Below are 253743 nucleotides of genomic sequence, written 5' to 3'. Positions count from 1 at the left end.
ACCAATCTGGCAGAGTAGGACAAGTCAAGTTATTCCTGTTCCCCAGGCTCCTGCCCCAAACCACCCTCCCTCCAGGACATTGCAAATATTTTTAGGTGGGGGGGGGTCTAACCCGGAGAGGAACGCTCCCCCACCCACGCCAGTTTCAAGATTTAAATCCAGGATTGCTGCTGGGGTTGGCATGGGAACCCCTGTTTTGCCAGGTGCCCAAGAAAAAGATACGGCCCTTGCTTGCTCCTCTCCAGTAATTATAACAGTTACAGCATCTATATTTGGAAAATAAACCCCACAATATCAGCACGGAGGTGCCGGCGGCTTTCCAAACCTGGGCTGCAGCCTTCCTTTCGGCGAGGTTCAAGTTTCACATGGCGGAGTGCAATTTCTCCCTCCGGAGCGGTCCTCCGCTCCTGCTCTGGTGGATGATGCTCAGAGGATGCTCAGAGACCACGCCCGGGAGAGACAACATCCCGGTGACCTCTATTTGAGAAAGTGTGGCTTGCCAGCTTCAGCCTCAACTCGGCTCGCTCCTGCCACCCAAAGGCGCCTGAGTTTCATTGCCACTTCCTCTGGCACTCCAGAGCAGAGATGCTGTAGCATGAGGAACTCATTTCGTATCCAGCCAAGCTGGGGATCAGGGAATCCTACCATTGTAGAGTTGGAAGGGACCGGAAGGGTCATCTATTCTAGTCCAACCCCCTGCAATGCAGGAATCTTTCGCCCAACGTGGGACTCGAACCCACGATCCTGAGATTAAGAGTCTCGTACTCTACCAACTTCTCCTGAAGTTGAGGCTCCAATACTTTGGCCACCTCATGAGAAGAGAAGACTCCCTGGAAAAAACCCTGATGTTGGGAAAGATGGAGGGCACAAGGAGAAGGGGATGACAGAGGACGAGATGGTTGGACAGTGTTCTCGAAGCTACAAACATGAGCCTGACCAAACTGCGGGAGGCAGTGGAAGACAGGAGTGCCTGGCATGCTCTGGTCCAGGGGGTCACGAAGAGGCGGACACAACTAAACGACTAAACAACAAAAACACTCTACCAACTAGGGACGCGGGTGGCGCTGTGGGTTAAACCACTGAGCCTAGGACTTGCCAATCAAAAGGTCGGCGGTTCGAATCCCCGCAATGACGGGGTGAGCTCCCATTGCTCGGTCCCAGCTCCTGCCAACCTAGCAGTTCAAAAGCACGTCAAAGTGCAAGTAGATAAATAGCTAACGCTCCGGCAGGAAGGTAAACGGCGTTTCCGTGCGCTGCTCTTGTTCGCAAGAAGCGGCTTAGTCATGCTGGCCACACGACCCGGAAGCTGTACGCCGGCTCCCTCAGCCAATAAAGCAAGATGAGCGCTGCAACCCCAGAGTCAGCCATGACTGGACCTAATGGTCAGGGGTCCCCTTTACCCCTTTTACCTTACTCTACCAACTGAGCTATAGCAGGTTTAACCTTACTGTTTGCTTGTGAAACATGGACCACTCATAAATGGCAACTTTGCTTTACACTTCCTGACATTGCAAACATCAGAAGACCCGAAGGGGCTAGCCCAGCCCATCTGGTGAAAGATGGACCACTTATAAACGCCATCTCCAACTCCTCGAAAGCTTCCATCAACTTTGTCTCCGGAAATTTTTACACGTCACTTGGGAAGACCGGCAAACTAATACCAGTGTACTGGAAGATCACCAATGTTGAAGCAAGGATTCTTCAACATCGACTTCATTGGACCGGTCATGTTGTGCGGATGCCTCTTACTCGCCTCTTCTCTAAACTAAAAAAGCAACCCTGTATCAGGGTGTTTTTAATGTTTGATTTTTAAAATTATGCTTTTGTGTGTGTTGGAAGCCCCCCAGAGTGGCTGGGGCAACCCAGTTGGACATGCAGGGTATAAATGATAAAATGATTATTATTATTTATTATTATTATTAAAAGGGCTTGAATGCTGCCAGCTTTCTTCCTAGGGAAATTGCTTTATGTTCTATAAATTATCCAACATCCAGCTTTGCAGAGATGCCCTTGTGCTCAGGTGCTGTGGCAAATCGTACTCAGCCTCCTCTTCTCTCTGCTTGGGCGTCCTCCGGGCAGTCGCTGGTCTTTGAGCTGCCCCCCAACCACCCCCAAAAGAGGTGCTTCCTTACACTGCCCCACAGGAGCCTGGGACTTGTCTGTCCATTCCCAACAGCAAGGACTGGCGGACTGGCTGGCTGCGCTCCCTTGCCCGCTTGCTTGCTTGCTTGCTTGCTCCATGGCCGCCTCAGCCCCTGCACCCAGCACCCCCTGGCCAAACCCAGAGGCACCATTCGCCTGCAGAGCTTGTAGCCAGGGGTGCTGCAATAAACAGCCGTGCCAGCCTTTGGGAGGCAGAGATGCGAGAGGGCATGAGAGGAGGGAGCGAAGAAAAGAGGGACAGAGGCCAGTGTTGCCCGCGGCACCCCTGACCATCCTTCAAGGCACCCCAGGGAGCCACGGCACATGGGTTGAAGCCAACAGTGTGACGCGGCAGCTAAAAAAGCCAATGCAATTCTGGGCTGCATCAATAGGAGTATAGCATCTAGATCAAGGGAAATAATAGTGCCACTGTATTCTGCTCCGGTCAGACCTCACCTGGAGTACTGTGTCCAGTTCTGGGCACCACAGTTCAAGAAGGACACTGACAAACTGGAATGTGTCCAGAGGAGGGCAACCAAAATGGTCAAAGGCCTGGAAACGATGCCCTATGAGGAACGGCTAAGGGAGCTGGGCATGTTTAGCCTGGAGAAGAGGAGGCTAAGGGGTGATATGATAGCCATGTTCAAATATATAAAAGGATGTCACATAGAGGAGGGAGAAAGGTTGTTTTCTGCTGCTCCAGAGAAGCGAACACGGAGCAATGGATCCAAACTACAAGAAAGAAGATTTCACCTAAACATTAGGAAGAACTTCCTGACAGTAAGAGCTGTTCAACAGTGGAATTTGCTGCCAAGGAGTGTGGTGGAGTCTCCTTCTTTGGAGGTCTTTAAGCAGAGGCTTGACAACCATATGTCAGGAGTGCTCTGATGGTGTTTCCTGCTTGGCAGGGGGTTGGACTCGATGGCCCTTGTGGTCTCTTCCAACTCTATGATTCTATGATTCTATGACCACTGCTGTAAGGGAAGGAGAGACCAGGGACCTTTGCCTAGCCCTGGAGATAGATGCAAGTCCTTATATTCCGCTGGGCAGCTGCTGTCGTGGGTAATGGCCACAGGGCGGGGCTATTGGCCTCTTTATCAGTGTCCTTGTGGCTTTTCCTTTTTTTTTTTATAATATTTTTTATTACGTTTCTTTCCAAATTTTATACATTACAAACAAGGAGTTTACAAGAAACCATTTTTTTTTTTTTTTTAACAAAAATCCCAAATTGGACTTCCCCACCCCTTCCGATTCTGCGTTCTTTATATTAACAATGTCAGCAATTTGTTACCTTATGTCATACCTTATTGTAACTTTTACATGTTATGTATCTATATTCAATGTATTATGTCAGAATTTTTATACCTTTAAAATAAACGTAACATGTTCAATTTCATATTATCTCCTTTTCTCTTTTATCACTTAGTTTACTATTTACTTAATCATAATTGCTAAAGCGTATCATTTTCAAATCATGCACCGTCTTAAAATTCATACAGTTTGTAATACTTTTGCAAGTAGTCTTTAAACTTTTTCCAGTCCACCTCAATTGTTTCTACATCCAAATCTCGGATTCTGCCGGTCAGTTCAGCTATCTCCATGTAGTCCATCAACTGCGTCTGCCATTCCTCCAGCGTGGGTAAATCTTGTGTCTTCCAGTTCTTTGCGATGAGTATTCTTGCTGCTGTACTAGCATACATAAACAAAGTTCTGTCCTTCTTTAACACTTTCTGGTCTACCATGCCCAACAGGAAGGCCTCTGGTTTCTTGGGAAAGGTATACCTAAATACCTTTTTCAACTCATTGTAAATCATTTCCCAGAAAGCCTTAACCTTTGGGCATGTCCACCAGAGGTGAAAGAAAGTCCCCTCTGCTTCCTTACACTTCCAACATTTATTGTCAGACAGGTGATGTATCTTAGCTAACTTGACTGGGGTCATGTACCACCGGTATATCATTTTCATAATGTTTTCCTTCAAGGCCGTACTGGCCGTGAATTTCATTCCGGTGTTCCATAACCTTTCCCAGTCTTCAAACATAATGTTGTGTCCAACATCCTGTGCCCATTTAATCATAGCAGATTTAACTGTCTCATCCTGTAAATTCCACATAAGCAGCAAGTTATACATTCTAGATAACAGCTTTGTCTTTGGTTCTAACAATTCTGTCTCTAGTTTCGACTTTTCCACCTGGAAACCAACTTTTTTGTCCATTTTGAAAACCTCTTGAATTTGAGCATAATGTAGCCAGTCTCGCACCTTATTTTTTAGTTTGTCCTGGCTCTGCAACTTCCAATTGTCTCCAATTTTTTCAGTCAATTCCCAATATTTCGGCCAATAGGCCTCCATATTGGGTCTTTTTCGGGCCTTGGCCTCCACTGGTGATAGCCACCTCGGAGTTTTACTCTCTAGTAAGTCTTTATATTTCATCCAGACTGCAAAAATTGCTTTTCTGACAATGTGGCTTTTAAACAATTTATGTGCTTTAGCCTTGTCGTACCATAGGTATGCGTGCCATCCAAAAACATTATTAAAACCTTCCAGATCTAGGACATCGGTGTTTTCCAACAAAAACCAATCTTTCAGCCAGCAGAAGGCTGCAGCTTCATAATACAACCTCAAGTCCGGCAGGGCAAACCCCCCTCTTTCTTTCGAATCTGTTAATATTTTAAACTTTATTCGGGGCTTTTTGCCCTGCCAGATAAATCTAGATATATCCTTCTGCCATTTTCCAAAGCAATCCACTCTGTCCACGATCTGTAAGGTTTGAAACAAAAATAACATTTTCGGCAACACATTCATTTTTATAGCTGCAATTCTTCCCAACAAGGAAAGTTTCAATCTTGACCAAATTTCTAAATCCTTTTTAACTTCCAACCAACATTTCTCATAATTATCCTTAAATAAATTCAAATTCTTGGAGGACAAATAGATCCCAAGGTATTTCACTTTTTTAACCACATTCAGTTCTGTTTCTCTCTGAAACCCCTCTGTTTCTGTAATTGTTAAATTTTTGGTCAGAACCTTAGTTTTTTGTTTATTCAACCTAAATCCCGCCACCCGACCAAATTCAGATATAAGTTCGAGAACTCTTTTTGTACTGGATTCTGGCTCCTGCAGTGTCAAAACTAGGTCATCTGCAAAAGCTTTCAGTTTATATTGTTTCACTCCGACCTCTATCCCTTGTACCAACCGGTCCTCTCTGATCATATTCAATAGCACCTCCAGGACTGAAATAAATAACAGAGGGGATAGAGGGCACCCTTGTCGTGTCCCTTTTTCAATTTTAAATTCCTCCGTCACCACATTGTTCACTATTAATTTAGCTTTTTGTTCTGAATAGATTGCATGTAATCCATTCTCAAACCCCCGTCCCACTCCCATCCCCTCCAAGTTCTTCTTCATAAACATCCAAGATATATTGTCAAATGCTTTCTCCGCATCAATAAAGATTAACACCGCCCTTGTGTTCCTGTTAGTCTGCAAAAGTTCTAAAATGTCAATGATGTTTCTAGTGTTCTCATATAAATGTCTACCAGGGAGAAAGCCAGCTTGGTCTTTATGAATTACTTCATTTAAGACTTTTTTAAGTCTATTTGCCAAAATGTCTGCAAATATTTTGTAATCCACATTTAGGAGTGAGATGGGACGGTAGTTTTTAAGCTGAGTCTTTTCAGATTCTGACTTAGGTATCAATGTGATGAAGGCTTCTTTCCACGTTTCTGGTGCCCTCTTCCCATCCATAATCTGGTTACATACCTCCAACAAAGGTTGTATCAAATAGTCCTTCAGAACCTTGTAATATTTGGAGGTAAGTCCATCCGGGCCTGGAGATTTGCCTAGTTGCATATTCTGAATGGCACCTTCAATTTCCTGTGTGGTTATTATAGAGTTCAAGATTGATCTTTTATCTTGAGTTATTTTTGATAGTCCATTTATCTTTAAAAATTGATCTATCTCTGATTCTTTCTGGGGTCCCTGTGCATACAGTTCTTTGAAGTATCTGTGGAAGCACCTCCTAATTTCTTCTGGTTTCTGTACGGTCCTTCCATCAATCTCTAGATTTGTTATCGTGTTTAGCTTTTGTCTTTTTTTCAGCTGCCAAGCTAGCAGCTTTCCACATTTATTTGCTGATTCAAAAGATCTTTGCTTCATCTGTTTTATTTTCCATTCAATCTCCTGATTGATCAATTTTGAGTATTCTGCTTGGTGGAATTTAATTTCTCTCAGCACCTCCTTGGACTTTGGTTTGGTTCTCAGTTTTTTTTCTCCTTGGTGTATTTTCTCCAATATTTTATCCTTCTTTCCGTTCCAGAGTTTTTTCTTGATTGAATTCTGTTGTATCAGAAACCCTCTCATAACAGCTTTACTTGCGTCCCAGATCGTTCTTTTTTCAACTGTAGTATTCAGATTTATCTCAAAATAGTCCTTTAATGTTTTTTGGGCCTTTTTCACAATCTCTTGATCTCTTAGTAGTGTGTCATTCATTCTCCATCTGAAGGAACCGGGTTGAGTTAATCTAAGTTCTATTTTCAAGGCGTTGTGGTCGGAGCATGTTTTTGGGCAGATTTCCACCTTTTTAGTCTTGGGTGCCAGCCCCCTGGAGGTCCAGATTTGGTCGATCCTTGACCAAGACAGGTGGGCCTCAGAGAAAAAAGTTCCTTCTTTACCTAGGGGGTTCTTTGTCCTCCATATGTCGATCAAATCCAGATTGTCAGTCAGTTCGAAAAAAGTTTTGGGCAGTCTGCCATCAGATGTTAAGTTTTGGTTGTGAGACTTATCCATATGTGTAGACACCACTCCATTCATATCTCCCATCATTATGATGTTAGCATAGTCCAGATAGTCCAGCAACGTCTCATGCAGCTTCTTGAAAAATTCTGATTTCCCGTCATTTGGGGCATAAATTCCTAATATCAATATTTTTTCTCCTTGGGTTTGAATTTCAATTGCCAAAATTCTTCCTTGTTCATCCTTAAATAGAAATTTGGGTATCAGGCTCTCCTTAGCATAGATCACCACTCCTCTTTTCTTTACTTTGTCAGACGAAATAAATTCTTGGCCTAATCTTTTATTTACCAAAACCTTCCTGTGGAGCCTGGTCACATGGGTTTCTTGTAGGCAAATAATATCCAATTGTTCTTTCTTCAATATGTGAAATAACCTCCTTCTTTTCTCCGGGGAATTTCCGCCATTTATATTCCAACTGAGTAGCCGCAGAGACATCCTGAACTATTCTGCTACACCTAGAGCGGTGTATCTTCTTTCTCCTCTGGTTCCGAAGGTGCAGGTATTGCTCCACCTGGGTTGGGTATAGGCCAATTAGCTGCTGCTTCTTTTTGGAGGTCTTCTCCGTGGTCGTGCTGGAACTTTTGTAAGTCCTCTGGTGATCTTATTTTAACCTTCTTCTGTTTGTAAGTGAATGATAGCCCTTGTGGGAACTCCCACCTATAAGGAATTGTGTTGAGTCTCAGTAACTTAGCCAAATCTGAGTAGGTGGCTCTCAAGTCCAATAACTGTTTAGGAATATCTCGATAAATTTCCACCCTTTTCTCTTGTATCACAATTGAGTTTTTGAAGTGTAGGCCTAGTATTTTGTCTCTCTCCTCCCTTGATCTCAAAGCTATTAAGCAGTCTCTGGATCTATCTTTTCTTACTAATCTTCCCAACCGAAAAGCCGATACAATTTTAAAATCAATTTCTTCTTTTAAGTCCCAGAACTTTGTAAACTCTGTTGTCAAAAGTCCTTTCAAATCTTCTTGTTCAATTTCTGGGACTGCCCTTAGTCTAAGGTTGGTCTCGCGATTTTTCAATTCCACCAACGAGAGATAGGTTTGTTGGTCCCCTATCTGTTTATGAAGAGGCTTGACTTCCGCTTTAACTTCCTCGACTTCTTTTTTAGCTGATGTTGCAATTTGAACGGCTTCCCCTGCCAGTTTACGATTCTCTTCTGTTGCTCCTTGCAATTTTTCAATTGCTTGAGTATGTTGGGAAACCTGATCTGTCAATTTCTGAATCGAGGATGTTGCTTGGTCAATTTTTGTTGATTGGTTATCAATTTTTTGATTTATTGCTGACAGTTGTTCCAAAACTTGTTTCAGTACTGCCTCAGCTCCTCCTGCTGCCATATCTTCCTCTTCAGATTTTTCAGGCTTTTCGGTTTCTACTTTTTGTGTCGCAAGCACAGCTGGAACTGATAATCTACGTCCCTGAGTTAAAGTTGTTTGCAAAAGCTGTGCTTGCTTTTTTGCTTTCTCTTTCTCCTTAGCTTCCTTAGCTTTGGCTGCTCTTGTCTTTCCTGTGCCACTCATCAGTCAACGTTCAAGGTCAAGTGTTGTAATCCCATGGGAAAGGCAAGTCCAGAATTAAAAACAGTCTATTGAGAGAAGGTAAACAAAAAAAAACTTTCCCAGGCCTCTGTATTCCCAATGTCCTCTAGGGGGAGTGCCACCAAAGTTTTAGTAAGAAGAAGGTAACTTTCCACAATTAAAGTCTCTTTGTTCCAACTTTAAAAACAATTTTAAAAGCAAATTAGTTCCAGCACGCTAAAAGAAAAGTCCTGCAGAGCCCTTTTCAACATATAACAAAGTTCCAGCAAGGTGCCTGCAATTGTATCCACTTCAGCTAGATGAGCTCAAAAGTTACAAAAGTATCTGGAAGCTTGCAACAGTTCCGCAGTTTAAACAACTTTACCCGGCCACCCGGGAATTTGGGGTTAGAGTCTTCCCTTGCCCTTGGGGTGTCCGCTCCAGGTCAATTTTATGCTGTATTTATTCTTTAAAAGTAAAATTCAAATGTGCACGAAAGTCCCGATTTAAAGCTTCAAAGCTTCCCTGTTCACAGCGCTTTCCGCTCTTTAGACCGTCTGCTTTGATCTTAAAAGCAGTGTCGGAAGACGGACTTCCTCTTTCTCGTCTCCCGTTTTTAGCCAAATTTTCCGATTTAATTTGTGAAATCTTAGGTCCTTACTCACGGGTTTGATGTTTCAGCCCGATGTTTCTTGGAAGAAAGGTCCGCGCTCATCCGTGACAGCCGCGCGGCTTCGCCTCCGCAGAAAGAGCGATGAACCCACAGCACCGCTCCCCCTCCTTCACTCCGGAGCCCCTTACGGGGTTCCTTTTGTGATTTCGGGGTCGCTCCAGGTGCCCGCCGGGTCCCACGGCCACGGACTCACTCTGCCCGTGGTTTATCTTGATGGGTTGCCGCTGCGCCGTCGCGAGCAACCCTTTTCTGCGGTGCCCCTCTTCAGAGCTCGAAGAGGTCCGCCATCACGGTTTTGCGCCGCCTCCGGAAGTCCCACCCTTGTGGCTTTTCCTGATCGGTTTCATTCTGTCTTCCTATTTGTGTTCCTGCTTTTCTGTGTGGATACCAATTAAAGCGGCTCGTGGCAAAAGTGAAAAATGGAAAATACCAGAAACGGGAATGTAGAACAGGGGAACTTAGCTAAACTGAGTCAGGCCATTTAATAATACTAATACTACTATTTTAAGACAGCATCTTAAAAAGTAGAGACATCACCTTGCCAACAAAGGTGAGTATAGTAAAAGCTATGGTTTTCCCAGTAGTGATGTATGGAAGTGAGAGCTGGACCATAAAGAAGGCTGATCGCCGAAGAATGGATGCTTTTGAATTCTGGTGCTGGAGGATACTCTTAAGAGTCCCATGGACTGCAAGAAGATCAAACCTCTCCATTCTGAAGGAAATCAGCCCTGAGTGCTCACTGGAAGGACAGATCCTGAAGCTGAGGCTCCAATACTTTGGCCACCTCATGAGAAGAGAAGACTCCCTGGAAAAGACCCTGATGTTGGGAAAGATGGAGGGCACAAGGAGAAGGGGACAACAGAGGCCGAGATGGTTGGATAGTGTTCTTGAAGCTACCAGCATGAGTTTGACCAAACTGCGGGAGGCAGTGGAAGACAGGAGTGCCTGGCGTGCTCTGGTCCAGGGGGTCACGAAGAGGCGGACACGACTAAACGACTAAACAACAACAATACTACTATTGCTGCTACTGCTACTGCTACTACTACTAATTTATTACTTATACCTCACCCATCTAGGCGGCTCCCAACCGAATATGAAAAACACCATAAAGCATCAAACATTAAAAACTTCCCTAAACAGGGCTGCCTTCAGATGTTTTCGAAAAGTCAGACAGTTGTTTATTTCCTTGACATCTGATGGGAGGGTGTTCCATAGGACGAGCGCCACCACCGAGAAGGCCCTCTGCCTGGTTCCCAGTAACGTCACTTCTCACAATCAGGGAACTGCCAAAAGGCCCTCAGAGCTGGACCTTGGTGTCCAGGCTGGACAATGGGGGTGGAGATGCTCCTTCAGGGATACTGGGCTGAGGCCGTTTAGGGCTTTCAAGGTCATCACCAACTCTTTGAATTGTGCTCACACCGTGATCCTCAAATGAAGGGGGGCATCTGAAGGCAGCCTTGTTTAGGGAAGCTTTTAATATTTGATGAATTATTGTATTTTAATATTTTGCTGGAAGCTGCCCAGAGTGGCTGTGGAAACCCAGCCAGAAGGGCGGGGTATAAATAAATTGTTGTTGTTGTTTAGTCGTTTAGTCATGTCCACCTCTTTGTTACCCCTTGGACCAGAGCACGCCAGGCACTCCTGCCTTCCACTGCCTCCCGCAGTTTGGTCAGACTCATGCTGGTAGCTTCAAGAACACTATCCAACCATCTCGTCCTCTGTTGTCCCCTTCTTCTTGTGCCCTCCATCTTTCCCAGCATCAGGGTCTTTTCCAGGCAGTCTTCTCTTCTCATGAGGTGGCCAAAGTCTTGGAGCCTCAGCTTCTGGATCTGTCCTTCCAGTGAGCACTCAGGGCTGATTTCCTTCAGAATGGAGAGGTTTGATCTTCTTGCAGTCCATGGGACTCTCAAGAGTCTCCTCCAGCACCAGAATTCAAAAGCATCCATTCTTCGGCCATCAGCCTTCTTGATGGTCCAGCTCTCCCTTCCATACATCACTACTGGGAAAACCATAGCTTTTACTATACGGACCTTTGTTGGTCCTTTGGCATAAATAAATTATTATTATTATTAATGGTTCCAGAGCTCATGACTCTGAACCAAAGGCTGATTTAAAAAGGAAGACTGGAAGCTGCTTTTCCCCGAGCCACAGCCTTGCTGTATCACTGACTGCCCTGCACTGAGTGGCAGCAGAGCTCCAGGATTTTGGAAAAGGGCTGCCTTCTCAGCCTTACCTGGGGTCTGAGCCCGAGACCTTCTGCCTGCGAAGCAGAAACTCTACCGCTGAGCTATGGGTCTTTCCCCAAAGTGAAGGCCTCTCTTTTAAGAACAGCGCAGCACATCTTCCTTTGTTTTGCATTTAAAACCTTTCCAAAGGAGTAAAGGGGTGAAGGCGTTAAACCTTCCGGCGGGGAAAGGAATTTTAACATCAAGACGCAGCAGATCACAGGTTAAAAGGCGCCTGGATTTTATCGTCTCCCTTCTTTTAAAAAGATGTTGGAAGGCAGACGAGGGAGAGAGAGAGAAGGATGGGGGTGCACGATGGAGAACCGGACCCCCAAACTTTGGAATGAGGGGTGCGAAGCCTTCAGAACGAGGGAAAAGCAATGTCTTAAAAGGAGACCCAGATTGATGCAAAATCTCACTCTATCTTCAAGCCTCATTTTCAAAGTTTAACTGCCAAAAGGGTCAGCAAAACTGCCTGTCTTGTCCCCCACTTTCCCTCCCCCCCAAAAAAAACTGCTTCCTTCTCTGTAGGTTGGCAAAGGGATCAGGCCAATACGCCTGATTTGGTATAACCCAACACCCTATATCCCTATTCACATTCCCACCCACCCCCAAACCATAAGAATTGGAATCTTGCTTTATTTTAAAGGAAAATATTCAGTGGTTAAGGGACATGGGTGGCGCTGTGGGTTAAACCACAGAGCCTAGGACTTGCCAATCAGAAGGTCGGCGGTTCGAATCCCCGCAATGACGGGGTGAGCTCCCGTTGCTCAGTCCCTGCTCCTGCCCACCTAGCAGTTCAAAAGCACGTCAAAGTGCAAGTAGATAAATAGGTACCGCTCCGGCGGGAAGGTAAACGGCGTTTCCGTGCGCTGCTCTGGTTCACCAGAAGCGGCTTAGTCCTGCTGGCCACATGACCCGGAAGCTGTACTCCGGCTCCCTCGGCCAATAAAGCGAGATGAGCGCTGCAACCCCAGAGTCAGTCACGACTGGACCTAATGGTCAGGGGTCCCTTTACCTTTACTATTCAGGGTAGAGTACAGATTTTGAATGCAGATGGTGCCAGGTTCAGTTTGCCCATGGGGCAGGGCGCACCGTGGGGCCTCCGGAGTCTGCCTGCCTCCTCCCACTCAGCCGCCCTACAGCTGGGGGGGGAGGCAGCAGGCGGACCATTTGGGCAGCACGGAGCCTGCACGCGCCCAAGCCACTGTGTCTCTCCCATGATAGATGCGTGGCTCAGGCACACTGCAGGCTCTGCGGTGAGTGCCGCCTCGCATTTTGTCACCCCTCAGTGGTGACACCCGGGGCGGTCCGACCCACCGTGCCCCCTTCCTCCGCCCCTATGAAGGATGCTGAACTAGATAGGCCTCCTTTGGCCCAACTCAGCTGCTGGGCTCTTCTATGGAACCTCCAGCTCCAGAGACAGTCTATCTGAACTCCTAGGTTCTTTGGGGTATTATGTTCTTAAACAGATCCATAATCTGATGTGAGTATAGAGAAGACTCCCTGGAAAAGACCCTGATGTTGGGAAAGATGGAGGGCACAAGGAGAAGGGGGCGACAGTGGATGAGATGGTGGGACAGTGTTCTCGAAGCTACCAGCATGAGTTTGACCAAACTGCGGGAGGCAGTGGAAGACAGGAGTGCCTGGCATGCTCTGGTCCAGGGGGTCACAAAGAATCGGACACGACTAGACAACAACAGCATAAGGTCTGCATCCTATATTTTGGGGCAGGGACCAGCCATGCCGTCGGGCGACTTCAGACTCTGGTCTTTAAAGCTTGCGTACATCTTAACCCAGCACTGCTCCGGCCCTTGGCGCTTTGGGCTCCATGGCACATCTCTTAATCCGGCCCAGCCCACCTGTCCCCCGGTGCTCAGGAGACCAGGCAGAGAAGCTGGCTCTGAGCGCCGTATCCGCCGCAGCATGTAAAAGACGGTGTTAGAATTCTCCGCCAGCCCAAGGACATTCTTCCGCCTCTGGGATCATCCATTTGCAGGCTCCCAGAAGGCAGGCGATGTCCTTGCACCGGCGAGGAATTCTAACACGGTCTTTCTCTTGTACCTACAAGGTAGGAAATTAGCGCTCCAGCAGGGGCAAGCGAATGAGGTCGCACCTCGCCATGGGTTCCTCTGACGGCGTTCTGGATATTGAATATGCGAAATGCGTGCTAATGGGATTTTAATAACACGCTCCATTTCTTCCGGCTGGTTAGCGAGCGAGGAGTCGGCCCTCTCCTTCCGCTCCCCCGTCTGGATTCGACCCTTCCAACCCGTTGCGGCAGGGGCTCTGAGACTCTTGGATCTGGGGGGCGATATTCGGCTCCCCGAATTGTCAGACTTGGCCCCCGGCAAAGGGCAGCACAACAAAATTCCCTTTTTTTGCGGTGCTGGGAACTTGAACCCGGCTCCCTCGACACACGTTTCTCCCCAGATCTGGCTCGCAGATGACAACACTTTGGCTCTCAGCCACCGGTGTTCACCGAGCTGTGAAAAGGGAGGGGAGTGGAAGACTGATTATCTCATGGAGTCGTAGATTGGTAGAGCTGGAAGGAAACCAAAGTGCCATCTAGTCCAGCCCCCTGCAATGCAGGAACATCATGTGGGGGTTCAAGGACAGAGAAGAAGGAATAATGAATGAATCAACCAACAATAAATAAAACAATAAATACGATAGACAAAGAATAGAAACAAAATGTCAATTACCGTATTTTTCGCTCTATAAGACGCACCAGACCACAAGACGCACCTAGTTTTTGGAGGAGGAAAACAAGAAAAGAAAATATTCTGAGTCTCAGAAGCCAGAACAGCAAGAGGGATCGCTGCGCAGCGAAATCAGCAATCCCTCTTGCTGTTCTGGCTTCTGGGATAGCTGCGCAGCCTGCATTCGCTCCATAAGGCGCAAACACATTTCCCCTTACTTTTTAGGAGGGGAAAAAGTGAGTCTTATAGAGCAAAAAATACGGTATATAAAATACATTTTGGGGTTTTGAATCAATGGTCAAATAGTGGACCTTATTCTGATTGCCACAGCTAAAAACCTTGCCACCTTTGCTGTCACCTGCTCATCTTGATCTGCCACATATGATAAAATGTTCCTTCTTTTTCCTGACATTTCCAACATTTATTGCTCACTTTATAAAAGTAAAGGTAAAGGTACCCCTGCCCGTACGGGCCAGTCATGACCGACTCTGCGGTTGCGCGCCCATCTTGCTTAAGAGGCCGGGGGCCAGCGCTGTCCGAGGACACTTCCGGGTCATGTGGCCAGCGTGACGAAGCTGCTATGGCAAGGCAGCACCAGCGCAGCACACGGAACGCCGTTTACCTTCCCGCTAGAAAGCGGTCCCTATTTATCTACTTGCACCCGGGGGTGCTTTCGAACTGCTAGGTGGGCAGGAGCTGGGACCGAACGACGGGAGCTCACCCCACCGCGGGGATTCGAACCGCCGACCATACGATCGGCAAGTCCTAGGCGCTGAGGTTTTACCCACAGCGCCACCCGCGTCCCACATATGATAAAATGTTCCTTCTTTTTCCTGACATTTCCAACATTTATTGCTCACCTTATACATCTTACCAAGTTTTACTGGTGTTACATACCATCTATATATCATTTTCATAACATTTTCCTTTATTGTAGTACACGCAGTAAGCTTCATTCCTTCCTTCCACAATTTTATCCAGTCATCAAATTGTATATTATATCCAAAATCTTTGGCCCACTGAATCATAACTGCCTAGCAATTGGCATTCAGAAGTCCCCTGCCTGAAACCCAGGTGGGCCACTTCCAGTCAGTGTAGGAAGCCAGGAAGCATATCCAGCGCCGGGGTGCAAAGATCCCTCCAGCGCCCCCCTGGCAACTCCAAAACAAGGGAGGGGGTGGTGGAAAATGTCCCCTGCCTCCCCCATTGCCCCGATCCCTAGCTTGGCAGCGGCGATCAAGCAGGAAAACATGCTGGCGGACATGCTCTCTGGCATTGGGGCACCCGAGAAGGCAGCCCGGGAAGGCTGTGTGCCACCTTTCACCAGGAAGCAGGAGGAGGACAATGACCAGGAGCAGGGCCATCTTTAGCAGTTGCAGAGGCTGGTGAGGAAAGCTTCCATTCGAAGCCTCTGCGGGGATCGCTCTCCTCCTGCGGAGGCTTGGGAAGGAAGCTTCACGCCCGCCAGCCATACACCGTATTTTTTGCTCTATAAGACGCACCAGACCACAAGACGCACCTAGTTTTTGGAGGAGGAAAACAAGGGGGGGGGGAATATTCTGAATCTCAGAAGCCAGAACAGCAAGAGGGATCGCAGCGAAAGCAGCAATCCCTCTTGCTGTTCTGGCTTCTGGGATAGCTGCGCAGCCTGCATAAGGCGCACACACATTTCCCCTTACTTTTTAGGAGGGGGAAAAGTGAGTCTTATAGAGCAAAAAATACGGGAGTTGGCAGGGCGCAGCTGGCGAGCGTGCAGGGAAAGGGGAGGCTGCCGGCAAAGCCACACATCTCCCCCACTCGCTAGGGTGCCCCTGAGAGGCCGGCGCCCTGGCGCGACGCACCACTAACACCAGTGGGGAAGACGGCTCTGTAGGAAGCACTGAGCTAAGCAGACCAGTCTGCCTCAGTATAAGGCAGCTTCCTTTGTTGTTGTTGTTTAGTCGTGTCCAACTTTTCGTGACCCCCTGGACCAGAGCACGCCAGGCACTCTTGTCTTCCACTGCCTCCTGCAGTTTGGTCAAACTCATGCTGGTCGCTTCAAGAACACTGTCCCACCATCTCGTCCTCTGTCGTCCCCTTCTCCTTGTGCCCTCCATCTTTCCCAACATCAGGGTCTTTTCCAGGGAGTCTTCTCTTCTCATGAGGGGTCCAAAGTCTTGGAGCCTCAGCTTCAGGATCTGTCCTTCCAGTGAGCACTCAGGGCTGATTTCCTTCAGAATGGAGAGGTTGGATCTTCTTGCAGTCCATGTTCCCTTAATTCAGAACAATGAGGACTGGGAAGACACAAGATTTACCCACCCGGGAAGAATGGCAGATGAAGTTGATGGACTATATGGAACTGGCGGAAATGACTGACAGAATCCGAGACCAGGGAGAAGAGTCGGTGGAAGAAGACTGGAAAAAGTTTAAAGACTATTTACAGAAATACTGCAAAATTAATGAATGTTAGAAAAATGTGGAAATGAAGTTATATGGCTTTAATAGAAATGTGATTAATAATCTAATTATACTTAGTTCCTTGAGTATTAAAGGAAAAAATAAGGTTAGAAATGTTAAGATAATTATAGGATAGAAAACAGAGGAAGATGGAAAGGAATTGCTGAAACAATAGAAGTGGAATACAAAAAGGGAGGTGCGAGGAGGTCGCTGAAATAAGTGAATGAAAGATAAGATATTGAAATTGTTTGGTGTGTTTTAAATTGTTTTTATTTTGTTCTGTTAGTTTAATGTGTTAGTGTTATGCAGTGTTTTTATGTTATATTATGTAGTGTTTTTCTATTGTACTGTATTGTTTATTTTGTTTTGTTTAAATTGTTGGAAAAGTAATAAATATTTTTTTTTAAAAAAAACAGAACAATGAGGACTGGAATCTTTATTTTTTGGGGAAGAACCATTGCTCAGTGGCAGAGCACCTTCTTTGAACACAGGAGGTTCCAGGTTCAATCCTCCTAGCATCTCTAGGTAGAGCTGGGCATGTCCCCTCCCCACCTGAAACTCTAGATTGCTGCTGGCGGTCAGTGCAGACAATACTGAGCTGGATGGATCAATGGTCTTGACTTGCTAAAAGGCAGCTTCCTATGTCCCTATAAGCCTTTCTCCCACAGGAAAAGGCTGGGTCTCAGGCAAGTCAAGACCATTGATCCACCCAGCACGCCCCAGGCTTCGGGATGCAGGCTGCTGTCCGCAAGCCTTGGGAGCCCGGCAGGAACTCCCGCGGGCTCCCAAGGCTTGCGGATAGCTTCCTGAAGCCTGCATTCGCCCCACAGGACAGCGCGCCCCAGGCTTTGGGATGCAGGCTGCTATCCGCAAGCCTTGGGAGCCCGGCAGGAACTCCCGCGGGCTCCCAAGGCTTGCAGATAGCTTCCTGAAGCCTGCATTCGCCCCACAGGACAGCGCGCCCCAGGCTTCGGGATGCAGGCTGCTGTCCGCAAGCCTTGGGAGCCCGGCAGGAACTCCCGCGGGTTCCCAAGGCTTGCGGATAGCTTCCTGAAGCCTGCATTCGCCCCATAGGACAGCGTGCCCCAGGCTTTGGGATGCAGGCTGCTATCCGCAAGCCTGGGGAGCCGGGCGGGAACTCCCACGGGCTCCCAAGGCTTGCGGATAGCTTCCTGAAGCCTGGAGAGCAATAGGGGTTGGTGCGCACCGACCCCTCTCGCTCTCCAGGCTTCAGCGAAAGCCTGCATTCGCCCCATAGGACACACACACATTTCCCCTTCATTTTTGGAGGGGAAAAAGTGCGTCCGATAGGGCGAAAAATACGGTAACTTCGGGCCTGGGCAACTCAGACCAGCTCAGAAGAAATGCCAAAAATGCCACAGAGGAACCAGAGAGGGCAGTGGTAGGATGGGGAAAAGGGAGCCAATTCCATGTTTGCAGACCTGCTTGGCAGTGTCCTCTGTTTAAACATATTTATTTATTTGCTGTGGATAAAACACTGAGCTCGGCGGATGCTGGAGATGAAACAGTGATAAATAATCATTATCCATAGACAGCCATCTCTCTCTCTCTCTCTCTCTCTCTCTCTCTCTCTCTCTCTCTCTCTCCCTCCCTCCCACCCCCCTCCTCTTCCCTCCAGCTCAGAGAAACTGGATGCAAATCCAGCCGTCCCACCAGCCCCCTCCCGAAATCTCAGGAACATAACAGGGACACCAGAAGGACATGAGACGGAGTCAATGTATTCCGTTTTCCAGGGGAAAAAGAGATATGAAACGAAAACCAAGCAAGGCTCTCTGTTTGAAAGGAGTCGTCGGCAGTCAGGAGACATCAAGGAAGCCTGGAATTGTCTCAGATATGAGAAAAAATAATATTCTAATAGAGATACTTTCTGAGAATCCTGGTTGGGTTATTTTCTGTGCCTTGTTTTTAATGTGGGGGACTTTGGTTCGCCGTTTCCTTTTGGATAAGATCTTCCGCCCTCCGCCCTCGCCAGCCCAGTCATCATCGCCACAAAGATGTATTTATTTCTCTGCAGCCCACTCAACCATGGAGCCTTCTAAGCGCCATCTAATAAGACCCCGTGTCCTTCTCAAAGTAGAACCCCCATTAAAATTACCAGGACTACATAGTCACATCCATTGCAGTTGTACCTCGGAAGTCGAAAGTTCCAAAACCGAAGCATTCCAAAACCAAGGCGCCCTTTCCCATAGAAAGTAATGCAAAACGGATTAATCTGTTCCAGAGTTTTAAGAACAACCTCTGAAACAGCAATTTAACCTGAATTTTGCTCTCTAACAAGACCATTAGTGCATAAAATGAAAGCAATAATCAATGTGCTGTACTATAAAATAAATAAGACAGTATTGTAGATGATAAAAATTTAAATTAAATATTTTTCATACTTGCACTGGTGATACTCACTGTTTGGATGGGGGACTTTTATCCATTCCCGCAGTCACACAATCAGTCAATCAGTAGCTGAACTGGGTTCCACACAGTCACAAAAACAAATGAATCGAAAAAGCCTCAAAAACAAAAACGGAGAATAAATAGCAAAACACAAAAGTGCCAAGCTTAATCTGTTCCGGAAGTCCATTTCACTTCCGAAATGTTCAAAAACCAAGGCGTGGCTTCTGATTGGCTGCAGGAGCTTCCTGCACGTTGGACGTTCGGCTTCCGAAAAACATTTGCAAACTGGAACACTCACTTCCGGGTTTGCGGCATTCGGGAGCCAAGCTGTTCGGGAACCAAGTTACCACTATATAATTTATATATATATATAAATAATGAAAACAAACAGAGGGATTTCCAATGCATTTTAATTAGGACATCTTGCATTTTCAATCACCCCAAAAATGGGGCAAGCTTTAAAATTGCGGCTAAATCTATTGGGACGGGGATGCTGGCTTCACTTGCTGGGCTGGCTGGACCAACGTGGGCAGGTAGGTGACGTTGTGGGACGGCGCAAGTTGGAAAGCAATGTCCTCGGCTGCCTCGATCTTGCGCAGTTCGATGAGTCCGTCGCCAGCCGAAGCCAGCGAGCTGGCGATGAGCTGAGCGGCCTTTGCGTCGCCTTCGGCGGAGAGGACCGCCGCGGCTTTCAACTGCTCGGCCTTCTCCACCATGAACCTGGCCCTTTCTGCTTCCTGCTGGGCCACCTGTTTCATTTCGACGGCCTCCACAAACTCCTTCCCGAATGTAAGGTGCGTCAAGGAAACGTCGTCCAGGACGAGACCAAAGGGGGCTGCTCTTTCTGCCAGTTCTTCGCTGACCTGCCGGGAGACCAGCTCCCTCTGGGTGATAAGCTCACCGGCGTCGAAACGAGCCACCACCGACTTAAGGGTCTCGGCCGTGATGGAGGGCAGCACCCTCTCGTCGTAGTCCTCGCCCACCGTGGTGTAGATCCAGGGAAGCTGCGCCGCCACCGGCCTGAACAAGATCCTCAGGGTGATGTCCACATTCTGTAGATCTTTGCTGCCGGTGACGACTGGGATGTTGCGCGGGCGAGAGCGGCAGTCGAAGATGACCGGTTTCTGCACCCAGGGGACGAGGAAGTGGCTCCCTTCTCCCACCACAACATCCTGGACGCCCCGGAACCGGTCAAAGATGACGGCCTTGTGGCCTGCATCCACGGTGTAAACAACAGAGTTGACTATGCCACCAGCAAGCGCTAGACCCAGGCCTAGTCTGCTCATGGTCTCAAAGATCTTGGCAGCCATTGGGCTCTTCACAGCTCCCGGAGACCTGAACTCCACGTGAGCGCTCAGCCAAGTCCCCCGGTCGTTCTGTGTTCATGTAAAATCTTTGCCCTCTCGCCTATGGGCCACGATGCCCGATAGAATCGGCAGCCCTTCCGATCGCAGTGGCAAAGGGGCGAAGAAAAGTGGCGCACGCCCAAAGCCATGTGCCCCAAATCTCGAACCCCCATGTCTGGGTCTCTTTTGGGGGCTCTCAGAGGTTAACAGCCTTGTGACACCACCAGGGCCTGCCTTGTGATGTCACCGCCCCACGACATCGCCGAGCCCTGCTTTGTGATGCCGTAACTGGAAAAAGGACAGAAAATGGCGCTGATTGGAAGTGGGGCAGCGCGGCCAACCCCAAACCTTTGCAGGCACAGACAGTAGTGGAAGAGGGAATTGCGTGTGATCGCTCTGACAGCATTGAGAGCACCAACCATCATGGATGTGCAATAATTTTAAAAAGGATATCTGGGAGGGATCGTATGTTCTTCCACAACTGTCAGAGATGGTCTGCTTCTAAACCACTGAGCCTCTTGGGCTTGGTGATCGGAAGGTTGGCAGTTCGAATCCCCACAACGGGGTGAGCTCCCGTTGCTCTGTCCCAGCTCCTGCCTACGTAGCAGTTCAAAAGCACACCAGTGCAATTAGATAAATAGGTACCACTGCAAAGGGAAGGTAAACAGCGTTTCCGTGTGCTCTGGTTTCCATCACAGTGTCCTGTTGCACCAGAAGCGGTTTAGTCATGTTGGCCACATGACCGAGAAAGCTCTCTGTGGACAAACGCTGGCACCCTCGGCCTGAATGCGAGATGAGCGCCGCAACCCCATAGTTGCCTTTGACTGGACTTAACCGTCCAGGGGTCCTTTCCCTTTTTACCTTTTACATCTGAATAACAGTTGTTGGGGTCACACATGGGCAGACTGGCTCAGGTTCTGCTTGAGGCATCTGGTTTGCTGTTGTGCTGGTCCTGAGGGTTAACCATGAGGTGAGGTCCGAGTCCAAGGGTGCAGTAGGGAGACAGTCCGTCAAAGCTGAAGCTGGGTCCAAGGCAGGGACCCAGGTGAGGTCAGGAGATCCGACACAGAAGCAGGACAGGATGCAGGCAGGAACAGGCTACCAACAGCATCGCTCCTTCAACTTGGGACTGGGGCTGGCCGGCTTTTATCTGCCCCAAGGCACAGGGCGGCCCCAGTCCACAGGTGACTTGCCTCTCCTGGCCTGGAGGCGAGCACTCCTCCTGCGGGAACTTAGTTCCCTCCGCCTCTCTGCCCTGAGCCTCTGCAGCTCAGGAGAGGCTGGAGGGTTACTGGCCCAGAGGCAACCTCAGCTTCCCCTGACGGGGCTGAGAGTGGAGCACCTGCAGGCCATGGGTCCTCCATCACCTCAGGAGCCAGAGCAGACTCACCTGAGGATCCAGCACAGGTGAGGACCCTTCAGGCTCAAGCCCCAGCCCCGGCTCAGCTGGTTCTGGAGGCAGGGACTCCTGTGCAGGCTGGGATTCCTCAGGTTCAGCATCCGAGTCCGAACCCCAGGCCATCACAGCCTTTGTGAGGAGAGGCTACTGGACTAGAATGACCATTGGCTTAATCCATCACACTCTTCTTAGGTTCTTGTGGAACCTCCAGGTTCAGAGACACTCTATCTAGATTCTTAGGTTATTTGGAGCATTTGGCCACTGTGAGAAGAGGATGCTAGGCTCGATGGGTCCCTTTTGGACAGTTTCCGCTTCAGGGCTTTTTCAGCGTTCCGGCGTTATTTCAACTAAACCTGTCCTCTCGTCCAGCCAGGCTTTGTCGAGAGTGGGGAATCGCCCTTTTCAAACCGAGACGCTTAGCTCTCTGCTCGTTTGCTTTTCTGACTTGAAAAGAGGAAGGAAATTAATTATTTTGTTCTCTCATTATGCCGGAATAAAATCTTATTTTAAACGGGAACGGAATCGACTTCCTGGGACTGCTTTACATCTGTGGAGGGAGGGAACCTGATGACCTCCCTTCCTTTTGTTCACTTAAAAAATAATAATAAAGCACGTATATTTAATTTCTCCACTGCCATGCTCTTTCTAGAAAGACAGAAAAGGGGAATTAAAGTATTTGGAAATCTCCACTCTCCATCTCTCCCTCTCTCTATTCATGTCAGTCCCTCAGCACCAAATCCTTTCTAATAGCAGACCTCCAACGCCCATCGTGCTTTCTGGAAAACGTAGAGCTGCTAAATATAAAACTTTATCGCCGGAGAAAATCCATTCTTTTATAACCCAGAGCAAAATGCTAACTAAGGCCCTCTTCAACTTTCTTACTAGCAGCCAAGAGGGTTTGAGGCATGCATTATCCTGGAGCCTTCTGAGACCAGAGCGTGTTCAACTGTCAAGGGTTGTGTAGGCCTGAGGCATAATGGCCCCTCCATTTTCGTACGCCCCATTCGGTGGCCACGAATGAGGGGCATTGCTGACTGTTTTTCAGGAGGGCGGGTTGATTTATTTTGGGGTTGGTGGCGGTGGTATTTCTACAAAAAGCTCATTGTGCTCCCAGCCTGTGCAAAACCATAGTTGATAGCAGCGTAGCTTTGATCCACAGGCACCGGGGAATTAAAAAATGGCGGCCATCAGCATAAGGAACTCAAAGCGTTGGTGTCTTCTTCTTCTTTGGTGATCACTTGTAGCCAAGATGGTCTTCCATAAACACAGTTTTAACAATGAGTCTGTAAGTGACCATGGAGGCCAATTCTGGATCCACATGTCCTTCCACAGTGGGGACATAGGTCTCTGGGCGGGAGTTGATCCTGGTGAGGGTTTGCCAAGTGTGCCTTCCTTTTAGCGTGTTTCTCCCTTGTGTTCTGAGTTCGAGCGCCTTCAAAGCCCACGACACCTTTGGTAAAGGCTGTTCTCCAACTGGAGCGCTCGCAGACCAGTGTTTCCCAGTTGTCAGTGTTTATACTACATTTCTTTAGATTTGCCATGAGAGAGTCTTTGAACCTCTTTTGTTGACCACCAGCATTACACTTTCCATTTTAAAGTTTGGAGTAGAGTAGTTGCTTTGCAAGACGATAATCAGGCATCTGAACCACATGACCAGTCAAACGAAGTTGATGTTTCAGAATCATCACTTCAACATTGGTGATGAATGATTCTTGGTGGACACTGGCACTAGTTCGCCTGTCTTCCCATGTGACGTGTAAAAATTTTCGGAGACAAAGTTGATGGAATCTTTTGAGGAGTCGGAGGTGGTCACACAGCCCCTGACATTACCCTATCTAAAAAACCGATAGTGAGTAAGCAAGAAAGCTTGCATGTCAAAATGCGCACTTGGTCTAGAAGCCAAGCCATGTGAGGAGTGGTTGAAGGAGCTGGGTATGTTTAGCCTGGAAAAGAGGAGACCGAGAGAAGATATGAGAGCCATCTTCAAATATCTGAAGAGCTGTCACATGGAAGAGGGAACAAGCTTGTTTGCTCCTGCTCTGGAGGGCAGGACTTGAATCCATGTCTTCAAGCAGCATGAATGGAGATTCCGACTCAACATCAGGAAGAACTTTCTGACAGTAAGAGCAGCTTGACTGTGGAATAGAAGGTGGTGGACTCTCCTTCCTTGGAGGTTTTCAAGCAGAGGTAGGGTGGCCATTTGTCCCTTCAAACTGTACGATTCTATGGTTCTGTGACTTGGGAGTGGTAGCTCAAAACAGCCATGTCAGGCGTGTGTGCAGGAGCCAGGCCCTGGGACCAGTAGGACTTTGCAGGACTGGGGCCTTCCTAAGTTTGTTCTGAAGAGGCAAGGCACAGCCGCACAGGTGAGGTCGATTGGTAACTCAGAGCACCTGGTGGCAAGAGCCAGGAAGGGATATAAGGTCAGCATTTCCCTTCGGCTCTTTGCCACAGCAACTTGTTTCCTGCCTTGCTGCGTTTGGCTTCTTGCTTCCTGATTCTTGGACCTTGGCTCCTTGCTTCTCAACCCTCGGACCCTTGGCTTCGTGACTCCTTGCTTCTCAACCCTCGGACCCATGACTTTGTGACTCCTTGCTTCTCGACCCTCGGACCCTTGACTTCGTGACTCCTTGCTTCTCAACCCTCAGACCCCTGACTTTGTGACTCCCTGCTCCTCAACCCTCGGACCCCTGACTTCGGGACTCCTTGCTTCTCAACCCTCGGACCCATGACTTCGTGACTCCTTGCTTCTCAACCCTCGGACCCATGACTTCGTGACTCCTTGCTTCTCAACCCTCGGACCCTTGGCTTCGTGACTCCTTGCTTCTCGACCCTCGGACCCTTGACTTCGTGACTCCTTGCTTCTCAACCCTCGGACCCTTGGCTTCGTGACTCCTTGCTCCTCGACCCTCAGACCCCTGACTTCGTGACTCCTTGCTCCTCGACCCTCAGACCCTTGACTTTGTGACTCTTTGCTTCTCAAACCTCGGACCCATGACTTCATGACTCCTTGCTTCTCAACCCTCAGACCCCTGATTTCGTGACTCCCTGCTCCTCAACCCTCGGACCCCTGACTTCGTGACTCCCTGCTTCTCAACCCTCGGACCCCTGACTTTGGGACTCCTTGCTTCTCAACCCTCGGACCCTTGACTTCATGACTCCTTGCTTCTCAACCCTCGGACCCTTGGCTTCGTGACTCCTTGCTTCTCAACCCTCGGACCCTTGGCTTCGTGACTCCTTGCTTCTCAACCCTCGGACCCATGACTTCGTGACTCCTTGCTTCTTGATCCTCTGATCCCTGACTTCGTAACTCCTTGCTTCTCGACCCTCAGACCCTTGACTTTGTGACTCCTTGCTTCTCAACCCTCGGACCCTTGGCTTCGTGACTCCTTGCTTCTCAACCCTCGGACCCATGACTTCGTGACTCCTTGCTTCTCGACCCTCGGACCCTCGGCTTCCTGACTCCTGGCTTCTGGACCCCTGTTCCTGCTCCCACCCCGCCATCTTGCCCCCGGTCCCGACGTCCCCAGCCGGGACTTTGATCGCCCGTGAACCGGACCATGACAGGGCTTATGGGGGATGCAGTATAAAGGCAGGACTTCCCTAAGGCTTTCTCGCGAGCAGAGCACCATTGCTGTAACCACTACACCACGCTCCCTCTTCCCGCCACGGTCTCGCCTCCTGCCATTGCCTCCTGCCCGACTTTCCCTCTCTCGTCCCCCCCTAGAAGTGAGTTGTCTCGCCTGTGACTGAAACACACTTTGGAACTGTCAGCCGCGCCGGCAGAGAGCCCTCGTTAGCATTTCGCTCCAGGTAAAAGAATGGATTTTCTCTGCTGATAAATTCATATATTTATAAGCTCTATATTTGCTGAAAACATGAGAGAGAGAGAGAGAGTGGGGAGGAAGACTGGCTCTTGGAGAGCAGGAGGCAGAATGGTGCTTTATTATTATTATTTTATTTTTTGTCTGGGAGATTAAAGGTAGACTCTTGTCCCCCTGGCACCAGAGTATTTATGCTGGCTGATGTCTCCTTCCCAGGAACGAGAACTCGGGGTCGCGGCGGATAGTTTTATCAAAATGTCAGCTCAGTGTGCTTTGGCAGTCGGGGGGAAGAAGAGAGAGAGAGCGCAGAATTCCATGTTAGGGATTATTAGGGACGGGAGGGAAGAAACAACTCCATACAAATCTGACGTATGGGCGTATTTCGGAACACCGTAGACGGCCTTGCACGTCCCATCTCACAGAGGAGCAGAAAGCGCTTCGGAGACAGTGGTCTAAACCACTGAGCCTCTTGGGCTTGCTGATCAGAAGGTTGACGGTTCGAATCCCCACAACGGGGTGAGCTCCCGTTGCTTGGTACCAGCTCCTGCCAACCTGGCAGTTCGAAAGCACACCAGCGCAAGTAGATAAATAGGTACCGCTGTGGTGGGAAGGTAGACAGTGTTTCCGTGCGCTCTGGTTTCCGGCCCGTTGCGCCTGAAGCGGTTTAGTCCTGCTGGCCACATGACCTGGAAAGCTGTCTGCGGACAAACTCCGGCTCCCTTGGCCTGAAAGCAAGATGAGAGCCACAACCTCATACAGTATTGCTTCAGGTTAAGTACTTAATTTGTTCTGGAGGTCCGTACTTAACCTGAAACTGTTCTTAATCTGAAGCACCACTTTAGCTAATGGGGCCTCCTGCTGCTGCTTCGCACGATTTCTGTTCTCATCCCGAAGCAAAGTTCTTAACCTGAAGCACTATTTCTGGGTTAGCGGAGTCTGTAACCTGAAGCGTATGTAACCCGAGGAACCACTGTAGTCGCCTTTGACTGGACTTAACCGTCTATGAGGTCCTTTACCTTTACCGTATCCAATGTTAGCCAAACTCTGAGAGTAGATCCACTGAAATTAACTGGCGTGGCTACTTTCGGCCCGTGAATTCCGGTATAATTTTGTTGGGTTGTTGCTGCATTGTAGGGGGGTTGGTCTAGGTGACCCATTGGTTTTCCAACTCTAATACTTGATTATAAGTCTCAGGGAGCCAAAACTATTGAAGCGGTGGTGGACCGGGCCGGCTTCTTGGAAAGGGAAAGGTGAAAGCGTTTGCGGCTTTTAAAAGCCAAATATAGAATCATAGAATTGTAGAGTTGGGAGACAACGGGGTTCAAGTCCTCCCACTCAACCAGGGCCAGATTTAGGTTTGATGAGGCCCTAAGCTACTGAAGGGAATGGGGCCCTTTCTATTTCCAGCTGTCCTTTGTCAACAACAAATGGTCATTGCTTTTTGTGTTGAATCTATGCTATATGGTCATTGATGGACCTAATAGGTATCTCAAGCCATTTGCCCATGTGGCCATGCAACCAGTCCATGCAGAATATAGGCGCCCTATATATAGAAAGGAGCAAAGCAGTGATATTTTAGGGAGCAGGCGGGGCCCATGACTTACATCTTAGGAGCCTACGCAACACAAAACACTGTTGCTAGATGTAGGTTTTATTTTGTTTTTTATCTTATGTTTTGGAAGTGTACATCTAGTCCCCCCCCTTTAATTTTTTTCAGGGCCCCCAAGAGAGTGGGGCCCCGAGCTGCAGCTTGTTTAGCTTATACGTAAATCCAGCACGCGGGACGCGGGTGGCGCTGTGGGTTAAACCACAGAGCCTAGGACTTGCCGATCAGAAAGTCGGCGGTTCGAATCGCCGCAACGAGGTGAGCTCCTGTTGCTCGGTCCCTGCTTCTGCCCACCTAGCAGTTCGAAAGCACGTCAAAGCGCAAGTAGATAAATAGGTACCACTCTGGCAGGAAGGTAAACGGTGTTTCCGTGCGCTGCTCTGGTTCGCCAGAAGCGGCTTAGTCCTGCTGGCCACATGACCTGGAAGCTGCACGCCAGCTCCCTCGGCCAGTAAAGCGAGATGAGCACCGCAACCCCAGAGTCGGTCACGACTGGACCTAATGGTCAGGGGTCCCTTTACCTTTACCTTTTTAAATCCAGCACTGCGTGACTCAACCAGAAGAAGCTCGCTGGGTGAGTCACTACCTTTCCGTCTAGCCTACCTCTCAGGGCTGTTGTAGGGTTTAAATGGGGAGGGGGGGCGAAAGCCACATACCCCACATTGAGCTCCTTGAAGGAGAAAGGTAAAAATATGGAGGCAATCAATCAATAACTTCTATTTCTGCTAAAAATATTTCAGGCAAGCCTCCCCAGATGTTTAGAAAGCTGGTGCAAATTTTAATGTGTTTTCCTTATTTCCTTTTATTCATATCATTGTTGTTCATTTGTCTTATTGATAATTTTATTGTTTTGTCTTTTTTTGGTAAACTGCTTTTACTTGGAGGGGAAATACAACCAGGCAATGTGTAGATTTTATGAAATCAACAAAAAATAAGTTTTCCTCTCTGGGGCTCGTTTTTTCAGCCCTTGAATTTAAAATACAGGTGTGTGTGTGTATGTGTGTGTGTGTGCGCGCGCTGGTTAAAAAAAATGGGGTGGGGTGGGGAGTAAGGTAAGCCTCCTAACCAGTGCTTTTTTTCTGGGGGTACGCATACCCCTAAACATTTTGCGAATCTTTGTACTTTTGTCCATTTACTGTCTTTATATTTCCCAATTTGAACTACGAAACAGTGATTTTCTTGAGTCAAAATGAGAGTACATTTTTTTAGGGGGGGAAGGCCCTGATCCTAACATTTCCCCAGCTCTCCCTGAAATCCACCTCCCCTCTCTCTATATTTTGCTCCGAAAAGGGGAAATGTCTGCAGCAAAGTGAAATTCTGAACGGTCAGAGGAGGGAGATGGGGGCATGCGGATGAGAGAGGGGGGGGAAATATGTTAGGGATCTAAAGGCTTGGAATTAGAAGAATTGGAGCGAAGGGGGGGGGAGTCAAAAGAGAGTGCAAAGGGGGGGGGGTTAGAAGGGAAAGACAACAGAAGTGGGAGACCATGGGGACTTCCAGAGAGGGTCTTAGAAATTCAAAGCAGCCTCGCATAGACTCAAAAGCTCTGTCATTCAGATCTCCAGGACAAGAGCTCACCAAGCCTGGAACCAGAACAATGCCAAATTGTTCCGGGAAGGTGGGAAAATCCAGGGTCTCAACGCTCTCCGCTCAGACCAGCGGTTCCGCTAGTCAAACAAGCGTTCCACTTGAATCGATTCTGGACACCGCGTTAGCATAATCCGGCCCCCCCTGCACCCACACCCGGCCCCCCGTCTCGCTATGACAACTTGAAGGAGAATTCGGGGAAGGCCGGTGAGTGACAGCCGACGCCGCGCTGACAAGGCGAGAAGATTGGGGGGTGGATTGGACGGTTGTGTGTTTTTTGGTTTTAAACCAGACTTCGTATAAATAAAAACGCATCGTTTTGTCGCTTTTGGAAATCCCGAATTTTTCTTCAACTTTTCTTCTCCGCTGCAAAAATTCGCCTGTCACTGCTGTGGTGGCAAGGTTGTGTGGCAGTCGGTTGCAAAGCGGCTTGCTTTGTGGTCTCCTTCTGCTCTCTCTGTGTGGACAGGCCTCAACACTCCCCCCCCCAAAAAGCCGGTCATTCCTCTCTTGGCACAATCCCCCCACTCCACACACACACACACCAGGATTTCCCCGCTGTTTGACAGGCGCAAATGAGAATCGGCATTTTACGCCTGCCGCGGGGAGGCGAGGAGTGCATATCCGGGTGCTGCCCCCCCATGTGGGAAACCAGCCTTGTCCCCTGCCAATCTTCCCCCAGCGCCGAGTGCGTCGCAGGCCAGAAAGACATGTATCTCTCGTGTAAATGGAGGAGAGGAAGCATTGTTTGCGGCCCAGAGGTCAAGAGGCCCCCTGCTTGACAACATGTTGATGGTACCTTGGAGAAGCGAGGGGGTCACACCCCACTGTTTCTCCGCAACGCATGGAGCAGGCCGTGCCGCGCATCCCCAGAGCCTTGTCCGCCTCCCCAAAACGAGGAGCGTAGAACGGGTCAAAGAGGTCCCAGGTTTAATCCTGAGCAGGTGTTGTTGTTTAGTCGTGTCCGACTCTTCGTGACCCCCTGGACCAGAGCACGCCAGGCCCTCCTGTCTTCCGCTGCCTCCCGCAGTTGGGTCAGACTCATGTTTGTAGCTTCGAGAACACTGTCCCACCATCTCGTCCTCTGTCGTCCCCTTCTCCTTGTGCCCTCCATCTTTCCCACCATCAGGGTCTATTCCAGGGAGTCTTCTTTTCTCCTCAGGTGGCCAAAGTCTTGAAGCCTCAGCTTCAGGATCTGTCCTTCCAGTGAGCACTCAGGGCTGATTTCTTTCAGAATGGAGAGGGGATATGCCTGTTGTCTTTGTCCACGGAGTTTTCTTGGCAGGGATACTGGAGTGGCTTGCCGGGTCCTGCTCCAGGTGGATCACGTTTGGTCAAAACTCTCCACTATGACCTGTCTATCTTGGGTGGCCCAGCACGGCATAGCTCATAGCTTCTCTGAGTTCTTCAAGCCCCTTCGCCACAATGGGGTCATATGTCTCCGGGCGGGAGTTGATCACAACATGACCCGTCCAACAAAGAATCATTGCTTTCAACATTGGTGATCTTTGCTTCTACCAATACACTGGTATTAGTTCGCCTGTCTTCCCAAGTGATGTGTAAAATCTTCGGAGACACCGTTGATGGAATCTTACGAGGAGTTTGAGATGGTGTTCATAAGTGGTCTACGTTTCACAAGCGTACAGTAAGGTTGGTAGTACAGTAGCTTTGTAAATGAGCGTTTTGGCTTCCCTGCGAATGTCCTGGTCCTCAAACGCTCTGCACTTCAGTCAGGAGAATGCCGCACTCGCAGAGCTCAGGCGATGCTGGTTTTCGGCATCAATGTGGAAAGACTGTGGAAAGATACTGGTAACTGCCCAGGTAGGAGAAGTGATCGACACTTTCCAACATTACACCATTGAGTTGGATTTGTGGCGCTGCAGATGGGTTATTTTGTACTTGTTGGTGCAGCACTTTGGTTTTTTGGATGTTGAGCGACAAGCCAAGCTTTTCGTAAGCTTCTGCGAAGATATTTAGGATGGTTTTGGAGGTCATCCTCTGAGTGTGCACACTACGTTGTCATCAGCATACTGAAGCTCTGAGGGAAGTAACGGTATCGACAAACTGGGATGTATGCAGAGAAGGGCAATGATCAAAGGTCTGGAAGCCGAGCCTTATGAGGAACGGAAATTGGGAATCTTTGCCCAGAGAAAGCGGAAAGGTAGCACAATAGCCATCTTCAAATAATATTTGTTGGAAATGTAAGGAGAAGGAAGGCACCTTTCACCACGTGGTGGAACTGTAAGAAGAAGAGGAGGAGGAGTTGGGTTTGATATCCCGCCTTTCACTCCCCTTAAGGAGTCTCAAAGCGGCTAACATTCTCCTTTCCCTTCCTCTCCCACAACAAACACTCTGTGAGGTGAGTGGGGCTGAGAGACTTCAGAGAAGTGTGACTGGCCCAAGGTCACCCAGCAGCTGCAGGTGGACGAGCGGAGATGCGAACCTGGTTCCCCAGATTACGAGACTACCGCTCTTAACCACTACACCACACTGGCTCTCAAAGTGATAAAGGAAATCTGGGAGATGATATATCATGAGTTGAAAATGTTTTGAATGGTCTTTGTTAAAAAATCAGTAGGTTTTTTTTTTGTAGGTGCAGAGATACTGAAAGAACTGAAAAGACTGTTTATGTACACCACAACAGCTGCAAGGATGTTGCTTTTCCAGAGTTGGAAAGACGACAAGATACCTACGAAGGCGGACTGGCACATGAAACTATTGGACTATGCAGAGATGGCAAGGCTAACTGGGAAAATCAGGAATCGGGAAGATCAAAACGCCAACAGAGAATGGGACAAATATAGATTGTATCCGAAAGACCACTGCAAACACTTGATCTCTTTGGCAGGTTTTAAATAACTCTTGCAATAATACCTAGACTTTGGATATATTGGAGGACTGTAAACTGGATGGACTTACAATACGCAGTTGGAAAAGTTTTTCAGTGAACCTATGGAGGGGAGGAGGGGAGTCCTAGGATTCGAAAGAATCTTCTGTAAAACTTTAATATTTACAAGAATATTTTCTGTGAATGAATTTTATATACAGTGGTCCCTTGGTTCTCAAACGCCTTGGTACTCAAACAACTTGGAACCCAAACACTGCAAACCCGGAAGTAAGTGTTCCGGTTTGCGAACTTTTTTTGGAAGCCAAACGTGCTCCGTTTTGAGTGTTACGCTGAGGTCTGTCTGTTTTTGAGTTTTTGTGGCTTTTTTTGTTTTGTTTTTGTGACTGTGTGGAATCCAGTTCAGCTACTGATGGATTGATTGTGTGACTGCAGTACATCGCTTACTGCTTTCGTTTTATGGATCGATGGTCTTGTTAGATAGTAAAATTCGTGTTAAACTGCTGTTTTACAGTTTGTTTTTAAAAGTCCGGAACGGATTAACCCGTTTTGCATTACTTTCTATGTGAAAGCGCACCTTGGTTTTGGAATGCTTTGGTTTTGGAATGGACCCACTTTCAGAGTTCCCAAATCTTTACAGTATGCTACAGGTACTTTTCAAAACTGTTTTCCAGCCATTGAACCCTGAAACAATTATTTGGAACCCTCAGTTTTGTCTCCTTCGATTCCTACAGATTTTTTTGGGGGGGGGGCGGTGAAAGCCCTATACGGCCTAGGACCCTCGGACCTACGGGACCGCCTCTCCTGGTATGTCCCACAGAGGAACTTACGGTCTTCAAATAAAAACATCTTGAAGGTCCCAGGCCACAGAGAGGTTAGGCTGGCCTCAACTAGAGCCAGGGCTTTTTCGGCTGCGGCTCCAACCTGGTGGAACGCTCTGTCGCAAGAGACAAGGGCCCTGCAGGACTTGACATCTTTCCGCAGGGCCTGCAAGACAGAGCTGTTCCGCCAGGCCTTTGGCCAGGGCGCAGCCTGACTCCCTCCTTTGGCAATCTTTACAAAACTTTAGTTTATGGTTGCCATCCATTTTTATTTTAATTAATTTTTATAATGTTTTTATAATGTTGCACTGTTTTAGTGTTGTTAGCCGCCCTGAGCCCGGCTTCGGCTGGGGAGGGCGGGATATAAATAAAATTTATTATTATTTATTATTATGAAAATACAAAGATCTGGGTTTTTTATTTTTTTAAAAACCCCATGTAGTAACCAGTCATCACGTGCAGGGGGTGCAGTTTCCATGCATTGAGGAACAAGGTGCCAATTTGCAGGGCTGGGGGGAAGCAGATCGCTCTTCTGCGGAGCAATTAAGCAGAGGTTAAGGAATTATTGTGAACAATTTAAATTAACGACCTTAATAAAGGTGAGTGGACCTGGTGAGATCAAACATTGCTTTTTAAACAAAAAACAAAAACAAAAAACCCAGAGAATTTTTCTTTAATGTGCCTGGCAAATTATTATTCCCCACCCCACCCCAAACTCTGCAATGTGAAGCTTTGATTTCCACTCCGCTCTCATTCCATTCCATTCTGCACATATTAAGGCTCAAAATATGAAATCTATTAATTGGACTGATTTAACCAACCCATCTATCGATGGCGTATTGCGGCTGTGATCCTATGGGGAGCAAACTGCACTGAACAGTTGTGGGGCTTAAGAAGGTAAAGGGACCCCTAACCGTTGGGTCCAGTTGCGGACAACTCTGGGGTTGAGCTCTCGTCTTGCTCTATAGGCGAAGGGAGCCGGCGTTTGTCCGCAGACAGCTTCCGGGTCATGTGGCCAGCAGGACTAAGCCGCTTCTGGCGAACCAGAGCAGCACACGGAAACGCCGTTTACCTTCCCGCCAGAGCGGTACCTATGGATCTACTTGCACTTTGATGTGCTTTCAAACTGCTAGGTTGGCAGGAGCAGGGACCGAGCAACGGGAGCTCACCCCGTCACAGGGATTCGAACTGTCAACCTCCTGATCGGCAAGCCCTGGGCTCTGTGGCTTAGACCACAGCGCCACCCGCGTCCCTTGTTGTGGGGCTTACCTCTTGAGTAAAAGCAGGAATTGCACAGTAAGGCTGAAGGAAGCCCTTCCTTCAAATCCCATGGAGCTCAGTGGAACTTGTTTCTGAGTAGACATACTTGGCATCATTAGGAAAGGGACGGGGGGGCGGGTGAGGCCAGTATCATATTGTCACTATAAAAATCTGCTGCAGCGTTTGGAAGAAGAAAAGGTCAGTCAAAATGATTTAAGGGGATGAACAAAGTCCACATGAAGAAATATTGCAGTGTCTGGAACTTATTTAGAATTGTAAAGTTCGGTGGCGATTAAAGAAAATCATATGAAAATGATGAATAGATGGTATCTAACTCCAGTGAAATTAGCAAAAATATATAAAACAAAAGAAAGTAAGTGTTGGAAATGTAAAACAACAGAAGGGACATTTTTCCATATGTGGTGGGATTGTAAAATTGGAAAGAAACACTGGGAAATTATTTATAATGAAATGAAGATTTTTTAAAAAACAAACAAACCAGAAGCTTTCCTACTAGGCATTACCAGAGTGGATTTACCAAGATCACTAAAGAACTTATTTATATATGCTACTACGGCCGCCTGAATATTATTAGCACAACATTGGAAAGCAGGTTGGCAAGTTAAATTAATGGAATATGCTAAAATAGCAAAATTGACAATGAAACTAAGAGGAAGAGACGACAACAAATTTAAGGAAGATTGCAAGGAGTTTATTGCATATATTCAAAAGCAATGTACTCAGATTAATACATAGGTAGGGTTTTAATACTGCTTGTAATTTAATTTTGAATGGACAATAAGTAATACAATGGTTTATAACTTGACAATGGACATGCAGTATGTTGATAAACAATGGAACCAAGGAAGGGACTAGGGGGAAGTCAATTTGTTTTGTTTTGTTGTTATTGTTTTGTTATTTTTGGAAAATTAATAAAGTGTGTGTGTGTGTGTGTATGCAATTTATATATATATATACCGTATTTTTCGCTCTATAAGATGCACCAGACCACAAGATGCACCTAGTTTTTGGAAGAGGAAAACAAGAAAAAAAATATTCTGAATCTCGGAAGCCAGAACAGCAAGAGGGATCGCTGCGCAGCAAAAGCAGCAATCTCTCTTGCTGTTCTGGCTTCTGGGATAGCTGCGCAGCCTGCATTCGCTCCATAAGACGCACACACATTTCCCCTTACTTTTTAGGAGGGAAAAAGTGAGTCTTACAGAGCAAAAAATACGGTGTGTGTGTGTGTGTGTGTGTGTGTGTGTACACACACACACACACACACACACACATACACACATATAATTCTAATATATATATTAGAATTGTAGAGTTGGAAGGAACCCTCCAAGGGTCATCTAGTCCAACCCCGTGCAATGCAGGAATCAACGCAGGAATTTGGTTGGAGAAAAAGCGAGGAGGAAAGGACGTGATAATGTGAAATGATGCCTGGCTTGCAGAAACTGGAGAGAGAAGCTTCTCTCTAGAACTCCTAGACATACTGGAAGACCTGGGGCAGGTGAAAGAAAGTCCTTCGCACAGTGCATAGCTGAACTGTGGTGCTCACTCCCAATTTGGGTGGCTTTAGAAGTGGGAAACATCAACTTCGTTGGACTAGTCATGTGGTTCGGATGCCTGATTATCGTCTTCCAAAGCAACTACTCTACTCCGAACTTAAAAATGGAAAGCGTAATGCTGGTGGTCAACAAAAGAGGTTTAAAGACTCTCTCCAGGCAAATCTAAAGAAATATAGTATAAACACAGACAACTGGGAAACACTGGCCTGCGAGCGCTCCAGTTGGAGAACAGTCTTTCCCAAAGGTGTCATGGGCTTTGAAGACGCTCGAACTAGGGACGCAAGGGAGAAATGTGCTAAGAGAAAGGCACATTTGGCAAACCCTCACCGGGATCAACTCCCGCCCGGAAACCAGTGTCCCCACTGTGGAAGGACGCGTGGATCCAGAATTGGCCTCCACAATCGCTTATGGACTCACTGTTAAAACCGTGTTCATGGAAGACAATCTTACTCGGCTATGAGGGATCGCAGAAGAGGAGGAAGATGATAACTGAAGGCAGCCATGCTCCTGAATGCCAGTTGCATTTGGAACCACAAGAAGGGAGAGTTGCTCTTGTGTTCGAATCCTGATTGCTGGTTTCCCACAGGCCACTGTGAGAACAGGATGCCGGTCTGAACCTGCAGGCTCCTCTTACGTTTGACATCTACCCTTCTTTTAAAATCAGCTAAGACTCTAGTCCTCATTGTTCCGAACAGAGAAGCCCAGGGGGCCGAATCGCCCCCATTCCTGTCCTAATAAATCATAGCAACGAAATCTCCCTTCCCTCTTTGCCTGGCTTTCTCCGGTGGTTACCTCCGCGGCTAATTTCCTGCCGAGCACTTGGAGCGAATGGCTTCCTAATTGCTTCATCTCTCGCGTAAAAAGGAGAAGGAGAATAAGAAGGAATCCTTCCATTATAACTCATCATATCAGAGACCCTCCTTTCCTTTGTCGCGGCCTATTATCACCACGTCGTCTTTCGCTCCCTCTTCTCCCTTCTCAATCCGCCCTGCTCCTGTCCCGGGTTCCGCTCGCTCGCTCCGGAACGACTAATTAGAAAACGGGCCCTGTCTCGGAAACCCTCGGCCGCAAACGACAAGCGCCTCGTGGCGAGGGGGGAGAGGGGAAAAAAATCAATTTTACAGTTACAGGAGCAGAATGAATGGAGGCGGCACGTTAAGAACAGGCACAACAGGCGAGAGGGAGAAAGAGATACCTTTGCCGGCATGTCGACCGCGCTAAGAAGGGGCAGCTGTGCGGAATCTGATAAGCCGGGAGACATTGGCGCAGCCAGGCACAGGCCGGCCCTATCGTTTGGCAAAGTGAGCCGGCTGCCTCGGGTGGTGGGTTGCTGAGGGTGGCGGTGGCAGCAGCAGCCCGTTCGCCCTCACAGTGGTGTCCCCAAAAGAATAATGGGAGCTGTAGTTTAAGGGTCCTGATTGTCCCCCAGAGCTATAATTTCCAGAGTGGCTTAACAGAGTGGTTTAACTCTTTTACACCTGCCCTTATTTCCTTCCTTCCTTCCTTCCTTTTTTTTTTTAAAAAAGACTTACTTTTCTCGCAGGGTAAATTTCCCTCTGAAAGTTGGCCTATACAGTGGTACCTTGGTTCTCGAACTTAATCTGTTCTGGGAGTCCGTTCGACTCCCAAAACCATTTGGAAGCCAAGGCATGGCTTCTGATTTGCTGCAGGAGCTTCCTGCGTTCAATCGGAAGCCGCGTCAGACGTTGGGCTTCCGAAAAGCATCCGCAAACCGGAACACTCACTTCTGGGTTTGCGGCGTTCGGGAGCCTATTTGTTTAACAGGTACCACTGTATCTACATTTGTTTGAAGTCCACTTAGTCATGCAGATTCATTTCAGTGGGTTCTACTCTGAATAAAGGTAAAAGGTAAAGGATCCCTGGACGGTTAAATCCAGTCAAAGGCGACTATGGGGTTGCGGCACTCATCTCGCTTTCAGGCCGAGGGAGCCGGCCTTTGTCCACAGACAGCTTTCTGCGTCATGTGGCCAGCAGGACGAAATCGCTTCTGTGACGGAAACCAGAGTGCATTGCAAACGCCGTTTACCTTCCCGCCCCAGCGGGACCTATTTATCCACTTGCACTGGTGTGCTTTCGAACTGCTAGGTTGGCAGAAACGGGTGGCACTGTGCTCTAAACTGCCGAGCCTCTTGGGCTTGCTGATTGGAAGGTCAGCGGTTCAAATCCCTGCGACGGTTCTGAGAGCCCACCGTTGCTCTGTCCCAGCTCCTGCCACCCTAGTAGCTTGAAAGCACGCCAGCACAAGTAGATAAATAGGTACCGCTGTGGTGGGACGGTAAACAGTGTTTCCTCACTTCCTCCTTTTAGTTGTTGGGGTTGATTCTACCAACGCTGGCTTTTCTCCAGATCCCTCTCAAAGTGTGGGTGAGTGCACTTTAATTTTGGCTCAGGGCTGATCCCAGGAGTGGGGAGAGACGTGACGAGAGCAAGTGGCCACCAGAACACTCACTCAAAAATCCAGAGAAGCCTGAAGACCTAGATATAGATTGGTGGCTCCTGTTCCAGAACAATGGAAGTGAATTATGGGGAGGAAAATCCTCAGCTCTGGCATGTGGCTTTTTGTCTCCAAATCCATCTAGTCCAGCGATTACTTGGGATGGAGGAGAGATTTGATTCAGCAAGCACTGAAAGCCGAATCAATAAAATTTGCACTTCCTGAAACCTGCAAACCTGAACGCAGCCGGCCTCCAAAATCTGTTCATCTGCCACTTTTTGCAGTTCCCCAGCCAAGCAACGTTTCCAAAAAAATGCATATGGCGAGGGCAAAGTGTGCCTAAAAGTGAAAACATTTATAAGAATAATAATGTACAAATGTGCATAATGCTGGGGGAAATTGCTTTGCAAAAATGTGCACCATTGTCAAAACCTGCAAACATGCTGTTGAATTTGCTGAAAATTCTGGGAATTGTTATTTTTTTTAAAAAAACACACTGGCAAATCGCTGCAAAACGTGGAAAACATATTGAAGGTTGGAAAAACGAGACATGGACAGATCTTTCCATCCTCTGTTGCACAGTTATGAATAATTATTTTTACATTAATTATTACATGGTCATTTAAAGTGCACTTTTGATGCCCCCCCCAGCACCCCAAGGTTGCAACCGCTGATGTTCCCTGGCTAGCTGAAAAGTACCGTATTTTTCGCTCTATAAGATGCACCTAGTTTTTAGAGGAGGAAAACAAGAAAAAAAATATTCTGAATCTCAGAAGCCAGAACAGCAAGAGGGATCGCTGCGCAGTGAAAGCAGGAATCCCTCTTGCTGTTCTGGCTTCTGGGATAGCTGCACAGCCTGCATTTGCTCCATAAGACGCACACACATTTCCCCTTACTTTTTAGGAGGGAAAAGGTGAGTCTTACAGAGCAAAAAATACGGTATTTAGGGGTGCATTTGGGTTGCCAACACCTCCCCACCCTCCAAACTAAGTTCCACTGTTCCGACTGCCGCTCTCAAGCCATAACTCTCCCGTTGTTTTTTTGCTGACAGCGGAAAGGCAGAGTTTCCCCTGAGGGATAAGATACAAATGCTTCTGGGACGCCCAGTCCATAAGAAAGAGATTCTCCCGCCCTCAGCACTCCCTCCCTCTTCCCTCCCCACGATGGATGGTGGCTGCGTTGCGTAGTGAGTGCTTAGAGAACTTCCTAATGTACTCGCCGCCTTGATTGATTTCCTGGAGCAGATCTCCTCTCTGGCTCTCTGTAGCACCACAGAGAAGCAGTAAATCTGGGCCGGCAAGACAGCGCACTTTTCCGGGGCCTGCCACCGATGCCCCGTAGAACTACAGCGAGTCTTTTGCAAGCACATGCACACATCAGAAGAGCTTAGGTTTGGTGAGTCCCTAAGCTACTGGCGCTGTGGGTCAAACCACAGAGCCTAGGGCTTGCCGATCAGAAAGTTGGCGGTTCGAATCCCCGCAATGACGGGGTGAGCTCCCGTTGCTCAGTCCCTGCTCCTGTCATCCTAGCAGTTCGAAAGCACGTCAAAGTGCAAGTAGATAAATAGGTACCACTCCAGCAGGAAGGTAAACAGCGTTTCCGTGCGCTGCTCTGGTTCGCCAGAAGCGGCTTAGTCCTGCTGGCCACATGACCCGGAAGCTGTACGCCGGCTCCCTCGGCCAATAAAGCGAGATGAGCGCCACAACCCCAGAGTCGGGCACGACTGGCCCTAATGGTCAGGGGTCCCTTTACCCTTTACCTTAAGCTACTGAAAGTAATGGGGCCCTTGTCACTGTTTTTCTGTTGAATAAATGCTATATGGTAATTTATGGACCTAATAGGTATCTCAAGCCATTTGCCCATGTGGCCATGCAACCAGTCCATGCAGAATGTAGGCACCCTATATATAGAAAGGAGCAAAGCAGTGATATTTTAGGGAGCCCATTTCTCACATCACAGGAGCCTACACAACACAAAACACTGTTGCTGTATGTAGGTTTTATTTTATTTGTTTTTGATCTTATATTTTGGAAATGTACATCCAGGTGTTTCCCCCCCCCCTTTAATTCTTTTGGAGGGGCCCTAAGGTATAGCTTGTTTAGCTTATACATAAATCCGGCACTGGAAGAGCTGGTTCAGGCCAAAGGGGGCCCATTGAGTCCAGCATCCTGTTTATAGCTGTCAAGCGTCCCTTATTTGGCGGGACAGTCCCTTATCCCAGCGCCATGTCCTGCTGCTGTCCCTTATTGATGAGGCTTCGTTTGGCTGCTGGCTGGGCTTTCTGCCTTTGGCTTGGAGGGGCTCAGAAGTTGAACATACCTGTGCCTGGAAAATCCCTTATTTTGGCTGCTGATCCCTTATTTTCGAGGCTAAAAGGTAAAGGTAAAGGTACCCCTGCCCGTACGGGCCAGTCTTGACAGACTCTGGGGTTGTGCGCCCATCTCACTCAAGAGGCCGGGGGCCAGCGCTGTCCGGAGACACTTCTGGGTCACGTGGCCAGCGTGACATCGCTGCTCTGGCGAGCCAGCGCAGCACACGGAAACGCCGTTTACCTTCCCGCCAGTAAGCGGTCCCTATTTATCTACTTGCACCCGGGGGTGCTTTCGAACTGCTAGGTTGGCAGGCGCTGGGACCGAGCAACGGGAGCGCACCCCGCCGCGGGGATTTGAACCGCCGACCTTTCGATCGGCAAGCCCTAGGCGCTGAGGCTTTTACCCACAGCGCCACCCGCGTCCCCATTTCCCATATTTTCGAGGCTGCTGGTCCCTTATTTTCAAATCTGTACGTTGGCAGCTATCATCCTGTTCTCACAGCAACCAAATGCCCCGAAGAGCCTAGAATCAAGATAGACTGGGCCTGGAGGTTCCACAGGAAGCTTAGAAGAGCCTGATGGATCAGGCCAATGACCCACAGAGTCCAGCGTCCCGTTTTCACAGTGGCCAGCCAAATGCCCCAGGGGGGAAAGAGCAAGCAGGATCCGATCAGAAGAGCAACACTCTCTTCTCCTGTGGTTTCTAGCAGCTGGTCTTCAGAAGCATCACTGCCTCTGCCTGCAGAGCAAAGCCTTCATAGCTCATAGTCATCAATAGTCCTCTCCTCCATGAATTTGTCTACCCTTCTTTTATATCATCCTCATCAGTATCAGTGCTTTTTTCTACGAAAATGGTTAGAGGTACTCTCCTTTTCTTAGTCATATTGAAATACAGTGGTACCTCAGGTTACATACGTTTCAGGTTACAGACTCCACTAACCCAGAAATAGTACCTCGGGTTAAGAACTTTGCTTCAGGATGAGAACACAAATCGTGCTCTGGCGGCAGCAGGAGGCCCCATTAGCTAAAGTGGTGCTTCAGGTTAAGAACAGTTTCAGGTTAAGAACGGACCTCCGGAACGAATTAAGTACTTAACCCGAGGTACCACAGTACTGCCCCGCAATGAGGCCAAACTTAGATTCACAAAATGTTTAGGGGTAAGCGTCCCCCTGCGTCCCCCCAGAAAAAAGCACTGATGATAATTTATTACTTATACCACACCAATCTGGCTGGGTTTCCTCAGCCACTTGGAAGGCTTCCAAAAGAATATTCAAAACACGATAAAACATCAAACATTAAAAACTTCCCTAAACAGGGCTGCCTTCAGATGTCTTCTAAAAGTCAGATAGTTGTTTATCTCCTTGACATCTGATGGCGTTCCACAGGGTGGGTGCCACCACCAAGAAGGCCCTCTGCCTGGTTCCCTGTAGCTTCACTTCTCACAGGGAGGGAACCACCAGAAGGCCCTCAGAGCTGGACCTCAGTGTCCAGGCTGAACGATGGGGATGGCGATGCTCCTTCAGGTAGACTGGGCCGTTTAGGGCTTTCAAGGTCAGCACCAACACTTTGAATTGTGCTCGGAAACGTACTGGGAGCCAACGTAGGTCTTTCAGGACTGCTGTTATATGTTCCTGGCAGCCATTCCCAGTCACCAGTCTAGCGACCGCATTCTGGATTAGCTGTAGTTTCCCGGTCACCTTCAAAGGTAGCCCCACGGAGAGCACATTGCAGTAATCAGATGTTGGAATGGACCCAGAGAGTCATCCAGTCCAACCCCCTGCGATACAGGAAACTTTCGCCCAACCGACAACCACCCTGAGCTACGTTACAGCAGATCACTTGCATGGGATGCAGAAGGCCTCAGGTTTCCTTCCAGGTACGGCTAGGGAAGACTCCCTGTCTGAAATCCTGGTGCCAGTCAGTGCAAGCAATATCCACTGTCCGACTCGGTAAAACGCAGCTTCCTAAATCCTTCTATTCTAACGTGCCGGTGGTCTCCCGGGACCCCCGACAGACATGCGGCGGTGGCTTCACAGCTCTGTCCTCTTGGCAAGGTGTCACCCTTTTCATCTAGCTATCCCGTAATGAGTCCTTTCTTTCGCTTCTCCTTCCTCCTAATTGGAAGGGAGGGGGCAGGCATCCTTGAATCACCCTTTTCTCCGTGACCCTGTTGCTGCCCCTCTCCCCATTCCTTCTCTCCTTGGGAAATGGTCCTTCCGTCTCTTCCCCAAACCCCTTAATTATTCCAGGTTCTGAAATCTCCATTCCCACCTGGGGGAAGGGGGGCAATTATGGAGGATCTGGTTGCTTGGAGCTGTAATTCGCAACTTTACCCTTCTGGGTTCAATCAAGCGGGCTCTGGGAAAGGGAAATGAATTTGTCTCTCTGCATGTGTGTGTGTGTGTGTTTGTGTGCATGCATGCGCAATGAAAGTAACAACAGACTTGCGTTAAAAAAAACACCAGGGGTGCTTCCAGAATATTTGTCTGCTGAAAATTCACGTCCTCCGTTTGCTTACAAGGAAATTAATAATAATAATAATTTTTTATTTATACTCCGCCCTCCCCAGCCTACAGGGACGCGGGTGGCGCTGTGGGTAAAAGCCTCAGCGCCTAGGGCTTGCCGATCGAAAGGTCGGCGGTTCGAATCCCCGCGGCGGGGTGCGCTCCCGTTGTTCGGTCCCAGCGCCTGCCAACCTAGCAGTTCGAAAGCACCCCCGAGTGCAAGTAGATAAATAGGGACCGCTTACTGGCGGGAAGGTAAACGGCGTTTCCGTGTGCGGCTCTGGCTCGCCAGAGCAGCGATGTCACGCTAGCCACGTGACCCGGAAGTGTCTCCGGACAGCGCTGGCCCCCGGCCTCTTGAGTGAGATGGGCGCACAACCCTAGAGTCTGTCAAGACTGGCCCGTACGGGCAGGGGTACCTTTACCTTTACCTCCCCAGCCAAGGCCGGGCTCAGGGCAGCTAACAAGCAATAATAAAACAAGCTGAATGAATACAACTTAAAAACAAGATTAAAATATAACATCAAAAATATTGAAACGTTAAAATGTTAAGATGCAGCCTCATCACAGGAGGAGAAAGGAAAGAAAGAAAGAAAGAAAGAAAGAAAGAAAGAGGGGGAGGGAATCAAACTGGCTCCAAGCCAAAGGCCAGGTGGAACAACTCTGTCTTACAGGCCCTGCGGAAAGAAATCAGATCCTGGTCTCATGAGGCAAAGCATTCCACCAGAATGGGGCCAGTGTTGAAAAGGCCCTGCCTCTGGTTGAAGCTAATCTAACTTCCTTGGGGCCTGGGACCACTAGGGTGTTGTTATTTATGGACCTTGAGGCTCTCCGTGGGGCATACCGGGAGAGGCAGTCCCATAGGTACGAGGGTCCTAGGCCGTGAAGATGCGGGCTACTTGTTTGTTGATCTCCTAAAGTTTATACGCTGCTTGATTGTAAAACAACAACCACAAAGCGGTTTACAAAAAAAGAACAAAACCATAAAATTAGCAATAAGAAAAATCAACAGCATTCATTTAAATCTATAAAAAAATAAAACAAATTGTCCAGTAGCACCGTAAAGGTAAAGGGACCCCTGACCATTAGGTCCAGTCGTGGCCGACTCTGGGGTTGCAGCGCTCATCTCGCTTTACTGGCCGAGGGAGCCAGCGTACAGCTTCCGGGTCATGTGGCCAGCAGGACTAAGCCGCTTCTGGCGAACCAGAGTAGCACCTTAGAGACCAACTAAGTTTGTTCCTGGTACGTTTTGACTGCGTCAGACCAACACAGCTACCTACCTGAATCTAGCAATCATTTAATATTTTCTAAAAGTTAAAACAGACTAGAAACATACTAAAACTCTCGCCGATTTTCTAAATATCTGAGTGGACTTGTCCTAACAGAAATGTATGTAGTAGTAGTAGCAGTAATTTATACCCCACGCATCTGGTTGGGTTTTCCCATCCACTCTGGGCAGCTCCCAGCAGAATATTAAAAACACGATAAAACATCAACCATTAAAAACTTACCTAAACAGGGCTGCCGTCGGATGTCTTCTGGCAGTTCCCTCACTGCGAGAAATGAAGTTACAGGGAACCAGGCAGAGGGCCTTCTTGGTGGTGGCACCCACCATGTCTCTGCTTCTTAAGATGCTGTCTAGGTTTATCAACTGTAGAATGAATATTATGTAGCTCCTGTAATTAATGGTGCCTGTTCTGCAGACTGGAGCAGTTGAATCAGTGCATATGGGGTGAAACAACTTTCTCTTTAGACCACTGGTGTCCAAACTTTTCTCAAAGAGGGCCAGATTTGATGAAGTGAAGGGCCATGGGGGCCAACCAAAGGGCCAGCCAAAGTTGTTAACATTATTTTTTGGGGGGGATTGAAGATGTTGAGTGTTTTGTACTGAGTTGAATAGGATCGAAAATGCAGCAGTCTGATGGGTCATAGAACAATAGGATCCAGAATGCAGCAGTCTGATTGGTCCTAGGACAATGCAGCAATATGATTGGTCTGCAGGAGCCACCCAATCCAGCTCCAGATGGAAGTGAATCCACAACCTGATTGGCCTACAGGAGAATTCCGGAATTAGCCAATCACGTGCACCCCATTGTGTAAATAATGTATATAAAGCAGATACTTTGAGGGAACTTTCATTCCTCCTCACCACTATGAGCTGAATAAAGAGCATGAAATCCACTCTCGACTCCGAGTATATTTCATTGAGCTTTTTTTTAGCGTTTAAGTTGTTGAGTTGTTTTTTTAGGATTTTACCCCAGGAAATAAACTGCCACAGGGGCCGGATTAAACTGACCGAATGGCCGGATTAGGCCCCCAAAATGGACTTTGGACATGACTGCCTTGTTGTCGTTGTGGTTGTTTAGTCGTCTCCGCCTCTTCGTGACCCCTGGACCAGAGCACGCCAGGCACTCCTGTCTTCCACTGCCTCCCGCAGTTTGGCCAAACTCATGCTGGTAGCTTCGAGAACACTGTCCCACCATCTCATCCTCTGTCGCCCCCTTCTCCTTGTGCCCTCCATCTTTCCCAACATCAGGGTCTTTTCCAGGGAGTCTTCTCTTCTCATGAGGTGGCCAAAGTCTTGGAGCCTCAGCTTCAGGATTTGTCCTTCCAGTGAGCACTCAGGGCTGATTTCCTTCAGAATGGAGAGGTTGGATCTTCTTGCAGTCCATGGGACTCTCAAGAGTCTCCTCCAGCACCAGAATTCAAAAGCATCCATTCTTCGGTGATCAGCCTTCTTGATGGTCCAGCTCTCACTTCCATACATCACTACTGGGATAACCTTAGACTGCCGTAGACGATGCCTTATAGCAATGCCTTCCAGGCCGCAGGCTGGAGCAAGGCTAGCCTCTGATTGTTCCAGTGGTCTCCCCCCGGTAGCAGGATGCCATTGCCCTGTAGAGGTCAGAGCGCGTTGCACTAGGACCAAGGAGAGACCAGTGTTCGAATCCTACCATTCAGGCATGAAGCTCGCTGGGACTAGTCACTGTCTTTCAACCTGACCTACCTCGTAGGGCTGCTGTGAGGATAAAATGGAAGGTTTGGGGGGGAGGGAACCACCTTGAGTTCCTTAGAGAAAAAACACAATATAAATGTAGTAATAATAATACAGTGCTTCCCCCCCCCAAAAAAACCCCCAAAATGTTTAGGTGTACTTTCATTTTCACCCAAGAAAATCACCGTTTTTATAGTTCAAATTGGGGAAAATAAAGACAGTAAATGGGCAAAAGTACAAAGATCCACAAAATGTTCAGGGGTATGCATACCCCTGCATCCCCCCAGAAAAAAAGCACTGATAATAGAAATGATAAATAGCAATGCAAAGCACGAGGGACGCGGGTGGCACTGTGGGTTAAACCACAGAGCCTAGGACTTGCCGATCAGAAGGTCAGCGGTTCGAATCCCCACGACAGGGTGAGCTCCCGTTGCTCGGTCCCTGCTCCTGCCAACCTAGCAGTTCGAAAGCACGTCAAAGTGCAAGTAGATAAATAGGTACCGCTCTGGCGGGAAGGTAAACAGCGTTTCCGTGCGCTACTCTGGTTCGCCAGAAGCGGCTTAGTCCTGCTGGCCACATGACCCGGAAGCTTGGCCAATAAAGCGAGATGAGCGCCGCAACCCCAGAGTCGGTCACGACTGGACCTAATGGTCAGGGGTCCCTTTACCTTTACCTTAATGCAAAGCACAGCGTCCACCTCAAAAGAATTTGTGGCTTGAAATGCGGCTAAAATCCACACTTGGCCGAATTTTGCAATGCAATTCTCCAACAAAAAACTGCATACATTGGGGGAAGCTGTGTGTGTGTGTGTGTGTGTGTGTGTGTGTGTGTGTAAATGCACGTGTTTGTGAAAATAGCACACACACACACATTTGGAAACAATTGTTTGCAAATTAAGTGTCATTGCATTCAAAACACTGGCAAAATCCAGCTGGATTTTTTACTAGGCATAGATCTAAGGCAGCCCCATCCATTCGTTTCAGGGGGCCTACTCATGAGGTGGGTAAACCTCCGATACAACCCAACGTCTCCCTTAAAAGAAACGAGAGCGAAAGCAAGCATGCTTCGTATCTGACAGTGATCCGTGTCTGGTTTATGTTGCGCCGATGTACCCAAAACGGCTCTCTGTTGTTAGGTGACAACAGAGATGACAAAGACATTTGACACCCCCCCTCCAATAATATAAAAAAGGGGGGAAATGACAAGGAGCAATTAGAAGGTGGCAGAGCAAAGGGAACACACAGAGAAAGAAGTTGACTTTTTACATAGATCTCCTAAACCTAAAGGAAAGATGGCAGGATATTTTAAAAAGGAACATCCCACAGACTCGGCTTGTTGTCTCAAAGGTGGCGTCTGTTTTGTGAGCAAGTGGTTGGAGCGTTGCACTAGGACCTGGAAAACTAGGCTTGGACATGAAGCCCACTGGGGAACGCCCTCCCATTAGGTGTCAAGGAAATAAACAACTATCTGACTTTTAGAAGGCATCTGAAGGCAGCCCTGTTTAGGGAAGTTTTCAATGTTTGATCTTTTATCGTGTTTTTAATATTCTGTTGAGAACTGCCCAGAGTGGCTGGGAAAACCCAGCCAGATGGGCAAGGTATGATGATGAAGAAAGCAAGCTTGTTTTCTCCTGCTCCAGAGGGGACTCAAACAAATGGATTCCAAACAAGAAAGGAGATCCCTTTGTGAAGAACTTTCTGTTGTGGAGAGCCATTCAACAGCGGAACAGACGACCTCTTTCCTTGCAGCTTTTAAGCAGAGGTTGGGTGGCCAACTTATTAGGGATTCCGTAGAGAAAAGCAATGACAAACCTAGACAGCATCTTCAAAAGCAGAGACATCACCTTGCCGACAAAGGTCCGTATAGTTAAAGCCATGGTTTTCCCAGTAGTGATGTATGGAAGTGAGAGCTGGACCATCAAGAAGGCTGATCGCCGAAGAATGGATGCTTTTGAATTCTGGTGCTGGAGGAGACTCTTGAGAGTCCCATGGACTGCAAGAAGATCAAACCTCTCCATTCTGAAGGGAATCAGCCCTGAGTGCTCACTGGAAGGACAGATCCTGAAGCTGAGGCTCCAAGACTTTGGCCACCTCATGAGAAGAGAAGACTGCCTGGAAAAGACCCTGATGTTGGGAAAGATGGAGGGCGCAAGGAGAAGGGGACGACGGAGGACGAGATGGTGGGACAGTGTTCTCGAAGCTGCGAACATGAGTTTGACCAAACTGGGGGAGGCAGTGGAAGACAGGAGGGCCTGGCGTGCTCTGGTCCAGCAGGTCACGAAGAGGCGGACACGACTAAACGACTAAACAACAACAACAATATTCTGCTGGATTCCAAACAAGAAAGGAGATCCCGACTGAACATTTTGAAGAACTTTCTGTTGCTGAGAGCCATTCAACAGTAGAACGGACAACCTCCTTCCTTGCAGGCTTTTAAGCAGAGGTTGGGTGGCCAACTTATTAGGGATTCCGTAGCAGTGATTCCTTCCAAGTCCATGATTCTGTGACTCAGGTGAAGGAAACTGGTCTGGGCACATTCCAGCTGGGACGCTGAGCCTCCAGGGACCTGGGGCCTGGAAGGGACAAGGGGGGAGTGCAGCTTTGAGCATCACCAAAGGGTCATTGCTCATTGGGAACCCCCCAAATATTTGATGATTCTCGACGCTCTGCCCTCGGCGAGGGAAGATGCCGCAGCCTCGGAGGCCGGTGGTAAGAAGGTGGTGCTTCAACATTCACAAGGGGCGATTAATTATTGAATAACCCGCATCCGAAGCATAAGAAAGAAGCTGTATAAATGCATATTATTACGGCGTAATTAGTGCCATACATTTCCCATCTCTCTCTCTCTCTCCCCAAGCCTCTCTCTCCCCCCCATATCTCTCACATGCACAAACAGCCCAATGTGTACAGGAAACCGGGGTGGGGTTTTTTTTGGGGGGGGGTCCAAGAATATTTGGATCTGCATAAATCTCCCTCTTCCCTGCTCCGATCCTATAAGCCCTTTCCATCTCTGTCGCCTGCGTATCTATATTTGTAATTTCTCAACCCCCACCCCATTTCTCATTTCTCTCCCTCTCTCCGTCATCTTCATCTTCTCCTTGGCAGTTTATAGGCCCTTTTATGAGATTACGTGGCAGAGGCGGTTTTTGACAGGGACTGTGTTTAGGAAGCGGTTGGGCTGAGGTGTGCGAGGGAGGCGTTGGCAGAGGCAAAGGGGCTCTTCAAATCCCCATTTCTGGTGGTGTGGACCGGAAAGGAGGCCAAAAAGGGCTCTCAAACTCTCCACCTCTGGTAGCATGTACAGGAAGATAACTTTTTGCATAGCCAAAGGGCTCTCTAGACGCGGGTGGCGCTGTGGTCTAAACCACTGAGCCTCTTGGGCTTGCCGATCGGAAGGTCGGCGGTTCGAATCCCCACGACGGAGTGAGCTTCCGTTGCTCTGTCCCAGCTCCTGCCAACCTAGCAGTTCGAAAGCACACTAGTGCAAGTAGATAAATAGGTACCGCTGCGGCGGGAAGGTAAATGGTGTTTCCATGCGCTCTGGTTTCCATCATGGTGTCCCGTTGTGTTCTGCTTTCCGAACGTTTTGGAAGTCAAACGGACTTTTGGAACGGATTCCTTTCGACTTCCGAGGTACAACTGTAGTTCAGGTGATGGAGGGATCCTTTGGGGTCAGGCATGACCCCTTGCCTATACAGTGGTACCTCAGGTTACATACGCTTCAGGTTACAGACGCTTCAGGTTACAGACTCCGCTAACCCAGAAATAGTGCTTCAGGTTAAGAACTTTGCTTCAGGATGAGAACAGAAATCGCGCGGCAGCAGCGGGAGGCCCCATTAGCTAAACTGGTGCTTCAGGTTAAGAACAGTTTCAGGTTGAGAACGGACCTCCGTAACAAATTAAGTACTTAACCTGAGGCATCACTGTATCTGCAACCACAGAATCATAGACCCATAGAATCCTCTAGTTCAACCATTTGCAATGCTTTGAACCCTCCAGCGAAGGAGAGACCCAATGCTATCCCAATGTATTATTATTATTATTGCTATCATTCCCTTAAACTCCTGAAATAAACGACAAGCCAGTGTACAGCATAAAACACAAAACAGCAACAAAGTCCCTACCTGTAGGCTTACGATCTGCATAAGGAGACACGGGAAAGAAGGCGATAAGAGACAGTGTGTGTGTGTTGGAGGGAAACAACCAGTCAGATCAGAGGAGCCTTGGGGAGACGGATCAATCTCAAGACGTTCCTTAGAGAGGTGCAGCATGAAAATATCTGTAGGCAAGGAGTTCCAAAGATAAGGCTCCACAACAGGAAAAGGCATCAAGCGACGAGAAGAGCTTCAGTGTTCCTATCTGCATTTTATTGGGGAAACGTTTCCAGGCTGAGGGCCGTATTTCCTTCTGGACCAGCTTCTGGGGGCCATGTGCCTGTGGTGGGCGGAGCCAGAGGCAAAAGTGGGCGGGGCAATGCATGTAACTGTTTTTGTTGTTTAGTCGTTTAGTCGTGTCCGCCTCTTGGTGACCCCCTGGACCAGAGCACGCCAGGCCCTCTGTCTTCCACTGCCTCCCGCAGTTTGGTCAGACTCATGTTCATAGCTTCGAACATGTCCCATCATCTCATCCTCTGTCATCCCCTTCTCCTTGTGCCCTCCATCTTTCCCAACATCAGGGTCTTTTCCAGGGAGTCTTCTCTTCTCATGAGGTAGCCAAAGTCTTGGAGCCTCGGCTTCAGGATCTGTCCTTCCAGTGAGCACTCAGGGCTGATTTCCTTCAGAATGGAGAGGTTTGATCTTCTTGCAGTCCATGGGACTCTCAAGAGTCTCCTCCAGCACCAGAATTCAAAAGCATCCATTCTTCGGCGATCAGCCTTCTTGATGGTCCAGCTCTCACTTCCATACATCACTACTGGGAAAACCATAGCTTTTGCTATACGGACCTTTGTTGGCAAGGGCAGGCTGACACAAACACACCCTTCTCTGTATCCCAGGCAGGCAGGCAGGCAGGCAGCATAATGGAGCGTAAGGAGACATCCAAGCAGGGCTGATGAGGGGTGTGGCCTGGAGAGATTCCTGAGGGCCAGAGAGGGAGATATGGAGGGCCACATTCAGGCTTGCGGCTCCTCTTTTCAGCTATGAAGCAAACACCCTCATGTATAGCTGACTCGGCAGAGCATGAGGCTCTTAATCTCAGGGCTGTGGGTTCAAGCTCAGCGTCAGGCAAAAGAAAGGAGATAGAAGACTTGGAGGAAGGGGAAACGTGGCGGTTGAGGTCAAGGCAGCTGCCCCTCTGCCACTGCCATCGCTGCAGCATCAACGTCCCAAACGTGTAGTATGTATGTATGTATGTATGTATGCATGTAATTAAATGCTGGAGGAGACTCTTAAGAGTCCCATGGACTGCAAGAAGATCAAACCTCTCCATTCTGAAGGAAATCAGCCCTGAGTGCTCACTGGAAGGACAGATCCTGAAGCTGAGGCTCCAAGACTTTGGCCACCTCATGAGAAGAGAAGACTCCCTGGAAAAGACCCTGATGTTGGGAAAGATGGAGGGTGCAAGAAGAAGGGGACAACAGAGGACGAGATGGTGGGACAGTGTTCTCGAAGCTACCAGCATGAGTTTGACCAAACTGGGGGAGGCAGTGGAAGACAGGAGGGCCTGGCGTGCTCTGGTCCAGGGGGTCACGAAGAGGCGGACACGACTAAACGACAACAACAAATGTAATTAAAGCAATGACAAACCTAGACAGCATCTTAAAAAGCAGAGACATCACCTTGCCAACAAATACCAGTCACTGGGAATCACAAGTGCAGAGGCAAAGATTTATTTTTTAAACCCGGCCTACCTTCAGGGGAGATTGTGCAAATGACTGAGAGGTGATACACCTTTGGGGAAAGCATTGCCTGAAAATTTGTTTTAATTCATTAATTTAACACACTAGGAGGTGGGTGGGCAGGATTTCTCGGGGGGGGGGAGCAGCTAGGAGCTGAAAGGCTACGGGTTAATCCAATGTTAGGTCTACTCACTGGAGTTAAAGAACATGATTTACCAAGATTCATTCACCCCAGTGGGTCTACTCTTGAGTCCTGTGTGAGTGCCTGGAGGCGGTTGGAGGATGGATGGCGGCTAACAGATTGAGGTTGAATCCTGACAAGACAGAAGTACTGTTTTGGGGGGACAGGGAGTGGGTGGGTGTGGGGGATTCCCTGGTCTTGAATGGGTAACTGTGCCCCTGAAGGATCAGGTGCGCAGCCTGGGAGTCATTTTGGACTCACAGCTGTCCATGGAGGCGCAGGTGAATTCTGTTTCCAGGGCAGCTCCACCTGGTACGCAGGCTAAGAGCCTTCCTGCCCGCAGACTGTCTTGCCAGAGTGGTGCATGCTCTGGTTATCTCCCGCTTGGACTACTGCCATGTGCTCTCTGTGGGGCTGCCTTTGAAGGTGACCCGGAAACTGCAATTAATCCAGAATGCGGCAGCTAGACTGGGGACTGGGAGCGGCCGTCAGGACCACATAACACCAGTCCTGAGAGATCTGCATTGGCTCCCAGTACGTTTCCGAGCACAATTCAAAGTGTTGGTGCTGACCTTGAAAGCTCTAAACGGCCTCGTTCCAGTATACCTGAATGAGCGTCTCCACCCCCATCGTTCAGCCCGGACACTGAGGTCCAGCTCCGAGGGCCTTCTGGCGGTTCCCTCATTGCGAGAAGTGAGGCTACAGGGAATCAGGCAGACGGCCTTCTCGGTGGTGGCAACCGCCCTGTGGAACACCCTCCCTTCAGATGTGAAGGAAATAAGCAGCTATCCTATCTTTAAAAGACATCTGAAGGCAGCCCTGTTCAGGGAAGTTTTTAATATTTAACATTGTATTGTTTTTAACACTTGATTGGGAGCCGCCCAGAGTGGCTGGGGAAACTCAGCCAGATGGGCAGGGTATAAATAATAAATTATTATTATTATTATTATTGCATCTTTACTTAACATTCCCAGGAGCCAGTGAGAACCAGCTTAAAGCCATTGCCTTCTTGTGTGTGTGCAAAGCTTTGTGGTAATTTTAACCAAAGAGGGGTCAAAATATAAAACAGAAAGTGGATTTGAGAAAAGTCACTTCCCAAGGAATAAATGCAGCTGGGCTTACTTCTGAGTAGACGTGCAATGGATTTGCACTGCAAAAGTAAGTGCCGAGTCTGCCGTGCAAATCTGTTGCATGCCCACCGGAAAACGAGCCCCAGTTGATCTCCCATTTTGTAAATTGCGAATCCGCAAATTGCAAACTGGCCTTTACCGCTCAGTGTCCGCTCGTTACCGTTTCGGCCTCGTTTTTCAGATTTATTTGCGGGCTTTGTTGTTCTTGCCTGATTTTTTAAATTATCTTGCGTGCAAACCAACCTCGGAAGGCGGTTGATAAACCAGCGGCGATAATAAACAAATAAGTAAATGAGCGTCGACAGCATCAACAACATCAGTGGGCTTGCAGCCACTGAAGTCCTCAACTAGAACCCTAGATTTTCAGTGTGTCTACTCTGAGTAGGGAAAGCTAGCTGGCCAATATAATCATAATCTGCAAGCAGGTTAAAGACAAAGGAATGAAGACCCCCCCTTGTAAAAAAAAAGAACCCCCCTTTTCTCCACCACCCATTAGCACCCAGTCTTATTTTCTGGGGGGGAAAGACCCCCACTTTAAAGAAAGCTTTGGATTTCTGGCTTGCACGTGAAAGGGGAAAATCTCTTTCCAGCTGCTGCGTTGACTTCTTGCAAAGATGTTTTTTTTTTTTAATGACCCCCCCTCCTCCTCCTCCATTTCCACGCTCTTTCCTTCTGGGGCTACCCCCCCCACTCTCATTCTCCTTCCTCTCTCTCCCTCCTCAACAGAGCTGAAATTGACTTTAAAAAAAATAATAAATCTCCAGGAAAAAGGAGACCCACATGGCTTTGGTGGGGGGTGTGGCTCAGCGTCACCGGCCAACCAACCTTGAGACTTGGGGGCCCCGCCCCTGTTGAGTGCTTGGGGGGGGGGAGACATTGCTGGGGAAAGGGAGAGAGAGAGAGAGAGAGAGAGAGAGAGAGAGAGAGAGAAGGAGGGAGGGAGGGAGGAAGGAGGGATGTGGTTACTTTAGGCTGACCGGCCAAGTGGTAACAATGTTTCTGTATCAAGAGTAGAGGGGGGGGGCGTAAAGGAAGGCAGGTCTCTCTCTTTTTTCTTTTTTTTTGCAAAAGGAAAAAAAAAGGCATTGAAGGCAAAAAAGGGGGGATTAAAATAAAGCAGAAAGAGAGAGAGGGAGGGAGAGGGAGAGCGTGCAGCGGTAAGGCTTAAAAGAATCCACAGAGGAGGGGAAAAGAACCTTTTCAAAATATATATATATATACACACAGAGGGATTTTTTTGTTTTTGTTTTTGGTGCCACCAGGAAAATAACAAAACCTCAAGGTGGGGCAAGCATGTTTTATTCAGGAAAGAAAATGATGAAGTGCATGCATTGAAAATGAAAAATCTTGCAAATTGTGTGTTGGGAGGGGGAGGCATTTGGTATAGTATTTAATTTTTTTTGCATTTTTGGAGGGGGGGATGAGGGAGAGGAGGGGGAGGTGTTGTTTGAAGGCCTCCCCACCCCCCAACTTGCAATCTTAATGCCCCCCTTTCCCCCCCTTCTTACCAGTTGCAAGGAAAGCTTAGGTGGCACAATAAAAAGGGGGGTGGTTGAGTGAAAAGGGGAAGGAAAGTAAGATTACCCCCCTTTTTTTCTTTTCATTCTTTCCTTTCTCATGAGAGCGAGAGCAAGATTTCACTTGGTGCTTTTCGCAAGGGGACAAACCACTCCCTCTCACCGCAAAACTTTGTGTTATTTACATCTTCCTTCCTTCCTTCTTCCATTTCTTCAGGAAAAGACAACACGGGGCTCCCATCTATTACAAACAGAAGCAGAAGAACCGCAAGGCATCTTTTCTCTGCTTTGAAAAAAGAAACAACCCAAACCCGGGAGCAAGTTTTGAGTCCTCATTCTTTGGGGGGGTGATTCCTTCTTCCTTTCCTTCCTTTCTGCAAGAAATTCATCTCATCTTTTCAGCCAACCGGTTGCAAATTGCAGAAGGAAAGCCCTCGACAAGGTTTTTATTTCATTTCAATTTTTCAAAACTTCTTTTTGGAAACCAGGAATTTGTTTGAATGCAAAGTTGTCGGTTGGTGGCCTTTTTATTTATTTTTTTTTTTTCGAATGATATGCTAGGATTAGCCGCTCTCCAGAGACGAGCGGGCACCTCAAAGTTTGCTTGCTGACTCCACAGCAATTTCCCCCCTCTCTCTTCCCCACCCCCAGCAAGAGTGGGGAGATTCTGGGCCAGTTGTACGACATGCCGAGGTTCCCTGCTATAACCACTCAGCCGCCGCCTGCTTCCTCCAGTATTTTTGAGCCCAAGTTATTCAGTTTCTTAGAGATGGAACCTCTCTCCTCCCTGCTCCATTTATGAAGAGTTTGAGAGAGCTGGAAGTAACTCAGACCCTGGGAACCGAAAGTTGCGGTGATGTCTTCTTAGGGCGTGTGGGAAGACCCACGCCACACCCTATGTGTTCCTAGATAGCACACATCTCTTGTCTATCTATTAAGAAGCCTTCTGTTGCAAAAGCAAATTCTGATCGCCCCCACCAATGCGCTGATTTGCAGTATATTTTGGCTACCAGGACGCTTGCCTATACCCGCCACATTTCACGAGAGAAGAAGGACCATTCTGCCAGCGAAAGCTATTGGGATTCTGCCCCGTGGAATGAATTAGGGATGTGCGTGCGATAGTTTGCATCGAGAGAGAGAGAGAAGTGAAAGGAGGAGGAGGTGGAGGAGAAACACAGGACACGGTCTGGACTGTCCAGGGGAGACCTAACCTCCCCGAAAAAACGCACCGAAAGAGCTATCCGCCAGAAAGCGCTTGTGCAAAGTGCAATGACCTGGTTGCCTTTTTCCTAAACACACCCACCCACCCACCAAAATCCCCGCAGCTTTCGGGGAACAAAAGGAAGAAGGGGAGAAGAGGTGGAAGAAAGTGGAGGAGAAGGGGGGTACGATGCCGAATTTGGAGATAGCTGCGTTGCTGGTGGCCCTGGTTGGGGTTTGCGTGTGGACGGACGACAGCAGCAAAATTATCTCAGATCGTTATGCGGTGTACTGGAACAAAAGCAATCCCAGGTAGGATGGAGGGGGGAGCCAGGAGAAGACCCCCCTGGCTTATTGCATGTTTTAGACCTCGGGGACTGTTGCCCTGTCAGTTTTTGGGTGTGCATGTTTTGGGTGGCGGCGGCTGTAGCCCCAAAGGGATGATGTACACAAGGCACTGTTATAGTCCATGCATTATTCTTATTATTAATTTTATTTTGTCCATATATTTTTGCGTTGGAAGATTCGGGAGGAATGGCGAAACTTCTTTTTAGAAGGGAAAGAATAAATAAATCTCACAGGCTGATACTTGGGGAACCTCTTCTCACCCTACTCAAATGAGCCTTTCTTGCGGACTTGCCTGAAAATTATTATGATGTAAAAGGAAACCCAGTCTTGCCAGTGATGTTACTGTTGGAAGGGGGAATGGTTTTTAAAAGTGTGGGGTTTTTTATTATTATTATCCTGTCTGTCTGTCTGTCTGTTGTTCAAAGTCATGGCCAGGAAAACCAGGGTTTTCACACGCGGCCTGGAGGAAGTTTGCCCCACAAGTGCCTCTCTCTGTCTGTGGTAAATAATTCCAGAGAAATCAAACGTAGGTCTCGAAAAACTTCCAAGCAGAAGAGGGTTGCTATATCTCTGTATGAGATGCCCTTCTTTTTAAACTCCCACCACGCTCCTGTGTACTGAATTGCATCTAGCTTGTCGAGACAAACTCACCTTCAGACACAACTTCTGGGTTTGCACCCAATGTGAAGTCCTCAGACCATATCCATTGAACTTAACAGATGCAACTAACTGTGGCCCATTAATTTCAAAGGTGCAGAACTTAGTTGGATACAACCCTCCACGATTAATTCTTTGCTAAGTGGAAAGTGATTCTCCCCCCCCACACACACAGTTTCCCCTATTGAGGGGCTTATTTCTGATCTATCTCTCTATGAATGATGATATTGTCAGTCTCTTTAGGATAACTGATATGCCGGGGTTTTTTTGTCAAACTTTTGGACTGACTTTGCCTTATTTTGAAGAATTGGGGGGCACTTATCAGTTTGTCTTGAGGCTGACAGATTCTGAGTGTGTGTACCTATATAGCAGGGCTGTTTGAATATTTTCATCTATCTGTTTCCCCGTTTTTTCAAGGCTTAAGTTCAATAAGTTTCGCTGTGTCGCCTTCCCCCCTTCCAAGCCAGATATAAAAAACAATTGAGGCGGCAGTGGTGGTGGGGTTACAGAAATATATTTTTTCTTAACAGCTGTTTTACGTTTGGAATCTGAACCACCGAAGAGTGGTGGCGGTGTGTGTGTGTGTGTGTGTGTGTGTGTGTGTGTGTGTGTGTGTTGAGGAGGGAAATCATTCTTCCAGAAGTCAATTCTCGGAAGTTGTAATTCTGGTCAGCCAAGAGGAACAAAATGATAACAGTTTTCAGCAGAACTGCAGACTGTAAAATCAATTACGCGTCACTTACAGGGTTGCATCTTGTCAAATTAAAACACCAGTTCTCTCTCTTACACACACACACACACACACACACACACACACACACAATGGAGACGAGACAGTTCTTGACCTGTTTCCTTGTGTCCCCCCCCCCCAACATCTAACCTGATGGACAAAACCATCTCTTGCACAAGGACTACTCCTTGAAGAATCTTGGAAGGGAAATAAAGGGTTTTTTAAAAAAATAAAATAAAAAATAAAGTAAGGAACATTCATTTCCAAACCGGCTTGCGGCCATAGACTCCATGGGGATACTTCTAAGTTGCTTCGAAAGCCGGGCGACTCTCTCTATGGAGCGCTGAAAGGTTAGCGAAGCTCATCATGGCTCCGTAAGGTTTTCGCTTATGTGATGGCGAAGTAGGTTAGCTTTCTCCCTCCATCCTTCCCTGCTTTCTACAGTTTTATTGGGCAAGGGAGTCCACGACCTACAGCCTTGGCCGTGAACTCCAGGTACATTCCGGCCGCCTTTTGGGTTTGGTTTCTGGGTCAATCTCGGTGTGCTGCACCCATTTCTGGTACCCCCAAAGTGGAAGGGAACCCCCAGCTTCCAGATCTTACAACGTGAACATGAATTAGAGCAATCAGCTGGGAGGGAGGGGGCCGTGCAGCTCTTTCGGGGGGGGGGGGAACCCTCTTTCTCTGTCCACCGTAAGCGTGCGGTTCCAGAAATGGATGGTTCCCCTTCTCTCTTTGAGAGCTTGTAACAGCTTTCTGAAGTCTCAAGCAGTTGAGAAACAGGATGTTTGGACCACGTCCAAAATTCTGATGGCGCATTGTGCCATTCCCCCCTCCACCTCCTCCCCAAAACCCCTTAAATGTTGCAGATAATTTTTATTTTTATTTAAAAGATACCCCCCCAAAAAAACCACCACTCCTCCTTTTGTTTGAAACCCCCCTTAAATTAAAGGAGAAAGAGCGATGAGAAAACGTTGGTTGCTTCTTATTGCTTCTTATCTGAACTTTGTTTCAGTGTTTTCAGTCCCCCCCCCCCGGTGTTCGTATTCCTCCCCCCCCCCCATTTAAAACTTAAAGATCCTGGGGCACCCTATTTCTTTATGCGCTTTTAGACAAGCTGTGGCACACCCCCCCCACCTCCCCAGGTGTGTTAAATAGGCCAGTTACTGGAGCTTGTTCCACTGAACTCCCTTTGATTTACATGCAATTTTTCTAAATAGAAAGCTTCGGCTGCTTTTGCCCGGAACGGTCTCGAATTATTTTGCGGGTGCAAAATTTCGAGAGTCCGGGGGCCTCTTCTCTGCTTGGAGGCTTTGACACGTCTTCCTGTTCCTTTGCTCCACGGCACCAGCAAAGATGGCTATTGTTGCTGGGCCCACTCGGCTCCTCGCTGAATGGGCAGCAAACAAAACGAAATAAATCTGTTCGCGAATGCAAAAGCGAACCTTTCCGGTTGTGCAGAAACCTGGCGAAACGTGGAATAAAAATATTTCCCCGGTGCCCAGCTTAAGAGAAAGTCACCCACCCCCCGTTTTCTCCATATATACCCACATCTCAGTGGAAGATAATTCCCCCCCCCCTCTGGTCCCCAATCTCACTGTGAGAAAGCTCCGAAGGGAACCTTTAATAGCAAAATCTCTCTCTCTCTCTCTCTCTCTCTCTCTCTCTCTCTCTCTCTCTCTCTGTCCCACACCCCCTAGCCCATTTCCTGCCATTATGAATGAGGGCCTTCATTCTGGAGATGAAATGTTTTAAAATTTGAGGGGAATCTGTGACCTCTTTTCAATGAGGACCTCTGTGGCGGATCGCGCCGGGGAAAGGGGGTCGGTTCGCCAGGCCGACTCGGCCTCCCTAAACCCGGCTTCCTGAATTACTGACCAGCTGGGTCTGGTACGAAACATCTGGGGGCTGTCTGTAACCCAGCGGGCATCTGTGGCACCTTCTTTGCCCGCAACCAGGAGGTTGCAAGCCCCATCGAGACAATACCCTGTTTCTACGCTCTCCTTCCATTGCCCACCTAGCATTTGGGGCTGACTCTGGCTTTGGGGGGGGGGTGAAACCTCCGACCTTCACAGGGATTATATTTCTCTGGGTGATTTTGCATTTTTGCAATGGGCTTTTTTGAGGTCCACATCTTCCCCTTCAACTCCTTTTCGTTAATATATATATGTGGGATTGATCAAAACGAGAGTCGGTGGTCCTGCCTTGAGACCACAATAGATAGGCGGCGTATATTCGCGTGGTGTACGATTTCTTGCCGCAAAGGTGAACATCCTTTGGGACGGCGATGGTGTTTTTTTGGTGGTGATGTTTGCATGTATGATTTCCTCGCGTCGCTGTCCATCGCTATGATGGCTTAACGAGAACCGTTGCGTCCTGTTCAACCTTGAGATTGCCCCTCTCCCAAGGCCCACAGTGCAGGGCTCTGCCCAACCCAAATCCTACTCAGAGTAGACTCACTGAACTGAACGGACCTAAGACAACCATCTCCCTTGATTTCAATGGATCTGCTCTCCTGAGTTGTGACTTAACGTTGAATACAATCCGTAGCTTTTAAGAAACAGAGACATATTTGGGCCACTATCCTAATTTGTCGTATTTCCCTCCCTGTCACGAACAAATTAATGTTTAGCACGGCAGCAGCAATACCTGCGGGTTAGTGTATGTGTGTTCTGGTGGAGGCGAGGGTCTAAACTTTATTTTTTTTAAAAGCAAGAATTTGGAAATGAGGAATGGAAGGAAGCCAGTGGATTTTAGCCACCTAAAACCAGCAATGGTCATACCTAGCGTGGACTCATCATAAGCCCAGGGGTCAGCAAACTTTTTCAGCAGGGGGCCGGTCCACTGTCCCTCAGACCTTGTGGGGGGCCGGATTATATTTTGAAAATACTAATGAATGAATTCCTATGCCCCACAAATAATGCATTTTAAATAAAAACACACATTCGACTCATGTAGAAACACCAGGCAGGCCCCACAAATAACCCAGAGATGCATTTTAAATAAAAGGACACATTCTAATGTAAAAACATGCTGATTCCCGGACCGTCCGCTGGCCGGATTGAGAAGGCGATTGGGCCGGATCCGGCCCCCGTGCCTTAGTTTGCCTACCCATGTCGTAAGCTGTTGTGGTCCCCCTTCTGTTTCTGCTACTTTGGGTATGAATTTTCATCTTGCACCGTCGCTCAGTGTGGTTTCAGATCAGTGGCGTTTGCACAGGAAATCTCAGAGTTCCTCTGTGGTTTTTTACTATCTTCTCCTCTGCTGGCTTAAACCCCTGCACCCCCCCTCCTCAATTATTACTTCTTTGAGGTGGCAGTGGGGAGAGACAAATCAGGTGTGGTTCTTGACACTGACTGTAGCAAGATCCGGCCAACGATGCTGCGAATCTTATAGGGCGTGCGATGAGGGAATGGGTCTTCTGTGGCCTAAAGTCAAGTGGCCTGAAAAGGGTCCATTGCGTGGGCAGCTGGCCCCACATGGGGAGAGCGGATCCACTCGAGGACTTCAAAGGCGGCGTTGGCCTGCAACCTGGAGCAATAAAAGGTCACCCTCTGGATTTGAATAACACTGAATAGCCCATGTTTCCTTTTTAGGACAGTGATTCTCACCACTGAAAGATTTCAAGGACTTTAAAAAATAATAATAACCCATGGAACATAAGGGAATAAGACCCAGTTTTCCCAGTACTGACCCAGCACAGATTGGCAAAATATATGCACACCCAAAGTTGGCAATTCTGGTCTGGGCCAGACCATCCATCACAGACCAGCAGTTGCCTCACAATAAAAAAAAGGATTCTGAATACGTGTAATCGATGCCATTGCATGGCATCTTATCCCTCTCTTTGCAAGACGGGGAATCATTCAAAACAATAAACCTTGCATATAGGTCATATACCTATATCTCTTTGCTCATCCTGTCCTCCCCATTTTATCCCTTCCATCTGGAAGCCAGCGTTTCCATCCCAGGGCACATGTGACTCACCCGGTAAAAGAATGAGAGAAAGAGAGGGATGCCCTCCTTGATAATTGCGTCTAAATTAAAAATCAATTGTAAATTGAGACGCGGGAAGCAGTCGCCCCTTCCCAACGCAATTTCAGATCACCCGCAGGCATCCTTGATATCTTCAACCCGCCGCCGTGTTTTATGTGGTCGCTGTGGGTCTGGAGAACGTGGGGAGATGTTTATTAAATATGTCTCTGTGTCGGCTGTTGATTGAAATCACAGCGGGAGGGTCGGGTTAGGTACATGGGCCGGGACGGATGCACTTTTCTGGGTTTGAATGAAGGGGTGTGTTTGTGTGTGTGTAGGGCATGATGTTTCCACCCCCAAAACCCCCCAAAACAAAGCTGAGCCGGAATCCAAGGCCGAGCTTCTCCTAGACCCGTCTCCGAAGACGGCCGCCATGTTTATATTCCGGGACTTGGAAAGAGACTAGTTTCCATATTGGTTTGTGTGCTGGCGGAGAATACATCAGTGCCACAAACAGTGGAATTGTTGGTTGGTGGGGGATATTGAGGTGGGAGGAGAGCGGATATTGCCTCACTGGAACTACAAAAGTTGACCGGTGGCAGGCAGTGAATCGCATGTTTTATATCTCGGGGCACCGCAATTGGTTTTCTTTTCTTAAATGGCTTTGCCATCAGATAGGCACCCAAAAGGGTGTGTGGATTTTACAGTCCCAATATTTTTGTAGGATTTCGCCAGGCGTTCCGGCCTTTCGCTTGTCTTCTTCCCCTCCCCTCTCTTTATTTTAATCTTTCCATCTAATGACTAGGACGTAATACTTTCTTGGTGGAGCCTAGTTCTCCATAAAGCTGATATTCTGAGGCGGGTCCATTGTATCGCCACCACCAGAGGGTCGAATCAACTTTGGTGGAGTCACACACACGCACACATATTAATCACCATGCTTTTTTTAAAAAAAACCACGTTGATAAAATCATTGCTTTTGTGTTGTGTGTGTGCCTGTGGATATGTGTGGAAGAGAAAAGTTTTAAAAAACAGCCCTGTTCTGAGAAGGGGGTGGCGATTCGTTCAGAAGCCCCAGCAAATTCCAGCTCTTCGTGCCGGCATGATTGGATAAATCATTTCCAACGTAACAGAGGGAAAGATTTGTTTCTCGGCTACATCCTACCTGCAACGGTGTAATGGGCAGTTTTGGAGTAATTCCGGAATGACAGTTTTCCTGCCGACAAATGTAATTCCTGAAAGGGCCCCCACATTTATATATATCAATCTCTGTGGAAGGGGGAGAGAGAGATAGAGATAGATAGAGAGACGGGTAAATGGCCGGCTATTTTCTTTCTCGATTGTCAACACAGGTACATCCCATTATTTCATCTTCCTTTGCCCCCCTGGCCTGTATTTAGCTACACAAGTGTTTTCCTTCCTCCAATTTTTATCATCATCATCATCATTATACATATATATTCTTTATATATAAAAAAACTTTGACGTGACGGCCAGTCGCCTCTGGCTGTAAACATGTGGTCGTCGACTCCACGCTTGACCACAAAGAAGTTCTTGGGGGGCAGCGGGGGGGGAACGTTTGCCTCTCCTGGGTTCGTGATGGCGCAACAGCTTGGCCATGTGGAGGAGACTCGCTGGGTCTTCTTGCAGGCGATTCCATTATCTGTATCCTTGATGGGAGCTACCTGAAGTTGCTCTTCTTGATAGGGAGATGGGAAGCTTTCCGGATAGCGACTGGCTTGTGGGCTTTCCAGGGCTGGTCGTGGTCGGGACCAGAATGCAGATGTTTCTAGACAGATGTTTGGCCCGATCTGGGAAACATGGCCCCGAGGAGCTGGCTTGGGGGCTAACCCCATTGTGTCCAGCTAAAATTCTCCACTTAGACGTCCTAAATAGGAACGTGGGAAGGCTGCCTTTTACCAACTCAGTACAGCAAGGGCTCCCCAGGCTTTCAAGAAGCAGGCATTCCCCATCCCTACCTCCCATGTTGTGATTCCTGCATTGCACGGGGGTTGGACTAGATTACTCTTTGGGTCCCTCCCCACTCTACAATCCTGTGATTCTGCACCGCGGGGGATCGAACCAGCGACCTTCCTCTTTCAAAGTAGGTGCTCTGTCACCTAGGAGGGGCAACATCCCTTTGCACTTTTATCTGGGTCAATTCAGGTCCATCCCAACAGCCTTAAGGCCTTCAGGGTGGCCCGCGAAGATTCGCGCAGACAAGACCCAGCTCTCCTGTTCTCCTTCCTCTTCCCGAACAAATGGCTTCGCATGTTTGGGACCGCCTGAAAATGAAGTGTGCAAGGGCATCTTTCAACGGCTCCTCCTCGGACCAAAGTCTGATCTGATTGCCCCAAATGCCGGTTGCGAGTGGTGAGACCTGGGTCCAGCTTGTGGGCATCTCTTGGGGCAGAAAGCTGGGCTACAAGAGTGGCCAGGCTTCTTTGACATTCTCCGCTGTCTTAATTGGCACGGCCGAAATCTGAATCCGAGCTTTGAGGCACGTTTGGATGGGGTAGAGACATCTTCATGTCCTCCAAAGCCTCTTCCACGAGGTGCCTTCAATCTCTCTGCTTTGGTGATATCTCGCCCCGCGAAATGTCCCCCCTGGACGTACAGCAAGAGCCCCTTCCGTCCTTGGCAGGGCAAGCTGGTCAGCTGCATTCGCCGAATGGCTAGCCCTGCCGCGGCAAGGTACCGCCTGGCAAAATGGCTGCCTGCCACCTCCTTGCAGATGAGCCTGGTCCTTTCAACCCCGTAGGTTGAAGATCTCAGTCCATGTTGTGTAGGAGGAGGGTGAAGGCATTGGTGACGCAGCTCAGATTTGTTCGCCTGGAGCGAGGGCCACAAGAACTCCCGAACTTTCCCCCAACCACTTTCGAATATGGCTGCTTCCCCCTTCCAGGTTCCCTCCGCAGAGTTGACCGATCGGTTTTTGTGTGTGTGCTTTTGAGATATCTCCTCTTTCTCGGGTCTTGGCTATCTGGACACAGTCCTGCTTTTCTCGTGGATGTATTCTTCAATAAATAAATTAAACCAATGGTTCTTTTGTGGATACTCGGTTTCCCTCTTCTGTGTTACCTTCTTTTCCATCCCAGAATCTTCCGCAGGAATGCTTTCTCCCCTGGCCCAGTACACAAATCCTCCCATAAAACAGACTCAGTAGCAACTGCCCCACAGACGGTCTCTCCCTCTGCCTGCCTTCTCCTCGCCCCATTTTTTTAAAACCTTGTGCTTTTTTTGGGATAGGGTTATACACCTTAAAAAAGAGAGAATAAGTTCTCGCCTCAGAATCCCTTCAAATGTTTCCTTGGCCTGTCCCCCCCTTTTCCAAACCGTTAAATCCGCTTAGCGCCTCTCTGAGGTGGATAGGCCGCACGGTTAATAAACGGCAGATGCAAACAAGGTCCAATTTCTCCGACTAGATTTTTTTTGTGTGTGTTCTCTCTCTTTCTTTCTCTCTAGGGAGCACAATTCCTTTCCCCACAGGTTATTCATTTCGCATCCAGATGCCGTCTCCGTGCTGAATCCGAAATGAAGGAGAAGCTTCATGCTGCTTTGCCGAGTAAAGAGGGGACTTTTCCCCGGGATCGCTGTGCGGCTACATGTCCATTCCTCCCCCCCCAAAAAAAGAACCTTTAAAAAGATTTATTTCAAGTTCAACTTGCTGGAAGAAAGCTCCACACGCCAAGCCATTGGGTCCACTTGCAAAAATTTTTTAAAAAACAAGCTCATTCCCGTGAGTTTTCCACCCATCTTGGTTCAGTTATATCTGTGCTATCGCCCACCACGTACATCTTCATAGATATATTTCAAAACGCCTACGGTTCCTGTGCATTTTGAAAGCCGTGGGTCGTACGGGGGCACCCCAGTTTCGAAAGGTTGGGTGCATCGCTGGCTAAGTCTATAGGTATGCGCAGCTCAGGTTGTAGCTTTCATTGTCGTGGTTGTGATACGTACATAAAACTATGGATATAGCACGCCGGCGTGAATACATCCGGCTGTCCAACACGTTTCGCGGAAAAACGCCATATGTAGCATATATATATATCGAATGTCCATGCACACAAAAATGTATATTTCATTGATATAATAATAATATTTTATTTATATCCCACCCTCCCCAGCCGAAGCCGGGCTCAGGGCGGCTAACAACAATAAAATAAGACAACATTTTAAAATCATTTCATTAAAAAATTACTTCAAATCAAATTGATGGCAACCATTGGGTAGATTGCCAAAAGGAGGGAGTCAGGCTGTGCCCTGGCCAAAGGCCTGGTGGAACAGCTCTGTCTTGCAGGCCCTGCGGAAAGATGTCAAGTCCCGCAGGGCCCTAGTCTCTTGGGACAGAGCGGTCCACCAGATTGGAGCCACAGCCGAAAAAGCCCTGGCTCTGGTTGAGGCCAGCCTAACCTCCCTGTGGCCTGGGACCTCCAAGATGTTTTTGTTTGAAGATCGTAAAAATAATAATAAATTTATATTATTATTGCACACATTCCATATACTGAACATGTGTGTGTGTTTGTGGGTGGGTGCGTATAGTGTTTCTAATCATCTGAGTAGGTTGGAAATCTCTAAGGGGCAATAAACTATTTTGTACATGTATGCAGACACATACACAAACCTTTTTTTGTCGTGTATCGTTTCATTCTGGTGGTCTCTCATAGAAAGGCTGGGGTAAAAGCTGCAAGCCTGTTTGCGCGTGATACAAAGTGAAATAAAATGTGTCTACCCCACGGGTAGGCAAACTAAGGGTGAGTTACAATGTTAAAAAACTTAAAACTTGCAATCATGAAAATAAGGTGGTGGGGCCTAAGACTCTCAAAGGCCGGGATAAAGAGGTGCGTCTTCAGGAAGCTGTAGAACATGGGTAGGCAAACGAAGGCCCGGGGGCCGGATCCTGCCCAATCACCTTCTCAATCCGGCCCGCAGACAGTCTGGGAATCAGCGTGTTTTTACATGAGTAGAATGTGTCCTTTTATTTAAAATGCATCTCTGGGTTATTTGTGGGGCATAGGAATTCGTTCATTCCCCCCCAAAAAAAAAATAGTCTGGCCCCCCACAAGGTCTGAGGGACAGTGGACCGGCCCCCTGCTGAAAACGCTTGCTGGCCCCTGCTGTAGAATGAAGGCGCCAGGCATACCTTTGTGAGGAGGGAGTTGCACAGCTTAGGGGCCACCACAAAGAAGGACCTCTCCTCTCCTGGGCCGCTGCCTCCCCAAACCTCTGATGGTGGAGAAACTACCAAGAGGGCTCCCTCTGCTGACCTCAGCACCTTAAGAGGTTCCATAGGGCAATACTTCAGATATTTGCAAATATATATAGATATATAGATATATATAGATATAACGCAAGAGGAATTACACTGGAACAGACCATAGCTTTGGAATACACCAGTGCATACAGTGGTACCTCGTGTTAAGAACTTAATTCCTTCCGGAGGTCCGTACTTAGCCTGAAACTGTTCTTAACCTGAAGCACCACTTTAGCTAATGGGGCCTCCCGCTGCCGCCATGCGATTTCTGTCCTCATCCTGAAGCAAAGTTCTTAAGCCGAGGTGCTATTTCTGGGTTAGTGGAGTCTGTAAACTGAAGCATCAGTAACCCAAGGTACCATTGTACTTTTATAGGCATGCACACAGATATTGTATATTTGCTTGTAGCGGGTGTGTTGCACATAATAATAATAATAATAATAATAATAATAATAATAATAATAATAATACCCCGCCCATCTGACTGGGTTTCCCCAGCCACTCTGGGCAGCTCCCAGAAGAATATTAAAAGCACAATAAAACATCAAACATTAAAACCTTCCCTAAGCAGGGCTGCCTTCAGATGTCTTCTGAAAGTTAGTTAGTTGTTTATTTCCTTGACATCTGGTGGGAGTGCGTTCCACAGGGTGGGCGCCACCACCGAGAAGGCCCTCTGCCTGGTTCCCTGTAACCTCACTTCTCGCAGGGAGGGAACCGCCAGAAGGCCCTCGGGAGATGGACCCAGGTGTCCGGGCTGGACGATGGGGGTGGAGACGCTCCCTCTAGCAGATATACGCAGGTGCATAACCGACATTCTTTACAGGGTGGCCTTGAAGAGCTTGGTGTCTAAATTTTGACAGCATGGACAGGTTGGGGGTGAGACTTGCGGTGGGGATTCCCCTGAAGTTTATTTTAGAAGGGGGTTGTTACGGCGGATACGGAAACCATAGCCAGAGGTCTTCTCCCTTTGTTATTGGAAGCAGTCAATGCTTCTGAGTGCCAGGGAATCGCAGATGGGGAGAGGTGCTTCTCCTGAACTCGGGTCCTGCTTGGAGTGGAGTGGACTGGATGGGCCTTCATTGGGCCGGATCCAGCTGTCGGGATCTTACGCCAGTGTGAGGGAGCAAGGACAATTGCTGTGTGCATAAGCTTCATTTACGGGTAGGGATCAGGACTGCGGAATACGCTTAGAGGTTTTCTGGATAAGAATTTCCTGAGAAAACACTGGGACTAAGAGGCGTTTGGGCAAAGGTGGCCTCTTTCCCCTATTCATTCTATCTATCATCTATCTATCTATCTATCTATCATCTATCTATCTATCATCTATCTATCTATCTATCTATCTATCTATCTATCATCAATCTATCTATATCTATCATCTATCTATCTATCATCTATCTATCTATCTATCTATCTGTCTATCTATCTATCATCTATCTATCTATCTATCTATCTATCTATCTATCTATCTATCATCTATCTATCCATCTAGGTTGAATCCAACCAAGATTTACTTCCAGCAGACCTATTGAAATTACCATACACAAATGAGTTGGGTCTATTAATTTCAATAGGTCTAGACAACTCTTTCTTTCGGGGCAGCCAGGAAAAAAAATGATTTTAGAGCGTAGCCAGCTGAATTCTACTCAAGAGTAGACAATTTGATATGAACAGGCAGAACTGAGTTGCACTCTGTGGTTTTAATTCATCTGCTAGGGATCGTAGTCATGTTTTTTATTCCATTGCCTTCAAAACTGGCCCCGTCTCTGTTGCCCTAGCCAAACTAGGCAAACTAAGACCCAGGGGCCGGATCCGGCCCAATCGCCTTCTAAATCCGGCCCGCGGACGGTCTGGGAATCAGCGTGTTTTTACATGAGTAGAATATGCCCTTTTATTTAAAATGCATCTCTGGGGTATTTGTGGGGCATAGGAATTCGTTCATTTCCCCCCCAAAAAAAATATAGTCTGGCCCCCCACAAGGTCTGAGGGACAGTGGACCGGCCCCCTGCTGAAAAAGTTTGCTGGCCCCTGCCCTAATCTATACTTCTTCTACAGCTTCACCTTATCCTTAAATCTTTTTTGGGGGGGCCTTATAGCCCCCGCAATACCACAGACACCACTTACTGTGGTTCAGGTTTATTTTAAGCTCTGTTGTACAATGCCCACCAGTACAATTGGATTGTCCCTCCGCCAGCCGTCAGAATGTGTCGCCTGTAATATTCATGTTATCCATTTCTCTGTCTAGATCCGGTGGTGGTGCGCGGCTGGGAGACTTTTGCATTTATAGGTTAGCGGGGGACGTTCCGATCCCTGGTAAACAACCCGCTCCATCCACCCAGGGAAAGGTCTGCTATAGTGTAAGGTTTTTATTTTTGATTTTTTCCGCCTTTTCGCCTGCTCCATCGTGAGAGCGCACAGGGCATTTAGCAATATCCTCCCCACGTGTCCAAAAAAATAAAATAAAATAAAAAAGACAGAAGCAGCCCTGCTGGAATATCCTTGCTCCTCACTTTTAACCAGACCAGGTTTTTGACGTCCGAGGCAAAAATACGGCCAAGTATAGTTACCTTTAGCTCCCACTGCCGCCAGCCTTTCCCCTCCCTGCTCCCAAGTACTAATCGCTGAAATATTTTTGGTGGATCCAAATATCTGCTTCTGGTCTTTTTATTTTTTATTTAATATTCTTTCAGTTATTTCTCGCTTTTCAAATTTTGTTCTATAGCAAACCCCCACCTCGTTTTGTTGCAGCCAAGCTTAAATTTCCACATACTTTTTACGCAGGAGCAAACCCATTGACTTCCTTTGGAGTAAGGGTGAAGTCAAAAGACGCACGCCCCGTCAACGTCATATTATTATTATTATTATTAGCAATAATATTTGAACCTTTCCCTGCTTTCTGGGATATAGAAGATAGAAGCCCTGATGGAAGCTAAAAGATAACTAGCCACAAACCCCACCATCTCCCCCCTATAGTTTTTGGTCTCGATTTGGCAAATGCAAACCACCCAAAAGGAAAACAGCGAGGGTTATTTTTGCCGGGTGTCTTTTAAAATTGTTGGCTCGCGGCCATGTTGGGTCTACAGAGCGAGAGGCATGAATGAGACACGGGAGGCGATATTTACTACAAGGAAAACTAGGTTGTTAAGAATAAGAATAAGAATAATAAGGTACTTTGTCAACAAACTGCACACTCTTTTTTAAAGGGGTCCGGACAGCAACACTGACATTGCTGTGACTTCTAAGATGTTTGCTCCAAACTAATAAAATAATTATAATACCTTTTGCATTCCTTTCTCGGTGTTTGAAATTCACAAGAGCTGCTCCACAGTGGGACGTTTTGGGTCACCATCTCTTGGGCGTCTGAGGAAAGGAGTTTGGTTTGGATCCTCAAAAATCCTGTCTTTATTTGTTCCATAAAAGGTATACAGCGCTTTTAAAAAACAAAACACCTCAAAGCGGTTTACAAAAATAAAATAAAATATGAAGCCATAAAACGGTCACTTTGAAAAATGAACAGTGGCAAAATTTAATACATTTGCAAAGTTTAAATAAGAATAGGTTAAAAGCAGATCAATGCCCCCGTCTGCTTTCGAAACATCTGGGGAGGCGTGCCTATATAGAAAGGTTTATAGCCAGTGCCAAAAAGAGTATCCTGCCCCGATATCAATAAGCAAGGAGTTCCGTAGTCTAGCCGCTTTAAAAGAACAAGTTCTTTGTAAACGCTTTGATCAAAATGCCGCCTGAATGTGGCACAGAGGTCCCTGTTTACCGGGGAGACGGTCTCTGGTTGCTAACCCTAAATTTATTTTGGGGCGGTGGTGTGTTTAATAATAATAATAATAATAATAATAATAATAATAATTTATTATTTATACCCCGCCCATCTGGCTGGGTTTCCCCAGCCACTCTGGGCAGCTTCCAACAAAACACTAAAATACAATAACCTATTAAACCTTAAAAGCTTCCCCAAACAGGGCTGCCTGAAACATTGTTGCATAGTACAGCCCAGGTCCCCCCAGATAAAAATCTCTGGGTGATGGATGGACACCTTTGGGGAACATGGATGATAATACGGTTGCATGTGCCCTAATGTGCTGGATGCAAATTCTCCCCTCTGCATCCGCCGAGGTCTGTTTTTGAACTGTTTATAATATATACCGTATTTTTCGCTCTATAAGACACACCAGACCACGAGACGCACCTAGTTTTTGGAGGAGGAAAACAAGGGGGAAAAAATCCTTAATCTCAGAAGCCAGAACAGCAAGAGGGATCGCTGCACAGTGAAAGCAGCAATCCCTCTTGCTGTTCTGGCTTCTGGGATAGCTGCGCAGCCTGCATTCGCTCCCTAAGACGCACACACATTTCCCCTTACTTTTTAGGAGGGGAAAAGGGAGTCTTATAGAGCAAAAAATACGGTAATTACAGGATAGGACTTCTTAATTTTTCTCAAATATATTGGCGCGTGGGGAGGGCCCCCTCTTAGCTTTCCATCCCATGCTGAGGAGGGCCATGCAGATATTAAACGAATAAACCGGTTAGCAGGGGTCTTCTCGCAATGTGCAGCAACGGAGTCTTGCAGCATGATCTAAACCGGTGTGTGTATTTTCTGTGGAGGGTATACACACCTGCCTTGGAAGCAGAATTTTAGGAGTTCTGGAGCAGGACATATCCTAAACATAGCTGTCAAGCGTCCCTTATTTGGTGGGACAGTCCCTTATCCCAGCGCCATGTCCCCCTGCTGTCCCTTATTGATGATGTCCCTTAAATAAGCTACTGAAGGTAATGGGGCCCTTTCTATGTCCAGCTGTCCTTTGTCAACAACAAATTGTTGCTGTTTATTTGTGTTGAATATATGCTATATGGTAATTGATGGACCTAATAGGTATCTAAAGCCATTTGCACGCAACAAAATATGTATTTTATCAAAGTAATTGTTGATCCCTTATTTTGGCTGCTGATCCCTTATTTTCAAGGCGGCTGGTCCCTTATTTTCAAATCTGTAAGTTGACAGCTATGATCCTATAGCTGGGAAATATTTTCTTCTGCCTGAAAATGCAGCTGTACTAGGTAACACTACACAATTTGGCTTAAAAAAAAAATTACCCTCCCCTTCTCTGAAACGTCTACATTTCTCCCTTTATTGCTGTTCTCTCTCGTGAGCAAGTGAGTTGTGCGAGTTTCGCTTAAGGCTAGAGGCGGAGCCCAGCGATGGCTGGATTTTTACCAGCCAAAGGTTTTTTCTCTTTCTGCGTATAACTGGAAACCTACGTAGCATCTTGCTAGGCAAAAGCCAATGCGCTGAGAAACCCTGCGCACCTTTACTCAGAAACGAGGTCCTTTATGTTCCGGCTAAAGCGTGCAAATGTTGCAGCCTTGTAGACTGGACTCTTCCTTAATTTTAAAGGCTGCACTCTAGGGAGAGGGCTTGCTATAAATGCATGAAGTTCTAGCTTGAATTGTTTTCAGCATCTCCAGGTACAGTGGTACCTCAGGTTAAGTACTTCATTCGTTCCGGAGGTCCATACTTAACCTGAAACTGTTCTTAACCTGAAGCACTCTGTGGTTTAGACGACAGCGCCACAGAGGATTGCTCAAAGAGCGCTTGGTCCATGTAGCATTTACTCCTTCATCTGTTTCGGCGACAACTCAAGGGGACGCAGAGATTTTGCTTAAAGCAAAGGGTGGTGTGGGCTTGCAGGTGTCTCTTTGGCGATCCCTCGTAGCCGAGTAAGATGGTCTTCCGTAAACACAGTTTTAACAATGAGTCAGGTATCCCATCAGGTCCGCTGGTATGGTTGTTTTTCATTTGGTTAATAGCTGCGCACACCTCTCCCCGATTTGGAGATACCGTGAGCTCATCTCTAACTTGTTTTTGCGGAATTTGTGAGAGGACCCCAGCAGCTACGGGGGAGTTTCGGATGTTGGTAATGTGCAATAGCTTCTTTATCTTTTAGAAGTGTAGTACCATCTGCTGGGGACGCGTGTGGCGCTGTGGGTCAAACCACAGAGCCTAGGACTTGCCAATCAGAAGGTCGGCGGTTCGAATCCCCGCGACAGGGCGAGCTCCCGTTGCTCGGTCCCTGCTCCTGCCAACCTAGCAGTTCAAAAGCACGTCAGAGTGCAATTAGATAAATAGGTACTGCTCTGGCGGGAAGGTAAACGGCGTTTCTGTGTGCTGCTCTGGTTCGCCAGAAGCGGCTTAGTCCTGCTGGCCACATGACCCGGAAGCTGTACACAGGCTCCCTCGGCCAGTAAAGCGAGATGAGCGCCGCAACCCCAGAGTCGGCCACGACTGGACCTAATGGTCAGGGGTCACCTTTACCTTTACCTTACCGTCTGCTGAGCATAGGGGGCATATGCCATGATTTATTGGCCCATAGATGGTCTTTGTGGCTTTTAAAGAAACTCTGTGCATCATGAGTGTCGGCTAAGTGCTGGATCTCTTGAGTTTTCTTTATCCACCAGGTGTTTTTTAGTTCTCTGGTTCTTCTTTGAACCTCAGCCTTAGCATTGGCATAGATTTTTTCCCCTTAGTGGCACAGTTTCTATCTCTTTGCCAGATCTGAAAGGCCTTCCTTTTCTCGTCAATCATGCGTCCAATCTCACTGTCATTCTCATCAAACTGGTCCTAGTGTTTCTTGGTTTGGTATCCAAATCCAAGAGAGATTTCAAGAAGAAACCAAATACAATCTCGACGAGATTTTCTTACGCCTGTCATGTTAGCTGCCTCCCCTTCATACTGTTGACCGCAGGAACCTACATTGGGCCAGACGTTCTGCTTGCAAAGTGGGTTTATCTGCTCTAAAAGGTAAAGGGACCCATGACCGTTAGGTCCAGTCGTGGACGACTCTGGGGTTGTGGCGCTCATCTCGCTTTACTGGCCGAGGGAGCCGGCGTACAGCTTCCGAGTCATGTGGCCAGCAGGACTAAGCCGCTTCTGGAGAACCAGAGCAGCGCACGGAAACGCCGTTTACCTTCCCGCCGGAGCGGTACCTATTTATCTACTTGCAGTTTGACGTGCTTTTGAACTGCTAGGTTGGCAGGAGCAGGGACCGAGCAACGGGACCTCACCCCGTTGCGGGGATTCGAACCGCCGACCTTCTGATCAGCAAGCCCTAGGCTCTGTGGTTTAGACCACAGTGCCACCCTTTATCCGATCTAGGGACCAGGTTTTTTAACCTGGCAACTCCAAAGGCAAATACGAGCCCCGTTTGTGGACTCCACACCTCACACCCTCCTTTCTTTCTGTATGTGTTTGTGGCTGCTTGCGCTACCAGCAAAATAATAAATAAATAATACCACCCCGCTCCTCACACAGCAGCAAGCGACAGCTTTGTCAACAGAGATACCCATCTTGTCTATTACAGAATCCTTGGCAAAAATTGTCAGATAAACCTGTGCACATTTATTTACGATGTCCTAATCCTACCGTTTCCCCCAGAAGAGCTGAGGACGGCAAGCGTGTTTCCCCCTGCTTTCCATATTTATCATGACAGCAACCCTACGAGGTGGGCTGCGGTGAGGAATTTACGAGGGGTTCAAGTTTTGACTCCAGGGATATACCATATTTTTTGCTCTATAAGACGCACCAGACCATAAGATGCACCTAGTTTTTGGAGGAGGAAAACAAGAGGAAAAAAATTCTGAATCCCAGAAGCCAGAACAGCAAGAGGGATCGCTGCGCAGTGAAAGTAGCAATCCCTCTTGCTGTTCTGGCTTCTGGGATAGCTGCGCAGCCTGCATTCGCTCCATAAGACGCACACACATTTCCCCTTACTTTTTAGGAGGGGAAAAGTGAGTCTTATAGAGCAAAAAATACGGTATATTCTCTGGTTTCTCAAGAAAGGAAAAGGAAATACAAATATTCCACAATCTTCAGTGCAATTCTCCACATTTCCACATCAGGGTTCTTTTAAGTCCTCATGAAAATTCATTTCCCCCAATAGCCCTAATTTTTGTTTATTTTGCTCGGTAAACACATTTTTGCAGAGCATCTCCCCCTAACAGGATTCATTTTTGTATGTTGTCTTCACGAACGTGTGCGTTTTTATACACACTTTGCTCTAGCGTATAATAATAATAATAATAATAATAATAATAATAATAATAATAATAAAAATAAATAAATTTATTATTTATACCCTGCCCATCTGGCTGGGCTTCCCCAGCCACTCTGGGCGGCTTCCAAAAAAATATTAAAATACTATAATACATCAAACATTAAAAGCTTCCCTAAACAGGGCTGCCTTCAGATGTCTTCTAAAAGTCTGGTAGTTGTTGTTCTCTTTGACATCTGGTGGGAGGGCATTCCACAGGGCGGGTGCCACCACCGAGAAGGCCCTCTGCCTGGTTCCCTGTAACTTGGCTTCTCGCAGCGAGGGAGCCGCCAGAAGGCCCTCAGAGGTGGACCTCAGCGTCCGGGCTGAACGATGGGGGTGGAGACTCTCCTTCAGATATACTGTGTATACTGTATGTGTTTTCGGATCCTTTTCATTCGTTAAAATTAATACACCGCTCAGTCCCAAAAGGAAGAAGTAAGAAGGCTTTGATTCTCTCTCTGCTTCCTCCTTGCACTTTTTCTGCCCTTACCTGTCGTTGTGTCCTCTCCCCTTTCACGATCAGGATTAGGCCAAAGGGGCTCATCTAGTCCAGCGTCCTGTTCTCACAGTGCCCAGCCAGGTGCCTGGGAGACACCCATAAGCAGGATTCGAACACAAGAGCCCTCTCCCCTTCTGCGGTGTCCAACAGCTGGTCTTCAGAAGCCTTGCTGCCTTCTGGAGGCAGAACATTGTGGCTAGAAGCCATCCTCTTTTAAAGCCATCCAAGTTTGTGGCCATCACTGCCATCTGTGGCAGGCAGTTCCGTAGTTTAATTACGCCAAGGGGAATTAATCACCATGCTTTCTTCCTGCCTAGACCTCCTAATTAGATGTGAATCACAGCCCTTGTGGGCAGGGCTGGATTTAGGTTGGACGAGGCCCTAGGCTACTGAAGGTAATGGTGCCTTTTATATGTCCAGCTGTCCTTTGTCAACAAAAATTGTTGCTGTTTTTTTGTGTTGAATATATGCCATTGATGGGCCTAATAGGTATCTCAAGCCATTTGCCCATGTTGCCATGCAACCAGTCCCTGCAGAATGTTTTGTTGTTGTTGTTTAGTCATTTAGTCGTGTCCAACTCTTCGTGACCCCTGGACCAGAGCACGCCAGGCCCTCCTGTCTTCCACTGCATCCCACAGTTTAGTCAAACTCATGCTGGTAGCTTCGAGAACACTATCCAACCATCTCGTCTTCTGTCGTCCCCTTCTCCTTGCGCCCTCCATCTTTCCCAGCATCAGGGTCTTTTCCAGGGAGTCTTCTCTTCTCATGAGGTGGCCAAAGTCTTGGAGCCTCAGCTTTAGGATCTGTCCTTCCAGTGAGCACTCAGGGCTGATTTCCTTCAGAATGGAGATGTTGGATCTTCTTGCAGTCCATGGGACTCTCAAGAGTCTCCTCCAGCACCAGAATTCAAAAGCATCCATTCTTCGGCGATCAGCCTTCTTGATGGTCCAGCTCTCACTTCCATACATCACTACTGGGAAAACCATAGCTTTAACTATATGGACCTTTGTTGGCAAGGTGATGTCTCTGCTTTTTAACCTAACAGGTATCTCAAGCCATTTGCCCATGTTGCCGTGCAACCAGTCCATGCAGAATGTAGGCACCCTATATATAGAAAGGAGCAAACCAGGGATATTTTAGGGAGCAGGCGAGCAGGCGGGGCCCATGACTTACATGCTAGGAGCCTACACAACACAAAACAGTTGCTGTATGTAGGTTTTGTTTTATTTGTTATCTTATATTTTAGAAATGTACATCCAGGGTTTTATTCCTTTAAATTTTGGGGGGCCCCCCAGAGAGTGGGGCCCTAAGCTATAGCTTGTTTAGCTTATAAGTAAATCCGGCACTGCTCACGGATGAGTTAAACCCTCCTATTCCAAGACTTGCTTTCTAGATTTGGGGGTGCCTGGACTCATTCCACCCCGACTGAGCTCCGCTCCTCTACCACCAGCGACTAGCCCAGCCCCTTTTCTGTGAAGAAGAGATGTGCCCCTTGACATCGTCCCACAACTGTGTCGCCTGTGTTGGCACGGATTGCTTCACAACCCATTTGGTGAGGACAGAATCGTGACATACGTCCAGCAACCCATTTTGGAAGTGTTGAATGTTTGCGAATTCCCTTAAAGAAAGCGCAACAACTTTTGTGTCCGGGTTCTCACTTTTTGAAACATGGCAAGGTGGCGCTGAGGGTTAAACCACAGAGCCTAGGGCTTGCCGATCAGAAGGTCGGCGGTTCGAATCCCCGCAATGACGGGGTGAGCGCCCGTTGCTCAGTCCCTGCTCCTGCCAACCTAGCAGTTCAAAAGCACATCAAAGTGCAAGTAGATAAATAGGTACCACTCCAGCGGGACGGTAAACAGCGTTTCCGTGTGCTGCTCTGGTTCGCCAGAAGCGGCTTAGTCCTGCTGGCCAAATGACCCGGAAGCTGTACGCCGACTCCTTCAGCCAATAAAACGAGATGAGCGCCGCAACCCCAGAGTCGGCCACGACTGGACCTAATGGTCAGGGGTCCCTTTACCTTTACCTAACCCTACGTGAGTTATCTGTTTATCTCTGCAGGACCATTAAAACACAACAGGGCGCTGCAGCTGTCTCCCAGTTAGGGATGGGCTTATCACATGCAATTCAAGACTTCCAGGTAGAAATTTTGTAACGCAAAGGGACGTTTGCATTACAGCCCATTAAAGTTGCTTTGCTGACGGATTGGGGCCAGGAGGACGGCGCCCAGAAGTATGAGGCTGGCTTTGTTTTTTTAAAAATGTGTATGTAATCCAGGTATGTAACTAAACCAGAAACTTTCAGCACCTAGCAGAGACTGGTTCAGTCTGGAATCTCTGTCAAGGAACTGGTGATGAATGAATTTGTACAGTTCTGGTTTCCCAGTCTTCAGCCTGGTATGCTACATTTCCACCCTAGAGGGTGACTTTATTTTATTTAAAAAATAGTCTTTGCAAACATTTGCCGGCGTTGCAGTGTGGGCCTCTCCTAACTGTCTAGCAACTTTCCCTGATGCGCATTTCTTTACGTTATTTTTCACAAATGCGCACAATTGCACATGCTTCCTCCTCCTCATATATGATTCTCTGAGTACAGTGGTACCTTGGTTCTCAAACGCCTTGGTACTCAAACAACTTGGAACCCGAACACTGCAAACCCAGAAGTAAGTGTTTCGGTTTGTGAACTTTTTTCGGAAGCTGAACGTGCTCCGTTTTGAGTGTTACGCTTCTGTTTTGAGTGCCACACTTGCGTTTTGAGAGTTACGCTGAGGTCTGTCTGTTTTTGCTATTTATTTTGCGTTCTTGTTTTTGCTGTTTTTTCTTCGTTTTGTTTTTGCCACTATGTGGGACCCAGTCTAGCTACTGATTGATTGATTAGTGGATGTTAGTTGCTGCTTCCTGCAGGAGCGAGTTCCACAGTTTAACAACCTCTTGCCCTTTGGACTTCTGGTAGTTGGTCTCCCGTGGAGACCAGTCGCCAAGCTAACTTTTATTTTAAAAATTCAGCTAGCCTTAATGCTTTTGAATTCTTCTTCTTCTTCATCCTCCTCTCGGCTTATTTTCCCTTCCTGCCTGATTTATGCCGTCTGCTTCTCATGTTTCTATTGGTATTTTAAAAAATATATATATTTGTTTTAAAAGTGTATGTGATTTATCGATCCTCGGCTTGTTGGCTTCGTCGAATCTTCCCTCCTTCCGCCTTGAGGGTTTCTGATTGGGGGCAGAGAGGCAGGATTTTAAAACAATCCCCTTTAAAGCAAAAGAAACGCACATACAAAATCTGCTCTGCTGGCAACCACAGAGCCTGTAAGCTGGCAAGCGGGGAAGGTAAATACAGGCATTCGCAATATCATTATAAAAAACTCATGAGAGCGAAATCAGCAAGACAACGGAGCTTTATTTTCCCAACAGGAGTGTTTTAAACTGGCCCAGTTTCACTGAGGCCTTGGGTTACCCCCCCCCCAAAAAAATACTGGTCCTGTTCCTTCAACCAGGTAACTGAATTGCAAACGAAATATTTCACCTGGCTGTTGAGCAAACAAGCGAGTGGTGGAATCGGGGGCTGTTTCTTGTTGGACCCCCAGACTGCAAAATCTGCAAAATTTTCTGTGATTTCATGAGCCTTTATTGCTCAGCGCATAATTTTTTTAAAAAAATAAATTCTGTGCCCCCCCAAACACGCAACCTGCTCCCTCCTGCCTTGTTGATGCAGCTGTTCTGCTCAAGTGCTCCCCGCCGTCAGAGAGCTAATTATCACTTAATGAGTCTCCGAACTGCCAAACGAGAGACCCGAACGCAGGGTCGGTGTGTGTATATGTATATACCTACCGGTAGGGGAGGGGGGGCGCAAGGAGCTTGTTGGGGATTGGGGAGGGAAGAAAGGCTTGAACGCTTTGCTGGCGGAGCTTTTGTTGCCAAAACCTACCTGAAGAAGCGCCGTTCTCACAATATGTTCATTTCGGTGTATCCCCTGCCCCCAATATGTGTGAACACCAGTTGGTTGCAGAACAGCATTGCAAAATTCAGACAAGGGCACATGTCAAAAGGAAGGCTGTGTTTTGCTTCTCGCATTGTTTCAGAAAGGGCAAATTTGATAAATTTGCCTTAAAATGAGAACCCTCTTGAGTTTCTTCCCGTCCATACACTTGAGAGCTTTTGATACCTCTCCGTTCTTCTTCTTCTTCTTCTTTGGCGATCCCTCGTAGCCGAGTAAGATTGTCTTCCATAAACACGGTTTTAACAGTGAGTCCGTAAGTGACTGTGGAGGCCAATTCTGGATCCCCCACATCCTTCCACAGTGGGGACATAGGTTTCCGGATGGGAGTTGATCCCGGTGAGGGTTTGCCAAGCGTGCCTTCCTCTTAGCACTTTTCTCCCTTGCGTCCCTAGTTCGAGTGTCTTCAAAGCCCAGGACACCTTTGGTAAAGGCTGTTCTCCAACTGGAGCGCTCGCAGGCCAGTGTTTCCCAGTTGTCAGTGTTTATACTACGTTTTTAAAGATTTGCCTTGAGAGAGTCTTCAAACCGTTTTTCTTGACCACCAGCATTACGCTTTCCATTTTTAAGTTCTGAATAGAGTAGTTGCTTTGGAAGACGATAATAGGCACCCGCACAACATGACCGGTCCAACGAAGTTGTTGTTGAAGAATCATCGCTTCAACACTGGTGATCTTTCAGTACACTGGCCTTAGTTCACCTGTCTTCCCAAGTGATGTGTAAAATTTTTCGGAGACACCGTTGATGGATACCTGAAGGAGCGTCTAAAACCACCTTGATTGTCTGCGTGGATATGCCTAAAGTGAGGTGACAGGGGTCTTTTAATTTATTATTATTATTATTATTATTATTATTATTATTATTATTATTATTTTCCAAACAGACAGGCACTTTCCATAGGCGTTCGACTCCGAAAAGGTGACACTCACGGAGTTCTGTCACCACACTCCTGAAAACTTTTCTTTTTTTTAAAAAAAAAATCAAATTCATTTGATTTCTAGTTTTCCCAAGGCAGAGGAGTTGAGTGACGTTCTGACGGGGCTAATGGTCTCTCGTCAACATTTTCTCTCTTTAAAAATGTAAGCAGGACGGAGCGACAAAGATGATCAAACGCGGAAGGATTCCCTGTAATGTCCTGCCACGTTCTGGGGGTAACAACAGAAGAAAGCACCCATTTTTGGCCTCCGAACTGTTGGTCCTTAAAAGCATCTCTGATTAAAGAATAGCCATGGCACGGAACAATAGAAGTATTTCGTTAGGCCTGCTTGCAAGATCTTTTAAGAAATATCCCATATGCTGTCAAATCATACGAGAATTCCACGCTGGAACGGGGCAATCCATAAGAATAATTGCCCCGTTAGATTTGTAAAAGGAAGGGCCTCGTTTCAGAGATTAATAATAATAATAATAACAACAATAATAATTTTATTATTTATAAGCAGCCCACTAAACTGGGTTTCTTTGTGCGCAGAAAATCTCAGGAATAATAATAATAATAATAATAATAATAATAATAATAATAATAATAATACCCCGCCCATCTGGCTGGATTTCCCCAGAATTGGGCAGCTCCCCACAGAATTGATAATAATAAAAAAGCAATGAAACATCAGACATTAAAAACTTCCCTAAACAGGGCTGCCTTCAGACGTCTTCTAAAAGTCAGGTAGTTGTTTATTTCCTTGACATCTGACAGGAGGGCATTCCACAGGGTGGGTGCCACCACCGAGAAGGCCCTCTGCCTGGTTCCCTGTAACCTCACTTCTCACAGGGAGGGAACCGCCAGAAGACCCTCGGAGCTGGACCCCAGTGTCTGGGCTGAACGATGGGGGTGGAGACGCTCCTTCAGGTATACTGGGCCGTTTAGGGCTTGAAAGGTCAGCACCACCACTTTGAATTGTGCTCGGAAACGTCCTGGGAGCCAATGTAGGTCTTTCAGGACAGATGTTATATGGTCTTGGCGGCCGCTCCCAGTCCCCAGTCTGGCTGCCGCATTCTGGATTAGTTGTAGTTTCCGGGTCACCTTCAAAGGTTGCCCTACGGAGAGCGCATGGCAGTAGTCCAAGCGGGTGATAACCAGAGCATGCACCACTCTGGCCAGACAGTCTGGCCAGAAACTTTATTTGTACCCCGCCCATCTGGCTGGGTTTCCCCAGCCGCTCTGCAACGCAGGAATCTTTCACCCAACATGACCCTGGGATGAAGAGACAGAGGATGTAAGCAAAGGTTTGCATGTGCTGGGCTTGTCCTGTGGGTTCTGACATCCTTTCTGGGCCGGGACATCCACCTGGGTCCCAGGTCATGACACCTAGGTTAACCACACATGTCAAGCACTATGACGCCACTTGGAACTGTCACGGTTTCCCCCAAAGGATTCTGGGAGCTGTGGTTTGCTAAGGGCGACGAGAGTTGGCAGGAGGGTCCGATTCCCCTCTGTGAACTACAGTTCCCAGTGTGGTTTAACAGCCAGCCCCTCTTCCCAAGGAACTCTGGGAATTGTAGCTCTGGGAGGGATTTAGGGAGGGTCTTCTAACAGCTTGGCGCCCTAAACCAGCAACACCTCCCAGAATCCTTTGGAGGGAAGCCATAATGCGAGAGAATATGGCCTTTGGCTTCCTAAGGTAGCTGTAACCATGGACTTCAATGGGTCTACTTTGAGTATGTCTGCCATTAGATCCAAGCTGACCACAATGGACAAGGTCAGGCGGGGTCAACGGAAACCACGCTCTCGTGGGCCGGCTTCTCGTTTCATGGCGGGCCGCCCAGCCTGCGGCGGATTTCGCCCCTTCATGTGTCAGACGGAGGGGTGGGAAGGGGGCAGGCTTTGGCAGACCCATAAAAAAGGGTCTGCCCTCCAGGGAGTCCGGAATCCGCCCCCTAGCTTCCGCCGCCACCCACCCACGCCCTACTCTGATTGAAGTCACCCGCTGTGGCTCCGTGGGGGCAGGCAGGCAGGCGGATCCGAAACTTCAGAAGTTTGGGTGGGAAGGGAAAAGTCAACGTGACACTTGGGGGAGAGAAAGGAAGGCAGGGTTCACTGGAATTTTAATTAAGATGGGCGGTGACCGGCCCTCCGTGATCTCAGTATTGGCAGTGCACACAATTCCTTCCCTCTGGTCCAAGTTATCCCGATTCCCCCTGACCTGCGTGGCTGCACAAATAATTTAAGAACAATTGCACAGAATTGACCCGTCCCACATAATCTGCCTGTCTACCAACCCTGCTATCTCTCTGTCTTTGCCATATTCCAGACTCTTATCTCATCTCAAACTCTTCTTCGCTTAATGGGCAGACCCAATACATACGTGTGCATTTTAAAATATATACAAATCTTTCTAACCTTTTCATTATACATCTCTAGGCGCCAGTCAAAAATGTTTCCTTTTCAACCAAGCCTTTGGTTGATTTGATTGACACACTATGCCCTTTTAAAATGTGGATTTTTTTGTAGGGCGGACGGTGTTATTGGGTTGTTGTTGTTTTATTTTGATTATATCTTTTGCGGTTTCATATTCTGATTTTGTTCTGCGAACCGCCCTGAGACCTTTGGGTACAGGGCGATATAAATTCAAAAAATAAAAAGTTAAGCAGGGGCGTAGCTCTGGGGCAGACCATGCAGTCGGTCCCAGATACAATATCCGTTGGCTTCTCCGGCTAGGCCTGAGAGATGCCCTCTGTCTGAAACCCTGGACAGCCACAGTGTAGACAAAAAGATGGATCAGGGTGTGACTCGTTGCAAGGCAGATTCCGGGACGTCCAGATGGAAGGACGTCAACACCAAGGAAGGAGCGTAAATCTATTATCCGTCCAAGGACAGTTTGGTAGTGGTATTGAGGAATATGTCTCATTGCCAAGTCAGTCTGGGTGACATTCTGCACATCCTTTGTCAAACATTGGGGAGGATGTATGTGTGTGTGTGTCGCCGTATTGAAACGGCTGGACTCCGGCCCCCGTCCAGTTTGGGAATTTGCCCGCGGAGCGAAGTGGGGCGAGCCGACAGATGTCAAACATGCCCCCCTTTGGCCCTGGGGTGCCAAAGGTCCGGGGTCTTCCTTTTTCCTCCTTGCTTGCTAATATTGATTACCTGGAGGGGATGGAAATGCGCCTTCCTTATTACAGAGAGGGACGCGGCAAGGTTGTGTTAAATGAATCCTTGATTTGTAGATCAACCTGGCTTGGAGGAAACTAGAGCAGCCTTTCGGGATGTTAAGAGAGGGAAAGGAGGGCGGGTGGGAGGGGCGGGGGAGAGCCAGCTGCGTTTGATCTTTCGCTCGGTTTTGCCAACAGCATCTTAATGAACCTGGCCCTGCGAGAGCCATTGGCCTAGGCGCCGTCGTCTTCCATGTTACCGCCGTCGCCAAACTCTTCAGGGCTGCTGGGAGAATCTTGTCTTCACCCCATGCTCGTCTTAACCCCCTCTTTGAAGCCACAGCACCCCGGGGGTGTCGATGAACCAATGTTGACATTGAGAACAGCTTTGGGTGGAGAGAGAAAGAGAGAGGCTGATCTATATTAATCGAGTGGCTTCCTTTTTTTAAAAGCAGAAGCCGCATAAAGAAAAGTTAGCGCAAGGTGGCATTTTGTGTCGGAGCCGTTGCGCACTGACACAGGTCAATGTTTTCCAAATGGGTCCTAGGCGGACGCCATTGCTCAAAACAGGATGGAGATTGGGAAAATTATGTTGGCGGCCGACGTTGTTTTGACCACAGTTCTGGCCAGGGAATGTTACCCGATCGTCGGAAGGGGAATTTGTTAGTGGGTCTTTCCCCCCCCCCTTTTCTATTCCTCTGGGTCAGAAAGCATATCAAAGGAGGGGCGTGCCCCTTTTTAAAGTTCCCCCTCTGAAACATTTCCTGTTCAGCCTCTCCCCCAAAACTGGAAGTTTCCATTTTATGCCTTTCTTTCTCTCTTCGCGATGGTGGGGTTGCCTTCATTTTTCTCTTTAAAGAAAAATGTCATGCTAAGTCGCTATCGTTACATCTTTTTAAAAATCTTTTTTTTGGGGGGGGGACTCTTCAGTTAACCCCCTTCGCTGCATACCCAACGTTCTTTGGGTTTTAAACCACTGTAGTCCGAGCAAAGATCTTGACACCCAAATGATCCACCGTTGTGTTTCTTTCTCCGAAATATTGCTACACTAACTTTCCCACTGAATAGTCTACGAGGAGGCTGACATTGCAAAAGTGTGGAGATGAAATGGCCACAACTGTGTTGTGATCGGTGCCGGATTTACGTATAAGCTAAACAAGCTATAGCTTAGGGCCCCACTCTCTTGGGGGCCCCCCAAAAATATTTTTAAGGAAAAAACAAACCTGGATGTACATTTCCAAAATATAAGATAAAAAATAAATAACATAAAACCTACATACGGCAACAGTGTTTTGTGTTGCGTAGGCTCCTATCATGTAAGTCATGGGCCCCACCTGCTAGCCTGCTCCCTAAAATATCCCTGGTTTGCTCCTTTCTATATATAGGGTGCCTACATTCTTTGTGGACTGGTTGCAGAGCAACATGGGCAAATGGCTTGAGATACCTATGAGGTCCATCAATTACCATATAGCATATATTCAGCACAAAAAACAGCGACAATTTGTTGTTGAGAAAGGACAGCTGGACATATAAAGGGCCCCATTACCTCCAGTAGCTTAGGGCCTCATCAAACCTAAATCCAGCCCTGGTTGCGATAAACAATAGGATTTTAGGGATGGCATTTTGCTCCAAAACCCTTCCTCATTTTGAGAGGTGTTTTCCCCTCCCCTGGTGCAGGAGAACCAACCTGTGGCACCTTATAGATACAAAGCAAATTATTTTTATGGCCTCGCAGTTTTTCGGGCTGCAGTCCACGAATGCTGGTGTCGTACTCCATTTGGGTTAGATCCACAAGGTGCTGAAATCTCTGGATTTCCTAACTGAACGAGAAAAACCTTTAAACAAATAACTTCAGAAAACTCTTCGTGTGGCCCTGTTACAATGCGAAAAACAGTTGCGGCCGTATTTTTAGTTTTTAAATAAAGACACACATCCGTATCTCACTGGCTACCTATATGTGCGTTTCGCAAACACAGGGCAGAGATACACAGTTGGGTGTCTTGCATATTTCCAGGCAACGAATGCTGGAAGAGAACTTTTGATTTGGGCAAAGAACTCTCTTGAAATTTAAGCCACTCGTTGCGTGACTTTGCAGGCAGCTGCATGCTGCAGATGAATTTTCAGGGGGCTGGGGCTGGTTCACATCTGTACCCGAGGCATGTTGAACTGAAACGAGAGAACAATGTGAATTTTATCTAGGTAAGATCTCCTTAAAATACGTTCCGGCAGTGGTACGGTACATTTAGCTTAGTGGCCTCCCCGGCTCGTACCCCAAGGAACAATTTCTTCTTTGGCTTGGTACGGAAACATATTTCGTGGCAGAAAGGCGGAAGGAGGGGACATTTGAGTCATTTTATCGTGTTTTAAAAATATTTTGGCTTTCGAACAGCCTAGCAGTTTCCGTTCCCCCAGTTCCCCCACTTGAGAAACCAGAAGGGGTGCTCAGCCTGCAAAGTGAATATTCTTGCCTGGGGGAGAACAACCCCCATTTATTAGCAGAGTTTGGGACTCGTTTGAGCGCGGGATTTTGCTTTGCATTGGCTTAAACAATGATTGGGGAGGGGAAAATATATAGCCTGGATTTTCCATGGAGAGCCTGAAAACAATTCAGCCAAGCAATTGTCCCTTCCCCTTGCCCTCTCTGAAAAGGATGGTTTTCCACCAAAATTTCATTGCAGTGAGGCAAAGCGATTGAACTATCGCTGACGTCAAGCAATAGGGCTGTGGGGCCTGACGGAAGGGCTAGTCTCTCCCCTGCGTTTGGATGCTAGGTGGGAAATGAAAACCTAGCCGGACTGTGGGTTGAGACCCTCCTGGGGTCTCCTCCTCTGATCTCCTTCCTCTCCATCCCCCGAGGGATGAGCCACAAGGTTGTGCCTGGATACACCGAGATCTCTGGCGACGTAGGCGATCGGCGCATCGTAATAGACACAGCAAACACACTGGTAGCAAAAGCCAAAGGTGGGGTGCAGCGGAGGGAGAGATTACTTAGTGGTAGAGTTGTTTGCATGGCTTTTGGGGTCCCCGTCTTGCTGGGATGCTGTGGGTGGAGAATGTGGGGTTCTTATAGTTAAGAAGGGGAGATGGAGGCCTGATAGACTCTTGCACCTTTGGCTGGGGAAAGAGGGATACAGTGGTACCTCGGGTTAAGAACTTACCGTATTTCTTGCTCTATAAGACTCACTTTTCCCCTCCTAAAAAGCAAGGGGAAATGTGTGTGCGTCTTATGGAGCGAATGCAGGCTGCGCAGCTATCCCAGAAGCCAGAACAGCAAGAGGGATTGCTGCTTTCGCTGCGCAGCGATCCCTCTTGCTGTTCTGGCTTCTGAGATTCAGAATATTTTTTTTCTTGTTTTCCTCCTCCAAAAACTAGGTGCGTCTTGTGGTCTGGTGCGTCTTATAGAGCAAAAAATACGGCAATTCATTCCAGAGGTCCGTTCTTAACCTGAAACTGTTCTTAACCTGAAGCACCACTTTAGCTAATGGGGCCTCCTGCTGCTGCCGTGCGATTTCGGTTCTCATCCTGAAGCAAAGTTCTTAACCCGAGGTACTATTTCTGGGTTAGCGGAGTCTGTAATCTGAAGCATCTGTAATCTGAGGTACCACTGTATAACCTTTAGAGTATTGGGATTATCGAGAGGACAATTCAGCCGCCGGGCATCAGACTTTAAAAAGATGCTTTGACTCCTTTCTGTAATTTATTTTTTGGTCAGTTCTCTTTTTGCAGGTGGGCAATTTTTTCTGGCTTCTTCTTCTTCTTCTTCTTCTTCTTCTTCTTCTTCTTCTTCTTCTTCTTCTTCTTCTTCTTCTTCTTCTTCTGCAATCCCTCGTAGCCGAGTAAGATTGTCTTCCATAAACACGGTTTTAACAATGAGTCCGTAAGTGACTGTGGAGGCCAATTCTGGATCCACATGTCCTTCCACAGTGGGGACATAGGTTTCCGGACGGGAGTTGATCCCGGTGAGGGTTTGCCAAGCGTGCCTTCCTCTTAGCATGTCTCTCCCTTTCGTCCTGAGTTCGAGTGTCTTCAAAGCTCACGACACTTTTGGTAAAGGCTGTTCTCCAACTGGAGCGTTCGCAGGCAAGTGTTTCCCAATTGTTAGTGTTTATACTACATTTTTAAAGTCTTTGAACCTCTTTTCAGCATTACGCTTTCCATTTTTAAGTTCGGAATAGAGTAGTTGCTTTGGAAGGAACAAACCCTCCATGTGCCTCTGTTTTCCAGAGTAGCCCCGGATTTACAGAAGCCATCCCGGTTTCTGATCTCACCCCGCTTTCCCTTAGGACGTCCCTATTTTCACCGGAGAAATGTCGGAGGGCATGGAGTTATGCGACCCCCGAGCCAAGGAGATAAGTAACTCTGACAACTTTCAGAAGGCATCTGAAAGCAGCCCTGTATGGGGAAGTTGCTTTTTTAATGTTTCATTGTGTTTTTGTATCTGTCGGAAGCCGCCCAGAGTGGCTGGGGCAACCGAGTCAGGTGGGCGAGGTGCAAATAATAAAATCATTGCTATTATTATTACGGAATCGAACGTCCCTGTTTTTATCGGAGAAGCGTTGGAGGGTATGTCGGAGAAGTAACCCATGTGGGGTTGCTTTGAGACCTTTTCTTTTTGACTGAATAAATGCGAGCGATAATAAAGATCGAGTGGAACACCAAGAAAGAGGCCATGATGGCCGCCTTCGAGGTGGCCACAACTTTCATCCCGGCCGAGGTGGATCGGAAGAGATGCATTTGTCCGAGGAAGCAGACAATCTTTCAAAAGCTCGCAGCGATAGGGGAAGCCCCGCCGGTTCGTTTGTGTCCCTCCACCCCATCGCGTGCTCATTCCCCCTTTGCAATGCAGCTTATCATCTGGTGGTTGGATCGAGGTTTCCGACGAGGGTGGGTCTCTCGTTCCAGCTGCGTGCCTTGGCGAGGGGCTCGCAACAGATTCGCCTCTCCTCGATTCGGAAAGGAAATTGCGTGCGGGAGCGTGTAAGTGGAAGGAAAATGCAGTGCACCTCAGGAATTCTTGGTATATGAGAGTTTTGGTACACGGCTGGAGGAGCAGATGGGTCTCATGTGTGTGATAGTTGGAATGAAGAGAACTGGGGTTTCTTTCGTGCAAGTCTGTACGATAAGCAGGGAGGGAGCAATACCTGGATCCACTCCCTCCACATAGGCCAGCGGTTCCCAACCCTGCCAGATCACCTGAAAATTGCTGAGGGTCTTGGCGAGGGACCACTCAATTATTTCCACCTACTGCAGCAATTACAAAGCACTGGGCTCCGTGCTGCATAATATTTAATCACCTCTTCCATTCCTCACATTGCCTTTCGTCGTATTGTGCTGCAGTTTGCCTTCCCTTACATTTCAGACTGTAATGAAATAAATTTCCTTGGGTTTGCAAGAAATCGGTATTTCAGTGCGGCGGCACCGGCGGAACTCCCTGCGTATTGAGGCGGCACTTTTCGGCGCCTGCTAAAAATGGTTGTTTACTCAGATCTGCGGAATGCCGATGTGTTTTTTAATCTGGTTTTCAGTTTATTGCTGAAGTTAATTTTTAACACGTTCTTTTTAAGTAGTTGTGGGGCCTGCCCGGTGTTTTTACATGAATAGAATGTGTGCTTTTATTTAAAATGCATCTCTGGGTTATTTGTGGGGCATAGGAATTTGTTCATCCCCCCCCAAAAAAAAATATAGTCCGGCCCCCCACAAGGTCGGAGGGATAGTGGACCGGCCCCCTGCTGAAAAGGTTTGCTGACCCCTGGGCCAAGGGGCCCCTCTGCCTCTATTGTACATTGGCAACCCAACCACCTTCTGTATCTGCCATACAGATGCCGTCCGTCCTCTCTGTAATAATTAAGACGGTTTAATCAGGTGTTTTAGAGGGACGCGGGTGGCGCTGTGCGTAAAACCTCAGTGCCTAGGACTTGCTGATCGCATCGTCGGCGGTTCGAATCCCCGCAATGACGGGGTGAGCTCCCGTTGCTCGGTCCCTGCTCCTGCCCACCTAGCAGTTCGAAAGCACGTCAAAGTGCAAGTAGATAAATAGGTACCGCTCCGGCGGGAAGGTCAACGGCGTTTCCGTGCGCTGCTCTGGTTCGCCAGCCGCAGCTTCGTCACCCTGGCCACGTGACCCGGAAGTGTCTGCGGACAGCGCCGGCTCACGGCCTCTTGAGCGAGATGAGCACGCAACCCTAGAGACGGACACGACTGGCCCGTACTGGCAGGGGTACCTTTACCTTTTTATTCAGGTGTTTTATCTCACATTGAGATGGGATGCACTCCAAAGTGTGGCTCCAGAAGCCAAATACGGCCTATTATCTGGGCAAGGCATTTGAGGAAGGCCATGGTGTGCCCCTCCCCTCGCGACGTGTCCGAAAGGCAATTAATAAATTGGCGAAACTGAGCCTCCTTTTATATATATATATATATTGGCTAGGACAGAAAATTATGCCGTTGCCATCCCGACTGAGAAAGGCAGGTGGGACTCACGCAATAACTCCCAGTATTATTAAGAATGTTAATATTAATGTGCGGAGATTAATAAGTTAATCATGGGGGGAAAATGGAACGTTATTAAAATGAAATCTGCTGTAATGCAGTTGCTTCTGCTGGATATATAATTGCATAGAAAGAAAGAGAGAGTCTGTGTTTGGCCACAAATCGGGATATTTCAGACTCGGATAACGTCAAAGATGTGGTGTTTCAGTTTTGGTGGAACTGGAGGAGAATCTGTATATGGGGGGGAGAGAAGGATCTGGGGGAAGCGCGATATCCCCCAAATCATAAGCTGTGGGCTGCAGCTAACGTTTGCCCTCCTCAGAGTAGACCCACTGCAAGGAAAGTAGATGGTTTGCTTAGCTTCAGTCGCGGTCTCCCAGTTTCTCTGTGTGTTTTAAAAGTTCACAAGCCACTTGTGCAGGATTCCACCCTCTGTTGTTTTATATTTTATTTTTGAGATGGACACAAATAACATTTGCGGGAACAAATGTATTTCAAGCCTCGTTCCTCCCCAGATTCTCATTGCCATCGTATACAAAATAGGACCACCTCTTGAACAAGTTTGAATTGTAGGCGCTTCTGTTCCTGTTGCAGACCAAATCAGTCCATTTCTGCTAATTCAGAGGCCTTCAGAAGACATCCCCATATAGATAGAAGACAGAGGTCTTTTCATTTTCTTACCCTGACTATGATTAACAAGTTTCTTCTTCTTCTTCTTCTTCTTCTTCTTCTTCTTCTTCTTCTTCTTCTTCTTCTTCTTCTTCTTCTTCTTCTTCCACCTAAATCCCCACATAGGTTTGTTCTGCAGGTCAACTGACAGGATGCATTTCTGCACACATTTTTTGCCTAATCTGCACATTTCTGCAAGCCGTTCCCACAAACGCAACACATTTCTTGCGCATCGTTTTCACTCGGAAACTCATATCTGTGTGCACTTTTCACTAATAGATGCATTTTTGGTTTTGTGTGTGTGTGCTGGAGACCGCCATCTGAAAGGCTTCCTCCTGACAGAAGTCAATCAATCAATCAGTCAGTCAATCCAGGCATTCATGCCTTATATATCAGACCTATTTTCACTAAATTCCCAGGCAGATCTGATTGTTTTTACGCTTCTCTATTTTTATCAGAGTCCACTAAACAAAATCAAAATCCAAGTGGCAAAATTGTCCTCATCAACATGTATTAGGGAAGTTTTTAATGTCTGATGTTTTATTGTGTTCTTAATATCCTGCTGGGAGCCGCCCAGAGTGGCTGGGGCGGCCTGGCCAGATGGGTGGGGTATAAGTAATAAATTATTATTATTATTATTATTATTATTATTATTATTATTATTATTATTAGGAACCAGATGAGCAAATTTTCTTACCAACCGCATTGGACAATTTCTTCTAATGAGACAACACAAGCACCACACCCTAGCTCTTTACCATGCTATCAAACCCTAGTGTCTGGGGTTTTTTATTGAAATTTACTGGTTGATCTGTGATTGATTGATCAACGCCGGTCATGATCAGGGGAGACCCATTGAAATGAAAGGAGATGGCTTTGATCGGTCCATCTCAGCAGGCGGAATTTGGTCGGATACAGCCCAGCATTTGGAGGAAGGTGGATTTCTAAAGATCACGGCAGTTTGGTCCATGAATCCAGTAGTATGATGAATTTCTCCCTCCGTTCCTATACAGAGGACTGCAGTCTCGTTCCTCTCGGAGCCTCCAAGTGGCCGAGACCCAGCCATCTACCGTATTTTTCGCTCTATAAAACGCACCAGACCACAAGACGCACCTAGTTTTTGGAGGAGGAAAACAAGAAAGAAAATATTCTGAATCTCAGAAGCCAGAACAGCAAGAGGGATTGCTGCGCAGCGAAAGCAGCAATCCCTCTTGTTGTTCTGGCTTCTGGGATAGCTGCACAGCCTGCATTCGCTCCATAAGACGCACACACATTTCCCCTTACCTTTTAGGTGGGAAAAAGTGAGTCTTATAGAACAAAAAATATGGTACTTAACTCAACAATAGTCTCTCGTGATGGTCTGGTGGGATCTCAGCTCCCTAATGTCCCCCTGCAGATCTTGTGTGTTTCCATCACTGCGCAAGAGCCTTCCACACCCTCTCGCTTTCCGAAGTCTCCCTCCCCGCCGACGCTCGCCCTGTGCCAACCGGGTTTCGAAAGCCAGGGTTGCATTAGCAACCCGACCGCAACTGTTTGTTCCTCTCTTTCTCTGCCTTCGTTAAAAACACGCACGCACGCACAAAACCCTTAAGAATGCGTGGCGGAAGGTTTAATCTGGCGACGGATCTGGCTGAGCATCTTATAAAAGCAATGCGCTGGCGACGTCCCCTCTCCGGATGAGCAGTTACAGGGTGGAGGTGGACGAGAAGCAGTTTGCGGCTCTGCATTTGAGTACGTGTGTGAGAGAGAGAATCTGGATGCATCCATTAACCCCACTCCGAGTCTGAGGGTAAGGAGGCTTCTTTCCTGCCCCGCTGACTCGATATACGATATACGATACAATATAAAGGTAAAGATAAAGGGACCCCTGATCATTAGGTCCAGTGGTGGCCAACTCTGGGGTTGCGGCGCTCATCTCGCTTTATTGGCCGAGGGAGCCGGCGTACAGCTTCCGGGTTGTGTGGCCAGCATGACTAAGCCGCTTCTGGCGAACCAGAGCAGCGCACGGAAACGCTGTTTACGTTCCTGCCAGAGCGGGACCTATTTATCTACTTGCACTTTGAGGTGCTTTCGAACTGCTAGGTTGGCAGGAGCAGGGACCGAGTAACGGGAGCTCACCCCGTCATTGCGGGGATTCGAACCGCCGACCTTCTGATCAGCAAGTCCTAGGCTCTGTGGTTTAACCCACAGCACCACCCTACATACATACATACACCCTACGATACAAGATATCTTTATTGTCATTTTCCCATGCAGAACAATGAAATTGATAAACTACATAAAACATTCAAAAACCCCTCAAAACTCTGAAACCCCATTTTAAAACACTCTATACTATAGAGACTCCTTATGCTTGTTTAGAACCAGAATTGCATTTGGATAGAAACTGTTTCTCAGGCGGCTAGTCCTGGCCTTTATAACCCTGAACCTTCTTCCAAAAGGCAGAAGCTGAAAGAGATCATTTCCGGGGTGCGCACTATCCTGCGCTATCTCTGCCGCTTTCTTATGGCACCTGGAAGCATAGATTTGATCCAGGGTGGGAAGAGTGCGCCCAATTCTTCTCTCTGCAGTCTTTACAACCCTGGACAGCATTGTTTTTTCCCTGGCCGTGCAGCTCCCAAACCACACACACAGGCCATAAGTTAATACACTCTTCACAGTGCAATGGTAAAATGCCATCAACAGGTCCTTTGAGAGGTTGTTGTTCCTGAGTGGTGCCGGATTTACATATAAGCTAAATAAGCTATAGCTTAGGACCCCATTCTCTTGGGGTCCCCCCAAAAAATTAAAGGGAAAAACCAATTGGATGTACATTTCCAAAATATAAGCTAAAAAACGAATAAAATAAAATCTACCTACAGCAACAGTGTTTTGTGTTGTGTCGGCTCCTGTGATGTAAGTCATGGGCCCCACCTGCTTGCCTGCTGCCTAAAATACGGTGGCACCTTGGTTTAAGAACAGCTTAGTTTATGAACAACTTGGATTAAGAACGCTGCAAACCTGGAAGTAGGTGTTTGTGAACTTTGCCTTGGAATAAGAACGTGTTTCGCTTCCTGTTGAGTGTCTTCCATTTGTAATTTGAGTCCCCCGCTGCTATGGGAAAGCGTGCCTTGGTTTAAGAACGTTTTGGACTTCCGAAACAGATTAAGTTCGTAAACCAAGGTACCACTGTATCCCTGGTTTGCTCCTTTCTATATATAGGGTGCCTACATTCTGCATGTTCAAATGGCTTGAGATACCTATTAGGTCCATAAATGACCATATAGCACAGGGGTCAGCAAACTTTTTCAGCAGGGGGCCGGTCCATTGTTCCTCAGAGCTTGAGGGGGGCCGGACTATATTTTGAAAAAATAATAATGAACCAATTCCTATGCCCCACAAATAAGCCAAAGATGCACTTTAAATAAAAGCACACATTCTACTCATGTAAAAACACCAGGCAGGACCCACAAATAACTCAGAGATGCATTTTAAATAAAAGGACACAGTCTACTCATGTAAAAACACCAGGCAGGACCCACAAATAACTCAGAGATGCATTTTAAATAAAAGGACACAGTCTACTCATGTAAAACTACGCTGATTCCCGGACTGTCCACGGGCCGGATTTAGAAGGTGATTGGGCCGGGTCTGGCCCCCGTGCCTTAGTTTGCCTACTCTACCCAAAAAACACCGACAATTGTTTGTTGACAAAGGACAGCTCGACATATAAAGGGCTCAGTAGCTTAGGGCTTCATCAAACCTAAATCCAGCCCTGCTCCTGTGCGCCAGTTGGATCTAGCCAGGACCGCAACCTTTATTGCCAATGAATCCTCCAGGTTCTCTGCCTGCCCTATGGCATATCTATCTAAACTCGAAATCCCGAAGCACCCCTTTACCTTGGCTCAATGTCATGCCCTCCCCTCTGCTGTCCTTGAAGGAGATTGCTTAGCTGGTGAAGCAGTGCTCCTTTGATTCTGGGCAAATAGAAACAACAGAGAGTGTGCTTCTCCTGTGTCGTTATTATAGAGCCATTCGTACTTGCTTCATCTTACCATTGCTGCATAAGTACCCAAGGCGCACAAGGCAATTTTATACCTCCCTGCTGCTTTCCATAGCTGTCAAGCGTCCCTTATTTGGCGGGACAGTCCCTTATCCCAGCGCCATGTCCCACTGCTGTGCCTTATTGATGATGTCCCTTAAATAAGCTACTGAAGGTAATGGGGCCCTTTCTATGTCCAGCTGTCCTTTGTCAACAACAAATTGTTGCTGTTTTTGTTGTTGAATATATGCTATATGGTAATTTATGAACCTAATAGGTATCTAAAGCCATTTGCACGCAACAGAATATGTATTTCATCAAAGTAATTGTTGATCCCTTATTTTGGCTGCTGATCCCTTATTTTCGAGGCTGTTGGTCCCATATTTTCAAATCTGTAAGTTGACAGCTATGCTGCTTTCAAATACTGGTCCTGCTACAACATACAACGTTGCCAGCTTCAGCACAGCAACGCTCAAAATTCGTCGGATGATGGCCTGTGCCACAAACTAGATAGAATGAGCACTCGTACTAGAGTGCTCTCTGGACTGATAGCTATAGTCTTATACAGTCTTATATAGTCTCAAACGCCTTGGTACTCAAACAACTTGGAACCCAAACACTGCAAACCCAGAAGCAAGTGTTGCAGTTTGCAAACTTTTTTCGGAAGCCGAACATGCTCCGTTTTGAGTGCCACGCTTCTGTTTAGAGTGTTATGCTGAGATCTGTCTGCTTTTCCTATTTATTTTGTGTTTTTGTGGCTCTTTTCGTTTTGTTTTTGTGACTGTGTGGAACCCAGTTCAGCTACTGATGGATTGATTGATTGTGTGACTGCAGTTCATTGTTTATTGCTTTCATTTTATGGATCAATGGTCTCTTTAGACAGTAAAATTAATGTTCAATTGCTGTTTTAGGGGTTGTTTTTAAAAGTCTGGAATGGATTGATCCATTTTGCATTGCTTTCTGTGGGAAAGCGTGCCTTAGTTTTGGAACGCTTTGGTTTTGGAACGGACTTTCGGAATGGAATAAGTTTGAGAACTAAGGTACCATTGTACGGCGTTGCCAGATTCTGCACAGCAGCGCTCAAAATTCCGCAAACCCAGAAGTGACTATTCTGGTTTCTGAACGTTTTTTGGAAGCCGAACGTCCGACGCGGCTTCTGATTGGGTGTAGGAAAGTCCTGCAGCCAATTGGAAGCTGCGTTTTGGTTTTCGAACATTTTCAGAAGTCGAACGGACTTCAGTGGAACCTCAGGTTAAGTACTTAATTCGTTCCGGAGGTCTGTTCTTAACCTGAAACTGTTCTTAACCTGAAGCACCACTTTAGCTAACGGGGCCTCCTGCTGCCACTGCGCCGACGGAGCCCAATTTCTGTTCTCATCCTGAAGCAAAGTTCTTAACCTGAAGCACTATTTCTGGGTTAGCGGAGTCTGTAACCTGAAGCGTATGTAACCTGAGGTACCACTGTACACGCATTCAAGGCACCTAAAACTGCGCACATCGCTGCAAACCCAGAAGTGAGGATGAAATGGGGAACATTGTACATGCTGTGACATCTTTGGAAGATAAAAGTGGTACAGTATATAAGTGCAAGGAAAAATGTTCAAAACTCTTGAGAAACGACAAGGTGTCAAACTCCCTTATTACACTCATTCAACTTCTCAAAATCAGAGACAGGATAGACAATCAGTTACTTAGAGTAGACCCATTGACTAACTTAGCCACGCTTATTAATTACACCGTCTTGAGCCGCCTGCAGAATTGTCTCTAAAGCAGTGTTAAGAAATTCCCTTCCTTTCACAATCCCACTCGTTTTCATTATTAAAGACATCATTCATTTCATTATTCATTTGTTTTATTTTTTTCAAAAAATCCCTGCTCGTCTTTTCGTTATCCTTTCATTAAATTTGCATTTGTTTCATTACCTTTCGAATCCATTCCTGTTTCCGTGTCTTGTCTTCCGTTTGCTTGGCCCAGTTGATTTGGGACCCCCCTTTTGTCCCAGAAACTTTCTGGAATAATAAAATAAAATAATTAATGGCAAGCCTCCTTATCTTGAAGGAGTGATCAATGGGTTAAATCATGAAAACAAACTCTCCTTTAAGTTGTAAGTTGTTTAAAAATGACTTTAATGCTGTGTTTTGATGTTGTGACACACCCCGGGACCTTAGGATGAAGGGCAGGTAAATGATGGTGATGATTGATATTTTATTTCTTGCTTAAACAAATAAAGGTAAAGGGACCCCTGACTATTAGGTCCAGTCGTGGCCGACTCTGAGGTTGTGGCACTCATCTCGCTTTACTGGCCGAGGGAGCCAGCGTACAGCTTCCGGGTCATGTGGCCAGCATGACTAAGCCGCTTCTGGCGAACCAGAGCAGCGCACGGAAACGCCGTTTACCTTCCCACCGGAGTGGTACCTATTTATCTACTTGCACTTTGAGGTGCTTTTGAACTGCTAGGTTGGCAGGAACAGGGACCGAGCAACGGGAGCTCACCCCGTCATTGCGGGGATTCGAACCGCTGACCTTCTGATCGGCAAGTCCTAGGCTCTGTGGTTTAACCCACAGCGCCACCTGCGTCCTGCTTAAACAAATGCCGCACTCTTAAATGCCCCAAATGGTTGCCATAACTGTTGGGAAGGGACGTTGGACTCCAACTCCCATCAGCCCCTGCCAGCTGATACTCAGGGATTATGGGAGTTGTAGTCTAGCAAACTGCAGGAGGCAGTGGAAGACAGGAGTGCCTGGTGTGCTGTGGTCCATGGGGTCACGAACAGGAGGACACGACTAAATGACTAAACAACAACAACAACAGTCTAGCAACATTAGGGTGGCTCCCCAGAAACTATGGGTGGCACATCATCGAGAGGAAACTGTCACGGCCACTCCTGGCATGAAACTAAATGATTTGCGCTAAGGCTGCAGGCCTGTCGTCAAACTCAACGCAATGAGAGCCAGTGTGGTGTAGTGGTTAAGAGCAAGACTCGTAATCTGGGGAACCGGGTTCATGTCTCCGTTCCTCCACCTGCAGCTGCTGGGTGACTTTGGGCTTGTCACACTTCTCTGAAGTCTCTCAGCCCCACTCACCTCACAGAGTGTTTGTTGTGGGGGAGGAAGGGAAAAGAGAATGTTAGCCGCTTTGAGACTCCTTCGGGTAGTGATAAAGCGGGATATCAAATCCAAACTCCTCCTCCTCTTCTTCTTCCTTCTCTGTAGACATGAGCAGGTTGGTTTTCTCACCCAAATCAGTGGTGCTAGAGATAAGCCACGAATAATGTTGCCTGGACCCAACCTTCTACAGTGGTACCTTGGTTGCCAAACTTAATCCATTCCCGGAGGCCGTTCGACTCCCGGAACCATTCGGAAACCAAGGCATGGCTTCCGATTGGTTGCGGGAGCTTCCTGTGCTCAAGCAAAAGCCGTGTCGGATGTTCGGCTTCCGAAAAACGTTCGCAAACCGGAACACTCACTTCCAGGTTTGCGGCGTTCGGGAGCCGATTTGTTTGTGAGCCAAGCCATTCAACAACCAAGGTACCACTGTAGAGTGGTACCTCAGGTTAAGTACTTAATTCATTCCGGAGGTCCGTTCTTAACCTGAAACTGTTCTTAACCTGAAGCACCACTTTAGCTAATGGGGCCTCCTGCTGCCAGCACACCGCCGGAGCACGATTTCTGTTCTCATCCTGAAGCAAAGTTCTTAACCTGAAGCACTATTTCTGGGTTAGCGGAGTCTGTAACCTGAAGCGTAGGTAACCTGAAGCGTATATAACCCGAGGTACCACTGTATGTGTGTGTGTGTATATATATATATAGAGAGAGAGAGAGAGAGTATGTGTCCGGCCCCCCAAAAGGTCTGAGGGATAGTGGACTGGCCCCCTGCTGAAAAAGTTTGCTGACCCCTGTTTTATGATGCCTCTTGCCACAAGTCAGAATTTTAACACCTGACACAGTACTCCCGTGGAACCTCCATGTTCAGTCATTGTCTATCTCTAAGTGCCAGGTGCTTCAGAGAACAACAGAGGGGGGCCGGTGTCTCTATCCTCAGGTGGCAGGACACGAGGGGCCGGACTCCAGCTGCAAACATCCCTGACCACTATGCATGCTGGCTGTTGGGCCTAATGGGAAAGAACTACAAGTCCTCCAGATTTGTAACTGGCTGACTGACCGAACCCAAAGGGTGCTCATCAATGGTTCCTCTTCATCCTGGAGAAGAGTGACTAGTGGGGTGCCACAGGGTTCTGTCTTGGGCCCGGTCTTATTCAACATCTTTATCAACGACTTGGATGATGGACTCAAGGGCATCCTGATCAAATTTGCAGATGACACCAAACTGGGAGGGGTGGCTAACACCCCAGAGGACAGGATCACACTTCAAAACGACCTTGACAGATCAGAGAACTGGGCCAAAACAAACAAGATGAACTTTAACAGGGAGAAATGTAAAGTATTGCACTTGGGCAAAAAAAATGAGAGGCACAAATACAAGATGGGTGACACCTGGCTTGAGAGCAGTACATGTGAAAAGGATCTAGGAGTCTTGGTTGACCACAAACTTGACATGAGCCAACAGTGTGACACGGCAGCTAAAAAAGCCAGTGCAATTCTGGGCTGCATCAATAGGAGTATAGCATCTAGATCAAGGGAAGTAATAGTGCCACTGTATTCTGCTCTGGTCAGACCTCACCTGGAGTACTGTGTCCAGTTCTGGGCACCACAGTTCAAGAAGGACACTGACAAACTGGAACGTGTCCAGAGGAGGGCAACCAAAATGGTCAAAGGCCTGGAAACGATGCCTTATGAGGAACGGCTAAGGGAGCTGGGCATGTTTAGCCTGGAGAAGAGGAGGTTAAGGGGTGATATGATAGCCATGTTCAAATATATAAAAGGATGTCACATAGAGGAGGGAGAAAGGTTGTTTTCTGCTGCTCCAGAGAAGCGGACACGGAGCAATGGATCCAAACTGCAGGAAAGAAGATTCCACCTAAACATTAGGAAGAACTTCCTGACAGTAAGAGCTGTTTGACAGTGGAATTTGCTGCCAAGGAGTGTGGTGGAGTCTCCTTCTTTGGAGGTCTTTAAGCAGAGGCTTGACAACCATATGTCAGGAGTGCTCTGATGGTGTTTCCTGCTTGGCAGGGGGTTGGACTCGATGGCCCCTGTGGTCTCTTCCAACTCTATGATTCTATGATCTCTGCCCTGTTTTAATGGGAGGGGCTGCTGTTGGGAGACAAAACGATGGTTTGGTCCAGCAAGACTATTCTTAAGCAACCCCCAAGATTTTCTTCTTCTTCTTCTTTCTATTTTTGCAAAAATTAGCTACCTCTCAACCCAGAGGGGGCGGGTGGAATCCTCTGGGAAATTTTTCACTTCTTGGGTTTCGAAAGAATGAATTAACATCCCAGGAGCGACTCGTGGGCAATGATGTTCATTTAAACACCAACTCTGGGGATGGCGGTCAAAGTCTATTTATTACTTAATTTAACACAACGTGGCACAGATTGGAAGCACAAGAGAACAGGATCTCCCCCCCCCCCCTTTTCCCACTTCCTGATGCCCCGTTAAGAGTTGCGGCGATGGGGGAATTTCCAGAGGTGGAGCTGATCTAATCTCTGCCATAATTCCATTTTCTATTAAAAGCTTCAGGAGCTCTGGGCCTCTCCTCTCCTCACCTGACACCTCTCCCAAGCCAGCTTGGCTAATAAGCCGGCGCTCGAGAACTGGGGTGGACAACCTGTGGCCCCATGGCCTAATTTCATGCAGGTAGCAAGGGGGGGCAGGGAGAGAGGAAAATGGGGTGGTGGAGAGGGAGGAAAGGGGTGAGTTAGGAAGAGGAAAGAAGGCTGAGAGAGAGGGAGAGAGAGAGAGAGAAGGGGCGACTGAAAAAGTGGAAAGAAGGTATTAGCGTTCACCTTTGGCCCATGCCACACCTGTATGTGGCCCCTAACAGATTCTTCCAGGGGGAATATGGCCCCCCAAAGGGGAATAGTTGCCTACACAGCTCAGAAAAAAAGTACAGTGGTGCCTCGGGTTACAGACGCTTCAGGTTACAGACTCCGATAACCCAGAAATATTACCTCGGGTTAAGAACTTTGCTTCAGGATGAGAACAGAAATCGTGCTCTGGCAGCGCGGCAGCAGCAGGAGGCCCCATTAGCTAAAGTGGTGCTTCAGGTTAAGAATAGTTTCAGGTTAAGAACGGACCTCCGGAACGAATTAAGTACTTAACCCGAGGTACCATTGTAAAAACACGCTGATTCCTGGACCATCTGCAGGCTGGTTTGAGAAGGCGATTGGGCTGGATCCGGCCCCTGGGCCTTAGTTTGCCTACCCATGTCATAAAATATAGGTGAGCAGTTCCATTAGGAACCTGGGCAGCCAGCTTAAACCAAGTCAGGCATTTGGTCCATCTCACTCAGTGTCACCTACAACAATTGGCTGGCAGCTGCTGTCCAGGGCAGGAGTCTTCACAGGATCTACCAGGAGAAGCCACTAGGGATTGAACATGGCGCTTTCTGCGGCAATAGTAATCGTTAAAGAAATTGGAGTTCTTGTTGGAAATACACTAAAAAGAATATACCAAGAGCTCAGGCCACAAGTTTCAATATAAGGAATAATTCCTACTCGAGAGTTGAAAAGAAAAACGTGTATATTCTGCTAAGAATAACAGTTTGAAGCTAATAGTAAATTTAAACACAACGTGTAAGTACGATAGTTTTAAGGTAAAACGTTTAAGTACAGAAATAATGTAGTTTCAAATATGCAGTGATATAGTATAAAGGTACATAAAATACCAGTACACAACAATTATTTTGTACAAGTCTCAATGGCAGTCAAAAGGAGTCCATATTATATAGAATCAGAATAAAGAATAAAGAATCAAATAGGGCCGAAAAGGAGTATCCGGAGTGTGAATCAGATGTACGACTCAGTAGTGGTGACCAGGACAGGGCCCTGTTTCGGAGTAAACGCCTTCTTCAGCTCAGTTTTTTGAGGACTATAAATCTGTTGGAAGTCTGTATCATTTAATTCTTTTATGTTTCTTTTTCGACATGCGTCTTAGATAATGGAATGCTTCCAAGTTTTCTTGCGTTTCTCTGTGCGCACAGAATTAGATGAGATGCTCTCCTATTCTAGGTTCATCTATCTACCTGGCGGGACACGGGGGGCGCTGTGGGTTAAACCACAGAGCCTAGGACTTGCCGATCAGAAGGTCGGCGGTTCGAATCCCCGCAATGACGGGGTGAGCTCCTGTTGCTCGGTCCCTGCTCCTGCCAACCTAGCAGTTCGAAAGCACGTCAAAGTGCAAGCAGATAAACAGGTACTGCTCCGGCGGGAAGGTAAACGGCGTTTCCGTGCACTGCTCTGGTTCGCCAGAAGCGGCTTAGTCCTGCTGGCCACATGACCCGGAAGCTGTACGCCGGGTCCCTCGGTCAGTAAAGCGAGATGAGCACCGCAACCCCAGAGTCGGTCATGACTGGACCTAATGGTCAGGGGTCCCTTTACCTATCTACCTGGCATTTGAACCTAGGACTTTTAAACCATGTGCGCTATAGCTTTCCCCCTAAAAATGAAGCAAGATTCAAGTCTTCACTTCCTTGCTTACTCCATAGGTAACAGAACAACCAGCTCAGAAGCTAGTTCTATGGGGCTTGGCTTTCTCCTGAAGGGAGACCAGGTTGTCGAGTTGAAAAGAGCTGGCTAGGTTTAGCCTGGAGAAGAGAATTCAGCTTTGTGCTCAAAGTTGGGGGTTGCATGCTTAAATTTAGGTCTCTGCCATTGTGGTTTGCACCGTCGATAGTTGGGTTTGCCCAACAAAAGAATGAAACTAAACGAAACTCGCCACTGCCGCGGTCCTCAGAGAAACAGAAGCGTTTTTGAACGAGTGATGAATTGGGATGTTCCTCAAAGCTGAGCACAGTGTTGGTCTCCCAAAATGAAGTGCTCTTGAGGCAAAGGGTTTCTTGCCCTGGACTTTCCCCTGAACCGATCTCTCTCTTTTCCTGTTTCCCGTCTTCCTGGACTCCGGGACTTGCCTGTTCCCGAGGAAAGGAGCCGAGGGCCTGCGATCATCGGCATCTGTTCCCCAGATGTCTGCCGCTCGGTGGTTGTTGATTTAAACGCTCCCATTTCAAACACCTCATTGTCCCTGCCTTGTGACTTGGTGGAGCGGGAGGAGAAGGAGTTTGGGGGCGGCAGCGGGGGGAGAAAACGTTGTCAGTGGTGGGGAAAAACGTTGCTCATGGATGCGAGCTCCTGACCCCCGCGATCCTGTTTTAAAGAGATGGTTCTCCTTTGCAACGCAGCACAACTCAAACTCGACACAGCACAACTCAACAAACCAAAAGTCAAAGCCAAATTATTATTATTATTATTATTATTATTATTATTATTATTTATTTATTTATTATTTATACCCCACCCATCTGGCTGAGTTTCCCCAGCCACTCTGGGCGGCTCCCAATCAAGTATTAAAAACAATACAGCGATAAATATTAAAAACTTCAGATGTCTTTTAAAAATAGGATAGCTACTTATTTCCTTCACATCTGAAGGGAGGGTGTTCCACAGGGCGGGGGCCACTACCGAGAAGGCCCTCTGTCTGGTTCCTTGTAACCTTACTTCTCGCAATGAGGGAACCGCCAGAAGGCCCTTGGCGCTGGATCTCAGTGTCCGGGCTGAACGATGGGGGTGGAGACGCTCCTTTAGGTATACTGGACTGAGGCCGTTTAGGGCTTTAAAGGTCAGACCAACACTTTGAATTGTGCTCGGAAACGTACTGGGAGCCAATGCAGATCTCTCAGAAGCGGTGTTATGTGGTCCCGGTGGCCACTCCCAGTCACCAGTCTGGCTGCAGCATTCTGGATTAGTTGCAGTTTCCGGGTCACCTTCAAAGGTAGCCCCACGTAGAGCGCATGGCAGTAGTCCAAGCGGGAGATAACCAGAGCATGCACCACTCTGGCGAGACAGTCTGTGGGCAGGGAGGGTCTCATCCTGCGTACCAGATGGAGCTGCCCTGGACACAGAATGGACTGCGCCTCCATGGACAGCTGTGAGTCCAGAATGACTCCCAGGCTGCGCACCTGGTCCTTCAGGGGCACAGTGACCCCATTCAGGACCAGGGAGTCCCCCACACCCGCCCGCCCCGTGTCCCCCCAAAACAGTACTTCTGTGTTGTCAGGATTCTACCTCAATCTGTTAGCCACCATCCATCCTCCAACCGCCTCCAGGCACTCAGAAGGGGGCACAAGAAATCAGAGAAGAAGGCCCTAGCTCAGTGGCAGGTGTCTGCTTTGCATGCAGAAAATCTCAGGTTCCCTCTCTGGTGTCTCCAGAAGAGAAGGCAGAGAGAGAGAGAGAGAGAGAGAGAGAGAGACAGAGAGATGTTTGCTGCCAGTCAGTGTGGCCAGTACTGAACTAGATGGACCAACGATCTTAGCCTGCACGAGGCAGCTTCCGACCTTCCTATTTAAACCACCCCTTTGTTTATTATCCTGTTGCTGTTATTAATTATTAAATTTGCATACTGACCTTCGTCCAAGGTGCGAACCAGCGCAGCGCACGGAAACACTGTTTACCTTCCCGCCGGAGCGGTACCTATTTATCTACTTGCACTTTGAGGTGCTTTCGAACTGCTAGGTTGGCAGGAGCAGGGACCGAGCAACGGGAGCTCACTCCGTCATTGCGGGGATTCGAACTGCTGACCTTCTGATAGGCAAGTCCTAGGCTCTGTGGTTTAACCCAGAGCGCCACCCGTGTCCCTATTAAGGCTTTATAGGTCAACCTATAGTTGAACTATGGAACTCCCTGCCACAGGAGGCTGCCCACTTGGATGTCTTTATAAGAGGATTAGACAAATCCATGGGGGAAGAGAGGGCTATGGATGGCTGCTAGTCAGGATGGCTTTGCTCTGCCTTCACGGACAGAAGCAGTGATGCTCCTGAGTTGCTGGAAATTGCAGGAGGGGAGAGGGATCTTGTGTTCGAATCCTGATTACGGGTTTCCCATTGGGGCATCTGGTCGGCCACTGTGAGAACAACTGAGGACAAGAAGCTCTTCTTGTTGTTGTTTAGTTGTTTAGTCGTGTCTGCCTCTTCGTGACCCCCTGGACCAGAGCACGCCAGGCCCTCCTGTCTTCCACTGCCTCCCGCAGTTTGGTCAAACTCATGTTCGCAGCTTCGAGAACACTGTCCCACCATCTTGTCCTCTGTTGTCCCCTTCTCCTTGCACCCTCCATCTTTCCCAACATCAGGGTCTTTTCCAGGGAGTCTTCTCTTCTCCTGAGGTGGCCAAAGTCTTGGAGCCTCAGCTTCAGGATCTGTCCTTCCAGTGAGCACTCAGGGCTGATTTCCTTCCGAATGGAGAGGTTTGATCTTCTTGCAGTCCATGGGACTCTCAAGAGTCTCCTCCAGCACCACAATTCAAAAGCATCCATTCTTCGGCCATCAGCCTTCTTTATGGTCCAGCTCTCACTTCCACACATCACTACCAGGAAAACCATAGCTTTAACTATACGAACCTTTGTTGGCAAAGTGATGTCTCTGCTTTTTAAGATGCTGTCTAGGTTTGCCATCACTTTTCTCCCAAGGAGCAGTCATCTTTTAATTTCGTGACTGCTGTCACCATCTGCGGTGATCATGGAGCCCAAGAAAGTAAAATCTCTCACTGCCTCCATTTCTTCCCAAGCTCCTCTTAGCTTCGCCTATTTAATTTTTGACCCACATCCAAAAACAGAGATTCTACGAACATCTCTAGATCCATGCAGCAGAGGCGGGAATTGCTATGTCTGTGTCTGTCTCCCCCCTTTATTATTCTTTTTTTCAAAACTTTCCTGAAGTGTTTTAATATTTGTTTCACCTTATAAATCAACCCACCCCTGAGTGGCTTGTAAAAAAGAGAAAGAGAGAGAGGAGGATTTATGAGCCCAGGTGTAACAGCACCGAGATGAACTTAGCTGTTGGTGACCGGACTGTTTTAATGTTTTTCTAATGATGGCACCACCGGGGTGATTTGGTTTAAAGCAAAGAGATCGGCTCCGGCTATAAATCTTCCCTCCAAATGGGCATGGCTGGTTTGGGAACATGTGGAAGGAATAGGAATAAGAGCCTGGTGGGGCCGGCTGAATCCAGACCGAAACGGATTGAATTCAGAAAGGATGTCTGGCTTTCGACTTAGCGCTGGTTTTCCCCTGACGGGAGCCGGTGAAAAAACCGAGACTCGAAGCCGGTGCGAGGCAGGTAATCCAGTTTCAGACAAGTCTGCCATCTCGGCTTCAGCTATCCTTCAAGATCCCGGATGAAGGGTTTGTGGGGGTCTATGGATGCCTGCCTGCCAACAAAGGTCTGTATAGTTAAAGCCATGGTTTTCCCAGTAGTGATGTATGGAAGTGAGAGCTGGACCATCAAGAAGGCTGATCGCCAAAGTATGGATGCTTTTGAATTGTGGTGCTGGAGGAGACTCTTGAGAGTCCCATGGACTGCAAGAAGATCAAACCTCTCCATTCGGAAGGAAATCAGCCCTGAGTGCTCACTGGAAGGACAGATCCTGAAGCTGAGGCTCCAAGACTTTGGCCACCTCAGGAGAAGAGAAGACTCCCTGGAAAAGACCCTGATGTTGGGAAAGATGGAGGGCGCAAGGAGAAGGGGACGACAGAGGACGAGATGGTGGGACAGTGTTCTCCAAGCTACAAACATGAGCCTGACCAAACTGTGGGAGGCAGCGGAAGACAGGAGGGCCTGGCGTGCTCTGGTCCAGGGGGTCACGAAGAGGCGGACACCACTAAACGACTAAACAACAACAACAACAACATGGATGCCGGCCAGTTTTCCCACTTCGATAGAAAGAAAATTGCCAGATATTCCCTCCTTCTTCTTTAGAGAGGAGGTAGCGGTGGAATATCTCTCTTAATGTCACAAGTGGCCTGTTTTCAAATTGCAATTCCCCGAGCAATGGAAGGATGTGAAAACGCAACCCTGAAAGTTTAAACCCAAGCTGCTTGTTAGCTCAGGTCTAAGCTCCTGGAGCTTGCAGGACGTTAGAGCTGAGCTATCTAATGGCTCAGGTTTGGCAAGCTTCCTTGGGTTAATTCCCCATTAGTTGCTTCACAAGAGTCCTTTGTTAGCAAGTTAAGCAGGACCCAGGGAAGTATGTCTGTATCTATATCTTCTCATCTGCGATTTTGATCTAATCTCGGGTCTAAAGTGTAGCAGTGCGAAGAGAATGCAGAAAGGAATTGTGCTGGTCCTGTTCCTTTCCGTTTCCTTCTCACGCTGCCTTCCTCACCTCCCGGTAGAACATCAGAATAGCACCGTGGCTGGATCAGGCCCCTCCCTGACAACACAGACACACCACCACCAACCCCAAACAATTACCCTATTTTTTGCTCTATAAGGCTCACTTTTCCCCTCCTAAAAAGTAAGCGGAAATGTGTGTGCGTCTTATGGAGCAAATGCAGGCTGCGCAGCTATCCCAGAAGCCAGAACAGCAAGAGGGATTGCTGCTTTCACTGTGCAGAGATCCTTCTTGCTGTTTTGGCTTCTGAGATTCAGAATATTTTTTTTCTTGTTTTCCTCCTCCAAAAACTAGGTGCGTCTTGTGGTCTGGTGCATCTTACAGAGCGAAAAATACGGTATATTTGGGATCCCCACTTTGAGGGAGTTGGGTATGTTTTGTTGTTGTTTAGTCATTTAGTCATGTCCGCCTCTTCGTGACCCCATGGACCAGAGCACGCCAGGCCCTTCTGTCTTCCACTGCCTCCCACAGTTTGGTCAAACTCACGTTCATAGCTTTGAGAACACTGTCCCACCATCTCGTCCTCTGTCGTCCCCTTCTCCTTGTGCCCTCCATCTTTCCCAACATCAGGGTCTTTTCCAGGGAGTCTTCTCTTCTCATGAGGTGGCCAAAGTCTTGGAGCCTCATCTTCAGGATCTGTCCTTCCAGTGAGCACTCAGGGCTGATTTCCTTCAGAATGGAGAGGTTTGATCTTCTTGCAGTCCATGGGACTCTCAAGAGTCTCCTCCAGCACCAGAATTCAAAAACATCCATTCTTCGGCCATCAGCCTGGGTATGTATAGCCTGGAGAAAAGAAGACTGATGAGGGGTGATCGGAAAGCCATCTTCAACTACAGTGGTACCTTGGTTCTTGAACTTAATCCATTCCGGGAGCCCGTCCGACTCCTGAAACCATTCAAAAACCAAGGCTGTGGGAGCTTCCTGCACTCAAGCGGACGCCGCGTCGGACGTTCAGCTTCCAAAAAACTTCTGCAAACCGGAACACACACTTCTGGGTTTGCGGCGTTTGGGGTCCGATTTGTTCGGGAGCCAAGCCATTTGGGAACCAAGGTTTGACTGTATCTGAAAGACTGTCAGGAGGATGGAACATGCTTGTTTTCTCCTCTTCTAGAGGGTAGAGGATCCAGTAGATTCAAATGACAAGAAAGGAGATACCAGCTCAACGCAGCATGAGACTCTTAATTTCAGGGCTGTGGGTTCTAGCCCCACATTGGGGAAAAGGATTCTTGCATCGCAGGGGGTTGAACTAGATCAAGCATGTCCAACAGGTTGGTTGTGATCTACTAGTCGGTTGCGGGATGTCCCTGGTCGATCCTGGTCAATTTTGGGACCCTTTCAAAAAAGAAAAAGAAAAAAAGGCTCAACAACTTTGGCTCCCTAAAAAAAGCTCCAAACCGCTGGGTAGATCACTGCCAGTTTTTTTTTAATACAGTGGTACCTCGGGTTAAGGGGACACGGGTGGCGCTGTGGGTTAAACCACAGAGCCTAGGACTTGCCAATCAGAAGGTCGACGGTTCGAATCCCCGCGACTGAGTGAGCTCCTGTTGCTCGGTCCCTGCTCCTGCCAACCTAGCAGTTTGAAAGCACGTCAAAGCGAAAGTAGATAAATAGGTACCACTCCAGTGGGAAGGTAAACGGTGTTTCCGTGTGCTGCTCTGGTTCGCCAGAAGCGGCTTAGTCCTGCTGGCCACATGACCCAGAAGCTGTACGCCGGCTCCCTCGGCCAGTAAAGCAAGATGAGCGCCGCAACCCCAGAGTCGGTCACGACTGGACCTAATGGTCAGGGGTCCCTTTACCTTTACCTTGGGTTAAGAACTTAATTTGTTCTGGAGTTTCGTTCTTAACCTGAAACTGTTCTTAACCTGAAGCACCACTTTAGCTAATGGGGCCTCCTGCTGCCGCCGCGCAATTTCTGTTCTCATCCTGAAGCAAAGTTCTTAACCCGAGGTACTATTTCTGGGTTAGCGGAGTCTGTAACCTAAAGTGCCTGTAACCTGAAGCATCTGTAACCTGAGGTACCACTGTAGTCATAGTCTCCTTGCCCTCCTCCACCGTGAATTTATCTCATCCAATTTTAAAAACCATCCACGTTGGGCGGCTTGAGTTTCGGGATAGGGCAGAACCCCTGGGGGATTTCGACAAGGAACTCTGAAGATGCTATCAAAAACATTCCCTCCTTAAATCCTTCTCTTCCCCTCCCCCCCCTCAAAAAAACCCAGGCAGTTTCCAGCTTTCGCTGAGCAACTTGAAAGTAATCCGATTGGGATCTGTGAGCCGGAGCTGCTTTCGCACTGCGTTGGGGGGAAATGGGGCGTTCAGCAAACAATTAAAAAGCCATTGTGTGCCAGGGCGGTGCAAGAGTTGGCGGAAATTGCAGACTCCCTGCCCCCCCCGAACAGGTGTAAGTGAGCATAATTCTCCAGGGGTCACTCCCATTATGTCAAGCTACTCTTCTGAGAAACCCCTTTTTGTCTTTTCCACCGGATGCGAGGAGAATTTGTTGGGTCTGCATTCTAAAGAGAACCGAGCTAATCTTCCCATCCCGGATTAGGGAGCAGTTTGGAATGCTCTTTATCGGTCTGCTGCAGAATTCTGCAAGGCATACCACCAGCACCCGCAAAAAGAAAAGAAAAATACATACAGGAGATCTGTATACCGTATTTTTCACCCTATAGGACACACCGTCCCATAAGGCGCACCTAGTTTTTTTGGGGGGGGGAATAAAGGGGGAAAAATTATTTCCGCCCCAGGCGCGGGGCTGGGGCGGGGGAAGCCCGAGCTTCCCCCGACCCCAGCCCCCAGAACAGGCAACTCTCCGCAAAGCGCAGGAGCCCAGCGCTGTGCTCCCGCGCTTTGCGGAGAGCTGCACGAAGCCTGGAGAGCGAGAGGGGTCAGTGCGCACCCACCCCTCTCGCTCTCCAGGCTTCAGCGAAAGCCTGCATTCGCCCCATAGGACGCACACACATTTCCCCTTCATTTTTGGAGGGGGGAAGTGCGTCTTATAGGGCGAAAACTACGGTATTTGCGTGCACGAATTAGTGAGGAGAACATGCAAATAAATGCACAGCTTCCTGCAAAAATTCATTGCAGAAATGTGCCTATTAGACAAAATCCCGTTCAACGGTTTGTATGTTGAGAGGAAAGGGAGCGCAACTCATGTGGAAAAGCAGAAAACTTTTTTTAAAGGGGCGACTTGAGAAAAATGGACACATCTATCTAACCCTGATAGCGGGTGGCGCTGTGGGTTAAACCACAGAGCCTTGGACTTGCCAATTAGAAGGTCGGCGGTTCGAATCCCCGCAATGACGGGGTGAGCTCCCGTTGCTCGGTCCCTGCTCCTGCCAACCTAGCAGTTCGAAAGCATGTCCAAGTGCAAGTAGATAAATAGGAACCGCTCCGGCGGGAAGATAAACAGCGTTTCCGTGTGCTGCTCTGGTTCGCCAGAAGCGGCTTAGTCCTGCTGGCCACATGACCCGGAAGCTGTACGCCGGCTCCCTCGGGCAGTAAAGCGAGATGAGCGCCGCAACCCCAGAGTCAACCCCCTGACCCCTAATGGTCAGGGGTCCTTTACCTTTATATCCTAAAACCTGGCAACATACCTCTTGAGCATGCACAGAGCATCTTCTCCACACCCCCTCCGTAGGTGCAGCCAATTAGTCCCGGCTGGGGAGGGAGGTGAGTTCGAGGTTCTCCTCTCCACCCCCTAAGCCGATCTGGACATGTCTCCTGACGTCGGCTGTCTCCTGGGGAGGAGGGGAAAGGGAGGGCAGGAGAACCCCTAAAAGACAACATGAGGCATGTTTTTATAGCTGTTAGTCGATGGGACTTTATGATACGGCAGCTGAGCAATTGCTGGCTATTTTCTGGATCAATGCGGCGTGATTGAGAAACCGGCTGTTTGTCCTGCCGCCGGCTCCCCAAACTGCAATTGTGGGCTCTGAGCACATGTGCTTTTAAAAAACAAAATAAAACAGAAGGAGGGGATATCAGGAAGGGCCATAATTCGGCGGTAGAGAAGAAGAAGAAGAGTTTGGATTTGATATCCCGCTTTATCACTACCCGAAGGAGTCTCAAAGCGACTAACATTCTCCTTTCCCTTCCTCCCCCACAACAAACACTCTGTGAGGTGAGTGGGGCTGAGAGACTTGTGTGACTGGCCCAAGGTCACCCAGCAGCTGCATGTGGAGGAGCAGGGAAGCGAACCCAGTTCACCAGATTATGAGTCTATCGCTCGTAACCACTACACCACACTGGCTCTCAGAGACTCTCGTCTGGCGCACAGAAAACTCGCAGTCCAACCCCTGCCATCGTAACTTGTATTACTGTATTTTTCGCTCTATAAGACGCACCAGACCACAAGACGCACCTAGTTTTTGGAGGAGGAAAACAAGAAAAAAAATATTCTGAATCTCAGAAGCCAGGACAGCAAGAGGGATCGCTGCGCAGCAAAAGCAGCAATCCCTCTTGCTGTTCTGGCTTCTGGGATAGCTGCGCAGCCTGCATTCGCTCCATAAGACGCACAAACATTTCCCCTTACTTTTTAGGAGGGGAAAAGTGAGTCTTATAGAGCAAAAAAGACGGTAAGTTGCAAGGCAGTGTGGTGTAGTGGTTAGAGTTTTGGACTGCCAGGACCTAGGAGAGACCAGGGTTCGAATAAGTCAAAAGCTCACTGGGTGACCCTGATCTGGTCGCATTGCCTCTCAGCCTAAGCAACCTCGCAGGGATGTTGTAGAGATTAACTGACAAGAGGGAGAACCACGTGAAAGCCACTCCAAATTCCCAGGGGGGGGGAGAGAAGAGGCGGGATATAAAAATGCAGAAAAACTATGTAAATAATAAAAGGAACGGTTCTTAGGTGATGGGAAATGCCTGCCTGTGCTGGAGTTTGGGAAGTGATGCTACCAGTCAGAGCATGCAGCGCTGGGTTAAATGGAGAAATAGTTTGACCCGGTTTAAGGCAGCTTTTTTAAGAAGAGCTCTGCTGGGTCAGATGAGAAGGGGTTGCCATCCCAGCGCCCACGCGAGCCATTGTGCCCATGTCAGACTTCAGTGGCACCCCTTCCCCGGACAGGGGCCATCTGCATTGAGCTTTTTAAAATAATAACCACCACCGCCCCTGGAAAATTAGCCAACATTTCAGTGCTAATTTCTCCCAATAAACGACATTTTTAAAATGTGCAAAATGCTTTTCTCTGCTCTCTGAGTAACCACAAGCTCCTCTGACTCTCCCACTATACAGTGGTACCTCGGGTTAAGAACTTAATTCGTTCCGGAGGTCCGTTCTTAACCCGAAACTGTTCTTAACCTGAAGCACCACTTTAGCTAATGGGGCCTCCTGCTGCCACCGTGCCGCCGGAGCACAATTTCTGTTCTCATCCTGAAGCAAAGTTCTTAACCAGAGGTACTATTTCTGGGTTAGCGGAGTCTGTAACCTGAAGCATATGTAACCTGAAGCGTATGTAACCCAAGGTACCACTGTATAAACCGTAGCGTTCTGTGATACTGGTAACCAGGGAACGGGGAAGGGAACCTAGTTTTTGTGGAGTCGGGATGCCGGTTGATGGATGGGTCAAATATTGTTAATTGATGGCCTGTTACTTGCCTGCAATCAAATAACTGTCAAATATAAGATGAGGCTTTGTGTAGGTGTCAGCTTAGCTCAGACACAAGTGAGGGTTTTTTATTTGGGGTGGTTTCCTCTCCCCCCCCCCTTTTGCATTTTGCGCTGCTTTCGGGAGCTGGAAGAGGAGCTTGTAGCTTTAATTAAAAGCCCCCCACTCATTTCAGCCGTGGCTTGGCAATTGAACTGATCAGTTCTTTAAACCACTGCACTGCACTGCTATTCCGAAGTATCCTTGGCTGAACCACAGGGGGGCCAAAGGCTCAGAAGCCAGCCAGAATTAAGCCCATTTTAAAAAATACCTGCGCTGGAATTTTTGTGGGAAATCCTGGGCTCACCCAGAAGCTTGTTGACTGCAGAAAGCAACTTTCCGAACCCTCCATTAATTCTCTGTTGTCCTCCAAATCTTTGCCTTCCAACGCTATAGGTAAAGGTAAAGGGACCCCTGACCATTAGGTCCAGTCGTGACCAACTCTGGGGTTGCGGCGCTCATCTCCCTTTACTGGCCAAGGGAGCTGGCGTACAGTTTCCAGGTCATGTGGCCAGCAGGACTAAGCCACTTTTGGCGAACCAGAGCAGCGCACGGAAACGCCGTTCACCTTCCCGCCGGAGCGGTACCTATTTATCTACTTGCACTTTGACGTGCTTTTGAACTGCTAGGTTGGCAGGAGCAGGGACCGAGCAACGGGAGCTCACCCCGTCATTGCGAGGATTCGAACCGCCGACCTTCTGATCGGCAAGTCCTAGGCTCTGTGGTTTAACCCACAGCGCCACCCGCGTCCCTTCCAATGCTATAACCCTCTCTCAATCCAGATTTCCTCCTACAGCCCCGAAAAGAGAGGGCAGGAGGAGAAAATCCATATTTAAAAATTTTTATATGTTTGCATTTAAACTCCGTGCCATTCCTCTAGAGAGCTCCAGGGGTCTCCCTGTTTTATCCTCACAACGACAGCCCTGTGAAGTAGGCTGAAAGAAAGTCGGTGGATAAAACTGTGTTTACGGAAGACAATCTTACTCAGCTACGAGGGATCGCCAAAGAAGAAGAAACTGTGCCTCCTGAATCCCACTTGCTGGAAATTGCAGGAGGGGAGAGTTGCTAAACGGCCTCGGTCCAGTATACCTGAAGGAGCGTCTCCACCCCCATCGTCCAGCCCGGACACTGAAGTCCAATGCCAAGGACCTTCTGGCGGTTCCCTCGCTGCGAGAAGCCAAGTTACAGGGAACCAGGCAGAGGGCCTTCTCGGTGGTGGCACTGGCCCTGTGGAACGCCCTCCCACCACATGTCAAAGAGAAAAATAACTACCAAACTTTTAGAAGACCTCTAAAGGCAGCCCTGTTTAGGGAAGCTTTTAATGTTTAATAGGTTATTGTATTTTAGTGTTTCGTTGGAAGCCGCCCAGAATGGGCGGGGTATTAATAATAATAATAATAATAATAATAATAATAATAATAATAATTGCACTTGCACTTGCACTTGGGTCCTGTTCAAAGGCATCTGGTTGGCCACTGTGAGAACAGGAGGATAGAGGAGGAGATGGGCTCCCTTTGGCCTCATCCTGCAGGTTGTGGTTTGCATCCTTAGAAGGATTAACGGAGGAGAAGTTTGTGGATGAAAACAAACCGCAGAAGCTGCTTCGGCATTCGGAGGCAGCAAATAGCAGTTGCTGGAAAAGCACAGGAGGGGAGAGGGCTCTCGTGCTCGGATCCTGCTAGGGTGCTCCCCTCGGGCAACTGACCAGCCCTTATGAGAGCAGGATGCTGGGCTCGATGGGACGTTAATCCAGCAGCGCTCTGTGGCTCTTCTTAACCGCAACTCAGCCCTGCCGTAGCTGGCTGCCCTCTCCAAATATTTCACGGCTGCCTTCAAGCCGGTCGCGGTTTTCTGGGCTCGCGTCCAACGCTAACTGATACTTCCCCTTGCCCCCCCCCGGTCTTTGTAACGGCAGTGTCAGGAGAGCAGGGATCGGAGGCCTCTTCCGGGGGGCTGGCGGGGGGGGGTAGATTCCACAGTGGAAGGAGAGACCTCCGAGAGTTGGCCTAGGCAGGTTTGATCCCCCGCCGTCTCGCACCACCGTCCCCTGGTCTTTTTATCCTGGGACAATAGCGACTTGCTCCATTGGCTGTGGAGCTCTGGAGAGAGGGAGGGGGGCGTTAAGCTTCCTTTGATGAAATGGGGATTTGGGGGTGGGGCAGGAGGGAAGTTCGGAAGTCACGGCCGGCTGCCCACCTTTGCCACGGCCGGGGCCGACTGGCGAGGACGGGTGTCTGTGTGTGTGAGTGTGTGCATCACTCATCCGAGGTCCTCTGCGTTGGCACAGAGCCGTGTTGGGCTGCCCTTGGGAGTGGGGTGGGGGGAGGCAGGGGGGCGGCACGGATAATCCCACCCCCATGACCCCCTCTCCTTTAATCCTCTCCCCAAGTCACTTTCCAAGGCGTTCCGAATAATTGCGCCAAAGATACCTGTCAGGTCAGATGCGACGCTCTGGGATCACTCCCCGCCCCGACCTCTGCATATCCATGGGTGCCCCTCCCTGCCTGGAAAAGTAAAAGAAGAAGATGGGATTTCTCAATAATCTGGATTATCGGTATTCCAGGCTTTGGTAGACTGCCCTGCTCAAGGAGGGAAATCTCGTGCGAGCTAAAAGGGTTCAAACGGGCTCAATATGGCTTCGCCCCCCTCCCAATTGGTCAGGGTTCTTTACAGTCTTTGACAGGGCACGCATTGCTAACCCTGACTGCTGTTTGGGGGCTGGGAGGGGGGGAGACCTTTTTGACCACCGCCCCGGCTTGCAAATCTGTCTGCTCGTCGCTGAAACCCTTGCTGTCCTCTGCAACGTTCGCCCTCTCCGCCGTTCTGCTTTGGGGCCTTTCTTTCTCAGCCTGTACACACACACATACACCCCCCCTCTCGTAAAGATACCGGGTTTTCCCACCGCCCCGCACCTCCTGGTTCTGATCAAGCTCTGCTTCTCAAATGGTGGGGAGCTGGAGGACTTATCATTATGGACTACAGCGGCTGGAGGAGCTGAGGAAGAGTGTAGCCTTTCTGTCGGAGAGCGCATGTGGCTTCAATTGAAGGAGAGGAAACGTCCCCCTTTCCTAATGGGCCGGGAGGTGTTACTGTAGAGGGGTTGCCATTCGCCTCCCATGGAAAAGCAAACCAGGCCTCTTCTGTTTTTCAGTGGAAGTGGGGTATTCTGCTGTCCCACATCAAATCATGGAATTGTAGAGTCCTCTTCTTCTTCTTTGGCAATCCCTTGTGGCTGAGTAAGATTGTCTTCCATGAACACGGTTTTAACAGTGAGACCATAAGTGACTGTGGAGGCCAATTCTGGATCCCCACGTCCTTCCACAGTGGGGACATTGGTTTCTGGGCAGGAGTTGATCCTGGTGTGGATTTGCCAAGCGTGCCTTCCTCTTAGCACGTTTCTCCCTTTGTCCTGAGTTCGAGTGTCTTCAAAGCCCATGACACCTTTGGGAAAGGCTGTTCTCCAACTGGAGCGCTCGCAGGCCAGTGTTTCCCAGTTGTTGGTGTTTATACTACATTTTTTTAGATGCCCTTGGAGAGAGTCTTTGAACCTCTTTTGTTGACCGCCAGCATTACGCTTTCCATTTTCAAGTTCGGAATGGAGTAGTTGCTTTGGAAGACGATAATCAGGCATCCGAACAACATGACCAGTCCAACGAAGTTGATGTTGAAGAATCATGGCTTCGACACTGGTAGGAAGGGACCAAGGATTGTCCAGCCCAACCCCCTGCAATGCAGGAATCACAGGTGAATAAACCCTGACAGGTAGCCACCCAGCCACTGTTAAAAACCTCCAAGATCCTTCCAAGGTCTTCCGTTCCGCTGTCAAAGGGCTCTTATTGCCAAAAAGTTCTTCTGAATGTTGAGTCGGAATCTCCCTTCTTGTCGTTTGATTCCAGCAGTTCAGGTGCTGCTCTCTGGGGCGGCAGAAAACACGCTTAATCCATGTTCCATGGGGCAGCCCTTTAGATGAGATAGATAGATGATAGATGATAGATGATAGATGATAGATAGATGATAGATAGATAGATAGATAGATAGATAGATAGATAGATAGATAGATGATAGATAGATAGATAGATGATAGATAGATAGATAGACAGATGATAGATAGATAGATAGATAGACAGACAGAAAAATAGATAGATAGACAGATAGATATAATTTATTACTTACCGTATTTTTCGCTCTATAAGACCATAAGACACACCTAGTTTTTGGAGGAGGAAAACAAGGAAAAAAATATTCTGAATCCCAGAAGCCAGAACAGCGAGAGGGATTGATGCGCAGCGAAAGCAGCAATCCCTCTTGCTGTTCTGGCTTCTGGGATAGCTGCGCAGCCTGCATTCGCTCCATAAGACGCACACACATTTCCGCTTACTTTTTAGGAGGGATAAGGTGAGTCTTATAGAGCAAAAAATACAGTATACCCCGCCCATCTGGCTGGGCCTCCCCAGCCACTCTGGGCAGCTCCCAACAGAATATTAAAATCGCGACAAAACATCAAATATTAAAAACTTCCCTAAACAGGGCTGCCTTCAGATGCCTTCCAAAAGTCAGGTAGTTGTTTATTTCCTTGACATCTGGTGGGAGGGCGTTCCACAGGGCGGGCGCCACCACTGAGAAGGCCCTCTGCTAAATGCTGATGGGACTCCAACACCCATCATCCCTAGCTACCAGGACCAGTGGTCAGGAACGACGGGATTTGTCATCCCGCAACATCTGGGGATCCAAGTTTGAGAAAGGTGGATTTAGGGGCCGTGGGAACTCTGGCCAGATGACCCCACCTCAGGTCCTGTTAGGGTAATCTGGGTCACAGGATCATCCCCAGTCCTGTTGATGGTTCACAAGGACGTTTCGAAATGTAACTTTGCCTGTGAACAGTCTGTGCTGAACGGCACACGTCGGACACCTGTGAGGAGCTCACCTGAAATCTGGATCAAGTGCTCTATTTAAGAAAATGTACACATATTTGCTTGCGTTGCAAATTATCCATGGGGGCGGGGAGGAAAGCTAAGTGGGGGTTCGGAAGCCCTCCCCTCTACCAATCTAACTCAGTCTGCTTGTCCTCTAGCCCAGGATCTGGGATTAGGCCTGACCCAAATATTATTTTGAGGCCGAAAATGGTGATGGGGAGCAGAGATACTTCCCAGGGAGTCAACTGAGAGTGAGGACAAGGCTTTCTAGATTATCTGCAAAGGTGAACCAAGCCCCTCACGTATCATACAACCCAGAGGGGGTGTCACTAATGCTCTGTAGCCCTACGGGTCCAGCTTCTCTGAGGGCAATTGTGGAGAGCAGATAGATTTTCAGAAGCAGTGTGTGTTTTTACCAAACTACCGAAGGCTTTTCACCATAGAATCATAGAATCATAGAATCGTAGAGTTGGAAGAGACCACAAGGGCCATCGAGTCCAACCCCCTGCCAAGCAGGAAACACCATCAGAGCACTCCTGACATATGGTTGTCAAGCCTCTGCTTAAAGACCTCCAAAGAAGGAGACTCCACCACACTCCTTGGCAGCAAATTCCACTGTCGAACAGCTCTTACTGTCAGGAAGTTCTTCCTAATGTTTAGGTGGAATCTTCTTTCTTGTAGTTTGGATCCATTGCTCCGTGTCCGCTTCTCTGGAGTAGCAGAAAACAACCTTTCTCCCTCCTCTATGTGACATCCTTTTATATATTTGAACATGGCTATCATATCACCCCTTAACCTCCTCTTCTCCAGGCTAAACATGCCCAGCTCCCTTAGCCGTTCCTCATAAGGCATCGTTTCCAGGCCTTTGACCATTTTTGTTGCCCTCCTCTGGACACGTTCCAGTTTGTCAGTGTCCTTCTTGAACTGTGGCGCCCAGAACTGGACACAGTAGTCCAGGTGAGGTCTGACCAGAGCAGAATACAGTGGCACTATTACTTCCCTTGATCTAGATGCTATACTCCTATACTCCTATTGATGCAGCCCAGAATTGCATTGGCTTTTTTAGCTGCCGCGTCACACTGTTGGCTCACCAAAGCCAGACTAAATGTCTTTCCCTCTGCAGTGTTGGATGGCAGGTTGAGAGGAGTTCCCTACCAGGACAGACTTTGCTCGTGTGCTCAAGACATCAATTCCATAAAACATATTTTGCTGCACTGTGCAAAATATGAGCAGGCCAGGGCTGAACTGATACTACCCTTGCTGGTACCTTTCCTGGGAAAATCAGAGGCTCACTATGTCAGGTTCCTACTGGAAGACCAGACAAATGCTAGAATGTTAGCAGTGGCGAAGTTTTTATCGGTGGTTGCAAGAACCAATGATCCCTATATTCTGAACAAAATGCTTGTTTAACCTGGAGGTAGGCTGTCTGAATTGTGCATTGCTTTGTAACGATTTGTTGGGTCTCTGAACCATAACAAAGATTGATTGATTGATTGATTGATTGATTGATTTTCTGACCGAAAAGGTCCTGACAAGCACTGAGTTTCCGGGCTTGAGCCCTTCCTGTTTTCAAACCCGTCCGTGCAGTCTTAGGGACTAGAACCTTGGGGTCTTGTTTTTATTCTTAAAGAATGGCAGATTCCAGACTCGCGAAGCGGGATTGTGGGCCGTACGGCGGCACTGGGTCGCGTGAGCACAAAAACTCTTGCAAAAGCTCCGTGTGTGCTCTCTGCAAATTCCCCTTTCTCTCCAGTTTCCCATGTACCCTTCAGGCTGTCTAAGAGTTGCAGCTGCTCTGTCGTTCCTCTTCTCTTTCTCTCTCTCTCTCTTTCTCTGTTTAAACTCCCTTCTTCTACTTGAAGCGAAGTGTGGCGAGAGAGGGGGGAAAGGGGGGGTGTCGTCGGGAGGGGGGGAGACGCATTTTAACCTTCTGCCTGGAACCAATTAAAAAGGTCTTTCCACAGAGACGAAAGTACTCTGCCACCTTTGTATACGGAGCGAGCGGGCGGAAGAAAAAGGGAAAAAGGGAGCTTTTGAAGCCAGAGAAGAGCTCTATCCGTTGGGATACCTCCAGGCCTTTCAAAGCTGGGTTTAGCTTCACCCCCCTCCCCTTTCTTTTTTCCCTTTTTTCTAAAAAAAAAATTATTTTGGGTTTTTAAATAGCCAAATTAAAGGGCCCCCCGCCTGCTGGCTTTGCAAGTTTGCAAACTTAGAAGATTAGCTGTGCAGGCCAGGGGAAACCACAGGGAAAAGCGACAGAGGAGTTGCAGAGGGTGGAATCTGGGCCAAATTCAGGCAAGGACTATCATCACCCTTTCAAAGGAGACAGAGGCATGGGGCATATAGGAAATGCAGGGTAGCAAACCAATGTCACCTAATATATATATATTTTTAAGTGGGGTCACCGGAGGAAGGGAAAATATTTTGTGTGGGGATGGGCAGCAAATTCGGTTCCCCTTTAAAGAGGAACCTACCTGATTTGCAGTTCCCAAAAATGTATGCGGATTGGAACGCAGCCAACCTTTGGAATTCGCCTTTCTCTGAATTTTCGCAATATAGTCCTCCAGCCAAGGAACCAACCCGCACACACAAAATTGTTGTTGTTGTTCAGTCGTTTAGTCGTGTCCAACTCTTCGTGACCCCCTGGACCAGAGCACGCCAGGCCCTCCTGTCTTCCACTGCCTCCCGCAGTTTGGCCAAACTCATGCTGGTAGCTTCGAGAACACTGTCCCACCATCTCGCCCTCTGTCGTCCCCTTCTCCTTGCGCCCTCCATCTTTCCCAACATCAGGGTCTTTTCCAGGGAGTCTTCTCTTCCCATGAGGTGGCCAAAGTCTTGGAGCCTCAGCTTCAGGATCTGTCCTTCCAGTGAGCACTCAGGGCTGATTTCCTTCAGAATGGATGCATTTGATCTTCTTGCAGTCCATGGGACTCTCAAGAGTCTCCTCCAGCACCACAATTCAAAAGCATCCATTCTTCGGCCATCAGCCTTCTTGATGGTCCAGCTCTCACTTCCATACACCACTACTGGGAAAACCAGAGCTTTAACTATACGAATCTTTGTTGGCAAGGTGATGTCTCTGCATCTGTGCATTTGTGAAAATAACATGCAAAAATGGCAATGCATTATCACTTTGCAAAAGCGTGTACGTCAGGCCAAATTGCGTACAAATATGTGCATGTGTTGGGAGAGATTCATGCTTTTTTCTTTTGATGGAAATGGATTTGGAAATGTGGAGAATTGAATATAAAGTTGGAAACATGGAGAAGTGAAATGGACAAATTCTCCCGTTCCTCGCTGTGGAGGGCGTTCCACAGGACGGGTACCACATAGTAACAAATATAAACAATAACCTCCCCACAGTAAGATCAAACACAAAAAGATTTATTCCTATTTATTTATTATTTTTTTCAAAATATCACTGTTCATTAAAAAAAAGTCTGAGTGTTTCACAACGACAGCACATATGAAACCATATTAAAAAGTCAAAAGCAGGCATCCGTTAACTATTTAGGAAAGATGCATTCTTCATTGCCTTATGGAACGGGGACGTTTTCAGGCGGCATTTAAAAGTTGAAACTAAGGATGACAAACTTGGTAAAGCGTGAGCGACAAAACCAAGCCTTCAATGTTGCAATGATTACTCGCTCTGCTCCATCCTCTTAGCGACCCTAAGAGAGGGATTGTCAGCCAATTGGCTCCCAGTACGTTTCCGAGCACAATTCAAAGCGTTGGTGCTGACCTTGGAAGCCCTAAACAGACTTGGCCCAGTAGACCTGAAGGAGCGTCTCCACCCCCATCATTCAGCCCGGACACTGAGGTCCAGCACCAAGGGCCTTCTGGCAGTTCCCTCATTGCGAGAAGTAAGGTTACAGGGAACCAGGCACAGGGCCTTCTCAGTGGTGGCGCCCGCCCTGTGGAACGCCCTCCCGTCAGATGTCAAGGAAATAAACAACTACCTGACTTTTAGAAGACATCTGAATGCAGCCCCGGATAGGGGATTTTTTAATGTTTGATATTTTATCGTGTTTTTAATATCCTGTTGGGAGCCGCCCAGAGTGGCTGGGGAAACCCAGCCAGATGGGCAGGGTAAATTATTATTATGAGCTTCACAGCTGAATTGGGATTTGAATGTTGGTCTTTCTGTACTTTGTCCAATGCCAGCTCAGCCTCCCTGAACCCACGCTTCCTGGGACTGGCGAGAACAGGGGGCTTCCGTTGCCTGCATCCCACCGACTTCCACCCACGTTGTGATTCCATTGCATTCCTGCATTGCAGGGGGTTGATCTGGATGACATTTGGGACCCCTTCCAATTCTGCGATTCCAGGATTCCATGCCAGGTCTGCGAAAAGGGAAACCAAGTCGACCCCAAACAGAAACCTTTCTTGGGCGGGCTCCCCTTCTCTCCCTTGCCCGCCGGCAAATCTCCTTGAACTCCGGGACGGACGACTGGCTGCCTTCAAAGATGTTATTGATGTCCCTTTTGTGGGGGGGGGGCTGCCGCCCGCTCGGCGCCCCCATGCCGCCTTTTTTCAGAGCCCCGTGAAAAGGGACAATGGGGAGGAAGGATTTAAGGTGACTTCTCGGCCCAGACCCGAATCGCAAAACGTTCAGCGGAGTGACGGGGCTGGAATCCCAGCCAGGGACAGGACTTCTTTATCTCTTTGCAGATGTCCGGGCGATGGGGGGTTTCCACGCTGAGAAAAGGCCCGCCACTTCTCCCACCCCAGAGCCCAATCCCTTTTTAGCTACCTCCGTCCCTTCGCTCCCCTCTCTCAAAATATTGCCCATTTTCCTACAGTCTAATTCCGGAAGGCGGGCGCCCATGAATTATGCATGAGCCCCTCGCTGTTTTTTTTGCGGCTGCTGGGGGGGGGTCCACGCCGACCACATCCCGGGGAACGGCCCCCTCTGCCCCCACACTTGAAATCCAGCCCATTGTGTGCGCGGTGGACGGAATTTCAATATATATAAAATATAGGGTATGCCGGTCCAGTGCCTGTGGGGGGGCCCGTACCCCCCATAGAGACCTTGCCTGCTCCCTGGTTGCCCCCTCCCTTCGCTGCTGAAATCGGGCTTGAAAGAAATGTTTTTATTGTATCCAACAGGAAAGGCTGCAGTGTGTGCTTGGTTGTTTTTTTGGGGGGGGGTTTGAAACACCTCCACGGCAGCCCCTCCAGTTTCTAAAAAGGTTGGCTTTCCTCAATACAGTGGTACCTTGGGTTACAGACGCCTCAGGTTACAGACTCTGCTAACCCAGAAATATTACCTTGGGTTAAGAACTTTGCTTCAGGCTGAGAACAGAAATCGTGCGACGGCAGCGGGAGGCCCCATTAGCTAAAGTGGTGCTTCAGGTTAAGAACAGTTTCAGGTTAAGAACAGACCTCCAGAACAAATTAAGTTCTTAACCCAAGGTACCACTGTATACATCTTTGTGGGACCCTGATTAGAGACAGCCGAATCGGTCCAGTTTGCTTCTCTCCGTTTTTCCGTATTTTTTATAGTCGTCCTCGTGAAAATTCACCAGCCTTTCGATGCAATTTTTTTTTGGTAAATGCGCACTTTTCACGTACACATTTCTGCATGCAGTTTCTCTTGGCTAAAAAACGCATTTCGGTGTGTTATTTTTCGCTAGCGTCTTCTTCATCCTCACATGCGCTTTCACCTAAAGTACACATGTTGGGTCGGTTGGAGAACCACGCTGCAAAATTCAGATGAGTGTGAATTTCAATGGAATGTTACGTTTCGCTTTGGGGAAAGTATGGATTTTATTTATTGGGCTTAAAATGCGTACTGAATCAAATCTCTCTTCCATCCCTAATCCTGCTCAGGCTGCAGGTCAAAAGGGGGTTCAGCCCTCGGGAAGAGGGATACGGCACTGGGTGAGGCAAGACGAGGCCAGGGTTCAGCAGAAGGTGTTTTGGGATTGAACTGTAGCTTTCTCACTGATCTACAAGGGAATCTGGGTTGCATCCAGATTGTACCCACTGAATTGAAGGATACCCTGGACTGGGATATCTCAGTCTGGAGCGCATGGGACTCTTAATCTCAGGGTTGTGAGACTGAGCCTCATGTTGGGCAAAAACCATCTCTCTTTGGGGTGGTTGGGGGGCAGTTCAGAGACCAGCGGCTGCCCGGAAGACTCCCCAGTGGAGAGGAGAGGAGGATGAGGGAACAACCCACAAGGGAGGGGGTTCAAAAAAGGGGTGAGGGGCTGCCAGCTTTGCAGGCAAGGGGGCATAACTGGGCTCCTGAGCCCCACAGGAGTGCCAAAGAAAGAATGTAGCTGATGAAGGTAAGGTAAAAAGATAAGGTAAAGGACCACTGGATGGTTAAGTCCAGTCAAAGGTGCCTATGGGGTTGCGGCGCTCATCTCACTTTCAGGCCGAGGGAGCTGGCGTTTGTCCGCAGACAGCTTTCCGGGCCATGTGTCCAGCAGGACTAAACCACTTCTGGTACAACAGGACACCGTGACGGAAACCAGAGCGCAAGGAAACACTGTTTACTTTCCCTCCACAGTGGTACCTATTTATCTACTTGCACTGGTGTGTTTTGAACTGCTAGGCTGGCAGGAGCTGGGGCAGAGCAACAGGAGCTCACTCCATCGCGAGGATTCGAACCGCCAACCTTCCGATCGGCAAACCCAAGAGTTGGGCAAGGGAGCCGTGGATTCGAAAAGGTTGGAAACCTCTGGTTTAGAGAAAAGCTGAGCAAGAGGAGACACAATTTGTAGGAATTTACAAAATGATGGAGGAAGCAGAGAAAAGTTTTCTCTCTCTTTTAGAACACTAGAACTCCTGGGCATCCAATGAATGTTGAAAGATTCAAGACAGGTAACAGGAAGTCATTCTCCATGCAGTTAAACTATGGAAGCAACAGCCACCGACTCAGATGTTTTTCAAAGAGGTTTGAACAGATTTCAAATGTGCTGGAGATGATGGCTACACTCGGAGGTGGTCTTGTTGAGATGGTAATGTTGAAAATCTAGTTTTCCCCAAAGTTGGGTCTCCAGCTGCTTTTGGACTACAACTCCCATCATCCCTAGCTAGCAGGACCAAGCGGTCAGGGACGATGGGGACTGTAGTCCAAAAACAGCTGGGGACCCTAGTTTGAGAAACTCTGTTGCAAAGAGTTACCGCTGATGGCATTAAAATGGGGCAGAGCATCCTCTGTGGTGTGCTTGCTTTGTTTAAGTTCTTTAATTGATTCTTTGCCTGTTGTTTAGCCATTTAGTTGTGTCCGCCTCTTTGTGACCCCCTGGGCCAGAGCACGCCAGGCCCTCCTGTCTTCCACTGCCTCCCGCAGTTTGGTCAAACTCATGCTGGGAGCTTCGAGAACACTGTCCCACCATCTCGTCCTCTGTCGTCCCCTTCTCCTTGCGCCCTCCATCTTTCCCAACATCAGGGTCTTTTCCAGGTAGTCTTCTCTTCTCCTGAGGTGGCCAAAGTCTTGGAGCCTCAGCTTCAGGATCTGTCCTTCCAGTGAGCACTCAGGGCTGATTTCCTTCCGAATGGAGAGGTTGGATCTTCTTGCAGTCCATGGGACTCTCAAGAGTCTCCTCCAGCACCAGAATTCAAAAGCATCCATTCTTCGGCCATCAGCCTTCTTGATGGTCCAGCTCTCACTTCCATACATCACTACTGGGGAAACCAGAGCTTTAACTATACGGACCTTTGTTGGCAAGGTGATGTCTCTACTTTTTTTTTAACTTTTTTGGCTACATATCAATTAAAAACATATTTATTTATTTATTTATTTTAAAAGGCTTTAAAAGTGAGCAGAGCAGAGAATGAAAAGGTGTGCTGGCTGAGCAAAAGCTTCCTTTGAGCTTGCCAAATGTGGTCCAATACGTGTGCATATATCTGTTCAGTGTTGGGGAGAGATATTGCCTTTTTGGGGAGGCTTTTGTGCCACCCCCCAGTCGCTGAAGGACCATGCGCTGGTGGGGGAAGCCAAGCCAAGTGGTTGCCATCTTTCTGCAGCAGGGAATACCCACTCTGCCACCTTGCCCTCACTCACTTCAAATATGTTTGGCAAAGTTTGCAATGAGGGCCGTCTCACTACCACCCACACTCCCCTTCCACCCTCCTGGGCCTTGCAATTATAAAGGTAAAGGGACCCCTGACCATTAGGTCCAGTCGTGGCTGACTCTGAGGTTGCGGCGCTCATCTCGCTTTACTGGCCGAGGGAGCCGGCGTACAGCTTCCGGGTCGTGTGGCCAGCAGGACTAAGCCGCTTCTGGCGAAAAAGAGCAGCGCACGGAAACGCTGTTTCCCTTCCCGCCGGAGCGGTACCTATTTATCTACTTGCACTTTGACGTGCTTTCGAACTGCTAGGTTGGCAGGAGCAGGGACCGAGCAACGGGAGCTCACCCCGTCATTGCGGGGATTCGAACCGCTGACCTTCCGATCGGCAAGCCCTAGGCTCTGTGGTTTAACCCACAGCGCCACCCACGTCCCTTAAGGGAAGGAATAGTATCGCTCTATTCTGCCCTGGTCAAACCCCACCTGGAGTCCTGTGTCCAATTCTGGGCACTGCAATTTAAGAAGGATGTTGTCAAGCTGGAAGCTGTGCAGAGGAGGGTGACCAAGATGATCAAGGGTCTGGAAGCCAAGCCTGATGAGGAACGGTTGAAGGAGCTGGGTATGTTTAGCCTGGGAAAGAGGAGATAGGAGAGCCATCTTCAAATATCTCAAGGGCTGTCAGAGTTCTCTCCTGGCCCCTACCTGCGGATGCCGTTGGGGTCGGGACCTCGTGCTCTGCCCCGGAGCTTCTGCCTGTTCCCTAAATACAACCTGCGAGAAGCTGCTTCGTGCTGTCAGACCTTTGGTGTCTCCCAGCCCGAACTGGGGGTGCTGGGAATTGAAACTGGGCTCTCCTGCAAGCAAGGCCGATTGACGATCCTTACCCTGGAGTAAGGTTCTAGTCCTCAGGTTTCTGAACAATGGCCTGATTTAAACGGGAACATAGGAAGCTGCCTCAAGATCATCTAGCTAGCCTAACAACAACAACAACAACAACAACAACAACAACAACAACAACATATTTACTGTATTTTTGGCTCTATAAGACTCACTTTTTCCCTCCTAAAAAGTAAGGGGAAATGTGTGTGTGTCTTATGGAGCGAATGCAGGCTGCGCAGCTATCCCAGAAGCCAGAACAGGAAGAGGGATTGCTGCTTTCGCTGCGCAGCGATCCTTCTTGTTGTTCTGGCTTCTGAGATTCAGAATATTTTTTTTCTTGTTTTCCTCCTCCAAAAACTAGGTGCGTCTTGTGGTCTGGTGCGCCTTATAGAGTGAAAGATACGGTATACCCCTCCCATCTGGCTGAGTTTCCCCAGCCACTCTGGGCGGCTTCCAATCGAGTGTTAAAAACAATACAGATGGAGCAAGCTTGCTTTCTCCTGCTTCGGAGGGCAGGACCCGAACCCGTGGCTTCAAGTTACAAGAAAGGAGATTCCAACCAAAGACTAGGAAGAGGGTGAAAGCTGTTCGACAGTGGAATGGACTTTCCTTCATTGTTGTTGTTGTTTAGTTGTTTAGTCGTGTCCGCCTCTTTGTGACCCCCTGGACCAGAGCACGCCAGGCCCTCCTGTCTTCCACTGCCTCCCGCAGTTTGGTCAAACTCATGCTGGTAGCTTCGAGAACACTGTCCCACCATCTCGTCCTCCGTTGTCCTCTTCTCCTTGTGCCCTCCATCTTTCCCAACATCAGGGTCTTTTCCAGGGAGTCTTCTCTTCTCATGAGGTGGCCAAAGTCTTGGAGCCTCAGCTTCATGATCTGTCCTTCCAGTGAGATCTCAGGGCTGATTTTCTTCAGAATGGATAGGTTTGATCTTCTTGCAGTCCATGGGACTCTCAAGAGTCTCCTCCAGCACCAGAATTCAAAAGCATCCATTCTTCGGCGATCAGTCTTCTTTATGGTCCAGCTCTCACTTCCATACATCACTACTGGGAAAACCATAGCTTTTGCTATACGGACCTTTGTTGGCAAGGTTATGTCTCTACTGTCTCTAGACAGCATCTTAAAAAGTAGAGACAAAAACAAAGTAGCCACCCCCTTCCTCGGAGGTTTTTAAACCAAGATTGGAGGCTCATCTGCCAGGGATCCATTAGCGGAGGTTCCTGCATCGCAGGGGGTTGGACCAGATGACCTTTGGGTGCCTTCTAACTCTGCCATTTTATGATTCTATGATTCCTTGCACCGCACACACAACTCTTCCCCGCTTTTCTCGTCTCTCGCTGTCAAGGGCACCAGATACCTCCCGGGGCCGCGAGGAAGAGACCTCCTCGCTCTGTTGCCTTCCAGACCCGCCACTTAAACTTGTTCCAGGAGTCAGAGGCCTGACTTTAATTGTTTTCCCGTTCTATCGATCCCTGCCCTCTTTTTCTCCCCTTCTCCTCCTCCTCCAAATCAATGGGCCTTTTCAATTTGGGGACAGAGGAAAGGGTGGAGGTTGGCTGAAGAATTACTTTTTTTTCTTCTTTTTTTAACGAAGAGAGCGAAAGGGGTGGTGGGGGTGGGTGGGTGGAAATATCCCTCCAGTCTTTGAAAGATTTCTGATATCGATCAGCCGGGAGAGAGAAGCAGCAACCTTGTCGGAGATCAATTAACCAAATCATTAGCCGTGGTCAAAGAGGAGAAATATAAGTCTTGTTTGCGCTGCGGAGAAAGTGAAGAGGGAAGGGGGTTCGCGGTGACTCTCCTACTCAGGAGGAAGCCTTGCTGAGTCTGGTGGGGCTGACCCCCAAGTAGGGAGAAACCAGTTCCCAAACCAATATCCCAACCAAAATTACATATGTACCGTATTTTTCGCTCTATAGGACGCACTTTTCCCCCTTCAAGTGGGGCTTCTTTAGCCCCACGCGCGCTCTCCCGGCTGGAGAGGTGACACACAGCTATGGCAGGAGCCTCTTTAGCCGTGCGCCACCTCTCCAGCTGTGAGAGCGCGTGCGGGGCTAAAGAAGCCATAGCCCCGCAACCCTCTCCCAGCTGGAGAGGTGACGCGCGACTATGGCAGCAGCCTCTCCGCTGCGCGCCTTTCTGCTGCTCCCCGACCTGCTCTTTGGGGCTGGTGGTGGGCTTCCCCCTGCCAGCCCCAAAGAGCAGGTTGAAAGGAACCTGAAGCCTGGAGAGCGAGAGGGGTCAGTGCGCACCGACCCCTCTCGCTCTGCAGGCGTCCAAGGTAGCCGCCTGAAGGCGACTGAACGCACCTTAAACGGCACCTTGTTTTCGAGGGGGGAAACAAGAGGGGGGAAATTCTCCCCCTCTCTGCACAGCACCTCCTGCCACTTCGCTGAAGGGGCGCTGGGCAGAGGGGGGGAGAATTTTTTTTCTTGTTCTCCCCCCTCTAAAACAAGGTGCGTCCTATTGTCCGGTGCGTCCTATGGTGCGAAAAATACAGTATTTATTTATTACCTGCATATGGGATCCTTGAGACCCCAAGGGCCCCAAGTGTCATGCCCAGCTCTCTCTTCGCCCCTTGGTTATCTCACAACAACCTTGTGAGGTAGGCAAGGCTGAGAGACTCTGACTGGCCCCCGGGGTCGCCCCACGTGCTTCATCGCTGGGTGGGTGGGACAGATTCGAACTCTGATCTCCCAGGTCCTTAGCCTGATACTCTAACCCAGGCATAGGCAAACTCTGGCCCTCCAGATGTTTGGGACTACAATTCCCATCATCCCTAGCTAACAGGACCAGTGGTCAGGGATGATGGGAATTGTAGTCCCAAACATCTGAAGGGCCGGAGTTTGCCTATGCCTGCTCTAACCACTACGCCAGCACTGGTTCTCAAACTCCTCCAAGCAGGCCCACATTTCTGTGCCGTTTTCTCCAATATACGCATTTCCCCTTGTTTTGCAAAGCCGTTTCTCGTAATATAATGCATCTTTGAGGTGCTATTTGCACTCATACATACTTTTTGGGGGGGTTGGGGAGCAGACTTGACCCCGGTTGAAGCGTTTCTGTACACACAAGGAATGGCACAGCAAATTCGGATGAGTGCGAATTCCGAAGGACGGCCTCGTTCTCGATGGCACATTCTTTTGGGAAGGGCAGATTTGAAAAATCAATGCCAGACTGAATTACCTGCTCCTCCCTAGCACATGCACAGAGTTAGATTCCTTAATAATCACGGGGCGAGGAAAATGAACACGTCTATCTAGAATGGCGGTGCTCCCAGTTAAGGCTTACTTCCCCCTCGCTCCATCCCTATCCATGTCACTCCTATGTCTTGTAATCTGAGTTTGTACCCTCTGCGCTTTCTGTTCTGATGCTTTCTGAGCTCTCTGAGGCTTTGCAGAAGGGGGGGGGGTGAATGCTGTGCTGAGACTGTGAATCTGTTAATATAATAATAATTTATTATTTATACCCCACCCATCTGGCTAAGTTTCCCCAGCCACTCTGGGCGCCTTCCAATTGAGAGTTAAAAACAATACAGCATTAACCCTCTCTCTGCTAGTGTTTCTTCTGCTAGCTGTTCCCCATCCAGTATTTCCCAGCTTCTGCCTTCTGAACTGTGCCCCTCTGCAAACCACTCTTCCAAATCTATACTGCCCTCCTGCTTCCTGGGAAGATTCAGGATCAGGAAGAAGGGGTGACTCCCACCATTCTTCCTCATTGCAGCACTGTCCCTGACATCTGGCCAGATGCTGTAGCCATCACTGAAAGCAGGCTAGGCCTCTTGAGGAGCCTTCATGGAAGAGGCGCACTGTCTTCAGAAGAACCTAGAACCACAAAGCCAGATTATCTGGTATGCGCTGTCCGTCTGTAAAAGCCTTGCTGAAATGGGCAGATGATCCGAAGGAAACTGCATGCACCTCCGCTCCAGAACTGCGGCCCCAAATCCTCTCGGGGAAACTAATTTGGGATGAGTGGGATGTGAGTGGAATTTTGTAATGATGAAGGAGAGGGCCACAGATCCGCTCTGCATGCAGATGGCATCTTTAAGTGGGACTGGGAATATCCTCTGCCTGAAACGATGGTGAGCAGCTGCCAGTCAGTGTAAACTGTATTGGGCAAGGAGGGATCCATGGCCTGGCTTGGTAGAAAGCCATTTCCGGCTCTTGGGTATCAGTTTAAGTCAGAACATGAGGAACGGAAGCTTAATTTTAAGCGAAAGGACATAGCTTAGCGGTAGAGCAGGAAGAAGTCCCTGGGTCCATTAATGGCATCTTCAGGTAGGGACTTCCTGTCTGAAATCCTGTAATAATAGAATCATAGAATTGCAGAGTTGGAAGGGACTTCAAGGGTGGTGTTGTGGTCTAAAACACTGAGCCTCTTGGGCTTGCCGATCGGAAGGTCGGCGGTTCGAATCCCCGCGACGGGGTGAGCTCCCGTTGCTCGGTCCCTGCTCCTGCCAACCTAGCAGTTCAAAAGCACGCCAGTGCAAGTAGATAAATAGGTACCACTATAGCGGGAAGGGAAACACCATTTCCGTGCACTGTCACAGTGTCCCATTGCACCAGAAGCAGTTTAGTCTTGCTGGCCACATGACCCAGGAAACGCCGGCTCCCTCGGCCTGAAAATGAGATGAGCGCCGCAACCCCATAGTCGCCTTTGACTGGACTTAACCATCCAGGGGTCCTTTGCCTTACAAGGGTCATCTAGTCCAACCCCCTGCAGTACAGGAATATTGTTGTCTGACACGGGACTCAAACCCACGACCCTGGGATTGAGATGAGTCCTTGTTGCCCGTCAGCATGGGCAAAACTAAAACCAGATGAACCAAAGGGTGGGATGAGGTAGGCTCCCATGATCCTCAGGCAGTGACACGTAAATTTGCCTCCTGCATTAAACCAGGGGTCAGAAACATTTTCAGCAGGGGGCCGGTCCACTGTCCCTCAGACCTTGTGGAGGGCCGGACTATATTTTGGGGGAACGAATTCCTATGCCCCACAAATAACCCAGAGATGCATTTTAAATAAAAAGACACATTCTACTCATGTAAAAATATGCTGATTTGTGGACCGTCCGCGGGCCGGATTGAGAAGGTGATCAGACCGGATCCGGCCCCCGGGCCTTTGTTTGCCCGCCCATGCATTAAACAAACAGGACCGCCTGTTCCTTTGATTCTGTGCTTCCCTTCCACGCGGGAAGTCCGGCGCAGAAGCCTGCCAGGCTTTGATTCCCTCCTCCTCCTTCTTGAACCGGATCTCGCAAACCTTAAGCCTGCCCCGGGAAAGAGAAACTGGGGCACTCTGGCAGAGCCGTCCTGGAGACGAGCGAAACAAATTACCTGCCTCTCCCCTCTCGCCTCCTCTCTGTTTAAGCCCGGTTAATAGCAAAGTGTCCCCTGGTTTTAAGCCCAAATGGCATTTCCACCCCCCTCCTCCTCTCGGAGTTACAATAACTGAGCTATTACCCGCCCTATTGATGCTCTCTCCGTGCCGAACGGACTGGCTCATCCCAAGCCGGCCGCCGAAAGCTCCTTCAGTCAATATCAGTTCTATTTTTCATTACTCCCTGGAAATGTGGCGCTTCGAAGCTCATCCGTCATTCAATTACACCCCGGTTCAGGCCTATCATACACGTGTCATAAAGTTCCTCAGATCTGAACCGCTGTTAATTTTCTGCGCCGTCCCGAGGGGGTGCCCGGGACGTGATCAGAAAGTAACAAGGCGAGCGGAGGGCATGATGGGTAAGGGGGAGGCAACTGGGGAATTGAGCGGCACTCGGGCTGGAGTGGTACACACAGAGAGAGAGAAAGAGAGAGACTGCGTGCGGAGGAAAAACTCGGCTCCAAACCAAAGCGCCGTTCGTTGCCGTCACCGTCTCTTCACCTCTGTCGTGTCAACACGACGGATGGGATCGCTTTAGGCCAGCCACGGGCGCCCGTTTGCGCCACATTGTTGTTGTTTAGTCGTTTAGTCGTGTCCGCCTCTTCGTGACCCCCTGGACCAGAGCACGCCAGGTCATCCTGTCTTCCACTGCCTCCCGCAGATTGGTCAAACTCATGCTGGTTGCTTTGAGAACACTATCCCACCATCTCGTCCTCTGCCATCCCCTTCTCCTTGTGCCCTCCATCTTTCCCAACATCAGGGTCTTTTCCAGGCAGTCTTCTCTTCTCATGAGGTGGCCAAAGTATTGGAGTCTCAGTTTCAGGATCTGTCCTTCCAGTGAGCACTCAGGGCTGATTTCCTTCCGAATGGAGAGGTTTGATCTTCTTGCAGTCCATGGGACTCTCAAGAGTCTCCTCCAGCACCAGAATTCAAAAGCATCCATTCTTCGGCGATCAGCCTTCTTGATGGTCCAGGTCTCACTTCCATACATCACTACTGGGAAAACCAGAGCTTGGACTATATGGACCTTTGTTGGCGTTTGTGCCACTAAACATTTTCAATTTCGACAGAGACCTTGTAAGAGCCTAGGAAGAACAAGGCCCGTCTCGTCTGATATCCCTTCTTCATGGTGGCTCCTAGTCGTGGTGGCTCGGCCCGGCCACCCCGGTCTGAGGCAGCAACGCCTCTGAATGCCCGTTGCCGGAAACCACAGGAGGGGAGATTTGCTCTTGCACTCATGCCTTCCTTGTGGGTCTCCCGCTGGAGTATCTGGCCTGCCCTTGTTAAAACAGGATGTTGGGCTAGTAAGGCCACTGGCTACATTCAAGCAGGGCTCTTCTGATGGCCTTATGTTAAATAAGGGAAGGAGAGGAGAACTACTTCTTCTTTGGCGATCCCTCCTAGCCGAGTAAGATTGTCTTCCATAAACACGGTTTTAACAGTGAGTCCGTAAGTGGCTACTGTCAGGGAACTGCCATCGGAACGAGAGGAGGAGGAGAGGCTCCACGACGATGCTGGAGAGGGGCCAAGTAGGGAGAGAGGCAGGTCTCCTGTTGGGGAAGAAATTCAGCGCGACACCAGGGATGGAGGGGGGCCAATGGGGGAAGCGGAGAGCAGGCTCCGAGACTCTTCACTGGACACCAGCGGAGAGAGCACAGGTCCTCCGCTACCCACGCCCACCCTGCGCAGAAGGCTTCCGCGCGGGGAGGCTAGGAGGAGACTGGGCGTCAAACAACTTTTATGTTGGAAAAGGTTGAAGAAACGCCCACTGTCGGATTCTGCCAGCGACTGAGCAGCCACGAAGTGAGGGGCTGTCCAGCCAGGAAAGGTTTAACCAGGCCACCTACCCAGGAGTGGCGGCAACTTACGCACGAGCAACCCCATAACCATTAGAGCTGCGGAGGCCAATTCTGGATCCACACATCCTTCCACAGTGGGGACATAGGTTTCAGGGTGAGAGTTGATCCCGGTGAAGGTTTGCCAAGCGTGCCTTCCTCTTGGCACGTTTCTCCCTTTTGTCCTGAGTTCGAGTGTCTTCAAAGCCCAGGACACCTTTGATAAAGGCTGTTCTCCAACTGGAGCGCTCGCAGGCCAGTGTTTCCCAGTTGCTGGTGTTCATACTACATTTTTTTAGATTTGCCTTGAGACAGTCTTTGAACCTCTTTTGTTGACCACCAGCATTACGCTTCCCATTTTTAAGTTCGCAATAGAGGAGTTGCTTTGGAAGGCGATAATCAGGCATCCGCACAACATGACCAGTCCAACAAAGTTGATGTTGAATAATCTTCGCTTCGACACTGGGGACCTTTGCTTCTTCCAGTACACTGGCCTTAGTTCACCTGTTTTCCCAAGTGATGTGTAGAAATTTTCGGAGACACCGTTGATGGAATCTTCCCAGGAGTTGGAGATGGCGTTTATAAGTGGTACACGTTGCACTAGATGGGCTGGACTAGATGGTCCCTCTTTGGTTCTTCTGAAGTTTGTAATGTCAGGAAGTGTAAAGCACAGATGGGGAGAATTGTCCATTGCCCACCAACTCCCATCAGCCCCTTTCGTTGGTTATCGGAGGCTGGTGTAGAACCGTGTTCTTCAACACTAGGTCCCAATATGTTGTTGGACTCCGATTCCCATCAAGCCCAGCCAGCTTAGCCACATACATAAGATCAGGGGTCAGCAACCTTTTTCAGCCGTCTACCATCCCTCAGACCCTGTGATGGGCCGGACTATATTTTGAAAAAAATGTGTGTTGTGTTTAGTCGTTTAGTCATGTCCGACTCTTCGTGACCCCCTGGACCAGAGCACGCCAGGCACTCCTGTCTTCCACTGCCTCCCGCAGTTTGGTCAGACCTATGTTGGTAGCTTCGAGAACACTATCCCACCATCTTGTCCTCTGCCATCCCCTTCTCCTTGTGCCCTCCATCTTTCCCAACATCAGGGTCACAACACATGCAGGAGTTCCCCGCAGGGCTCCCCACGCTGCAGATAGCAGCCTGCCGCCCGGCAGGTCGGACGCCCTGAATCAGAGCACCCCGCGCGCCAGTCAGACATCAGCCAGCCCCATAAGCTCGGGGGACAGCAGGGAGGCGCAGCGCCACCATCCCGCTGTTCCTCGACCTGGTTCGGTTTCCCTGACCTGCTTTTGGGGGGGAAATAAAGGGAAATTTTTTTCCCTTTATTTCCCCCCCAAAAAACTAGGTGGGTCCTATGGGACCGAGCGTCCTATGGTGCGAAAAATACGGTATGCTATATGCTAATTTATGGACCTAATGAGTATCTCAAGCCATTTGCACATATTGTCATGCAACCAGTCCATGCAGAATGCAGGCACCCTATATATAGAAAGGAGCAAACCAGTGATATTTTAGGGAGCAGGCTAGCAGGTGGGGCCCATGACTTACATCACAGGAGCCTACGCAGCACAAAACACTGTTGCTGTATGTAGGTTTTATTTTGTTTTTTTATCTTATTTTTTGGAAATGTACATCCAGGGTTTTTTTGCCCTTTAAATTTTTTTTGGGGGGGGCCCAAGAGAGTGGGGCCCTAAGCTATAGCTTGTTTCACTTATAGGTAAATCTGGCACTGGTTGTTTCATACCCAAGAATGCTATTCATATCGCTCTGACCTCCTGCAGCAGCTAACTTGGACTTGAAGCGCCGGTTTTTGACTGCAGATCATCAGCCAGCCTGAGAGAGAGAGAGAGAGAGAGAGAGAGAGATTGCTTAAAAGGCTGCAATTGAAATCCGGGTCCGCGCCGTTCCACCCTGAATCTAGCGCTGCGGACCCCTGAGGCATAATGGCAGCCTATTGGAAAAGTGCGAGTGAACTTAAATGGATTTTCTCTGTTAACAAAGGCCCATCATCCAGTTATATATCTGCTCCTGCCGTGGAGCGGATGCAAAGCCAGTGGTCTCTCTGTCTGGGCTGCTTTAAATAACGCAGGGCACCAGATGGAGCGAAAGGGCAGGGGGAATCCAAGATATATCAGCTGGTGTCGGAAGATGCTTTGCTCACCGTTTACGGGAGATGGCTGGAAGAACATGGGCCATATATACCTCTCTCTCTCTCTCTCTCTCTGTCTCAAGTCTGTGAGTGTTGCTGAATTAAGAAGTGTTAGGAGAATCAAGAACAAAAGAAAGAGCACTTTAAGAAATGCCAATATTTTAACAGAATGAGTTTTACATTCTGAGGGACATGGGTGGCGCTGTGGGTTAAACCACAGAGCTTAGGGCTGGCCGATCAGAAGGTCGATCAGAAGGTCAGAAGGTCGACGGTTCGAATCCCCGCAACGGGGTGAGCTCCTGTTGCTCAGTCCCTGCTCCTGCCAGCCTAGCAGTTCGAAAGCACGTCAAAGTGCAAGTAGATAAATAGGGACCGCTCCGGTGGGAAGGTAAACGGCATTTCCATGCGCTGTTCTGGTTCTCCGGAAGCGGCTTAGTCCCGCTGGCCACGTGACCCGGAAGCTGTACGCCGGCTCCTCGACCAATAAAGTGAGATGAGTGCCGCAACCCCAGAGTAGGCCACGACTGGACCTAATGGTCAGGGGCCCCTTTACCTTTTTAGTCCCACCGAAATTAGTGGCCCAAATTTAGCCATTCATCCGGCCCAGAGAACCTTCCATACACCTGGAAAACGAGGTGGATAAATCTCGTTTGGATAAATCTCGGGTAATCTTGCAGTTCCCTGTGTTCTGGACAGATTGCAAGGGTCGTGATCCAAGGGAGACAGGAGCTCAGGTGATGCCCTTGCACAGAGCAAGCACTGAGGCTTTAGAGCAGGGGTCAGCAAAATTTTTCAGCAGGGGGCCGGTCCACCTCAGACCTTGTGGGGGGCCAGACTATATTTTTTTGGGGGGGGATTAATGAATTCCTATGCCCCACAAATAACCCAGAGATGCATTTTAAATAAAAGCACATATTCTACTCATGTGAAAACACCAGGCAGGCTCCACAAATAACCCAGAGATGCATTTTAAATAAAAGGACACATTCTACTCATGTAAAAACACACTGATTCCCGGACCGTTTGCGGGCCAGATTTAGAAGGCGATTGGGCCGGATCCGGCCCCCAGGCCTTAGTTTGCCTACACATGCTTTAGGAATGGCTGGTCAGTGATTTGGCTGTGGGTCAGAATGCAGGAGCAAGAAGTTCAGGACCACGGACAGCAGTCTGAGAGCTGAGAGCAGGAGGAAGACCAGGGGCAGCAAACGTTTTCAGCAAGGGGCCGGTCCACTGTCCCCCGGACCTTGTGGGGGGCCGGACTATATTGGGGGGGAGGAGGAACGAATTCCCATGCCCCACAAATAACCCAGAGATGCATTTTAAATAAAAGGACACATTCTACTCATGTAAAAACATGCTCATTCCCGGGCCGGATTTAGAAGGTGATTGGGCCAGATCCGGCCCCTGGGCCTTAGTTTGCCTACCCATGAGGAAGACGTTGCTTCAGCACTAGGCTCACAGCAATTGCCAAAAGCTTTAGGGCAGGGGTAGCCAACATGGTGACTGACTAAACCCCCCATCACCATCCCTGAACCTTGGCCACTGGTGGAAAGAACCCTGACAGATCTTCCTTTTGGTTATAATTATAATTATTTTATTTTATAATGCATATAAAGCAGGGGAGAACAGTTGAAACATCAAATGAAAATTAAAATATAAAAACAAAACTATAAAACAGGCACATAAGAATCAGTACAGTTGCACAAGGATTAAAACAATGAAGTAAAGAATATTAGCGCTATCCAATTGTCAAGTCTAGTTCCAGATTTGCTAGGCTTGTGAAGAGGTTTGTCTTGAAAACGATGGCCCTGTTGCATATGTAATAAAGGAGTCTCAAGCATATTAAAAGAGCCTGCAGGTTGCAGACCTGGTCCAAATCTCAAATTATGCACAATTCTCTCCATTGTAACTCTTTCCTAAAGTGACTGGGACCATGCGTTCAGTGTAAGATTTTCTTTTGGGGGTGTTTCCCATTGAGTTGCAGTTGCTATTTGAGCTGCCAAGATCATATAGAATTCCATTTCTTTTGGCAATATATCTACGTTGATGTCATCAGAAATATTCAGTGACGTTAATTATGTACAAGAAGCAACGGTTTCTTTTGTAATACAGTGGTACCTCGGGTTACATACGCTTCAGGTTACATACGATTCAGGTTACAGACTCCGCTAACCCAGAAATAGTGCTTCAGGTTAAGAACTTTGCTTCAGGATGAGAACATAAATCGGGCTCTGGCGGCAGCAGGAGGCCCCATTAGCTAAAGTGGTACTTCAGGTTAAGAATAGTTTCAGGTTAAGTATGGACCACTGGAATGAATTAAGTACTTAACCTGAGGTACCACTGTACTGATCATTTCTGTCGAAATCCAATTCCGAAAACCTCGCACCATCCCTACCATAAATGATGATATGTACCAAGTTGCACATATGAATCTCCTGATTCCTTTGAAGGGAACCTCTCCCACAACTCTTGCTGTTCTGTGTGTGTTGGAAGGAGTGACAGACTGGATTTATCATTACCTGGGGAAATAATTAATCGCTGGGCAGGAGAAGACCAGCCCTCCATCTCCACCTCTCCGGGGACCCTGTCAGAGAGGGAGCTCGGCACCCCACCCACTCGCGCGGCTTGATTTCATGATGGATAGTGTCTGCTTGAGTTCTATGGTCCATCAGCCAAGGGGCTGAGTTGGGGTGTGCTTGTGGGACAGAGCAACTAGGAGTCGCCCTTATGGGTGGAAAACTCCCATGGAGGCTGACAGCTAGGACTGAATATCCAGAGAGCCACACCACTAAATGAGAAAGGAGGGGAAACCTTAGGAGCTCCCTTATACCACCAAGTCAGACGATTTGTCCATCTCACTCAAGGGATATGGGTGGTGCTGTGGTCTAAACCACTGAGCCTCTTGGGCTTCCTGATCAGAAGGTTGGCGGTTCGAATCCCCACGACGGGGTGAGCTCCCATTGCTCTGTCCCAGCTCCTGCCAACCTAGCAGTTCGAAAGCACACCAGCACAAGTAGCGGCAGCTAGACTGGTGACTGGGGGCGGCCGCCAAGACCACATACAATGAAAGACCTACATTGGCTCCCAGTACGTTTCCGAGCACAATTCAAAGTGTTGGTGTTGACCTTTAAAGCCCTAAACAGCCTCGGCCCAGTATACCTGAAGGAGCGTCTCCACCCCCATCGTTCTACTCGGATGCTGAGGTCCAGCGCTGAGGGCCTTCTGACGGTTCGCTCATTGCGAGAAGCAAAGCTACAGGGAACCAGGCAGAGGGCCTTGTCGGTAGTGGCGTCCACCCTGTGGAACGCCCTCCCAGCAGATGTCAAAGCGATAAACAACTACCTGACATTCAGAAGACATCTTAAGGCAGCCCTGTTCAGGGAAGTTTTTAATGTGTGACATTTTAGTGTATTTTTGGTCTCTGTGGAAGCCGCCCAGAGTGGCTGGGGAAACCCAGCCAGAAGGGCGGGGTATAAATAATATATTATTATTATTATTTATTATTAATTATTATTATTAATAGATACTGCTGCAGTGGGAAGGTTAAACGGCGTTAACATGCGCTCTGGTTTCCGTCACGCTGTCCTGTTGCGCCAGAAGCGGTTTAGTCCTGCCGGCCACATGACCCGGAAAGCTGTCTGTGGACAAACGCCGGCTCCCTCAGCCTGAATGCGAGATGAGCGCCGCAACCCCCTAGTCGCCTTTGACTGGACTTAACCGTCCAGGGGTCCTTTGCCTAACAAGGATCATCCAGTCCAACCCCCTGCAGTACAGGAATATTGTTGTCTGACACGGGGCTCAAACCCGCGACCCTGGGATTGAGATGAGTCCTTGTTGCCCATCAGCATGGACAAGACTGAAACTTAGGTAGAATCAGGTAGCTGGAAGAGGTATCAAGGTGATGAAGGATCTGGAGTTGGGGATATTTAGCCCAGAGAAGGAAGACAGTTCTCCGTGTATCTGAAGGGCCGCCACGTGGAATACGAAGCGAGCTTCTCCGGAGGGTAGGACCCAAACCATTGGATTCAAGTTGCAAGACAGCAGATTCTGGTTCAGCATCAGGAATGACTTTCTGACGGTTCTTTGGCAGTGGAACGGACTTGCTTGGAAGATGGTGAAGTCTCCTTCCTTGGAGGTTTTTAAACAGAGCTGGGTGGTCATCTGTTAAGGATTCTTTAGGTGCGGTTCCTGCATTGCAGGGGGCCCCTTCCAGCTCTGCAGTTCTGTGATTCTAACCCAGGCTTCCTCAGCCTCGGCCCTCCAGATGTTTTTGGCCTACAACTCCCATGATCCCTAGCTAGCAGGACCATCGGTCAGGAATGATGGGGACTGTAGTCTCAAAACATTGGGAGGGCTGAGGTTGAGGAAGCCTGTTCTAACCCCTGCCCAATGCATTACACAAAAGCCCTGACAGGTAGTAGTAGTAGTAGTAGTAGTAGTAGTAGTAATAATAATAATAATAATAATAATAATAATAATAATAATAATAATAATAATATATTTATACCCCACCCATCTGGCTGGGTTTCCCCAGCCACTCTGGGCAGCTCCCAACAGAATATTAATAAAAAAGCAACAACATCAAACATTAAAAGCTTTCCTAAATAGGGCTGCCTTCAGATGTCCTCTGAATGTCAGATAGGGTGGGTGCCACCACCGAGAAGGCCCTCTGCCTGGTTCCCTGTAACCTCGCTTTTCGCAGGGAGGGAACCCCCAGAAGACCCTTGGAGCTGGACCTCAGTGTCCGGGCTGGACAATGCGGCTGGAGATGCTCCTTCAGAGATACTGGGCCATTTTGAATTGTGCTCACTTTGAATTGTGCTCAGAAAGTCCTGGGAGCCAATGTAGGTCTTTCAGGACCAGTGTTATATGGTCTCGGCGGCCGCTCCCAGTCCCCAGTCTGGCAGCTGCATTCTGGATTAGTTGTAGTTTCCGGGTCACCTTCCAAGGTAGCCCCACGGAGAGTGCATGGCAGTAGTCCAAGCGGGAGATAACAAGAGCATGCACCACTCTGGCGAGACAATCTGCGGGCAGGGAGGGTCTCAGTCACTTAGGGCTTTGAAGGTCAGCACCAACACTTTGAATGGTGCTCGGAATTATGTATGCACTTTTCAAGGTGACCAAGAGGGCAGTGAGTCAGAGAGAGGCTCAGAGTCTTTGTGGCACCTGGGTGAGTCCTGAATGCCACCCTCACTTTACCCCCTTACATGCCCACTCAACCTCTTCGATCTGTGGAACAAGTTTCGAAACCCACACTTTGGAACTCCTTGCCAATTGACACCAGGCAGTCCCCTTCGCTTGTATCCTTTTCGCTACCTGCTGAAAACATTTCCATTTAGCCAAGCCTATCTCAATTTGTAAGGGACACGGGTGGTGCTATTGGTTAAACCACAGAGCCTAGGACTTGCCGATCAGAAGGTCGGAGGTTCGAATCCCCGCAATGACGGGGTGAGCTCCCATTGCTCGGTCCCTGCTCCTGCCAACCTAGCAGTTCGAAAGCACGTCAAAGTGCAAGTAGATAAATAGGTACCACTCCGGCGGGAAGGTAAACGGCGTTTCCGTGCGCAGCTCTGGTTCGCCAGAAGCGGCTTAGTCCTGCTGGCCACATGACCCGGAAGCTGTACACCGGCTCCCTTGGCCTATAGAGCGAGATGAGCGCCGCAACCCCAGAGTCGGCCACGACTGGACCTAATGGTCAGGGGTCCCTTTACCTTTATCTCGATTTGTAAACATGTATCTGCATTTCATTTTTTCTTAGCTGTTGTAGATTTCAGGTACTTTTTCCAGGCCCGTGTTTAACTTGGGGGGGGAAAAGTTTTAGTTTATTTCTGTAAACGGCTTGGAGGTTTTCCTACAATGGAGGCAACCCGGCCTCTTCCCCTCTTGGGGAAACCTGTCCCACAGCTTAGCATCCTTTACCTACTGCACCATCCCACTACCTCCCAGCCACCCTCGTCTTAAAAAGCAGAGCGTCTCACCAGGTTCGACGTTCCCTGCTCCCTTCGACCTGTTCATCAATTCATCTATTAACTCCCATTGACTTAAACCCGGAGAACCAAAGCGCTATTCCAGGCCTCAGAGCCCTCATTTCGTTTTATTTTTTATTTTGCGCCGAGGAGATTATCGGCATGATTGCAGAGCTCCGGGTTCCTTTCTCGCGCGCCGTTCCCTGCTGATCAAATTACGGAGGAATGCTTTTGACAGCAGATTTGGAAAGAAGAGAAAGGTGGGGCGTGGGGGGGAGAGAGAGAGAGGGAAAATAATATATCAAAAAATACATATATCTCCCATTGTTTGTGTCTTAGATTTCCTTTGAATTACGGCTTTACGAGTTGACACAATTATCTGCGGCCCCCGCCCCACCCGCCCCCTCTTCCGGAGCGCGGTGCCCAAGTGTGACCAAGCGCGGCCCCCCAACCCATCTTCGGAACAGATATCAATAATAATGATGATGGCTGATAATGAGAAACGCGTACCCACGCCAAGCAGACAAAAACGATTTTTTAAAAACTAGGAATGTGGAATCCCCCCCGCGCGCGAGAATTGGTGCTGATGACTTGACTGCGCCGCCCGTAATGGGAGCGGTTTGCCCGTATCGTATCCTCCAACACGGACTTATTCCGAGAGCAAATAATTTACTCCAGGGAGAGAGAGAGAGGGAAAGAGACGCAAATTGAATTTATCTCTCGCTTGCCAGATAAGTAGGGGTTGGGGGGGTGCGGAAATCAAGTTGCATCAAATCTCTGCAAATCGACGCCTTCTCTCGGCTTTTGTACATTCGTTTTAGAAGTGTGTATTTTGTCCACCTCTGAAAGCTTTGCTACAGCCTTTGACTCCCTCCCTCCCTTCTTTCCTAAATGGGTTACCGTTCAGTCCAGTTCCTAAGCTTATTATTCCAGCCAAAGGCCATGACAAATCTGTAAGGTAAAGGTAAAGGGACCCCTGACCATTAGGTCCAGTCGTGACCGACTCTGGGGTTCATCTCGCTTTACTGGCCGAGGGAGCCAGCGTACAGCTTCCGGGTATGTGACCAGCAGGACTAAGCTGCTTCTGGCGAACCAGAGCAGCGCACAGAAATGCCATTTACCTTCCCGCCGGAGCAGTACCTATTTATCTACTTGCACTTTGACGTGCTTTCTAACTGCTAGGTTGGCAGGAGCTGGGACCGAGCAACAGGAGCTCACCCTGTCATTGCAGGGATTCGAACCGCCGACCTTCTGATCAGCAAGTTCTAGGCTCTGTGGTTTAATCTGTAGCAATACTTAAAAAAAAAAAAGGACAGAACGTACATCCGTAATACCATTGTACCTCGGAAGCCGAATGGAATCCGTTCAGGAAGTCCGTTTGACTTCCAAAACATTCGGAAACCAAGGCGCAGCTTTCGATTGGCTGCAGGAAGCTCCTGCAGCCAATCGGAAGCCGTGACGGACGTTCGGGTTCCAAAGAACATTCGCAAACCGGAACGCTCACTTCCGGGTTTGGGAGCCAAAACGTTCGAGTCGCAAGGTGTTCGTCAACCAAGGTACGACTGTGTATCCCAAACATCTGTGATATAAGAGAGAAGATAATTGTTATAGTTCTTTCTGTGTACAGTGGTACCTCGGGTTAAGAACTTAATTCGTTCCGGAGGTCCGTTCTTAACCTGAAACTGTTCTCAACCTGAAGCACCACTTTAGCTAATGGGGCATCCTGCTGCTGCCGTGCCACCAGAGCACGATTTCTGTTCTCATCCTGAAGCAAAGTTCTTAACCCGAGGTACTATTTCTGGGTTATTAGAGTCTGTAAGCTGAAGCGTCTGTAACCTGAGGTACCACTGTATTGTCTTAAAAGTAGCTTTAAACACACACACACACACACACACACACAAACATCTCTATCTCACCTTTCCTCTGAGGCAACAGAGGTAGAATACCTGGCTCTCCTAGTTTATCCTCACAGCAGCTCTGCGAGGTGGTTTGTGCTGCTGGTGATAAGCCCAGGGTCATAGGGCTGCTGAACTGGACGGGGCCTTGTCTCGTGCAACAGCTCCTCGTGCCATGCACAATGCAACTAAACCACCCCTGACAGGTGGGCCACCCAGCCTCAGCTTCAGCAAGAGCCCACTGCCTCCCAAGGTCTTATGTTCCCATTGCCCAGCTTCTCTTCCTGCTAAAAAGCTCCTCCAAATATATTGTACTACCAACCTTACTGTGTGCTTGTGAAACATGGACCACTTGTAAATGCCATCTCCAGCTCCGGTGAGGATTCCATCAATGGTGTCTCCTTTACACATCACTTGGGAAGAAAGGCGAACTAATGCCAGTGTGCTGGAAGAAGCAAACATCACCAGTGTCAAAGCAATGATTCTTCAACATCAACTTCGTTGGACTGGTCATGTTGTTCGGATGCCTGATTATCATCTTCCAAAGCAACTGCTCTACTCCAAACTTAAAAATGGGAAGCGTAACGCTGGCGGTCAACAAAAGAGGTTCAAAGACTCTCTCAAAGGGAATCTTAAACAAAATGTAGTATAAACACCGACAACTGGGAAACACTGGCCTGCGAGCGCTCCAGTTGGAGAACAGCCTTTGCCAAAGGTGTCATGGGCTTTGAAGACGCTCAAACTCAGGACACAAGGGAGAGACATGCTAAGAGGAAGGCACGCTTGGCAAATCCTTGCCGTGATCAACTCCCGCCCGGAAACCTATGTCCCCACTGTGGAAGGATGTGTGGATCCAGAATTGGCCTCCACACTGTTAAGGCCGTCTTTATGGAAGACAATTTTGCTTGGCTATGAGGGATCGCCAAAGAAGAAGGAGAAATGTTTAGCTAAAATCTGGTTCCCTACAACTTCCGCTTTGCTGACCTATAGTATTATGGCCGGCTGTGGATGGCTACTAGCCACAAAGGTTTTGCTGTTCCTCCACGGCCAGAGGCAGCAGTGCTTCTGAGTCCCAGTTGCTGGAAACCGCAGAAAGGGAGACGGGTCTTGTGTTCGAATGCTGCTTTCAGTAATGTATCTGGATGGCCGCAGTAAAAACAGGAGGCTGGACTAGACGGGCCCCTTTGGGCCTGATCCAGCAGGCTCTTCTTATCTTCTTATGATTTGAACCCAAGTCTCCGCATTTCAAGACCATCAAGATAATGCCACACTACCAATGTATACAGGGCATGCAGTTCGATAGCCCAAGAGACAGTAATGGCCACCAACTCAAATGCTTTAAAAACACGACCAGACAGATTCATGGAGCAGGGAAAAGTCAGACCCCGCATGGAGTCCTGTGCCCAGTTCTGGGCACCATGATTTAAGAAGGATGTTGACAAGCTGGAGGGCAGCCAAGATGATAAAGGGTCTGGAAACCAAGCCTGATGAGGAACGATTAATAATAATAATAATAATAATAATAATAATAATAATAATAATAAATTTTATTTATATCCCGCCCTCCCCAGCCGAAGCCGGGCTCAGGGCGGCTAACAACAATAAAACAGTACAAAAGTACAACACAAACAACACTCTAAAATCATTCATTATAAAATTAATTAAATTCAAGCCACTGGCCACCATTGGGCCAGAGCTCCGCGAAGATTGCCGAGGGAGGGAGTCAGGCTGTGCCCTGGCCAAAGGCCTGGCGGAACAGCTCTGTCTTGCAGGCCCTGCGGAAAGATGTCAAGTCCCGCAGGGCCCTAGTCTCTTGTGACAGAGTGTTCCACCAGGTCGGAGCCACAGCCGAAAAAGCCCTGGCTCTAGTTGAGGCCAGCCTAACTTCTCTGTGGCCTGGGACCTTCAAGATGTTTTTATCTGAAGACCGTAAGTTTCTCTGTGGGGCATACCAGGAGCGGCGGTCCCGTAGGTACGAGGGTCCTAGGCCGTATAGGGCTTTAAAGGTTAAAACCAGCACCTTAAACCTGATCCTGTACTCCACCGGGAGCCAGTGCAGTTGATATAGCACCAGATGAATGTGATCTCGCAGCGAAGACCCCGTAAGGAGTCTTTATGGTTGAAGGAGCTGAGTCTGTTTAGGGCAGGCATAGGCAAACTTGGCCCTCCAGATGTTTTGGGACTACAATTCCCATCAGGCCGAGTTAATTTATTATCATTGTCACCTATGTTAGTGCAAAGTTAAGGGACAGGGGTGGCACTGTGGTCTAAACCACAGAGCCTAGGGCTTGCCGATCAGAAGGTTGGCGGTTTGAATCTCCTTGACGGGGTGAGCTCCCGTTGCTCTGTCCCAGCTCCTGCCAACCTAGCAGTTTGAAAGCACGCCAGTGCAAGTAGATAAATAGGTACCGCTGCGGCGTGAAGGTAAACGGCATTTCCATGCGCTAATCTGGTTTCCGTCACGGTGTCCCATTGTGCCAGAAGCGGTTTAGTCCTGCTGGCCGCATGACCCAGAAAGCTGTCTGCGGGCAAACGCCAGCTCTCTCGGCCTGAAAGCGAGATGAGCGCCGCAACCCCATAGTCGCCTTTGACTGGACTTAACCGTCCAGGGGTCCTTCACCTTTACCTTTACCTTAGTCCAGAGTTAGACCCGTTGAAATGAATGCAGCTAAATGAGCCATTCCCATTCATTTCAATGGCTGCACTCTGAATACGTCTAACTTGCCATAACTGACTCCTGTGGGTCGTCTCTGGATAGGACTAAGACTGGCAATGCCCTAGCTGATACCCACAAGTGCCAGCTTGTCAGTGGCAAGGCACCTTTGGCAGGGAGGAAAACCTGCCCTGCTCCTCTTGCCCGCAGGACAGGATTGATTGATTGATGTAGGCTGGGTCGAACTGGGAGGTGGGGGGTGGCGGGGATGAGGCAGGACCCCTGATTTTCCGACCTCTTTTCCTTCCTTGTCGACTTTAACCTGCCAGTTTGCAAACATGCCACCCGCCGCCCGGGAGGATAGCAAAGGTCTCTTTTATGTGCAAATGAACACGAGAGGCGTGTCCCCCCCCCTTTCCCCGCTCTGCGCACTTTTTCTTTTTCTTTTTCTTTTTTCTAAGAGGGGGGAGAGAAATCTTTGACAGAGAATGTGCTCTGTTTACATAACTCAGGGCCTTGGTCCTCTGGAGATGGGCTCTGACAGAGTTGGCAGGAGATGTTAGGAAAGATCTTACATTTACTGATCTTTGTTTAGCCAGCGGCGTTGAGAGCCAGCCTGGGGAACAGAGGGTGCGTGGAGGTTGGGGGGGGCAACTTGGCTCCTGGCTCTAATGTGTTGGGGGGGGAGGAGGGGGGAGATACCATGGGGAACCGAGTGAGGGGAAATGAAGCCACATGCCCCCCACACCCCACCCCACAGACCCGTCGCCGGAGGAAAATGCACATTTGCGCTGACCGTTGTCTGGTTTTGCAAAACGCCCCCAAACCCTCTCCTTTAGGTTTGGCCGCCTTATTTATTTATGGAAATGGTGGCTGTTCCAGCCCTTTCTGACACTAAGCCAATGAGCTTACTGTCTAAAAATAGATACAGAGGAAGTCGGGCAGGGAGAGGAAGTTGGGGGCGGACTGTTATAAGAGGTGGCCCTTTCCATTCTGTGTCCTCGAGATCCTCTGATAGTTGGCACCTGGGAGCAAGGAGCAAAATCGACTGGCCCTGTATTGGAAAACACCGCAGGGTTTTGGCTGCGATGGGGCCTCCAGATGCGATTGGCTGACTTGCCGTGACATCACAGAGAGGGAGGCCTTTTTGACAGGGGGCGGGGTTAAAATACGCAGTGGTTTCAATCCCCCATCACCGTGATCTGGTTATTGTGGGAATAAGGTACATCTCTGAAACTGAGTGGCATGTTTTGCGGCGTGGTAGAGGATTCAGTGGGACGCAGGTGGCGCTGTGGGTTAAACTACAAAGCCTAGGACTTGCCAATCAGAAGGTCGGCAGTTCGAATCCCCACGACGGGGTGAGCTCCCGTTGCTCGGTCCCTGCTCCTGCCCACCTAGCAGTTCGAAAGCACGTCAAAGTGCAAGTAGATAAATAGATACCACTCCAGCGGGAAGGTAAACGGCATTTCCGTGCACTGCTGTGGTTCGCCAGAAGCGGCTTAGTCATGCTGGCCACGTGACCTGGAAGCTGTACGCTAGCTCCCGCGGCCAGTAAAGCGAGATGAGCGCCGCAACCCCAGAGTCGGTCACGACTGGACCTAACGGTCAGGGGTCCCTTTACCTTTACCTAGAGAATTCAGTTGTAATTCCTGCTGCAATTGGATGACTTGCCGTGACATCACAGAGAATAAGGCCTTTTTGGCAGGAGTGAAGGGTTACCAGGGGTCAGCAAAGGTTTTCATCAGGGGGCCGGTCCACTGTCCCTCTGACCTTGTGGGGGACCAGACTATATTTTGAAGGGGGGGGGAATGAACAAATTCCCATGCCCCACAAATAACCCAGAGATGCATTTTAAATAAAAGGACACATTCTACTCTTGTAAAAACACGCTGATTCCCAGACCGTCCGTGGGCCAGATTTAGAAGGTGATTGGGCCAGATCCAGCCCCCGGGCCTTAGTTTGCCTACCCATTTGTGGTGATTTCAATTTTAACGTCATCATGAACTAGTGATGGGTCACAGTCTGATCCAAGGTAGGTCACAACAAGAGCAGGACCACCGTGCAAATATATGGCCAGAGATTAAGAAATGAGTGTTCAAATGGTGTAAAAACATGTCCTGGCTTGGAAAAGATTTAAGATCCCTCTGCTAAAGGATTTGCTTGCAATGGAGCTTCCTGCTGCGATTGGCTGGCTTGCTGTGACATCACAGACAGCATGGCCCCCTTTTTCGGCAGGCGGAAAAGATGCTTACATTCTTATGACTGAAGCTTCCCTTTCAAGTCACCTGACAGCGGTTCTGAGTCACCATAGGCACATAAGTGAGCGGCTATTGAAAAGCAGTAGTGATGTATGGAAGTGAGACCTGGACCATAAAGAAGGCTGATCGCCGAAGAATGGATGCTTTTGAATTCTGGTGCTGGAGGAGACTCTTGAGAGTCCCATGGACTGCAAGAAGATCAAACCTCTCCATTCTGAAGGAAATCAGCCCTGAGTGCTCACTGGAAGGACAGATCCTGAAGCTGAGGCTCCAAGACTTTGGCCACCTCAGGAGAAGAGAAGAATCCCCGGAAAAGACCCTGATGTTGGGAAAGATGGAGGGCAAAAGGAGAAGGGGACGATGGAGGACGAGATGGTGGGACAGTGTTCTTGAAGGTGCTAGCATGGGTTTGACCAAACTGCGGGAGGCAGTGGAAGACAGGAGGGCCTGGCGTGCTCTGGTCCAGGGGGTCACGAAGAGTCGGACATGACTAAACAACAACAACAACATTGAAAAGCAGAATTTCCCCCTGCTTGCTGAATCGCCTTACGTTTCTGCAAGCTACGATTTTCAGGAGGCTGCTGGGGGAAGGAAAAAATGACTTAATACCCAGCGGAGTCAAGCTTGTGGGTTTCATTGAGAGCCTGGCTCCCCACCCAGCCTGTAACTGGTGTGCAGGGTCGCATCCGGTGGCCAAATGCTCCTCATTAGCATTCTGCAAACCTTTGGGTGGCCCTGCCTTCCTGTGGCTGCAAATCAGCTGCAGACGGCAGGCAGCTGGAGTCAGTGCCCCGGCCTCCATGCTACCCCGCTAGCTTCCTTGTCCTCCCCTGCTGAGCGGACAGGTGGCCGGCGTGCCGCCTGCCCCGGGAGGGCTGCGGAAACCTCGCCACGCGGAATCGGGCGACTCCCACCAAGCGCTCTGCGGTTTCCAGGAATTGCAGCCGGGAGATTGGCACTGAGTTGTTAACACAGCCGGGGGGCATGCGATGCCTGAGCTGTTACAGGCGCGGGCCGTATGCTTGCAAATGATGCCAGTCCCGAAATCAATCTTGGACACACACACACCCCGAAGATGTTGCTGGACTTCAGCGTCCATCAGCCCCGGCCAGCTCGGCCAGGGATGCTGGGAGATGTGGTTTAGGAACATTCGTTTTAATACAGTGGTACCTTCCATTGCTTGGTCCTTGCTCCTGCCACATTTCATTTCAACAGGTCTACTTTTCAGTTAGGGATGCAGGTGGCGCTGTGGGTTAAACCACAGAGCCTAGGACTTGCCAATCAGAAGGTCGGCGGTTCGAATCCCGGCAACAGGGTGAGCTCCTGTTGCTTGGTCCCTGCTCCTGCCAACCTAGCAGTTCGAAAGCACGTCAAAGTGCAAGTAGATAAATAGGTACTGCTCTGGCGGGAAGGTAAATGGCGTTTCCGTGCGCTGCTCTGGTTCGCCAGAAGCGGTTTAGTCCTGCTGGCCACATGACCCGGAAGCTGTACGCCGTCTCCCTCGGCCAGTAAAGCGAGATGAGCGCCGCAACCCCAGAGTCGGCCACGACTGGACCCAATGGTCAGGGGTCCCTTTACCTTTACCTTACCTTGGTTCTCGGACTTAATCCGTTCCAGGAGTCTATTCCGACTCCCGAAACGGTCGAAAACCAAAGCGCGGCTTCCGATTGGCTGCAGCCAATCGGAAGCCACGTCAGACATTCGGCTTCCGAAACACATTCGCAAACCGGAATGCTCATTTCCATGTTTGCGGTGTTTGGGAGCCGATTTGTTTGGGAACCAAGGCGTTTATGAGATCCAAGGTACGGCTGTACTATTTGATGCGCTACATTGGGGTGTCCATCTTCCAAGAGACTACGATCTACTCCCAGTATAAATAAACTGGCAGTGATCTGCTCATTGGATTGACCCTAGTTGTTGAGCTTTTTTCTGGGGGGGGGGGCGGAGAATGGCCTAAGTGATTGAGCATTTTTTAGGGGGAGAGACCAGAGTTATATATTTATATTTTTACTCCATGCCTACTCACCCACCCCTTTAATGCTGGTTTATTGCTTTGTACAATACGGCGCGGACTCGGTCCTTACTGAAGATTATAATAATAATAATAATTTATTATTTATACCCCGCCCATCTGGCTGGGCCTCCCCAGCCACTCTGGGCGGCTTCCATAAAAACCAAAAATACAGTAAAATATCACACGTTAAAAACTTCCCTGAACAGGGCTGCCTTCAGATGTCTTCTGAATGTCAGGTAGTTGTTTATCTCTTTGACATCTGCTGGAAGGGCGTTCCACAGGGCGGGCGCCACCACCGAGAAGGCCCTCTGCCTGGTTCCCTGTAGCTTTGCTTTGTGAGTTGCTTTAAGGAGGGAGTTTCTCAGGAGAGCAGGACATGTTTTTCAAGATAGAGTCGGTATGTCTTGATCGACTGGTGACGTTGTACTTGAGGTGGCATGTGTGGTCCTCCCCACACACACAATCTGCCCCTCTCCCACAACAACCCTGTGGGGTAGGTTAGAGGCGAGAGGCTGGGACTGGCCCCCAAGGTCACCCAGGCCTAGTGGAAGGATTTGAACCCAGGTCCTAGTCCAATACACTGTTACCATCAATGCCTCTCCATATTGGTGAAAGATGGAATTCTCCCTCCCATCAGATGTCAAAGCGATAAACAACTACCTGACATTCAGAAGACATCTTAAGGCAGCCCTGTTCAGGGAAGATTTTAATGTGTGATATTTTAGTGTATTTTTGGTCTCTGTGGAAGCCGCCCAGAGTGGCTAGGGAAACCCAGCCAGATGGGCGGGGTACAAATAGTAAATTATTATTATTATTATTATTATTATTATTATTATTATTATTATTCCCGTTTCTAGGCCTGAAAGTTGCGCCGCCTTCGCAACTCTGCCCTTTCCCGCGAGGAAACCGTCAGAGATGGAAACTTTGCAGGTTTGAAATGCACCTGACAAAATCACAGTATCTCCCCCCCCCCCCGCCGCCCCAGCCCCGAAGTGCTACGTCCGGCACAGATGTCAGTGTGGGTTAGAGAAATGACCGGCTGCGTTAACATGTGCCCGCTTAGGACGTCTCATTAGCGGCGATTATTTATTAGTCTCAGCGTCAGGCTAACGAGCTCCCGTGTTAATGAGGGCGGAACGGTGCAAATTGCAGCATCGAGCACAAGTCCCAGGGAAGGCCAGCCGCTCGCACCTCCGAGAAGGAGTGGAAATAAAACGTCCCTTTTCGTTTCTCTCTCTCATCTCTGTGAGCTGTCACCCGTCCACATCTTAGCATGCAATTTCTCTCTCGATATGCACTGGTTCATATCCGACGTCAAATCTTACTCAGAGTAGACCCATCGAAATTGATGGGCGTAATTCGCATGGGGTGGGGGGGTGGCTGATTTCAACAGGTCTTGCATAGAACATGCAGGTTTGCATACAACTTCATTCTCCCACTGCCCCAGCATAATTTTTCTGAACATAATGCGCTCTCTCTCTCTCTCTCTCTCTGGTTGTGTGTGTGTGTTAATTTCACAAACAATTTTTACACACTCTTTCCCCATATACATGGATATCTGCGCATGGTTTTCAGTTGGAGAATTGCACTGCAAAATGGGGGGGGGGATTCCCAGGGTCAGTGGCTGTGTGTTCGTTTGGGAAGGTCTAATTTAGGTAGATGGGCATTAAAACGTGAACCAGATTTCTATGCTTTTTTTTCTTAGCGTTTTCCTATTAGGTATTTTCCCGGGTAGATCTCGTATCTTGAGACTGTATCAGATCAGTTGGAGTCAGTGCCGGATTTACGTATAAGCTAAACAGGTTATACCTTAGAGCCCCTCTCTCATGGCCCCCCCCCAAAAAATTTAAAGGAAAAAAAACCTGGATGTACATTTCCAGAATAGAAGATAAAAAACAAAATAAAACCTACATCCAGCAACAGTGTTTTGTGTTGTGTAGGCTTCCGTGATGTAAGTCATGGGCCCCACCTGCTCCCTAAAATATCACTGCTTTGCTCCTTTCTATATATAGGGTGCCTACATTCTGCATGGACTGGTTGCAGGGCCACATGGGCAAATGGCTTGAGATACCTATTAGGTCCATAAATCACCACATAGCATAGTTTCAACACAAAAAACAGCAACAATTTGTTGTTGACAAAGGACAGCTGGACATATAAAGGGCCCCATTACCTTCAGTAGCTGAGGGCCTCATCAAACCTAAATCCAGCCCTGGTTGGAGTCCCAAACAGCCATGCTAGCAGGAGCAGCAGGGACAGATCGGCTTGGGGTCAGTTTCGGGAAACGGATCACTCTTGCTCCATTGCCCCCCACAACCCGAAATTTGCTATAATGTTCCTGCAGGAACTCCTTAAATATTTCCCGTAGAATTTGCTAAGGTGTTGCTCTGTTTGCCTTGCTACAGATACACAGAGTGAGTGAGGGCCCTGGATTTGGGGTTGGGAAATGGCCAAATGGAACGTCCGTGTTGGACCTGGCAGTGCTGTGTAGTGGTTAGTGTGTTGGACAGGGGGAGACCGGGGTTCGAATCCTCCTGCTCAGCCACGAAGCAGGCTGGGTGACCTTGGGGGTGGTGGTCGCTGAACTTCTCACTCCTGCCCGACCTCACAGGGTTGTTGTGATGAAATAATGGGAGAACCAGGTAACACTGTATTACAATAATACATTACCAACACCTTCTTGCCTTTTGGATGATTCTCGCCCCGTATCTGAGGCTCGGCAAACTCAACGCCACCGAGGCAATTTCCGGAACCTGATAAGAAGTCAAGAATTGCAAAAAAGAGGGTCCCGAATGCCTCCCCCGTTGGCTGTGGGGGGGGGAGCAGTCAGCCGTTCCTCCATCTAAGTGCTCTCAAGACAACGCGCTTATCTGATAAGATGTGCCCTCAACCGTACATATTAATTTGGAGTTAGAATTATGATGGCAAAGCTGGGGGGGGGGAGGAATGGCCCCGAGCGCAGAAGGCAGGCAGCCGGCCAAAGTGAAACTCCCTTGCCGTTTCTGAAAGGCACCTTTTTCTTCCGCTAGCCCCGGGGCCAGGCTGAGATTTTCCATGGATGCGCAGAATTGGAAGGGTCCTGTAGTCCAACCCCAAGTGATGCAGAAATCACAGGTGCTTGGAGGTGGGGGGGTGAAGGACGGGGGTGGGCCCTTGACCTTCTGTGTTCAGAAATTGGTCTGATTGGACAGTCACTTCTGTGTGGGCGAGGGACTGGCCTCCTTGCCCACCTGGCCTCAAGGCAGTGGTGTAGCAAGGTTAGGTGGTACCCAGTACAGAAAATTTCTTGTCACTGCCCCACGCACATTGAAATTTATTTATTTTTGCTTGCAAAAATGGCCTGACTTTATTCCATTTCTTTTGCAGAGCCAAAGTTGTTCAGCTTTTTGGGGGGAGCTGTGGTTTAAACCACAGAGCCTAGGGCTTGCTGATCAGAAGGTCGGCGGTTCGAATCCCCGCAACGAGTTGAGCTCCCGTTGCTCGGTCCCTACTCCTGCCAACCTAGCAGTTTGAAAGCATGTCAAAGTGCAAGTAGATAAATAGGTACCGCTCCAGCGGGAAGGTAAACGGTGTTTCCGTGCGCTGCTCTGGTTCACCAGAAGCGGCTTAGTCCTGCTGGCCACATGACCCGGAAAAACTGTCTGCGGACAAACGCCGGCTCCCATGGCCTGTAAAGCGAGATGAGCGTTGCAACCCCAGAGTTGTTTGTGACTGGACTTAACTGTCAGGGATCCTTTACCTTTACCTTACAGATTTGTCATGGCCTTTGGCTGGAACTTTTGGGGGGAGATTGCGTGCCTCATTTTGCCGCCACATTTTAAAAGGGTGTGGGATGTTGATCAGGTCAACCAAAGGCCTGGTTAAAAAGGAATGTTTTTGCCTGGCGCCTAAAGGTGTGTAATGAAGGCACCAGGTGAACTTCCCTGGGGAGAGCGTTCCACAGACAGGGAGCCACTGCAGAGAAGGCTCCGTTCTCGTGTTGCCACCCTCTGGACCTCTTGAGGAGGAGGCACGCGAAGGAGGGCCTCAGAAGATGATCTCAGGGTCTGGGTGGGTTCATATGGAAAGAGGCGGTCCTTGAGGTACTGCGGCCCTGAGCCCTTTAAGGCTTTATAGGCAAAACCAGCACTTTGAATTCGGCCCGGAAACTAATTGGTTTAGACATTCCCCCCCTTTTTCTTCTACACCAGGTTAGGGGGGGGTTGCTGGAAGAGGCCAGAGTGTCATTGGACCATTGCCACACTCCTTCTGGATTGTGAAGGGCAGTGGGCAAGGAGAGAGTTGCGAAGTGGAAAAAGCTAGTTCCTTTGCCAAGCGAGGAGTATGGCAGGCCGACCCTTCCAGACACAAACCCTGCTATCGCTCAGCTGGCACCTGCCATTTTGTTTCCCCCCAGAATCCACTGGGGCAGCACCATGCCGTGACATCACCTCATTCCGAGGGATTATCCTGTGCTGGGGAATACAGTCATCATCATCAAACCTTTTAATGGCGTCACATCCAAACATCCAAAACAAATCAATACAGAATTACCACTTCCCCAGTGGCGCAAAACATTTGCTGAAAGAAAGGAGGCAGAGCAGTCTATCGTCACATCTCTAGGTCTCCAGGGAGATCAGACGTCTGCAGTGTATTTCAACGACAAAATACCAAATAGAGATAAGTAAAGGGACGCCTGACCATTAGGTCCAGTCGTGGCCGACTCTGGGGCTGCAGCGCTCATCTCGCTTTACTGGCCGAGGGAGCCGGCGTACAGCTTTCGGGTCATGTGGCCAGCATGACTAAGCCGCTTCTGGCGAACCAGAGCAGCGCACGGAAACGCCGTTTACCTTCCCACCAGAGCGGTACCTATTTATCTACTTACACTTTGACGTGCTTTCGAACTGCTAGGTTGGCAGAAGCAGGGACCGAGCAACAGGAGCCCACCCTGTCGCGGGGATTCGAACCACTGACCTGCTGATTGGCAAGCCCTAGGCTCTGTGGTTTAACCCACAGCGCCACCCGCGTCCCTTAGAGATATTTGGCCACTAACTTGGTGAGCTCCTGATCATTCCCCAGTAATAGGAAACGTATGACCTCCGACTCTGGTTTCCATTTGGGGATACAGAAATTGTTGACGGAGATCAGTATATAGTTTACACTTGAAAACCATATGTATAAGGGTTTCCTCCAGGTGGTCTTCACATGGACAAGTTCTTTCTCCTTCCACCCTGCCTGAGAACCTTCCCCAAAGGAGGTTTGAATTAAACCTGGCCAGCGAAAATGCCCTTCTTTCTTGAGGGTTAAGCAGAAATTCAAGGTAATTGTGATTAGTTTCGGGCGCCCAAGAAAGTTAAAAATAGAGAGGGGGGCATGTTTTCTCTGCTGCTGCTGCTGTTAGTTCTTGGCGTTCAGTATCCCACAACCTAGTTTTTATTATAGCCTTGGCACATGGTAGGGACATCAATCGCAAAAGTTCCACTGACAGGGGAATACAGTGGAACCTTGGTTCTCGAACGTCTCCATTGACAAACACCGAAAACCCAGCAGTAACTGCTTCGGTCTTTGAGCGATTTCTGGAAGCCGAATGTGCCACCCTGAGATCAAGAATCCCGTGCTCTAATGACCTGAGTCAGCCCTGAGTGCTCCTTCCAGTGAGCACTCAGGGCTGATTTCTTTAACCTCTCCATTCTGAAGGAAATCAGCCCTGAGTGCTCCCTGGAAGGACAGATCCTGAAGCTGAGGCTCCAGTACTTTGGCCACCTCATGAGAAGAGAAGACTCCCTGGAAAAGATCCTGATGTTGGGAAAGATGGAGGGCGCAAGGAGAAGGGGATGACAGAGGACGAGATGGTGGGACAGTGTTCTCGAAGAGACCAGCCTGAGTTTGACCAAACTGCGGGAGGCAGTGGCAGACAGGAGAGCCTGGTGTGCTCTGGTCCAGGAGGTCACGAAAAGGCGGACACGACTAAACAACTAAACAACAACAATGACATAGCTGTCCAAGCATCCTTATATTTGGGGCGGCAAACACCCCCATCAATTTGTGGGGGGTGAGGCAGCTGCAACGCATCCGGTTCCTCCTCCCAGGTTTGGGAGGGGTGAGGCGATGGAAGCCCCCCTGAACCGCCTGGCTCTTGTCTACGGTGATTCCCCGAAGTTCAGCTGTCAGGAACCATCCTCCTTGCCACGGCGAATCTCCCAGCTGCCGGCGCGAGGCCTGTCAAGTCGCATTAAGGCCACGCCAGCCTCCCTTTCTATAGGGGTCCGTCAGACGCATTATGGATAAGTGTAATGGAGGTGCAGAATATGAAGGCAAGGATCAGAGTTGCAGAGCGGAGATAAATATTGATATTAAGGTTGTCAGAGCCGGCGGGGTGACGCTCCGCGCCGGACGGGAAATCGCCTGGCCTTGTCTTTCAGGCTTCCATCCCCACCACCAGCCCATCTGTCGAAACGTCACCCAAATGGATATCTGCTCACACACACACACAACCACACACAGAAACACACAGGCTGCTTCTCCTGTTACACTCCTGGCTGGAATTTATGTCTTGAATCTCTGTCTTGATCCTGGGGCTCCTTTGCTCATTGGAGAAAATGTTGGCCTCTAAAGTAGACTTGAAACGTGGAGCCTTCGGGAAAATCGGTATAGTGGTACCTTGGTTCTCAAACTTAGTCCATTCCGGAAGTCGGTTCCAAAACCAAAACGTTCCAAAACCAAGGCACGCTTTCCCATAGAAAGTAATGCAAAACAGATTAACCCGTCCCAGACTTTTAAAAACAACCTCTAAAACAGCAATTGAACCTGAATTTTGCTATCTAAGGAGACCATTGGTGCATAACATGAAAGCAATCATCAATGTGCTGTACTATAAAATAAATAAGACAGTATTGTAGATGATAAAAATTAAAATTATTTTTTCCCTTACCTGCAATGATGATAGTTATTGTTTGGTTATTGTTACACACGTAACTGGCTGTAAAGTTGTTCTTGTTGTTTAGTCGTTTAGTCGTGTCCGACTCTTCATGACCCCCTGGACCAGAGCACGCCAGGCCCTCCTGTCTTCCACTGCCTCCTGCAGTTTGGTCAAACTCATGCTGGTAGCTTCGAGAACACTGTCCAACCATCTCGTCCTCTGTCGTCCCCTTCTCCTTGCGCCCTCCATCTTTCCCAACATCAGGGTCTTTTCCAGGGAGTCTTCTCTTCTCATGAGGTGGCCAAAGTATTGGATCCTCAGCTTCACGATCTGTCCTTCCAGTTTGCAGCTGTAAAGTAATAAAACATTATATATAATAAAACTGTAATCGTCATATCAACAAATGGCAAAGCACAGTTCCTGATGGCAATAACATATCATATTAGAACAAACAAACTTGCCTTCAGCATAGTCCTATGTCTTGAGAGTGTAAAAAACAGAACTACTTAGTAACAATAATCTTCAGTCTCTGACTGGCAACTTCTGCATTCCCGTGGACTATTTTGGCTGAAAAAACCTTCTGAAAAATCTCCTGGAAACCTTGTCGCTGAAGAGGCCCAATGGGCAAAACAAGGGTGTATCCTGAGAATTGGTCTATCAACAGCTGCCTTATTGTTACTAAGTAGTTCTGTTTGTTACAGTCTCAAGACATAGGTAAAGGGACCCCTGACCATTAGGTCCAGTCATGGCCGACTCTGGGGTTGTGGCGCTCATCTTACTTTATTGGCCGAGGGAGCCGGCATACAGCTTCCGGGTCATGTGGCCGGCAGGACTAAGCCGCTTCTGGAGAACCAGAGCAGCGCATGGAAACGCCGTTTACCTTCACGCCGGAGCGGTACCTATTTATCTACTTGCACTTTGACGTGCTTTTGAACTGCTAGGTTGGCAGGAGCAGGGACTGAGCAACGGGAGCTCACCCCGTCGTGGGGATTCGAACCGCCAACCTTCTGATCAGCAAGTCCTAGGCTCTGTGGTTTAACCCACGTCCCTTGTGGTAGGCTTAGAAATGTGCTAAGCAGGAGGATTCAAACCAGGGCCCCCCAGGGCCTAGTCCTATGCTCTTAACCCCTATGCTACCCTGACTTTCCCTCCCGACTTGCACGGTCACCAAACAGTGGAGAGAAGAATAGGTGGCTTAGCGTTAACTTTGCAAATTGAAACTTCCATCAAATCGCTCTCCGTTCTTTAGGACACTTAATCTTTAAATCAGACCCAGGCCAGAGAGACGACTGAACTCTGTAAACCAAGGCACCTCGAACTAGCTGCCCTCTTTCTCAATCGCCCTCCTTCCAAAGACCAAAAACCAGCTCCTTTCCCCAAATCGCAGCAAACACACCAAACCGCAAATGCGTGTCGGAATGAATTGTGCAAAATTCATTAAACGTCTCCCCATTTGGGCCATTTGCATAATGCATTCCAATTGCTAGATTTGGGGGAGGTTTTTCCCCGGGATCGCAGGGATTTCTTTTCATTCTCCCGAGCTTAAGACGCCCCCCTCCCCAAATTCCCCAAACTTAAATCATATCATCTCCCCGTTCCTCGCCTGCTTTTTGTCTTCCCCGCTCATTTCTGTTGACAATCCCCTAATACCATTTGATGCAGAGGGTTTATGATATATTTTTATAGCAATTCATTGGTTTCCTGACCTCTTTTAAAACAGCCTCTGATTCTACCCCCCCTCTCCCCCCCAACACACACACACAATTTTAAATGCAAATTTTCTCTGTCCCTGAAGAAATTTCTTGATACCGGCATGGATTTTAATTCCTCCTCCTTTTTTAAAAGAAAAACCACACACACCATAAAACTTAACTCCTTTGTCGTTCCCTCTGTTAAAGAAAGAGCTCTCAGTCTTTGAAACTTGTCTTCATCCCTTCCCCCACTGTAAACCTCCTGGGGGCCACATTGCCTCACGGAAAATATTGTGGGAGCCAGTGTGCAGGACAAAAGTAGATAGGTTAAAAGCACACTCTGCCATTCAGTCAAGTAAGAGTTATAGTCACAATGGAAAGAATGTGTTCCCTGGAGGAGATTTGACCTAATCTATGGATCTATGGCTTCCCTAGGGACACGGGTGGCACTGTGGGTTAAACCACAGAGCCTAGGACTTGCCGATCAGAAGGTCGGCGGTGCGAATCCCCGCAATGGGGTGAACTCCCGTCACTCGGTCCCTGCTCCTGCCAACCTAGCAGTTCGAAAGCACATCAAAGTGCAAGTAGATAAATAGGTACCGCTCCGGCGGGAAAGTAAACAGCATTTCTGTGCGCTGCTCTGGTTCGCCAGAAGCGGCTTAGTCCTGCTGGCCACATGACCCGGAAGCCGTACGCCGGCTTCCTCGGCCAGTAAAGCGAGATGAGCGCCGCAACCCCAGAGTCTGGACCTAATGGTCAGGGGTCCCTTTACCTTTACCTTTATGGCTTCCCTACGCCCATCTATCCCTGGGGAAATTTGATGTTCTGTCTCACAGAACATTTGCCCATCGAGGGTCACGTTCTGGGCACCACAATTTAAGGAGCGGATTGACAAGCAGGAAGGTGTGCAGAGGAGATCGACCAAGATGATCCAGGGTCTGGAAACCAAACCTGATGAGGAACAGTTGAGCCTGGAAAAGAGGAGAATGGTCAAAGGAAGTCATAAAGGTCAAGGGACCCCTGACAATTAAGTCCAGTCGCGAACGACTCTGGGGTCACGGTGCTCAGCTCGCTTTTCTGCCTTGGTGAGACCCCACCTGCAGTCCTGTGTTCAGTTCTGGGCACCACAATTTATAATAATAAAAACAATAACAATAACAATAATGATGATGATATATTATTTATACCCCACACATCTGGCTGGGTTTCCCCAGCCACTCTGAGTGGTCCCAACAGAATATTAATAATAACATTAAGAAAAAAGTGATAAAACATCAAACATTGAAAACTTCCCTAAACAGGGCTGCCTTCAGATGTCTTCTAAAAGTCAGATAGTTGTTTATTTCCTTGACATCTGATGGGAGGGTGCCACCACCGAGAAAGCCCTCTGCTTGTTTGCCTGTAGCTTCACTTCTCGCAGGGATGGAACCGCCAGAAGACCCTTGGGAACTGGACCTCCGTGTCCAGGCTGAACGATGGGGGTGGAGACGCACCTTCAGGTCTACTGGGCCGAGGCCGTTTAGTAATAATAATAATAATAATAATTTATTATTTATACCCCGCCCATCTGGCTGAGTTTCCCCAGCCACTCTGGGCGGCTCCCAATCAGTGTTAAAAACAGTACAGCGTTACATATTAAAAACTTCCCTGAACAGGGCTGCCTTAAGATGTCTTCTGAATGTCGAGTAATTATTTATCTCTTTGACAGCTGATGGGAGGGCATTCCACAGGGCTGGCGCCACCACCGAGAAGGCCCTCTGTCTGGTTCCCTGTAGCCTCACTTCTCGCAATGAGGGAACCGCAAGAAGGCCCTTGGCGCTGGATCTCAGTGTCCGGGCTGAACAATGGCTTTCAAGGTCAGCACCAACACTTTTAATTGCACTCGGAAACGGACTGATTTAAGAAGGATATTGACAAGCTGGAAGCTGTGCAGAAGAGGGCAACCAAGATCGCCAAGGATCTGGAAACCAAGCCTGATGAGGAACGGTTGAGGGAGCTGGAGATTTTTAGCCTGGATAATAATAATAATAATATTTTTATTAATTATTCCCTGCCCATCTGGCTGAGAAGAGATATGATAGCCATCTTCAGATATCTGAAGGGCTGTCGAGTGGAAGAGGGAGCAAGCTTGGTTTCCCTTGCTTTGTCGGCTAGGACACAAACCAATGTATTCAAGTTACAAGAAAGGTGACTCCAACTGAATGTTTGAGGACCCCAAGATCATCTTCCAGGGCCCTCCTTTGTGTGCCGCCTCCTCAAGAGGTCCGGAGGGTAGCAACATGAGAACGGGGCCTTCTCTGCAGTGGCTCCCCGTTTGTGAGAATGCTTTCCCCAGGGAAGTTCACCTGGCGCCTTCATTACACACCTCTAGGCGCCAGACAAAAACGTTTCTTTTGGTTGTTCCGTGGCCTCACTGGGCTTTAAATGTACGGTGTGACCAGGGGTTACTGTGGCAGGTCATGGGACCACGAAGCCAGAGCTTTCTCAACCCCTGGCGCCTGAAACCTTTCAGCTGGCGCCTAAACCCATCTCCCTTGCATTCCTCCGCTCTCAAAATCCTCTCTTCCTTTCCACCTCTTTTTTTTTTTAAGATATTTATTAAAATTTTCCACCATAATACAATAGAAAAACAAAAAACAAAAAAGGTTAAAAACACATAAAGTTCACAATCCTTATTTTCTATAACATATTTCCCTGACTTCCCCACACCTCTCCCTCTTGTATTCCAGTTCAGATTGTTGGTTCAACAAGTTCTTGTCCCTATTTTAAACCTTTTTATATTTAGTTCTTTTTTTAAAAAAACAATTTTGCCTTGTAGACTTCATATTTATACACCATTGCTTATTCTTTAAACCTTTTTCTAAAGTCGGCCTAAATTCCCTTCCACGATTTCCCCAATTTTCATACAAATATCCAAACAAAATAAAAACAGAACAGGTTAAATTATACACCCTTTGAATTCCCAGACCCCACCCCACCCTTTCCCGGTTTCAATCCCCAACAAACGTCCATCAGTCCATCTACTATCAGCCTGGAGATCTCACATCCGAGGCTCTTAATTCTCTCTCAATTCCTCTCTGCCGGTTTTTTTGGTAGTCCTTAGTATTAAACACCAAATCTCGGAGAAGCTTTAGCCCAGTAAGGTCCATGTTTCTTCCAGCCAGACCTCCATATTTAAAAGTGGAGCCTAAATCTTGTTTCTTAATCCTTTCAAGTCCAAATGTCCCCAAAGCTCCACCTTCCACCTTAATCAAATTTGTAATCCTTAGGTCTTCAGATCTCCACATAAGGAGATCCCTCCATTTTTCAGTTTCCAATTCAAACCAGATTTTCATCATCAAGTTCTCTTCCTTTCCACCTCTTTCCCCCTCCTTCCCAACCCGGCGTTTTATTCTTTTATTAGCCTCTTCGACATCTCACGTTCCTCTTGTTGTTATTGTTTTTCCCCCCACCATCAAGCAACCTCATTAACACAGATCAAAAGGAGCTGTTAATGATTTATAAAGGTGCGGCAGTTTGGAGAAATTAAATAATTTAGGCCATGGGAGGGGGGGTTGAGCGCATGTGTGTGTGTCCCCAAAGGCAGTTCCTTACGGCGCGGGAACTGAAGGTGCGGAATCGTTTCCCTGCTGGGGGGCCGTTTCCCCCCCACCAATCCTGGTTCCGCTGGGCTGGCCCGCCTCCCTCCCCCTGGGACTATTGCGTAAATAAAAGGAGAGGATGCCAAGTTGACTGACAGGGAGACTTGCCAACCACAAAGATTGCCCGGCACAGGAAGCTTGCGCAAGGTGTTTTCAGGGGGCGAGGGGAGCACTGCATGCCTTCTGTGGACAGTTGGTACCCATGACTCTTTGAGATGTCGCTGTCCATTTATTCACCTGTGACGCATTTCCCAGGATGCGGGTGGAGCTGTGCTCTAAACCACTGAGCCTCTTGGGTTTCCAACGGGGTGAGCTCCCGTTGCTCAGTCCCTGCTCCTGCCAACCTAGCAGTTCGAAAGCACAGAATCATAGAATCATAGAATCATAGAGTTGGAAGAGACCACAAGGGCCATCGAGTCCAACCCCCTGCCAAGCAGGAAACACCATCAGAGCACTCCTGACATATGGTTGTCAAGCCTTTGCTTAAAGACCTCCAAAGAAGGAGACTCCACCACACTCCTTGGCAGCAAATTCCACTGTCGAACAGCTCTTACTGTCAGGAAGTTCTTCCTAATGTTTAGGTGGAATCTTCTTTCTTGTAGTTTGGATCCATTGCTCTGTGTCCGCTTCTCTGGAGCAGCAGAAAACAACCTTTCTCCCTCCTCTATATGACATCCTTTTATATATTTGAATATGGCTATCATATCACCCCTTAACCTCCTCTTCTCCAGGCTAAACATGCCCAGCTCCCTTAGCCGTTCCTCATAAGGCATCGTTTCCAGGCCTTTCACCATTTTGGTTGCCCTCCTCTGGACACGTTCCAGTTTGTCAGTGTCCTTCTTGAACTGTGGTGCCCAGAACTGGACACAGTACTCCAGGTGAGGTCTGACCAGAGCAGAATACAGTGGCACTATTACTTCCCTTGATCTAGATGCTATACTCCTATACTCCACATCAAAGTGCAAGTAGATAAATAGGTACCGCTCTGGCGGGAAGGTAAACGGTGTTTCCGTGCGCTGCTCTGGTTCACCAGAAGCGGCTTAGTCCTGCTGGCCACATGACCCGGAAGCTGTATGCTGGCTCCCTCGTCCAATAAAGTGAGATGAGCGCCGCAACCCCAGAGTCGGCCACGACTGGACCTAAAGGTCAGGGGTCCCTTTACCTTTACTTGCCCTTGCCCCAAAATTTGCATCAGATGGCAGGAAGGGGGTGGCCATCTTTCAAAGAGCCGACGATGCTTACGGCATCCACGAGGCCAATGAGCGATCCTCGTAGGAAAAGAAGAAGAAGAGGAGTTTGGATTTGATATCCCGCTTTATCACTCCCCTTCAGGAGTCTCAAAGCGGCTAACAATCTCCTTTCCCTTCCTCCCCCACAACAAACACTCTGTGAGGTGAGTGGGGCTGAGAGACTTCGGAGAAGTGTGACTGGCCCAAGGTCACCCAGCAGCTGCAGGTGGAGGAGCGGAGACGCGAACCCGGTTCCCCAGATTACGAGACTACCGCTCTGAACCACTACACCACACTGGCTCTGCAGGAAAACTGCAGGAATGAGGGGAGGGTGGGATATGAAGAAGAAAAGGGGGGGGATGTGTGTGCCTTGGGGTGGGGGTGAGAGAAGTAGTATCATTATTATTCCCCCGGCTTGCAGAGGTTCCTTACGTTTCTCTGCGGCGGCCATAAGTGTTTCCGAATCCCCTGCTGAAATGCTATTTTCTGACCGCTGGCGGGAATGGGCTGGAGAGAATTAGGCCTACAGCTCGAAGCGAATGGAAACACTGAGGTGGCGGAGAGGGCGGAAGGGGGAAATTGTTCTTCTATTTCCCAGAGAGAGGAAGTCCCCACCCCCCCACCCCTTTTTAAAACTTTCTCACAATTTATTTATATATTTATCCCATTGGTATCCAACGTTTTCCTCTCTCCAAGGTCTGCCGAGACCACATAACACCCGTCCTGAGAGATCTGCATTGGCTCCCAGTACGTTTCCGAGCACAATTCAAAGGGTTGGTGTTGACCTTGAAAGCCCTAAACGGCCTCGGTCCAGTATACCTGAAGGAGCGTCTCCACCTCCATCGTTCTGCCCGGACGCTGAGGTCCAGCTCCGAGGGCCTTCTGGCGGTTCCCTCCCTGCGAGAAGTGAGGTTGCAGGGAACCAGGCAGAGGGCCTTCTCGGTGGTGGTGCCTGCCCTGTGGAATGACCTCCCACCAGATGTCAAGGAGAGAAAGAACTATCTGACTTTTAGAAGACATCTGAAGGCAGCCCTGTTGAGGGAAGGTTTTAATGTGTGACATCTTAGTCTATTTTTGGTCTTTGTGGAAGCTGCCCAGAGTGGCTGGGGAAACCCAGCCAGATGGGCGGGGTACAAATAATAATAATAATAATAATAATAATAATAATAATAATAATAATAATAATAAATCATCCTCATCCTCATTTCTTGCCAACGACAACCCTGTGAGGTGGGTCAGAGAGAGGCAGCGACTGGCCCCCAGTGAGCTTCAGGCCCGGGGCACTGATACTCCCAGCTCTGCATTGTTGCGTGTTCTTTGGCAAACGGTTGTGTTCTCCGTCTCAGCTTGCATCATAATTCTGATTCCAAATCTGATCATGCCCCTTTCTTGTAGAGAGTGGGTGTGTGGACACCATCCTGCTCCAAAACGGTGAAATTTGCACTGGCTGCCATGCCCACTTTCCCTTCTGCTCCCTCCTCACTCCTAATGTCAGCTATTTTTGAGTGCATGTTGCTTTGAACAGAGATACATTTGTGGGAAATGCGGTAAAGGTAAAAAAGAGGTAAAGGTAAAGGACCACTGGATGGTGAAGTCCAGTCAAAGGTGACTATGGGGTTTGGCGTTCATCTCGCTTTCAGGCCGAGGGAGCTGGCGTTTGTCCGCTGACAGCTTTCCGGGTCATGTGGCAGTAGGACTAAACTGCTTCTGGTGCAACGGGACACCGTGATGGAAACCAGAGCACACAGAAACGCCGTTTACCCTCCGGCTGGAGTGGTACCTATTTATCTACTTGCACCGGCGTGCTTTTGAACTGCTAGGTGGGCAGGAGCAGGGACCGAGCAACGGGAGCTCACCCCGTCATTGCGGGGATTTGAACCGCCGACCTTCTGATCGGCAAGCCCTAGGCTCTGTGTTTTAACCCACAGCGCCACCCGCGTCCCCGCCACCCGCGAGGGGCAAGAGATGTGTGCAAAATCGCCAGAGGTGCCCACATAAATGCGGCTTGCACCTGCAACGCCCCTCCCCAAAGTCTCTCCAAAGCTACCTTTCAGTGTTTCTCAACCTTTTGGTCTCCAGCTTTTTTGGGGCTATGATTCCCATCATCCCTAGCTAGGAAGGCCAGAGGTCAGGGGTGATGGGAATTGTAGTCCGGAAACAGCTGGAGACGCAAGGCTGGGAAACACTGCTAAAGGGAGTGGACGAGCGAAACGCTTTCCAGAATCATGTCAGCCTTCTTGCAGCGCATTCCAACACCCAGAATTTTGGGAACACAGTTCTCATCAGGCCCTAAAAGCCTAGCTGTATGAGCCTGGGGTTGGTGGGAGTTGTAGTTCAGAACATCTGCTGGGCTGAGTTATATATAGTGGTACCTTGGTTCTCAAACTTAATCCATTCCAGAAGTCTGTTCCAAAACCAAAGCGTTCCAAATCCAAGACCCCTATAACGTAATGCAAAATGGATCAATCCGTTCCAGGCTTTTAAAAACAACCAACTGAACATGAATTTTACTATCTAGTGAGACCATTGATTCGTAAAAATGAAAGCAATAATCAATGTACTGTACTATAAAATAAATAAGACAGTATTGTAGATGATAAAAAAAATTAAAAATAATAATTCTTACCTGCACTGATGATAGTCAATGTTTGGACAGGGGGCTTTTATCCGTTTCCGCAGTCACACAATCAGTAGCTGAACTGGGTTCCACACAGTCAAAAAATGAACCGAGAAAGCCTCCAAAACAAAAACGTGAAATAAATAGCAAAAACGAAAGCGCCAAACTTAATGCATTCCGGAAGTCCGTTTGACTTCCGAAACGTTCTGAAACCAAGGCGCGGCTTCTGATTGATGCAGGCACCCCGGAAACAATAGCGGACAACTGCATCAGACGTTCGGCTTCCGAAAATCATTCGAAAACCGGAACAGCATTTGGGAACCAAGTTGATTGAGTACCAAGGCATTTGAGAACCAAGGTATTGCTGTACCATGTTCCCCTCGGTGTGAAAAATCTCCCCCACGTCAAATTCAAACAAGGAACAGGGAGGTGGAAAGGATTACTTTTAATCCATTTTAACCACCAACCATCTGCATCCAGGATTCTGATTCCAACCCCAAACCTGACCCGGAAATGAGGCATCTGAAAGGGTCTTAACAAAAGACCGGCCAAATCTGTGCTATTCTAATGGCCGGGTACATATTTCCCCCTCTCTGAATATTTATGCGAATTTAGGGATCATCTTTATCCGCTCTTCTCGCATTTCACTTTGCGGAGCTGTTAAAACAGGAGTCGTTTCAATAAATAAAAAGACTTAAACCCTTTATTTTATTTTATTTTATTTTTGAAAGGAGGGGGAGGAAAGAAAGAGGAAATCTAAATGAGATCGCAAAGCACTTTTCCACTTAGGGGGGGAAATCCGTTCCAATGACGCTTCGAGTCAATATACGGCTAATTGAAATATTTATTTTGCAGGCCATGTTGTTGTTTAGTCGTTTAGTCGTGTCCGCCTCTTCGTGACCCCCTGGACCAGAGCACGCCAGGCCCTCCTGTCTTCCACTGCCTCCTGCAGTTTGGTCAGACTCATGTTTGTGGCTTCGAGAACACTGTCCCACCATCTCGTCCTCTGTCGTCCCCTTCTCCTTGTCCCCTCCATCTTTCCCAACATCAGGGTCTTTTCCAGAGTCTTCTCTTCTCATGAGGTGGCTGAAGTCTTGGAGCCTCAGCTTCAGGATCTGTCCTTCCAGTGAGCACTCAGGGCTGATTTCCTTAAGAATGGAGAGGTTTGATCTTCTTGCAGTCCATGGGGCTCTCAAGAGTCTCCTCCAGCACCAGAATTCAAAAGCACCCATTCTTCGGCGATCAGCCTTCTTGATGGTCCAGCTCTCACTTCCATACATCACTGCTGGGAAAACCAGAGCTTTAACTATACGGACCTTTGTTGGCAGGCCATGCTGAACACAATATGGACTCTTGCCAGTTGCTGGGGCGTACACACACACACACACACACATGGCATATTAACATCACACCCAGACAATTGAGTTTAGCTTCGCACAGAAATAGGGATCTAGTTTTCCCCGTAACAGCCAGCTTGCTGTCCGGGGAGGCCAAGGCAGAAAAGGAGAAAGCGATTGGAAAATGAGCTTAAAAATGCACTCTGTGTGAAGTCCTTTCTCTGCCGGCTGCTGGGCTGTGAGATTAATGGCGAGGATGGTCTTAGCATCTGCAAAACATGTGGTTTCCAAAACCCAGCCTTACGGGGATTGGTTCTGTCGGCGCACCAGCCCTTGGGGGAAAAAACCTCTCCACTCATGAGTCTGCATTTCTTCTGCCCTTTTTTCCAGGGTGTTAAGATTTTGTTCCTGCAGCATTGCGAGAGTCAAGGGTTCAGCTTTCGCCCCTGGCTTCCTGGAAGTTAGATTCCTAGAACGAGGAAAAAGTGTATTTTTGTCTTTAATTTCTAAGTGCATCGTTCTGGATCCCCTGCGAACATTTCCACAGCCAAGGCAGTGCCGGATTTACGTCTAAGCTAAACAAGCTATAGCTTAGGGACCCACTCTCTCGAGGGCCCCCCAAAAATTTAAAGGAAAAAAACCTACTAAATGTACATTTCCAAAATAGAAGATAAAAAACAAATAAAATAAAATCTACCTACAGCAACAGTGTTTTGTGCTGCGTAGGCTCCTGTGATGTAAGTCGTGGGCCCCACCTGCTAGCCTGCTCCCTAAAATATCACTGCTTTGCTCCTTTCTATATATAGGGTGCCTACATTCTGCATGGAGTGGTTGCAGGGCAACATGCGCAAATGGCTTGAGATTATGGACCTATTAGGTCCATAAATTACCATATAGCACATAAAGGTAATGGTAGGTCCACTAGGTCCAGTCGTGGCCCACTCTGGGGTCGACCTCTTCCAGGGACCAGCTGGGTGCCCTTTGGGAATCCCACAAGGATGACTAGATTACAGGAGCAACTCTCTTGCTTGTAAGTCCCAGCCGCTGGTATTCTTCCGAAGCATCCCTTGCCTCCGACAGAGGTGGCGAAACTTGAACCCTCGCCCTCCACGAATTTGTCTAATCCTCTTTTAAAGCTGCCCGAGACAATCTTGTGGACCAAAAAGCTTTTGCCACATTAAACCTGTCCATCTGCAAAGGGTCTTTGTTGCCTTTGAGACAGACGCAGTCCATCTCCCCACCCCTGGAATGCCTTAACCAAACCCAGCGCTTAATTCGCCTCTTCTTTCTGAAAGCAGTGCACGTACGACCAGTGCCGTACAGTGGTGCCCCGCAAGACGAATGCCTCGCAAGACGGAAAACCCGCTAGACGAAAGGGTTTTCCGTTTTGGAGGTGCTTCGCAAAACGAATTTCCTATGGGCTTGCTTCGCAAGACGAAAATGTCTTGCGAGTTCCTGCGGGGTTTTTTTCCTTTCCCCACCCCTTTTTCCCAAGCCGCTAAGCCGCTTATCAGCTGATCCGCTAAGCCGCTAAGCCACTTAACAGCTGATCCGCTATGCCGCTAAACAGCTGATCCGCTAAGCAGCTTAACAGCTGATCCGCTAAGCCGCTTATCAGCTGAACCGCTAAGCCGCTTAACAGCTGATCCGCTAAGCCGCTAAGCCACTTACCAGCTGATCCGCTAAGCCCGCTAATAGCGCTAATCCGCTAAGCCGCTAATGGGCTTGCTTCGCAAGACGAAAAAACCGCAAGACGAAGAGACTCGCGGAACGGATTCTTTTCGTCTTGGGAGGCACCACTGTATTTACGTATAAGCTAAACAAGCTATAACTTAGGGCCCCGCTCTCTTGGGCTGCCTTCAGATGTCTTGTAAAAGTCTAGTAGTTGTTCTCTTTGACATCTGGTGGGAGGGCGTTCCACCGGGAGGGCACCACTACCGAGAAGGCCCTCTGTCTGGTTCCCTGTAACTTAGCTTCTCGCAGTGAGGGAAGTGCCAGAAGGCCCTCAGAGGTGGACCTCAGTGTCCTGATAGAACGATGGTGGTGGAGACACTCCTTCAGATATACTGGACCGAGGCCGTTTAGGGCTTTAAAGGTCAGCACCAACACTTTGAATTGTGCTTGGAAATGTACTGGGAGCCAGTGTAGGTCTTTCAAGACCGGTGTTATGTGGTCCCGGCGGCCGCTCCCAGTCACCAGTCTAGCTGCCACATTCTGGATTAGTTGTAGTTTCCAGGTCACCTTCAAAGGTAGCCCCACGTAGAGCGCATTGCAGTAGTCCAAGCGGGAGATAACCAGAGCATGCACCCCTCTGGCGAGGCAGTCCGCAGGCAGATAGGGTCTCATCCTGCGTACCAAATGGAGCTGCCCTGGACACAGAACTGACCTGTGCCTCCATGGACAGCTGTGAGTCCAAAATGACTCCCAGGCTGCGCACCTGGTCCTTCAGGGGCACAGTTACCCCATTCAGGACCAGGGAATCCTCCACACCCGCCCGCCCCCTGTCCCCCAAGAACAGTACTTCTGTCTTGTCAGGATTCAACCTCAATCTGTTAGCCGCCATCCATCCTCCAACCGTATTTTCTTCAATCCTCAAACCCAGATTCCATAAGCTCGTTTGCTTTTTCATGTAAAAAGTCTGTGGGAGCTGAAGTTTGCGGAGGGTGGTGAGGCTTGTTAGCAGACCCCTCTATTCCCCTCTCAGAGAGTTTTAACAATCAATTCCTCTTCCCAAGGAACTTTGATGAGTTTGCGGGGTATCAGTACTGCCAATAAATCAACCTTGTTGAACAAGTTGCTCATCATCCAAGGGAATTAGCTTGGGAGCATCGTAAGAGGGTGACGTTCTTACAAATCAGTCTCCATCCAGAGCTTGAAGAAGAAGAAGAGTTTGGATTTGATACCCCGCCTTTCACTCCCTTTAAGGAGTCTCAAAGCGGCTCACATTCTCCTTTCCCTTCCTCCCCCACAACAAACACTCTGTGAGGTGAGTGAGGCTGAGAGACTTCAGAGAAGTGTGACTGGCCCAAGGTCACCCAGAAGCTGCAGGTGGAGGAGCGGAGACGCGAACCCGGTTCCCCAGATTACGAGACTACCGCTCTTAACCACTACACCACACTGGCTCTCAAAGGTACAAGACTCACCTTTCAGGGTTCATCGCAAAAGTTCCTCTGCTCTCCCCGAAGGTCGTCGGTTACGAGGGCGGCAGCCCAGCGCGGACGCCGTTATTATAGCAAAGTGTGAGCTGTTCCTTGAACCGTGGCCGAATTAAATCAAGCAGCCTCTGCAAACCGAGGGCCATTTCAGAAGACATTTCAAACAATTTGGATTTGAGATGGGCTGTATTTATTTTCTCAGGGCATTTAAAACAAAAAGCAACAACAACCCAAGAAGAAGAAGAAGAAGAATCTGGAGAGTAGGTTTTGAACAAGGAGTCTCGAGAGATACCCGCTGCAACGGGAAATGTTCCTTTTCCATCCACATGTCTGATAATTCTCCGTCTTAATCACTTCTTGCACATTTCTTAATTTAATATTGCACTACAATAATATCTTAATTTACCTTATTTTTTTAAACAATATTTCTACCATACATTCTCACAGAGCTTCCTGAAAGCTTACAAACGTTATCTGGTCATCACATATAATCTGTAAATTTAAACCAGTCTTCAGTGAATCTCTGGTCTCGTCGGTTCCGGATCCTTCCTGTTAATTTGTCAAGTTCTGCGTATTCCATTAATTTCATTCTCCATTCTTCAATCATAGGTAATTCTTCTTGTTTCCATTTTTGGGCCATTAGTATTCTTGCTGCCGTTACTGGGCATAAAAATAACTTCCATTCTTTCTTATTAATTTCATTTCCTATTATTCCTAATAGGAATAATGCTTCTGGTTTCTTAACAAGTGTATATTTCAACATCTTTTTAAACTCATTATATATCCTTTCCCAAAAGCATTACACTTTTTTACACTCCCGCCACATATGGTAAAATGTTCCTTCTTTTTCTTTACACTTCCAACATTTATTAATTACTTTATACATTTTTGCTAATTTTACTGGTGTTAAGGTAAAGGTAAAGGTACCCCTGCCCGTACGGGCCAGTCTTGCCAGACTCTGGGGTTGTGCGCCCATCTCACTCAAGAGGCCGGGGGCCAGCGCTGTCCGGAGACACTTCCGGGTCACGTGGCCAGCGTGACATCGCTGCTCTGGCGAGCCAGAGCCGCACACGGAACGCCGTTTACCTTCCCGCTGGTAAGCGGTCCCTATTTATCTACTTGCACCCGGGGGTGCTTTCGAACTGCTAGGTTGGCAGGCGCTGGGACCGAGCAGCGGGAGCGCACTCCGCCACGGGGATTCGAACCGCCGACCTTTCGATCGGCAAGCCCTAGGCGCTGAGGCTTTTACCCGCAGCGCCACCCGCGTCCCATTACTGGTGTTACATACCATCTATAACGGGAAATGTTCTTAGAAGACTTTTTTTGTTATGTGCGCAGAAGAGGATATCTGAGCGCTCGAATTTTGGAAGCTGGAATGTGCTCACAAAGCTCTCCCTGTTAATGCCTGGTCTCAATTTGATCAGGGAGCTGTCGGATAAAGGAGTAGCTGCCGGAGGCTGTGTTTAGCGGGGTTTGCGGGATGGGAGGGGGGGCGGAAGGCAAGGTGCCCACCTACCCCCCAGCCAACCACCCCCAAACACATGTTGGGTAGATCTAATATTGTATGCCGCTAGATTTGGAACACTGCGTACAGTTCTGGTCGCCTCAAAACCAAAAGGATACTCTAGAGTTGGGACGCGGGTGGTGCAGTGGTCTAAACCACTGAGCCTCTTGGGCTTGCCGATCGGAAGGAAAAAAAACCTGGATGTACATTATAAGATAAAAAACAAAATAAAACTTACATACAGCAACAGTGTTTTATGTTGTGTAGGCTCCTATGATGTAAGTCATGGGCCCCACCTGCTAGCCTGCTCCCTCAAATATCCTCAAATATTTGCTCATTTCTATATATAAGGTGCCTACCTTCTGCATGGGACGCGGGTGGCGCTGTGGGTTAAACCACAGAGCCTAGGATTTGCTGATCAGAAGGTCGGCAGTTCAAATCCCCGCGACGCAGTGAGCTCCCATTGCCAACCTAGCAGTTTGAAAGCACACCAGTGCAAGTAGATAAATAGGTACCGCTGCAGCGGGAAGGTAAACGGCGTTTCTGTACGCTCTGGTTTCCATCACGGTGTCCTGTTGTGCCAGAAGCGGTTTAGTCCTGCTGGCCACATGACCCGGAAAGCTGTCTGCGGACAAGAGGCCTGAAAGTGAGATGAGCGCTGCAACCCCAGAGTCGCCTTTGACTGGACTTAACCATCCAGGGACACTCCCTGGAAAAGACCCTGATGTTGGGAAAGATGGAGGGCACAAGGAGAAGGGGACAACAGAGGACGAGATGGTGGGACAGTGTTCTCGAAGCTACCAGCGTGAGTTTGACCAAACTGCGGGAGGCAGTGGAAGACAGGAGTGCCTGGCTTGCTCTGGTCCAGGGGGTCGCAAAGAGTCGGACACGACTAAACGACTAAACAACAACAACAACAAACCATCCATGGGCCCTTTACCTTTACTGTAGGGATGGGAACGTTTCAAAAAAGAGGAACCCAGATGATCAAGGGGTAGAACAACTCCCCTTTGAGGAAAGTTCAGAAAGAAGTTAAGAGGCGACATTAGCAAAGTTTGTGAAGTTATAAACCTTGCGCTGCTAAATAGCTCAGATCTGAGGTCTTACTCAGATCTGTTTCCCATATGCCCGAGCTATGTAGCAGCTGGGAAGTATCCACACTGATTGTGATGAGCCTGCGCACTGTCATGAAATGAGCATTTTGAACATTGGCTAGCCGTACTCGAGTTGCTAGACAGCTCAGATCTCATACCTACTGAGGCCTGTTTCCCATATACAGTGGTACCTCGGATTAAGTACTTAATTTGTTCCGGAGGTCCGTACTTAACCTGGAACTGCTCTTAACCTGAAGCACCACTTTAGCTAATGGGGCCTCTGGCTGCCACCGTGCAATTTCTGTTCTCATCCTGAAGCAAAGTTCTTAACCTGGGGTACTATTTCTGGGTTAGCGGAGTCTGTAACCTGAAGCGTATGTAACCCGAGGTATCACTGTACAGTTGTACCTCGGCTCCCGAACGCCTTGGGAGTCGAACCACTTCTGAAGTGAGTGTTCCGGTTTTCGAACTTTTTTTGGAAGCCGAACGTCTGGCGCGGCTTCCACGATTGTTTTCGACGCGCCTGCGCCATCGGAAACCAACCGGAAGCTGTGCCTTGGTTTCCGAATGTTTCAGAAGTTGAACGGACATCCAGAGCAGATTCCGAGCTGTGTGGCAGCTAGCTCAGGTTGCCTGGAATGACTTTGCATGCTGTCAAGCAATCAGTGTTCAAAAGTTCCCCTGGCATGCCCTCTGCCCAACTTGAGCTGCCACGGAGCTCAGCTCTGAGGTTCAAGTGATCCTTCCTATACATTAAATATGAGCTGGATAGCACTTCAGCACGTATCCAAAGGGTCTGAAGTTACCGTATTTTTCGCTCTATAAGACGCACCAGACCACAAGACGCACCTAGTTTTTGGAGGTGGAAAACAAGAAAAAAAATATTCTGAATCTCAGAAGCCAGAACAGCAAGAGGGATCGCTGCGCAGCGAAAGCAGCAATCCCTCTTGCTGTTCTGGCTTCTGAGATAGCTGCGCAGCCTGCATTCGCTCCATAAGACGCACACACATTTCCCCTTACTTTTTAGGAGGGGAAAAGTGAGTCTTATAGAGCAAAAAATACGGTAGCTCGCAAACCGGCAAGCGAGGGCTAGCAGTTTCTTTTGGCTCTGTGCCCTCCTGTGCCAGACAGAAATGACCTCAGCTGCCCATCGCAGCGGAGGTGGGTGCTGACGGGATTGATGGTGTAATTTAAGCGATCAATATTTAGAAAGCACTCTGCGATTCTCTGGGGCGGGGAAGCGTGGGGGGCCTGGGCATTATTTATTAACAACCAGGACACGCCGTTCGCATCCAGCAGCAGGTTTGAGAGTCGCGGCGTGGCTTCCGCGTTGGGTGGCACAGCCGCTCAGACCCGATGAAATATACTCAGAGTCGAGTGTGGATTTCATGCTCTTTATTCAGCTCATAGTGGTGAGGAATAAAAGTTCCCCCAAAATATCTGCTTTATATATATTATTTACACAATGGGTTGCATGTGATTGGCTAATTCTGGGATTCTCCTGTAGGCCAATCAGGTTGCGGATTCACTTCCACCTGGAGCTGGATTGGGGGGCTCCTGCGGACCAATCAGACTGCTGCATTGTTCTAGGACCAATCAGACTGCTGCATTCTGGACCCTATTGTTCTAGGACCAATCAGACTGCTGCATTCTGGACCCTATTGTTCTAGGACCAATCAGACTGCTGCATTCTGGACCCTATTGTTCTAGGACCAATCAGACTGCTGCATTCTGGACCCTATTGTTCTAGGACCAATCAGACTGCTGCATTCTGGACCCTATTGTTCTAGGACCAATCAGACTGCTGTATTTTGGATCCTATTCAACTCAGTACATAACACCTGACAACCGTAGCAAGTTTAGAATCGGAGGAGACACGGTAGAAGTTTATAAAATGGTTCGCGGCATGAAGGTCGTGCTCATGCGATGAAGCTGAATGTTAGAAGATGCCTTCTCAGTGGTGGCCCCCTGGTTTTGGAACTTGCCTCCTTCTGTGAGGCAGCTAGGGCCTATTTGTTTTAGTTTTTAGACTTGTGGAGTCAGAAGGGACCCCTACAGTCATCTAGTCTGACCTCCTGCGAGGCAGGAATATGCAGCTTTCCCACGCGGGGATCAAACCCACAACCTTGGAGTGTTCTCTCGTGGCTGGAGACATGTCCTTGAGCTCTTCTTTGCCTGGACGGAGGATAGGGCAATTTGTTGTTGACAAAGGACTGCTGGACATAGAAAGGGCCACCTTACCTTCAGTGGAGGGACGCGGGTGGCGCTGTGGGTTAAACCACTGAGCCTAGGACTTGCCGATCAGAACATCGGCGGTTCGAATCCCCGCGACAGGGTGAGCTGCCGTTGTCGGTCCCTGCTCCTGCCAACCTAGCAGTTCGAAAGCACACCAGTGCAAGTAGATAAATAGGTACCACTCTGGTGGGAAGGTAAACGGCGTTTCCGTGCCCTGCTCTGGTTCGCCAGAAGCGGCTTAGTCATGCTGGCCACATGACCCGGAAGCTGTACGCCGGCTCCCTCGGCCAGTAAAGCGAGATGAGCGCCACAACCCCAGAGTCGGTCACGACTGGACCTAATGGTCAGGGGTCCCTTTACCTTTTTACCTGCAGTAGCTGAGGGCCTCATCAAACCTAAATCCAGTCCTGGACAGGTGTGGGTGTGGGTGTGTGTATACCAGCCGATTGTACAGAGGTGAGACTAGCCCCCATCGCCCCACCCCTCTTGCCTCTGGCTCCACACGCCTCAAGGTTGCCCACAACAAAATGCAGCCCTCAGGATGGAATGAACTTCCCTGTCCCTGCTATAGATGGCCACTGTGGTCCCCTTCCAATGTGTCGCACGGGGACCACACCACCACCTTCCCCCCCCCAAAAAAACACACAATTCTCTGCTCACACTTGAACCAGATGTGGTCTGGGGTTTGGTCTACATCATGAGTAGGCAAACTAAGGCCCGGGGGCCGGATCTGGCCCAATCGCCTTCTAAATCCGGCCTGCGGACGGTCCGGGAATCAGCATGTTTTTACATTACAGTGGTACCTCGCGTTAAGTACTTAATTCGTTCCGGAGGTCCGTTCTTAACCTGAAACTGTTCTTAGCCTGAAGCACCACTTTAGCTAATGGGGCCTCCCGCTGCCGCCGCACGATTTCTGTTCTCATCCTGAAGCAAAGTTCTTAACCCGAGGTACTATTTCTGGGTTAGCGGAGGCTGTAACCTGAAGCGTATGTAACCTGAAGCGTATGCAACCTGAAGTGTATGTAACCCAAGGTACCACTGTAGTTGAATGTGCCCTTTTATTTAAAATGCATCTCTGGGTTATTTGTGGGGCATAGAAATTCGTTCATTCTTTTTTTCCAAAATATAGTCCGGCCCCCCACAAGGTCTGAGGGACAGTGGACCGGCCCCTGGCTGAAAAGGTTGCTGACCCCTGTGCTAGCCCCTGCAGCTCAGCGGCCAGAACTATCAATTCACCCTGCCTTTGCCAATGTCTCGCTGCCCAGGTGGGAGCTGCTGTCTGCACACGAGGGCTTAAGAAATGGGTAGGCAAACTAAGGCCCGGGGGCCGGATCCAGACCAATTGCCTCCTAAATCTGGCCCCCGAACAGTCCAGGAATCAGCATGTTTTTACATGAGTAGAATGTGCCCCTTTTAAAAAAATGCATCTCTGGGTTATTTGTGGGGCATAAGAATTCATTCATTCATTCCACACACACCCCAAAATATATAGTCTGGCCCCCCACAAGGTCTGAGGGACAGTGGACCGGCCCCCTGCTGGAAAAGTTTGCTGACCCCTGGTCTACATCCATTAAGGGGAGAGGCCACCCCTAAAAAGCCCCTGCGCCCCTTCTTGACGGCTCTCGCGGTCGACCGAAAGGGACCGCAAAAGGGGGGGTCTATCTGGGCCTCGGAGAGTGTCTTCATCGTGGGGAGGCGGTTGTGGGGGTAGAAATATAGATACAAAAATAAAAACCTTGGCAACAACCTGTGATTAGAGAGCACTTTGCACCAAAAAGAGAGAGAGATGGGGAAGGGGGGGAGAGAGTGTCCCCCCCCCATCCTTCCTTGTTTCAGCAACATAGATTTCGAACCATTTAACAGGCTTTAACAGCCGCTAATCGCCTTTGCCTCTGCCAAGCCCAGAAGCAAAGAGATGGGCACTGCCGCGCCTTCGCCCATTTCCCTCTCCCTCCTTGACTCCGCCGTTTGGAAACTCTCCCTCCTCTTTCTCCCGCCTTGCAATTTGACCGTCGCTCTTCATTCTTTTCTCTCGGTTGGCTCCCAAAGGGGCAGCTGATGTCGGGAGCAGCTGAAAGCATAATTCGTTGGGGGGGGGGGAGAGTGCAATAAGTGCCTTGCAGGGGGACTCTTTCCCAGCTGAGCTTCGCGTTTCAAGCCAGCCTGAGTCAAACCAGTGTTGCCAACACAGGCAGGCAGCTGCTCTCGGGGGTTTTTCAGACGGGGGTCCTTCCCAGTCCTGCCCGAAGACGCCCCTGGGCTTTGGACGTGGGAGCTCCTGCCTCCTAAGCGAGCACAGAATCATAGAATTGCAGTGTCGGGAGGGAACCCAAAGGTCATCCAGTCCAACCCCCGAGGATTTTGATTGGCGTGACGAAACGTTTGCCTGGTCCCGCCTGTCACACCCTTTTCCTTCGGGGTTCCAGACCAGGGGGGTTGGACCAGGACGTTTCCGAGCACAATTCAAAGTGTTGGTGCTGACCTTGAAAGCCCTAAACGGCCTCAAAGGCCCAGTGTACCTGAAGGAGCGTCTCCACCCCGGACACCGGGGTCCAGCGGTTCCCTCCCTGTGAGAAGTGAGGTTGCAGGGATCCAGGCAAAGGGCCTTCTCAGTGGTGGCCCCTCCCACCAGATGTCAAGGAGATAAACGACTATCTGACTTTTGGAAGACATCTGAAGGCAGCCTTGTTTAGGGAAGGTTTTAATGTTTGACATTTCATTGTGTTTTTAATATTCTGTTGGGAGCTGCCCAGAGTGGCTGGGGAGGCTGGGCCAGATGGGCGGAGTGCAAGTAATAGATGATGATGATGGTGATGATGAAGATGAAGATGATAACATTCAGGGTCCCTCCCAACTCTTCTGTGATTCTATGAGCTCCTCCAAGATGCCCCACTCTGTCCCTCCTCCTTTCCCATTGGCCTTCCCCAACTGTCTGTCAACAGTCAATGGCTAATGGGCACAATGCGTTAGGAGGCGGCCTTTATTTAGGGAGGAGGGCACCGGAAAATGGCTCCTTGGGCTGTTCCTTTTAAAGATCTGCTGTGCTCCAGCAAACCCCAGCCTGGCGAGGCCTCTGCCCTTCGCCTTAATAGCCCCCGCTCTGGATCTGAGCCCCTCGGCTCTCACCACCTGCCCTCGCTAAAGGGAGCGCGGTTTTCTATATGTGTGCGTTTTCCTTTCAGATGCATGCGGCGGGAGGTGTGGGCATATGGAACGGACCTGACCTTCGCTGCCAAAAGAGATCTCTCAACTCCCCAAAGAGACAAGAAGCCTTTAATTTTTAATAACAATTAATGTACTCAGAAGGAGGGAGGAGGCAAGTTTGAGGTGGGGGCCGGGAGGCCAACGTAACCGGTGAGTCAGAGCTTGTGCATTAAGACAGCAGTCTGGGGCTGCTGGTGGGTTTGGAAACAAAATCCCCAATTAGCAGAAACAGGGTGTGGGTGGGTGGGTGTCTGTGCTGCCCCACGTTGGTCCAGCTACAATTTTCGGGCTAGATTGCTGTTGTTGTTTAGTCGTTTAGTCGTGTCCGCCTCTTCGTGACCCCCTGGACCAGAGCACGCCAGGCCCTCCTGTCTTCCACTGCCTCCCGCAGTTTGGTCAAACTCATGTTTGTAGCTTCGGGAACACTGTCCCACCATCTCGTCCTCCGTCATCCCCTTCTCCTTGCGCCCTCCATCTTTCCCAACATCAGGGTCTTTTCCAGGGAGTCTTCTCTTCTCCTGAGGTGGCCAAAGTCTTGGAGCCTCAGTTCAGGATCTGTCCTTCCAGTGAGCACTCAGGGCTGATTTCCTTCAGAATGGAGAGGTTGGATCTTCTTGCAGTCCATGGGACTCTCAAGAGTCTCCTCCAGCACCAGAATTCAAAAGCATCCATTCTTCGGCAATCAGCCTTCTTGATGGTCCAGCTCTCGCTTCCATACATCACTGCTGGGAAAACCATAGCTTGAACTATATGGGCATTACTGCAATGCATTATATGTTGGGCTGCCTTTGAAGGAGCGGGTACGTTGCCTGGGGGTCCCAGTGGATCCCCTTCTGTCATTTGAGGCTCAGGTGGTCTCGGTGGTGCTGAGTGCCCTCTGTCAGCTTTGGCTGATAGCCCAGCTGTGCCCCTATCTGGGCAAGGACAACCTAACGTCCGTCTTCTGTGCTCTGGTAGCCTCTAGGTCAAATTGCTGCAATGCAACAACAATAATGATAATGTTGGACCAGTCTCTTGCCTCGGTAATGGGCTGGATGAGAGCCAACAGACTGAAGCTCAATCCAGATTAGACTGAGGCTTTGTTAGTGGGGGGTTCCTTAGACCAGATTGCTGGCTCTTGGTGGGGTCACACTTCCTCTGAAGGAGCAGGTTCTTAGCTTGGGGTTCCTCCTGGATCCTTTGCTGTCACTCGAGGCTCAGGTGGCCTCAGTGGCCCGGAGTGCCTTCCATCATCTTCGGCTGGTGGCCCAGCTACGGCCCTGTCTGGACAGGGATGGCCTAACTCCTGTTGTCTGTGCTCTGGTAACCTCAAGGTTAGATTACTGCAATGCGTTCTACGTAGGGCTGCCTCTGAAGACGGTTCGGAAACTTCAGCCGGTGCAGAATTCAGCAGCCAGGTCACTCAACGGACGGCAAGACGGTTTGAGCATATTACACCAATCCTGGTCCAACTCCACTGGTTACCAACATCTATATGAAGCCCCTGGGAGAGATCATCAGGGGGTTTGGGCTGGATGTTCACCAGTATGCGGATGACACCCAGCTCTACCTCTCTTTTAAATCAGAACCAGTGAAGGCGGTGAAGTTCCCGTGTGAGTGTCTGGAGGCGGTTGGAGGATGGATGGCGGCTAACAGATTAAGGTTGAATCCTGACAAGACAGAAGTCCTGTTTTGGGGGGCCAGGGGGTGGGCGGGTGTGGAGGACTCCCTGGTCCTGAATGGGGTCACTGAAGGACCTAGTGTGCAGCCTGGGGGTCATTTTGGACTCCCAGCTGTCCATGGAGGCACAAGTCAATTCTGTGTCCAGGGCAGCTCCATCTGCTATGCAGGATGAGACCCTCCCTGCCCACAGACTGTCTCTCCAGAGTGGAGCATGCTCTGGTTATCTCCCGCTTGGACTACTGCAATGCGCTCTACATGGGGCTACCTTTGAATGATTTGCTGTGGTATAATGCCGTAACAGCAGAGCCAAAGCTCAGTGCTAGAGCACCTCCCCTTCAGAAAACTCTGCCCAAGGAAGCTTCCTTTTACACCTGTCCTTCATTTGTGTATCATAAGGACTGTGACCAGAAGGGACACGGGTGGCACTGTGGGTTAAACCACAGAGCCTAGGACTTGCCAATCAGAAGGTCAGCGGTTCGAATCCCCGCAATGACGGGGTGAACTCCCGTTGCTCGGTCCCTGCTCCTGCCAACCTAGCAGTTCGAAAGCACGTCAAAGTGCAAGTAGATAAATAGGTCCTGCTCTGGCGGGAAGGTAAACGGCATTTCCATGTGCTGCTCTGGTTCGCCAGAAGTGGCTTAGTCCTGCTGGCCACATGACCCGGAAGCTGTACGCCGGCTCCCTCGGCCAATAAAGCGAGATGAGCGCCGCATCCCCAGAATCGGCCACGACTGGACCTAATGGTCAGGGGTCCCTTTACCTTTAAGGGCTGGGACCTAGTTTTGCTGCTGCCAGCCCGTGCAGACAACGCCAAGCCAGGTGGAGCAGCTACCTGGCTTTGCAATCAGGTCAGATTTCTGTGTTGCTTTGGCTGCTTTGCATGCCAGGATTATCGCAGACCTGGTGGCTCTCCCCCCGCCGCCGCCCCCCATTCCCCACACCATCGCCGAGAGGATAAGGACACGTCCGAGTCATTCTGCCTCGCTCCATCCCAGCCCAGGAGCAACATCAATTGCTATTCAGGCCTTCCAGCACCCCAGGAAACTGCGAGATAATTATTTCTAGCTCTTTCCAACAGTGAAGGTGTAATTACCATAGCCTCAACAGCTCAGGCTAAACGCTCGTGAAAATGGAAATATATACACACACACACACACACACACACCATCAACAAGCAAAGAATCACCGGGGTTGTAATCTCTTTGCGGGTCGGACTCCAGCAACGGAAGGAGACTCTAATTGTTTTCGAGGATTGAGGCAACCAGCAGATTCAACACGCGCTGAAAAGTCGCGGCTGCAAGGCCCATTTTCACCCCAAAGCAGGAGGGTTTGCGCGAGACCAAGAGTAGGGGGTAGGCAAACTAAGGCCCCGGGGCTGTATCCGGCCCAATAGCCTTCTCAATCCGGCCCGCGGACGGTCCGGGAATCAGCGTGTTTTTACATGAGTAGAGTGTTTCCTTTTATTTAAAATGCATCTCTGGGTTATATGTGGGGCACAGGAATTCGTTCACTTTTTTTTTTTTCAAAATATAGGCCGCCGAGGCCATATAACACCGGTCTTGAAAGACCTACATTGGCTCCCAGTACGTTTCCGAGTACAATTCAAAATGTTGGTGCTGACCTTTAAAGCCCTAAATGGCCCAGTATCCCTGAAGGAGCGTCTCCACCCCCATCGTTCTGCCCGGACACTGAGGTCCAGCTCCGAGGACCTTCTGGCGGTTCCCTCGCTGCGAAAAGCCTTGGAGCTCTTGGCTGGCAGGGAGGGAGGGAGAGGAGCTGCTTCCTTTGAAACCCGGGAAATTTAAGGGACATCGTCAATAAGGGACAGCAGCGGGACTCCTCTCTGTCTCCTGGTCCCCCTCCTCTCCTGCCTGATTCCGGACTGCTCTCTGCCACAGACTCTCCCCGCTCACTAAACCCTGTTACCTCTTCCGTTTCTGACAGCAGGAGCAGGGACCGAGCAACAGGAGCTCACCCCGTCGCGGGGATTCGAACCTCCGATCTTCTGATCGGCAAGCCCAAGAGCCTCAGTGGTTTAGACCACAGCGCCACCTGCGTCCCTTAAACAAGCCATGACATCTAGCAAAACTAGCCATTTCTGAATCAGTGATGTTAGACAGGAGGATTCTACAGTGCAGAAGGGAACCCTAGGCTTTCTAGGAACAGAAATCCTAGAATGAGTCAGAGCCGAGTTGGGATGTTTTAATTATTTTATTTTTAGAAAGATGTTCTGAATGTTCCTTGTCGCCGGTAGCCGAACCCTTGCAGCAGCCAGGAAGATGTTTTCCCCCTCACTTTCCATGCCATCTCTGTCTCCTGCTCTGCTGTGGCTCCTTCTTGTTGTGTCTGACAGGATTTGGCGCCTTATTATTTTATTTTATTTTTTGCACAAAGACAGCAAATTAGTGCCACGCGACAAGGAGCCTGTTGAAGTCCCGCTCCTTTTAATTACAGCGGTTTGGCCGTCCCGCCGAGGGAATTACAGCAGCCCAGCAGGGACCTTGCCAGGTGGCGCCTTTTTAAAACTCTGTTGACATTTTACGAAGGGAACAGCTTTAAATGATGGCAAATTAACAGGCGTCTCGCCAGAGCTGGCTGCGTGCGCTGTCTGCGAAGAGAAGCCCCGGTTCCCCCCAGCGGAAGACGTCGCGTCAGGACATCCCTACCCAGGTGTCAGTCAAATGAGTCCCCCAAAGGGCATTTTGTCCTCAAAGTGGCAAAGCAGTTGCGCCAAAGTGAAGCCCCCAAGCAAGACTCAGGCACAAGAGCAACAACAACAGCAACAATAATAATTTATTATTTATACCCCGCCCATCTGGCTGGGCTTCCCCAGCCACTCTGGGCAGCTTCCAACAAAATATTAAAATACAGTAAAGCATCAAACATTAAAAGCTTCCCTAAACGCAGGTGGCACTGTGGTTAAACCACAGAGCCTAGGACTTGCCGATCAGAAGGTCGGCGGTTCAAATCCCCGCAATGACGGGGTGAGCTCCCGTTGCTCGGTCCCTGTTCCTGCCCACCTAGCAGTTCGAAAGCACTTCAAAGTGCAAGTAGATAAATAGGTACCGCTCCAGCGGGAAGGTAAACGGCGTTTCCGTGCACTGCTCTGGTTCGCCAGAAGCGGCTTAGTCCTGCTGGCCACATGACCCGGAAGCTGTGTGCTGGCTCCCTCGGCCAGTAAAGCGAGATGAGCGCGCAACCCCAGAGTCGGTCACGACTGGACCTAATGGCCAGGGGTCCCTTTACCTTTAAACAGGGCTGCCTTCAGATGTCTTCTAAAAGTCTAGTAGTTGTTGTTCTCTTTGACATCTGCTGGGAGGGTGTTCCACAGGGCGGGTGCCACCACCAAGAAGGCCCTCTGCCTGGTTCCCTGTAACTTGGCTTCTCGCAGGGAGGGAACCAACAATCTCCCCTCCTGAGGTTTCCAGCAGCTGGTTGTCGTTAGCATTTGCCCGCCTCAATAGACAATGGAGTGCGCCTCTGGGGGTGAGGTCAAACTGCACCAAAGTGACTTCTCCGGGGCGTAAGCCTGGGCAGCGAGTCTGGAGGTCCTGGGCTGCCCGGACGACAAGACCTGCCTCTCAACTTCGCTGATGGGGGTCCAAAGGAAAACAGAGAACTACGTTTGGCTCCAGCTTGGCAGCTGGAGTTGCCAGAAGCAGGCAGACAAGCCGCCATCTAATAATAATAATAATAGTAGTAGTAGTAGTAGTAGTAGTAGTAGTAGTAGTAGTAGTAGTAGAATGTGTGCTTTTATTTAAAATGCACCTCTGGGTTATTTGTGGGACCTGCCTGGTGTTTTTACACGAGTAGAATGTGTGCTTTTATTTAAAATGCATCTCTGTTGAACCTCTTTTGTTGACCGCCAGCATTATGCTTCCCAGTGTGGAGAGCCAGTGTGATGTAGTGGTTAAGAGCGGTGGACTCGTAATCTGGTGAACCGGGTTCGATTCCCCGCTCCTCCGCATGCAGCTGCTGGGTGACCTTGGGCCAGTCACACTTCGCTGAAGTCTCTCAGCCCCACTCACATCACAGAGTGTTTCTTGTGGGGGAGGAAGGGAAAGGAGAATGTTAGCCGCTTTGAGACTCCTTAAAAGGTAAAGGGACCCCCGACCATTAGGTCCAGTCGTGGCCGACTCTGGGGTTGCGGCGCTCATCTCGCTTTATTGGCCGAGGGAGCCGGCATACAGCTTCCGGGTCATGTGGCCAGCAGGACTAAACCACTTCTGGTGAACCAGAGCAGCGCACGGAAATGCCGTTTACCTTCCCACCAGAGTGGTACCTATTGATCTACTTGCACTTTGAGGTGCTTTCGAACTGCTAGGTTGGCAGGAGCAGGGACCGAGCAACAGGAGCTCACCCCGTCATTGCGGGGATTCGAACCGCCGACCTTCTGATCGGCAAGTCCTAGGCTCTGTGGTTTAACCCACCTGCGTCCCTTGAGACTCCTTAGGGTAGTGATAAAGCGGGATATCAAATCCAAACTCTCCTTCTTCCCATTTTTAAGTTCAGAATAGAGCAGTTGCTTTGGAAGGCGATCATCAGGCATCCGCACAACATGACCAGTCCAACAAAGTTGATGTTGAAGAATCATTGCTTTGTCACTGGTGATCTTTGCTTTTTCCAGTACACTGGCATTGGTAGAGTAGCCATCAACGGCCCCGAATTTGCCTGTGTAACATTTAATCCCCCATCAACAGTGTTTACTGGCCCCACAAAGGACGAGGCAAGAGGAAGGGATGTCTCAGGTGGGCTCAGCCAGCTTTGATTTTGGGGTTCTGCCGCGTGTCACTTATCCTTCAAACGCGTAAACATTATCCGTCATCCTGTTCCCTCAAGAGACCCGCCACATCCTTCCTTATTGTTATTGAGGGGGGCGACTCCTAATGCCTGCTTGCCCGTTCCTCTAGTATTTTGCCTTTAATGCAAATCAATTAATTCTCTTCCAAGGGAAAGGGGGGAGAGAGAGAATTGTGCTGTGGTTTCTGATGTTGGCCACATTTACATGGAGGGCAGCGGAGGTGTTTTGTCTCCAAGACTGGAAAGCCGGTCTTCTGTGTGAAGGGTTGGCGGTGAGCGGGAGCGACGTTCATTTTGCATTTTTCAAAAGTTACCTTGCCGGGGGCCAGAGTTGCCATAACAGATACGGGGAGATGGAGGGCGCAGGATACACCCGGACCTTTTGCATTAATTAGTTTGTTTCGCCCTGTGATCGCAGGACTTACGGCGCGAGTAATGAGATGTGCAGGCGCTTAAAGGCTCCTTGGAAAAACTCACACTGTGACGATCGCGGACCAGAGTCTTTTATTATTGCTACTTCAACCTTAAACAAACACCTTTCCGATCTGCTCTGGATTAGTATAGGTTTCTAATGTGCATATTATATATAGTGTTTGTTTGCCTAAAATCTATACACTGCTAGATTCTAGATGCCCTTTTAAATATAGGAGGGGAAATTATTGCTTTGTCGTTGTTTCTATTCCTACTATGTATTTTGTGGTTTTTATATTGTAATTTTATGTAGCCATCTGCTAGACGAAGAGCAGTTTACCACTAATACTAATCTTAATAATACAGTGGTGCCTCGGTTCTCGAACGCCTCTGTTGTCGTACATTCCGGTTCCCGAACACCCAAAACCTGGAAGTCAATACTTCCGTTTTTGAACATTTTTCAGAACTTGAACGTGCGGCGTGGCTTCCATTTGAGTGCAAGAAGCTCTTGCAACCAACGGGAAGCCGTGCCTCGGTTTACAAACATTTCAGAAGCCGAACGGGCTCCCGGGACGGATGACGTTCGAAAACCGAGGTACCACCTGTAAGTGCTCTGGGCGGCTCCCAACAGATTAAAAACAGAATAAAACATCAAACATTAAAAACTTCCCTAAACAGGGCTGCCTTCAGGTGTCTTCTAAAAGTCAGATAGTTGTTTATCTTCTTGACATCTGAAGGGAGGGCGCTGCACAGGGAGGGCGCCACTACCGAGAAGGCCCTCTGCCTGGTTCCCTGTAACCTCACTTCTCACAGGGAGGGAAACGCCAGAAGGCCCTCAGAGCTGGACCTCAGTGTCCGGGCAGAACAATGGGGGTGGAGACACTCCTTCAGGTATACTGGGCTGAGGCCAAAGTATACAGTATTGCCACCTCGCCTTCACAAATCAGCTTCTGTCTAAAAAAGCATGGATAATAATAATAATAATAATAATAATAATAATAATAATAGGATCATAGGATCATAGATTTGGGAGGGATCCCCGAGGGTCATCTAGTCCAACCCCTTGCAAAGCAGGGATTGCAACTAAAGTATCCCTGACGAATGGCCACCCCAACTCTGCTTAAAGACCTCCAGTGAAGGAGAGTACATCACCTTCCGAGGGAGCTCTTTCCATCATCCAATGGCTCTTATTTTCAGAACGTTATTCCCAATGTTTAGCTGGAAACTCCTTTCTTGTAACTTGAAGTCACCTGAACCCGCCATCTGGAGCACTGGAAAACAAGCTTGCTCCATCCTCCGTTTGAAAGCCCTTCATATATCAGAAGATGGCTATTATATCACCTCTCAGCCCTCTCTTCTCCAGGCTAAACTTCTCCTTCAACCTTCCTTGTAGGGCTTGGTTTCCAGAACTTGTAACATCTTGGGTGCTGTCCTCTGTACACTTTCCATCTTGTCCATACCCTTCTTAATATGGGGTGTCCAGAACTGGATACAAGACTCCAGGTGGATTACAGCCCCCAGTGGCCATGCTGTCTGTTGGCACTGCTGGGAGTTGAGAGCCCCCAACTACACCCAGGGTGGGGGGGGGCAGCCCTTCTTTGATATGCCACATTTCTTGTGAAACTCAGTGTTCGAATCCCTCAAGTGAAACAGAGTACAGTAGAACCTTGGTTTGTGAACGTAATCCATTCTGGAAGACCGTTCGACTTCTGAAACGTTTGAAAACCAAGGTGCAAAGAGCTGTCTGCAATTTCAATGGAGACAATTGAAAAAACCTCAGCGGAAGCCGTTTGACTTCCAAGGCACGTCCGAAAACTAAAGCAATTACTTCTGGGTTTTTGGTGTTGGAAAACCGAAATGTTTGGCTCGAAAAACCGAGGTTCCACTGTATCTACCGTATTTTTTGCTCTATAAGACTCACTTTTTCCCTCCTAAAAAGTAAGGGGAAATGTGTGTGCATCTTATGGAGCGAATGCAGGCTGCGCAGCTATCCCAGAAGGCAGAACAGCAAGAGGGATTGCTGCTTTCACTGCGCAGTGATCCCTCTTGCTGTTCTGGCTTCTGAGATTCATAATATTTTTTTTTCTTGTTTTCCTCCTCCAAAAACTAGGTGCGTCTTGTGTTCTGGTGCGTCTTATAGAGGGGGAAATACGGCACTTCTGGGTTTTCGGCATTGGAAAACCAAAACGTTCGGCTTCCGAGACGCTCGAGAAACCAAGGTTCCACTGCATCTGAATACCATGGCGGCAACAATTTGTAGTGAAATGTGCAGCGCCGTCACAACATTGCCAACGATCGATGGTTCTTCTAGAACAGGGGTGGGCAGAGCTATTGGCCCTGGGGGGCTGAGTATGGTGGTTGGGGACACACACACAAAGGTGTGCCACGAGCTCAAGGGCACCTCTCCGCCACCACCTCCACCCCGAGAAATTAAAACCTGTGGAACTGGCCCTGAAATCAGCATAATCAATATATTGTGAATTGTTAGATGGGAGAGACAGTGTTTCTGGGACCTATCAGAGCTGTGGCCTGTCAAGGATGGAAGCCAGGTGCCCAGGGAATTTTAAGCCGCTAGTCCTCATGGTTGGAGATGGATGCTTGACATTTCCAAAGGCAGAACGGAGGAAGGGAGAAGGGTGGAGAGGCTGTTCCCGTCTCCCTGTGATTAGCAGAAAGCCAGACAACTTGTGCGAAAGCGGAGGAGAAGAAGTGGCGGAATAAATTATGCAAAGCAAGTGAAATCATGCAGATTTGCTTCGTTCTCATTAAATAAATTAATTTAATCAAAGTAATTGCGCCCATTTGCTTAATAGCTTTCAGATGAGCCCCGTCGCCTTAGCAGAGCATGCCAAGAGTCCCCTCGGATCAGGCCAGGATCCCAACTAGGCCCACTTCCGAATTCTCCGCAGAGCCCCTCACCAGATGCCCCCAGGATGCCAAAAAGGGCTTTTTGTGTCTATTTGTGATAGACTGCTCCTGTACGAGGAGGTTCCATTTAACTCTCCTGAGTTATCTCGCCTTGGTTCCCAAATGCCAAAAACCCGGAAGTAAGTGTTCTGGTTTTCGAATGTTTTTTGGAAGCTGAACGTCCAATGTGGCTGTCGGCTATTGTTTCCGGGGCGCCTGCACCAATCAGAAGCTGCGCCTTGCTTTTCAAACATTTCAGAAGTCAAACAGACTTCCGGAACGGATTAAGTCTGACGCTTTTGTTTTTGCTATTTATTTTGCGTTTTTTGTTTTTGAGGCTTTTTCGGTTCATTTGCTTTTGTGACTGTGTAGAACCCAGTTCAGCTACTGATTGTCTGGTTGTGTGACTGCGGAAATGGATAAAAGCCCCCCATCCAAACAATGACTATCATCAGTGCAGGTATGAAAAATATATGGTTTTAATTTTTATCATCTACAATACTGTCTTTATTTATTTTATAGTACAGCACATTGGTTATTGCTTTCGTTTTAGGGATCAACGGTCTCGTTAGATAGTAAAATTCATGTCGAATTGCTGTTTTAGGGGTTGTTTTTAAAAGTCTGGAACGGATTAATGCGTTTTGCATTGCTTTCTATGGGAAAGCGAGCCTTGGTTTCGGAACGCTTTGGTTTTGGAACAGACTTCCGGAACGGATTAAGTTTGAGAACCAAGAAAACCTTTATTACCTTACATGACCGGCACACATGATAAAAGGTACCTTTCAGAAAGGGATCTTTATTTGGGCTCATAACAGATACAGTATCGTCCCCAAGTCTTGGGATTCAGCGGTGCAGGAGCTTTGAGAGCAGGGCCAGAACTTCAGGACTGGAGATAAGCAAGGAAGATGTCCCAATGAGTTTCTTCCATCCTGTCCACCAAGACGTGGGGATGTTGGGGTTGCAAATGCCTGCCTCATCAGAGGCAGGCAGGACTAGAGGGGCTGCCGGCCTGATCCAGCGGCCTCTTCACATGCTCCGGACATTTCTGAATGCCAGCAGCTGGAACCCACAGGAGGGGAGAGCCGCTCTCGCCCTCAGGTCCTCCTCATGACCTTCCCATTAGAGCAGCCTTTCTCAACCTGTGGGTCCGCAGATGTTGTTGGACTACAACTCCCATCATTCCCAGCTAGCAAGGCCGGAGCTCAGGGGTGATGCAATTTGTAGTTATGGTGCTGGAGGAGACTCTTGAGAGTCCTATGGACTGCAAGAAGATCAAACCTCTCCATTCTGAAGGAAATCAGCCCTGAGTGCTCACTGGAAGGACAGATCCTGAAGCTGAGGCTCCAGTACTTTGGCCACCTCATGAGAAGAGAAGACTCCCTGGAAAAGACCCTGATGTTGGGAAAGATGGAGGGCACAAGGAGAAGGGGACGATAGAGGACCAGATGGTGGGACAGTGTTCTCGAAGCTACCAGCATGAGTCTGACCAAACTGCGGGAGGCAGTGGAAGACAGGAGGGCCTGGCGTGCTCTGGTCCAGGGGGTCACGAAGAGTCGGACACGACTAAACGACTAAACAACAACATCTGGGGACCCACAGGTTGAGAACCGCTGCATTAGAGCATCAAGAAAGCAGGAAACTGGTCCAGATCAGCCCCTGGCCTGATCCAAGCTGTTCTGAGGTTCTTTGCTTGCAATTGCAAAGAGGAGTAGGTGGTCCTGGGGGGCTTGTTAGAAGAAGAAGAAGAGGAGGAAGAGGAGGAGGAGTTTGGATTTGATATCCCGCTTTATCAGTACCTTGAGGAGTCTCAAAGCGGCTAACAATCTCCTTTCCCTTCCTCCCCCACAACAAACACTCTGTGAGGTGAGTGGGGCTGAGAGACTTCAAAGAAGTGTGACTGGCCCAAGGTCACCCAGCAGCTGCATGTGGAGGAGCGGGGAAGCGAACCCAGTTCACCAGATTACGAGTCTACTGCTCTTAACCACTACACCACACTGGCTCTCTCTTGTTAGTGGGTCTGGGTGTAGGCCCAGGGCACACGCTCGCCTGTGCCGACCTGTGTATTCTGTACCTGCACCGGAAGGGGCTGTTCTCTTGGCCCATGTGTTCCCAACACGCGTTGAGAGAGCGAGAGAAAGAGGCTATGAAATGTAGGTTGCCGCAGCGGAGAGGCGGTCCTCTCTGACGAAGCCCCTCAGCTCGGAGACCTTTCAAGAGCTCCTGATGAGTGGGACCCTAATGGCGAGACGCGTTGTTGAAGGAGACCTAGCCGGGCCCGTTCCCCCCGGAGAGAGATAAACGCCATAGAGTGCTCTCCGGCAGCCTTGAGTAATGATATCATTAGCAGGTGGAAGCTGGGAGAGCGTTGAGCTTGAGAGTCTGGAGAGAGAGGAGAGGGGGGCATAGCTAGAGAAAACCAGAGAGGCTCACTCTCAACTCGTAATGCAGATTTGAGGCCGGGCTCGGCAGCTTTCCCGGTGGAACTCCAGCCTGCGTCGCACACAGGCTGGGATTTTGGGTGGGTTGGGATAATAACGCCTGCCCTAGTGGGAAACCAGTGCACAGGATTCGAGCGCAAGGACCTGGCAGCTCCTTTGGTTTGCAGAATCATCAAATTGTTGAGTTGGAAGGCGCCCTGAGAATCGGTCCAGTATACTTGAAGGAGCGTCTCCACCTCCATCGTTCTGCCCAGACACTGAGGTCCAGCACCGAGGGCCTTCTGGCGGTTCCCTCGCTGCGAGAAGCCAAGTTACAAGGAACCAGGCAGAGGGCCTTCTCGGTGGTGGCGCCCGCCCTGTGGAACGCCCCCCCGTCAGATGTCAAGGAAATAAACAACTACCAGACTTTTAGAAGACACCTGAAGGCAGCCCTGTTTAGGGAAGCTTTTAATGTTTGACGGACTATTGTATTTTAATACAGTGGTACCTCGGTTAAGAACTTAATTCGTTCCGGAGGTCCGTACTCAACCTGAAACTGTTCTTAACCTGAAGCACCACTTTAGCTAATGAGGCCTCCTGCTGCTGCCGCCGTGCAATTTCTGTTCTCATCCTGAAGCAAAGTTCTTAACCTGAGGTACTATTTCTGGGTTAGCGGAGTCTGTAACCTGAAGCATCTGTAACCTGAAGCGTATGTAAGTACTTAATTCGTTCCAGAGGTCCGTTCTTAACCTGAAACTGTTCATAACCTGAAGCACCACTTTAGCTACTGGGGCCTTCCGCTGCTGCTGCGCAATTTCTGTTCTCATCCTGAAGCAAAGTTCTTAACCCGAGGTACTATTTCTGGGTTAGCGGAGTCTGTAACCTGAAGCATCTGTAACCTGAAGCGTCTGTAACCCGAGGTACCACTGTATTCTGTTGGAAGCCACTCAGAGTGACTGGGGAAACCCAGCCAGATGGGTGGGTATAAATAATAAATTCTTCTTCTTCTTCTTCTTCTTCTTCTTCTTCTTCTTCTTCTTCTTCCTCTTCCTCTTCCTCTTCCTCTTCCTCTTCTTCCTCCTCCTCCTCCTCCTCCTCCTCCTCCTCTTCCTCTTCCTCGGTTCCCAACCAAACCAGAATTCTCCCCCAAGAGTCACCGGCTTCGCAGAACCAAGAGCCGTCCTCTCCTCTCGCAGCCTCTTCCGCCCGCTCACTCCTGCACCCGCCGCGGTTTGCATTACGCACCCAGCGGTGCGCTCTCGTCTTGTAGGTGGGCCACAGATCTGGGGGGAAGCGGCCCCGCCCTCCCATGCTCAATTGCCACTTCTCGACTCAGCGGGAAGCTGCTGGCTGCGGCCGTCTCCATTTAAATGGAGATGTGGTCACGTCTTCCGCTGGGCAACGAAACGGCTCATGGAGAGTTATAGATCGGTTTGGATGTATGTATGCATTGCGAAAGGTAATGCGTTTCCGCTTCTAGATGCTGGGAGGCAGGGGGGGTGGAGGGTCAGAGAACCCCTGGGGGGCACAGAGTCTTTCCCCTCTCCATTGGCACACAGGAATGAGAAACTTTCGGGGGCGGAAGGTATGCAAACCTTGGAACCACACAGGATTCCATTTTTCCAAGGCTGCGATCCCATCTTCATTTTCATGTATAATATTTTTTTATTGAGTTTTACACTGCACATTCAAATTCAAGCATTAACATCACCATCGGCATTTAAAGGTAAAGGGACCCCTGACCACTAGGTCCAGTCGTGACCAACTCTGGGGTTGCGGCGCTCATCTCGCTTTACTGGCCGAGGGAGCCGGCGTACAGCTTCCGGGTCATGTGGCCAGCAGGACTAAGCCGCTTCTGGCGAACCAAAGCAGCGCACGGAAACGCCGTTTACCTTCCCGCCGGAGTGGTACCTATTTATCTACTTGCACTTTCATGTGCTTTCGAACTGCTAGGCTGGCAGGAGCAGGGGCCGAGCAACGGGAGCTCACCCCGTCGTCGCGGGGATTTGAACCGCCGACCTTCTGATTGGCAAGTCCTAGGCTCTGTGGTTTAACCCACAGCGCCACCCACTCCCACACCATCGGCATTTAGGAGTCTCAGAATCCTTAGACTCCCCCTCCACCCTTCCATGGTTCCGTTGAATGGACTGAACCATCCAGATGTCCTTTTACCTTTTACCTGGGGAGCGGGGCACCTTTCTCTGGGCGAGGGCCGCAGTCTCAAATGGGCAGCTTTCTGGGGGCCAGAGGCAAATGGGGGCATGGCAACGGGTGTGATTGTTTCTTCTGAGCAGTTAAAAGCCAGAGGTTTTTCTCTCACACAAATGCATCATCCCACACCTCTCTATACCTCACACAGGTGAGCAAGAGGCCATTCTCATTATCCCGGGTGAGCAAATCGTACTCAGGAAGGATATGAATCAGGGGCATGGGGATAGGGTGTCAGAGTTTGGCCTATACGTTGGAGAAATAGTCTCTCTCTTTTTTTACACAATCTTTTTTATTCAGTTTTACACTACACACTTAAATTCCAAACATTAAACACCACCATTGGCATTAAGGTTTCCCTGAATTCTTAGACTCCCCTCCGGCCTTCTGTGGCTTCTATTTTCAATCTTTTTCAACTGCCTCGCATATTTTCTCTATTTTTCTCTAATAATCCATTTTTTACCTTCGTTTTTAATACATTGCAAGCGTTTCTCAAACCCTGCCAAAGTTTTCAGTTGTTTACAGTGTTCTCTTAAGTACATTGTGAATTTCCCCCATTCCTTATTTAAATCCCTCTCTTCCTGGTTTCTGATCTTCCCGGTCATTTTGGCCATTTCAGCATAATCCATCATCTTCATCAGCCTCTTGTCTCTGGTCGGGACTTTATCTTCTTTCCAGTTGGGGGCCAAGGTGCTAGGGGCTAGACCTCGAAGTCCACCTTATTTTTTGTGCGGGTGACGCTGTGTAAGCCACTGAGCCTCTTGGGCTTGCCAATCAGAAGGTTGCCGGTTCAAATTCCCATGATGGAGTGAGTTCCCATTGCTCTGTCCCAGCTCCTGCCAACCTAGCAATTCGAAAGCACACCAGCACAAGTAGATAAATAGGTACCACTGCGGCGGGAAGGTAAACGGCGTTTCCGTGTGCTCTGGTTTCCGTCATGCGCCAAAAGCAGTTCAGTCCTGCTGGCCACATGACCCGGAAAGCTGTCTGCGGACAAACGCCGGCTCCCTCGACCTGAAAGCGAGATGAGCGCCGCAACCCCATAGTCGCCTTTGACACGACTTAACCATCCAGGGGTCCTTTACCTTTAGGTTTTTTACCTTATTTTTTTGTCTCCCCCCTCCTTTCTTTCTCTTTTTTCCTGCCACCCCCTTCACCCTTCTCTTCTTGCCATCCCCCCCTCTGTCTTTTCCGCCCCCCGCTTTGCCCCCTCTCTTCCAGCCACCCTTTCCCTCCCCACCCACATGAAATTAAGCCAAGCGCCATACTTGCCCCCCCCAGGGATACAGACCCCCCCACCCCTCGATCTATGGGAACAGAGTCTATTGGAGGGTGCGAAGGAGGATAATATGGGGTTCATCCAGGCAACGCCATTTTCAGGGACGACAGTCCTCAGGACGCAGAGGGCAGGAAGAAACTGGGGGGGGGCATTAGACGAGATCAGCCAAAGAAGGGGGGGCGGAAGAAACGGCAGTCTCAGAAAGCAATTAGTTATGGTGTCTTAAGGAGCCGGTACACCCCCTTCCGAATCTGAGATACCATCGCCTGATTTCCCTGCTTTGACTAAGCCCCTAATCTCCCAGATAATCTGTCTCAAAAAATGCAAAATACATATATATATAAAAGAGAGAGAGAGAGCTAGCTAGAGTTGGCCTGTGAATGCAACACCTGAGGGGGCGCCGAAAACGATTCTCCCCCCCCCCCGCACACTACTTTACTAATCACCTACTGTTGCCACTTTATTAATTTTAAGAGGTGCTCTGTTTAATCTTGTAAAAAGGTAATGGGAAGAGGTAAGATTAGGCCGACCACGTGGACGTTTCTGGCACTCGGGGCTTCTCCGCAAGAGGCAGAGCTGTTTCGTAGCTATCGTGTGGAATCTTAGATCTGGAAGGGCCTCCAAGGATCATCTAGTCCAACCCAAGAATTCGCAGCTGCCGAACCTGCAAACTTGGCGTTGCTTTCACCGTGCTCTAATCGACAGAGCTGTCCGGCTGTTGGCAGTAGGAATTGCCAGAAGGCTGGTGGCTCTGGGGTGCTTGAGCCTCAGGGCACCAGCAGCTGTGAATTTCTCTGCCACGGCGACGTTTCAAATATGGATTTCCCGGATCCTAAGTGGAAATGGACACGGGTGGCGCTGTGGGTTAAACCACAGAGCCTAGGACTTGCCGATCAGAAGGTCGGCGGCTCGAATCCCCAGATCAGGGTGAGCTCCCGTTGCTTGGTCCCTGCTCCTGCCAACCTAGCAGTTCGAAAGCACGTCAAAGTGCAAGTAGATAAATAGGTACCACTCCAGCGGGAAGGTAAACGGCGTTTCCGTGTGATGCTCTGGTTCGCCAGAAGCGGCTTAGTCCTGCTGGCCACATCACCCGGAAGCTGTATGCCGGCTCCCTCGGCCAGTAAAGCGAGATGAGCGCCACAACCCCAGAGTCGGCCACGACTGGACCTAATGGTCAGGGGTCCCTTTAACTTTAAGTGGAAATGGCACACTGATAAATATTTCGTTAAAGGAATTCTGAATGCTGTTCTGCACGCATCAGGGTGGTTCGCATTGGCAGGGCAGCAGCCTTGAGTGCAGAAGGCGCCCAGTTCAGTCCCCAGCAGCACTGGACTTCGGTTTCCGAAAAACATTCGCAAAGCGGAATGCTTACTTCCGGTTTTATGGCATTCGGAAGCCAAGTCGTTCGAGTACCAAGACACCACTCAGGGCTGGGTTTTGGTTTGAGGAGCCCCCAAGCTACTGAAGGTAATGGGGCCCTTTATATGTCCAGCTGTCCTTTGTCAGCAACAAATGGTCGCCGTTTTTTGTGTTGAATATATGCTATATGGTCATTGATGGACCTAATAGATATCTCAAGCCTTTTGCACATGTGGCCATGCAACCAGTCCATGCAGAATGTAGGCACCCTATGTATTTGTTGTTGTTGTTGTTTAGTCGTTTAGTCGTGTCTGCCTCTTTGTGACCCCCTGGACCAGAGCACGCCAGGCCCTCCTGTCTTCCACTGCCTCCCGCAGTTTGGTCAAACTCATGCTGGTAGCTTCAAGAACACTGTCCCACCATCTCGTCCTCCGTTGTCCCCTTCTCCTTGTGCCCTCCATCTTTCCCAACATCAGGGTCTTTTCCAGGGAGTCTTCTCTTCTCATGAGGTGGCCAAAGTCTTGGAGCCTCAGCTTCAGGATTTGTCCTTCCAGTGAGCACTCAGGGCTGATTTCCTTCCGAATGGAGAGGTTGGATCTTTTTGCGGTCCATGGGACTCTCAAGAGTCTCCTCCAGCACCAGAATTCAAAAGCATCCATTCTTTGGCAATCAGCCTTCTTTATGGTCCAGGTCTCACTTCCATACATCACTACTGGGAAAACCATAGCTTTAACTGTACGGACTTTTGTTGGCAAGGTGATGCCTCTGCTTTTTAAGATAGAAAGGAGCAAACCAGTGATATTTTAGGGAGCAAGCATGGCCCATGACTTACATTCTAGGAGCCTACACAACACAAAACACTGTTGCTGGGTGTAGGTTTTATTTTATTTTGTTTTTTATCTTATATTTTGAAAATGTACATCCAGTTGTTTTTTCCCTTTAATTTTTTTGGGGGCCCTAAGAGAGTGGGGCCCTAAGTTCTAGCTTGTTTAGCTTATACATTAATCCGGTACCACTGTACTGAATTCAGATGCAGACTGTGGATCACAAAAGACTTGATTGCCCATTTCCTCCCAAGGGGAGGGGAAGTGACACAAAGCTAAGCCTGGCAGGACAGCTTAAGGTAAAGGTAAAGGGACCCCTGACCATTAGGTCCAGTTGTGGCCGACTCTGGGGTTGCGGCGCTCATCTCGCTTTATTGGCGGAGGGAGCCGGCATACAACTTCCGGGTCATGTGGCCAGCAGGACTAAGCTGCTACTGGCAAACCAGAGCAGCGCACGGAAACGCCGTTTACCTTCCCGCCGGAGCAGTACCTATTTATCTACTTGCACTTTGATGTGCTTTCGAACTGCTAGGTGGGCAGGAACAGGGACCGAGCAACGGGAGCTCACCCCGTCATTGCGGGGATTCGAACCGCCGACCTTCTGATCGGCAAGCCCTAGGCTCTGTGGTTTAACCCACAGCACCACCCACCTCCAGCAGGACAGCTTACTCTATGGCATTAACCCTTTCATGCATTGATTTTACTTATTCAGGTTATATGACGCTGGTGACGTTCCTTAACCTCTGCTTTTCCCTCCCCCTGCAGGTTCCACCAGGGCGACTACACTGTGGAGGTGAGCATCAACGATTACCTGGACATCTACTGCCCTCACTACGAGCTCCCGTTCCCCATGGACCACATGGAGAGATATATCCTCTACATGGTCAACTATGAGGGCCACGACTCCTGCGACCACCGCCAGAATGGCTTCAAGCGCTGGGAGTGCAACCGGCCCGACTCGCCCAACGGGCCGCTGAAATTCTCCGAGAAGTTCCAGCTCTTCACCCCGTTTTCGCTGGGCTTTGAATTCCGACCGGGGCACGAGTATTACTACATATGTAAGTACTGGGGACGCGGGCGGCACTGCGGTCTAAACCACTGAGACGAGTTGGGCCTCCCCTTTGGCCTGATCCTCTGTGACATCAGAGCAGCTAAGCCAATAGCAGCCGGAGAGGCTGTGTGTCTCTTTGTGTGTGTTGCAATTTCCCTCACCTTGAGAGGTCTTTCAGGACCGGTAGGTCTTTCGGGAGTAGGGACGCGGGTGGCGCTGTGGGTTAAACCACAGAGCCTAGGGCTTGCCGATTGGAAGGTTGGCGGTTTGAATCCCCACGACAGGGTGAGCTCCCGTTGCTCGGTCCCTGCTCCTGCCAACCTAGCAGTTCGAAAGCACAAGTAGTGCAAGTAGATAAATAGTGCAAGTAGATAAATAGGTACCACTCCAGCGGGAAGGTAAACACCATTTCCATGCGCTGCTCTGGTTCGCCAGAAGCGGCTTAGTCCTGCTGGCCACATGACCCGGAAGCTGTACGCTGGCACCCTCGGCCAGTAAAGCGAGATGAGCGCCGCAACCCCAGGGTCGGCCACGACTGGACCTGATGTTCAGGGGTTCCTTTACCTAGGTCTTTCAGGACCGGTGTTGGCGGCCGCTCCCAGTCACCAGTCCAGCTGCCGCATTCTGGATTAGTTGTAGTTTCCTGGTCACCTTCAAAGGCGGCCCCACATAGAGCGCATGGTAGTAGTCCAAGCGGGAGATAACCAGAGCATGCACCACTCTGGCCAGACAGTCTGTGGGCAGGGAGGGTCTCATCCTGCGTACCAGATGGAGCTGGTAGACAGCTGCCCTGGACACAGAACTGACCTGCGCCTCCATGGACAGCTGTGAAAGCTCCTGAATGTCAGTTGCTACAAACCACAGGGGGAGAGAGTTGTTCTGGGGCTCAGAACATGCTTGTGAGCTCCTCTTGTTGGCCACCCATGCTGGACGGGCCCGATCCACCAGGTCTCTCTCTTTACATTCCCCGAGCTCTTCCTCTGAGCTGCGTTTCGAAAAGACAGCAAAATCGGAAGCGACAACGTAGCCAATTTAAGCGTCCTGATTACACCGTTGATCCTAAACCAAAGCCATCACAGGGACCAGTTTAATTAGCCGGCGTGACTCTATTTAACCTCCGGCGGCGGCTCGGGAGCGCCGAACACCCAAAGACCCAGCTGGCGGGGCCACATTCCACAGATAATAATGAAAATAAACTGACGAGAGAGAGAGAGAGAGAGAGAGAGAGAGAGAGAGAGAGAGAGAGAGAAAGGCCCTTTGCAACTCATCCGTTTTCCCCCTGCAATCCTGCCCATCGTGCCAGCTGGGGGAGGGGAGGGTGGCGGGACAGCAGTGCCAAAGATGATTCTGTTCCCAGACCATGTTTCAGCTTGTAAATGATCTGAACTCAGCCCTCCCGCCGGGACCTGTGGCCCGGCTCGGCCACCAGGGAGGAAAAATAATCAAACGCTCGAAATTAGCTTCCCGGACCACCCATTAAGAAAGCCCCTGATTTAAGAGTCTTCATTTATCTTCATTTTCTTTTTTTTCCTTTTCTGGTAAAGAAGGAAAGGGAGCAATGGCGAGAGAGGGAGGATCCTGGCTTGGGTCGGGTACGAGAGCCTGCCTGAAAATGGCAAGAAACCTGGCCGTGAAAAGGCTCCTGGTGACTCGCTGTACCTGGGGAGTTTGGGTTGGCGCTGTGGTCTAAACCACTGAGCCTCTTTGTGATGGCCTGGGAATCTGACTCAGAAGCTGAACCTGAGGAGTCCCAGCCTGCACAGGAGTCCCCGCCTCCAGGGCCGGCTGAGCCGGGGCTGGGGCTTGAACCTGAAGGGCCCACACCTGTGCCGGATCCTCAGGAGCAGACACCAGATGAATCCACTCTGGCTCCGGAGGCGATTGAGGATGCATTGCCTACAGTGCGCCTCTCCCAGCCCTGTCAGGGGAAGGTGAGGCTGCCTCTGGGTCCAGTAACCCTCCAGCCTCTCCTGAGCTGCAGAGGCTCAGGGCAGTGAGGCGGAGGGAACTGGTTTCTCCCAGGAGGTGTGCTCGCCTTAAGGCCAGGAGAGGTGGGTCACCTGTGGGCCAGGACCGCCCCTGGCCTCAGAGAAGAGAAAGGCCAGTCAGCCCGGTCCCAGGTTGCGGGAGCAACGTCGCTGGAAACCTGCTACTGCCAGCACCCAGTCCTGTTCTTCCAGAGTTCCCGACCACACCCGGCTTCTTGCTTCGGGTCCCGCTTCGCCCTGTGTGGACTGTCTTTAGACCCGTGACCCAGGACCGGACTCTGACCACGCCTCATGGTAACCTCCCCCCGGGACCAGCACAGAAAGGAAGCAATGGCGAGAGAGGGAGGATTCTGGCTTTGGTCGGGTACGAGAGCCTGCCTGAAAATGGCAAGGGCAAGAAACCTGGCCTTGAAAAGGCTCCTGGTGACTCGCTGTACCTGGGGAGTTTGGGATGCGGTTGGCGCTGTGGTCTAAACCACCGAGCCTCTTGGGCTTGTGTGTGATGGCCTGGGACTCGGTGTGCTGGTCCTGTGGGTTTCCGTGAGGCATGGTTTGAGTCCACAGTATTTAGGGTACAGTATTGAGGCTGTCTGTCACAGCTGAAGCTGGGTCCAAGGCAGGGAGTCGGGCTGTCAGGAGACCCGGCAGGACAGGGTTCCGGCAGGAACAGGCTACCAACAATGTTGCTCCCGCAACTTGAGACTGGGGCTGGCTGGCTTTTATCTGCCCCGAGGCATAGGGCGGCTCTGGTCCACAGGTGACTCGCCTCTCCTGGCCTGGAGGCGAGCACTCCTCCTGCGGGAACTTAGTTCCCTCCGCCTCTCTGCCCTGAGCCTCTGCAGCTCAGGAGAGGCTGGAGGGTTACCGGACCCAGAGGCAACCTCCGCTTCCTCTGACGGGGCTGAGAGTGGAGCACCTGCAGGCAATGGGTCCTCCATCCCCTCAGGAGCCAGAGCAGACTCGCCTGAGGATCCAGCACAGGTGAGGACCCTTCAGGCTCAAGCCCCAGCCCCGGCTCAGCTGGTTCTGGAGGCGGGGACTCCTGTGCAGGCTGGGATTCCTCAGGTTCAGCCTCCGAGTCCGAATCCCAGGCCATCATACTCGGGCTCAGACTTGGAACCGGAGGAGTCTCGGTCCACACCAGATCCTCTCCCTCAGGCAGCATTTGAACAGTCTGGGGCCTGATCCTGAAGAGCCCCAGTCTGCACAGGTTGCCCTACAACAAACACCAGCTGGGCCAAGTCAGGGGCCTGATCCTGCCCTGGTTCCAGATGCAGGGATGACCTCGTTGCCTCCAGCTGGGCCATCACTTACAGCTGCTCCACTACCAGTTGGGTCAGGGGAGGCTGAGGCGGCCCCTGGGTCTAGTAACCCACCGATGTCTCCCGAGCTGCAGAGACTCAGGTCTGAGAGAAGGAGAGACCTGAGTACTCGCAGGAGGAGTGCTCGCCTCCGGGCGAAACAGGGAGGTGAGTCGCCGGGGGATCAGGATCAGCCGTTACCCCGACAGAGATAAAAGGCTGCCGGACCCTGCCCCAGGTTGCGGGAGCAACATTACTGCTTGCTGGAACCTGCCTGACGTAGCCTGGTTTTCTGCCTTGGCCCTGTTGGACTGACTCCTCGTGGAATCCTTGGATTTGGGACCGGAACTGGACCACGTTGCTCGGGTTAACCCCCGGGCCCAGCACATTGTGGATCGGGAGGTCGGCGGTTCGAATCCCCGCGACGGAGTGAGCTGGTGGGCCTGTGGTTTCTCCTGCTTGCACTGCTGTGACATCAGAGCAGCTAAGCCAATAGGAGCCAAGGAAGCCATCTTTCCCCCCCTCCCGACACAGGCCTTGTGCTTGGCATCACAGCAGCTAAGCTAGTAACAGTCAGAGAGGATGTAACAGCGCTTAACGCTAGCCTACTGTGGCGTCAGCTAAGCCAATAAAGGCTGGAGGGGTTGTGATTTCCCTTGCCGGTAGCCTGCTGTGACATCAGAGCAGCTAAGCCAATAACTGTTGAGAGAGGTGAAGACGAGGGCAACCGAAACCATCGAGGGATTTTCAGTTCAGGGAAGTGGCAAGGGAAGGCAGCAGTGGAGGAAGCCATAGTTGACAGCTATGCTGGGGAGGGAGGCAGCGGGCAGACAACATGGGGCCTGTGGGCACCCAAGACACATAGCTTGGGCGCCCTGAAGGCCCCGCGGTGAATGCCGCCCGCCATTTTGTCACACCCCCTTAGTGGGGACGCCCAGAGCAGACCGCACCTACCGCACCCCCCCTTGCTATGCCCCTGAGTGAAGGTCCGGGGGAAAAGATATGAAATTATTCCTGGCGTGGAGGAAGCAGAACGCGAGAATAAGAATAATAATTTATTATTTGTACCCCGCTCATCTGGCTGGGTTTCCCCCGCCACTCTGGGCGGCTTCCACAAAGCCCAAAAATACACTAAGATGTCACACATTAAAAGCTTCCCTGAACAGGGCTGCCTTAAGATGTCTTCTGAATGTCAGGTAGTTGTTTATCTCTTTGACATCTGATGGGAGGGTGTTCCACAGGGCGGGCGCCACCACCGAGAAGGCCCACTGCCCGGTTCCCTGTAGCTTTGCTTCTCGCAATGAGGGAACCGCCAGAAGGCCCTTGGCGCTGGACCTCAGCGTCCGGGCAGAACGATGGGGGTGGAGACGCTCCTTCAGGTATACTGGGCCGAGGCCGTTTATTGGAACATTGGAACTAAGCCGAACACTGAAAGATTCAAGGCAGAAACAAGGAAGTCCTTCTTCACGCAGCTCAGATTTCAACTACGGAACTCCCTGCCACAAGAGGCAGGCATGGCCACCCACTTTAAAAGCAGGTTAGGCAAAGCTTTCAACGGCCACTGGGTCACGATGCTGGACTAGTTGGGCCTCCCCTTTGGCAGGGCTCTCGCGTGACGCAGGCCTTCTATGACATCAGAGCAGCTAAGCCAATAGCAGCTGGAGAGGCGGTGTGTCTCTTTGCATGTGTTGTGATTTCCCTCACCTCGAGAGGTCCACGCAGATCTCCGTTTTGCAACCACACGGCTTGTACCAGGCCCCTGGCAAGGAAAGAAATCGGGCCCCTTCGCGCTGTCAGTTTCAAGGTCAGCGCCGCGAATTCGGAAACTTAACATCACACGCTCCCGAGCCATCTCTTGAACCAGAAAGTTGTCCGCGTTTCCCCCTCGCTGCAATCAATAAGGAAATGTTAAAATAATAATAACATTATTAATTAAAATCCACGACCCCAAAGCACTTCGCGATAGCAAGGCCCCTCTCTCTCCCTCGGTCCGGAAGCGGGCAGGCGGAATTTATCTTTCTCGATATTTTCCCCCTCTCCTGCTCCAAAGCATCTGTTTTTCAACTTCCTTAATTTGCTCCTTTTATCTATATTAAATTACCATTTTCTCTCGTCGCGCGCGACCCGCTCCCCCCTTCTCCCTGTGTAAAATGTCACTTGCAAAATAACTACATTTACTACGACACGCTCTCGCTCTCTGTCCCTCTCACTCTCTCTTTTTAATGTCGTTAGGGGAAGATTACACAGGAGTAAATAGTGAAACTCATCACGGCGAAAGCCGGTTAGAATTCATGTCATGTGGAACATTACAAATTATGTTTCTTTGAGGGCACCGTATTTAGCAGACATGAAAGAACGAACACTACCTCCTTCTGCAGCTTGCAAATTGGAATTCTATTAACCTTCCAGGAATCTAGATGAGCGTCCTGGCTATGCTCAACAGTTCTAGGTCAAGGTTAAACAACAGTTTTGGGGGCCACAAAAGGGTCGCTTTTGAGATGTTCACTGCAGAGGGGCTGGTGGAGGGGGTTAGAGAGACAGTCCTACCCGGGGCGGGTGATGGACAGTGTCAGATTTAAGTAAAGGTAAAGGGACCCCTGACCATTAGGTCCAGTCGTGACCGACTCTGGGGTTGCGGCGCTCATCTCGCTTTATTGGCCGAGGGAGCCAGCGTACAGCTTCCGGGTCATGTGGCCAGCAGGACTAAGCAGCTTCTGGCAAGCCAGAGCAGCGCACGGAAACGCCGTTTACCTTCCCGCCGGAGCGGTACCTATTTATCTACTTGCACTTTAACGTGCTTTCAAACTGCTAGGTTGGCAGGAGCAGGGACCTAACAATGGGAGCTCACCCCGTCGCGGGGATACGAACTGCCGACCTTCTGATCGGCAAGTCCTAGGCTCTGTGGTTTAACCCACAGCACCACCCGCATCCCATGTGATAGATTTACGTATAAACTAAACAAGCTATAGCTTAGGGCCCCACTCTCTTGGGGGCCCCCAAAAAAAATTAAAGGGAGAAGAAAACCATGGATGTACATTTCCAAAATATAAGATAAAAAACAAATAAAATAAAAGCCACATGCAGCAACAGTGTTTTGTGTTGTGTAGGCTCCTAGGATGTAAGTCATGGGCCCTGCCTGCTAGCCTGCTCCCTAAAATATCGCTGGTTTGCTCCTTTCTATATATAGGGTGCCTGCATTCTTCATGGAGTGGTTGCAGGGCAACATGTGCAAATGGCTTTAGATACCTATTAGGTGCATAAATGACCATATAGCTGTGGTCTAAAACCACTGAGCTTGCTGATCAGAAGGTCGGCGGTTTGAATCCCTGCAACGGGGTGAGCTCCCATTGCTCGGTCCCTGCTCCTGCCAACCTAGCAGTTCCAAAGCACGTCGAAGTGCAAGTAGATAAATAGGTACCGCTCCGGCGGGAAGGTAAACAGTGTTTCCGTGCGCTGCTCTGGTTCGCTAGAAGCGGCTTAGTCCTGCTGGCCACATGACCCGGAAGCTGTACGCCGGCTCCCTCGGCCAGTAAAGCGAGATGAGCGCCGCAACCCCAGAGTCGTCCATGACTGGACCTAATGGTCAGGGGTCCCTTTACCTTTACCTCTAATAATATTATTAATTATCAACCTCGCCTTTTGTTTAGAATAGATAGCCTCTATGCCCCTCACAAATGTCATTCCAAAGGTCATCTGCTCTAGGGCCTTCAACATAAAGGCCCATGAAACATTGTCAAAAGCTTTTTCCGCATCAATAAACATCAACACTGCCTATTTATCGTTTCTCACTTCCAAATACTCAATGATATTTATTATATTTCTAGTATTTTCTTTCATTTGTCAACCTGGGAGAGATCCTGTTTGATCTTGATGGATTATTTCCAATAGTGTACCTTTCATTCTCCTTGCTAAAATATTTGCAAATATTTTATAATCACAATTTAATAATGAAATTGGTCTATATTTTTTCACTTCCAATCTATCTACCTCTTGCTTTGGAATTAAAGTAATGTATGAGAGATTTTACTTTCTTGGGCTCCATGATCACTGCAGATGGTGACAGCAGCCACGAAATTAAAAGACGCCTGCTTCTTGGAAGAAAAGCAATGACAAACCTAGACAGCATCTTAAAAAGCAGAGACATCACCTTGCCAACAAAGATCCGTATAGTAAAAGCTATGGTTTTCCCAGCCGTGATGTATGGAAGTGAGAGCTGGACCATCAAGAAGGCTGATCGCCAAAGAGTGGATGCTTTTGAATTCTGGTGCTGGAGGAGACTCTTGAGAGTCCCATGGACTGCAAGAAGATCCAATCTCTCCATTCTGAAGGAAATCAGCCCTGAGTGCTCACTGGAAGGACAGATCCTGAAGCTGAGGCTCCAAGACTTTGGCCACCTCATGAGAAGAGAAGACTCCCTGGAAAAGACCTGATGTTAGGAAAGATGGAGGGTGCAAGGAGAAGGGGACGACAGAGGGCGAGATGGTGGGACAGTGTTCTTGAAGCTACCAGCATGAGTTTGACCAAACTGCGGGAGGCAGTGGGAGACAGGAGGGCCTGGCGTGCTCTGGTCCAGGGGGTCACAAAGATGCGGACACGACTAAACGACTAAACAACAACAACAACAACAAATGCCTCTTCTCAGCTCTTTGGTATTTTCCCAAGGGCACATCTCAGCAAGGCAAAAACTCTCAGGGAGAGTGCAAAGCCGGACCAGTAGGGGCCGTGGCCTTGGGATAAGAGCCGTGGGCTAGGGAGAAGGGTGTTGCTTGTACAGGTTTATCTTTTCTTTATTATATTTTATATTCCACCTTTCCCCAAAAAAACCTTCAAAGCACTGTAAGTGGTTACCTCCCCCATTTTAGCCTCTCAACAACCCTTTGAGGTGGGTTAGCCACAAAGCTCACCGGAGAACCTTTTGGGAGGAGCCAATCATCACCTCTTAGCCGAACCTACCTTTCAGGGTTGTTGTTAAAAGGGGGGAACCATGTACACCCCCTGCGTCTTCTTGGAGGAACAAAGGGAGGGCATAAATGTACCGTATTTTTTGCTCTCTAAGACTCACTTTTTCCCTCCTAAAAAGTAAGGGGAAATGTGTGTGCGTCTTATGGAGCAAATGCAGGCTGTGCAGCTATCCCAGAAGCCAGAACAGCAAGAGGGATTGCTGCTTTCTCTGCACAGCGATCCCTCTTGCTGTTCTGGCTTCTCAGATTCAGAATATTTTTTTCTTGTTTTCCTCCTCCAAAAACTAGGTGCGTCTTGTGGTCTGGTGCGTCTTATAGAGCGAAAAATACAGTAATGCAATAAATTTAGGTTTGGCTGAGAGACAGTAACTGGTCCCCAGGGTTTGAAGAGGGTCCCGAGGGCCGTATAAAGTGGCTTGGAAGCCCGCATCCGGCCCCTGAGCCAGGGCTCTCCCACAAGTGACTGATGCAGTTAAAACAAAAACCACTATTCTTCTGGGCGGCAGGATCTCTGCACGCACTCAGAGGCGCTCTGAGTTCGTCGACTAAAAGAATGGGAGACGGTTTCTTTGGCAAGGAAGACACAGGCGTGTTCGTAAAAATTGCCTGTTCGTGTGCGGGGAGACCTTGATTCTTGTTTGCCGACCCCCCCGCCAGCCCTCAGTCTAACTGCAATGCTTAATCAGTTGGCCAATGTAATGTTGCTGGGGGCGGGGGCGCCGGGCTGGAATTAGGTTTGGAAATTAAGCCAGAAATTCCAAAAGAATAAAGGAATGCAACAGGGGGGAAATCCATTTATCCCTTTTTTCTTTTCTCTCTCTCCCTCTTATTTTAATGCTATGCAGACTAAGGATCCGTGAGTTATTTGTGTTGGAAATGTGGGCTTGGCCCTCACGCCAGCTCCTCGCACCCAGAGCGGTTTCCAAAAGGAAGCCCGCCCCCAATTTAAATAAATCCAGCATATGGATAATCCTATTGCATGCTAATAGAGGAGATTCGGTGCTCAGCGCACCAGGCCTCCTGCAGTCTGAATGGTCAGGTTGCAGCAAGCAGGACTTTTTAGTCCAGAGAAAAGGCAAGCGAGAGGCAACACAAGGGAAGTTTTGCAAATTGCACGATTCGATGGGTGGAGGAAGAGAGCAGAGAAAAGCTTCCCCCCGTCTCTCGCAATACAGTGGTTGTTGTTGTTGTTTAGTTGTTTAGTTGTGTCCGCCTCTTCGTGACCCCCTGGACCAGAGCACGCCAGGCCCTCCTGTCTTCCACTGCCTCCCGCAGTTCAGTCAAACCCATGCTAGCACCTTCAAGAACACTGTCCCACCATCTCGTCCTCCATCGTCCCCTTCTCCTTGTGCCCTCCATCTTTCCCAGCATCAGGGTCTTTTCCAGGGAGTCTTCTCTTCTCATGAGGTGGCCAAAGTCTTGGAGCCTCAGCTTCAGGATCTGTCCTTCCAGTGAGCACTCAGGGCTGATTTCCTTCAGAATGGAGAGGTTTGATCTTCTTGCAGTCCATGGGACTCTCAAGAGTCTCCTCCAGCACCAGAATTCAAAAGCATCCATTCTTCGGCGATCAGCCTTCTTTATGGTCCAGCTCTCACTTCCATACATCACTACTGGGAAAACCAGAGCTTTTACTGTATGGACCTTAATACAGTGGTACCTCAGGTTAAGTACTTAATTCGTTCCGGAGGTCCATACTTAACCTGAAACTGTTCTTAACCTGAAGCACCACTTTAGCTAATGGGGCCTCCCGCTGCTGCCACGCCGCCGGAACACGATTTCTGTTCTCATCCTGAAGCAAAGTTCTTAACCTGAAGCACTATTTCTGGGTTAGCGGAGTCTGTAACCTGAAGCGTATGTAACCTGAAGCCTGTGTAACCCGAGGTACCACTGTACTAGAACTCGGGGGACATCCCATGATGTTGAGGGCTGGAAGATTCAGGGCAGCTGAAAAAGAAAGGACTTCTTCACATGGCGCAGAGTTAAACTGTGGAACTCACCGCCACAGCAGGCGGCCACAGCCACCGACTTGAATCGCTTTAAAAGAAGATTAGGCAATTCACAGGAGGAAGCTAGCAATGGCTATTAGCCACGATCAGATGCAGAAAAGTTATTGATCTTTTTGCTTTGGGGGGGGGGGGGCAAAGTCACTGAGCTTTCCTGCCCACAATTTTGCAAATTTGCAAAAGCAAAAGAAGGAGTTTTTGAGCCAGAAGCAACGCGGCCACAATGGGTTGCCATACGTCCAGATTTTCCCGGACATTTTTTAAAAGCGTTTTCAACCCAGACACTGCTTCTAACAGCAGTATTCTGGGAAATTCCAGGCGTATGGCAACCATAACAAAAACAAGAACTTTTTGGGGGGTGGGTGGAAGCAAAGTCCTTCACACACACAGCTTTTCAGGCTCCAAAACAGCCCTATGTGGTCGAAAGATGCCTTCGTGTCTGAGCACTGGAGAGGAAGGGTTTCGTGGAGAATAGTTCTGGGGTTTATTTGCGAAATATAATCCTGGGAGATTCGGGTGGCGCTGTGGGTTAAACCACAGAGCCTAGGACTTGCCGATCAGAAGGTCAGCGGTTCGAATCCCCACGACGGAGTGAGCTCCCATTGCTCGGTCCCTGCTCCTGCCAACCTAGCAGTTCGAAAGCACGTCAAAGTGCAAGTAGATCAATAGGTACAACTCCGGCGGGAAGGTAAACGGTGTTTCCGTGCGCTGCTCTGGTTCGCCAGAAGCGGCTTAGTCCTGCTGGCCACATGACCCGGAAGCTGTACGCCGGCTCCCTCAGCCTGTAAAGCGAGATGAGCGCCGCAACCCCAGAGTCGCCCATGACTGGACCTAATGGTCAGGGGTCCCTTTACCTTTTATCCTGGGAGAGGGTTTCAGCCAGCCAGCCAGTCATAAATCAGAAATCGCTGCCCGTTTTGTTTTCCCCTTTTTTAAAAGGTTTCTCAGTGCCCGCCTTTCGCACTCGGGGCTCGCTCCAGGCGATGGGTGCCCCTCCTCCCCATGGCGGGATATGCAGATGGAGGGGGTGTGGCTATGCAAACGAGGGCATTCTCCACTCTTCAATGGCTCCCCATTGAGGAGCGCTCTCTCTCCAGCCGACAAAAGGTGACATCAGCGCTCCATTGTCAGGTTTTCTTGTCCGGGAGACAATATCGCTCCTCTGAGCCCCCCCGGGGTTGGGAGCGTGTAGATGAGAAGCGATGGGAAGAGAGGGAGGCGGGGAGGGGAATTAAAATGAAGCCCTCGACATTGTTGCCATCAATATCTCAGCAAGCCTCTGGGAACAATATTGAAATCCCCTGGGAACAGGGCTGCTATGGAATGTCAGCTCCGCAGAAACCGGCCCTCTGTTCAGAAACGAGGTCTTTCCCTGACATCCTTTAAGGACGCAGCTATTTCCATTTATTCAGAATACTCTTTACGCCCCGCCGTCATCCCCCTTAGGAGATCGGGCCGACACGCATTTAAATCAAAAAAGTGGCTTTTAAAACCGAGCAAGCGAAGCTTAGCACCACGGACAGAATCTCTCAGAGATCTTAAGAACTTTTTGAACTACCCTGAACCTGCCACTGCCGCATAAATCCCTGTTCTGCATCTGCAAGAAACCGACGTAAGCTTTGGAACTCCCTGCCACTTGACCCGGACCAGGAACCTTCGATGAATTCTTTCGCACCTGCTAAAAACGTTTTTTGTTTCCACAAAATGCCATCGTGTTTTTAGTTTACTGCTGGCTTTAATTCTTTGAATATTTAAACACACACACACATACAGTGGTACCTCAGGTTAAGTACTTAATTGGTTCCGGAGGTCCGTACTTAAGCTGAAACTGTTCTTAACCTGAAGCACCACTTTAGCTAATGGGGCCTCCTGCTGCTGCTGCGCCGCCGGAACACGATTTCTGTTCTCATCCTGAAGCAAAGTTCTTAACTTGAAGCACTATTTCTGGGTTAGCGGAGTCTGTAACCTGAAGCGTATGTAACCTGAAGCTTATGTAACCCGAGGTACCACTGTATTCTTTTGTTTTATTCTTTTTTAAACTTTATTGCAAAACAATTTACATATAAAATACAGACAAAGAGAATACCTTGATGACGACTAAACATTAACTAATAACACATCGTCTAACATCACACACACTTTTGACTTCCGGTTCACCTCATTGTGCTTTCTACATATTCTTAACCTTTACGCATTTCCTGGTATATCTGTTACATACCCAGAAAATTTCCTACGTTTATAGTTTTCCTTAATATTCAAGATTCAATCTAGACCTGTCGGGAGATGTGCATTTTCACAATATTGTTTTAGATATTCTTTAAATGTTATCCACTCTTTACACACTTTCTGGTTTGAGTTTCCTCTTACTCTCCGAGTCATTTTCGCAAGTTCCAAGTATTCTATCATCTTCACCTGCCAGTCAAGCTTTGTAGGAATTGAGTCACCTCTCCAGTTTTTTGCTACTAAAATTCTAGCCGCCGTAGTTGCATACATAAAGATGGTTCTAAAGTTGTGGTTTTTTTATTTCAGTGGACATAAAGGCTTCTGGGTTTTATGGAAGGAGAATTTAAAGATCTTTTTGAGTTTGTTGTATATTATATCCCAGAATTCTTGTATCCTCACACAGTCCCACCATATGTGCATGAAAGTAAGGTAAAGGGACCCCTGACCGTTAGGTCCAGTCGTGGCCGACTCTGGGGTTGTGGCGCTCATCTCGCTTTACTGGCCGAGGGAGCCGGCGTACAGCTTCCAGGTCATGTGGCCAGCAGGACTAAGCCGCTTCTGGTGAACCAGAGCAGCGCACGGAAACGCCGTTTACTTTCCCGCCGGAGCGGTACCTATTGATCTACTTGCACAGGTGTGCTTTCGAACTGCTAGGTTGGCAGGAGCAGGAACTGAGCAATGGGAGCTCACTCCATCACGGGGATTCGAACCGCTGACCTTCTGATCAGCAAGTCCTAGGTTCTGTGGTTTAACCCACAGCACCACCCACGTCCCCTCAAACCAGGGAGCCAGCCCTAAAAAGAGAATAACGACAGGGTGCAAAATGGTGTCCACATTCATATTTCGGCCGCCGCCATTTCTATTTTCTCATAATTCCTCATCACGAGGGAGGGAACGCTTCTCCCCATCGCTTCCCAGCGGCAAAGTGGGGCCACGAGCTTTTTAAAAAGGGGGACCTGCCATTCCTCACCCCGCCCCAAACTGCCCCAGATGGACACAGCATCTGTGGGGATTTTGGAGGGACGGAAATGCCAAGTAGTTTTCCCACAGCGTTCCCTCTTTGTCCAGCTCCACTGCAAAAAATAAAGTCCCCAAAGTGGCAAAAAGCTCAGATATGAAAACAAACAGGACTTTAGCCAATGCATATCAAAACACACACACACAATTTTTTTTATTTAAAGTTTTGCTCCATTAAACCCCCCCACACACACCAAAGTAGATAGTGCTTGTGTTGAAAAAACAGCTGTGCGGTTTCTGAAAGAATCGTAATTTTTTTTATTTATTTTTTTGCTTCCTGGCTACTTTTTTTGCATAAAACGTCACCCTGTTTCCCCCCTTCCAAACATACGTGATTTTAACAGGCAGAGAGGCAGGGGAACGGCAGGCGATTCCTGCATTTTCCTGGTTCAGAAAATCCACACGCCGCTCTGTGTTAATTCCTGGACGACGATACGGGTTGTGAACGAAGAGGCGGTTTAGAAACTTGAAAACGTTGTCCAGAAAGCACAAAACCTACATGTTGTTTGCTCTGGTGAAAATATTATCTTGTCCTTTTTTAAAAAAATAATAATTGTGAAACCCCAATCATTAAATCCCCATCCAATCACTTAATGTGTGTATCTGTAAATAGAAAGATATTGCAAAAACCCAAACGGTATCCAAGCCTCGCAGCAAATATATCCTTTCAAAAGAGAATTCCTGAGAATTCCCAGCTCACTTGTTTTCGTCCTCCTGGTTGCAAGAGGTGAATAAGTCTCTTTATTTGATCAAATCTTCATTGTTTTCAACAAGGACCAGCATTTAAGAAGCGAAAACATTTTTTGTTAGACAAGCCTGCCCAAATGTTAAGTCGATGTGAGTTTTAATCTGTTGTTGTTTTTTTAAAGCTTATTGTTATTTCAACCTTGAGAATTATTGTTTCATCTTTTTTTGTAAACTGCTTTGGAGTTTGCCTGTATTTTTACAATCCAGAGCATCATATTCCTGCCTTGTGGAGGGTTGGGTCCCTTCCAACTCTGCGATTTTATGATTCTAGATAAGTTTCAAATAAAACCCAGAACCACGTCGAACACATTATCCAATGAAATAAAGCAGGACAGAGCGAATTTAAATTAAGCGTTTTTGAGTCCTGTCGTGAACTCCAAGAAGGAAACTTTCAAGATACGTGAGGTCAGGTTCCTGGTGGGTTTTGCTAATGCAGTTCTTCGCGATATACAGGTGAAACTCGAAAAATTAGAATATCGTGGGAAAGTTCGTTGATTTCAGGAATTCAACTTGAATGGTGAAACTATGAGATCGACTCGTGACATACAAAGCGAGATGTGCTTCTACTTCTCAGAGGTCCAACCTTGCTCGATTTGCAACGCTTGTTTTGCTGATTTCCTTGAATATTCTAATTTTCTAAGATGGTTAATTTGGGGTTTTCACCAGCTGTACGCCATGATCATGGCAATGATCACAAATCAAGGCTTGACGTATCTCGCTTTGCATGTCACGAGTCTGTCTCATATATTAGTTTCACCTTTCAAGTTGAATTCCTGAAATCAATGAACTTTTCCATGATATTCTAATTTTTCGAGTTTCACCTGTAGAACAAATCAAGGCTTGACATATCTCGCTTTGCATGTCACGAGTCTATATCATATATTAGTTTCACCTTTCCAGTTGAATTCCTGAAATCAAGGAACTTTCCCACAATATTCTAATTTTTCGAGTTTCACCTGTAACTATTTTAAAAATCTGATTCTTCATTTCTTTAACGCCTCTCCATTCAGAAGGAGCGTTAAGGATATGACAAGAGATGCAGATGAGCTGAGGCCAACGCTTGAATCTACAGTTCCCCGGATAAGCGATGCTCTTAAATCGGTGTCTGACCGTGGTGTTAACACGAATTTTCGGTGACCCTTCCGAGCAAAGGCCTTTTCTTCAAACAGGATGTCCCCCGCCTGGCTCCCGAGTCGGGACTGTCAAGGCCGATCTGTTTCAGGGGCAGATGGAAAATCCACCTTGTCAAGTCACGGCCTCCCTAAAAGTGCTTTTCAAATGCACCTTTTCTTTCCGCCCCTCAGCCGAACTGTCCATCCTAATCCGGGCCAATTTCATGCCTCGGGGAGTTCCCACCCACCACCCCGAGCTTTTAATTGCAAACTTTTTTGCTCTTTCTCTCAAACCCACCCAGCCTCCTCCTCCTCCTCCTCTCTTCGCCCGCCTCTCCCGACTTATCTGCACAGCGCCATCAGAAGCGTATCATTTGCCTTGTCAGGTTTTTATTGGGGGAAATCCGAACATGTCCAAGGATGTACGGCGGAGAAAAGCGCCCTGCTTGGGGGTCGGACAACTTTTGACATCAGTTTGATCAAAGATGCGGTATTAAAAGCGGGAGCTTTTGTGCGTGGGGTTCGCCCCCCTCCCCAAATCGCCCGGCTAAAGAAACGGAGGAAGCACCTCGGAGATGGTTAAGCTTCTTAGCAGGGGCTGGGCGACATCTGTGGGTCAAACAGCAATCAGCGCAAGGTCTTTCCCATGGGGGACACACATCTGGTAGGCCGCTGTGAGAATATGATGCTGGACTCAGCCTCAGCCCAGAAGCCAAGCTCTTCCGGTGCTCCTATGTAGGAAAGGATATATTGGCAATGCCAGAGTTACCGTATTTTTTGCACCATAACACTCACTTTTTTCCTCCTAGAAAGTAAGGGGAAATGTCTGTGCGTGTTATGGAGCGAATGCCTGCGGATGGCGGGGGGATCTGCTGCAGTCGTGAGCAGAGGATCCATGGTTCCCCTTCCTTCCCTCCTCCGTGGCTCGCTTTGCTTGCTTTGAAACAGCAAAGCGGGAGAAGAGCCGCTGAGTGGGAAGAAGAGAGGGACAGAGAGCCTGGTTACAAAGCACGGATCCACATGGATCCTCAGGATTTTTTTAAAAAATAAAGATATTTATTAAAATTTTCCATTGTAATACATTAAAAAATCAAAAAACACATAGAATTCACAATCCTTATTTTCAATAACATATTTCCCTGACTTCCCCATGCCTCCCCCTCTTGTATTCCAATTCAAATTGTTGGTTCAACAAGTTCTTATGATCCTCAGGATTTTTGCACTGGATCACCCCAAATTCACCATCAGATCACATAGCATGCCCCACTGTTGCCTGGGGCCACAGTGGTGCAAAAACGTGGTTACAAAGCATGGATCCACATGGATCCTCAGGATTTTTGCATTGGGCTACCCCAAACTCACCGTCAGATCACATGTCTGTGGCCACAGCATGAACCACAAAAATCATACATCCACTGTTTCGTTTAGAATATTTTTTTCTTGTTTTCCTCCTCTAAAAACTATGTGCGTGTTATGGTCGGGTGCATGTTATAGAGCGAAAAATACGGTACATACAGTGGTACCTCGGGTTAAGAATATTAATTCATTCCAGAGGTCCGTTCTTAACCTGAAACTGTTCTTAACCTGAAGCACCACTTTAGCTAATGGGGCCTCCTGCTGCTGCCGCGCGATTTCTGTTCTCGTCCTGAAGCAAAGTTCTTAACCTGAGGTACTATTTCTGGCTTAGCGGAGTCTGTAACCTGAAGCGTCTGTAACCTGAGGTACCACTGTATAAGCTTAACAAGCTATAGCTTTGGGCCCCACTCTCTTCAGGCCCCCCCCCCCAAACAAATTAAAGGGGGGGAACTGCATGTACATTTCCAAAACATAAGATAGAAAAACAAACAAAATAAAACCTACATCCAACAACAGTGTTTTGTCTTGTGTAGGCTCTTAGGATGTAAGTCATGGGCCCCGCCATCTCGCTTGCTCTCTAAAATATCATTGGTTTGCTCATTTCTATATATAGGGTGTGGGACGCGGGTGGCGCTGTAGGTTAAACCACAGAGCCTAGGACTTGCCGATCAGAAGGTCGGCGGTTCGAATCCCCGCGACGACGGGGTGAGCTCCCGTTGCTCGGTCCCTGCTCCTGCCAACCTAGCAGTTCAAAAGCACCTCAAAGTGCAAGTAGATAAATAGGTACCGCTCCAGCGGGAAGGTAAACGGCGTTTCCGTGCGCTGCTCTGGTTGGCCAGAAGCGTCTTAGTCCTGCTGGCCACATGACCCGGAAGCTGTACGCCGGCTCCCTCGGCCAGTAAAGCGAGATGAGCGCCGCAACCCCAGAGTCGGCCACGACTGGACCTAATGGTCAGGGGTCCCTTTACCTTTACCTATCGATGTGCAAAGCTCTGAAAAACTTAGGGGACTCCTGAACCCTGGTATCCCTGATTGGCGGAATTGGCACTTCTGCAGGTACCACCTGGGTAAAGGTAAAGGACCCCTGGACGGTTAAGTCCGGTCAAAGGTGATTATGGGGTTGCAGTGCTCATCTCTGCTTTCAGGCCAAGGGAGCCGGCGTTTGTCCGCAGACAGCTTCCTGGGTCATGTGGCCAGCAGGACTAAACCGCTTCTGGTGCAACGGGACACTGTGACGGTAACCAGAGCGCACGGAAACACCGTTTACCTTCCTGCCACAGCGGTACCTAGTGATCTACTTGCACTGGTGTGCTTTCAAACTGCTAGGTTGGCAGAAGCTGGGACAGAGCAGCGGGAGCTCACCCTGTCGAGGGGATTCGAACCGCCGACCTTCTGATCAGCAAACCCAAGAGGCTCAGTGGTTTATACCACAGCGCCACCCGCATTCCCAAAGGTGCCACATAATATCCATACTGCATCTATAAGAACTCAATCGTTTAGTGTGGCTGCGACAAGACTCATTCATTGTCAACGTGTATATGTAGTGGTTAAAGTGTCAGACTAAGGCCTCGGAGACCGGGGTTCGAATCCCTCCCACCCAGGACCGGATTTAGGTTTGATGATGCCCTCAGCTACTGAAGGTAATGGGGCCCTTAATATGTCCAGCTGTCCTTTGTCAACAACAAATTGTCATCTTTTTTGTGCTGAATATACAGGTGAAACTCGAAAAATTAGAATATTGTGGGAAAGTTCATTGATTTCAGGAATTCAGCTTGAATGTTGAAACTAATATATGAGATCGACTCGTGACATGCAAAGCGAGATGTGCTTCTACTTCTCAAAGGTCCAACCTTGCTCGATTTGCAATCCTTGTTTTGCTGATTTCCTTGAATATTCTAATTTTCTGAGACGGTTAATTTGGGGTTTTCACCAGCTGTATGGCATGATCATGGCAATGATCACAAATCAAGGCTTGACACATCTCACTTTGCATGTCACGAGTCTGTCTCATATGATAGTTTCACCTTTGAAGTTGAATTACTGAAATCAATGAACTTTCCCACGATATTCTACTTTTTCGAGTTTCACCTGTATGCTATATGGTAATTTATGGACCTAATAGATATCTCAAGCCTTTTGCACATGTGGCCATGCAACCAGTCCATGCAGAATGTAGGCACCCGATATATAGGATTCTGAAACGGAGCCGGGATTTGTGAACAGGGGCTTTAGAAACAACCCTATAAATTTGCCCTCCAGCATTTTGGAAATGTGTAAAATTGAAACTTTACGTAGGACACATATGGCGGTTTTTTTGGTGACGATGTTCTGTCTCTCCTTTCCCTCTGCCCCTTTTGTCTCTTGCAGCGGCGACGCCTCCGAACTTGGTCGACAAGCCCTGCTTAAAGCTGAAGGTTTATGTGCGGCCGACAAGTAAGTGATGTCTGGGGACACCGGAAAGATCCTCTGCAGGTTCCAGGGTGCAAGTTCAGCAAATCCCAGGGTGCAAATTTGCACACAAACACATACTGTATTTTTCGCTCTATAAGGCGCACCAGACCACAAGACGCACCTAGTTTTTGGAGGAGGAAAACAAGAAAAAAAATATTCCAAATCTCAGAAGCCAGAACAGCAAGAGGGATCGCTGCGCAGTGAAAGCAGCAATCCCTCTTGCTGTTCTGGCTTCTGGGATAGCTGCACAGCCTGCATTCGCTCCATAAGACGCACACACATTTCCCCTTACTTTTTAGGAAGGAAAAAGTGAGTCTTATAGAGCAAAAAATACAGTACCCATCTGGTATTCGCGATTCAGGGATCGGGTCTCTGCGAATCCCAGCCAGGGCAGCATTCGTGGCTCAGAAACCATGTCGAAATACATTCTGAAACTCGCCATTTGAGAGAAAACACTTTTCAGAGAGCAGTTTTTTTTAGCGGGGGGGGGGGCGACGCAGTTAAGGAATGCAGGGTTTCGTCAAATATTATTTTATCCCCTCCCTGTGAGAAGCCAAGTTACAGGGGACCAGGCAGAGGGCCTTCTCGGTGGTGGCGCCCGCCCTGTGGAACACCCTCCCACCAGATGTCAAAGAGAACAACAACTACCAGACTTTTAGAAGACATCTGAAGGCAGCCCTGTTTAGGGAAGCTTTTAATGTTTAATAGGTTATTTTAATATTCTGTTGGAAGCCACCCAGAGTGGCTGGGGAAACCCAGTCAGATGGGTGGAGTTTATTATTATTATTATTATTACTATTATTATTATTATTATTATTATTATTATTATTATTATTTACTTTATATACCGTCTCTCTCTGCTGGGGGAGCTGTGAAGCAGACAAGAAATTCAGTCAGCAAGATTCTCCCCTATGTTTGTAGAGGACTTGGGTCTTTGGGTGGCTGTCAGACCTGAGCACTTTCTGAGAATTGTAGAGTTGGAAGGGACCTCTTGAGTCATCTAGTCCAACCCTCTGAAATGCAGGAATCTCAGCTAAAGCATCCACGACAGAGGGCTATCCAACCTCTGCTTAAAAATCTCCAAGGAAGGAGAGTCCACAACCTCCGAAGGGAGAACATTCCATTAGCTCTTACTGTCAGAAAGTTAATCCTGATGTTTAGTTGGAAAGCTGAGGCTCCAGGAACCCACAGGAGGGGAGAGCTTCTCTCGCCCTCAGGTCCTCCTCATGACCTTCCCATTAGAGCAGCGGTTCTCAACCTCTGGGTCCCCAGATGTTGTTGGACTACAACTCCCATCATTCCCAGCTAGCAAGGCCGGAGCTCAGGGGTGATGGGAGTTGTAGTTATGGTGCTGGAGGAGACTCTTGAGAGTCCCACGGACTGCAAGAAGATCAAACCTCTCCATCCTTAAGGAAATCAGCCCTGAGTGCTCACTGGGAGGACAGATCCTGAAGCTGAGGCTCCAAGACTTTGGCCTGAGAAGAGAAGACTCCCTGGAAAAGACCCTGATGCTGGGAAAGATGGAGGGCACAAGGAGAAGGGGACGACAGAGGACGAGATGGTTGGATAGTGTTCTCGAAGCCATAAACATGAGTTTGACCAAACAGCGGGAGGCAGTGGAAGACAGGAGGGCCTGGCGTGCTCTGGTCCAGGGGGTCACGAAGAGTCGGACACAACTAAACGAATCAACAACAACAACAAAGTCGGAAAGCCCTTTGTTGTAATTTGAATCCATCGGTTCGGGTCTTTTCCTCCAGAGCACCCTTCAGAGCTCGCTCCATCTTCCATGTGGCAGCCTATTGGAAGATGGCCATCATATCCCCTCTCAGTCTCTAAAGATACCCAGCTCCTTCGACCGTTCTTCATCAGGCTTGGCTTCCAGACCCTTGATCATCTTGGTCACCCTCCTCTGCACACCTTCCAGCTTGTCAATCTCCTCCTTAAATTGTGGCGCCCAGAAGTGAGAACAGGACTCCAGGTGTGGTGTGACCAAGGCAGAATAGAGTGGGATTATGACTTCCCTTAGGGACGCAGGTGGTGCTGTGGGTTAAACCACAGAGCCTAGGACTTGCCGATCAGAAGGTCGGCGGTTCGAATCCCCGCAATGACGGGGTGAGCTCCCATTGCTCGGTCCCTGCTCCTGCCAACCTAGCAGCTCGAAAGCACATCAAAGTGCAAGTAGATAAATAGGTACCGCTCCGGCGGGAAGGTAAACGGCGTTTCCGTGCGCTGCTCTGGTTCACCAGAAGCAGCTTAGTCATGCTGGCCACATGACCCAGAAGCTGTACACCGGCTCCCTCGGCCAATAAAGCGAGATGAGCGCGCAACCCCAGAGTCGGTCACGACTAGACCTAATGGTCAGGGGTCCCTTTATCTTTACCTATGACTTCCCTTGATCTGGACACTAGATTTCTGTTTGATGCAGCCTAGAACAGCGTTAGCCTTTTTTGCTGCTGCATCACCTGGCTGACTTGCACTGTATCCCCCGAATATCTGGTCTGGTTTTTGCTGTTGTTGCTGTAAAGTGGTCCCTTGGTTCTCAAGCTTAATCTGTTCCAGAAGTCCGTTCCAAAACCAAAGCGTTCCAAAACCAAGGCTTGCTTTCCCATAGAAAGCAATGCAAAACGGATTAACCCATTCCAGACTTTTAAAAACAACCCCTGAAACAGCAGTTGAACAGGAATTTTACTATCTATCGAGACCGTTGATAAATGAAAGCAATGATCAATGTACTGTACTATAAAATAAGTAAGACCGTGTTGTAGATTTAAAAGATAAAAATAATTACCTGCGCTGATGATCATCACAAAAACAAATGAACCGAAAAGCCACAAAAACTCAAAATAAATCACAAAAACAAAAGCACCAAACTTAATCTGTTCCGGAAGCCCGTTTGACTTCCGAAATGATCGAAAACCAAGTCTTGGCTTCTAATTGGTGCAGGCGCCCTGGAAACAATAGCCGACAGCCGCATCGGCTGCTCGGCTTCTGAAAAACGTTCGAAAACTGGAACACTTACTTCCGGGTTTTCGGCGTTTGGGAACCAAGGCGTTTGAGAACCAAAGCGTTTGAGAACCAAGGCATTTGGGAACCAAAGCGTTTGAGAACCAAGGTCCCACTGTATGTTCATAGTAATGGCGACGATGCAAAACCTTTTCCAGGGAAACTGGAAGAACAAACCTTTCCTTCCGCATGTTTTCCCCGTGAGATCAAATCAGTGAAAGGTCTATTAGACCTCGACCCCATCTGCACCGACCTTCACCCCACTCTTTCTAAACCCACTTCAACCGCTGGCTTTCTTGGCAGCGGGTGAAATGCCAGGCGCAGGGGGTGCTTTTGGCCCGAGAAAATAGCACCCGAGCGTCACTCAGATCTCCAACAAATTATCTTCGGTTCTGCTCTGGGGCTGGAAGAAAGAAGGAAATAAAATAAATCTAGATTGATGCCTGCTTGGTACATAACCCCACAGGGCTGCTTTTGTTTTCGCAGAGGGGGGGGAAAAGAGAGCAAATTATTTTAGGGGTTTTTTTGTTTTTTCTTCCCTCTTTTCTTTTTCGTAAAAAGCCAGCCTCCAGCTCTCCGTACAGGGGAGTTTCGCCCCCACTTCCCCCGAATCAAATAGGCGCAGCTGTTGTAGAGAAAAAAGAAAACACAAATTAATAATTTTCTCCTCCTGTTAACATATAATTAGTATTTGGCCACAGCTCTTCCCAGGGAGCAGGTAGAAAAGAGTGAGAAATGTCAGAGTCTAAAGGGATATTCTAAGGGCTTGGTTTTCCCTTTCCTTGTTTTATGTGTGTATGTGTGTGTGATGGAGGCAGCTTTTAAAGAAAACAAGAACGCTTTGCTAATGAAAGAAAAAATGGCTTTAAAAAAAAAAAATTTAAAACCCGGGTGGTTATGGGCTGTTAGGCCTGTCAGTTTCTCGTTTATTTCCCCACCCTTGAATTTCAGTCTCCACATCAGTTTGTGAATTCCCCACCACCACCACTCTAAAAAGCCAGTGTTTTCTGCAAATTTATCCTAACCACATCTAATTGCATGCAGTTTCACTAATTGGCACATTGTTGCAAAGCGGTTTTCTGATAGCTGCGCTGACTGGGGCTGATGGGGCTATAGTCCCAAAAATCCGGAGGGCACCAGGTTCGGAGAGGCTGAGATATGGGGTCGCCGCTTTAGGGAACCAAATGTCCTATAGGACTCAAATCTATCTGGGCATAAGCTGCAATGATCTTAGTGGGACATACCTTGGTGTAGACCTGCATAGGACCTCACTGTAAGGCTGCTGCCTGGAACCCATTTACGAAGGAATACATCCCGTTGGAAGTTGATGATGATGATGATATTTATACCCCTCCCATCCGGCTGGGTTTCCCCAGCCACTCTGGGTAGCTTCCAACAGAACACTAAAAGCAGAATAAAACAGCAGTCATTAAAAACTTTCCTAAACAGGGCTGCCTTTAGATGTCTTCTAAAAGTTTCGTAATTATTTTTCTCTTTGACATCTGGTGGGAGGGAGTTCCACAGGGCAGGCACCACCACCGAGAAGGCCCTCTGCCTGGTTCTCTGTAACCTCACTTCTCGCAGGGAGGGAACTGCCAGAAGGCTCTCAGAGCTGGACCTCAGTGTCCGGGCTGGACGATGGGGGTGGAGATGCTCCTTCAGGTATACTGGACCGAGGCCGTTTAGGGCTTTCAAGGTCAGCACCAACACTTTGAATTGTGCTCGGAAACGTACTGGGAGCCAATGGAGGTCTTTCAGGACCAGTGTTATGTGGTCTCGGTGGCTGCTCCCAGTCCCCAGTCTAGTAGCCGCATTCTGGATTAGTTGTGGTTTCCGGGTCACCTTCAAAGGCAGCCCCACATAGAACGCGTTGCAGTAGTCCAAGCGGGAGATAACCAGAGCATGCACCACTCTGGCCAGACAGTCTGCGGACAGGGAGGGTCTCATCCTGCATACCAGATGGAGCTGCCCTGGACACAGAATTGACCTGCACCTCCATGGACAGCTGTGAGTCCAGAATGACCCCCAGGCTGCGCACCTGGTCCTTCAGGGGCACAGTCACCCCATTCAGGACCAGGGAGTCCTCCACACCCGCCCACCTCCTGTCCCCCCAAAACTGTCCTTCTGTCTTGTCAGGATTCAACCTCAATCTGTTAGCCGCCATCCATCCTCCAACCGCCTCCAGACACTCACACAGGGCCTTCATCGCATAGCTTTGCAGCGGTCTGTCTTGTTTGCTGAAGGTCCCAGGTTCATAGAGTCAAATCATTGTAGAGTTGAAAGGGACCCTGAGGGTCATCCAGCCCAACCCCCCTGGAATGCAGGAATCTTTCACCCAATGTGGGACTTGAACCCACAACCTTGAGATTAAAAGCCTGGTGAGGATGCCAGCAAGCTGGTAGAGCGACCAAGATGATCAAGGGTCTGGAAACCAAGCCTGATGAAGAACGGTCGAAGCAGCTGAGTGTGTTGAGCCTGGGAAAGGGGAGACTGAGAGGAGCTATGATAGCCATCTCCTGATATCTTAAGGGCTATCACAGGGACGATGGACCAGGCTTGGTTTCTCCTGCTCTGGAGGGGCTGGACTCGGACCAAGAGCTGTTGAGGTCCCTTCAAACTCTACATTTCTGTCATTCTATGATCTACCAACGGAGCTATTTATGCTCCTGCATATCCTTCCCTCTTCTGTGATTACGACAATCATTTTGCTCATAATAATCCTGGACTGTGAAGGGGGGGCAGCGGTGGAGCCGAACGCAGAACACAAAGGGGGGATTGGCATCTGTGGATATTGTTGTTCTTTCCCTCCCCTCCTCCCCTGGCTATGATCCTGCAAAAACCACCCTTAATCCCGTCGTAAACTTTAAAAGACGAGACAAGCCGGGGGAACGGCGTTTGCAGTAATTTAGCCGACGCGTTTCTGCGCCGCCGGCAGACGGGGCGCCTTTTGCAGGCGGGATTATCGGGCGGGTGAGAAGCAGCCACCCTTTGACCCCTTGACCGCAGGCAGGGCCAATAATAATAATAATAATAATAATAATAATAATAATAATAATAATAATTTATTTATACCCTGCCCATCTGGCTGAGCTTCCCCAGCCACTCTGGGCGGCTTCCAATCAAATGTTAAAAACAACACAGCATTAAATATTAAAAACTTCCCTGAACAGGGCTGCCTTCAGATGTCTTTTAAAAAGAAGATAGCTGCTTATTTCCTTCACATCTGAAGGAAGGGTGTTCCACAGGGCGGGCGCCACTACCGAGAAGGCCCTCTGTCTGGTTCCCTGTAACCTCACTTCTCGCAGGGAGGGAACTGCCAGAAGGCCCTCGGTGCTGGACCTCAGTGTCCGGGCTGAACGATGGGGGTGGAGATGCTCCTTCAGGGATACAGGACCAAGGCTGTTTAGGGCTTTAAAGGTCAGCACCAACACTTTGAATTGTGCTCGGATACATCCCTGGAGCCAATGCAGATCTCTTAGGACCGGTGTTATGTGGTCCCGGCAGCCACTCCCAGTCCCCAGTCTAGCTGCCGCATTCTGGATTAGTTGCAGTTTCTGAGTCACCTTCAAAGGTAGCCCCACATAGAGCGCATTGCAGTAGTCCAAGTGGGAGATAACCAGAGCATGCACCACTCTGGCCAGACAGTCTGCGGACAGGGAGGGTCTCATCCTGCATACCAGATGGAACTGCCCTGGACACAGAATTAACCTGTGCTTCCATGGACAGCTGCGAGTCCAGAATGACTCCCAGGCTGCGCACCTGGTCCTTCAGGGGCACAGTTACCCCATTCAGGACCAGGGAGTCCCCCACACCTGCCCGCCCCCTGTCCCCCCAAAACAGTCCTTCTGTCTTGTCAGGATTCAACCTCAATCTGTTAGCCGCCACCCATCCTCCAAGAAACCAAACGCGCAAGGCCACTAGCCCCCAAGAGGCGTCCTTGGCACTGGAGGATTTTGGCAAAGCTCCGCCGGCTGGCCGGGGTCCATTGAGCAAAAAATAAATGAAAATGCCTCCCGTTGATTTTGAAATGGACTCTTGCCTGGGAGAGGCAGCCAGAGGGCGGCTTGCGAGCTTGTCAACACGCTGCCCTTTCCCTCTGGGTCGCGACCCTCTTCCTTTCTGCACACCCACACTGCCCACGAGAGGAAGCTGGCAACCTGGGCGGCTGGGCTGGGGCCAGGAAACGGCGATATGAAGACGGAGCCGGGTTGCAGAAATGCACAGTCCAGCGAGGAGCCCGGCTGCTGGATGAGGCCAGAGGGAGCCCCCTCTAGTCCAGCGTTCTGTTCTTGCAGTGACTGGCTGGATGCCCTGAGCGCAACAGGATATCTCCCGTCCTTCCGGAATCTCTCCAGCAAGTCCCGTATTTTTCGCTCTATAAGATGCACCAGACCACAAGACGCACCTAGTTTTTGGAGGAGGAAAACAAAACAAAAAATATTCTGAATCTCAGAAGCCAGAACAGCAAGAGGGATCGCTGCGCAGTGAAAGCAGCAATCCCTCTTGCTGTTCTGGCTTCTGGGATAGCTGCGCAGCCTGCATTCGCTCCATAAGACGCACACACATTTCCCCTTACTTTTTAGAAGGGAAAAAGTGAGTCTTATAGAGCAAAAAATACGGTAGTTTTCGGAAGCATCGCTGCCTCCCAAAAGCACCGCGCAAAAGGAAGTCCTTCTTTGCAGGGCGCACTGTTAAACTATGAATTTCCTCCCACATCAGGCAGGGAGTGCCACAAACAGCGATTTGAGGTCCTTCTTCATCTGCCTCCTCAATAACAATACTAATAATAATATTTATACCCCGCCCATCCGGCTGGGTTTCCCCAGCCACTCTGGGCGGCTCCCAACAGAATATTAAAAACACGATCAAACATCAAACATTAAAAACTTCCCTAAACAGGGCTGCCTTCAGATGTCTTCTAAAAGTCTGGTAGTTGTTCTCTTTGACATCTGGTGGGAGGGCGTTCCACAGGGCGGGCGCCACCACCAAGAAGGCCCTCCGCCTGGTTCCCTGTAACCTCGCTTCTCGCATGGAGGGAACTGCCAGAAGGCCCTCGGAGCTGGACCCCGGTGTCCGGGGTGGAGACGCTCCTTCAGGTATACTGGGCCGTTTAGGGCTTTCAAGGTCAGCACCAACACTTTGAATTGTGCTCAGAGACGTACTGGGAACCAACGTAGGTCTTTCAGGGCCGGTGTTATATGGTCTCGGTGGCCACTCCCAGTCACCAGGGACATAGGAAGGGGGGTGCAATTTGATCAAATCAAATCAAATGAAAAGATTTGACAATAAAAATACCTATCTATTGATAAGTATTACTTAATATACTTCAAACCTATACCAGTGTTTTTTGTACATTATATCATCCGTCTTGGGTTGAATCCCTTTCCAATTTATTGTATCGTTGACTTCCTTCCACCTCATTATGGTTTTCTCTGTTGAAGTTTTGATCCTCCTGATTTCTGATTTCCCCGGTTAATCATGCCATCTCTGTGTAGTCCAATAGTTTCATCTGACAGTCCGCCCTCATCTTGTCATTTTTCCAACTCTGCGTGAGCAACATCCTTGCAGCTGTTACGTAGCGTACATAAACAGTCTTTTCAGTTCTTTCGGTATCTCTGCACCTACAATTCTTAACAAAAAGCCTTCTAGGTTTTTTTAAACAAAGGTTATTTTAAACATTTTTTTTTCAACTCATTATCTATCATCTCCCAGAATTCCTTTATCGCTTTACAGTTCCACCACATGTGGCGAAAGGTGCCTTCCTTCTCTTTACATTTCCAACATTTGACCTTGCTCCGAACATTTTCGCTTATTTGTTGGGAGTCAAAATACCCAGCGGTACATCATTCACCCCCTCTTTCCTTTCTTATACCCCCTCTTTTGTTTCCTTGCAGACGATTCTCTCTACGAGTCCCCAGAGCCGATATTCACCAGCAATAACTCCTGCCACAGCTTCCGGGTCCCTGAGACTTTCTTCGTGGTGGTGGTGGTCCCAGTTTTCTGGACTATCCTGACTTCCTAGCCCTGCTAGGTGAGGACAGAAGAGGAAGAAAACTGGAGCTCTTTTCAGCAGCCGCTGGGGGAAAAAAACGAGGGGGGGAGGATTGAAAAAGCGAGAAAGAGAGAGAGAGAGGGCGTGAACGAAGAATGGAGAGAGAACTCGCGGCGATGACTTTGTTCAGTTTTGTGTGGGGAGGGAAGGGTGTGTAGTCAATGGATCTCTGAACTGCGGTCTCAGCCACAGACGAGCTTGCGGATCGGGGCACCTCAGACAGCCAGGTGGACGGACCCTGCCTCCATCTCCCAGGTCAAGCCACTGTTACGGTTCACAACCGGACCCCCGCTACACCCCATCAGATCTGGGGCGGCGGAAGGATCAGTGAGATAGCTGGAGAGAGAAGGCAAAAGAGACCGGTTTCTGAAAACCTGCGGCGGGAGGCAAGCAGGTTCTGTGCTTCCAAGACGCTCTGCGGATCATTTTCGTCTGGCCAGGACACAACCCCGTTGGGGGGTTCCTGTTTACCCTCCCCCACCCTATGGGGTTTTGCTTTTCAAAATTTCTAGACCAAATATAGTCTCCTTCCTTCTATTCCCCTCTGTTCCTTCCTCCCAGCTTTGGTTTTTTTGTGCCGGTCTTTTTTCTGCAACTGGAACCGAAAGAGACATCGCAGTGAGGAGGGAGGAGCAGGTGCCTCACCTATTGCCCTTCTGTTTTCCCCTCTTCCTCTCTTCCTCCCCTTGGACAAAGGCGGGCAGCCCCTTCCACCGCGGTGGCCAACTTCCCTGACTCGCAAAACGCACACACCAGGCAGCTAGGATTGGGGGGCCTAGGAGCCAAAGGGGACCACCAGCCCCCCGAACCACACAGAGGACTAGAATCCTGCCCTGCCCAAATCAGCCTTTGCTTTAGACCCACCCCCCACCCCCTGTTTCTGTTAACTATTGTTGGTGCAGCAGACCCACTGCCATCCGGACCCAGCAGGTCAAACCAACGCCTCGCACGTTGCGTAAGACGTTGCCGGTCTACGGGAGAGGAGATGTTCTGCCCGTCGCTCCAAAGAGGAGGACTCTGGACTTGACACAATGGCTGGGCAAGGGCTTTCTCGCGCCGTGGGAGGGTTGCTTTTAAACCCCGCGATGAGTTGGGGGAAGGCAGGGAGGAGACCAGCACATGATATGGCCAACTACGTATGACACAACTGGGTGAGCGATGGAGGTTGTCTTGTCTGTGTGTCCATCCCCACCCTAAACAGGCTGCTTGGGGCATCTTCCGCAAGTGTTTAGCAACAGACACCAGGGTCACAGAGAGCCCAACTCTAAGCAGTTGGGTGTTTGGGGTCGGCAGCCCTGCTCCCTGTTCTGCAGTCGCCTGCACCGTCCAGCGAAAATTGCCCAAGGCCCTCTGGTCAAAATCCCCCAGAGGGAGGGATCCAATGTGAATTTGAGTAAGAACCACCCCCCAAAATTGAGCCCAGCTGGTGTCAAGAGCGGCCCTGATGGCACTTAGGAAAGGAAGTCTACTCGGTCAAACCTTGGTTCCCGAACGGCTACGTTTCGGAACGTTTCGGCTCCCGAACGCTGAAAACCCGGAAGTACCATATTTTTCGCTCTATAAGATGCACCAGACCACAAGACGCACCTAGTTTTGGGAGGAGGAAAACAAGGAAAAAAATATTCTGAATCTCAGAAGCCAGAACAGCAAGACGGATCGCTGCACAGTGAAAGCAGCAATCCCTCTTGCTGTTCTGGCTTCTGGGATAGCTGCGCAGCCTGCATTCGCGCCATAAGACGCACACACATTTCCCCTTACTTTTTAGGAGGGGAAAAGTGAGTCTTATAGAGCAAAAAATACGGTAAATGCTCCCTTTTTCAGAAACTGAATGTCCGACGCGGCATCCGTTTGAGTGCAGAAAGCTCTTACCACCAATCGGAAGCCGTGCCTCGGTTCTTGAACGGGCTTCTGGAACGGATTACGTCCGACAACAGGGGTTAGACTGTATTGGGTTTTAAAGACATAAAATTGGGTTTATATAGGAGAGTTAAAGCTGGGAAGCTGTAATTCAAACATCACTCCAAAAAGAGTAAAAGTGGTCCCATTGGTAAAGGAGAAAAGGGGTTATTTATTTATGCTTTCTTCCTATTTGCAAGAACGGTTTTGGGACGCTAAGCCGACCCAGTGCCTTGTCTCACGCAGGAGGGTGAGAAAGGGAGATTTGTAGCTTGGCAGGGAACCACCTTCGGCTTCCAAAAATCGTTCGAAATCCGGAACACTTACTTCCGGGTTTTCAGCATTTGAGAACCAAGGGGGGGTGTACGTACGTACGTACACACACATATATATACACACTTATATACACCAACAAAAACAACCCCGAACAATTAAAGTCCTGGAACGATTGCTGCAGTTCAAATTGGTGCTAAATTTCCGCAGTCAGTTGACGTGTTGACATCTATACCCTGTGAGTCTCTTAACTGTAGATCAGGAGTGGCCAGCTCCCAAAAGACTGTGATCTAGTCACAGAGTTAAAAACTGGCAGTGATCTACCCCCTTTTGGGGGGTTCAGGTCATTGTTGTTGTTGAGTTTTTCTTAGGACGGAGGAAGGCCCATTTCCCTGGGGTTCAGGTCAAACTTGTTGAGCCTTTTTTATGGGAGCCAATGAAATTGTTGAGCTTCTTTGGGGGGGGAGCCAGACGTCCAGTGATCTACCAGCAGATCACAATCTACCGTATTTTTTGCTCTGTAAGACGCACCAGGCCGCAAGACGCACCTAGTTTTTGGAGGAGGAAAACAAGGAAAAAAATATTCTGAATCTCAGAAGCCAGAACAGCAAGAGGGATCACTGTGCAGTGAAAGCAGCGATCCCTCTTGCTGTTCTGGCTTCTGGGATAGCTGCGCAGCCTGCATTCGCTCCATAAGACGCACACACATTTCCCCTTACTTTTTAGGAGGGAAAAAGTGAGTCTTATACAGCAAAAAATACAGTACCTGTTGGATGTCCCTGCTGTAGATAATCTTCCTTCTGGGGTATTGAATGGGATGCCCGTAAAACGCCTGCCAGCGTGCTCATCCGTCCTTCCCCGTTAAATTCCCAGCGCTGTGGATTTTGGGCCCCTCATCTCGCTTCTTGGTGGCGCAGGGGGTTGGGGGAAGAAGTGAAAGGACCACACGCCATTTGCCGGGGGGCTACGCAGGCCACGTTTGACCCCCCGGCTCTCCTCGCTTGACCCCAGGTGTGCCATACCTGAGAATAGCACAAGAATCCCAGAATGACCTCTGTTTGCGTTGCTGCTGTCGGGAGGTCAGGAAGGGACAGATCCACTGGTGTACTTTAACGGCTAAGGAGAGGTTTTTGATCCCTAAAATATTATCCAAATTCTTGGTTCCTCCTCCCTCCCTACCCCCCCAAAAAAGAAACAGGATTCTCCACCCTGTCATGGAACTGTAGCAAGAATACGTCGTCTCTTGAGACTGCCTCCCTGGTGCTTAATCATATTTCGACGGATATCTTTTCCCCCCTCTCGTTCTTGCCAGGCGGGAGCCGGCAGGGACGGGGACCCTGCAAAACAGCAAATACAACCCCCCACCCAACTCCAACTCTGTCTTTCTCTGAGCCAAGGGACTTGTTTAGAACAGCTGTTCTATTCCTGTACATATTGCCACCAGGCGTAATACTGTGATTATGAATTATTATGAATTATTATTATTATTATTATTATTATTTTTTAATGCCTCTTTGCCGAGAATGAATGGTTTTGATGGACGGATTTTTTCTGTTATTATTTTAAGTTTTAATTTCCTTGGGGAGGGTGGGGAAAATGTTGTTGGTTGGTTGTGTTTTTTTTTTTTTTTAATTTTTAAAAATAGAAACCTAAAATTCTTTCTTTTTTAAAAAAAGAAAACCTGCAATAATCTCTCGACGATCAAAAAATGTTTTTCAAATGACCTGCTCCCGCTTTCGCTTTGTCCTCATTCTGTCCTTTGTAAATCACGCAGAGTTGCGTGTTTCTTGGAAACAAATCGACACACACACACACACACAATGCATTTATAAAAACGGGTTCTTATTTGAACCGCCGTGTTCTCCTTTTAAAAAATAAATAGGGGAAGGAGGCCAGATTTTTGATACAGCGAGATAAAACGTTCCACTGGTTTTCCTCCAGGTGTTCTCCAAAGAGGCTTCATAGTTTTAAGGTGAAACGGCAGGATGGCAACAAGTGGATTGTGGCCATATACTCAAGTTGACCCATTGAAACTAACAGACCTTTTCTAAAAGTTTTTATTTATTTATTAAGATTTCCCCATAATACGGCAAAATTGCAACCACAGAAGATGCACATCGAATCTTCTGCTTTTGCTTATGGAAAACGAACGGACTTTAAGCTAGAGATCTCTGTTGGTTTCAGTAGATCTACCCCAAGGAACTGTCCGTTCCAGTTTCTCGCAGGCAAGGAAAATGGGGAGGTGCCTTAACGCTGAGTCAGCCCACACGGACTGGCAGCAGCTGTCCAGAGTTTCAGGCCGGGGCTACAGCCTTCCCCTTAAAAGTAAAACAAGTATCTAGTCCTCATGACTCTGGAAAAAAAGTGATGCTTTCAAACAGGAAGAAAATTGGGTTTGATTAGGAATGGAAGAAGCTGAGTCAGAGCAATGGGTCTTCGAGTTTGTTACTGCCTGCACGGACTGGCAGCAGCTGTCCCCAGTCTCAGGCAGGGGTCTCTTCCAGGGGCTTCCGAGAGATTGAAACAGGGACGCTCCGCATGCCAAGCAGGTGATCTGGCACCGAGCAAGAGCCCTTCCCCAGGCCTGGTGAAAGAAAGCCCTCCTTCGCACAGTGCACAGTTAACCTGCGGAACTCCCTGCCACATGAGGCCACCCAACCTGGATGGCTTTGAAAGAGGATGAGACAAGGAGAGGGAGAGGGCTGTTAACGGCTAGTAGCCACAGTGGCTATGCCCTCTATCTGGAAACCACACGAGGGAGGGCGTTGCTCTTTCGCTCGGGTCCCACTTGCTGGCTTCCCTTTTGGCCACGGTAAGAATATTAATAATAATAATAATTTATTTGTACCCCGCCCATCTGGCTGGGTCTCCCCAGCCACTCTGGGCAGCTTCCAACAAAGATTAAAAATACATTAAAATGTCACACATTAAAAATTTCCCTAAACAGGGCTGCCTTCTGGTGACTTCAAGATGTCAGGTAGTTGTTTATTTCCTTGACATCTGACGAGAGGGCGTTCCACAGGGCGGGTGCCACCACCGAGAAGGCCCTCTGCCTGGTTCCCTGTAGCTTTGCTTCTCGCAATGAGGGAACCACCAGAAGGCCCTCGGAGCTGGACTTCAGTGTCCGGGCTGAATGATGGGGGTGGAGACGCTCCTTCAGGGATATGGCCGTTTAGGGCTTTCAAGATCAGCACCAACACTTTGAATTGTGCTCGGAAACGTACTGGGAGCCAATGTAGGTCTTTCAGGACAGGTGTTATATGGTTTCGGCGGCCGCTCCCAGTCCAGCTGCCGCATTCTGGATTAGTTGCAGTTTCCGGGTCACCTTCAAAGGTAGCCCCACGTAGAGTGCATTGCAGTAGTCCAAGCGGGAGATAACCAGAGCATGCACCAATCTGGCGAGGCAGTCTGTGGGCAGGGAGGGTCTCATCCTGTGTATCAGATGCAGCTGCCCTGGACACAGAACTGACCTGTGCCTCCATAGACAGCGGTGAGTCAAAAATGACTCCCAGGCTGCGCACCTGGTCCTTCTGGGGCACAGTTACCCCATTCAGGTCCAGGGAACAGGTTGTAGAACAGTTTGCCAGACCATCGGCCTGATCCGTCAGCCTCTTCCGCCGGAAATGTCGGCAGCCCAACTCAAGCCCGAGAAATGAGAGGGAGAAATTCACGGTAGGCTGCCTCGGGCGTCAATCTCATCCGATTCCTTGAAAGAGAGAGAAAGACCTAGGGTGTTAAAAAGGAAATCTCAGAGACAAGAGAATGTTGGACTCCTTAGAAGGCCAGCAGTTCTTGAATCGAAGAGGCATTTCTCCGGATCGCAGCGAACCCCCCCCCCCCGGTTTTTCAATCAAGGAATTAGGAACCAGGGGGTCAAATCCTGGCTGTGTTCCTGTGGCCCCAACACAGCCTCGACTGCTTTCCTTTTGGCCAGCTCATGCCAGCCCTCCCAACTCGGCACCCTGTGGGTTGTTTTGCGCTACGACTCCCGCCAGGAGCGCCGGAGGCTGCTTGGAGTTTTAGTTCAGAACGTCTGGAGGAGCGGAAGCGCCACTGCCCAAAGTGGGGCGGCGTAATGGTTAGCACGTTGGGGGAAAGGGGCCTGCGAGAGACCAGGGTTCGAATCCCCAGGAAGTTCACTGGGTGCAACCCGAGGCGGTTGGAGTACAGTCGCCATCTGGCGGCCTGAACGTACCTCACAGGGTTGTTGTACGGATAGGACAATGTCGTCCATCTTCAGCTCTCCTTGGGGGGGAAAGGCGCTATTTAAATGTAATAAAGCAACAGTGTGCCAGCCACTTCCGCCAGGGTTGGGCTGAGCTGTGGTCTCGCAGCCTGGCCTTTGACCTTTGGTTTTATATACATATATATATATATATAGAATTATATATATTATACTAATGCAAATGTGTTACGTTGTGTATGACGGGCCATGGTGGAAAACCAAGGGAAATCTGAAAGTACCGTATTTTTCGCTCTATAAGATGCACCAGACCACAAGACGCACCTAGTTTTTGGAGGAGGAAAACAAGGAAAAAAATATTCTGAATCTCAGAAGCCAGGACAGCAAGAGGGATCGCTGCGCAGCGAAAGCAGCAATCCCTCTTGCTGTTCTGGCTTCTGGGATAGCTGCACAGCCTGCATTCGCTCCATAAGACGCACACACATTTCCCCTTACTTTTTAGAAGGGGAAAAATGAGTCTTATAGAGCCAAAAATACGGTAATTTGTTTTAAAAAAACCGAACCCATCTTTACTATTCTTTGTTTTAAGAAAAATCAGTCCACAAGTTTTCTTTGTCGTCGTTGTGGCAGAAACCAGGGAGAAGGAGGGAGAGTTTCTTAAATCATTTTATGTTTTGTGCTCGCTCAACTCGACTTCTCCTGGTCTTGTTCACACGCCGTCTTCTATCCCAGACGTTGTGCTGATGGTAAACAAAAAAATTCTTTGCCCCACACACACACAAAAAGAGAAAAGAAATCCCCACGACCTTATTTGGATTCTGTATTTTTTTATAATAAAAACTCGAAAAACGACAGACGTTGGGCTCAGGAAGTTTTGTTTCAGAAACGGCGCCTTTGCAAAACACAGCGCTGAATTTTTCCAGGTCGTCTAACCAGGGTTCAGTTCTGTGATCATCATATGGCTCTCTCCTCTTCAACTCCAGTTTTCTGGGGGTGGGAGAGAGAAATCTGATCCAGTTTGCATTAATTTGTCATTTATATATATATATAAAGGTAAAGGGACCCCTGACCTTTAGGTCCAGCCGTGACCGACTCTGGGGTTGTGGCGCTCATCTCGCTTTACTGGCCGAGGGAGCCGGCATACAGCTTCCAGGTCATATGGCCAGCAGGACTCAGCCGCTTCTGGCGAACCAGAGCAGCGCACGGAAACGCCGTTTACCTTCCCGCCGGAGTGGTACCTATTTATCTACTTGCACTTTGACATGCTTTCGAACTGCTAGGTTGGCAGGAGCAGGGACCGAGCAATGGGAGCTCACCCCGTCATTGTGGGGATTCAAACCGCCGACCTTCTGATCGGCAAGCCCTAGGCTCTGTGGTTTAACCCACAGTGCCACCCGTGTCCCAGGGATGTCATAGTCCCGCTCTATTCTGCCTGGGTCAAACCACACCTGGAATCCTGTGTCCAGTTCTGGGCGCCACAATTTAAGAAGGATGTTGACAAGCTGGAATCTGTGCAGAGGAGGGCGACTGAGATGACCAAGGGTCTGGAAACCAAGCCTGATGAGGAACGGTCGAAGGAGCTGGGTATGTCTAGCCTGGAAAAGAGACAGAGAGGAGATACGATAGCAATCCTCAAATGTCTAGCTGAGATTCCTGCATTGCAGGGGGTTGGACTAGATGACCCTTGCAGATCCCTTCCAACTCTGCAATTCTCTGATTCTATGAAATAGCCCTATGGGCAATGCAGATGTTCACCAGCTCACTGAATCTTAGGGATGGGGGTGGAGTTCACATCTGAAGTAGGTTCATGGTTACTGTTTAGAGCAGACATGGCCAAACCTGTCCCTCCAGGTGTTTTGGGACTACAACTCCCATCATCCTTGACCACTGGTCCCGTTAGCTAGGGATGATGGGAGTTGTAGTCCCAAAACATCCGGAGGGACAAGTTTGGCCGTACCTGGTTTAGAGCCAACAGTAAAGCAAGTTTCTGGTCCTCAAGGTCCTGAGCAGAGACGTCACCTTGCCAACAAAGGTCCGTATAGTTAAAGCTCTGGTTTCCCCAGTAGTGATGTATGGAAGTGAGAGCTGGACCATAAAGAAGGCTGATCACTAAAGAATGGATGCTTTTGAATTCTGGTGCTGGAGGAGACTCTTGAGAGTCCCATGGACTGCAAAAAGATCCAACCTCTCCATTCTGAAGGAAATCAGCCCTGAGTGCTCACTGGAAGGACAGATCCTGAAGCTGAGGCTCCAGGACTTTGGCCACCTCATGAGAAGAGAAGACTCCCTGGAAAAGATCCTGATGTTGGGAAAGATGGAGGGCGCAAGGAGAAGGGGACGACAGAGGACGAGATGGTGGGACAGTGTTCTCGAAGCTACAAACATGAATTTGACCAAACTGCGTGAGGCAGTGGAAGACAGGAGGGCCTGGCGTGCTCTCGTCCAGGGGGTCATGAAGAGGCGGACATGACTAAACGACTAAACAACAACAAATGGTTCTGAGCAGAGGGTTGATTTGAACGGGAACATTCCTCTAGGAAAGTCTCCAAAGCCTGAAAGCTACGGGTTCCAATGGTCCGACTGTCCCTCGTTGCTTCTATGTTTTCTGGCCCTTGCTTATGAGGACCATCCCATAAACTTTTGGAAGAGGAGCAGGCCAGGCTCCGCAATGCCCTTCTCAAAAAAGCCGCTGGCGAGTTTTTGGGTCTCCTCCGGCCCCCAGTGCCTTCCTCTTCTCTTTGTCTTATTCTTAATGATGCTTAAGGAATTTTAATAGTCGGCTTGAAACAACTCCAAACCTCTAGCCGGGTCTCGGCCCCCCCCTAAATGGGGGGGCGACAGGGAGGAGGAGGAGGAAATAATAAAACGCAGCGATTAGGATTGTGCTACAGTTGGCAAGAGTTAAAGACTTGAGTTGAACAGAGAAGGCTCATTGTCTGCCAAATCCTTCCTGGTGGAATTTGTTTTGGTTTTTTCCCTTTTCCTTTTTTTTAAAAAAAAGAAAACCACGGGGAAAGGCTGCCTTTTCAATCCTTCTCCACCGCCGCTGCCCCCCAAGTGCTTTTCAAAAAATACATTTTAAAAACGTTTACGTGAGCGCACACGACTCGTTTCCATCATTTGAATGTGGTGGATATGGGCCTAATTAGCAGAGCTGGAGACAATGAGCCGTTCATTAAGGTGGCATCGCGCGGCTGAGCTGGGTCTGCGAAGTTTGGCCACATCGGCTAATTTCACTTCGCTCTTTAAAGAGAAGGAGCAGAAGAATTAGGGCAGCTAACATGCCAAGAATTGTGTGTGTGTGTGTGTGTGTGAGAGAGAGAGAGAGAGAGAGAGAGAGAGAGAGTGAGAGTGCAATAGAGGGGAATAAATTCAGCTCAGTTTGCAAACTTGCACTTCCAGAAACCAGGGACAGGAAAAATTGCCCGTCCCAGTTTCTCCCTAAAGGTAAAGGGACCCCTGACCATTAGGTCCAGTCATGGCCGACTCTGGGGTTGCGGCGCTCATCTCGCTTTATTGGTCGAGGGGGCCGGCGTACAGCTTCTGGGTCATGTGCCCAGCAGGACTAAGCCGCTTCTGGCGAATCAGAGCAGCGCACGGAAACACCATTTACCTTCCCGCCAGAGCGGTACCTATTTATCTACTTGCACTTTGACGTGCTTTTGAACTGCTAGGTTGGCAGGAGCAGGGACTGAGCAACGGGAGCTCACCCCGTGGCGGGGATTCGAACCGCCGACCTTCTGATTGGCAAGTCCTAGGCACCCACAGTGCCACCTGTGTCCCTTAAGCAGTGTGTAGATTCCCTGTAATTGATTAATTAAATGTGAGAGAAGGGGGTGGATCATGAACGCCACCTTGAGCACCTAGCAGGAAAGGCGGGGTGCCAATAATCGATCAATCAATGATTTAGCTCGTTCTGCTGTCCCTAGAACCCTAGACTTGTGGAGCTGGAAGGATTACGTACCCCAAGTCCCTGCAATGCAGAAATCGCAGCTGAAATGATATTGGAGTCTCAGTCTCTCCCCACCTTCTGCAGGTAGGAACACCGCAATGAGGGCAGCAAAAATTGTGCAAAAATTCAGAATGGAAATGAGTTGCAGGGGGGTGGCTGGGGGTGACAGAACGACGGAAGCTGCCCCCTCCAGGACACCCGAGCGGGGAATTCAGAACTCCGAAATCGGCGGAGAGATGCGGCCGGGGAGAATTTTGAGAAGTTTCCCCCAGCTGACAGCAAGTTATTAAATGATAAGGCAGGGAGGGCCACGGGATCTTGGCCACCAGCCTAATTGCTGGCGGGGGGGCAGGGACAAGATCTCGCAGCCTGCAGGGAGAAAAATTTTGTAGCGGCAGACTCGGCTCAAGAAAGGGGAAGGGGTGTTTTGCCCCTTAAGCGTTCCCTAACCTGGTGCCCACGAGCTCTTTTGGAGCGGGAACAAACTCCTGCAAGAGGTGGCCGGGCCCGAAGCAGGGGAATAAAATGACAAAAAAGCGCCAAACTCAATCCGTTCCAGAAGTCCGTTTGACTTCCGAAATGTTCAAAAACCAAGGCGCGGCTTCTGATTGGCGCAGGCACGCCAGAAACAATAGCCGACAGCCGCATCAGACGCTCAGTTTCCAAAAAACGTTCGAAAACCAGAACACTTACTTCTGGGTTTTTGGTGTTTGGGAACCAAAGCGTTTGAGTACCAAGCCATTTGAGAACCAAGGTAGCACTCTATTTGTAAAAATAATTTTAAAACAGCTGTCTTTAGCTGTGGGTTTCCCAATGGTTGTTTTATCGCTTGATTCCTTTTCATAAGCTGCTCTGCAGCTTATCAAGCAGGGCGTACGAAATAACTACCGTATTTTTTGCTCTATAAGACTCACTTTTCCCCTCCTAAAAAGTAAGGGGAAATGTGTGTGCATCTTATGGAGCGAATGCAGGCTGCGCAGCTATCCCAGAAGCCAGAACAGCAAGAGGGATTGCTGCTTTCGCTGCGCAGAGATCCCTCTTGCTGTTCTGGCTTCTGAGATTCGGAATATTTTTTTTCTTGTTTTCCTCCTCCAAAAACTAGGTGCGTCTTGTGGTCTGGTGCGTCTTATAGAGCGAAAAATACGGTAACTAAACAAATAAAATGGGCACGAGATCGAATCATGACCCTTCAAGTTGCATGGGGTTGGGATAGATGACCCTACGTCCTCTTCTAACTCCACAATTCTATGGAACACAAGGAAGAGAAAGTCCTGAACGTCTAGCGGAAAGTTGTCTCTAAGGAGCCGGGATCGCCTCCCCCTCTCTTTCGTTTCTTAATTCATTAAACAACCTATTAAAATGGCATAAAAAGCCCAATTTGTGGATGATCCTTAACCCCTGCAAAGTCAACACCTGCCAATTTGGGGGGGGGTCCCTCTTTAAAATTTTCAACTCCTTTCCAGGTAATTCATTCCTTCTCTCCCCCCCTTCCCAAAGAAAATTCATCCCACCCCCCCCCCCTTTAGGACAACAACAATGATTAAAATTTTGGGATTAGCTGTCAAAGAAAGCTGGGATTAAACTCTTTACGCAGCGGAGGGAAAGAGCTTAGCGGGCGTCACGAGAGTCGGCGGATGATGGATTGTCATACGGAAAAGCTGGGCGTCGACGGGGCCTGGCGTTCCGACATGAAAGGCGCTATTGTCTCGTCAAAGAGATGATCCGGATTGGAGAGGACATAAGAAGCTTCACAAAGCAAAATAAATACAATATACTCGCCCGTGGTGCTCCTTTGGGAACGGAGAGAAGAAGGAATACGCAGGAAATTGCAGGGATAATAATAATAATAATAATAATAATAATAATAATAATAATAATAATATATTACTTATACCCCGCCCATCTGGCTGGGTTTTCCCACCTACTCTGGGTGGCTCCCAACAGAATATTAAAGGTAAAGGGATCCTTGACCATTAGGTCCAGTCGTGACCGACTCTGGGGTTCATCTCGCTTTACTGGCCGAGGGAGCCGGCGTACAGCTTCCGGGTCATGTGGCCAGCAGGACTAAGCCGCTTCTGGCGAACCAGAGCAGCGCACGGAAACGCCGTTTACCTTCCCGCCGGAGTGGTACCTATTTATCTACTTGCACGTTGACGTGCTTTCGAACTGCTAGGTTGGCAGGAGCAGGGACCGAGAAACAGGAGCTCACTCCGTCGCGGGGATTCGAACCGCCGACCTTCTGATCGGCAAGTCCTAGGCTCTGTGGTTTAACCCACAGCAGCACCCACGTCCCAACAGAATATTAAAAACATGATAAAACTTCAAACGTTAAAAACATCCCTACCCAGGGCTGCTGTCAAGAGTGCATGCAGGAGCCAGGCCCTGGGACCAGTAGGGCTTTGCAGGACTGGGGCCTTCCTAAGTTTCTTCTGAAGAGGCAAGGCACGGCCGGACAGGTGAGGTCGATTGGTAACTCACTGCACCTGGTGGCAGGAGCCGGGAAGGGATATAAGGTCAGCATTTTTCTTCGGCTCTTTGCCACAGCAACACGTTTTCTGCCTTGCTGCGTTGGGCTCCTTGACTCCTTGCTTCTTGACCCTCGGACTCCTGACTTTGTGACTCCTTGCTTCTTGACCCTCGGACCCCTGACTTTGTGACTCCTTGCTTTTTGGTCCTCGGACCCTTGGCTTCCTAACTCCTGGCTTCTGGACTCTCGTTCCTGCTCCCACCCCGCCATCTTGCCCCTAGTCCCGACGTCCTCAGCTGGGACTTTGATCGCCCGTGAACCGGACCATGACAGTTGCCTTCAGATGTCTTCTAAAAGCCAGGTAGTTGTTTATTTCCTTGACATCTGGTGGGAGGGCGTTCCACAGGGCGGGCGCCATCACCGAGAAGGCCCTCTGCCTGGTTCCCTGTAACCTTGCTTCTCACAGGGAGGGAACTGCCAGAAGGCCCCCGGAGCTGGACCTCAGTGTCCGGGCTGGACGATGGGGGTGGAGACCCCCTTTCAGGGATAAAGCACCATTTAGGGCATTCAAAATCCTTTCCAGAATGCAGAACGAGCAGTGTTTTTCTGGCAAACCTTGGCTAGAGAGAATACTTTTGCCCGTTGCAATGCCACATACAGAGATGCGAAAGTTGTTCATTGTAGGAATGCTTGACTGCGTTGCGGCCTCGTCCTGAGATTTCGAATCCCCTCCAAACGGGTGCCAAAGTTTTTCGCTCGTTTCGTGCTACGAACCTCTCGTGTTGTGTTAACCCCCGCAAACGGAGCGATTTATCCTTAAACCGGGGACTACAGGTATCCCCAAAAACCCAACATTGCCCGATTCCTGCTCTGCCCATTTTCTCCAGATTTTATAAACTTTACAGTGTGTGTGTGTGTGTGTGTGAGAGAGAGAGAGAGAGAGAGAGAGAGAGAGAGAGAGAGAGAGAGAGGAGGTCAGGAGACTATTTCTACCTCCGGAGATCCTGGTCTGTTGGTCTTCCTGTTGCAGCAAACCTCAGCCCTGGAGGTTTCCCACCTGTCTTTAATAAAGCAAAATTGAAAAATTTTTGAACGGACTCATCCATCACACAGATTCAGGGCAGGGCAGGGGGGGGCGAGGGGGGGAGAGAAACCTCCTTCTTTCATCTGCTGGCAAAACATGCCTGTAGAAGAAAGCTGGAAGGCAACAGAGCAGTGGGTAGGGGAGAGGAATTGATGGAGACACCACAACAGAATTTGTCTTAGGGCAGGCATGTCCAACAGGTACATCGTGATCTTCCGCTAGATCACTGGACATCTGCGGCAGATCACCAGTAGGTCACCGGCTTCCCCCGAAGAAGCTCAACATTTTTGCCCTAAAAAGTAAAGGTAAAGGTACCCCTGACCGTTCGGTCCAGTCATGGCCGACTCTGGGGTTGCGGCGCTCATCTCGCTTTATTGGCGGAGGGAGCCGGCGTACAGCTTCCGGGTCATGTGGCCAGCAGGACTGAGCCGCTTCTGGCGAACCAGAGCAGCGCACGGAAACGCCGTTTACCTTCCCGCTGGAGCAGTACCTATTTATCTACTTGCACTCTGACGTGCTTTCGAACTGCTAGGTTGGCAGGAGCAGGGACCGAGCGACGGGAGTTCACCCCGTCATTGCGGGGATTCGAACCACCGACCTTCTGATCAGCAAGTCCTAGGCTTAACCCACAGCACCACCCACGTCCCTATCTTTGCCCTGCACCCCCCCCAAAAAACAGGACTTTTCTTCCTAAAATAAGCTCAACGTCTTTGCCCTGCACCCCCCAAAAAGGGGGTAGATCACTGCCAGTTTTTAACTCTGTGAGTAGATCGCAGTCTCTTGGGAGTTGGCCACCCCTGTCTCAGGGAAATCAGAAGTCCCACACCACATCCAGTGGTGCCTTTAAAGCCACCCAGCCATCGCTGCCTCTTGTGGAAGTGAGTTCCACAGGTTAACACAGGACTTTCCTGAATCTCTCAATATTCAGCTTCATGGGGCATCCACAAATTATGTTTGAGAGAGAGGGTGGAGGAGAGGAGAAAAGGCTTCTCTAGAGAAGATTTTGGCATCTTCTGGGCCAGAACCTGAGCTTCCACCGCTAGCTGCCTGAATAGAGAGATCTCTTCCTTCCTTACAAGTCAAGAATATTGCGTTTATCAGGAGGTGAACCACAATGATCCAGACGTTGTGGTGGAAGGAGCAAAGGGAAGGGGCTGATCTTGAACCCTTCGCCCAGAAATGGAAGCAAGAAGAAATTCCGACGAAAGAAGAATGGCAGATAAAATTATTGGACTATGCAGAATTGGATAAAATGACAGGAAGGATTCGAAACCTGCGGGACCAGAGATTTACAGAATATTGGAAGAAGTATATGAATTATTTGAAGAGCAACTGTAATCAACAAATTACGCTAGCGGGACTACAAGAAGTTTTGTAAGGAGAAATATATGAAACGTTACAAAGTAGAAAAAGAATAAAGATATCAGCTATGAGACTTAAATGTAATAGGGAAAGTAAGAAAAGTATACTAAGAGATCAGATTGGAAAATTTTCAGACGAGATTGACGGAAGTCAAAAAAAATGTATAAGATGTAAAAGTATGTTTAATTATTGTTGGAAATGATATGTTAAACTAATACAGTGGTACCTCAGGTTACATACGCTTCAGGTTACAGGCTCCTCTAACCCAGAGATAGTACCTCGGGTTAAGAACTTTGCTTCAGGATGAGAACAGAAATCGTGCTCCGGTGGCGTGGCAGCAGCAGGAGGCCCCATTAGCTAAAGTGGTGCTTCAGGTTAAGAACAGTTTCAGGTTAAGAACGGACCTCCAGAACGAATTAAGTACTTAACCTGAGGTACAACTGTATATATCTTGAACCCTTCACATAGCATTGTAGAATTGGGGAGCTGGAGGGGCCCCCAAAGGTCATCCATTCGAACCCCCTTCCAACAAGGCAGGAATCCGGCTAGAATTGTAGCTGGCGGTCTCACTAACAGAGGAAAGCACAAGTCACAATAAGGACTCTGTAGCTGCGTTATCTAATTGTTCTCAGACCATGAGGGAAGTCTGGCTGGCCAAGCCAGGAAGATGGGAGTGAAGAATCGGCAGTGGCGAGGAAGTAAGGAGGTAATTGACTCATCCCGGCGCAAGACTTCCCCCTCTCATTAACGGACCCTGTCTCAGCTCATTGCTAATTGCCACGATTAGTTTTCCGCTGACCGGCTGTTAGGCGCTTATCCGGAGAGCTGCCTTGTTTTCCTCTGCTTATGATTGAAAATCAATAAAGGAGAAAATTGCAAAATACATATCAGGGGGGGGGCTGGAGTAGTGGCGTCCGGACCTCGGGGAAGGGGGGAGAACAGGGAGGGAGCCTGTTACGTTTTATTGCGCTCAGACTTCAGATTTATCAATGGCTCGAAGGTCGTAATCCTTCTGCACCCAGAAAGCTTAACGTGTTTCGACAGAAGCTTTATTTGTTCGCTGTGTTTTTCTATCGCACCTTTTCTCTCCAAAGGATCTAAGGGTCTAGGCCCCCTTCAATTGATCAACACAACAACCTTGCAAAGTAGGTTAAGCCGAGAGCTGTGGCGGCCAGTGCCGGATTTACGTATAAGCTAAACAAGCGGTTGGCGCTGTGGGTTAAACCACTGAGCCTAGGACTTGCCAATCAGAAGGTCGGCGGTTCGAATCCCCGCGATGACGGGGTGAGCTCCCGTTGCTCGGTCCCTGCTCCTGCCAACCTAGCAGTTCGAAAGCACATCAAAGTGCAAATAGATAAATAGGTACCGCTATGGCGGGAAGGTAAACGACGTTTCCGTGCGCTGCTCTGGTTTGCCAGAAGCGGCTTAGTCCTGCTGGCCACATGACCCGGAAGCTGTACGCCGGCTCCCTCGGCCAGTAAAGCGAGATGAGCGTCGCAACCCCAGAGTCGGCCACGACTGGACTTAATGGTCAGGGGTCCCTTTACCTTTAAACAAGCTATAGTTTAGGGCCCCACTCTTGGGGGCTCCAAAAATTTTTTAAAGGGAAAAAACAACTGGATGTACATTTCCAAAATATAAGATAAAAAACAAATGAAATAAAACCTACATACAGCAACAGTGTTGTGTTGTGTAGGCTCCTAAGATGTAAGTTATGGGCCCCGCCTGCTCCCCAAAATATCACTGGTTTGCTCCTTTCTATATATAGGGTGCCTACATTCTGCATGGACTGGTTGCATGGCCACATGGGCAAATGGTTTGGGATACCTATTAGGTCCATGAATTACCATATAGCATAGATTCCACACACAAAAACAGTGACAATTTGTGGTTGACAAAGGACAGCTGGACATAGAAAGGGCCCCATTACCTTCAGTAGCTTAGGGCCTCATCAAAGCTAAATCTTCAGACCTTTTCGGGGGCTGGACTATATCTTTTGGGGGGGAAATGAACAAATTCCTCAGCCCTCAAAATAACCCAGAGGTGCATTTTAAATAAAAGGACACATTCTACTCATGTAAAAACATGCTGATTCCTGGACCGTCCGGGGGCCAGATTAAGAAGGCGATTGGGCTGGATTCAGCCCCCAGGCCTTAGTTTGCCTACCCATGGACCAGGTGACCCACGAGGTCCGTTCCAACTCTACAATTCTAGGCTGCACCAACAAAAGTCTATTTTCCAGATGAAGGGAAGTCTTAGCATCACTCTCTTCTGCCTTTGGCCTGGCAGACATCTGGTTGGCCCCTGTCAGAACAGGATAAAAGGTAAATGGACCCCTAGCCATTAGGTCCAGTCGTGGCCGACTCTGGGGTTGTGGTGCTCATCTCGCTTTACTGGCCGAGGGAGCCGGCGTCCAGCTTCCGGGTCATGTGGCCAGCAGGACTAAGCTGCTTCTGGCGAACCAGAGCAGCGCACGGAAACGCCATTTACCTTCCCGCCGGAGCGGTACCTATTTATCTACTTGCACTTTGATGTGCTTTCGAACTGCTATGTTGGCAGGAGCTGGGACCAAGCAACGGGAGCTCACCCCGTCATTGCGGGGATTTGAACGGCCGACCTTCTGATCAGCAAGTCCTAGGCTTAACCCACAGCACCACCCACGTCCCTATCTTTGCCCTCACCCTGTCGCGGGGATTCGAACCGCCAACCTTCTGATCGGCAAGTCCTAGGCTCTGTGGTTTAACCCACAGCGCCACCTGCGTCCCTGTCAGAACAGGATGCTGGACTAGAATAGGCTGTCGGCGTGATCTAGGGGGCTCTTCTTAGGTCCTTCAGAACCGGAAATTCAAAATGGAGCGTAGGAACGCTCCCTTTCTTTCCACCGTGTAGAACCATAAAAGGAGGGATTATTTTGCTCCTTAAAATCAGAAATTCAAAACGGGCTCCATTTTCACCCTGGAGAAGCAGAGGTGGAAATCCAAAATTCCGGGGAGAAATTTGGTGGCGGGAAAAGGAAAGGGGTGGGTTTGGTAGAGCCTTTTTTCAGAGACCTCTCCAAAAAGAGTGGCACACAACGTTGGACGCTTTTAAGCGTGGAGAGATGGCTTTTGGCAGACAAAGCTGTTTCTTTCTTTTTTCCTTTCTTTTTTGCCTAAGAGGGTTTTTTCCTCCCTTTTCCACCCAATCAAGTCGTGATGAGATCAGTTGGTTTGTTAGGGTGTTGGGGGACGGAGGGAGGAAGGAGAGAGAAAGAGAGGGGGGGGAGAGAATATTGCTTCCTTTCTGTTCGCCCTCCCTCCCTCCCTAAACAACTCGCCGCATCAATGGCTCTTTCCCTCTGTAGTGAGATAAATAGATGTTTGATATTCAATCAGTCGTGTTGAGGGGCAAGATGGCTTTTGGCTGCCTGGGAAGCCACAAAAACAATTGGGGAAGGAGAAAGGGAGGGGGGAAGCAAAAGGCCACGTATTAGCATATGTTCATAGCAGATGTAGAGGGCAAGGAAGACACGGGGAAACGAGGGGGGTAAAATCCTGCCTGGGTCTGAAGAGGACAGTTTATTATCATCGCCACGTATCCGAGCGCGAGTTTCTGGCAGTTTCTTCCAGAAAACGTTTCCCCTTCTTCTGGGGTTGGCGGGCTGAGAAAGAGAGATTGACGTCACATCTAGGTATAAGGAGAGATGTAGAGCCTAGTGGGTAGAGCGCTTGCTGCGACACTCCAACGTTTCTCAGAAGAACATAATATTTTGAAATTTATATCCGGCCCATCTGGCTGGGTTTCCCCAGCCACTCTGGGCTGCTTGCAACATTCAAAACACAACATCAAACGTTAAAAAAAACAAGGTATCCTACAAAAGCAACAAAAAAACCAATAAATCAATAAAACCAGTAACAATAAAAAACAGTTTACCGCTGTACCCAAATCATAGCTGTCAATTCTTCCCTTTTCCTTATTTGGAATAAGGGAATTTCCCTTTAAAAAAGGGGAAATGTTGACAGCTATGACCCAAATTAAAGTAACTGCCAACCCAAACTAAACATGTAAAAGGTAGAGGTAAAGGACTCCTGGATGGTAAAGTCCAGTCAAAGGCAACTATGGGGTTGCGGCGCTCATCTCGCTTTCAGGCCAAGGGAGCCGGCGTTTGTCCACAGACAGCTTTCTGGGTCATGTGGCCGGCAGGACTAAACCGCTTCTGGCACATGACGGAAACCAGAGCGCACGGAAACACTGTTTACCTTCCTGCAGCAGTGGTACCTATTTATCTGCTTGCACTGGCGTGCTTTCGAACTGCTGGGTTGGCAGGAGCAGGGACCGAGCAACGGGAGCTCACCCCGTCATTGCGGGGATTCGAACCGCCAACCTTCCGATTGGCTAGCCCGAGAGGCTCAGTGGTTTAGACCACAGTGCCACCCGCATCTGAGTAGACATGTAAAGGCTTGCAATGCAAGGATCCATTTACAATAAAGGAACGAACACTCCATTCATTTCCTAAGAAATGGCCAGCTACTGAAGCAGAGACATCACCTTGCCAACAAAGGTCCCTATAGTTCAAGCTCTGGTTTTCCCAGTAGTGATGTATGGAAGTGAGAGCTGGACCATCAAGAAGGCTGATCGCTGAAGAATTGATCCTTTTGAATTCTGGTGCTGGAGGAGACTCTTGAGAGTCCCATGGACTTCCAGAAGATCAAACCTCTCCATTCGGAAGGAAATCAGCCCTGAGTGCTCACTGGAAGGACAGATCCTGAAGCTGAGGCTCCAAGACTTTGGCCACCTCAGGAGAAGAGAAGACTCCCTGGAAAAGACCCTGATGTTGGGAAAGATGGAGGGTGCAAGGAGAAGGGGATGACAGAGGACGAGATGGTGGGACAGTGTCCTCGAAGCGACCAGCATGAGTTTGACCAAACTGCGGGAGGCAGTGGAAGACAGGAGGGCCTGGCCTGCTCTGGTCCAGGGGGTCATGAAGAGGCGGACACGACTAAACGACTTAACAACAACAACTGAAGCATTGCAATGAAAGAATTTAAAGTGGATTGGTGACATTTCCCTTCAAAATTATAGGAAGGAAGGTCTTCACAGTTTTCTGCATTTGGTGCAGGAATCTTATTTTCTGCATAAACAGAACTCCGTTTTTGCACCTATAAATACCCACAGATCACTTTTAATAGTTCTCCAGGATGTGGAGGGGAGTCAAAAGGAAAAAAGCAGGACATTTTGGGATCAAATCGAAAGTGGGACAGCTTCTGTAATTCTGGGACTGTCCCTGGAAAACCAGGAGACTTGGAGGATCTGCTGGCTTTTCATGCTGAAGGTCTCTGGTCCAGTTCTCACTGTCTTCTCCAGGCAGAACTGCAAATGTCTTCCGGTATGAAAAGCAGAGACATCACCTTGCCAACAAAGGTCCATATAGTTCAAGCTATGGTTTTCCCAGTAGTGATGTACGGAAGTGAGAGCTGGACCATCAAGAAGGCTGATCACCGAAGAATGGATGCTTTTGAATTCTGGTGCTGGAGGAGACTCTTGAGAGTCCCATGGACAGCAAGAAGATCCATTCTGAAGGAAATCAGCCCTGAGTGCTCACTGGAAGGACAGATCCTGAAGCTGAGGCTCCAAGACTTTGGCCACCTCAGGAGCAGAGAAGACTCCCTGGAAAAGACCCTGATGTTGGGAAAGATGGAGGGCACAAGGAGAAGGCGACGACAGAGGACAAGATGGTGGGACAGTGTTCTTTCTGGAAGCTACCAGCATGAGTTTGACCAAACTGCAGGAGGCAGTGGAAGACAGGAGGGCCTGGCGTGCTCTGGTCCAGGGGGTCACGAAGAGGCGGACATGACTAAACGACTAAACAACAACAACATGAAAAGCGTAGGGAGACTTATTGCCTACAAAGCCAGCCAGCCAGAATAACATTTACGTCCATAAAAACAGGGGGGTTGGGGGGGGAGGGGAGAATTGCACGCATAAAAACAGTTTCAAATCCTGAGCATGTACCGACTGGGATTTAGAATTAAAATACCTTCCACTTAGAAAGCCTGTTGATAGAGGAAAGTATTCACTGCGTGCCGGAAAGACAATAATTTTGAGCCATAAGCCACACAGACCAGAAAATGATCGCGGTGGACACGAGACGGTTCTTAACTGCTGAAACAAGACAGGTGAGATAAAGAGGACGCCTCTGGAAAAGCGCATGAATGAGGCATGACTTGCCTCTCTCTGGCTTCCAGACTTACCAGTTGTGTTAGGGGCTTCCTCTCCCCCAGCGTCTCCCCAAAATCTGCTCCGGACAGTCAGGAGAACTCCCAGAATGGTGCGCAGAAAGGAGAAGAGAAGAGATAAAGGGAGGCCATTGGGCCACGGAGAAAGAGTTCTGCAAAGTGCACCAGAATCCCATTCTTAAAACTTTGCAGCTAATCGCAAGCAATGTGGCTTCGAGCCCCACATCTCCACCAGTGCTGGATTTATGTATAAGCTAAACAAGCTATAGCTTAGAGCCCCACTTGTAAAGGTAAAGGGACCCCTGACCATTAGGTCCAGTTGTGGCCGACGCTGGGGTTGCGGCGCTCATCTCGCTTTACTGGCCGAGGGAGCCGGCGTACAGCTTCCGGGTCATGTGGCCAGCAGGACTAAGCCGCTTCTGGCGAACCAGAGCAGCACACGGAAACGCCGTTTACCTTCCTGCCGGAGCGGTACCTATTTATCTACTTGCACTTTGACGTGCTTTCGAACTGCTAGGTTGGCAGGAGCAAGGACCGAGCAATGGGAGCTCACCCCGTTGCGGGGATTTGAACCACTGACCTTCTGATCGGCAAGTCCTAGGCTCTGTGGTTCAACCCACAGTGCCACCTGCGTCCCCTCTTGAGGGCCCCAAAAAAAATTAAAGGAAAAAAACTTGGATGTACATTTCCAAAATATAAGATAAAAAACAAATAAAATAAAACCTACATCCAGCAACAGTGTTTTGTGTTGTGTAGGCTCCTGTGATGTAAGTCATGGGCCCCTAAAATATCCCTGGTTTGCTCCTTTCTATATATAGGGTACCTACATTCTGCATGGACTGGTTGCAGGGCAACATGTGCAAATGGCTTGATATACCTATTAGGTCCATAAATTACCATATAGCATATATTCAACACAAGAAACAGTGACAATTTGTTGTTTACAAAGGACAGCTGGACATATAAAGGGCCCCATTCAGTAGCTTAGGGCCTCATCAAACCTATATCTGGCCCTGATCTCCACACCATATATTGGTACCCAAAAAAAAAAGAATTCCTGGGTGCCCAGATCCAAGTTTGGGGCAAGTGCTCATGGGTGAGGGAACCCCAGCAGAGATTTAAAATTACAAAATACGCAGCAAAGCGAAGCGTGGAATATAAGCTGCTCAAATATGCCTTCCAAGTGAGTCCCAAAAACCTTCCTGCAGAGTAGGAAAAGACCACACACTTGCTAACTTAAAAACGTGTTTACTTACAAACTCTCCAAAGGTCAGATTCATGTGCTTTTCCATACAGCGCTGAGAAAAGTTGCACAGGCAGTAAAACGTGGCTGGGTTTCCTAGGACCTCGAGAGTGGATGGTGAGAGGAGTTGGAGCAGACCTCTTTGCAAGCTGGGCTTCTCAGGTGGACTGGGGGGTGGGAACAATAGGCTGGATTACCTATCCCCCCCCCAAGGGAAGGGAAGTGACATAGCTAAACCAGGCAGGACAGCTCACTCTGTGGTATTGACCCCTTCGTGCATTTGTTGTTGTTTAGTCGTTTAGTCGTGTCCGACTCTTTGTGACCCCCTGGACCAGAGCACGCCAGGCACTTCTGTCTTCCACTGCCTCCCGCAGTTTGGTCAAACTCATGCTGGTAGCTTCGAGAACACTATCCCACCATCTCATCCTCTGCCATCCCCTTCTCCTTGTGCCCTCCATCTTTCCCAACATCAGGGTCTTTTCCAGGGAGTCTTCTCTTCTCATGATGTGGCCAAAGTCTTGGAGCCTCAGCTTCAGGATCTGTCCTTCCAGTGAGCACTCAGGGCTGATTTCCTTCCGAATGATCTTCTTGCAGTCCATGGGACTCTCAAGAGTCTCCTCCAGCACCAGAATTCAAAAGCATCAATTCTTCGGCGATCAGCCTTCTTTATGGTCCAGCTCTCACTTCCATACATCACACCTGGGAAAACCAGAGCTTTTACTATACTGACCTTTGTTGGCAAGGTGATGTCTCTGCTTTTTAAGATGCTGTCTAGGTTTGTCATTGCTTTTCTCCCAAGAAGCAGGCGTCTTTTAATTTTGTGACTGCTGTCACCATCTGCAGTGATCATGGAGCCCAGGAAAGTAAAATCTCTCACTGCCTCCATTTCTTCCCCTTCTATTTGCCAGGAGGTGATGGGACCCAGTGGCCTTCGTGCATGAATTAGACTTAAACATGTTGGCTACGAGGCTGGTTATCCCTCGCAATACACACTTCCGATTCTATAATTCTATCATTCTATTATTTGGTGGGGGGGGTCATTTTTCCAGCACAGGAACCCGAGCAGAAGAGCTCTATTTATTTCCACCCGTGCTCAAAACATACCTTGGAGCAGGGAGAGTCCATCGTTTTATCACCAATCCTGGGAAATCCAAGGCAATAGTTATAGGGTTGTGTGTGTGTGTGTGTGTGTGTGTTTGTGTGTGTGCGTTTTGCAGGGAAATAAATGGATCATTTGTGACTCCCGTCTTTGCCCTGGTTGCTAAAAGCACAGATTTGCCCCAAGCCCCACCAAGGAAATAAAATAAATGAAGCACTTTGCAGAACATAACAGCAAACCTTATTGATCCGACAAAAGCCTTTGTCTCTTTCGAGCACCATTCGGGCTTCTCAATTAGTTAATTACTGATATGTCAGCGGTGCTGGGAGCTTTTAAAAGGGGGGCTTTTAAATGGCGGGGGGGTCTTTACAATGAAGAGGGTTGGGATCCGCACACTTATTTCCTTGCAAATCCACGGGTTTTTTTAAATGCTTCTGTTTCTAAATACTCTGCCATGTTTTATCTCTGTGTTCGGGTGTGTGGGGAGAGAGGTTATTGTTGTTGTCTGGTAATAATAATAATTAATAATAATAATAATTTATTAATTATACCCCGCCCATCTGGCTGGGCTTCCCCAGCCACTCTGGGCGGCTTCCAAAAAAAATATTAAACTACTGTAATACATCAAACATTAAAAGCTTCCCTAAACAGGGCTGCCTTCAGATGTCCTCTAAAAGTCTGGTAGTTGTTGTTCTCTTTGACATCTGGTGGGAGGGCGTTCCACAGGGCGGACGCCACCACCGAGAAGGCCCTCTGCCTGGTTCCCTGGAACTTGGCTTCTCGCAGTGAGGGAACCACCAGAAGGCAGTGGCGTAGCGTGGGGGGTGCAGGGGGGGCCGGCCGCACCGGGCCAACATCTGGGGGTTAGGGTTAGGGGGCGCAAATCCACAGGTTAGGGGGCGCAAATTACTTGCCTTGCCCCGAGTGCTGACAACCCACGCTACGCCACTGCCAGAAGGCCCTCGGCGCTGGACCTTGGTGTCAGGGCAGAACAATGGGGGTGGAGGCGCTCCTTCAGATATACTGGACCGAGGCCGTTTAGGGCTTTCAAGGTCAGCACCAACACTTTGAATTGTGCTTGGAAATGTACTGGGAGCCAATGTAGGTCTTTCAAGACCGGTGTTATATGGTCTCGGTGGCCGCTCCCAGTCCCCAGTCTGGCTGCCGCATTCTGGATTAGTTGCAGTTTCCGGGTCACCTTCCAAGGTAGCCCCATGTAGAGCACATGGCAGTAGTCCAAGTGGGAGATAACCAGAGCATGCACCACTCTGGCGAGACAGTCCAATTCGGGGATCAAGCCTATTACCCAAGGAAGCCGGATACAGTGGTACCTCAGGTTACATACACTTCAGGTTACATATGCTTCAGGTTACAGACTCCACTAACCCAGAAATAGTGCTTCAGGTTACATATGCTTCAGGTTACAGACTCCGCTAACCCAGAAATAGTGCTTCAGGTTAAGAACTTTGCTTCAGGATGAGAACAGAAATCGGGCTCCGGCGGCACGGCGGCAGCAGGAGGCCCCATTAGCTAAAGTGGTGCTTCAGGTTAAGAACAGTTTCAGGTTAAGTACGGACCTCCGGAACGAATTAAGTACTTAACTCGAGGTACCACTGTATTCCGAGCGAGATTCAGGGACTTTGCCCTAACTGCCGCTTGTTAGCCGCTGCTCTGTGGCGAGGGATTTTGGCAGGAGGCGTCCTGGAGACGTTCTCCAAACTATTTTCTCCCTCAAATTGGCTCGGGGGCTCTCTGCGGCGAGCTCCCTGGACTCCGAAGAACAACTGTTTCCATCCAGCTTTAATTACGAATTAAACTACAGCTCTGTCCTTATTAGGGCCTAGCAGAGATTTCTGTCTCTTTCTTTCTCTCTTTTGGAGGGGGGAAGGTTTGGGGGGGCGGAATAAGGAATTCGACATGCGACTTGCAAAGCTCAGGATGCTAATTTGCTCAGAGACCAGCGATGGTCTCCTGGCTGTGGTGCGAAGAAAACTGGGGAGACTCAGAAGGAGAGGGAAGAAGGGGGAATTATCCTAGTAATAACTTAATTACTTTTGTTCCTGGAAGTAGTCTTAAAGTCCGGGCTATTCGCCATCGGCCAGAGCAGGCACGCAGCATGATCTGTGGGATCGGAGAGGCGTGCGGCTGAGACTTCGTGGTTTTCATTTTGCGGGGAGCAGTTTCTAGTCCTTATGAGTGTCGCAGGAAACCCCCCCCCCAATCATTCAGTTTGTACAAACTTCACACACACTCACACTCACACACTACATACGCTACACTTCTGTTATAAATTCATAGAAAATCAACCATACATCGGATCTGCACCGTTCCACTTTTATTTTACTCCATGAAGGAAGGACTATAAAAGGGGGAAGGTTTGATACAGGCCAGCCATAATCCCTTGAGCATCCCAGCACATACACAGGAGCCCTGCCCAGTTGCTATGCCAACCCTGATGGTCCTAGACAGAAGACCATCAAGATCACGAAGAACTTGCATATGGGAGTGGATTCGGCATGGACTGGAACAAAGGACAATGATCAGCTCTTCCCTCTGGGGGCAGGAAAGTGCAAACTCCCCTCTGTCACCTGGAAAGTGCTCATGGGGAGGGGGAAAGGGGGAACCAGCCAGGTGACAGGACACTCAGGTTACCACCACAACTCCTCCCTCAACCCCTCTTTTCTGTGATGTATGTGTGATGTTTCTGGGGGAGGTCTTGATCTACAGGGTGGCAATTTCAAAAGTCTTTATTAGGTCTTGCACACCATTTTTCTGGGTCCTTCCTCTCTCCTGCAAGTGAGGGGGGCACCCTGTTGCAACAGATCAATAAAGGCCAAGGCTACAGGCTGCTGTTTTGCTCCATGTTATCCTGGTTGGTGTCTTTGTTTTTGTCCAAGGGAGCCCTCGGATTTTTCCGTTAACATGAGGGAGGAGACACATTGCACGCGATGAAGCGGCGCTCTTCATCCAGCCATCTCTGCCTTCCGTCTTCCTCAGGCAAACTCCGGCCCTCCAGATGTTCTGGGACTACAACTCCCATCATCCCTAGCTAACAGGACCAGTGGTCAGGGATGATGGGAACTGAAGTCCCAAACATCTGGAGGGCCGGAGTTTGCCTATGCGTGGTCTTCCTGGTCATTTCAAAGGATTCCTTTTGCCTGTCCTCTCCATCGTTCAGTTCTTGCATTAGGAGGAAGCGAGGGGAAGTCCCAATCATCTCTTTCCTGGTATTCAAACTTTGTTGTTGTTTAGTTGCTTAGTCGTGTCCGACTCTTCGTGACCCCCTGGACCTGAGCACACCAGGCCCTCCTGTCTTCCACTGCCTCCTCCCGCAGTTTGGTCAAACTCATGCTGGTCGCTTCGAGAACACTGTCCCACCATCTCGTCCTCTGTCGTCCCCTTCTCCTTGTGCCCTCCATCTTTCCCAACATCAGGGTCTTTTCCAGGGAGTCTTCTCTTCTCATGAGGGGGCCAAAGTCTTGGAGCCTCAGCTTCAGGATCTGTCCTTCCAGTGAGCACTCAGGGCTGACTTCCTTCCGAATGGAGAGGTTTGATCTTCTTGCAGTCCATGGGACTCTCAAGAGTCTCCTCCAGCACCAGAATTCAGAAGCATCAATTAGGTCAGAACTCCTTACAGCCCCACAATTCTATGATTCTATGCTCCACCCACCGAGTTAGTGGAACCTCCAGTCCCAGGGGCAGTCTACCTCACTTCCTAGGTTCTATATGGGGCCTTTGGCCACTGTGATATGGTGGCGCTGACCGGAAGGGGCTCCGTTGGCCCGGCCCGACAGGTTATTCCTTCGTTCATAAGAAGTCTTCCTCTAACCCTGGTTGTGGCTGGGAGGAGAGGCATGTGTGTGTGTGTTTTGGCATGTTTTATTTTAAATAATCCTATTTTTGAACCGAGGGATTACGATTGATCCTTCACTCGTAATGCTGTGGTAATACATCGTTACGCAGCCAGAGGCTCTTCCCTGCTGAAACACTTAAGGTAGTTTAAACCCATTTGCGCCTGGGAGTGAAGTGAATTGACAAAGAGGCTGGGGGGGTTCGCAGGCGGGGGGGAGAGAACAGGGGCAGCCGTGCGCCTTTGTGCTGTGCACTTTCAGACATGTGCTGCAGGTGCCCACGTGCAAATGGATACGGCTGTGTGCAACAAGGACGGTCGTTTAACACCACCGCACCAGGAACCTAGATTTCAAGGTCTCAGA

General features: G+C 49.0%; 2 protein-coding genes across 2 annotated transcripts; one reads left to right on the top strand and one right to left on the bottom strand.

Annotated features, from left to right (window-relative positions):
• Positions 1 to 19284: 19284 nt before the first annotated feature.
• LOC128405819 (prohibitin 1-like) lies at positions 19285 to 20414 on the bottom strand. Its single transcript, XM_053372790.1, has one exon. The coding sequence runs from the start codon at positions 20202 to 20204 to the stop codon at positions 19371 to 19373; it is 834 nt and encodes a 277-aa protein (XP_053228765.1). The 5' UTR covers positions 20205 to 20414; the 3' UTR covers positions 19285 to 19370.
• A 34692-nt stretch (positions 20415 to 55106) lies between these two features.
• On the top strand, positions 55107 to 226300 carry EFNA2 (ephrin A2). The gene is made up of 4 exons (XM_053372800.1): positions 55107 to 55599; positions 197256 to 197548; positions 216617 to 216682; positions 225598 to 226300. Exons 1-4 carry the CDS (start codon positions 55478 to 55480, stop codon positions 225723 to 225725), a joined length of 609 nt encoding a protein of 202 aa, XP_053228775.1. The 5' UTR covers positions 55107 to 55477; the 3' UTR covers positions 225726 to 226300.
• The last annotated feature ends 27443 nt before the right edge of the window (positions 226301 to 253743 follow it).

The sequence above is a fragment of the Podarcis raffonei genome, chromosome 18 (assembly GCF_027172205.1).
Source record: "Podarcis raffonei isolate rPodRaf1 chromosome 18, rPodRaf1.pri, whole genome shotgun sequence".
NCBI classification, from domain to species: Eukaryota; Metazoa; Chordata; class Lepidosauria; order Squamata; family Lacertidae; genus Podarcis; species Podarcis raffonei.
The sequence above is the reverse complement of the archived record's forward strand: the minus strand, read 5'-3'. Positions and strand labels throughout refer to the sequence as shown.

Excerpts from the sequence above, each read along its gene's own strand:
- EFNA2 (XM_053372800.1), top strand. The coding sequence starts at position 55,478 with ATGCCGAATTTGGAGATAGCTGCGTTGCTGGTGGCCCTGGTTGGGGTT. Across the intron at positions 55,600-197,255 it reads TGGAACAAAAGCAATCCCAG|GTTCCACCAGGGCGACTACA; the intron begins GTAGGATGGAGG and ends CTCCCCCTGCAG. Across the intron at positions 216,683-225,597 it reads GGTTTATGTGCGGCCGACAA|ACGATTCTCTCTACGAGTCC; the intron begins GTAAGTGATGTC and ends GTTTCCTTGCAG.
- LOC128405819 (XM_053372790.1), bottom strand. The coding sequence starts at position 20,204 with ATGGCTGCCAAGATCTTTGAGACCATGAGCAGACTAGGCCTGGGTCTA.